Source organism: Buteo buteo, chromosome 26 (assembly GCF_964188355.1).
Source record: "Buteo buteo chromosome 26, bButBut1.hap1.1, whole genome shotgun sequence".
Classification (NCBI taxonomy): Eukaryota; Metazoa; Chordata; class Aves; order Accipitriformes; family Accipitridae; genus Buteo; species Buteo buteo.
In genome coordinates this window covers 3353831-3565367 of record NC_134196.1, presented here as the reverse complement: position 1 = coordinate 3565367, position 211537 = coordinate 3353831, and the positions used below count along the sequence as shown (strand labels likewise).

The window sequence follows — 211537 nt, the reverse complement described above, 5'->3', positions numbered from 1 at the left end:
CCACATACTAATATAACTCTCTTTCTGCATACAGTGAAGCAGCATTCTTATTTTGTAATAGGTCCAGTCTTTAAAATCATAATGTGTTCTGGAGTGATACAAGCATTCACCATGATGACTTTTAGTGCTTTGTACTAGAACATCCTGGTAGTGTACGCTAATGATGGATGTCAAATAACTAGTAAAGAGAAGATGGCTGAGGTGCTGACCAGGGTAAACAGGGTTGAGGTAAAGAAAAATGTCTCCAACATCACAGGAAGTGTTAGAAGGGGATTCAGAAATCAGACTGTTTCTAAGCTCTGCAGGTCCCACTGAGGTAGAAATGATCTGGAGAACTGGAATTTTACTCAGCAATTGCTGGAAACTATTTTACTGAATGCATATGCATATGCATCTGCAAATGCAAACCCCTCCCTTCCTCTGAACAGTTATTGTGCACTTTAAATTGAGGGGTTGCACAGCTGTAGGGTTGAAACAAAGGCCATAGGCTATACAGGATGCTTAAGGAATTCGGAAACCTTATCATAAATGTTACATTTTTTATTTAATGAGGGTTGAACTAGCCATTAGCTTGTATTTTCTTTTTCCTCTCTTTAAATCTCTCTTGTGGTTTGCATTATTCAGTAACCTAATTGTGTCCACTTTTTAGGTATTCTCTATTGAAAATAATAGTCAAAGGAAATGATAGAGATGTACTAAATTGTGATAATAACAGAGGTGCTACAGAAATGCATAGAACAGAAAACAAGATGAATAAATTCATATATAATAATGATGCCCGAGCAACTATTAGTATTGAAAGCTAACAAATTTATCTACTCATTGAATAGTCCAGAGTAGAATAGTTTCAGAGTACTGTTGATATTCTTTGACCCCACATGTGACATGTCATTGGGTAACCAGCCTTTTAAAGGGAACTGGATTCAGCCTAAATAGTGATCAACTGTTTACTTCCAAAATGCTGCAGTAATTTCAGTTATTAAAATGCAGTAATCACCTTACACTAAGTGGCAAAATGAGAAAAGTAAAATAAAATTAAATGAAATAAAAAAAGGAGACAAAGTGAAGTCACTAGATCAAAGCTGGGTAAGAAATGTATTACCAAGAAAATTAATAAATTACAGAGACACCCCTAGACTGTAAGGGAAGTGTAGTGTAGGCAAGGCATTATCAAATCATTCAGGCTACAACAGGGTGAACCTGAAAAGTCATCCTATGACACTTACGAACAGCGATCTCTTCAAGCCTTCCAAAACACACTGGGACCTCTTACAGCTTATTAATGAAGAGAAGATGATCTTGGCCTGAACCTCCCTAGCTCCCTTTGCTCAGGAACAACGCTGAAGAAATGCTCTGCCATTTATACCCTCAGGGCAAAACACCTTCCTTGAGGAAGTTTCCCACAGGTCCCTGTCTGCAAACTTCTCAGGGACTAAGCGCCAGACTGTGTCTCTACATTTTAATGTCTCTTTTCCATATTAATAGCTGCTACAGAGCCCCAGAGAGGAAGTATCACCTGTTGAAGAGGTTTAAAGACCTGAAATTCCAGCACCATTGCTAAAACATATGCCTTGACCGACTCCCAGTTCATGGTTTTCCTTTCTTCTTACTTTCCTCTTCTATTGCTCTGAGCTACTGCTTTTTGCTTCTTCTAAGGAAGACCATTATCTCATTATCTCAGATCTCTGCTGTACCCAGCATACATAATTGCCACTGTCAACCCTGAATTCTCTGACTCAGAAAAAGTAAGTCAGAGGCTTGAGGGAGCTCCACTGGCTCTATGGAGATCTGCCGACCCCCTCACCTTCCCATTCAGCACTCCCACTCTCTGCCTTCTACTCCAACTGCTTCTCCGAAAAACATCTTAAATAATGGAAATTGTAGGAGCAGTAACATTAGCCCCCACCTTTGCCTCTGCTGAAAATCTTCATTTTTATTTTTAAATGGTGCAAAAGCTTTTCCAAAGACAAAAAAAGAAACATTTCAGGTTGCTACCGATACCATATTCTTCGCAATAACAAATAAAGACCCTTTTCCCTAGAAAACGAGCCTGGAACCTGCCTTTTAACGTGTAAAGGCAGCCAGCATCACTATCACGCAGGGAGCTGGTGCTAGATACTCGTCAGGGTTGCTGTTATCAAAGGAAAGTTTGCCCGGTTTTAGATCGGAGAAACTGAGGCCTAGGGTCTGCCACAGCTAACTTAATCTTGTTGCTTGCTCCAAAACCCAAACCGCAACAAGCATACATATGAAAGTGAAAGTATCTCTTTTAGGAAGAATTCTAAACAAGGTATTATTTTTTCTTTTTCATGTATTTGCCTCTTCCGTCCAGACTGTCTCTCACAGTTCTCCTGAGCAGCCTCTGGGGCTGTACGTGAGACCTATTTCCATCAGTGTTCAAGGCGTGATTTCTTTTCTCTTAAGGGAAGACTCCCCTCCTGAGACCCTACTCTTAAACATCACAGGCACTGAGGGTGCTGCAGCCCACTTGCCTTTCTTTTCCTCTGCTCTTCCTTGTGACTTCTCCCCTTCACCCCTTTGTTCTGTCTTTGCCTCCTTGCCCAGTGCTTTCTGTGGATTCCTATATTCTCTCTGGGCTCCCTCCTTTTCTCCCCCAAAAAAGAATACCACTTGCATGCTCTTTTCTCCCCCCAGAAAAGAATACCACTTGCATGCTCTTTTCCACCCAGTACAACTACAACAGAAGTTGTACTATCAGCTGCTACAGCTCCTTCTCCCTGTATACCAGATGCCACATCTTACAGCCCTTGAGCTTTCCAAGGCGAATCGCAGTCTCTTACTGCATCCCACTAGCAACAGTCTCTCCCATCTTGTCATCTCCGTATTTTTATGTTCCCAGATCCTTTACTTTGTGCACCTGTGGGACTATGAATACTGGCCATTAAATGTGCACCCACACTATGCAAAGTAGTACCTTATCAGAAATACACAACATGATCCCAGATACACTGACTTCAGAGACAGACTGTTCTGGTACGTCCTTCTGCTGTAATTACATTGTTTTCGTATTTCCACACAGCACAGCGCTATGCCAAGTGGCTAAGCCTGTTTAGAGCTGGCTCAGATGCTGCATCTGATGTCAGACCAGGCAACAGAGTCATCTGACCTCTCACTGAAATTGGGATTTAGCGTTATAGCACTGGTCAACTCATTTCCTTTTCTTCTTACACTTCCCTGAAAACACACCAATTTGCACTCTCCCTGAACTCTCAGGCTCTTGCGAACTATAGATCATATAGGTGCTGAAAAGCCAGAGAGGAGAAGCACATTCTTTGGAGCATGCAAGTTGCTGAGTGATGGGTAGGTGGGTACTGCTGGGATATCTGAAAGAACAGCAGGAGCAGTATTATAGTAGGATAGACAGTATTCTCAGACATTCTTCAATATGTGTTTTAAGAAATTATTACCGGTTCTCTGCAGCAACCATGCACGTCTGCAGCACAGATAAGGGCAGGCTCTCTATTCTCTCAGTCCCTGCAAATGATTGTAGGAAAACAGTGTGAACAGAGACGTCACACTGAATCTTCCCGTGTGTGACTGATCTGCTGCCCATCAACCGAGCTGCCCAGACAAGTGGTCTCTGGGTTAGGGTCAGCATTTACATGTAGATGGTCTATGGAGAGTAGCCTGGAAAAAATGGAGGCTCCTAGGAAAAGACCTGATGCATTAAGTTTGTTATTTTAAGGAAATAAACCAAAGAACTAAAGAAAAGGACACTGTAATTCCAGAGCTGAAAAACACTTTTTGTGGCAGAGCTTCATGATGTGGTCCTTTTTTCTTCACTAAATCACAAGACAAACTACAAACCAGGGGCATAGGCCCTATTCGTAAACTTTAACCTTGAAACAGATACGACACCATACGCAATGGACTGGTATGTTTTGTTAGGTATCTGTAATCACTGCAGTTTTGTCATCTATGTTAATGGCACTGAGGAGACACTGAAAATCTTCTCTTTAGCTCTTCAAGACAGACAGAAGATGTAGTTCTGTGACAACTAAGAAATGTTTAATTTGTGGCATAAAGTTTGTAAGCAATTTCTCTCTCTCTGCAAAGAAAAGTGGAGGTAGCAGTGGTGTCTTAGAAGGCTTTTTCTTCAAGTATAGCTATTTGAAAAAGCAGCTCTCCAGAAATGGCATAGTTCTTTCTCATATCGCTTCAAAAAATTTTGTTTCCTAATTAGCAAAGTAGGCTATGGCTATATTAACAAGGAAAGCAGTGCAATCAGAGCAGATCTGTACTGTCCCGGGGACCAAATGTTCACATAATGCACATTTGAGGGGTTTTACTTTGAACTTGTTCTAGTCTGATCCTAGAGACTGAATCTCCAGTACCAGTTGGAGGATGTCAGGTGTGCTCGTGGAGCGCACATTTCAGCTGAGTTCCATTCCAAGGGAGTTCAGCCCATGCACTCCAGATCACTCCGTAAGATGCAACAAGTGCAGGAGCTGGGGATGCTTCAAAAGTGCGCTCTTGATCACAACCAAATTGCTAATGTAGATGCACCCATAATCTCAAATCTACAAATTAGCTTGGGATTTTTTAATTCATGTTTGATACCTAGTGATTATGTTTCTGATGACTAAATTATATTTAAGTTACCTTTGTGCTAACTCAGATGGATGTGTAATGCTTTAGTTTGGTGAAGTTGCATCTACCTTCTCTAAGGAATCACTCTTGTAATGGAATTATACAGGTACAACATAAAAAAATTTGCTCCTTTAAGGATAATTTATTAAGCAACTCTATTGCTAACAATACAGAAGAAGGAATAAAGTCTAGCTCACTTACTTTGATTCTACAAAGGTAAATACCATGCCTTTGTCTCTAAATGTAATAGATATGCCAGAGTATATAAAGTAGATCCACTGAGTAAAAAACAGCCATTTTAATATATCCATATCTAATAGATGAAGCGCCATATGTCCACATGAAAGCATTAGAGCAAAATTTGGTAGCAAGCAAAACTTGCTACCAAAATTTCATCTACATTTGTGTGGCTAAGGTCTATACGCCTTTTATTACTGCATCAATTAAACATGGTAAAGTGCTGATAGCAATTTCTGGTTTTCCTAAAGTGCCATCATATGGAGAAAAGGCAACAGTTTGATCTTTCTAATTTGGAATTCTGAGGGAGAAAAGGGTAAAGATTACAATTTTATTTAGAGTATCTCTTGGATGAAAATAAAAAATGTAAAGAACAGACTGATAGTATGCTGATCAGAAATGTATGTAGTTGTATCTATAATGTATATAATTGTCTTTTGTGTTTTATAAAATGGCAATACAAATTGCTGTGCTAAAGGAATGGATGGTACTATTAGTATATTTGTAAGCAGCTAATAGGTGGGTTCAGAGCAATCTTTGGAGAATGGGAAGTGAAAGTCTCTTGTTCATTAGAAAATGGATACTGTAAGCGTTGTCAGCTTGGCAGTTTAAGACTTCAACAGAATGAAAAAACTGCAAGAATTAGGACCTATTGCCTTTTTTCTCTAAAAACCTGTAATAGGGATACTGAAAACAGACCTCAAAAATGTAATGTATAAGATCTCAAATTAATAAGATGATTGAAGGATTCTTCATCCTTCACATAACTTTCCAAAAATCACATCACTGTTAAATAGGGATTCCCAACAGACTATATATATTCCAGATTAGTTGCCGATACTGTTTTATTCATTTTTTTCTTTGTTATGTAGCATCAAAGTGTATGTTAAGGCTCATAAGCTAAACTTTACTGAATTACAAATAACCAAGACCTTTATTCCGTTATTGTTTTGGTATTTTATATAGGTATGTATCTTTTACTGCTTCCCTTTCTCTGCATTCCTTTTTGTTCATCTCAAAAGAGAGAGCTCTCAGCCTAAAGTTTCACATGAGTCCTGCTCAGTCCTGGAATACCACTCCATCTGAGTTCTCTCTGCATCAGAGAGAAGTTCAAATGTACAGCTAATAAACTTCACTTACTCTGCCTATTAAGAGAGGTATGTTTACAATTTTGTGGAGGGTCTTTCAGTCTGAGGAATAAGGATTAAATTATCTCATTCTGATTGATAAAACAGTGTTTCCAGGTTACCCTATTGACACTTAATATAATTTTAATAAAGTTTTATAAAATTCTGAAGTATTTTTAAAGTAGACTAAATGTTGTTAAATAGAAGCCCTAGCCAAAACTTCTAGTAAAAAGACAATCTGAATAAAATCAAAACAGAAAAAAATCCTAGGCAACAGATAGAAATAATAATAAAAACGCATAGCAAACAAGGGTGGCTCAGAAAAAGAAGAAAGAGATATAAAAGTATTAGCTATTTCAAACCTATTGCAGTCAAAACTAGAAATCACTTGCCACACTGATTATGAGATGCAGGACCAAACACCAGGAAGAGTAATTTTTATTTTTTTTTTTTATTTAATAAAGGCACTCCACTCCCATTAAGCATTTGCATACTATTATTCCTTTTGAAACTAATACTGAAAATAATGGTCTGCACTTTGAAGTGTTAAGGAAAAAAGGGCTAAAGGAAGGCTTACTTCAACCATATTAGCTCTAACAAATCTACTTCTGCTCTCCAGCTTAATTTCTGCAGGCTTACATATCAGTGACAATCAGTGGTTTACCACCAAAAGAAGTCAGAATCCCTGCAGGAAACACCTGCACTTCTACCCATTCTTGTCAGCAGCTGGTTGCAAGTCTGGGATTTTAATCTTCCTTCTAGCAACTATTTACTGTTCTTTAGTGTCATTATACTTTTTGATATTGTAGCTTTTCCTACAGCCCTACTAGGGATTTGATAAACATATAATCCTGTTTCTTGACAGTTTTTGTTTCATAAAACATAATCAGGCAACAGCACCAATTGCTCTAAAAAGAAATTATTCTAATTTTTACTTAAACTGAAATAAAGCCAACATGCCCATGTTCCACTCTTCTAGAAACTAGACAAATAACCTTCCCACATGTATGTAGAATGCAAAACAATTACTTGTTCTCAAACATTAATTTTCTAAAATTCTAAAGTACTGAGATAAAAGCCCACAATGGCATAATTACATATGTCATTATTAGAAATAATATTGTGAGAAATAATATATGCCAAGGTAATATAATAATATCTACCAAAAGCTCAGAATAGTATATATTACTAGAAAGAATAACCCAGAAAATATAGTTACACAGAATAATAAAAAAAAGTATTGTTGAAAAACATGAAATATCCAAATAACTATGTGAAGACAAAGATATTTTTTCTACTTCCTTGAATAAGCAAGGCTTAATAACCAACAAATAACTACTCTTCCACATTGAGTAATTTTCTACTGCTGACTTTTAAGCTGCTAAATCTCCTAGTCCAAGGTCAGGCTACTGCCCGAAACAATTTCTGTCAGCTGCTTGAACAAACCTCAATCAGCAGATACTTTGACCTTGGAGTGAAATATTCTGGCAAGTGAATGAGAAACTAATAAGAATGGAAAATGGAAGCAATGATGCCAAAAAGTTTCATACTGTAATGCAATAAGAAATGGCCTGAACAGAAACGCATTGATCTAAAAATATTGGAGGTCATCACCAGGTTATTTTAGGTCTCCCTTTGTTTGTTGCCAATGGTTAATTCCTAGAAGAGTCTATTTTGATCCTGTGAGTACTCCCAGACCAAATGCACAACAGAGAAAGTGTTATGATAAGGCTGCATTTGGCTACTCAGGAATTATATACACAAACAATAGTGTTCTTTCCCCAAGATTATTTCTGTCTATCTACAGCATTTGTAGCAGCTCAGAATTATAACAGCAAATGTGCAGCAGGAGAGCACAAATAAAAATACACTTTCATATTTGGCTTAAAGAGAGATTTGGAGAGGTCTTCAGAACTAATTTATTTCTTGGAATAGGCTATGTTTCCTTCCATTTAAAGTTTGTCTTGAGAATCTTTATGACATGAAAAAAATGGATGGTGGTTTTAAACAAAACATGTCACTACTTTTTTTCCAAAATCAAATCTTAACTACTAGATGCCTAGCAATCAGCTAAACCAGAATTCATTTCTGTGCTCCCTCTCTGCTGCTTCTTTTCTCACATTCCATAGAAAATAGAGCCGTCTTGCCTGTCTCTCTGCTCAATAGATTGGATGTTGTCTTTAGCTCAGGCCTCTCTCTGGGTTTTTATACATACAGTTAAGTGTTCTGCATTTTTAGTCTGTTTCCAAGATGCAGCTTTCATGCACATCACTAAAAATCTTGTTCAGACTTTCACCTTTTAATGAGTGGAAGGGATTTACAGGGCTTTTGCGGAAGACTTCTTTACTATTGCTCTAAACTAGCCTTAGGCATAGCTTCTTCATTAGAAGAACTCCTACAGCTTCCTGAGGTTTGAGACAAGATCTCTGAGTGAGACAAGAAGTTTACCAGTTTACTCCATGGTCTGTCTAGTGAACCAAAATTAGTACATCCTCAGAAGAAATATTTGCAGGCCCCTGGAAGTCTTTCCAAAATAAGCTATATCAATTAATGTCTACCTGAGTAGAATGTACTTGTAAACTGGAATAAAGCATATATTAATCAAATAAAGAAAATAACAGAAATTTTAGGCAAACTATGTCATTGAAGCAATAGTTCCGTCTTTTGGAAAGTCACTAGTGGACTTGAATGCGTCCAACTGTTACCTTAGGTACTTAAGTCCATAAAGCAGATCTCAGAATCTGTTGCGTTTCAACTTAAACCTCTTACAAACTCCTGCATCTCCCTTCCCAAAGACTGGTTAACCCACTCAATGCATAACAATACAGCCTGAGTGGGTGACTCAAATCTCACAGATTGTTCACACAAATATTACACATTCCTACACTTACTTTGGAGGGGGAAAAAAAATCAACTCAACAAGATCACTTCTCCCATATAACACATTTTCTGCAAATCAACTGAAATTCATCTATATGCCTAAGAATATTTCCCTAATGATAAAAAGAAACTGAGAAAACCTTTTTGTGAGCATTCACACTCACATTAAAAAAAAAATAAAATTACTTCTATATTATAACCTCGAAAGCTTACACTTCATCTCTAGAATTTGGCACTGAAACCTTTCATATGATAGAACCAAAACACAGTGACAACTGTCACCCCAAACGCGAACGCAGCTCTGTAAGAACCTGGCAGTTGCACAGTTCTCAGTCATGGCAGTTCTTTCTCGTGTTGATCACTCTTTTCCCTTCCTCTTACTACACTGACGCACTAGATCAGAAAGGAAGCCAAGAACCGTTTTTGAGTAAAAACTTAGCATTTTCCTTCTCTTAGCATTCACTTGCGTTAAAACTCTCCCAGATCTGCTTTCGGTGTATCTTAAAGGACCATCAGTTGCTTGTCAAAAGATTCACAAGCTTCAGCTACTTTATTAATGTATGTTCCAGAGTTCAGAGGCCATTCCATTGTTTGCCAAATTTTGTATACTGCTCAGTGACAGAAACAGAGCTGGAATAGTGTACAAACGTGTGTCACCATCTCAGCAAAGGACTCAATCTGCTGCTTTGTTTGAAAAGCTATCTGTGTTGTGTCCTAAATAAGCCATTTCCACCATCTTTTCACATTTCCCTACCTTTCCAGTCAAGCATGTACCTTCCTAATTCATGACATGTTTCTTCATGGTACAGGAAAAAATACAAATGCTGTCAAAACATGACAGCGTGTATCTCACCTCCTTACTAACTTTTCCATTGAAAGGCAGGAGGTAGCCCTTAGTTAAGGTGAGGAATCCACAAATTCTGTTTGAATGTAAAGGCAGACTTAAGCAAGGCATCTCAGTCTAAAGACACTCACTATCAGTAAGCCACAAGCAGCTCTATCAAACAGCCCTAAAACATGAAGGGCAGAAGGATGAGAAGGAAATTATGACAGTATAATCCCTAATAGCTACCCATAAAAGCCCTGTATTCCTACATCTGTCTCATCAGTTGTAGGTATAGGCAAGTGCCACAGATTGCAATAGCAATAAACTTGCACATCTGCTTCTCCTCTCTGCTTCCCGTACAGTTAGTTATTTCAAAGGTACATTGATTCCAGCAAGCAATTTGCCTCTTGTAAGCTTAGTACAAGTTCTTCCTTTTTCTCCTCCCATTGGACAACTTCATCACATTTATAAGGTGTGCTCCTGGCATTCAGCAACTTAGTTCACCTCTTCCAGCTATCTGATGGCTTTTTAAGGACCTTTATCAGGCAACTTAGAGCTATTCTTTTGTATCTCATCTGATTGCCCTATACCATGTGAATAGCAAATGCTGTACTGTCATAGAAGACATTTTGTTTCCTTGACCTTGTTGTCCTTGCCTAACTCACAAACTGAATTTCTCCATAAGAATCAGCACATACCTGCCACCGCTTTTTTCTCTAGTTACTTCTCTTTTTCAAATGCAACAATGCACTCCCACTCAAAGGGGGACAACTGTGAATTCTCACTGGCACTTAAAACCAGGCAGGCATACCGTGCGTAAATGCAGATCCCAGTTCTGAATATGCTAGTCCATAAATATGTTAAACATTATTTTAAAGTCCCATGTCTTCATTGGCCTATCAGCCTGAAGACACAAAGTGATGGCTCAGAATCACCTCAACTCAGAATTTTTTTTTTTCTAAAAGCGTCAAGGAAGAGATGACATAAATTTAGCTCTTTCATCTCTGGGAACTGTCAAGTTACCTTGCAGAAGCCTGGTAATACAGCTTCCATGACTGCCTCTATCTGTGAATATCAAACAGCAAAATCTATAGGCACCATAATTCAGGTGTACATGTGCTACAAGCATCCTAGGAAGGGATCTGAACATGCATCTCAGAATTACTCATAGGAAACAAACTTTGACTGATGTACTAAATAGGACTTGGCAGACATTACCTCAGCCCCTGTACCCTGATACCGCTGGACACTCTTCCTGCCCAGCTCTGCTGTGGTCGTACAGCGTTTCCCCCCTTTGTTTGCTCTTAGTAACCACTGCTGTTCACACAAGTGGAACTGACACACGAGAAGTAAGCAGGCAGCTTGATGAGTTAGCAGCAAAGTTTTTCCCCTTTGACTCAAGCATACTCTTAGCCCTACAGCTATGAGAGCAGACACTTCCTATATGGGTTTTTACTAAGTTAACTCTTTGTGGGTCCTTCTGTTTCTGAGGCAGCTTCCTCCTATCTGACCTGGTCGTATTAAATCACAGGTTGCTATGACCTCTCTGCTTGGGTCAATGGATTTACCTAAATTCCATTTCTTGGGATCCTATCTGTGCCAACCCTCCATAAGCTCACCTACTTTCTCCCAAATTTTACCATAATTCAGATTACTATCTAAATGTTCACCTACCAATGATGAATAAATCATTAGCCTTCCAATCAAAAAATCACATTTTTTTAGGGTGTAGGCACATATGTAATTCAAAGAATCGCTATAAACCTTCCAAGTCATACAGGAACTGGTATGTATACTCCAATTTTGAGGAAATTCTCCTATTGTGGTTGCAACTTCAATAGCCATCACTCTCTTACTGTTTTGTATACATCAAGTTTTCCTCTGTAAACATCAGATTATGCACACTGTAGGCTTCTGAAGAATCTATAATCTTTTGGAAGTTAAAAAGTTCTGTTCATTTAACTATAAGCCTTTCTGACTTTTGAACCCATTAAATGTTTAACCCATTAAATGTTTGACCCATTAAATGTTAGATGGAGACTATCTGAAGTGTAAATTTGAGTCTTCTAGAGAACAGTAAAACAGGAATCAGTATAGTAAGCATCCAAAACTGAAATAACATACACGCCATCATGCTTGCTGCAGTGTAGTTCCTTGCTATGGTTCTCCATGGCTTTCCACGCTGGGTGCTGAGAGGGTCAGAACTTCCCTCCTTTTACACTAAACCTCCACGTAGCCGGGAGTGCATACTTGGACCCTGTTGAGCTCTGGCCCAGGAATTTTAGACTGAACACTCTTCATGAGCTGGCTGATCAGCTATGCCCTGGCTAAGCAACCAGTGGTTAAAGCTTTATCTTTACATAGTTCTGTAATCTTCCCCTTTGGGAAATGGCTATACTCCCTTTCTCTTATCATTCTCTTTGACTCAGTTTGTTTCTATGGCTGAAACACTAACTCAAACTGCTGATGTTACATTCAGTACACCATCTGCTAGTCAAATATTAGAGATATGCAAAGTTTTACTCAGCAGTCTCGTTTCCAGTCTCTCAAGTTCCCCTTGAAGCTTCTAGGCACTGCTGCTTTGTTAAGGGCACGTTTCTTCCTCCCCCCTGAATGTGAAGATCAGCCCTTTGGGATACAGCACCATCTAGTGAAGCAAACTAGCTCAGAGCTTCATAGGGACTTGAAAGGGATGCCACCAGCAGCACTCACAGTGGCACAAGCCGCCTTTCACAAGAGGCCAGTGTTTATTAGTCATCTGGAATCCATCACAGGAAGCTCTTCGGTTAGCGTGGCAAAGCACAGGCAAAATCTTTAAATGTAGCAGTAATTGCTCCCCAAGCCAAGTTCTCGTATTTCAGTTGTCTTGTAAAATTTGCCTCTGTACCCAGTGATTTCTAAATCCCAGCATCAGCACCTTTGTGCCATGTGTTTTCATTGCAGGGTTTTCTACTGCCTCCACAGAATCTGAGGAACCGTCTCCCTCTTGCAGTCAGCCATTTGCTCCCATCTAAATGCACAGCCACTGTCGCTGGAATTAACTCCATGCATATGAATTGCCTGTAATGATTCCTGCCAACACCTTCCCATAGTCACATGATACCTGTAGGGCGATGGATCCATGCAACTCCCAGCAGGTAACAATACAAAATCAGTGTGTAACATGACTCAGACACGTTAGTCATAAATGAATTAAAATTTTTGCATATTCCCCATAGTGTCTAAGTGATTCCCACATCATTTCTCTGGCCTGGCTAATGCAGTATTTTCTGTTCCCATCATTCAGCATACTGATGCTGCATCTCTCCCATCATTCAGAGGATAGTTCCTTTACTATCATCTATGAATTACCTGCATGCACTTTTCAGGTACTTCTTTGCTTTACCCCTCCCTATTGATCCTTTTCCATTCAATGTCAAGAAACCGCCTCCAACTGGCCCTGGCTGCTGGGATTCGTTGCCCACTCACCACATTTCTAAGCTTTCACTTTCATGTTTTCAATTAAGCTGTCCCTTATGCTCATCATGACGATGAACACGGCAACACAGCCAGTTTCCTTAACATCCCTCCCAAACCCCTTTACCATAATGCCTATAAGGAACTTGAAAACACATAGGCTGCTATGACTGCCTCCTATAACATCGATGAAGACGGCCTGGTCGTTTCCCAGTTTGCCACCTTATTGTTTTTAATAGACAGATAAAACCGTTTAGTGGGTTAGCGCACTTTCTTCTTTTATCTGTAGTCGTGCAGTAGGCTTGGCTCAGTGATGCAATCAGCAAGTTCAAAACGACATCCCTGGTGAAATACGTTATTGCAAAACCATCCCATAAGGTACGTCCTGGCCTCGTCCAAGCTTCCTCCAGCAGCCGTCGCGCGGCAAACCACCTCCGAACTGCAACGCCTTTTGCCAGTGACAGTCCTGGCTGCTGCCGTGACACTTCTTCGACTGCCTCTTGGCACTCTGCAGCCTCAGAGAGAGAATCATAGAATCATTTAGGTTGGAAAAGACCTTCAAGATCATTGAGTCCAACCATCATCCATGCCCACTAAACCATGTCCTGAAGTACCCCGTCTACGTGCTTTTTTAATACCTCCAGGGATGGTGACTCAACCACTTCCCTGGGCAGCCTATTCCAATGTCTGACAACCCTCTCAGTAAAAATTTTTTTCCTAATATCTAACCTAAATCTCCCTTGCTGCAACTTGAGGATATTTCCTCTCGTCCTATCACTAGTTACTTGATAGAAGAGACCAGCACCCACCTCACTACAGCCTCCTTTCAGGCAGTTGTAGAGAGCGATAAGGTCTCCCCTCGGCCTCCTTTTCTCCAGACTCAACAACCCCAGTTCCCTCAGCCGCTCCTCATCAGACTTGTGCTCCAGGCCCCTCACCAACTCGGTTGCCCTTCTCTGGACACGCTCCAGCACCTCCATGTCTCTCCTGTAGCGAGGGGCCCAAAACCGAACACGGGACTCGAGGTGCGGCCTCACCAGTGCCGAGTACAGAGGGACGCTCACCTCCCTGCTCCCGCTGGCCACACTGTTTCTGATACGGGAAAAAAAGCTCTTCCACCCGCCGGCCTTGAGGTGCGAGGACTCGCGGCTCGCCCCCCTCCCCCCGTGCGAGACCCCTCGCTCGCCCCCCTCCCCCGGGGGTGGCCTACAACCCGACCCCTGCCCCGACGCCCCCTTCCCCGGGCTCTGAGGGCAGACTTCATCCCCGAAGCGGGTGGCGGGTTCAGCGGGGAGCTGTCAGCGCCCCAACCCGGCCCCACAGGCCTCCTCCGCCGGGCCGTTGCCCGCGGCCGTTGCCTGGCGACGCCGCCGCTTTCCCGCCGCGGCCGGGCCCGCAGCATGGCGGAACCCGCCGGGCCGCCCCCGCCGGCCGTTTTCTTCGGGGCCGTAGCGCCGGGTAAGCCGGCGGTAGACAGCTTGGAAGCCGAGCTGCGAGACGTCCTAGGCTCCCTGCGACGGCTGGGAGGCGAGGGGGAGGCCGAGCCGCAGCAGCACGACCTGCACCGCCGCGGGTAGGGGCTGTCTCCTCATCGCCCGGGAACCGCTCGCCGTTCCCGCCTGGCCCTGCCTCGAAACCTCCCCTTCCCTCACCGCTCCTCGCTTTCTCCCTTCGCTCTCCGCCTCCAGCCCCTTCCCCTCGGCCTCCCCTCACCCGCGTCCCACAGGCCAGGCAGCCCCTTCCCTCCCTGTTGTTCACCTGTGCCAAAACGCCCGCCATCCGCCTTCCCCCCCCTTTTTTTTTTGTTTTAATAATTAACCCCCCCTCCAAAACCTGAACACCCCCCTTTTTTCAGCACTTCCTAGAAGTGAAGGCTTCATGGGAAAAGCACGAGGTGGTGTGGAAGTTGGCAGCACCGCTGTTGGCTGTATATCGGAGCTGCCTGAGCTTTCTGGTAGGAAAATCCCTTCCCAGCGCTGGAGCAACTGGCAGCCCACCAGCATGCGGTACTGCGTGCGAGGGTGAACGCTTGTGGGCACGTACGTGCCTTTAAAAGATGCGCTCGCAGTAGGGCTACGTGAGGATAACGCCACACAGCTCTTTCCGTGCATATGTCTGTGTCTACGTTGGTGTATTTTTATACACATAGATGCAGGCAGAGCATATGGCAAGTATAATTGCGCATATTTGTTTGCTCGCATACATGCATATCTGTGGGTATGCATAAATCTAGATTTTGTAATGCAGTTAAGATAGAGCAACTGGAATGGGTGTATGATTCATAGTGCGTGCATATGTCTTGCACAGACTGTGCATTTCTCATGTAGCTCTCCCTATTGCATTTAGGCACATTATGAGGTAAGAGTTCAACTGCTTCTTTTAAGGTAAATGGTTGGTTTTCTATCGTTATTATCTGAGCAGTGTCCTATTCTAAATTTACAACATAAAAACCGAAAGTTTCCCGGGTTACCAAAATTTAATTCAAAGCCAGCACAGGCGTTAGGTTACAGGGTGGTTAGTTTATCTCTTAGGTGCAGCTTCTACCCTTATGTATTTCACTCAGTACTTTCCTAGATGTAGTCCACAAATGACCCTTCTCCAAAGGAGCTGTGTACATTTTCAGGAGGTACTCAGATTCTGCAGCCTGGCATTTGTCTGCACTGGAGATCTCTCCTTTTCTAAGGTATCTGGATTTCTAATTTATTTATGTGGCATGTTCATCTTCAGGTCTAGGTCTAGATCTATCATACAGGTATCAGTCCCCAGACTTTTTCCTATAGTGTTTTGAATCTCAGTGTGTTGGCTTTTCATATTGCTTCAGCAGCTGATTTCAGTGCTTTGCTATTTTTAAGCCTTTCTGTAGCTTTAGACTTTTTTTTTTTGCTTTAGCTGCTCTGTACTCTTTACTTTGAAAGTTATCCCCTCTAGGCCCCTTAGAAGAAGGAATGCCACTCAGCTGCTTCAGACACCACCAAAATTGCTGATAATGAACACATTTATTGTATCTTCTACACATTCATCATATCTTCTGGTTGGGAGTTGGGCACCCTGAATCTGATCTGTTTGCAATGTCATGCCAAGTTACCAGTTTTTGTGAACAGTGTCTCCAAGCCTTTCTTTACTTTGCCCTCTGGAATATTTTGACCTGAGTAGGCTCTGCCTTATTCAAACTGGTACGCTGTAGATGTGACCCATGTCCACACATAACTTGGTTGGCATGAGAGCATTTTCTCATCCGAAGAATTCTGCAGCGTTCATCATGGAGTTGAGAACTAACGCTACCTCGGTCTTGATCACAGAAGTCACTGGTAGTGATGATCCATACCAAAATTCCAGAGCATTGAGAACATCGTGTAACACGAAGCTCCCAGTAGCTCTGCATCCTCCCGTGTTCTTCATTTGTATAGGGGCAGTACAGAGGTAGAAGACTGAAAATCTGATTATTAGTGTATGTTCAGGCAGCTAGCAAAGTCATGAGTATTTATTTGTGACTGTGAAATTTCAGGGTTGTTTCTCCCTTGCCTCATTGTTTGATAACTCAAAAATGGAGTGTGTGCTGCTTGTAGAACCAGCCTTAGTCTCGTTGTTCCTAACAATTTCTGAAGGTAATGGCTATTACAGATGCTTTCCTAAATGCTCTAAAGACTGCTTGCTGTGTCATTTGTCAAGCTACTTTTCCTGGCATGGGTTGACATCAAAGTGTTCTTGTTATTTGAGGAGCAAGAAAACCAGCTTCCACAGGGCAAGTATGTTCAGTTTAGAAAAATAAAATTGTCAGCTTCCTTCCTCCAATGCTGTCAGCCTTTGGTGTTGATAAGTCAACAGTAAGGCTGTAATTTAGGTACTTACAATGTTCTAATGTAAAAAACAAAAATTACTGAGGACCTGCCCTGTACTGGAATCACAAATCTTTTCAATCAGAAGAAGTAGCAATCAAAAGTATTTTTCCCTCAACTAAACGAGGAGTTGTTTTACCCCATTCCTCTGGGCAACGGGGCCATCGAAAGATTACCTTGAACTATTGATTTTCTCTCATGTTTTGTGGCTTAGCCACCCTTACTTAATGATATCTTTTGATCAGTATCAGAGAATTCTTTACTGCCTGTAGTAAAGACTTTTGGCTCAGAAGTATAGCCATGTGGGCCTTACCCTGTGCACACTATTACAGGTTGACCTTAGGGAAATTTTTTTTATTATTCATAGAGTGGTTGGAAATAATGAAACTTCACCTCTGAGCTCCAACAGCACAGTATTTTTTTAAGAAATCACTTGCTTAACTTGTTATTCTGGTGTCCTACAGCCTGTTTAAAGGAAAGGCTGATGAGCTGTTTGGGAAGTGTCTCACTCTCCTCCTTTGTCTGTGTCAAAGAAACATTCTTGTGTCATGAACTCAACTTGTAGTTAGTCATGGCATTGCAGCAGATAAGGTTTACCTTAATGTTCTCATTGAAGTTGAAAGTGTAGTCAGATTTGTCACTACTTTACTAATTTATTACAGATTTGTTACTCGCTTATCACATCTAAGAATCTCGTGTTAATATGAACATTCAAAACAAAAAATCAAGATGACCATTACTGGGGACTTTCCAGCTGATCAGTCTTAAAGAAATTTATTAGTCTCACCTTCCAGAGCTTTATCCACAGTCATTCTTACTATCAGTAACTTTACAGCCCTACAACCTGATAATTACCTTTTTTTTTCCCCCATCTTTCTCCCTCCACCCCAGAGTATCCATCAAACCTCTTGGACTCTGTAAGTCTTTTCCTAACCTTCTTCCTTTGATGGTCCAAGGGAACTCTGCTCAGATGCATAACAGATTCCTTCGCTCTGCAGCCTGTTTTGGGTTTGTGTGGCGGGGTTTTGATGGCAGGGAGGAGCTGCAGGGCCGGCTCCTGTGAGAAACTACTAGAAGCTTCCCTGACTTCAAGCCGGACCCACCTCTGGCTCAAGGCCGAGCCCATCAGTGACAGTGGTAACACCTGTAGGAGAGTAGATTTAAGAGGGGAAACCTGCAGTGGGGGAAGAGATGGGAATGTGAAACCCCTCTGCAGATACCCAGGTCAGTGAAGGAAGGGAGGAGGGTTGCTGGAGGAGGGGATGCCCCTGCAGCCCGTGGTGAGATGGCAGGCTGTCCCCCCAAACCCAACCCATGGAGGGGCGTGGGGGAGCAGATGCCCACCTGCAGCCTGGGGAGAGAGGAGCCCACGCTAGAGCAGGGGGATGGATGCCCCCCAAGATGGCCAGGACTCCATGGGAAAGCCTGCGCTGGAGCAGGCTCTACCTGAAGGACTGCAGCCCGTGGAAGGGACCCATGCTGGAGCAGTTCGGGAAGAACTGCAGCCTGTGGGAAAGACCCATGTTGGAGAAGTTTGTGGAGGATTGTCTCCTGTGGGAGGGACCCCGTGCTGGAGCAGGGGAGGAGTGTGGAGTCCTCCCCCTGAGGAGGAAGGAGTGGCAGAGACAAGGTGTGAGGAACAGACCCCAACCCCCATTCCCTGTCCCCCTGTGCTGCCAAGGGAAGGAGGTGGAGAATTCAGGAATGAAGTTAAGCCCAGGAAGAAGGGAGGGGTGGGGGGAAGGTGTTTTAAGATTTGCTTTTACTTCCTATTATCCTTCTTTTAATTTGATTGGTAGTAAATTAAATTGATTTTGTTTCTTTCCCAAGTTGAGCCTAAGTTTTGCCCATGACCATAAGTGGTGAGTGATCCCTCCCTGTCCTTGTTTTGACCCACAAGTGAGTGTTTCTTTATATTTCCTCCTGATCTCACTGGGGCCAGAGGCGGGAGCGAGAGAGTGAGTGGCTTTGTGGTGCTTTGTTACCGGCTGGGCTTAAACCATGACATAGCCTCTTTGCAGATTTATGCTTACTAACTGGAGTGGGGTACTTCTCTCAGTATAAGTCAGCAGCCACCCAGGCTGTTAATTGCTTATGGACGGACGGACCAGGAGGGACTCATTCCCCATTTGGAAGGTGCTCTTCATTAAACTGGGCTATGGTTTCCTTTAAAAACATAATGCCTTAGAACGTTTTACCCAGATTGTTGCTTTTGGCCTAGTTTGTGCTGTTACTGCATTTTTCATTTAGGATACACCTCTAGAATGTCCTACTTATTTCTTCACTACTTACTTTCAAGAACTAAGAATTGTGCCGAGATGGTACTTTTAGAAAAAAAGGATTATGACTGTTGTAATTCTTTGGTGCAAAGATAATTTTGACTGGTTTCTCATACAGCCATCTGTTTCACCTTGAAATGTGAAGGTGGCTTACAGCCTTCTGTGTGGAAAAAATGATGGTACTTATTGTGCGTTTTTTTTTACTGGGAGCTGTCTTATATGCTGAAATGAAGAGCTGTCTGGGAGACTGTGAGAATGGATTTCAAGTTCCTGAATGTCAGAAAACAGTTTAAGAAAGTGTCTTGCATTCTAGTCTACCATCACTGTCTTGAGAGATTGAAAAGTTCCGCTACCTCACACCAGTAAGGATAAGGTTTACATGTGAGAATTCAGCTAGAAGGTGATTTTCAAACATTAATTCCGCTCTCTTCAGTTGTTTTCCTTCCTTATAAATTGCTACTATGAATAATTTAGCTGTTGTGGTTTCACAAGGCACTCTTTACTGTACTGTACTGTTTCTGTACAAGTGATTTGTTAAGAAAATAAATGTAAGAGAGGCCTGGAACTGTCAACACTGTCAATACTATTAATAATTTGGTAACAGGATTTTTTTCTGAAAAATCCCTGTGCTTATTATCAGTCTGTCTGATCAATTATTGTTTTCCACTTTGAATATAGCTTTCTTGAAGAAGTCTAGGGTGGGCAAGTTGTACACATGAGGGCACTAGCCCATCAAAGAGCAGTCAGAAGGTACTATAATACTGGTGTGATGTAGTCAGTTCCTCTGTAGAGGAGGCAAACTGCTTAGAGCCAGTTACCTTTTATGGGAGGCTTGCTGGTTCTGCCAAGTAAGTAATTTGTTACACAAAGTCATCCTTGATGACAACTGTGGCTAGAATAACAGGCAGAGGCAACAGAAGAGCATTGCAGCTATTGCCATTAAATCCTTTCTATTTTAACAAATGTCATTTGCTTCTCTCTGAATCTTACCCTTTATGATTTAAAATTCCTGAACATTTCATGCCAAATGCAGTTCACGCTAGAGGCTTTTTAATGACTTTCTTCTTTTGTGATTCGTGGTATAGCTCTGTATACCATAGCTCTATGTACTTTATAGCTCTATGGTTTATTCCATGGCTACCAGTTCCCAACTTTGCTGCTACCTGGCATGCATTGTTATTTTGGGATCTTTTTTCCTGCTCTTAGCATTTGTAGTTTCCAGTCCAATAATTGCTGTGAGCTGTAATTCACTGAGTTTCTTTAAAATATCAAATTGCTTCTTCAAACAGAATTTTTCAAATACTAGCTGAAAGGTGCGGCAGATTTTCCACTTGTGACCATGTTTGAACAATGCAAGGGGATTAATACTAAGACATTTTAATAAGAATTTACACAGGAGAAAATTCATCCTATTTTAAACGTGTGATAAAAACTCGTGACAGAAATGAAACCCAGAAATGTCCTTGGCTGCCTGTTAAATCCAGTTTTAATGATCGCTTGTTTTGAAGTATGTAGAGGTTCAAATAGATTTGGAAGAAAGGAGTTTTCACAGTTTGAAGTTTTCCTGATTTGTTTACTTGTTATATCTTGTTTACAGTTTAATCTGAAACCTTTTCTCCTGTATCTTTTTTAGAGCAAATACTTTGTTTAATATTTGGATCAAATATAAGCCTCGACTGCCAGAGTGGTATTACAATGAAAAACTTCTGAAAGTTGGTGATTCCCTTGCTCAGATCAAAGTAAGTCGTATGAAAACAGAAAAGGCTCAGTCACAGTCTTTGTTTCATTATGTTTCTATGCCACTTTAATTTTTAATCATTTTTACTGGAAGCTATTTAGAAAGTAACAAGAACTTTTACAAAATAATTCCAGTGAGAGCTGGTGGTTTGTATCTCTTTCATATTATTGTAAAATTGCTCTGATTTTTTGATATATTTTCTATATCTGTATTTTCTATGCACCCATTGCCTTTTTAAACACCCCAAAATCTTTCTTTAATATTTGTTTGATGTTTCAGCGTGGTAGAGTACAATATCTGACTGTGCCTATAGGTGCTGCTTAAGTACAAATTGATAATGAGAGCAGTGGTGGTTTGTTCCACTGAAATGTCAACTCAGTGCTCAGTTAACCAAACGTGAATGTAAAGAATGGTCAGGAGAGGAACAGAGAACAAAAACCAGAGTGCAATTACACATCATACAACTGTATGTATTGACAATGCTCCTGCATCTTGAATTCTGTGTGCACTTCTGGTCTCCTCCAAAAAAGTAAATTGCAACTAAAAAAGATGCGGGAGCTAGATTGTTGAAGACTTTGAGAGTATTTGGGGGATGTTTCACTACATGATAACTCTATTTTTATACTCTTACCTAGACACCTGTTATTGGCTGCTGTTGGAGATGGAATACTGGGCTAGTAACTATTGGTCTGACTCAATAAGGCTGGTTTTGTGTTATATTCTTACATAATAATTGTCCTTTGTGTCTGCTGGGGAAAAAAGCCTTCAAAGGTGTGCTACTTATTACCTCAGTGATACTTGTGTCAGAAGATCATGTCGTAAAATCTGGGGCTTTCAAGGGTAATTACTAAACAACACTCAGAAGCAGCTCATAGATGTACAGTTAAAAGCTAGTTGCAAGTCATTCCTCTTAGGATTGAAGAAGGGTGTGTGGTCCTGAGTGATACAGTTATGAAGCAGAAATACTGAAGGATTACAGAATTATAGGTTAGTTTATTATAAAGGTTCAATACTTGAAAACTTGCTTGAGAGAACACACTTAAAGTTTGTAGAACAGAAAATCTTAACCTTCAATAACTGCATTTGTTAATGGCCTCTTTATTGACTAAGCAATTCCATTCATGTTTTCTTCATGTTCATGTTTTCCTTAAGTTTTCATAGCTTCTGGGCCCTAGGAATTGCTTAGAATATTGCATGAAGCTTTTAGTGCTTGGGAACTGCTGCTCTCACAGCATACTCAGTAAGGTTATTCCAAATGCATCAAACCCTTCTCTCTGTACTTTATATTGGCTTCCTGTAGCACAACTCAAATGTAGTAATTTGGTCCTTATGTTCAAGGTGCTTAATGACCTGGCCCTAGATTGCATAAAAATAATCTAGAATTCTGAGTAAAGACTTCTGCTTGCGACTTCAATCCTCTAGTGTAATGTGGTTTTCTGCAGTAAAGATGAAGTTATCAGCGTTGTTGAAAAAGTTGTTTTGCTGGCCAGCCGAAAACTTCAAAGTGAGCTGTCTGTGGAACTCGCATTTCTATGTGCATTTCTTTCACTTTACAAACTTAGTTTTCATTCTATGAAAGTTTTTCCCTGGAGGAAAAAAAGGAACTAAAAACATGAGATGGATGTTAGTTATAGATTTTAATGCATTACTGGAAAGATGAATGTGGTGTAACACCAAGTTAAGCAGGCTAGAGCCTATTCCGTAAGTATCCCTCTTGACTCCTAGTTGAAAACTACTGGTGATTATTTCAAATTTTAAGCCGCCTTTATGTTATATAATACTAAATGGTGCGTAGTCTTTAAAAATGACTTATTGAATATGAGTAGTCAATGGTTAAGCAGCAACTTAACTTTCTGTCCTCCTGCTATTTTTTTAATGCCTTCTCACTTTAGATTCCTTCCTATTATACATCTGCTATGTATCTTTTAGGACACACCTAAATTCATTATGTCATATATCTGGAAAGGAGTTAGCGCATTAGTCATCATACTCATCAGTACTGACTCATTTTTTCCCCCTCCCCCTCTGCCTGTATCTGCCTGGTCATATACATATATTTTAAAGTGTTTGGGAGAGAAATTACCTTTTTGTTCTATATCAGTAACTAGGTTAATAGTATTCTGATACATGACTTTGGATTTAAAGAGTTATCACAGCCTGAATCTAGCTATTAGATGATACAAATGACTGACTGCCCATAGCTGTCTGTGGAAAGTAAAAGTTTCTGTGTATGGCTGCTGCTTTCACACAGCAAAGAGGACAATAGGGCCATGTGAGTTAGACTCCTCAGATGATTAAAAATTCAAGGTAAGTGTTAGTGTGGTGGTAGAAATTTATATTTAAAAAAAGTGAGTGCGAGGAAATACTTCTGAATTTCTGTGATTAAACACGAAAGGATCATTTTTACGAATACAAATTGATTACTTTTTCCCGCAGAATTTGTCATGATTGGGTGTGTGTGTGTCTGTAGAATTAGTGAAGTTGGTAGAGAAACCTCTAAATAATCTTTGCTGCAGGAAGTGGTGGAGGTGATTCAGTAAATGGCACTTCTTCATCTGAGTCAGAGCTGAACCATAGACTCAGCATGATGTTAGAGTGGCTCAACATGCTGCTGGGGAGCAATATTTTGAATGAGACATAAAGCTCAACATCCTGTTTCTTAACAGTTCTTAAAGACCCAGTGGCAATTTCTGGTCTATTAATGGTGACTTCTTGGCCACATGTAAATTCCGGTTGTCACTTGTTTAATTTTTTTTTAGTGCGTCTTGCTCTTCCTCTTCTCTTCATCTCTGCTTCTATTTAAAAAAGGGGGTTGACATCAGGGAAATGGGAGAGAGAAGCGATGATGTCTGTATATTGTTTGTGAAGTTCTACATTATGAAGTACTCTTCTCAGAAGTGTAGTATCATTATTTTGCAAAGCTGCAGGACATTCCAGGAACCCTTTGAGTTTATTACATTAGCCCAGGATCATACTTTACAATTGTTCTTTGATATGTCATATTTATGATTAAAATAAACCGAAACTCCCAAACCACAAGCTCTTCTTTTAAGTACTTCAACCTCTCATATAGTGAGTGTTCACATGAGAAATTACATTGCTAAATGTTTGTACAAAACTTTAGTGTTTTACTTCCAGCTGCTCTTTCACATTGATAAATTTTTTTACATAAAGATAATAACAATAATATGTTTTATAGAAATTGAAGTGTAATATACAAACTATAAAAAGAACATATTATTCTTTCTTCAGGAATATAAGTTGGCACTTCTGCAGTGCTATGGAAGATACCTTCAGCAGTTCATTTCTGTAAACCTTGATGATATAAATGATGTGCATCAATTTAAATCCACCTTTTTTCCAAATGGTTTCAGAGACAAAAATGCAGCACTTACGGTAGGTCATTTTGTTGTTGTTTTTTTTTTTTTTGTCAAAGACATTCACAGATTCAAAATAAGTAGCCTATTTTATTCTCCACAAATGTACTTCATATTAATTAAATATTAATATTAACTAATCTTTAATAGTTTGTCAATATAGATTATGTTGAGATTTAACAGTCATATGTATGATGTGAACATCCAGAGTTGGTGTACATTTTTGAGGATATAAGTGCTTATGCTGTTGTGGCATAAGCCAACTACTATCAACTTAAAGTTAAAAAGGCAATTTTCTCTGAACAGGTTATTCTGTAACTGTCTACAGCAGTTTTTGCTCTGAAACAGTTGCTATTAACTGCTGTCAGAATCAGGATGTGGGCAAAAGCTGATAACTGTCCTGCAATTGTAGAAATTTGTGTGGTGTGATCTAAGAACTGGGCAGAGCACAGGAGAATTAAAACATGGTACTGTAGTATACTATATGGTACTATAAACGTGCAAAAATACTAAATGTAAAAAAGGTCATGACAGTAAAAAAAGCAGCATTGCATTACTATCAATAGCTTATTTGCTCACTATGAACAAAAGAGGCAGCATGCTGAATAGTTTTATAAGTGCTCTAAGCTCTGGGAAGCTGAGTGACCTCAAAGAGTATGTTGCCATCTTTTTGTGTTAATTGCTTATCAAGGTAGGGGCTTGCAATTTATCATTTCTCATCCATGGAAGAGAGTGTTTGACTAGATATAGGGGGAATGCTAAAAACATGTTAGATGTTACCTTAAGTAGTTCTTTGCTGAGAAGCTCTGTTTTCAGTACATGGTGGATTTTTTAAAATAAACTAATGCAAGTTATTCTGTGATCAAGAACAAAAAAGGAAACTGCAGGCATCTCCTGTGTATTGAGCTAATCAAATTCATATTCTTCTAGTCAGGGTTAGATTGTAAATAAGTGTTTAGTGAGGAGAAAAAAGCAGACAGTTCACTTAAAAGCTAGAAGCAGATGTCATGATAGAAAAGATACTCTGTTTATATATATATATATATATCTATCTTTTTCAAACATAGTTCAGCTTCCTAGAGAGAATATGATCAAAGACTATGTTAATCCATTTTATTTTGGTTTTTAAAAAAATGCCTTGTAAATAAATTTGAAGTTCCAGAGATGGTTTCTCCTGTTTTCTATATGTCTGCCTAGACCTTGAACCAATCATAGTGCCAGATGTTATCAGGAGTCTATACTAAAATGCCTGTTTTATAACTTGGCATTTAGACACTGAGATATCCCTAAATTTTCAGATATGGAATCTAGCCTGACAATGATCTCTACAATTGGGAATGGATAGTGATAATATGTCAAATGATTACATCTAAAGGCTTTATATGTAAATTTTTTTGCCAGGTTTCTGCAGCTAGCTTTTGTTTTTTTAATGTAGCACTAAGGAGATCATAGAAATGGAGTTCCAGGGCTTGAAACTTCCAGTTTCAGCAAGTTAAATGCAAAAAATAATATAATTTCAAATATTACCAGGTTAGTAGGCTTCTGAGAGGTTGATAGGTACTGACTGGCTGTGTCCCACTTAGCTTGTTTTCTCACATGTTGGTTTCTTCAGGTGATGCTGTACTCTAGACAAGCCTGAGATCACATTATGTAAGGTATTACAAGGAAGAGAAGGAACAAAGCATCTGTAGAAAAGTTACGAGTGAGAAATAAGATATCTGTGATACAGATGGAGAAGTGCAGAAAAGTTAAGACTTGCCTTAATTTACAGAGGACTTCTACAGAGAAGCCAAGAATTAAATCCAGATTCTTTGAATATCAGTTTAATGCCTCATTCATCCTTTCTCCCTACGCCCCTTCCAGCAGCTCTAGTGTACTAGGTGCATTTTTGTCCTGTGACACAGTGGAAACGGACCCAGGCTAATTGTACAGCAGCCTTAAAGCTTTAGCACTTTCTCCATATTCTAATGCTCCTTTCAGTGTCACGCTGATTTTTTTTCTGGTATGCTTGATCTTTACACACTCACCATTTTGTTCTACTTTGCTGATGTGAAACTGACATATGCATCTATTTTAACTGTTTACATTAATTTAATGTATGTTTCCATGTATTTTAGTTCCATGCTTTGCAAGAGAGAAATGTTTGCATTTATCAGATGATTTGCAGCAGTGACAGAAATCTTCAGAATCCAGAGTCCCTGCAGACTTGTTTCAATATCTTGTCCTCATTACGACTCACTATGCAAGTGGCTCTACCTCAGGAGAATTTGTGTTGGCTTATCTACAATGGTACCTCAGGCTTTCCATTTACATTTCTTTGCTAAGCAAACCTGTGGAGGGAAACTTTATACGTATTCTTTAAGGTCAACCTAAGGGTCATGAATAAATCTCTAGATAGTCTTCAATCACAGCAGTTTTTTTTGTAATTTTTTGTTTTTCTAAAATAAGGGATTTTTACATTGAAGCTTCTACATAGTATGCCTTTTTCAGGTGGACTGTTGTAAAAGTAATAGCTTTTTCATCATAACTGATCAGAGTGTACTAATAAAATGAAATCTAACAGCATAGTAAGGGCATTTTTTGAGTGAACTCTAAATAAAAAAAAAACCTTCAAGATTTTTTTGGTCAATAAAATGTTTGTGTTAAAGAGTTTGGTTTGGGTTTTTTTTTTTGTTGTTTTTTCTTTTTTTTTCCAAAAGGGCATTGCAGATGTAATGTCAATCTTTTTCTACTTATATCTTTGTATTTTTTAAATTAACTTTAAGGCTAGAGTTAATAATAAAACTATTCTAAAAAATACTATATGACATTTAAGAATTTGAATCTCTGATTTTAGTGTGCTACTTATAAATGCTTGAATTAGCAAAAAAATTGAGGAAAAAATGGAACTTCTGTGAACTAGATACAGAGAATTGTGTATCAAAATTTTTATTTCAAGAACAACAACAGTATATTTTTGCTTTAAAAGGCAATGTTATTTAGTCGAAAGTCAAAAGACTATTATTAATTTGTTCTACTGTGGTCAATGGTTGCAATGTAAATTAAGGAGATATGTTTTTAATTTAATTTTGGAAAATATACTTTCTCCAAGGTATGATTGGTCAAAATTCTTACTGGGACTGCCATTGCCCTCAGTCCCTACTTTTGAGGTGTCGTTTTTGTTTGTCTGTTTCTATGGGAGAAGAATAAAATCTATGATATACTCACCTGCCATTCTCAAGTCCCACTACCTGTGTGCGAGACAGGTCTTTGTACCAAACCTAGCCAATAGTCTAATCTGATTAGAAGTAGGCAATAACTCAGATTTTCCCCAGTTACTGAGCATTTTTCTGCAATTTCTGGAGTAGATTTTTGTGCCTCATTACACATTTGACTGATAAAAAGAAATCTTCCTAATGCTTGCTCCATTCTTGCTTATTGGCATAATAACACCCTTCTAGCTAAGACAGTTGACATTGTGATGTCTCCTGCTGCCACAGGTGTCCTTTTCTGAACATTTATACAGACAGAAGAATAGACTTTTTTTTTTCCCCCAGAACTGCACTATCTTTTATACTTCCAGGGTTGATTTTTGAAAAGCAATTTTGTGACATAGCCTAAATTAAGTAAAATTTTGACAGGATTTTATTTGTAAGTCACTTTGATGCTCTTAAACTCTAGTCACAATCCATTTTCTTCATTTCACTTATCATACTTAATATCACATAATAGTGGTGTTGTCTGCGAGGACAGTGCCATGACAGACTAAAAGATTCATGTAAGGTAAGGTCTGTGAGGAGAGCTAATATTTTCTTTAAAGAGCATAAAAAGAAGATATTTTTTTTCTCTTTCAGTTACTTAAAAATTTGTTATAGTACATATCAAAAAGATTTCATTCTTTTGTTATACTACTTCATTGTGTAGGTATTTTTGAAGCTAATATTGCCCAAGGATTTAAGAGCTTCATCTTCTCTAATTTAAAAGTAGTTACAGAAAAATCATTAGTTTATTTTTCAGCCTCTGGAAATAACAACCCAGATATTAAGAAAAATTTTCAGTTGGTTAGCTTAACAGATTTAATGTAGGATTATGGCACTTGCCTGTTTTTCATTTATTTTAATTTATTTTTGCAGGTACTATTCTTATTTACACCATATGCAGACATTTGATGATGATAGGTCAGTCAGCTAAGGTATGGCAAAATAAATAGAAACATTTGAAAAATTTACAGAAGATTGGAAAATGCACCTGTATTTTGCATAGCACCGTACCCGGACTTTTCTATTTCAGTGTCATTGCCAATAGTAGCACTTTGTCACAAGGGAATAAAATGTCTAGGTTGCAAAATGGCCGATTTCGAAGCCCTCCTGCCTTCGTGACTCTGCTCCTTCCCCAGTTGTGGGATAGACCCCAGCATAATGTCTTGCTGGTCTTAGAGATGGGGTATGTTAGACTGTTTCAGAGGATTCTAGATGCTTGGTTTTGGACAACTGTAGCAAGTCCCAAGAACTGGCCTTTTGTTTCTTAAAATGTGGAAATGTACTGACACCTGGTGGCTAGGTTTTTAGTTGTAAATACTTGATAAAAATGATCTGGCCTTCCCCCCCTGCCCTTTTCTTTTTAACTATGAATGTAATTTTTGTTTGTCTTGGCTTTACTTTTTTATCCTAGAACTTGTACATAGTCTGACTCGGCCTTAATCCGGTATATTTTCTTATCTGTTGGTTATATTAATCTTTCATGGAGCAGGAAAGATTTTTTTTTCTTTGAACTTCTTTTATTGAAATCAGAAGTGATTTAGCACCTCCTTTAACAGAGGAATTGATCATAGGTATTTCAGATTCTTTAAATTCAGACAAAAAGAAAACTTGTATATTGACTTAATTTAGGACTAAGGTTGTGCATATTTTGTATACTTCAGGGAACAGCTGACCCAAAATACAAGGGGAAGATATTGTTCAATCAATTTAGTAGGACTAATTCTTAAAATTAAACTCCTGCAATGACTATGTTGGCCCTAAAGTTAAGAGCCGATAGTATAGTTCCATAGTTGTAAATTATTCTAAGCGCAAGCTGTCACCAAAGAAGGCAGATGCCATTGCATCCCAAATAAGCTTGCCAATCTAGTTGAAAACTAACTTAGAAAAAAATGGTCACCAGAGCTGATACAAAGAAGAGGGATAACTCTCAAGAGCAGATGAGAGAGAAGGGTTGGACCTCTGTCTGGTGGCAAGGCTGTAGTGAACTGGAGTGGTTAAGGTAGTTTGGAGGCTAAAATATAATGCTTGAGCACAGTTTCAGATGGGAAAAACCCAATAATATGCAGGAGGAATGCTTTGTAGTCAATAAAACATGTTAAAAATTAATACAATTTCTGTGATATCCCCCCCCCCCCTTTTTTAATTTGTTCTACCAGGTGAGGATAAGTCTTTGTATGTGTCCTTTAGCAATAGGAAGTATATTTATATAGGTTAAAATGCATTCAGTTTGAAACTGGATTTCTTTAATACAGGTGCTGGAATACTTACTGTGGGCCAGTATATGTATGGAATCATCCATTCCACTCTTATCTGTACATTACTTGACGTGGAGAGCCACCCTGTATACTGCAGTTTCTCAGTGTTATTTTGATTGTCAAGCCAGCATTCATGGAGAGGTATCCTGATTTATCATATGTAGTATTTCAGATGCAATCAAATGGGAAATAAATATTTATTTAAACATTCCTGCTTATTATCAGATCATATGTGTTTAGAGTTCTGCCCATATTCCAAAATTTAACTGCAAAGTGGAGGTGTGTTTCAACATGTAAATGAGTAATCAATTCAAAGTTGAATACAATAGTACTTTTAATATAATCATAGTCATAGATTTCTAGCATTAAGTAGTGGCTATCCCCCATGCATATATACAAAAAGTATTTTGCTAAGGTTTTCTTTTCCTTTTCAATTGTTGTTCGTGACCTGGCTTTCATTGCAGCTCTTTGCAGTTGTCTGAATTTAAGAATGATGTGATTCTAAAATTAAATACCAACATACAGAATATGAAATGAGTATAATGTTTTTTTTCAATACTTTGGACAGATATTTGCTCGCCGTGGTCTGATTAAAATTGATGAACTGAAGCAATTAGAAAATACCAGTTCTTCGATGGAAAATTCAGAGACAAAAAGGGTTTTTAGAGAGGCCACTCTAAAGGTATCGTTCTGTAACTCATTATAAATGGGTAGAGTAGTTACAATCTCTATGAAAAGAACACAACACAGTTATTTACTTTCTTTTTTCTTCGTGTCAGATGTCAGTAATGATTTTCAAGAGAGCAGTATATGAATCCAGAAGAAAACCAAAAAGCTTCTTTCGACCTAAGTTAAGAGTTAGCCTGAAAGAAGCACAAAATGTAAGTCTAACATTTTGTGTAGTCCTTCTCTTTGTTTATGATTTGCATATGATGAATATGTGATATAATTCTGCGTAATACACATGGTGCTATTCACAAGAAGAAAGTTTTACTTTTTCAGTTTCATAGGTAACATAACTTATTATTAAAACTCAGGACAAACTTGAAAGGAGAGAAGGTGTTGTAATTATTACTTTAGAAAATACTGATTTTGCTAGTGGTTTTTTTCCTTTAGCTATAAAAAAAAGAGAAATCTTGTTCAAATTCATACTAAGTGTGTTGGAGTCCTGAGTTTGCCCTGCTGTGTTAAGTTACTGTGAAGATAAAGGTGTACTTTGGAAAAAAGTTACTGTGTTTTTAAATGTGTTTGTGCTTGCATTGGAGAACTCTCTTAGGTCTTAAGAGACGGTTTTTGAAGGCCACTTACTTTTTCTGCAAGGTACTGTGAATTAGAGAAAGGCATCCAGGATACATAGTAGACTTTTAAGGAAGTAATGAATTTCCTCAAATTTCTCTGTTTCCTTGTGTTCTTTACAGCCAGTATCAAAAAGGAGTGATCCATTTTATTATAAATAATCAAAGAAAACGCTTCTTTTGTGTGAGTGCATTGTCCCTTTTTTGGTCAGCATGGAGACTTTAATATTTCAAACTTCAGTAGTTAAGTTTATCTTTATGCCATTATGCTGCTCTGTGGGTTTGTAACAGTTATGCATCTTACTTAGATTGTATCATCCATTTTTGGTCATAGGTCAGTAGGTCTTTTGAATTCAAGACCTTTACTAGATGCAGGACTGCACTCTGCCAGTGCTTGGTCACCCTCCCAGTGAAAAAGTGTTTCCTGATATTTAGAGGGAACCTCAAATGTTTCAGTTTGTGCCCCTTGCCCCTGGTCCTGTCACTGGGCACCACTGAAAAGAGCCTGGATCCGTCCTCTGTGTACCCTCCTTTCGGGTATGTACGTACATTGATGGATCCCCCTGAGCCTTCTCTTCTCCAGGCTGAATAGTGCCATCTCTCTCAGCCTCTCCTCATAGGAGAGATGCTCCAGTTCCTTAAGCATCTTGGAGGCCCTTTGTTGGACTCTCTCCAGTATAATTGTGTCTCTCGCTGGGGAGCCCAGAACTGGACCCAGTAAGCCAGGTGTGGCCTCACCGGTAGAGGGGAAGGATCCCCCCCTTGACCTGCTGGCTGTACTTTGTCTAATGCAGCCCAGGGTACTGTGAGCCTTTTTTGCTGCAAGGACACACTACTGGCTCATGTTCAACTTGGTGTCCGCCAGGACCCCCGAGTCCTTTTCTGCCAAGCTGCTTTCCAGCTGGGTGGCCCCCCAGCATGTGCTGGTGTATGGGTTTGTTTCTCCCAAGTGCAGGTCTTTGCACTTGAATGTCATGAGGTTCCTATCGACCTGTCGAGGTCCCTCTGGATGGCAGCATGATCCTCTGCTGTATCAGCCGCTCCTCCCAGTTTTGTGTCATCTGCAAACTTGCTGGGGGCTATGGGAGGCAGTGCCAAAGGCCTTACTGAAGTATAGGTAGACAACATCCACTGTTCTCCTCTAATCGACCACGCAAGTGATTTTGACGTAGAAGTATATGAAGTTGGTGAAGCATGATTTCCCCTTTGTGAATCCATGCTGACTACTTCTGATGGTTTTGTTGTTCTTCGTGTGCCTCAAAATGGTTTCCAGGATTAGCTGCTCCGTCAGGAGCCAAAATTAAATATATTTTGTGTTTACTTTTACTATAGTCCCAGCAGAAACAGTTCCTCTTTCTTTGGAAAAGACATATAGCCATAGTATCGATGAGGCTTACTCATTATGTAAGTTTTTTGAAAACAAAAATAAACCCTTTAGCTTTATTACTCTAAATGCTGTCAGATATTGTACAGATCAGTCTTTTTTTTCATCGGGTACATATCTGAGCTTGTCTGTAAGTATTACTTTGGAAGCTAAAATAAAGGATGAGTATTCAGCAAAGCAAGAAGGAAATTCCCAAATTTTTGCCTAGTTAAATGTGCCTAGAAACCTGTCTAAAGGGGTTTTATTTGGGAAAGTGCTGAATAAATAGGACTGAAATGTTGATGGATTATGAGCAACATTTTTAAGTACTGTATCTCTGATTTACTTTATGTCTGGTAGTGGTTTGGTAACCACGTAAACAGAACATTGAAATAAAATTTTAAAATATTTTCTTATATAGATTTCTGATTTCTTAGCTGGCAATAGTGCAAATATATTTTTGCGTGTTCTGTCTTGTACTTTTACGTTATGCTGTTTGAAATGTGCAAGTGGGGGAATATAACTGTTCTACTTTCACTGTAGTGCTGAGCATACTGATCTTTTTCCGATTTTCTGCAAAGTGTGTAGAACTTGGGTCCTTATGGTCAAGTCTGTATCATTATAAGGAGAAATCTGGGTGGCTTTAAACTAAATGGCTTAGTACTCTCAGTCATAACTTCTATTGTATTGTTTTCTAAGTAAAATACCATGCAGCAGTGCATCTGGTTGCTATGAAATTATGGCACTTCTTAAGTACTGTACTCACTTAGCATGAGGCTTTGCTATGCCTTTGAAGCATGAAATTCATAACAACAATATACTTTACAGTATATTATTTTCTGTTTTAAACGTGTACTTACTTTCTGATGGACAACTGTTTTGAAAGACATCTTGCTTTACTCTAACTCGGTTTAGATATTACAAGGCTTACGTTACCTTTTCTTACTCAGTTGCCATGGCCTCGCACTGCTACTGAACGGCTGCTGACAGAAATGTTTGATGGTGTTGCAGCTCAGTTCCTTGCCATCTTGGAAGCTTTGTCTGACAGTAGCAGGCGTGTGTTGCACCCTGCTCCACCTGTTCCTGATGAAATTGAAATTCGTGATGTCATTTCGGAGCTTTTTTTTGCAGGTCTGGAAATCCTCTCAGGTAACAGCATAAAGAAGCAAAAAGAGTGTTGGTGAGGAGCCCAGACCTCCATTTTATTATTTTTTTTCTTTGCTATAGAAGAGAGAACTTGCCTGAAGGCATATGTTTCATTTCTAACAATAGCACCTGTACAAGCAGGCAATCTTTCTTACCTTCATAAAATTTAAGATAAAAATCTGGGTTGATCTCTGTGGTCTATTATATCAGTAAAAATCTACAGTAACTTACGCATGTCTTTTCTGAATACAGTGGAGTTCACTTCCTTCGTAGCAGCCCATAGGGTGCTGTGCCTTGGATTTGTGGCTAAAACAGTGTTGATAACATACCAGTGTTCTGGCTATTGCTGAGCAGTGCTTGCAGAGCATCAAGGCTGTCTCTCCAACCCTCCTCCCCGCCAAGGCCAGTAGGAGGTTGGGAGAGGACATAGCTGGGACAGCTGACCCGAACTCATCAAACAGCTCTTCCGTGCCATACGATGTCACGCTCAGCAATAAAACCTGGGGCTAAGGGAGAGGATGGGGGAATTTTAGTGGTTATGGCGTTTGTCTTCCCAAGCAACTGCTGCACGTTCCGAGGCCCTGCTTTTCAGGAAGTGGCTGTATATCTGCCTGCCTATGGGAAACAGTGAATGAATTCCTTTTTTGCTTTGCTTGCACACACAGCTTTTGCTTTTTTTGTTAACCTGCCTTTATTGCAACCTAAGAGCTTTTCTACCTTATTTTCTCCCTCTGCCCTGTTGAGGAGGGCGAGTGAGAGAGTAGCTGGGTGGGGGTCTGGAAGCCAGGCAAGGTCAACATACCATGGTGTTTCATGTATTTTTTCAAAAAAATCAGTCAAAGTTAGATTTCAAAACTTGAGAAAAACATTGGACTTAATGATTCCTTCCAAACCTTTTTTTGCGGGGCTCTGGACTGAATATAGCTATAGGTATAGAGATATTTTATTAATAAAAATACATAGAGACTAAATACACTTCAGAATCGTATTTCCTTGATATGATTACTGGCTAATTGGAATGTGACAAGTCAAATACAATATAAACTGATTTAACGAGTTGTCTTTATTAAAGGTGGAGTAAGCAGTACTGGTATTCAAGGAAGCGATTGCACTGATAATTTTGGTATAATAAATGCATCATCAACCCTTCTGCAGTTGATACGAACAGGTAAACTAGCTTTGAATTTTCAAAGGATTCTGTGTCCGGTGATGCAAATGCGTGGTGAGGAGAATTCGTTTTCACATTAGTAGCAGTTCTGTGCGTAAAGGGACTGCCAAATGCTGTCCTGTTTGCATGAGAAATGCTTGTTTATACATATAATGTTAAGGCATTCAAAAGGGGTTATGTACAGATATCATTATGATTTTCTTAACGCAAGTATTATTTAAATAGCATATAGTAATATATGGACATTGTAATCACATAATGTTCAGCATAGCAGTTCATCTAGATGTGTTAATGCCCCTAAACAATCATTCAAACGCCTAATTCTGCAATAATGTCCTGGTATGTTCTTATGGAAGAGAAGTGGGATGCAGTAACAGAAGGACTATCATAAGCTTGTTGAGATCCTTGGACCAATCGTTGTGCTGCTTTGGAAAATAACAGCTGTCTGTTACTAAGTTAATATTGCTAACTGAGTGACCGCGTGGCCAAGTGATATGACAATGATTGTGGCATATTCTTAGGACTGCAGAACACTGCTGACTATATTAGCGAAGTCACTTGCTTAGAGTTCCAAGGACCAGGAAATCCCTTTTCTGCCTTACTGTGGTTTGGATAAACTTGAAGAGTGAGAAAATAGACTCCCTATATGTACATGCACATTTTCTGATACAGTAATGAGAAATGCTCATGTAACTTGCAAAAAAATGTTCACGTTTCTATGCTTTTTAAAAATCTATACTTCTGTTAAGAAGGGTCATTATGGGGTGATACCCAGATTTAAGATCTTTCTGCAACAGGAAGGACTAGATCCTTGATATTCTCTACACAGCTACATTAATATCAATAATAGTACAGCCTCTTTGGAATGTAACAGGACATTACCGATGCATCATTAAAGCAGCATGTAAGCATAGATGTTACAGCAAAATAATAAAGCTATTGTGTCATGTAGAGCTATTAAAACATCCTTCAAGATTATGCTTACTGATCAAAAACATATGTGGAGTTTTATCTTTGTATTTATCAGTACCCAAATTATTAAATTAAATTAAACTTAAATTAAAATTCTGAATATACATATATATATTAAAAACAGATAAAATATTTTTGTCATCACTGCAGGAGAAAAGAGGGTGTCTGGAGATGCTGCTGTGAAATTCATAAAATTAGCTTTCAGCTATGAAGAGTGGGACGTGTTTGATTCTGCTATTGAATTTGTTGTTAATTTTCTTCAGGTAATCCGGATGCTATTTAGACATTCTTTATGTAGTCTTTTCCTATGAGCGTAAGGAAGAGTCAAAGTACGTATTTTTAAGACAAATTTCTGTTGTTTTTTTCTCTCACTTAGGCTCAAGATGACCCAACATGGAAGAAAGCTGAAATGGAACTCAAACTTCTTACACTGATGCAACCTTTGCTATTTCCAAGGAAATTTAAACGTGGTTTTTCTGCTAGTGAAAATAATACCAAAGAAGCTAGGATGCCTCATGGTTCTGAAAAGAAGCAAACATTTAGAAGTGGGTGTTGTTCAGTTATAGCTGTGTTTGCATTTCAAATATTTTTTTCAGCAAGAAATTCTGTTTATTATTTAAAAACTATGTAATATGGTGCATGCAGTATTCTATGACAAAAAACTAGCAACTGAGAAACTGACACCTATTGAATTTTGTTCAGTTTTCATTTGCTAAAACATAACTTCATACCATTTCCCTCAAGTATGAAAATGCCTGATGTATGTTAAACATACATCAAGTTATATGCACAGAAGTAAAATGAACGGATGTTTTCAGACAGGTTTTCAGGAAACAAGTGAAACAGACATGTTTGACTTATGTAAAATTTCTTGATATCAAAGCAAGAAAAACTTGTTAAAGCAACTATAATTTAATTCTATGACATTCCAAAAAACTGCAAATATCTTAAACTTTCTGTTTCCAAAAATAGAAATGCTCACTTTTCACAGAAGTGAATAAATTTGGGAATATCTATCCCCTTTGTATTTACTGTTTATTAGACCATATTATCTGTTGGCATAAATTGGTAAGTCAGTTCACTCAGATGTTATCAAACATAGGTTTGTAACTAGAAATAACGTCTTGCCTTGCCTTTTCTTTCTTTTCTATAAACAATGAATGCAGACAATTCCCTAAAGCATGGAGAGCCTTCTCATGATCTTATTATTTTGGCAACGACAGTGTTTTCCTATGTCTCCACATCTAAGCAGGTAATACCAGAATTAGAGACATTTCTTCTCAATGACTCGCTTAATCTGTAATGAATGCATATAAGTGAAGACCAAAGGAATCAGTTGCATGATTAACAAACTTCAGGAATATAAAAAATGTACTTATGAAATGTGATCAATTTCTGTTGTTTTTTTTTAAATATTTGTTTTTTTTTTTTTTGTTGATGCTATGTAATCAGGCTACTTTAAAAATGTTTAATAGATACTAGATCTATTTGGGAGACCACAGGGCTAATTGCACATTTCAATTAATCAAGCAGAGATTGAATTTCTTTAAGTATATTACTTTTAGGTGGGCAAATACACTCAGCTGTGGAAAACACTTTTGCAATATTTGTAGAAATGGGAGCAGTTACCCTAAGGAATGATAATAGCAGTGGTATGCCTGCAATTTAAGGTAAATTCTCACTGCAAACAAGCAGCAGCAACAACAAAACCATAGAGAGTGGGACTTTTTGTGCTGAAGTCTCTAATACAGAATAATCCCATTATATATCTGATGGCTTATTCCCAGAGTAACCACTTTTAGCTTACTTGCTCAAACTGAGATTTCTCTTAATGTGCTACTGTGAGGGGAAAAAAAATTACAGTGCAATGTCTCCACTAGCATTTACATTAAAATAGTTTGTGATCCAAAAGGCTAATGAAAAATTTTCCTTAGTAAAAAAACCTGTTCTCCTAACATGGCATACTTTTTAACTGCAAAATTTATTTTAGATATAACTTGAATATTGCCCCAGTTTGAGTGTAGCTGGGGCACACACATTTTTAGCTTTAATGTAATATTTTCAGTCGAAATATCTTGCCTGTGAGGAGTTATACCTTTAGATAGCATGATTTGTCAGCTTTTTGACGTGACCGCTGTATCATGGAGACAGGTTACCTGGATCTAAACTCCTCTGGTTCTTCTATGCTTTCCCACAAATCTCCTTGGTACCTAATCTGTCCCGGGAAGAAGGATGAATTCTCCCCTGATTAACTGAGAATTCACTGATGGTGAAGTTACATGATATAGCTGAGCCAATCTAACAGCTTGCTGCCACAAAATAAGTGGCAGAAATCATCTTGATTTACTTCTTTTTTCAGTCTTTTTCTCCCCCCACTTCTCAATATCTCTGGAATCTTATGCTCATACGCATACGAGTATACAGATAGTGTGGATATAGCAGGCTTGAGTTTCATTGCACCTGAGATACTAGTCCAACTCTGGTATAAATGGAGATAAAGATGTGTACTGATCCTTAATCACTCTTCAGAATGTGTTTAACACAGTGTAGACAGACTCTATTGCCTTTTAAAATGTATTAATTAGGAGGTTAACTGAACAGAGTTTTGAATTTGATAATTATTCTTTTCACAAGATGCAGAAATGTTTTAACATTTCTTTCTGTTATTAGATACTCCAACCTTTTTTCCAGTTGTTAAAGTTGTTCACTGCTCCCTCACCTGAGATGCACCAACAACCCATGGAAGTACTCTGTCAATGCAAAATGAAACCTAGTAATTTAGATCATCTTCTGCAAATTTTTAAATACTGCAATAAAAAAAAATAAAATAAAAAACCCCCAATCTGTTAAATTACATTACTTAGTCTCCCCAGGATGTATTGATTATTCTAGCATTTCAAAGATAGTTAATTTGCTTGTCTCTCCCATGTAATTTTCATCTCACTGCTCTCCTTGTATGTGTTACTTTAAAGAGCTTGACAATAAAAAAAAAGAAAAAAACCAACCCACCACTAAACCCACTTGTATTGTTGGGAGAAGAAAAGCTTAGGTGATCTAACAGAAATTACTTAAAAAAAAATTTCTTAAGCTTTCAAAATGTTGTCATCCCTCATAAGGAAGTTAAATATGAAAAGGGTTTATTTACTTTGGAAAATTTTGAGACTGTTTATGTATGGAGTGTTTATATACATACCTGTTTCTACAAATACATTGTTTTTTCTTTCCAGAATATTCAACCTGACAAAGAAATACTTGTTGATGTACTGATGTTTTTGTGGCAGAGGTGTAAAACAGGACTTCAGCGAATCCAAATGAGTGGAAGTGACTACTTAAAATACATCCACAAATACAAAGCTTACCAAGTACTCCTTTATTTTAATGTGTCTCTCAATATGAATGCAGTCTGTTATAGTAAAGCCAAGATAAAATATTGGTATCCAGTCTAAGTACATTTTCTTATGGTAAAATGCAGATAAATCTTCTTCACTGAAAATGAGAATTGTATATACACTTTGAACACACTGTGTTCCCATATGCCAGTATCAAAATATCTCTGAGCCTTTTTCCCAGTAAAGTAACCCATTCTCTGCCAGTGGGCCATGGTGGAAAGAAGCTAAAATAGTGAAAGCATTCGGGCATGAAGTAAGAAGAAGCATTTGGTATGTTATGGTGGAAAATATCAATATATTTCAAGAAAGTTTCCTAGGTCAGTTGAAGAAAGTGGCAAAAATCTCACGGCTTAAGAGAAAGGGGCTGGGGGTCAATAGTATTTGGCCCGCTGGATAGAGCCCCAGCCTTACCTTGAGCTTTTTCTGAGACTGAGAGGCTCTTGGTGCAATGCAGTCTTCTGAAGGATAATTTACACTAGTTTCTCTGGGCTGCCAGTTGATGCTAACCAAACAGTTTCTGGAGGAGTTAATTTTGTGGCCCTGATCCCAATAGTAAAATTGTTCAGAGATTCCCCAGAACGTAGTGTACGGTTACTTTCCTCTGTGTGTGGCACAGGAGCATTCTCTTTTATAGTGTTTAAGTGGGAAGATATGGGAATAAATGAGAAGCAAATGATCAAATCTGCTGGAAGGCTTACCGCACTATGGCAAGTGTCACTCTGCATCTTAGTCTGGTGGCACTCAGAAAAAGGCGGCAAATCCAAGAAAGGTTTTGTGTCCATGTTTATCAATCTTTTTAAACAATTTTGAGTGCAAAACCCTACCTACCTCTGTAATACATAAATATCTTCCAAAAATTTGTCTTGATTCTGTCTTGATTCTTTTTCTTTCCCCTCCCCCCATTTTTAGTGTATTCATGTACTCTGGATAATAAATGAAGTAATTCAGAAGAGCAGTATAGCAGACACTAATGTTGTAATGCTGGCAGAGATAACCTTACATCTAGCTGCAATATTGGAAAACGTAGCTGATTCTACAAGTAAATCTCAGAAAAAAGCAGGTAAACCTTTCCACAAAATTTAGTTTTCTTTCAAGAATGACTTTCAAGATTAGAACTTTTCTGAGTTGAAAACTTTGACCGATAAACATATTCAAAAATTATTGTAAAGAGATTGTTGAGAGTAGAATGAATTTTTTTTTGTACACACAATTTCATCCATGATCAGAGCTAATGAAACCTGGTTTTCAAAGGATTTATGCCTTATTTCCTTACGTTTCCGGTTCTACCGAAGTAACCCTATTTTAAATCACATCTTTTATGACTCACCCTCCTCAGAGGTCTTCTACATGTCTTTTAGCCCCTTCAGACTAGCTTCAGATCACTCCTATATTCTCTGAATATTGGCTAGACAGATGGCAGTATGCGCTGCAGCTCGTTTAGAGCATTCAAGTGGTGGTTGACTAGTGGCAGGCCAAATAGAAGAGGGAAATATTGAGGCCGTACTGAAGCTTTTGCTTTTATTGGGTTATTACTTTGGATGTCTTGTCTACACAAGTCTTGATTTTTGTATAAGAATTCATGAATTTGAACTTAAGTTGACTGACATTCTTGAGATATAATGCAATTACAATCACATTAAACAAATTTCCTTCCAAAACCTGTCTAATGCTGTAAAATATTAATATTTAGACATACTTTTAAAAGTTCTCTGTTGTGGATGTAGCATCTTGAAATATGAATCATAGTTCTTATAAATGTTTTACAGTAACTAGAGAGTAGATTTTAAGGACCCTTTTAGAGCATATCTAGGAACAGAAGAAAATGACAATACCTTTTGCTCTTTTGAAAGTAAGAAAATCTTGGAATGCTGCTATTCATTATAAAGGTAGAGTAGGTATTGTTTTCTGTGATGTTATGAAAATCATGTTGTTCTGACAGAGATTGGATGAAACCTCGTAGCATCACTGCTATTGTTTTTCATTCATTTTAAATATGTCTTCTTGGAGGAAAAAAAGCTGAATAGGTAGGAGCCATTGGTCAAAACAGGCTGATAAAGAGCCAGTCAAGCACATGTTTATGCTGAGAAGAGTCTGTTTACTGAATGAATACTGAGTGAATACACATTTTCTTATTTATGAGAAAGAGACAGTGAACAAGCAGAAATAAACAGGCAAAAGTGGCACGAGGAGTACAGGAGTGACTAGAAGGATGTCCCTCTCAAAGGGCAAAAAATGAATTTATTTTGGTGAAAAAATAAAATGTTGATGGGCTAGAGTGCTGTAACAAAGAACAAAGAAACTGCTTCCTCTTGTTTTGGAAAGGAAAGATGGTTCTGGATACGTTCTTTGTAAATGAAAATAATTTAAACAATCCAAATGAATGTTAAAAGGGTGATAATACCCCTTCAAGGAATATTAAATTTAGATAGTATATATCATAAAAATATAACTTTACATATTTAAAAATTCTTCTGTAAGTTAAATTAGCATTAAACCCTCTGTGAATTAGACAACAATAGATTTGAATTGATTTAAAAATGGAAAATTGATATGAATGCTACAACAATGTGAGGAACTACAAAATGAGACCAAGTTTCATTGGCTTGGATATAATATTGCTGTGAAATATAGGGTACGTTTAAAAATACTATGTTATTGGATAACCATATGCTGAATTAGTATAATTGTACATATGTAGCTATTGTGTTTAAACCCTGAAAAGCTTTGCAAGAAACAATATCATTACTTTTCATAGTCAAGTACTGCAGAACTGAATTATTGCCAGACTCTTAAGTCTAGTGGTAGAGCTAATCAAATGATACAGAATTTTCTGAGCAAATTTCATTTTCACTTTCTGATTTTCTTCCTATAAAAAAGGAAAAAGAAGTGCCTTAGTCTCGCAAGATGAAACCTGTGATGTGCCTGAAATACTGATGGTAATGTCTAATTTGTTTTCATTAATACAGTGGTTTTTGAATAGCATAAGAACGCTTATTTCTGCTTGAAGCTTTTCATACAATTTTGTATTTAGCTTTATAAAGCTGAAATGTTTCACACAGTCATGCTAGTGCAGAGGAAAAAAGCAAAGATTTTTTTTCAAATGAAATAAAGTCTGAGAATTTTCCTGTAGTCTTCCATAGCACAGATTACTAAAAAAGAAGTTTTATTTGAAACTTTTTTTTATGGTGCAGTCATACTGATTTCCACTGTACACTCGTTTTTATGCAATGTGTAGTACCAGCTTTACATGGTTTAATAGCACATTTTTTAAAGATTGTACAAACTTTAGTCCCTGTTTCATTTAGGAAAATATTTTGGGTTGTGCTTTTGCTTTTTTGTTTTTGCAAGGGTGATGTGGAATAGATGGAACAATCCTGAGTGTCCTTGCTTTGTTCAGTATGTTCAGTGCTCAGCACTTTGCAGAAATGTCCAATCAAATAGTTCAAAATTACTTACTAAAACACATTAAGAAGAAAAGACATACATTAGTCTGAGGATTCAGGAATTTTGTCAATGATATGTCTTAATGCTTGCACACATGGAGGAGCTTTAATTCAGTGGCAGTCTACTTAAAGGTGGTGTTTTCTGAAAAATCAATGTTTTCTTAACAGCATCTAATGGAACACTGAAAAACTGCTTGTGAAAAATACTGTGTTTGTCAACTTAATTCTCTAAGTTCAGTTTCATTCTGCTGTAAGCTAACTCTGCGTTAGTAAATTGTTTTTTGAGAGCTGAAGGAAAATCAGTCCTAAATTAATAAAAAACAACTTGACATTTAAAACAGTGATATTAGTACATGAAAGCATGGGGAACAGTGCCTGTGTAAAGATTATTTGACAGTGTTTAAACTGCAACAGTTAAAAATAATAGCACTTTATTTTTGTTAGTCCATATTATAGCTTTTAATGCTGTTATCTAATAAAACATGTTTCTGTGTATTTTCATGCCAGAAAAGTCCTACAGAACAATTACAAGTTGCTTATGAAAGTCTTGAAAATGCAATTAATGGAATGAACACATCTCGCTCAATGACTCTTCTACCAGATGGAAAGTCAATATTTGACAACTGCTGTACAAAGGTAAGGTCTACAAAAGGCTAGGCTGCAACAAAATCGATAAATAATATATTGGATTTTGATGAGACGACTCATATTTTCTTCATACTTAGAAATCTTAGCATTATCAAATGTACCTCATCTTCCTGCCCCATGAAAGAAGAGAATAGAAAAAATAAATCTCTGTGTAGCAGAAATAGCATTTTTCTCTTTCAGTATTAAACTATGAACTCCTTTAGGTTTTCTTTGCCATTTCCTTTTGGAAAGAAGTATAATTTGTATCTTTCTCCTATAAAATAAAAGCAGAAGTCCTTTTCATATTTGTTGCTTGCAACTGTTTATTATTAAAATTAATCTTTGTTGTTGAGGGGAGTTCAGAATTTCTAAATATTATCATTCTACACCAATATGATCTTTGTTTTGTGGACTGGTAACATAATAAAACATTTTTCTGCAGTTTCATATTTATTATTAATGCATTTTCCTATTGATTCTCAGGCTTTGTCTAGTTTTCTTTGTCCATTATCCATGCTTTCTCTGTCTAGTCATTCTCTTTCCTTCCATGCTTTTTTGAATGACTGCATATTACAGATATGACAAATCTCAGTGTTTGTTAATTTACTGAAATAATAATATCAGTGTCCAGACAAATGCAGTAAGCTAAGTAATAGAAGTTCGTGTTTGCTTAATTGCCACTTTCTATTTATTAGGTGGACTCAAATGATCAGAATATGAAATCTGTTTTGGGATGTGCTAATGATAAGACAGGAACAGGTAATGGTTTTTTAATGGATTTACACTTGGAGCTCATTCAGGCCCAACATCGAGTAGCTGTGAAACTTCTTAAAATGACACAAGGTAGGTTTCAGTAAAGCTAAATGGTCTTCATAGCCTGATTGGAGTCTTCTGTTAATATATTTTGTAATGCTAAGAAAAAAAAAGAGTATCTACTTTCTGAAGAGGAGCTGATGTTGGGCAGTTTGTATGTCATGTACAGACAAAAATAATATACTGAATTTGCAGAATTTAGATTTACCACATGATACTAGTCTCTAACCTCTACTCAACTAATGAGAGTTAAGCTTTGCTAATAACTATTGGATTTGATTCCTAGACAGTTTGTTGTGGTATTTCAGTTATAATATTAACTGTTACAGTGCCAGTAAGGGAGAATTGGGGGATGCTCTGCAAATTTCTTTTTCTGTAATGCTGGTTTTCTCTCTGGAGAATGACTTGAATAATTTATTCAATGCTCTTCGTAATCTGAATTTCTACTCCTGTGAAGTTGTCCTTAGCTCTTCCCAGTCAGCAGATATCCCACTCTTGCCAAATGCCTTCTGAAGAAACTCTAGTTGGTCTCCCATTCCTAGTGTTTAGGTTTTTTTAAATTAAAAGCTAATATTAGTTTGACACTGTGGAGCTCCCCTGTGTGCTGCTCCCTATGATCAAACAAGATCCCTCTTTTCCTGTGATGTTAGTGTAACTGCTAAAGATGTTAGAGCATGAAGGTGGAATATTTTTAGTGGCATGATCAGTCCAAGAGTTTCTCCTTAAACCAAAGCAAAGATCATGGGATGGAGCAGAGCTTTACTACAAAACTACATGTTAACTCCTCTCACTGAAATTTTCTCAATAGCACTATCAGAATGAATAACTCAGGATTTCCTTCCCACATAGGTGCTCAAAAGGATGACGGAAGTCTTAAGTCTGGCAAGTCTCATGTGAAGAATAATAAAAATTTCTATTATTTAACAGGTACGGCTTATTAATTAAGATTTTAGAAGTATAATAAATTATTGCTGCTGTTTTATAAATGTCTTAAAATATCTATTTTACAGAGGCACTTATAATGAGAAAAATAAAAAAGAATAAGCTATCCAGAGCAATCTTTTTGATGCAAAAGGCTGCACAGAAGTTCCCTGAAGAGTTAACCACTTCTTCCCAAAGGCAGCTACTGGAGGTAATAAAAAAAATCTTATGATAGAAATTCTTTCTTATTATCATAGTTTTACATGTTCTGCAGAATTAAAACTTGGATTACTCCTTCTTAGAAGTAAAAATTGAAGGAACTTGAGGGACATTGTGTGTTTTTAACTTCTGTTGTCAAATTTTCCCTGAGAATTTTCATTATGAAGAAAGACCGAAGTAACTTAAAACAAGGAAAGAGTACAGCCCCAAATTTTGTGCATACATGCAGATTGTAGGAAACCCGAAAGTAGATATGATCTTTCTTTTTTATGCTTAATCAGCTAGAATTTGCAGTTATGAACCTATGCCTTGCCAAAATGTAACGCAGATTTCCTTCCCCCCATTTCAACCTTCAACATCCTTCGTTTTCTGAGATCTGTAAGAGTCTTAGATTACTTTGGCTGGTGATGATGACATGGGCTTCATTTTATTCTTACTAGATAAACAGTTTAGAAGTTGGAGATTTTGGAATTTATTGAGGCTAAAAGTAAATTCTTCATGGGCTCATTTCGAAGTCTTTTGAAATCAATGGGAGTCTTTCCATTGAGCTTTGTACCAGCATCTTCCATGCAAATTGCCTTCTTATCAGTGGGGCATAAAATTTCTTTATGGTCTGTACAACAGATAACAGAATCTGCAACTGTCACTATATAATATATGAAAAAGTATTTTAAACAGAAGTTACTAGAAATTGTTTTTAAGTGCTACAAATTTGGAAGCATGATAATTAACACATGTATCTTTTATGTCAGAAGAATGCAAAAACTGGGTCAGACAAGACATACTAAAAATCTCACATATTTGTAAACCACTAAAAATCTCATATATTTGTAAAATATGTGGTATTTATGAATATAAGATGTAGTGATATGGTATGAAAGTTGGAACTGGAGTGAAGACTTACAAGCAATTCCCAAGAAACGTGTGGTTATCCCAAACAAACATTTGCAAAGGCCTTATACTGACCTTCACTATATTTTAATTCTGTGCACTTTTCACAGAGAAAGATGTAGGTAAAATAACATAATATATTTGCAGCCAGTTGCCAGAAAATGTCAGAACTAACTTTGCCTGGACAAACTTAGCATGATCTTTGATATTTGTACTATGATGAAATATTTAATTACATGCTCAATTAATTTTCATCCTTGAGGTGGATGGTACTCACTTCATGAACAGGGAATCCATACCTTTGTTTTCATGCTTCTGTGTAGGGGATTTCGCCTTCTTTATTGTAGAACATCCAAGAGGTCTATATAGAATTACTCATATCTTCTGGTCTTTTCTACTCAGCACAATATGATATAAGTCTGTTCTTATTATGCTGCAAAATAGGAAATAGGGGGTTTGGTGTTTTTTTAAGAAACATACAAATAACCTTTTCTCATGCAGTAAACCATCAGGCAGGAATGGAAGCTTCCGAGTCATATGTGTATACTCGTTTATATCACACTACTTAACTACTTGAGCTACTGTGTCCCCTTTATTATTTTTTTTTAATTTCTCTCACAGTTTCATTCTTCCTTCCTGTCCTATATGTCTAGTTGGACACCCAGGTCTTTACAGAATTGGGTACACTGGTAGTTCTTGTTGGCCAGCTGTAAAATTGAATTAATGTGATTAAGCTAATACCACAGGGCAAGTCTGTGGCAGAGGCAGGGATAAAATGTGGGCGTTTTATAGTGACATTTGGCTTCCTCAGCCATAAGATTATTCTTTCTTCTCTTGCAACACTGCCACATATATAATCTTCCAAGTTCTGCAATTAATGAAGTACAGGTCACGCAGTACCACTCTCAGTCACAACACTACCTTTATCCAAACTGGGTTCCATCCTTGCACTAATAACAAATATGTCCTCAGAGAAGGAGTCTGTAATTCTTTTAATTAGGAATTGTATCATAGTACAGCTTACCATAAAGAAGTACAATTTTTAAGGAAGCAATGAAGTTTCTAATTACCGATTGCAAAAGTTGAATGGTTGTGTGAGGGAAAGAGTCATTCCATATCTCTTTATCTTAGATCCTTCCTTAAACATTTCTCACTAGGGTGGATGCAACCCTAATCTAAAGGGGGAGGGAGTGGGGTGAAGTGAGGGGCTGTGCAGATGGTTAGCTATGTGATGTGATTAAAACTCTATTAAATCTCAGCTCCCTGTCTCACTGCAAATCTATGGCTAGTTTTTGGTCATTTTTGAATGTGAGATACAAGGCTTATTCAGTCTGTGATCTTACCCCCAGTATGGTTGTTCTTACAGCCTTATAAATGTATGAGGACAGAAACAAGGAACTCTTAAGGTGCAAGATTATAGGACTGTCACTGAATAACCACTAACTTGGCATTTTCTTTCCAGTTTATCTGTCAGACTCAGTTCAGCCTAAATCCTTGGTCCACTATATGGTACTAAAAGACTTCAAATAAAAACCCTAATTGTAGGAATATGTCATCTCTCTTCTCCCAAAAGGATGTAATTTGTCCAAGGCGTCCTCAATCTCTTCATCTCTGGGAGCTGGCCTTTTTGGCTTTGATTTGCACTGGACAGCTGCCACAAGTAAAGATACAAAAGTACTAAGTTCTTAATGTTAAATTTCCAGGTTAAGTTTCTCTTACCCTGACAACACAAACAAAGTGAAGAAACCTACCCATTTGCCATTCAGTCCAGTAAGAAAAAATGTACCCTGATCTCCAACCAAATGGCCACATCATCGCTATGTGCAGGAGGCCCCCACTTTTTTGGAAGACACTAATAGACTGTCAGTCAGCTCTCAGCTCTCTCCAGCTAACCAAAGGAAGTGGCTTAGCCCTACTTTTTCTGGACCTGCGTTCTCCTCCCTTTTCTTTATTTCTGGACTTTATTTCTTTCCTCTGTTTCTAGAGTACAGAAAATTGGTCTAACCACTTCCACAGCTCCTTCAGAAATTCCACAGGTTAGGTGTCTAGCTCTCTCCTAAATAAGAGTTTATCTTTTTTGTTTCTTGTTGGAGCTAATCACTGGTTGACACTAATTGCTAATCAATGTTATTTGTGATCACTCTCTTTTCCTGTAGGTCCTTCCAAAATTGGATACACCTCAGCCCTGCCTCTTTCATATGCAGCTCTGCATTCTCTTTATTGTATATTATGAAATTAATCTGCGTATGTAAGGCTTACACAAAGTACCATTCATCCTCATTTAGGATGTAAGATGATATGAAAATCTATAAAAATTTTCTACACAGCAGTGAATTTTTGTAAGATCATTTTGAAAACCATTTATAAGTGTTAAATCTGTCCCATTGTTATGTCTTAATAGTTTTTCCCTTTTGTTTTAATTTAATTAATAGGAAGCACTAACTTTAATTGAGCAAGTTGAAGCTGAACAAAGTGCATTGTATCACAGTCTCAAAGAAGCTTTGAGCAGCAAGAAAAAAAGCAGGACTCCTCCTCCTCCTCTATTACTTTCTAGATCACATTGCTCCATGACATTTAAACCAGCCCCATTCTCTTCAGATATTCAGGTAATGTTTTGCATGATGACTGCATAAGAAATAACTAAACTATACACAAGAGACCAAAAGTTGTTTCAACAGTGCTTATACCATCACAGTTTTCTCTGTTGTTCTTGGGAATATTATGTTATTCTGACCTAATTAAGTATGCTTTTTTTTTTTCCTATGCGAGTCAATTGTGACTCACTGTTTTGATCTTCACATTTACATGAAACTTTCTTCATTTCATGCATCATGTTTCTTGGTGCTTCTGTTGTATAACACTTACTTATTCTTCTTGTGAAAAGCTCATTCTCTTGCTTAGGGGCTGACATACTCCTAGTTACCCCCTGAAAAGATGCAAAGCTGTTGCATCATGTGATGCAAGAAAGTACCACACACAAGTGTCTGTTAATGAAGTGCTGAAGTGCCATAGTTCAGGTGGAAAAATCTACCTTCTATCGAACATGTAGAATCACAGAACTACTCGGATCATAAGGGATTTTAGGAGACATCTCTAGTCCAACCTTCTGTTCAAAGTAGGGTTGGCTGTGAGATTAGACAAGGTTGCTCAGGGCTTTGTCCAGTCAGTTCTGAAAACTTCCAAGGATGGAGACTGAACAGCTTCTCTGGGCAACCTGTTCCAACAGGGCAACTTGTTCATGGAGAACACTTTTTCCTTACGTACAGTTGGAATCTCTCTTGCTTCAGTTTAAGTCTATTGTTTTTCATCCTCCTACCATGCACTACTGTGAAAAGCCTGGCTACATCATCTTCATCACTTGCTTGCAAGCACTCAAGGGCTCCTGGTAGGTCCCCTGGAGCTACCTCTTCTCCAGGAAGAATAAGCCCAGCTCTCTCAGCCTCTTCTCGCAGGGCTAGTGCTCCAGCTCCTGACCATCTTGGTGGTCCTCTGCTGTAATCACTCTAGTTGTTCAGCATTTCTTGTTAGCATGATGGGGGGCAGGAGGGAAACTGGCTGTGGTATCTAGATGTAGTCTAACGAGTGCTGAGCAGAGGGGGATAATCACATTCCTCAATCTCCTAACTGTACCTCTGTTAATACAGTTCAAGATGCTTTTAGGCTGCTTTGCTGCCGTGGCACACTGCTGGCTCATGTTCAGCTTGCTGTCTAATGTGACCCCCAGATCCTTTTAGTGCTGATCTCCGGCCCATCAGTCCCCAGCCTATATCCTTGCGAGGGATTCTTCCTTCCCAGGTGCAAGACTTTGCATTTGTCCTTGTTAAATTTCATGAGGTTCCTGTGGGCCCATTCCTCTGGGCTCTCTAAGTCCCTCTGAAGAGCAATCCTGCCTTCAATGATATCAACTGTTTTCCCTCAATTTGGCATTATCTGCAAACCTGGTGAGTGTGTGCTCAGGTCATTGCTAAAGATATTAAACAGGACAGGTCCCAGGATAGTGCCCTGTAGTGCTCCACTTGTTACTACCCTCCAGGTAGAGTACGAGCCATTAACAACTACTCTCTGAGTCTGACCTTCCAACCGTTGTTTTACCCATTTATCTGTTCACACCCCCATACTGTATCATCCTAACTTGCCTATAAGAATACTGGGAGGCAGTGTTGAAAAAAGTGCCTTGCTAAGGTCGAGGTAAATGGCATCTACTCCTCTCCCCTCTGCAAATCAATTAATTTTGTCATAGAGGCCAATCATGGTGGTCAGCCATGATTTGCCCTTGGTAAATCCACGCTGACTGTTACAAATCACCTTATTGTCCTTCATATGTCCAGAAAGGGTTCAAACAAGCTGAAGTATGAAAAATTCACTAGCTGCAGTTTTCTTGAGAGAAATTTTCATAGTGATTTTGCAAGCTTTTTCAAAATAACGATGTGTATAAAACCGGTAGAAACTGAAATCTTATTAATAGTGGTAAGAATATTTCTGTGAACAGTTGTTTTATAACTTGCAGTTTTATTGTGGTTTGATTAGTGAATTTCAAAGTAATTAATTAGGGAAAAGTTCTTCCTTTTTATCCCCAATAAACATAAAATGAAAAAAAAATTAATTCTTTAAAGTCTGGTAGTTCATCTGTTTTGGGGCGTGTTAATACTTAATTTTGGTCGATACACGAGAGTGACTATAACATGTTGGGCCACTAGATGGCACAACGTGATTATCAGTGTTACAGTTTGAGCCCAGCTAGTCTAGAAGAATTTTTTTCTAAAGGCACACATAGCTGTTGAGTGGACGTGAAAGGTATTGTTTTATGAAGAACTTTTTAACTGGAAATGGATACTTAGGATTTAATTAGACATATATAGTTCTTGTATTAAAAGTCAAAGTATCTCTAAAATTTCCTGATTTTAAAGTTGCTCATTTGCTGAAAACAATCTCCTCTATTTCAATATCTCCTTCTGAAAAAGTCAGGATTCATTGCAAGACAAATCACATGTATTACAAGAAAAAATGAACGTTTTAGCTGTACAGAATTTTTTTATGTTGAAAAATGACCTTATCTGCCAAACATCAGGTCTGTTTAAATGTCTACTGAAGGTAAATAGACTTAGTACAGTTTTTTTGTAGAAAGTTTAATGCAAGAGAACTTCATCAGATGCATCACTTGCTGAAATCCATCTGCCCAGTTCTGCAGAGATGAAATCAAAATTAGTTTCCATGTTTGATCTCACTGGACACGACTGAGCGGTGATCCAGGAATGCATGCTCACATTCTTCCTTGGTTAAAGATACTGGAAAGTCTAGATGATATGCCCAATGAGATTATCAGCAGTTTGATGGCATTAAACACCCATTGATTTCAACAGGAACTAAGAACATGGCTTGTTTAGAAAATATTACTGCATTGCTTCATATCTGCATTTCTGTTGCCTGCTTTTAAGGATCTGTCCTCAAGTAGTTTGCTGAATCACAACCTGATGTCAGCTTCTGAAGAATACCATTGCAAGGATCAAATAATGGATCTAGATGACTTTAAATCTACAGGATGACATATAGAGGAGTTTATGCTTTGGGATAGGTTTGAGGTATAGGGTAGCTCAAGGTAGGAGATAGGATCATGGAGAGTCATCTGCTTTTATTGCCACTGCAGTATACCAAGGTCTCCAGCTAAATCAATTAATGTTTCTAGTGCAGGTAGACTATACGTTTTTATAACTAAGGGTTGTTTTTTTTTTTCAGAGGCTGTTTTCACAAAATTAGTACATTCTATGTTAGGCAAAAGTTGGAAATGCTATTATTATCAATTGATTTTGTTCTTGCTTTCTTCAAAGGTTTCGTGGTACAGTATTTTGGGCTCTGTAGCAGGAGGAAGTAATATGAAAGTAAGGTTAAATAACGATAAACTTCCAAATGCAGGAGAAGAGGTAAGACAGAAGTAGAACTCCTTTAGGTCATTCTCTCTTCCTTCAAAAAACCCCAACTTTCTAAATGTATACATCGGATGTCTTTTTTTTATCAGGTAACTGGCCAAGCCTTTGACAACCCTTTTGATCTTTATTTTAAGCAATTGAAATTTTGCTAGGCTGAAGGCATACCAAAACCCCAAAAAAGTTCTAGGAGCCTTTTTTGAATAATGAATTAAATGATTCAAAAGCTTCATGTTAGACCAGTTTCTGTCCCTTCTGTTATAACTCTGTTTTTTGAGCGACATCTAAGAAATACAAAAGGAAAAGGAAGTATATGATGTATTTATAGTATGCCCCAGTCACTACTCCTTCCAGGGATTCAAAAAAAGAGAAATTCTAAAAAGATATAAAATTTAATATTTTTCTTAATTGTGTAACCTCTATCAGCTATTTCTTCTTAACAAGACCTTACCTTACTTAATTCTGGCAATGTGGTAATATAACTCCTTCAATAACCTTCATGTTCAGACACGACTGACTTCTAGGTTCACGCTTGTTCCCTTTCATACTGTGAACATGTGGTATTTTTATTGATAGATACCAGCTGATGGGAAAAGCCTCTTGGAAATACAAGGCTTAGATCCCAATGAGAAATACATATTTGCAGTCGCAGCATATTCATCTGATGGAAAACTTATTGGTGATGGCATTGGGGAAACGACTAAGCCAATCCTTGCTTATCTACCTCTTTCTGCTACTACTGTTCGAGCCTATCTAACTCAGGTAGGGTCTGATAATAGACACATACATACTTTAGTTTGGTTGTAATTACTTGTTTTCACTGGTAGCTCTAAAGCATCTGGTAAAAACTCAAGACTTTCTTGCCAAAAGCTTGATAAGCACAAATCACAATTTTAACATAACAAAAGGTATATTTGAGTAACTCAATTTTTAATTCAAAATTATTGGAAATTCCAGTTTAAGGGGAAAGATGTCTATCAGCTAGTTTTCTTATTCCTGTTCCTGTTTTTCACTCTGCATTTAACTTTTTTTATAATTTTTTTTTTAAATTTTTTGTGGTTGACACCAAGTGTTAGAAATCATCTTATTAGTCATTACAGTATGGGATGAAAAATGTGATTGAACTTACCAGGTATCATATCCAACCATTTTCATATTGAAATTATTTTTGTAGTGGCTTGTGGAAGACCACAGAGGCTCTGTCAGAACTTTATCATAATTTTCTGTATTCTTAATAAAGAACATTTAAAGCAGATTGTGGCAGGAAGTGAATTGTCTAGGCCTATAGATCAGATCATGGGGAACAGTTAGAAGAGTTCCTAAAAACTTCCAGAGTAAGAGGTATCCACATGAATTTATGCCTACTTGTGCGGCTCCATTTACATCCCATTATCCAGAGCAGCAGGGCATTCTGCAGTATTAACAAAAGGAAAATAAACCTAGATGAAATAATATGCCTTCAGAAACTGCAGCACAATACCTGTAAAGCATTCCACAGAGGGCTGTTAGACCCTTGGTTAACTGTCAAAAACTCCTGTGCCTTCTCTGGCACTAATTCTGAAGGCAAACTAATATTAGTAGGATCAGATTGCTACTACAGGTGTTTTATTCAAATACGTCAGAATATAATTACAGAAATTGTAAATTTACATGTTGTGGGGAGGTTTAAAACCTTTCTTTATACTATAGTCGTATTTGGCTTGGTTATTTGATGAACATGGAAACTTGCTAAATTTTTTTCTTTTGTTGTTGTTTTTTTTTTTTGTAGGTAGCCTATCAGACTGGCAACTATACATTAGCCAGAGAAGCTTTTTCACCACTGTGGGATTATTTTGTTTCAAATTCTTCTCCACTGCCTGCCAATGCAGCTGTTATTTCTGCAAGTAGTAATTTGACTATCTCTGAGAACAGGTAACTGGTAAAAACAAAATTAAAATACTAGTTAATTATAGATGTGCACATTTTATTTTAAAGAGTACCAGATTGTGAAATTTTATTCAGACTTGTGATATGAAAAACATTCTGAAAAAAAAAGGTGTGAAATATGTTATAAAATATAGTTGTTTATAATTAGCAGAGGAATTTTTCTTTTATTTATGGCACTGCTAGCATTTACACACCTAATTCTTTATGATTGTTTTCTTCAGATAATTGGGAAACATTTATAAAGTGGCTATTATTTCTGTGTGATGCATTTTCATTTGCAAAATAAGTAATATGCCCTGGATTCTTGACTTTCCAATTAAGATAGCAGTAGAGTTCAGAAATTGTGAAAATTTTGTCAAGAACACCACCCAAAATGGGTAAATGCTTGCTAATTTTGTTTTGGGGTGGCTATATAAATCTGCCAATAATCTTTGTGTATACTAAAGTGCTTTAGAAGATATATTTAAAATTAATTACTTTATAAATAAATTTCAAATGTTCAACCATAATATTATGGTTTTTTCATGATGACAAAGCACAGCTAGAAATTTTGCGATTACATTCACTGAAATTCAGTAGATCCAAATGCAAAAATAAATCAAAACTAACTTAATTCCTAGTTAAAAGAAAGAGACCTGTATGAAATAAGACATGAAATACTATAGTAAAAAAATAGCTTTAAATGTTAGTCGACTGCTTATGATTTGATAATGAATTATCATCCAGTATAACTGAACACAAATCATAATCTTCACTTGAGTGAAACTCTTTTTAGACTAATTCTTCATTAAGAAAGTTTTGGCAAACTTGTGGAAGAGGTATGAAAAAATTTTGCAGCATCTCCATTTCAATTTGACAGACTGGCTTAGTCTTGAAACCATAATGACAAGAAGCAACCTTATTGCATGTGCGTTAATAGTTCTTGAATGTGTCAAGAATTAAAGAAGAAATAAAGAAATGAAGATCTTTGTTTCAAGAAGTAGATACAGGGGGAATTCGTAAAAGTTTTGTCGGAATACTTCCATTTCCTCTTTACAGACAGAATAACCAGTAATCAGCTATCCTGAGACGTATAATGTCGCTAGCGTTTTCTCTGCATTTTTTTAATATACTTGCATCAGAGCCCAGGGCTTTCTCATGGTAATGCTGTTTGGACGCAAGCAGATACTGTAGGCTTGTGCGTGCTTTGAATCCTGTTACAGGAGAAAGTAATGTGTCTAAACGTACTTCTTGTTATTGGGGGCTCAGCCAGACCACTGGTGTGTATCCTGTCTGTCCTTCAAGTGCCACCCCGTGTCTGATACTAGGCACAGAGGTTGACCGAGGGTCTTGATGTTACATGCCGTAAGAGCATTTGGGATTTACCGGTAGCCTGTGGACTGCATCGATGCAGGCAGATAATCACTACACATCCTATTTCATGACTATGTGGATATTTTAAATCCATCCCTGGCCTAGGCAACAAAGCAGGAATGCAAGTCTGGTCATTGTGCTTTTATTTTTGCACTTGTTTTTCATTAATCTTTTTTCCTAATTGGTTCTTTTTTTTTTCTTTTTAAACACACACAGCTCCAGAGATAACATTTGAATGAAGCCACTTGCAGATAAATCAAATGAAGACAGAAAATTTTACATAGCTGTGCAAAGCAGTTTCAGGGATTTTGCTTTTCTAACAGTTATGTCCAAACCTTTTTTTTTTTTTTTTTTTACAATTAATATGGAAGATTCTCAAAGCTGCAGTATCAGAGCTGAAATAAGGCAGTTTCAGTTCTACCAATTGGTAGCTAAGAAATTAGATGGACTAGCCTGAAAGGACATAGGACTTAAAGAGACAGTAGAGGGAGCTGGAAGGAAAGGAAACCTTTTGTTTCCAGAAGGAAGCCCTGTTGATACCTTGGTAATGTCAAGTATGTGAATGTGTCTATTTGATCTTCCTTCTTGAGTATCAATCTCTTTTAAGAAATACAATGGAGGAGAAGGAGGAATTTATTTCTTATACTTCAACATCATAGGTTTTTTCCTGTAACAAAAACATTAAAACAAAAACAACAACAAAAAAACAAGGACAAAATGCCCCTCTACCCCCAGGAAAGAGAAAAAACAAACAACAAAAAAGCAGGCAGAAGAAAAGAGATTCTTCTGAGGCTTGTAATACAAGACTTTGGTGATGAAAAGGAGTCTGTTACCAATACTTGGTAATGGACTTCACAACTGCATGCGTCATTGTCAGAATACAGGAAAATAATGTGTAAAAGGAGACAGTTAATAAATAAGTTGTAGCATCTCAAGTTTTCAAAGTAAGTTTCACTGGATTAGATGAAACAACTAAGGAAAAGCTGTCTTAGGGTAGTAGAAGGTGGCCAACAATTTGAAAAAGGAGTCTTATCCCTTTTATATATTTTTTTATGCTAGGAATTTTAAGCAATTTTTTCAGTTTTATGTAAAAATCTTATTTCCAGAAGTAGCTACAGTAATCCTTTTTGTCCATAATTTTAAAATTAAAGACTGCACTTTAATATAATGTAGTTTCAGGCATGCAATATCTGAATCATCATTAACATGCTTTTACCGTTCTTTTGCTTTTTTATTTTGTAGGTTACGTTTTGAAGCTGTATCTCAGACTTCTCCTATTACCTTGCACCTTTTTCTGAGGAATATATTTGCTGTCTGTGACATTAATGTCATGGAAGGAGCACTCTTCTGTGATTCCATCTGTTCCAATGAGATACTTTATAAGGAACAAGTATGTGTGGCTTAAAATAATATACTGGATTTGATTTTACTTTTTGATCAGCTTTATTTCATCATTGCAAGATAGATGTTGCAATGTACTAATCCTATTTACAGAATACTTCATTTTCTGTGAGTTATCTGGTCTTTCTTTCTGAAGTATTTTAGTAGCTATTGGTTATTTTGTATCCTGGTAGAAAGATGGTTTCTGAATCAGTTATTGCCTAATCCAAAGCCCAGTAATTCCAGCTGAAGAAGGATTTTCTTTGACTTCAGTGGTGGTAGACTATAATTTAAGAAAGAAGTATAATCATTGTTATTTTTGTCCTACTAAGATGCATCTTGGATTTTTAATTCTAAACATTTCTGATATTTAATACATGTATTTCCATTAATACTGAACTTCTAATGGGGTTTCATGGTTTTAATATACTAAGTTTCTTTTATTTCAGACTTTCTTATAGTATAAAAGCATGTTAATGACACAAAAACCTTTCTCTTTTATTTGGAAAGTCAAGCTTTGCCTCTTGTATTATTACATTCCTATTCTACTCTTTCTTTGCTGAAGTAGTTGTCTCATAAAATGTGAGCAGTCGATTACTCTGACTTTACTGGATCTGCTCACACATGCAAGGACTGTAGCAGATAACTGGAAGGGAAAGGAAGGAATTGTTATCCTCCCCTTACCTACTCTGAGAGGTCAGCATGTGAAATTTCCATTCCACACAGGTTGAGGTTGTTAACCAGGCTTTGTAAATCATATGGGTAAATTCAGAGGGCACAATTAGGTCAAGAACAATAATTTCCTTTAGAATAATGAATGATGCTGTATTTGTTTATATACTTCTAACAGGTGTCAATGTAAATTAATTTTTAGACTTTTATCTTACTTGTTGCTTATACTGCTTTTTAAACTGCCATAACATCTGCCGCCTTTCACTCTCAAATGATTTAAAACAACAGAATTCATATTTGAATCAAAATGTGGTTTTCTTTTACAGGTTGCTAGATTAGCAGAATGCGAAAGAATGACTGTGGCAATTGAACTTAGCAATTGGTTGAATGATTCAAGTTACACCCTGCAGTCTGTTGTACAATGTTATGGTCTCCTTGCCCCAATTATTTATCACAAGATTTCTTCAGTGCCAGTAGTTCAGGTGAGAGCATTTTAAGACAAAGCAGCTAGCATCCAAGTCCTGCAGTTGTAGTGACTCAAATTAAACTTACAGTGGAGTGTACAGTGGGAGAGCTAAATATCTAGGTTTTAAGTTCTTAGTAGCTGCTGAAAGAAAAGCCTTTTATGGTTTTATGTGTTCCTAATGTGTATATGTTCAGTGTAAACTGCACAGATTCTACTCTCAGATATGCTAAAGTAACTGCAGAATATTGATTGTTTCTTCAGGATGATTTGTTGGTATTTTTAAACTATAGGAGAATCTATGATGTAACTCCTACTTGAATGCTATTTGCAGATGGCAATTTTGAGGAAAGAAAAACAGTATTTGCCTATGGCTTTTTTTGGGGAATGTTTGCTTCATATACAGGTTTTTTTCTTCCTAAAAAAAGGCGGCTATTCAATGTTTTGATAATGCAGTCTTTAGTTTCCAGGCATGTGCTCCTTTCTAGAAGCAAGCACCTTCTCTTTGAGAACAGAGTACCTGAATCCTTTCCTGCCATTTCTGAAGCAGCAGATGTGCTTTTTTCGATTCAGCAAAGATACAGTAGAAACATGCAACTTTTTTCCCATAATTGGGTATTTTTGTCAGGGAGCAGCAGTACGAGCATGTTTGCTCTGTGGGGAAGGATGAGGTGACTGCAGTGCAGGCAAGGCACAGACTAGCAGCATCTGAGCGTGGCAGACAGAGCGGGGTGTTGGTAAGAGGATCCACCGAGAGTCCAGAGAAGGTGAAGTTATTGGGCTGGTGCAGGGTCCATGCAGGAGAAAAAGTCAGGAGCTGCAGGAGTTGGAGCCAGAGACTGGAGCCAAGGCTCCAACACAAGTGCAAGGTTCATCCAGGAGACAAGTGAAGAGCAGCACACCAATACCAGAGCTCAAGCAGGGACTGAAGGCTTGTGTCTGAGCTTAACTGGGACTGCTGGGCCCCTGGGCAGAAGATGTGAGAGAAGGCCCCAAGTGAGGCTGCTCAGGGAATGACTATCGGGGTGCTCAGGGCCCTGAGAAAAGTTTTTAGGAAAATAAAAATAATCTATTTACATACAGGGATAGCATCTTGCTTAAGAAGTCATTGGCTGTGATGACCTACTGAAGGCATGGCACGGCTAGCCTCTGGAAACACCTCCTGTTTCAGATTTCCTAATTAAAGGGGAAAATAATTGCATGTTGTTTTCATGTCTGATAGACAAAAATGGGGGAAAGAAGTCTTTTTATTTTTAGAGCATACTGGAAACATTTTTCTTTCATTTAAAATTCTGACCAGCTCAATATATTTTTTTACCAGTCCTCTACTAGGAGTATGTCATCTCACTGAATTAAGCATTCTTTGATTTCATGTTAATTAAATCAGCAAAAATATCCATCATGTATCTGTAATTTAATATCTGTGATTTTATGTGAACATGTCATTTATTCCAAAAGGCTGTGGTTTAAATCTTGACACCGTTAAATTAAATGGAAATTTTATTATTGGCTTTTGTAGAGCTAGCATTTCCTCTTATTCATTAGATTTCAAAGTATTTTTAAAGTTCGCCATCAGTTACAATAGGCCGTGCAGAGGTACAAGCTTGTAAGTGTGTTGCGGATTCCAAACTTTGTTTTAACCCTTGTATTTACAGATCCTCATTAAGTGCTTGGCTGTCCTTCAAGAAATTCCAAGTGCTGCTTTGCAGAGGAGGCAGGCAGGATGTTATGAGAGTATTCAGCATATGATAGCTTGTACTTCATTTTATACAGCAAAGGTATGGTGTGTATTATTGTGTTTACAGATTAGTTTAAGATATAGCTCTTGCCATTTGAAGAAAAAAAAAAGATTTAGTAAGCTGGCTGTCAGAGTACTAACTTAGAGAACTGGCACTCTTAAATAGTAAAGGTATAGAAATATTTGTTAGTGTCTTTGTACCAGTGCATTTTATATAATGATGACATTTTGACTTTATAATTGAGAATTTTCATTTGTTCAGAAAATAGACTGTAACTATGAGTCCATGACATTAAATCTGTGTTTTATATCTTTGTGTGTATTTTTACTTTTAAGGTAGTACTATTTTCAGTAAGGCCTATATGTAATATATAAATTTAAAAGTTTAATTACTGCAAATAGGCCATATTTGTAGTTTTAATCAGATTAGCATATCTGGCCTATTTCCCAAGTAGATACAAGTGACTTTATACCATTTAGTCCCACATGCTGGCGGGATACAAACACCTTGACTTTTAACCATAACACATTATCTGTAGAACACATTTATGATTCAGAAACTCAATCTATTTAGTGAGATAAGGAGAGAAGCGGTACCGGTAGGATTTTTTTTCCTCAGGTATAGAAAGTTAAAATACCCGTCACGATAAATGTATGATGCTGAAAAAAGTCAGCTGTCCTCTAGCTTCGGGCGCACCTTGGCTAAGGCTGAGCTGTGGCTGGGGCCGTGTGTTGGTCCAGGCACGGCTTGGAGCACGCTGGGAGACCGGCGTTCCCCCCACGTAGGAGCTGGCGGGGACGGCGAGCTGAGGGGGGGCTCCTGGGCCCACGGCGGGAGGGCCAAGGTGGAGGCTATCAAGGCCAATAAAGCCTATTAGGAACCTCGAAACCTTGACATAGTGCGTGTTTGTTGTTGGATTCCCCAGCTAAATGACTGCTTATACTGCTGTTTTTAAATTTTTTTTATTTTTTCCCTTAGAGATAGCATTTCGATAGAATAGCATACAGAATATCAAACAGAATGAGTGAATTGCAAGTGCTTCTGATGAATCCATGGTATATGGTTTTCTGCTGAGTTACAGTCAGACCATGTACTGTATTTATCCTAAAGTGATCTATACACTTATGTTGTATCCCAAAGACAAACATCCTAACGTGAAGTTACCTTGTATATAGCAGAAGCACTTTGGCCTTTAGAGCTCTATCTAGAGAAGATAAAGCCATCTAAAAACATTCCCCACACTGTTCGTTTATAAATTCCATAATTTAAAAAATAAATTTCACCAGTCCTTTCACTAATACAGTTGGGATTTTCAAATGTGCACTTGATACCAGAGAGGTAAGTGAGGATCATTTAGTTACCCTTTATATTCTTTGATAGCAGTACTGCCTGAGAACAGGGAGAATGTCAATCACAGCGATAGATGCTTCTGGTTAAATCTTTCTATTCTCCGAGGGATAGGTTAAGCAGAAGTAGAACACATAGATAACATATCTGCAATTCCAATTATTTTACAGGTCTATAGTCTTGTTTTTTATATAAAAGGAAACATAAGTATTGGCTAATTAATTTCCATTTCTAATATTAAAGCATTTTGACAATTATAAGTAGAAAATAATGAAACATTATGTGTTATGCAAAACAAAAGTATATAACAGGTGATTCTCTAATAGGTACTACGTTCCTGGAAAGAATATGAACTAGCAGTAATTATTGTTAACTACGGGAAAAAATTGTTGGATTCCTCACCAACAACCTCACCCTGCCTGTCAGCAGCTCTAGAAACTGAAGAAACAGACACTAACAAAGAAGTTAAAGTAATTGCTCTGATTTTTACTTTTTCTCTAGATACTGTATTCTATTATTTTGAAGACTACATTTATAAACTTCTTGGTTTAGAAGTGATTGTATGGAATAAGAGTTTCTTTGTAGAATAAGAGTTCCCAAAGTACAGCTGAGAGGCTTCTATTTAATTGTAGCCATCTTAGTTAAGACCAGTTGCAGATTGCAGTGGGTACAGGGTCTCATCTTGTTGAACTGGAGAGGGGTTAGCAATACTACAGTTCAGAGCCATGAGGATCCTGCAGATATTTATACAAGCATCCCTAACTGATCTTCACATATAGTTTCCAGGAATGCTTTATTGGACAGAAAAAATAATTAAAGAATTGTATGAGTAAAGAGAAGCAAAAATATCCTATACTATGTAGACATTTAGCCTCTCCTTTCATGTTGCAGCTGCTTAAAACAGAGTCATAATAAGAGAGTAACTTAGGAATTGTCTAGACTGAAAAATATTTCTCGACGGAGGAAGGACTTTCAGCCACAAAGACCTTAATACTTAAATTACAAAGAGATGTAGCAGGTTGTGAAGATTTCTTGCAATTCAGAATTGGAGTAAAGTGTTGATTTTCCATACTTTTCTGTCTGTTTTTTCTTTAAATCATTTTAGAAGAGATTTTACTGGAGAGGAGATTTGAAAAAGAGGAAAGGAAGTTAGGAATAGTGAGAGAGGAAGAAAGGAAGCAGTGTGAGCATGGAACAGAGATAGATATATTAAAGAGAGGGTCAAAAAGTCAATCAGCTTACAGGGAAGGATTTCTGTAAGAAAATTTGTAGGACAGTAATAGGATCCAGGACAAAATTTTCTCTGTTGTTTATTGCTGAGTTTGTGTTAGCTGCTCCCAGGTTCATACTGAAAAAGATAAAGGAATCTAAGATCATAGGAACAATATAATAACTTGAGTCGAGTAGGGCTGACTGAAAATTACACTTTCACTGAAGTGAAAAAAAAAAGAACTTTCTTTCCAGAGAAAGATTTTTATTTCTGTAGGCAGTAAATAATCTACAAAAGATTTCTTTTTTCTGGAAAACAACATATTTTGTCAAACAATCTGTTCAAATATGTTGTTGTAGTAGTAGCATGTGGGACTTCCCTAAAAATTTATTTGGTGGCAGAACAACTCCACTCACTCCTTTGCAGATCTTTCAAGAATGAATCATGGCCAAGTTTTTGAAGCCATACTAAAAAATTTATGAACATCAATTTCATTTAACTTGAATAGAAAAATAAGACAATACTGATGAAATTATCAGAAACGGAATTAGAAGACTTGGGATCTAACCTAAACTCCTCTATTGATCTGCTGGTTTTAGTTAGGTAAAAGGTAAGTTTTCATAACTATGTATTGGATATTTCAGACCCCTTCTGCAAAGACATCCCATTTAGCTGCAATGGAAAAAGCAACAGAAAATCTAAGTGCTCTTGAATCAAATCTCCTCAGACTGACAAAGCCAGGTGGGTGTACTATTAAAACACTTCTTACCTTTTTCTATGGAACTTTCTATGGTTTATTTGTAAAAATTATTTACCTAAGAAGTACTTCTATTCATGTATCTTCCATGATAAATCAACCAAAATCATAATTTTGGTGGTCTTATTTATACCTGGTATGATGACTTCTATTCATCTTTTTCATAATTTCCACCAAAACACACATTCCTTCTTAGAAAGGAATGGTCTTTTTTGCTCTATTCTGCAAATATATATGTTCTCCCAATCTGTGTAAATTGGATTCCATGTTATTTGGGCTTGCTTTATCTTCCTAAATCAGAAAATGCAGTGGCAAAGACCATTGTCCTTTTTACAGCTTGCCTTACTATCCTTCCAGTGCTAGTAGTAATGACCACTGCAGGGAATTTTAGTGGAGAAAAGGCTTCCTGAAGAAAGCTAACAGAAATTATCCTTTTTGTGAAGGAATTGGATGTATACTAACATTTAATTATCTTGTAACTCAGGAAGGAACATACCAACTTACATATATCTTGTATCTTAGAGTCTGGATTAAGCACAAGAATTTTCAGGCTAATAGTTCTGCCGAACTTAGATGAATTAATAAGTAGGACTTATAAAGGAAATTTGATTAGAACTTAAAGCCACTACTGATTTTTTTTTTCCCATTATATCCACATGGCATCTTGTACTCCTTGGAGCATGGACAGAATCATAGAATAATTTAGGTTGGAAGGCATTTATTCCGACCCCCTGCTTAAAATACATACGATTAGATCAGGTTGCTCTGGGACTTGTTTTGAATCTCTCTGAAGAAAGAGATTTTGCAACCTTGATGGGCAACCTGTTCCAATAGTTGACCACCCTTATGGTTGAAAAGATTTTCTTTGTATCTATTTGGAATTTTATGATTTCCAGCTTGTATCTATTGCCTCTTGTCCTATCAGTGAGGACAGCCTGTCTCCACATTTTGTATTCCTCCTGTTAGGCACGTGTAGACTCCTCTCCGCCTTCTCTTCTTAAGACTGAATAAACCCAGTTCTCACAGCCTCTTCTTGCTTTGCCATGCACTCTAGCTCCTTATCATTTTGGTGGCCCTTCACTGGAATTAACTTCAGTATGTCAGTGTCTGGTACTACAGTGTCCAAAATCCAACACAGTTATCTAGATGTGGTCTCACAAGTGCTGAGCAGTGGGGAATACTCACTTCCCTTGACCTGCTGGCTCTGCTGTTTCTAATACAGCCCAGTAAGCAACTGGTCTTTGCTGACTCATGTTCCAGTTATCGCCCATCATCTCTGTATATGCATTTGTCTTAGAAGAGAAAGCATTTCTGTAATAAATAGGATAAAAAGAGTGACGCAAAAATTCCATTCATCTGTGCACCGATCCTTCATTTTTTGCTGCTGACATTGATGCCTGCATTCCTGCAGAATAAGATACAGAATGAATTCTGTAAGTTAATTGAAAATTACATTGATTGCTTAATAAAATGATGTTCCATTCTTAATAAGAAGTTAAATTAATGGGTTGATCAATTAGAGAACACATTTTCAGTAATTGGCAAATACTTGACAGCTGAAGTCTGCTCTGTTGCTGAAATAGTGTATTCATCAATAAGTTTCAGGATAAAAATTGAAGAGGATTCTTTTGCTGAGGCCATGCAAAACAAATAACAAAGCTTACAGCTGTCCTTACAAATATGTGTAAGTGGTTTAGGACAATGTGCACACTCGTAGGGCATGCTCGTAAAAATATTTTGGAAAAAAAATCTTGTCATGGGCAATTCTTAAAAGTGGATCGACACGTAGCAATCCATTGATGATGGTCTGTGAGAAAAATGAAAAAGAGCTGAATCTGCCTCTTTCATAAGAAACTGAGAAAAACAAAATATTTCATACACAGTACGATATAAATTTGGAAATTTCAAATGTTTTCCCATTTAAAACTTTTTGGGAGGTGTTATTCTTTGTGAAAATGCTCATTTGAAGCAATATATTTTTGAACTTGTCAAATAGGAGAGAGTACTATTAAAGGGTGTGACTTGTCCTAAAAAGAAAATAAAAAAAAAAAATCTGCTTGTCCTGCTGGCTGTCCTATTTAATTGGACCTGATTTGCATTCAACAGACTTCAACTAACTGCTACCACTGCAGGGTGTAGCTATCGATCCACTATCACAACTCGTTGTTCCAGAGTGCATTTTTAACCTTGCTTTTTTCAGGGACTAGCTGCATTGATCTTTTTCAACCACAGAACTTGCCCAGCAGAAAACTTGTAGCTCAGGTTTCTTTACTAAGGCAAAATAGCAACTAGCAAATGTAACATTGTTCTGCTGCTCATCAGCTGGTAATGCAGTTGTGTTTAACTCTCAGAAGCTTGAATGCAAGTTATTGTTCTCCTATATGTTAGATATACTATTTATATCTATATATTGTATATGTTATTTACACCTATATTTAATAAATTACTTATAGAATAGAAATATAAATACTTAGGTGAAGAAAAAAAAAATTCCTTTACCTACTTATGCTATCCATATGCCAAGCATGTATGTAAGCATTAGTCACTAGTAGCATCATGAGTACAGTTCATGCTATATAGCTTTAAATACATTTTTGGACATGTCCTTACTGCACATCCTCCTCCACAGATGATTTGTGTGGACCTTTGTTAGACCTCTGATGAACTCCAGACATCCTGCTCATTAGTCTAGTAGCTGGAAGTTCATCAGTCACATCCATAAGCTCTTCATTATTTAAGTGGCACAGCTACATATGTTAGAAGAAAAGAGCAAGTTTTTGAATTTCTCTCTGGATGACAGTGAGAGATTTAAAAGCAAACTCTGTGCTAAAGAAGGATTTTTCTAGTCTTCAGTTATGATTCCAGATAGAGTTTCTGTTGTACACTATCACTGCTTATCATAATGGATTTGATTTGGTTATTGATGTAGTTCGTGGATCAGAGCTTACAGGACAGGAAGATCCTTTGTTCCTCTACCCTGTAATTTTGTGTTGGACATCAAGCAATGCTTATCGAGAAGGTAGGATAATTGGTGTTTATTTTAATTGTAAAGGCTGCTTTACTTCAGAAGGTTGCCAGTAAAGCTATTTACTTCTTGCTTGGAACAAGCTCTCAGAAACTTTCTCTTCATTTTGTTCAAGTAAAACAGCTTAAAAGAATTTCTTAATATAGTCACATTTAGAAGTGTATGAAATACTTGCAACAAATTATTTTAGATGTTGATGTTAAGTATATGAAATATTAATATTTTAAATAATTTGAATAATATTTATTTTCTAATAACCTTAAAAACGAGCTCATTTTTTTTTAAAGTTGTGTCAGATTTTCAAAGATTCTGTTTGTGTGGAATGTTCTTTTTAAATTGAGATAACCCATTTCCACATTAAATTACGTTACTGAAAGAGGAATTCACAAAAGTCTGAGTACACTTGCATTTTTGAAAGAGGATTTAAGATTCTGGTATGTAGCCTTCGCCACTGCCTTATTTTTTTTTTACTGATGTTCAAAATATCAATGGAGCCTAGCCTGTGAAATTAGTATAGCTTTCAGATAGGATAAATACATATTTATTTCTTGATGGTAAAAAATTATGAAGACAGCCAAACAGTAAAAGCAGTTTGCAAACAATTAAAAAGCTGCCTAAAATCTAGGCAACGCAGCTCCGCTGCTGCAATGAGAACTGTGTGATGGTTGTACACTAATGTGACTGTCACTGAGAAGAGCAGCCTAAGTGAATAAGATGCAGTTACAGTGTTTATACTTTATTCAGGCATGTGTACAATTAGGCATGTTGAAAATTGTTATAAAATATTTTTGTGGTATGTACTGCATGATACAAAAATAGTTTCAAGCCAGTTTTCGCAGTCCCTAGAATGTTTGTCATTCTAGGAGTGTAAATAGAGTGAACTTGTGATTCTGGTCACAAGAAGGAGTATTTAGCAACTGCTGTTGCATATCATGACCTATCTGATTTTAGTATCAGTATGCCTTTTCTTCATCAGCATGCAACATGAGATAAATATGTGCTTTGAGACATACATAGCTGTAATTATAGCTGAATTCAGAAACCTGTTACAGCATAAATACAAAAACTGTGTTAATTATTTGTTACTTTATTGCAGTGATGAAATTCAGGAAGAAATCACGTTTTCTTGAGTTCTTTGTTCAAGTTTTGCACAAAATCCTGAACGAAGAGAAATTTCAATGTGTTCTGGAATGGGCAGGCAATGTGCAAGTTTACTTGAAGAGGTAGATCCCTATTATAGTAGTAGTGAAAAAATACTACTTAGGTTCACCAATGTCACAGTTACAGCAGAAACTGTAAATTGTACCCGGTAGAAGACCCATCTGGAGCCATTTCTATGGCTCCTAGTCTGCAGAAGTTTCATGAACACAGAGGTTTATATAGCTACAGAAAATACTGTATTGTGACCTCTTTATACATGGAGACTTCTCCCTTGGCTGTATGTGTTCAAAAGTCCTGTCTACCATCAGCAGTTTCTGGGATTTTCCTTTCTACAGACACCACTTGGTAATATGGCCATTTGCATATTGCTATGAGGCAGTGGGATAACTTAGAGAAGTACATTGGGTTAAATCAAAAGCAAACTGATCAGGGCCTACTGTAGTATCTAAAAAAAAAAAATTCTGTATTGAAAAGATAAGCAGAACCAAATTGTAGCCACTTACTTAAAAGGATCCCAAAAAAATTTAACTATAACTTTGTTAAAAATGCACACCAGTATTTCTAAAACTTGAAAGGCAAATAATCAATGAAAAGGAGATATAGGGAACAGGAACTGCTGTTACAAAAGACCAAAAAATTTGGACATGAAGTTCTTTGCAGAATCGCGTAGTAGAATTTGGGTAATGAAGCAAACTGTTTTGTTTTACTAGGAGTTAGGAAGGTTGAGGTAGTTATTACCTATAAATTCAGATTTCTATATTAAATCTCCAGAGTGAGCACCTCCTATTTTCTGAAGGAGAAGGAGGAAAGAAAACCTGCTGAATTTAAAACTCCCAGTGAAATAGGAGTTGCATGTGCTCTGCTCTACCTGTTCCCAAAGATAACCCTTTAACTATGAAAAGAGTTTAACACGATGATGATAATGATTTTAACGTTTTTGTCAGGAGGAATGACCACCTTCTTGGTATCAATGGAATTTCAACACAAGAAACACTTTCTCCCACTCTGCCAGAAGGCACGGATAGATACGCTACAGGAGTTGTGGAGTTTCAGAAAGTGAGTTTTATTTTTCAGAAGTCATGGATGTCTTCACTGGGCAGCAATACCATAAGCACAAAGATAAATTTTTAAAAGCTGTCTCATAAAAACCTCAGCTAGAGACAGGCATAATTACTAAAATTTGGGATACAAACTTTAGTCCTCAGCTCACCCCAGCACACCTAAAACCAGGAAGAAATGTTGGCATGGGATTTATCTGAAAGACCAACAATTGTGAGGAATTTGAGATTAGTCAGAGTAATGCATTCCAAAATCAGTGAAAACTTACCTTTCATCAGATCCCTTTAAAAAAACCCAATATGTTAATAGAAAATGCCTTGGGTACCATCACATTAAGAAAAGGAGATCAGTTTAGGCCTTTTGGTACAATATGTTGTACTTACATTTTTTTCATGAGTAGTTGTTCATGAATAACTCCTTGTGCAGATATTCTAATTGCACAATAAAGGCTTTTTGTACAGAATTCTTTTAAAATAAATTTTTGCTTTCATTGGAAGGTAAGAATAATCTTAATGGATTTGTATTGTTTTGGAGGAAGAGTTTTCTTCCTTATAACCCTCTAGTAATGCTGTAATACTGCTAGCATCTGAGACAGATTAGGAAAAGGGTTTTCTGTCTCAGTTTTTGCATTGCAAAGTTTTACTATTTATAGTAATAGGAAAACTATTGTTATTTTTGAGATGAACAACACTGGTATATGAAAGAAAATATTTGGAGACCTGGCTGGCTTCTTATTGTCAGGCATTTGACATATACCTTCCAGAAAAATTGTAAAGCTTTCTAGAATATTAAATATTTCTTTTGCTGTCTTATTTTGTCAAATAGTTCCAGAATTTATTTTCTGTTCTGTTCCTGCATAAACCAAACTGCTGTATACCTCAAGTAATTGATAATGTAGGTATAAATAAGTATTTGAAATATATTTGAGATTTTCATGGAAGATTTTTTTAAAGAGTATGGAGACCTCACCTTTAAAGAAACCAGAGGCATCAACTTTGAAGAAACCAAGAAAAGAAGCCTTGAGTCCAATTCGAAAAAGACAGACTCTTAGACAGTATTTCATGAAACATCCCAACATAATGGAATCTCCAGAAGCACAAAGGTAAATGAACACAAGTTGTCAGGTTCATATACAGAATAAAAATATTTTGTCTGAAATTTAGTTTACAATTAAGTGTGTATTTTAAAACTTTTTTCTAGCAAAAGGACGAATTTGTTCACAGTCCACTTACTCTTCTGTTTTAGTTTGGTATAAAATTGGCTTCCACTCAAGAGAACAAAATCTGTCTCATTTCTGTTTCAGAGAATAACTGTTGAAGGTTTTGAAGTCTTTGTATTAATAATCAAAGACTGTATTTCAGTTGTGTTAGCCTGAGCATGTTGATTTGTCGTGGTGGAAAAGCTATGTTAATCTGCATACTATAATGCTTTTCAAACTCTGTTGGGGAGCTTACCTGTTAGAAATCCAATAAAGGATGTTTATTTGTTCCTGATGTTCAGGTAGTTTCAGAGTGGTTTTTGTTATCCTTTTGCTAGTCTTTTTGGATTATGTGTTCTGTAGCTTTTGGAAAACTGTTTCTTGAGAGAAACAAATGAAAATTCATTCACCTCTTCTTTTGGCAGATAATTGTATATATTTGGTTAACTCACTAGTAACAGTACCTTCTGATCTAGAAGAATTTGTATTATTGATTACCTGGTGCTTTGGTCACTTATGCTTCCAGCAATTAGCAGGTAGAAAACTAGAAATAGCTGAATATAAGCAATGACATAGCTGATTTGGGAAGTCTTTTAAATAAAGAACGTCAAAAAAGTCTTCCATACACTATCTTTTAAATATTTACCTAAACTGTCCATTTTTCCTCCTCGACAGAAAACACCTGCCTTGCTTAACGTGTTTTTCATGGCTTTCAGTGGGAGAGAGGATGTTTAACTTATCCTGGGCTTTTTGGTTTTTCAGCTACTCTTTCGTATCTTACATAATAACATTGCTGTATAATACAGTTATCATTGTATACGGTATACTGTTCTGCCCACGTTTTAAAGGTGGAAAACAGGCAGAAAAATAATTTAGACTGATAAAGGGATCAGTTTACAGTTTCTAAAAAAGAAAAAATGAGATTTGATTTGACTACAGCACTGTATGTGTGCCAGATAATACAGAATTGTTTGATCTGGCGGAGAAACAAAAAAAAAATTTCTATGGCTGGAAATTAAAGCCGGGCCTCCAAATTTGAAATAAAATGTTTTCTTCACACTGAGGATGATTAGCTACCAAAACACAGCAATAAAAAGAATGATCCAAATTTATAGTATAATAGTAGACCCTCTATCTCCTGAACAGACTGTGTGAAACATATTGTATTTGCTATAATAATCTGTTTGGATGATTCAGGTACAAAAAACTTCAGACAGAGCTAAACTCTTTGTAAGTACTAAGACAAATATCTTATGGAAGTTGTTAAAATATAAGCTAGGATTTAGTGTGTGTTAAGTGCACTTAAAGAGGGAAAACACAGTTGCTTTTCTTGATGGCAGCAAAAATCCTTTTGCTAGAAATACGTCACATACTTCTGAGTTAATACAAGTCTGTGGATATGCAGTGGGATACTTCCGTGTGTCACTACCATGATTTTCTTTTCTAGAGCTTAAAGAAAACACAGTTTCATGTTTTGCTACTTCATGTATTTTGGTTTAGGAAATGCAAGAAAGAGTTGCAAAAAGTAGCTCATCACACCTTAGTGGTACTGCTGAATCCAATTGTGAGTAATTACGTAAACCAAAAGAAGTTTCATCAAATATGTCTTGAGGAGATGCCCTGGAGGTCTCAGATGAATATCTATCTGGCAGTTGCACACTACAACTTATTTAAAAAGAAACTGGAAGAGCAATACAACATTGGAATTTGTGGTTCACAGCATCTGGACAGGTATACCTTACTTTGTTATTAGTGACTGCTATTAATATAGATTATTATGTTATTGCCATTAATGCAAACAGATCTGAATTACAATATCATCAGTCAGTTTGTCATATGAACAGTTCAGCTTCCAAATGCAGATTGATTTGATATGTAACAAGTTTTGCTTTCCATCATATGTCTGGTGACGTGCACGTTTTTGGTTGCTCGCTTGGCTGGTGAGATGAAAGTTTTGAAATATACTATACTGTGCTATTTTTTGATTCCTTATAACTTTTGGCTATCATTTGTTATTTCTGATTCCTAAAGCTGCTGGAAAGTAATCAAAACTCACTTTTGAGAAACTGAATTTTGTTTGTGTATATCAAAATCCTTTTTAATGTTATAGCTGGGGTTTTTTTGTGCTTTCTTCTTTTTCTCCCTTTCTGCAGTTACAGTATTTTGGATCCTGAATTATTCTCATTAAGTAATTCTGGCACTGTAGTTGTGAGAGAAGCTGTAGAGAGTAACACGAGAACACCAATTCCTCCTCTCCTTAAAAAGTCAGGAATGACTGAAGAACAAACTCGTAAGAGCTGCTAAGGGGTGAACAACTACAATCAGTTTCAACTTAACTTTTTCTTTCTCTTAATTTCTGCCTTAACCTCCATCATTAGTCCTCCACATCACCTTTGGAAAAACACTCAAGCCTATTCAAAGAGAAGGTGCTTCTGCATTTCGAAAGTGTCCTCCGTATTTTCTCTTTTTGGCATACCTAGTCTAAAAGAAGTAATAGTCAATAATGGGACATTTATAGTAACTCTGAGCATTGTTTATTGTATGGATAAATATGTTACTTTTTATTAAGTGGTTATTCTTTATCTTTAGTAACAAATTTATAAATTTTAATAAATCAGTGATACTAGCTTTTGGTTTGCAGAAGCCACACTACCTAGACCTATTAAATTGATAATATTCCAGATTATTCTAAATGCAATGATAATTGTGATCAGTTTCTGTGGTTGTTAATTGGTCTGTAGTTTCCTTTTGATTTCCTAACAGGTCAATAATTTCCTGGGTAATTCTGTAAGTCTTTCTTAAAATGTTAGACTGATTTTTTTAATTATCTTTCCAATTTTAAGTAGAATAATTTAGGTTTCCTTCTCTACTGCTTGCTCCCCAGTGTTTTCCTGTAGCAGAGGCTACCTCAGGGTCAACTTTTTATCTTCTACCACTTTTACTTCAATTCTGTCTTTCACATTTGACAGTTCTATCATCCCAACTATTTTCATTAACATCCTTTGAGGTTTCAACGGGAGCCAAAAGGCTCTTCTCTGTAGGTAACTGTGAAATATAGGACTTTGATTACCTCAGATGTTGGTGATAACATACAAGTCAATGCAAAGCAGTCCTCCTAGCCACCATAAGTTCAAGAACAAATCACAAGCCTGGTCCTTCAAGTAGCGCTTGAGGGAACACATTCTTGCCACAGCTGTAGAGAGCAAAATTCTCCTATCATTCCGTGTAGGACTTCCTTAGGTAGGAATCAACCATCCTCTTTGCCTTTTCCGGGGAGGTGTGACAAAAACTAGCAGTTGAATTCACTGGTTCTCTTTGCAACAGCCTACTTTTAGTTATACTCATTTGTCTTGATACTTACAAGTCACTGAGAACTGAGTCACTGAAAGTTGCTGAAAACTAATGACAGTCCTGTTTACTACCTCCTAGCCTTTGCAGCAATTCTGAGTGAAAGAATTTCATGAAGTGTGTAGTTTGCCATAGAGTTCAGATACTGTTTAGCTTGAAATTAGTTTCTGCCTGAAACCTATAGCTCAGATATTACTGTATCCCACTACCATGGACCTTTGTGTTTCGCCTTGGAGGATATTTGGTATTGAATAAAACAATGAAGCAATTCTACACATACCACAGAATTTGTCAGAAATCTTCCCTTCTTCCTAACTTCTCCTTTTCAGAGGCCTCAGTTTCAGAAAGGTTCTTAGGAGCTTGCCAGACAGTGATTTCTTCCTAAAACTTAACTTCTATGAGGGTTGTGTTTTGGCTTTGAGGCTGAAAACTGGTACACATTATTATTTTGATCAAACTTTTTTTTATCCCTGCTTCTTCCAATGCTAAAGTAAAAGCATCTTATATTTTAAATATCATAACCTTATAAATATGATAACCTTCACATTGGCATTTCCTAACATTTAAGTGTTTAGCTGCCACAGGAAAATCCTAGCTGGCTGATAATATTTTTATTATTATTATTTTTTTGAGAACTTTAACTCATTTTTAACCAGTGAACTTTTTGTCTTCAGGCACAGAGAAATCTTCTGAGCAGAGCATTAAACTCGGTGGAACAGATACTCCTCAAACTCAAATGACAAACGATACAGAAATATCCGTCTCTTATTCCCCCAAAGAATACAACCAGTTTCTGCCAAACACCATTTTATTGCAGCATTTTACAAAAATCTTTTTGCATTTAAGAAGAGCGGTGGTAAGATACACTTTCTTATTAAACATTTTATTTATTACTAAGCATTGCATTACAATACTTACTACTTTCTACATTTAAAAAACCCACACTTCAGAAACTTCATAAAAATTTCAGTGGGGAGAAAGCAATGATTTCTCATCTTCCGCAAAATATCCAAGTGCAGTGTATGAAATGTCAGACATATCACCTATCATAATGCATATTTCTATCAAACATATAATTTTTATAAATTTTTTATTTTTCATTTAGTCTTTGTAACTTTCCTTCTCATGTTTGTTAAATCTTTCTGAAAATACTTGCAGACTTACCTTTCCCTTTACAGGTCTTAGTGAATGTCTTGGTAGTATAAACAGAAGGACCAGTGATTGAATGGAAATGCAGACTGACTACTCCTCCCATAAACCCTTGTAAAAACACATGTATAGGTGGTGTGAATTAATTTTTCTTATTCTCACACCAAAAGCAACAATTAAATTCAATTATAAATTAGTGCTTCTATGAAAATTTCCAAATTAAGGTTCTATAATACTTTATATAAATTGAAATATTGAATGATTTGTTATTAAGGATGATCCACAGACTTTGATTTTGAAAGATTACTTATACCCAAGCTTTGCAATAAAAGAAAGACGCTTTTAATTTCTTTATTTCCAAAGTGTAATTATATTTTGAATGCTATGAATAGGTTCTTGCTCACCGTGGTGGCCACTGGACGTTGCTTCAAAATGCTTGTCGAGAACTTTGGAACTATACTCAAGAATTACAGTTGATTGCTAACCACTCACATTCCCATACGGATGCATTTCCCATTACCAGGGATTTTCTTAGGAACACCATCTGGTTGCCTTTTTATTTGGCATCAGACATGATCATTGATATGATAACTGAACTACAAGCAAGCAGGTCTCTTAAGGTAAAAATTATTTTTATTAAGGCAGTATACTCTTTATTATCACATCTTCAGTAGAGAGAGTTTTCTTTCTCCTGCATTATATTCTGTTACCTCCAAGTTATTGTCTGTAACAAGCTTTTAGAGGATTACAGTATTTTCTAATCTTTATAATTTGATTTGTCCTAAAAAAAGTTTGAAAATAACAGGTAGAATAATGTTTCTTCACTGTAGATTGTGGATCCTGAAGGAGACTTCTGCATTCCCAGTTGTTTAGGAGGTATTATGGATGAGAATGGTGGTTCTAGTCTCCATCCGCAGTCTCCCCTGGATGACGTGAATGTGGTTGACTTGAAATGGATATGTAATCTGATTCTTAAAACAATAGAATTGTTATATCAAATGAAGAAGTGGGAAGCACTGGTACACATAGCTGTACAATTTAACATATTTACACAGTAAGTTACACCAACTCTAATACAAAAATAAAAAGCAACACTATGTAGTTAAATATACTGTTATTTTGCTTAATTAATATACTTTGCTTTTTTTCAGTGAGAGATACACAGAACAAGTGGGTCCGCTGCTGGTGTATGCTCAGAGGCAGCTGCTGGAAAGGATACAGCAATTCAGTGGCCCAGACAGCCATGAATCTCATTTCATAAAATATCTGTCTGATAATGCACATAAGGTGAACCACAGATTTCTATTTTGGGCACTGACTCTTAATGTGAACTAAATATGGAGAAGTACTTTCACTGATTAGATTAATATTTTTTCATAATGTTCACAAATAGTAAATTATAATGAATTAATGGACATAAATGATTGAATTGCATGAAAAGGCTTATATGACGTGATTCCAGCAGCAGCAGAGATCTGGACTTGATGTCCCAGAGAACATTTCTTCCATGCATAATGTACCCATTCCATATTATGAGCCTAAATCTAATTTCATGTTAGTTCTTGATGCCACTCTTTTAACCTGAAAACATTTATTTGGATATTGTGCAGTCTTTGTGATTAATTAAAGTTAAATACAAAGAGATTGCTTTGTTTCTGCATTGGAACGCTGCTTCTAATGACCAAAATTAATCAAACTGAGTTAACCTGAGCACTGACAATACCAATAAAAAACTTGAAAAACTTGATCACCACCAAAAAAAAAAGTTCCTCATTAAAAGCCATGGCTCTATGTATTTAGTAAACTGACATTGCCACTTGGAAATTTTTCATGGAATTAGCTATTAAAAATTAGGATTTTCCTTTTTTTTTTAACCTGAGGTGTATTTCTAAGAAGTTTTGCTAAAGTCAATCGCATGGTTGATATTTTTAATATGTTTCTATTACTAATATAAACACAGGACTTGAAGGAGCAGGGGGGGAAGTGGGATTTGGAATTCCAAATGAGTTTGTTCTGAACACAAACATGGGGTTCAGGAGCCGCTGCCTGGCCTGGGGACAGCACCCTGCTGCCCAGGGCTTGCAGGGACTCCGAAGGCACCCCTGGCTTCCGAAGGGCGGCTGAGGCACTCCGTCTGGTCTCCCGGTAAGGCTATTCCCTGCTGACTTCTTTCAGGCTCTGCCCTCGAGAACAGAGTCCTTCGTCTAAAAAAAAGGGCAATGTGGCAAACCATCACATACTGCTGTAATCTGAGCAGTGTGGACACTTAATCATAGTTTTGAAGGACAACTTGCAGCATAAAGACTAATGTTAGTGAATAGTAATAAGGATTGTTCAAAAAAGACATCATCAAGTTAGAAATTTGGAGGGCATGGCTACATTTCACAATGCAGTGCCATTCAGAGAGTCTAGAACTAGCTCTGAATTGGTTCCTTTGCTTCTGAAGTGATGTAGCTACATTAGCAAAATAAAATGTCTGTGCTGGATTAGCCCTTTATAGAAGTCTGGAAGTTTGCTTCTCTGACAGGGTTAGACGGCTGCTGTTATCTGCATGGAGCTGTTTTGTATAGCCCTATGCAGCATTACATTGTGCTTTACAGGCAGTGTGCTCTTCAGGCATACTTATACTGACAGGTTCTTTGCAAGTATGCATTTATCCACGCAAAAAAATGTGAAATATTTGCTGAACATCGAGTTGCTCGTGATTATGGCAAATACCAAATAAGATACAAGTTTACTTCATTAACATCTGAACACTTATATCCAATATTTAGCTGTTGGGAATGTTTCACCTCTTACTGACAAGGGTACTAGTTATGGGTCATTGGTGTCTTTGTAAATTAGTCCTCTTTTATTTTGTCATATGACTGAGTATTTAGATACTGAACTTTAAGCACCAAACATTGATTTTTCTGAATATTATTCAATTATTATGAAACAAAACTTGCTTTTTAGATGAGTTGCAGAAACTACATAGGGCAGAAATTACAGCTGCCTGTGGCCCATTCTGCTAGTGAACGGATTTTTCCTGGATGCTTTCTCTATCCTGAGATGAAAAATGATTACACAGGTCAGAGCACATTTCAGTTTCATGAGTTCTCTTTTCTCCCAAACCCTTTCCTTTTTTTCATACTGGGTTATTTCTTTTTTCCTCCTTATTGTAAGTGTTCCACTGCTCCTACAATCTGTTTCTTCTAATATAAACTCAGTTTTGTCTTCAGATTATTATCCTTGATATTTTGGATGGGTAGTAATGTTGTCAAGACCTTTCCAAATATATTCAGACTGTATCTGAAAGCAGAGAAAAGCAGTTGTCATCCAGATGCCAGATGACCTACAGTATGTTGAATGAGCTTGGTGGTCTTGGCCCAGTTTTCCATCAGTATTGCTAGATATTCAGCAATATACCCAGAAGTTAATGTGAGCATGCATTGTTATCCATAGAATCAATAGAAAAACTGAAGTGAACTATAAGGTGACAAAACACCTCTTTTACCTCCAGTTGTGCTTTTCAGTCAGGATTAAAATGTTATAGTCATTAATGGAAGTTTGTAAAGCATAGCTCCTCCTATCACAGATATGTCAATGCATTGCACACAAGGCTTTGTGTTGAATTCAGCTGAGGAAAGTCATTAAACAATAAATAATGCTGTATGTAAGGAGAGCAGGTAACATTATGCATTCAGTGGAGAGAGCATGCCAACTCAGAGGTTTAGTCCGCAGAAACTGTGGTAATTGTAGTAAATAGGATTGGCAGTTGTAGTAAAAGATTTGTTTCCAGACTTCAGTCACCAGAATTCAGAGCAGAGAGCTGAGCTGAGGCATGCCCAGGGCAGATGGAATTCAGGGAATACAGATGTGACGTGACAACTAAAAGGTAACAATGAAAAAGATGTAAATGCTCAGAAGTGTTCCTGGTGGTTAATAATTTTGCTTTAATTCATAATCCAACAGGAAACAGAGGTGACAATTATGTTAATATATTTTAGTTTTGAAGTTGTGGAACTGTTTAAATATATGTTTTGCAGGGTGATTTACTAAAAATATGTATTTATGTAATGCAAAATTGTTTCCATAATTATTAATTCCTTTTAGATCACAGTCAAGCAAAAGCCCTAGTTCATGTACCTATTGATGTGAATGATACACTGAAATGTTTTAGAGAAACTCTACAAAAATCTAAATATCACAGCAGAGCACTGAGACACAGCAGAAAACTGCTTTCATTATTTCTTGCACACACACAAGGTGAGTTATTTATTGTAGTGTTTCTCACTTAATAAAGTGTATATGCAGTTAAAATAGTAAAGAGTGAAAGGAATAGATGTTTTTAATTCAAGTTTTAGTTGTTATTGACAATTAGAAAAAACATAAGGTTACATATGACATTTTGTAAGCACAAGCTCTAAGCCTGATTTCCTATGATTTGTGTCTCACAGTTGGATGGTAAATTTTTTTGTCATGCAGCTGTGCCACTTGTCTCTCTGCAGCCAAACCTCTGTCAGAGGACTGACTGGCAGATCTTCCCAAGTTTATTTCCTCTAACAGAGCACATATTTTCATTTGGTTGCACTGACCAATGAGTTATGTCCAATGAGTTTAATTAGGAGACACGCAGACAGAATCATAGCATAGGAAACCAGATAAAAATAGAGTACACAGGAGTTGTATATTTGTTCGAGTAATGTGGTGTGGAAATATTTGTGGTGCTGGAAATAGCATAATACTTTTTGAAACTGATCATATAAATCACTGTTCTGGTCTAGAAAATGCTGGAAGAGCAATCAGCAGTCATATCTCTTCAAATAGAAGGCTGGAATTTAATGTGGGAGATGAACTGATATTTCTACCAACACCACGTGACCTTTCTCAAGAAAAATTTAATTTCTCCTGTATGGTTGAGAGTAAACCCATACCACAGTCACAGCTTTCAGTAATTATCTCTTCCTATGAACAAACAATTGGTAATTTTTTTTCATAAATTTCTGTTTACAGCTAAGATGTAATATCATTCTGCCTATGTGTGTTCATATATGTTTATTCCAGTGTTATTTTCCTCTGTCAGACAGCAGTAACTGTCTGACAGCTGGTTTCTAGAAATAGACAACCTTCTTTCTGTTGATTCAGAAAATCTGCATTAGATCTTAAACAAGCCACTAGTTGGTTCATAACCTCTACAGTTATGTCATCTTATGAAAAAGCATTACTTCAGTGGTGTTAATACTGATGAATCCCAAATTAAAAATCTGCAGTGTAATGTTTAGCGGATTAATTTTAATTCCATGATAGTGTGGTTTTTTTTTTTTTCCTACCAAACAGACCTTTTGGATTCTGTGCATTTGAATATGAGACCTGGTTGCTTGGCTTACATCTTACATTCTAGTAGGGCTTTACTCATACAGTTACAGCTCAGCACTACTACCTGGTTTTGCCGTATGACAAAATAGGTGAAGTGTAGCAGGTCAACAGATGCCGTAAGTGGTTTTATTAGAAGTAAGGGATCCAGAAACGAGCCAGGGATAGGGCTACTCTGCTGTATGCAGGCAGTGTTGTTTAGCAGGGCCAGTGGCCTGCTTCCCAGTTTATCTCTTGAAGAGGAAGAAATTTGACAGGTCTGAAAAAACAAAAATACAAAAGTCTAGGTAAACAGGTCCATAAATACATCCTACTCTAGTTTTTAAAGTTAGTAGAAATAAGAAATTTTATATTTGAGTGTAAAATATACAAGCCTAATAAATCTTTCAAAAATATTCATGCATTGAATTACATCTGAATGCATGTCTACTTCTCATACAAAATTTGTTCACGATTCAGTGACTGATTTAATGATGTGACAATATTTTTTTCTAATTGATTAAAAAATAAATAACAGGAATCCTTGAAATAAACAACCAGAGAGACCTCAAAGTTCAGGCTCTACATGAACTTGGAAATCTTCACTTTTACGCTGGAAACAAAAGGTATATAGTTACTGGATTAAAAAAGAGCATTGTTACGTTATTTTTTAATTGGTATTCATAAACCCTTCACCTGTCTTGTAAGTTCTTGTGCTGTCCTCAAGTCCATGTAACTTCTTTCATCTAACTCACTATTAGCTATATTTTCAGAGGCTTTTGTTCTGGAAATTGTTTATTTTTCTTAGCTAGCTAATTGCAATTAAGCAAACTAATTAAGCATTTCTATGTGTTTTTAAGAAGTAATATCTATTGCTTGACAGTTGAATTTTAGTATAAGTCCCAGTAAGTCTGTTGACCAGGAATGGTATCTTTTTGTATTGTAGAAACTGTAATTCAGTTTTTGACCTAATCAGAATTTCTTATATCTCATGCAATAAAGGTAAAAGGAAGCGAGTCTTCCACTTTGGAAAATGTCAGCAATATGATGAGAACATTTTTTATGTGTTACAGAGCTGCTTTTAAATATTGGTGTCAAGCCCTTGATGAAACACTCAACATTGCTGATGCTCTTAACAACTGGCAAGAGTTAGGTTTTCTAAAAAATGCTACAGACTGCTTTGGAGTTGGAAGATCAACTGATATTAGTCAGAAATTTCTTTCTCAGGTTGGAGTTTGGGGATGTTTACATGCAGCTGTCTTAGTGGCCAAGATAGCTCAGTAAGTATTTTATCTATATATGTACTTCTTTCATATTTTAAACAAATTGCTCATCCAGGACAGTAAGCAACTTGAAACTAAAGTAAAACCACTAAGGAGTTGCTATAAAAAAGACTCATCAAAAGCAGAGGAGTTTTTTCTTTCAGGAAGAAAGTTGGTCTTTTGGAGAATATTGTTTGTTCCCTTTTCTTGAGTGCTCATCTTTGATCGTAATTGCAGCTGTATATTATATGGAGAGATCATTGAAATAAAATGATAAAAAGTCATAAGCGCAAGGATTTTATGGTCATATTGATTTTCAATTGAAATATCACATCTCCCAAGTCATTGCACATATTAAATATTAATGTATCTTGAGGGCAGATTTACTGCCTAAAGTACTCATTTTCTGGTGAATTACAACTAAATGAAATTTGAATTACTGTATTAAAGTCTAGCATCAATAAATATTTCTGTCCAGTACTCCTTGACTGCTGGTAAAACACTATGGATGTAATTCTGAGCTGTTTCTCAATGTATTGTACAATATAAAAATGTACAAAATATGAAATTTAGAAATATCTAAACCAGCTCTAAATGACCTTAGAAGCATTATACCCATGAAAGGGCAGAGCTTCATCGGAGTAACCTGTCTTACCTGAGAAGCAGGTCATATTAATAGCACTGTAAAATATCTGTAAACCAGGGTAGCTTTGAAAGTATTAGCATGGGTATTTCAGGATGAAATGGCATTGCCACATTCAGAATTAGCACCCAAGAGGAAAAGGAGTTGAGTTTAAGTCGATCCTAAACCACAGCTCTTCCAATTCTGAGCTGTGGTGCAGTCTTGGGTCCCATTAGGCAAGACCCAACCCCTAGCTGCTTTTACAGGGGCTTGTGGCACATATTTGCTGCACTGTGTACTATCCCTTTACTGCTAATATGTGCATTCCAAATCCTGACAGGGATCTGGAGGGAGCTCTCCTCTTGGCTTCTCCCTCAGGCAGATCTTTTTCTATTCAGACCTGACTTGGGCTGTTAAACATCTTTCCTTTGAGTTGCTCTTTCTAGAGCAATTTAGTCTCAGGCTGTAAAATGCAGATTAAAGGATTCTAATATTGTATTAAAGATTTCTAATATTGTAGATCTGAGAAGTACCCTACTACCCAGATGGTTTAAAGCTCTGATGAAGTACTGTGTGGGATTCATTTAATCTATCTAGACACCTACCACGTGAAAGTCCACAGGTGCTAGTTATCTTAGGCTTCCTTTATGGAAGGAAATCCATTTTTAAGGTGTGAGTTGCTTGACCTGCTTTATCTATCTAGTTTGTTCTGAGATGAGTTTTGCATTTCAATTGCCTGTTTCTCTCCCTTTACTTTAAAGAGAATCTAGACAACTCCCTTTGTCTAGGTCTGTCTTTGGTCAAATGCTTCTTTCTTTGCATGATATGGCTGAGCACCTATCTACAGAACAGGCAGCTGTTTTCCAATATGGAAAACATCTAGATTATGTTAGTATCATTATTATACTAAATAGAAAAAAAGAGTTTGAATAATTTGTATTGATGGGCACATTCCTATTTCTTATTATTTGTTGTACTTTAGGTATATAACAACATCAAAGATGAGATTAAGAACTAAATACTGCTATTTTTCTGCTATACTTTTTAAGGTAAGAATACAACTTCAGTTAGAATTTGTGAAGTTGACAAATTGCTTTTAAAATTTAAATCTCAATAACCCTCTATTAAAATATTTCTCTTTTCATTTTGATTCTAAAGGAAAACTGGAGATCAGAGGTAATTGACAATTTATGCACATGAGATTAGATGTTTTTATTCTCTGTTTTTTAACATTATTCCTGTGTTATAGCCTAAAAATTATCACTTCAATAAGAGGCTAGTGTCGCAGAGAAATAATGAAATACTGAAAAGTGAAGATGGCTAAAATATTTGGCAGTCAAATACATTTTTCTTCTCTTGAAGTGTTCTGCTTAGGAAGAGCTGGATGGCATCAACAATAGCAGAGTGCTCCCTCTCAGATCTGTACACAGTCTTCACAGATTGTCATAAATTTTCAACCAGGAGAACAGACTCTTCAGAAAAAGAAATTTTTTTAATCTTTTTTAGCATTGAAAGATACTGGTTTGTAATACTAAAATCGCAGCTTTGTAGGAAGTTTGCTCTAAAAATAGAGGATAGTCAAAATGATTCAGTTTCATTTACAAAGAAAATAAGATCATTAAAATTAAGTTTGCAAACTTTCAGAAACCAGCTGTAGAGCAAAAAAGGGTTTAAGTTTACTTCTTTTAAAAGGAAGTTTTAAGATACCAGTAACAAAAGTGATACAGGAAAAAGAACTGCAAGTGTTCTGGCAGTCATACTCCACTGGGGTCAACGCTTACTCATCCAAGCGCAGCGTCGGGAAGTTAGCTGGCTTCTTCCAAAACAAACCAATGCCACTTTCTAACATCTTGTGCCAGCCATGGTTGTGACTGTGTGACCTGTGCTAGGCTATGTTTAAAACCTCGTTAAGTTCAGCAAAGGGAGAACAAGTTGAAGAATTAAAGGTAAAGGAGAATTTTGACTAGCTTCTAGCACTGTAATTGCTGGTGGTACAAAGCTGAACAATTTTGATTCCACCTTTTGACAGAAATAGTAGTAAGTATTTGCTCCAGTTGTATAATGGTAGAAATAATTGTGACTGGGCTGAAGTGGGTCTGATATTAATTGGGATAGGAGCAGCTTGCAGGGCGAGTGTCTTGAAAAATATAATCAATTACTGTCACTGTATCTTGCGAAGTTCAAGCCCATAATTTTTTCCTTGATTTGGAAAGCTTTTCTAACCTTATTTAAATTCCACTTCTGGTATAGGCTGTAGGCTTGTTAATATCTCAGATCTGAGTATGTAAATGCATATTTCTCTAGCATATCATTGCTAATTACAGCAAGATAAACACAATTGGGAAGGAATATCCAACATCAGAGACCATGTTAGCACTTCTCCCTTTTCAAAGGAGGAACATTTAAGTTACTTCCTTAAAGTTCACATCAGTTTTAAGTTATATGGTTTAAGCTGCACTAGCTGACCTAGTTAAAGGTGTAACTAGGGTGGAGCTAGTTTTTAACTGGCCTTAAAGTCAGCAACTCTCCCAGAAACAATGGCTGAGGTGATGACGGGGCAAGGACTTGCTAAGTAAAATCAAACTAGCTTTCGTAGCTTGTGGGGAAAATAAAAATATTTTTCTTCTTATGGAAGACATTTTCCATGAAACATCTTCGGACTGGTAAAGAAATGTTTGAACACACCCCCAGAATCATCTCAAATTTTTCCTATGCATTTTCCTTGACTATGGAGATGTTTGAAAGAATTATCAAGTTCTTTCTGTCTGCTGATCAGAGGCTTATCCTAAGAATTATCTAAGAAGTCTTTGTGAGAACCCCTAGTGATTTATTAGGTATTTTTCCAGTGCTTCCAGAGATTTCTTTGGGATGCTTTGACTTGGAATCTGAGAGAAACGCTATTTGCTCTTTAGGAAGATTTTTCATTATCTGGGGAGTATTTGCTGAGGAATCTTTCATGATTATTTTTCTACACCTAGATTAGTTTTCCTCTTGCTTGTTCTATGAAATGCTGTCCTTAGACTATTTACAGCCTGTTCTTTTTTCCTCCTTCAAGGTCACACATAAAGCATTTTTTTCTAAAACAGATTTTTCATGGGTTTATCTGGAAAAAACTGGATACTTAAGACATTGACTGAGTTTCATTTATGAAGTCATTTATGAGTCTCAAGGGTTGAAGTTTATTATAGTGTTTCACTAATGCCTATACTTCTTTTCACAAGTAGTTCATTATTTTTACTTTCAGACCCTGTTTAGAGTTTCTCTTCCACATCCGACATCTGACTGTGACTTTGCACAATATGAAACAAATATGCTTATTCCTGGTATTGACTTGTTCTCTGATCGCTACAGAGCTGATATCTCTACTGTAGTTGCAAGTCTGAATTTTCTTATGTTTGAACTACATTGTGCAAAACAAAATTTAATAGTAAGTATTACTTTTATACTCTGGAAATTAATTTTAAGACATTGAGTCTTTTTTGTGTGTGTGTGAGTGTACTTATGAGATAGCTCAGAAGCTCTAGCAAAATACCTGTATGGTTAGGTTCTGTGGCACTGTGATAGAGGCAAGGTATAACTTGCTGCCTACAGTTTTTAGAATATAGAGGATACTTGTTTATTCAGGAAGATGACAATACATGGTCCACTTAGCTTAGGCATTTTAGAGGAAATTTCCTGTTATATAGAGTTTGAAATATACGGTACTGAGAATTACTTTAAATGCGGTATGTCCAGAATGCTTTCAATAATTTTACTTCCACATTCAGTAAATAAAAGTCCCTTCTGCCTTTCTCCTTCTCGCATTCTCTTATTCTTCTGTATGGAGCGTTTTTACAGCTTCCCTCTTATGTTGATCACGTGCTTATTTCCTCCATTTAATGACTGACCACTTCCACTTTAATAGAACTTCTTTCAAAGGTGCAGTGCTGTACATTAGAATAAATAGATGGAATTGCTTACTAGTACTGAAAAAGGTGCAATTCTACCTCTGTTCCCGTTTGGGGCTGTATGCTCTAACAGATTTTCATGTCAGGCGATTATCGTATACCTCTATAAATCAACTCTCAGCATGACAGAAAACTCCCCAGCAGAAAAAGTAGATTGTTTTCTCCTGCTTTAATGAGTTGAATCGACTTATTGAAAAGTCCTGCGAGTGGCAGAGCCAGTGCAAGGGAGGGGAAAAGATCACGTGGCTGGCGGCAGGGGGGTGAGAAAGGTCGGGGTAGAGATGGAAGAGGAGTTAGAGGAGGATTACACCCTTTTTGTCAGCGAGCCATTCGTTGCATTGATTTCTGCTGGAACTTCAGGCTAAGTGTCTGTCTGACCGCCTGTCGTTGCTTCTTCCCACCATCCTGCGTTACTGGAGTTCGCTTTGGTGTTGAGCTTTGTCTGACTGCCCTCGCTATGGGAGAGCAAGTGAGATCAAGGAGCAGTCACCTGGAGGCAGGGACACTTAATTTCACTGCTTGCTTCACGTGGCCGTGCACGTTTTTGATTCTTTCTACACTTGTACTAGCAGAATATAGATCCAGGTCATAGATCGTGGTCAGAGCAATTGCAGTTTCAGCAGGATGAGAGCTTCATTTCCACTGAATGCTTAATGTGTGGGGATGTTTTGGATGGTGGGCGCTAAGTTGATTTGACACTTAAATCAAAATACATCAAGAATCAAGTTTTATTAAAAGTAAAACTTCAAAGACTAATTCTGTTGAACTACCTCAAATATCAGTTGGAAACTGTATGGGTACAATCAAAACATTTGCCTTGAGCATTTTTAATCCAAATTCAGAAGTATTAAGCTACTTTATGAAAACTAAAAGTGCTTTTGACAAAAAAGTAACAATGCTGTTAACATTTTCCAAGCTCCGGGACATTTCAAAGTGAAGAAAAATGTAAAAGCTGAACAGTAATTAAATTTTGGAAGTTCTTTTATTTTCAATAAACAAATACATCTGTTATGAAAGAATCTGCTTTTTCTGAAATATTATATAATAATAAATACAGTGTTTGTATACTTTACTAGAACTCAGTTTTAAAATGTTTTTTGTTAGTTGCCCCTACAAAAACTTTCAATTTGAAATGAATGCAAATAAATTTGTCCATAAGCCTCATCACCATCCAGTTTATTTTACAACTGGTATCGTTTCACTTAGTTGCAGGATTTAATTGTGTTTATTTTATAAAGCTTACAGAATTCTATTATTCTGTTGCTTATACTGAAAAAATTATAGCATCAAAATGCAGACAGTTTTAGAAATTCCTTATATGAATATATTTCCAGTAGGTTTACTCACTAATGGTATAGTAAAAAACCCTGTCTTGAAGACAGGGAATAATTTGGGGAAACTTCAGTTTCTACATTGTGAATCACATACAAGGTAGTATAAGGGGCTAGCTTTAGCTAGCTGAAGAACTTTTCAACACATTCATCCTTCATAGAGCGTAAGAAAAGTAGTGGTGGTATGTGGCAGTGAAAGCAGTACTCCTATATTATCTACAAATTTGTGATATATAATTGCAGTATACATTTCTATAATTGTACCCTTTATGACTTTTATAACTAGATGACCTAATTTTTTCCTATAGATTTTACCATTGTTCACATTATACCAATACATTGTTTCTGAGATTTGTAAGGACCCAGCTAAGTGTATTGAAGGAAGAATCTTCAAGGTAATCAAACAAACTTTCTTTTTATGACAGTACATTGTATTTCAAATAAGCATTTAATTTCTTTGTTTAATGTAGTAAATTTAATATTTCCTCATATATGACTACTATGAAAAGTAATGCTTTAAAGTCCAGCTGTTGCTTAGTGTTTCTTAGCACAATAGACTGTAGAATAGGACTACTTTCTAAATGCCATTATTGTTTATATTCTCAATTTTAGTAGGACGTAGAGTTATTTATACAGTTTTACGGTTCATGTCCTACAGAGACTGTTAAGTACTTTCATCCTTTGTTCCTATTCTCCATTTAATGAGCATCCTCCTTAACGATACTATCATAAGATTTTTCCTCTCAGATCCAAACTTTTTACTTGGTATTTTTTTATCTTGTTCCACCGTTCTTTTAAATGTTTTCTTAAGTGCAAAACATAAATGACTTTTTGTCTACAATGTTCACTTCTGGATTTATCAGTATCATGGTGGAACCAGGCTGTCAGACTTCTGGGAACAGACTTTTGTCATTTCACTAATGTTTGCTTGTTGGTTTTGTTTTGGTTTTTTTAATCCCTTTTTTTAAAAGGAATCTAACTTGAAGTAAGAGTCAAAGTATTATTGGTTTTAGGTATTTTCAGGAAACGCTGGTATGGGTTAGGGAGAGTAGCTGACTACTGCAAGACTGAGATGAATAAAATCTATGAAACAGATTTTGATAAGAGGCTGATCTTGTACTGACGCTCAAAGCTCTAGCCAGATGAATTAAGTTCTTGTCCTTTGTCAGGAGCAAGTTTTTGAAGAATACCTTTTTGTGTTTTTTTTTCACTTTTGTTTCTCAAAGTGAAAGACCCATCTTTGAGATTTCACTTATTTACTATAAAATGTCAAAGATTTCCTTCCATTGAAGAACATTCTCCATCAATGTACTACTACTCAGTAGCCAAATCCACTTGAAAACTACCTTTGAATACATTTTATTTTGAGCAAAAAGAATAACTGAAAATTATTTACATCAAGGGCTGTGTTATTTTTTTCACAGGTTAAAGTACTTACAGATATAGGATTTTTTACGGAGGCCTTTCATGAACTGGCTTTGCTTAACTGTGGAGAGAGAATTCCATGGAAAATACCTGCAGGATACAGAAAAATTGAACAAATGAAGGTAAACAGCATTAAAGTATAACATCGAACTGTAACAGTTCTCTTCATGAAGCTGCACGTACTCAACATCTGCAGGTTATTACATATTCTTAAAAAATTCCAAATTTCTTTCAATAGGCAGGTCAAATAGTAGGTATTGAATGACATTAATTTCTCTCACTGAACAGCAGGAACAAAAATAAACTTTGAAACCTGCATGCTGTCTGTTTTATACAGTAAGTGATGCAAATATACTGCTGGAAAAATAATGAGTGATTTCATATGTAGAGATAAAAAATATAGATAGAGTTCTTGCCCCATTAATGGCAAAAAAAAAAAAGCCAGGAGCAGGGTAGCTGAGGGGGAGCTGGAGACCGGCCCTGCTGTGGCATCACTGGGGCAGGGACTGATGGTCCTGGGGGGCTGACGTGGGGTCCTGGGACCTGGGCAGCGTGGGGAGACCCCCAGGTGATGCTGGGCAGTAAGAGCTATTGGTGCCCTCAGAGCCTTAACAGTCACATCACAGCAGGTCAATCTCTCTGATTTTCTCCATATCTGAAGCCAAATGGTGATCTTACCTTGATCACTAATGTGTTACAAGGTTATAAAGCTGTTAACGATTGACCTGGGCTGCTTTGTCTTACCTGTGAGCATACCTGTGCAGGCAGATACAGTCCAGAGCTATCAGGCAAGCCTCCCCCATAACAATTATGTAGCCTTTCCTTGTTTTCCAAGTCCATACCAAAATAATCTAATGAGTTATTACTAGACAGATGTAATTAAGGTCTCCCTTACCTGGGTGGTGCTTTTGGAAAGGTGTCACCCCATGACAAAGTATGTGTGCCAGCACTAGGGAGCTAATTAATAAGGGGATAATTACAATTACATTTATGATAGTATGTCAAATGTTTGCATTTATAAAAACAGAAATATGGACAAGCACTCCTTCTAGAACAACCTGCAGTGGTACTAGGTTTTAAATTAAACAGGAATTTAATAAAAGTAAAATTAAAATATTTATCAAGAAAGATGACCTTTTTAATTTGCCAGTGACGCTTTCATACTAACTGCATGGGAAGATAAGAAACTGAAATCTAGTGTTTTTCCTTAGAGCACAAGCTCCATTACATTCTTGCTAGGTTGAGCCATTAAGGGTTATCAGCATCCTCACTGGAGTTGCTTCTGTGAAGCTTCCCTGTTCATGGCTACAGTAGAATGCATTTACTCCTTACTGCTGCTAGTCAGGTTAAAATGCATCTTTAAGTCCTTTCCTTAGTCTGTATATTGTCTGAGGAGCTCACAGAGTTAGGCTGAGGTCTGGTTGATTTGTGACTTGTCTTTTTCTAACTGGATTCACACGTGAGCGTTTGGGTGAACAGCAGAGGAGGTTCAGCATTAGGTGTCTGGCTAGAGTGTGACGCATGTAGAAGCTAAGTACTTGCTGGTCTTCCGAAATAAGAAGGACCCATGTTCCAGGGAATGATGGAGATGATAGAGGGCTACATCTGGAGTACAGAATTAATAAAAGAGTCAATAAAAACCCACATAGAATCCAAGTGTCGGTGGCGTGTAGAGCTCTCAGTTATGACAAAGGCTGGAAATGATCTTTACCTCTGACTTTTCCTTCCCTTCAGTAGACTGATTTGTCTCCTGATGAAAAGGAAAAGGGTTTTTGAGCAAGGACTAGAATTAGGATTAGAGTTCAGAAAATTGAAGCATATATAAGTGAAGAAATAGTTGTTTTAAGAGCCCTCAAGGAGTCTGAGGTCTCAAGTTGATCTTGGCTTGTAGCTCTTGTTTTCATTCCATTCACAGATCTGTGCTCTGGTCAATAGCAGAGGAGGCATGTGCTAAATCTGGAGTTAAGTTTGGGATTCAGAAATGTAAAGAACATGAAGACAATTGATGGTTGGTGTCTATAGAGCTCCTAGAATTTGGAAAAGGATTTTGGTTGGTTTATGCCTTTTTCTTCCCTTGCTTCAAGTTGAATAGTCCTGGTGAATGGCATAGGTATAGGGATAGTTTTGGGTCTTGGGTTATGGTTCAGAAACGTAGAGCCTGTAGAAGCCGAGTAGTTGTTGGTATTTTCAGTGCCTTCAAAGTATAGTTGGAAATGCACTATACTTGTCCACTGCTCTGCTAATGCACTTATTTTATACTCATATGGTAACATATTACTTATTTTTGGTTTCGTCCATTTTACAGGCCTTACTGAAATTTGACTCCTCAAAATCTCTCCTGACTGTTACAAATTTACAGGTAAAAAAAATCTGAAAGAGCTAAAAATGTTATGCTAGACATAAATATTTATTTGTCTGGCATCAATTAGAGATTATTTGGTTCAGAAAATATACTTGTTATTAGTAAAAACCAGTAAATAGAAAACATACTCTCCTCAACAGTTTACTATTTCCTAAATTTTAAATTTTATGGCTGACCTTTCAAGGGAGAAGCAAGTACCATTATCACTATTTTTCAGATGAGAGACTAAATATGCACAAATCTGTGACTTGTCTGTGCAAAGCATACTAGTAGAATTATTCAGGTTTTGTCATGATATGTAGGGTCTGGTGTTTATCCTGCTAAAATACCAAGAACATCAGTCATCTAGCCTTATAATTTCTATCAATCAGAGCTGTCCTCATAGATTTGTCCTAATTCAGAATGGGGCTGAAGTCTATTTCTGGGGGAGGGAAGGTGAATCTGTAAACCAGTTAATGAACAGTCATTTCTCATTTTAATTAAAATCACATGTTTATCAATGACTTCTTTTTCGTTTTTCAGTTTTAATCATTTTTTTTTCACTTGCCTTGTCACAGATCCATTGAGCCAGTAGGGGTAAATGTTAGCAGAATGTGGAAAAGAAGCTGTACCATAAAAACAAATTGATAAAGTAGAAAAAACCCCACTTTTTTCCTCCACTTTTCTCTCTTTTGTTTACAGTAAGCTTGTGTGTCTCCTATAACAGTCGATATTATAAGACAGAAATGAGATGTCTATCTTGACAGCTTTTGATCTAACTAGTTTCAGATTTATTTTGAAGTTGTGCTTTATCTTGAGCTTTTGATTTGAACACTTCACAGTCTATATGGGGCTCTTATTGGTCTCCTTATGATTTTGCAAAGATTTTTTGTAGACTTTCAACTTCTAAATTTATTAATCTAAAGTAAGAATATTAAAATCAAGATAAAAACAAGGGCGCTATAATGAATAACAAAAAGATTCTATGAAATACGCTACAATGGTCTGATACAAGAATTTTTTTCCTTGCTTAATCCTTCTAGTTAGGGTAAATTGTAGCAACAGACTTTCCTTTTGAGTTGAGATTTCTGAACTACAGATTTACCTACGTATTTTTTTGCGACCACCTTAGCTCAAAGGGTGCTATGGACAATGCGTAAAACTAGAACTGAGAGTAACAGTTATAACTTCATCCCACCTTCTAGTGGAAAACTAATCACTGAGGCTGTAGGAAGTGCTACTAAGGGGTGAATTAAGTTTGGAAAGGAAAACAGCAAGTCATCCATAATGACTAAGACCTTAGTACTAATATTAATGTTAATTGTTGATAAACATTGTTACTGATAGAAGCAGAATATGCCTTGAACAAGAAAACTGTAAAATGTATCATTTCAAATAGTCCCAATTGTCAACTTTTTTGTAGGTACTGGAAGACATATTTAATTGGAGTCTGTCTTTGACAATGGTGCCGCTGTGCAACCAACAAATTATGAATAAATTAACCTTAGCTAAAATGCATTTCATCATTTGCCTTTCTGCCACAATAAATAATATACCTGAAAAAGTGGAAAAACACATCTATTCTGTTGATAACAACAGCTTGAAGGAGCCAAGCAGAATTACAGCATCACATGTAAAAGGTAATTACAAGGGTGGTGGAAAAGTGCATTTATTCTACAGCTTGTTTCAAGCATAGATTTTCCACTTTTAACTCCATATGCATTAACATGTCATATTATAAAGAATATTCATATTAAATATTGCTGGGGAAATCAGTCATTATTGAAATAATAAGCATTAAGATTTTTGAACTTTTTTTAGCTAATATCTCTAATATTATTAGAGCTGTATTCCATTCTTCCTCACTTATTTTGATATTGAAAGTCCCAGTTATAAATAGAGAAAAAAGGGGCATATTCCTCAAATTACTGAGAATGCTTTGGTTCTGCATCTATTAACCTAGAATCATAGAATCATTTAGGTTGGAAAAGACCTTTAAGATCATCAAGTCCAACTGTTAACCTCTGAAATTTCATCTAAAATGTATTTTACAGTTGAAACTGATAAAAATTCAAGACAACAGGAACAAAGAGGCACAATGGTGCAGCTCGTTGACTGTAAAGAAGAATTAAATATGGCCATGCTGAAGGTAATTTTGGGTTTTAGGAAAAAAGGCTTGAGAAACTGCAGATTGATCTAAAAACATTGCTAATGCTTTCAGTGTAACAGAAATTATGATGGGAGGATGGCATGAGTAAGACGACTAGAAATTTCTCTTTCTAATCTGATTGTAATCTTACTAGCCATACATGAAGTCTTGGTGTTTTGGTGCAGTTTTTCAAACGGTCTCCCTGGGAAATATTGTCATGATCAGATCTCAGTATGACTGTTTCAGCATCAAGGGTAAAGACCGAATGGGATTTCAAGGATAAAATCATTTTTCAGAGGCTGGCGCCTGTACAACATGTCAGAGACCCTTTGGGGCAGTATGCTCTACATATAAATGGAAAATCATTCTTTACCATGTGTAAATGTGACAAATTTTTCATGTTCCCCTTTCTGATACTTTATTTTGGAGAAAACATACCACAGCTTATTACCTTCTTTGTTTGAAGGGAGTTGGTTGGTTTGTTTGTTTCTTCATTTAGTATTTGTTTTGTTTAATTGTAATTCATGCTTGGCAGTTTTGCATCACAAAAAGACCAAAATTGAGGGCTGACATACTCTTTTTTCAAAGGCATCTTCCACTTTGGACGTATCTACTTTTGGCCATTGTTACAAACAAAGTAATGTACAAAATACATCTGGAGAAATGGAGGATGATTTCGTATGGTAATTCGTATATGCCATACACTAGAAACTTGAAAGTTGTAGTATAGCTTGAAAACAGCATCTTGAAAATAACTAGAATAGAAATGTTAAATTAATTTGAATGGGGCTTGTTTAAGATACATATTTTTTACCCTTCTGATTTTTCTTTAACCATTCTATTCTTTTGGGTTTTTTTGGGTAGAGCTCTGAATTCATTGAGGAAACTGGTCAAAAAAAGATATTGGATGATACAAACCGTTGAATTACTTTTGAATTCTGCTGAGAGCTCTGTGATTGAGATTTTATTTAAAATTAACTTTCTTTTAGATTTGGTTTTTACAGCTTCTTACAACTTTGTCGGAAAGACTGTAAATTGCAGTTGAACTTTCAGGATACATACTGCACTCAAGGATCTGTCAAAGTATAGAAAAGAATGTAATACTTGAAACATGTTTGATATGTTGTATTTTAATATTCTATTTTATTGTTTAAAATTACTAAGCATAGTAAGAAGTATAGAATAAAATTACCAAGTATAGCTGTAAGATAATGATAAGAATGCAAAATTATTAAGTAATATTACTAAGCCTTAAAATATGTAGTTAAGCATAAATTGCAATAGTACAGGTACAGTTAAGATGTTGCTACTTTCAACACGTTGAATCTGTAAACCTGAAAAAAACAAAATTAACCTCCCATGCTATTTATAGAAAAGGCATATTGTATTCAAGTTGATTTGGTTTAGGGTGCGATGGATAGTAGGCTATAAGACAATAAAATACTTTTAAAGAAATTTTTATTTCTTTCATTATTATTTGAAATCATACAATGCCGTGTTCTTCTCTAGGGGATTTTGTTGACAGAAGCTGAAGAGAGTCTTAGCCATCTTGTGCAGAACATACAGGACAAATACGAAGGGGAGGTATCTCGGTGTTCTGCTGAAGATTTAGAGGCTCTTACTGAGGCCAAACTTCAGCTTGCTGCTATTTCTCAGCAAAGGCATCAAGCAGCTTTCAGGTAAGTAATATTATGAACGCCCTTATGTTGCACAGCCTTGACTGCAGAAGATTAAAAAAAAAAAAGAAATCCAGCATTTTTTTTTTTGAATTCTTTACATCTACATTAATATTCTAAATCTTAGTAACCAACCATAACAACCCCAGTAGTATATCTACAAATGTAAGTTGCACTGGAATTTCATTTTTTATTATTGCTTTATTTTACTTTTTAAAAGATCATCAGTTTTTGGCCTATGATTTCTCTGAGGTGTTTTTGTGATAGTGTTATAGAAAAACAAAGAAAAAGCTGCAATGTTCACTGTTTTCGCTAATGTAAAAGTCTGGATATGTTAGGTCATGTGTTTTTTATAATTTTAAAGTGTACAGCAAAGCACTAATGTTACCTCTGAACTCCTGAATTCTGCTTTGTTCTAGAATGCCCTGTATTACTGTCCTAAAAGAACATTTCCTCTTGATGTACTTATTGGTGTTGGATTAAAATGTTAAAATTATATTTTTAAAATTAATTTGATTAAAAAGCATTGATATAACCTTTAACATGTTAGAATAGAATTTAGCAGACATTAGTTATTTGTTAGCGATAGTGTGTAAAATGCTGTTGTATTTACATGATCTGCCAGATATTTTCTCCAAATTATAATTTCCAAATTCTGTGATTTTTTTTTTTTTGAGGCTTTGAATTCTTTTGGAGAACTTAATGAAATTACAATTGTGCTGTTCTTTGAATATATGGGGCATACAGAAACATATTAATTCTTTAAGATGTTAAATTCTGAATGTGTTTTTGATCTTTTAGCTAGGAGGATTCTTCTGTTTAGCATACCTGTGATTTTAGATTAATTTGTATAAGAAGGCTAATAGTTTAACAATACATCATTTTTATTAGTGTCAAGCTCTTTTTATCTAATTTTTTATTAGGTTGAAAAATCTTTGAGGGTAAAAATTTTTAACTAGAGATGCAGCATATAGAGGTGTAGCACTGTCACTTTCCAGACTGTACTGAGATCAGGTAGAATGTAATCAGTATTTGTAACTTTTGTTAGGTCTAATCTGACTGAACACATGAAAATTATTACAGTAAATCTTACATTATAATAAGCACCAAGCAAAATGCAAAATTAACATATTTTTATTGTTGGAATACTGGTGAAGACTGCTATAGCGCTCTTACTGATGAAGCGGTAGGTGATTCAGCAGGTCAACAGAAAAATCAGTCTCAATTTTTTTTTTTCCTTTTTACCCAATTAACAAAAAATAAAAGGAAACTATCTTCGTTCTTCCAGCTGTCTCAGATGAATAAACAAACCTCCAAATGAGAGCACCTTTAAATAGCACAATTCCTTTTTAGCTGCTGTGGTAGAGCAATAGAAAAATAAAATTAACAAGGATAGGAGCTTCACAGTGCTGTATAGAGTACTGAACTGAAGACAGTAAGAGTGCTGCAGCATGGTCTTTCACCTGGGTTTTATTTACGTTATTTTGAAAGAGAGAAGTTTCCCAAAAGTTCAGATATTAGGGCTGTAATAATTTAGTAGAAATGTCATTAGTGAAGATGTGAAGTAAGAACTTGTAGGCTATTTGTGGACGTTTCTCATCGTGAAATATCAATCTATTTCAGTGCCTTTTGAATTAGATTAATTTACCATAAACTTGTCAAAGAGAAAACAACAAATCATTGGACAGTGACCTCATCATGCTTTTGAGTGCCATGTGGATTTTATAAAATTATTGTATTAGTAACTAAGGACCAGTATCCAGCTTTATGAAATATCCTGTGCATAAACCTGGTTTAGCTTGATCCTAGGTTTGCTAAAACCTGTTTTAGTAGCGTTCTGACCCAGACTCTCTCACCCTGCTAAACTGGTTCCAGTATGCAGGCCATTTTCAGTGCAGGACCCTTCTTTTTGACATGCAGTTATATCCTGAGTGTAGTTTCTCTTTGGCTTATAACTTGCCGTAGACTGAAGAAACTTTTGTTAGAGTATCAAGGGTTCCAATGGATGTCAAGCATTTTATGGTTCCTTTTTTGGGAGACTCAAATTTTTCATAGGTGTTTTAATGGGCCTTATATATTGATAGCGGGCAGATAGCAGGAAAAAAACCCCACCAACAAACAAAGCAAGGGTTTGGGTTTTTTTTAACCTATTTTGCAATTTTATTGCACTGCCATCCATGGGAACTGCTGATATATCTGCCTCAGATACAAATGAAACATTCCTTCAGACAGCTGAATGTTTCCTGCCTGCCAGCCTAGAAATCAAACTTTGCATGATATTACAGAAATTCATCATTTTTTTCCTTTGGCGAAATGACTTAGTGGTGAAATTGTTATAGTCAGCTGTACTTCCCTATTTTGATCATCTTGTCACTTTCTGATTCAGCTGATGAAAGGATGTGTATTTTGTCAAGGGAAATATATAGCCGCATCACTCTTACTGACAGCAGAAGAGGGTCACAAAAATTTCATCAAGGGAACCTTCTGCATTACAGCTTCTGTCTTGCAAAAAATTTATGCCTCAGAATAAGTTTATGTATAGGACTAATTCCATTGATCTCAAGGACAGTACTTACATGGTGTCCCCTCTAAGTATGTGAGCTTTCTAATTACCCAAATATGTGCTTGTCTGCTTAAAACAATACATATAAGAATCTCTGGGCTTGTGGTCTACCTTTTACTCATGAAATTTATGTGTAAGCATGTAGGTAAAAATGGCCTCATTTTCAGAATTGCTAAATGTTGACAAGAGCAGTAAACTGGAGGCAGTGGTGCTCAGGAAGTTAGGTTAATATTTCTTAAAAGCCTGCATATACTCTTGGGTGCTGCACCTTCTCCAACTTGAGAAATGTTAGCCGTAGCATCTCAAAGAATGTTTTGAGAAATGTCAGGTTTTGCTGTAATTTTAACCTTGATGCCTGGTTTCAGGGGAAAACTCTTCTTAATAAAAAGAAAGAAAAGCAGTTGGGATATTTCATTGTGTTATCCTTTCTGTCTGTGTTGCATTTATAAGCAGATTCTGTTTCATCTTTTCCATTCTTAGAGAGAAGGTTATCATCAAATTCAACATTGATTTATTCTGGTTTCATTTAGTCAAATAAAACTGAGGTAAAGGGATGATGAAAGAGATTCATAAGGATTGAATTCTGGGAGCTGAAAGACGAGATATTAACAGTTTTGGTTCTCATTGTTACTTTGGGGTCGTTTTGTGCTGAATTGGTGTAATCCGTCCAAGTCTGCTTCACAAAACCACCAAGCAGGATAGAATCAGAAATGACAGGAAGGCTTTAACTACCCTCTTATGTCTGGAGGTTATCCATCCTGTGGTTAGATACATGTTGGCAGAATAATGTGAGTAATTTCAGAGTAGTGCTGCTCTTGTTCTGACTTCTTTGTGCATGATCAAGAACTTTGCCTTTACAACGATTAGTCTAGAACTTCTCAAAAGCAGTAAATTCACACAGAGCCTGAATCTCTCTTGCATTAAAAGCTCTTTACAGTGTTCTGGCAGTGTGAAAAGGACTTAGTGTTCATAATTTCTTTTTTTTCTTCATAGCAGCCAGTCTCTATGTAAAAAGACAGCATAGATGAGAATTTTGGTTATACATTTTTAACAATCAGCCTGCTGAAAAATCTTTTAAGAGGTGAGCTAGGGATACCCTCAGGTACTTTTGCATCATTAGGAAAATATGTTTCAGCAGGTAGAGAATAAGTAGAATTGTAAAAAAAAAAAAAAACCAAAAAACCAACCCCAGAAATGTTTTAGGGAAGAGGTAGGAAAGTAGAGATTTACAGATGAAGGAGAAAATGTCCAATTACAGATGGGAAACTAATACCATGGGACATTGGTTTTGGCAGTTCTCAGAATATTTTGAGTAGCGTGTTCTTTGGGCAACAAATCCTGTTGTGAAAAAGATCCTACTATGTTGGTTTTGCAATGGTCTTCATATCATGAAAATAATATTATTCACAAAGACTGCTGTTATACATTTTTATAGATGTCATGAAAATTGAGCAGTATATCTGAAAGCTTTAAAAAGACAGCATAAAAAGGAAAAACCCCTAGTAGTTAGTATTTTAAGAAACCTGAAATATTTTGAGATCCCAGCTCACAATTTTTTGAGGGTTGAATGCTGCACCAGTCCTAACAGCGTCTGTATCTTTCTAGATGCTGTTTGGAGTGAATTCCAGAAAAGGATTTATGAGGGGGAGCGGGGGGCAGTGGGCTCAGTGCCATGTGATGGCTTACTGACAAGGTTTTGCCAGGATGGCACATGGCTCAGTTTTTGGTTGATGGAGTTTACTAAGATCCTGTGAGTATTTATTTGGTCATGTGGATTTAACAGAAGGTTTAACATATAGCCTGGAAAGGCTTTAAGGAGGAAGGTGTTTTCTTATCTCTCCAGTTGTGAATGAGATACAGAACTCTCCTATTTTGTCATTTTCGGTATGTTTACATCTTCTAATTTCTAAAAGCCCATCCCTGAAGACAGATATGTGTAACTGAAGCTTACAGTGGAGTTCTGTTTTGATTGCTCCAACAGATACATCTTGGTTTATCCATTATTGTCAGGGTATGTCTGTTACTGGCAAAACTTTTTCTCTTACTGCTGTTTTCTCACTTTCATACTGCAATGCCTACAAATTACAGAATATAATCCAAGTGCAATTTTTTTTTGTTCTACTGAAGCAAAAATTGATAACTGCTGACAGACATCTCTGACATAATCAGAAATGAAGTAACCATCATAATAAAAGCATAAAATGGCAAATATCATTAGTATTTTTTAATAACATTGTTCTGTATCACAGTGTTGCTTTGGCTTTCTCTGCAATTCGACTTCTCCAAAATGCAGACATTTTTAAGACAGAAATGACACATTTTCAAGAAGAAAAGGATGAAAGGGAGTGTTTGGTATGTGTGGATATTTGTTTTAAACTACTGTTGCTTAGTATATGAAGTCTTGTATTGAGTGATTTTCAGAATACTAGAACATAGCAGTCATCTGTATTATGTGGTTACCATTAACCTGGGGAGAAAGTGATGTATGACATGCTTCAGATACCTGCTTGCCTATAGTGTATTCAATATGTCTATAATCATAATTTTAATTTGTACATGGTTAGGAATTACAGTTTTTGTTTGTATACTCTCAAATGGCAGCATTGAAAATCTTTTGTTTAAAAACACCCAAACAAACGGAAAGTGAAAAAATAGGTATCAGGTGAAAATCTTGTATTATTCAGTTAAAGTATTTTAGGTTTTTTGATTGAAAACCTGCTTCAGAGTATCCTCTTTCAAAGAGCCAGACCAACCACTTCACATCATTGCCGTGTTCCAAATTCAGCAAGATTTCAGCTGACTTCTGTTGCCTAACACGTATACTGACCTATACTTTGGAAAGCCAATGTGCAAAACCTATTGGTAATACACACACACTCACTCTCGAGCGGGCAGTGAGTCAAACTGACTCACGTGGACAGAGCAATTGAGCAGTGAGGCCAGATTTGTAACACGCATAACGAGACTGGACTTTTCTTGCATGCAGTGTAATTATTCTCTGTGTTGCATATCAGGGTCTTCTGTCTTTCTGCACTTGCTCCTACATTTTCTTAGGACTGCCCTGTAGCCAGTAACTGAGTTAGGGCTATTTTTTTTGACTCATTTGCATCAATGCAAGTCACTCATGATTTTTTTGTATAACACAGGTGGTGCACTGTCCATTTATTGCTTGCTAGAACAAATCTTTAGAATATAGACTATAGAATTTTAGTAATAGAAAGACTGTTCATAATATGTGAAGATGACACAGGGAGTTGAGGTGACAATTCTCCCAAACACTTCCAGTACTATATTACATTAATATTTGTTTCTAATCACCAGAAACACTAAAAAACTAGAAATCAAAAATGAAAATTTTCTTTCTAGTCACTAGTGAGGTACCCAAACTTGATATTGATCCTGCTCTACAATTAGACTTTTACGTGCATTAGAGTTTTGTGTTAATGTGCCTGTTTGAGGAATAAAATCCAAACTATTAGAATTACTCTCCATGATGCATATAGTATATGGATATATTTATGGAATGTCCCATAAAAACTGGTTTAATTTTCATTTGTTACAATTCTTTTTTTTTTTCTATAGATTAGAAGTTAAATAATAATGAGCCTCCTGTTATTAAAAAAATATGTATCTACCCTTCAAATAAACTTCTGGTTATAATTATGTTATTATTTGTAATATATTTGTATTAGTTTGATTTATTTTTAGACTGACACTGCTCTGTTGCTTTGTTTGTAATAAAGTAGTTGACTCGGAAAGTAACATTTCTCTTGCTTTTGGAAATTATTAGGATGCTTGCATTGAAGATGTTCGACTGCCTCACAGTATAACAGCACAAGATCACATGAATGTACATCTGTGGCTAAGGTGTCGTACAATGTTAGTGACTGCGCTAGTAACACAGATACTTGGTGTTGGTGATATGGAAGGTATTACCCTTTTTTTGGTTTAGACTTTTGGATTATAATGGGCAAGTGAGCCTATTCAGACACAATTCTTATTCATAAATAAAAAGTATTAACATTAGTTTGGGGGCTGTATTATCACTGAGCAATTATTTGTAATAAATTCATCCAATGCAATAAGGAAAATACATTCCTGAGTACAGTCTCTCCCTAGAGCATGTAAACACAAAGCATTATAATTATTTTAATTTAATGATAATTATCTTTTGATAAATCACTTGTGTGTGAAAAAGTTTCAAATGTTCTAATGTAATTAAGTATGCCTGTTTGAAAAAACAGTTGCTACATACTTCTAGTTTCAAAAGTCTCAAAAGTTTTTTTCACTTTTTATATCTCCAATAAATGAAATGTTCCTATATATCCCCCCAAAATGGTCCAGATTCTTTTTTTTTAAAGAATTTAAGTGAGACTACAAAATACATTTATTGCAGTTTGATTGTGAATAAAATGTTTTTCATTCCTTATTTCTATGAACTTGGTATAAACTCTGATGCTCACTTAAGTATCAAAATCACAATCTAGGTCTGTAGCCAAACTCTTATTTAATCTCTTCTTGATAATTCCTGTGAAGGCTGTTACTATTTTGGGATGATAACTAAGATCAGATTTTTGAATATGTAGAATATGTTTTATGGGTGAGAATGACATCTGATCTACAAAATCTAATTATTTCTTCTGGTGGCTTACATATAAAAATGTATTTGCATGAACTTAAACCAAGTGCAGTTTAAAAACTAAGTAGTTTTTCTTTCTTTTTAAAGTGAATTTGGCACAGAATCAATGAAATGGTAAATGTAGAATCTATAATGTCAGATTTTCTGTAACTTTTTAGTGTGGAAGTGACTTCTTAAGAATGGTAGAAGATACCGTGAAGTCTTTTCTATTGTATTTTTACTATTATGTATTCCCTTCTTTTAGAAAGGGATGTGGCTGAACGCAGAAGTGTGATAAAAGAAGTAATACTAGAGGCAGAAGCCTTTGGTGACAGCGAGACTCAGGCTGAAATGATGGTGCAAGCTGCAATTCTTGACCTGCAAGAAAAACGTCCCGTGGCAGGCATTAAACTTCTATTGCAGGTTTGAGCACAAAGGAGAAACTGTTCGCTTTTCTTTGATGCATTTTTCATGTAGTCAGAACAGCTGATGCCAGCATTAAATAAGCTTGAAATAGTGCCTCTAAAATAGATTTTTTTTTTCACTTTGTGTGATTTGTCCTCATAAATAGACAGCAAAAGTTGTAACTACTTTGGTTTATGTTGTCTATGTCCAAACAGAATATCATCAGTTTACTCCAAGAGGATACATTTATTTCCCCTCCAGCTTCTTTGACTCTTGTGAGAAGTATCCTTCTGCTGGCAGACATACTAACACTGCAAACAGGAGAGGATACAGAACATTGCTCTTCTACAGTGGAACCATTAAACTTACTAATTTTGGCACATGAGCTTACCATTAAAGCAGTGAGTATATGTTGGTGATTTACACAGCATTTGCAAATCCTTTCAATAATCTTAACTATCTATTCTGGAAGCTATTGTAACAATTTATTAAAAAGGGCTATTCCTATTAACTGATCACTTCAGTTTTCCCTAGATCACATGATGTAAAGAGTAATTCATCTTGCCAAACTTGTTTATGCATATTCATCATGCATACTCATGTATGTAGTCTGGTATTTTCATACAATTTAAAAATATTGAATAGTTGCAAAATGTACAACCATATGTGAAAACTGAAGTAGGTAGTTTGACTTTGCAGCATGTCCCCATTGCCTTATTTCCACGAATGAAAAGTTTGACTGGTCCACACATGTTATTTTCTTTTTCTTTTCTGGCCTTTGTTGGATGTCACATTTCTTTGTAGAAATGACAGTTTCTTTCTAGGGCTTGGGTTACTTGGGAGATCTATTTCTTAAAGACTGATTTGACGGAGCTTGCTTTTAGAAACCAAAGCCTAACATTAATAAATTTGATCAAGAGTTCATTGAAATTGTTCATTTGCTACCAAACTCCTCTGCAAAGAAGACAAGTACAAATGGAAGTAAAGGAGTTCAGGAGCATCAAGCCCTTTTCTAGTGCTCTTTTACAAGACACATTTGAGTTCCAGGCTTTTGCTATATGTAACTTACTTTTTCAAATTGCTGTTTAATTTGCTGTCTGCAACTTGATTTTACAAAGCATACTCTTTTCATAGATTTTTGTTTGTGGAGAACCCATTGAACGGCAAATAGAAGACAGTACATTGACTTGCCTGGTCCTACCTACAAAAAATATCTACTTGCCACATATCAACTTGCTAGCCCAAGTCAAAATGAGAATTGGTAAGAAAAATGCAAGTCATTATTATTTTTAATTTTTCATTAATTTCCATTCATATTTCCTGCAACAGCAGATAAACTGATGCATCAGAAGTGAATGTAGTAAATCAATTGTTTTCATTATACAAATAAAATACTTGGAAAACCAACAGTAGATGCCTGTTTGGCTCCACGCAATGTGTGTAAGCAAGGTACAATTCTTATGGGAACTATGATCACCAAAGGCTTAAATATTAATGTTATAGCTTGATGAAACTAATGGGAACTTCAATTTTTTTAAGTGGTAGTTAACAATCTTTTCCAACTTCTGTACAAAGCATTCATTCTGTGAAAACTTCCTGTATATGTTCCATCTCTCTGGAAGCAGTTATCTGGGAACTAACTAAGGTATCAAATCATATGGAATAATAGTGTTAGTTTTCTATCCCAATAAAATACATAGTGTCTGTTATTGTTGTCACCCTTTAATTGAACAACTTTTCTTGCTAACTTTTCTTTATATAGAAACTTGGAAATATGCTGAATAGTAACAAGAGATAACCTTTAAGATCTGTCAGACTTGTTGCTGTATAGCAAATATAGGGAAAGGGATATTGTCTCCATGTTCCTTCTGCTAAACTTAATTTGGTGTATATTAGATTTATAATGGACGAGAATATCTAGAAATCACTTACTGCACTTTGGTTCGCATTGTGGAGCAGCCTCAGAGTGTTCTGGATTCTTTTTCAGGAAGATATGCTCCACGAGCACATCGGGGCATCCCAACCACTACTTTGTATTCAGCCCTTAGGACTAGAATAGCGGTAGTCCGAAGTAAACACTCTGAAATGCATCTGCTGTTGCTGTCAGGCCTTTAACACCAGCTGGTTTGCTCTAGAGATCCACTCCTATTGTGCTTTTTACTGCTTGTCAGTGCAGGCATGGCCAGGCTCACTCATACTAATGGCCACGCTTGACCAGTTCCTGTTTCTGAATCCACATTTTTAAGAAGAGCCTATGAATACAGATGAATATTGGGGAGTACAGTTTAAGAGGTATGCAATACGTCAAAGAAGCCTTTAGCACTGCTTAGTACAAAAGGCATTTGGGAATTTGGAAATCCTCAGAGAGGTTTGTTTTGCCTACAACTGCCAGGTGAAATAAAGTTATGAAATGCCTTACTTCTAGTCTTTCCAGCTAGTTTGTGAAAGGGTTGATTTGTGTAGCCTGAGCTGCTTCTGGATGGCCTAGGTAAACCTCAATGGCATCATAAAGTAGTGAAACAACATTATAATTCTGTATTTATATCCATTAATCACTCAGATTTTTGAGAATTGGATTGTAACAGTAGATAAGTAAATAGCATTTATCTAAGGAAGTTCCTTCTTTTTGCATAAATTGGTTTTCTATTATATAATTTACTAAAACGGTCTTTTTTTTTTTTCCCCCTTAGGACTCACATTAGCTGAAAAAGTAGCTAGTACACCTGCAAGAGGAGATCCGCTGCAATGGCTACATGCTGTCAAACATTTAGAATCAGCATTGGAGCTTTGCAGAGCATCTGCAACAAAAAAATTAGATATGGAAGCTGAACTTCTTTTTCAGATAGGTAAATAAAACCCAGTTTGTATATCATGATTGCCTTCCTAGGCAGTGTTATGCATGTGGCCTCTCTTAAAATGGAGGCATTTCACTGTAAATATAGAACAGATTTGGATATTTCTCACCCTGTCTAGCTGCAGGACTCTCTCTGTATGTTACCAGGGATCAAAGGGTGTAGCCAATGAGATTAAGGACACTGTAGAAAGCTAATCAACTTCTTTGCATCAGTCTGAACTAAAGAAGATGAAAGGTTCAAAGTATTTCTAAATGATTTAACAAAGCTAATGAATTACACATTGTTCGCATGCATTTGGATTTTAGTGGCATTATGTTTTGCACCAGGAGGTGTTGGTTTGTTAGGATTCCAGCCAGAAAGGCACTCAAGTCTCTGTAAAGTATCTCTTAAAATGCCATTTATTGGAGTTAACACTCCAATAGTTATAAAGAAAAAGAGGATAGTGTAAATAATCTTATGTCCCTACAGATGCTGAGAACTCCAAGTTGTGCAGTATTGAACGTGCTTCCAATAGGGGAATAGCACAACACGCAGATCCTGGCTGTGGAAAGATTGCCTCATTTTGGTCTTTTGAGCTGTTAGAGGATTTTCTTAAAAGAAAACAATTCTATTCGTCATTTCTACTGTCAAACAAAAAGCATATTCGCATACAAACTTCTTGCTGCACTTTTACAGAAAGGACAGGTGGTGGAATCACTGGTACTGAGAAGAAGCTGCCAGCAGGCTCTTGTGTTACAGCTGGCTGGTGACACCGAGCCTGTGGGTAAAGGATGCGCGCAGCACAACGCAGGCCCGACGGCCACGCTGTATGGGCGGTACGGCACAGCACTGTGCCTGTGCATTAACTCCTCCATGTACAACCGTCTTCTAGTTAGGATCACTATATGTCAGGAGTCATTATGATTCCAAAGTTTGATTATTTTAGCTACTCTGTGAAGTGATTTGCTATACAAGCATTGTGCATTACATTTTAAACAAACTGGAAAAGATTTTGCTTATCGGGAAGAGAATAGGTAATGCACTATGTTGTTCAGCTTCCCTGGAGGGAAAATCAGGTTGGGTCTTAGAGAAAAAAAAAAAAATCTTGCAAATCTGCTTTCTATATTTCTTTCTTAGGTAAGGTAGAACGCCAGATAACTGAAGCAGGCAATAACAGGTCATCTCGAGCTGTTGAAACCCTGTTGGAAGCTATAAAACTCAGCCAGCAACATGATCAAAAACTTGAGTAAGAAACTAGCTATATAACTTCCAGAAGAGTTTTAATCACACATGAATATAGTGTTTTGACAGTTTTCTGAGATTTGGTGTGGGACTTCTATTACGAAGTATCTTTTATGTTTTGGAGAGTTTTCTTCTGTTGCAGTGTAGAAGAGCTGCTGTATATTTACTCCCTTACTTAAAACAAATGCTGAGAACATTATTTAAAAGCATGTTTTAGAGTATAGAGTATAGAAAGTTACAGATTTCTCTTTTATTTCCAAATTTGTACCCTCTCTGTCAACACCAGGAACAGAGCTATCAATTAAACTGGGGTTTTACTCATATTTCAGAAGATGAGCTGTGGTCTGCCCCCTTCCAGATAATTGAAATCCAGCTTGAAAAGGTTAGCAGCCAGAAACAGTCAGAAGAAAGAGGCAGAAGGAGTATAGGAAATGTGTTTGTAACAGATATCAGGACAGTGACTTTGGCATTAGTTATCAGCATAGAAGATGCCTGAAGAGCTGAGCCAAGCCAGCCAATAAATTCTGTCAAGCAGCTCTGATCCATTGGACTTTAGTTTTTTTTAGTTTCTTGACCAGTCTTAATGAATAATGTGCCACGTCTGGTTACAGACAGTGTAAAGGCAGCAATTTACCTTGCTTGTTTGGGTATTCTGTTACTTAAGTTAATGAACCAGAACTCTGAACATGGAAGCAGCAGCATAGTAATAAACCTCTACAGGCAGTCAGCATGATGGAAGATAGTACAGAAATGGACTGTTGTGATGTTTTGCAAGTTTAATTTGCTACACTCTTATTTAATTTACTACCCTCTTTCTAAAAGAATGTACAGCAACATTGATGGACCTTGGCTTTCTTATTTTAGAGAACTAAACATCCCAATCACCTTTATATAAGCCCGCTGATATCTATGGGATTGTTTAATTAAAGTTGTTTCTTGATGTCTCAAAACCTTTTTTTGTTAGCAAGACTAGAACGTTAACTAAATTGTCACCAACTAAGTGTAGAACTTGCCATCTTCCCACTTAGTTTGCCCTGTCTTGAACTGTACAGCACTCTGACTTTTGTATTTTGCTTTACACAAATCATACCAAAGCTGGAGTTTACTGTACTCCATAAACAGCTAACCCTGTGCACTATGACTCTGGCCAGAACAGTAACTACGTGAGCAGGAGTTTGTTGCTCTGCTTAGGAAAGCTAATTCATAGGTGAGACCTGGAGAGCTCTACAGAGCCAGGAGGAACCTGCGTAAAAAGACTGTTCTAAACCGACAGGGAATAGAAACGCTGGAGAAGTTCTCCAGATACAGTGATTTTTAGCCGGTTGAGGGAAGTAATTCTGCCCCTCTACTCCGCTCTGGTGAGACCCCACCTGCAGTACTGCGTTCTGCTCTGGGGTCCTCAGCACAGGAGAGACAGGGACCTGTTGGAGCGGGTCCGGAGGAGGGACACGAAAATATTCCGAGAGATGGAGCACCTCTCCTGTGAGGACAGGCTGAGAGAGTTGGGGTTGTTCAGCCTGGAGGAGAGAAGGCTCCGGGGAGACCTTGTAGCAGCCTTTCAACACTTAAAGGCGGCTTATAAGAAAGATGGGGACAGACTTTTTAATAGGGCTTGTAGCGATAGGACAAGGGGTAATGGTTTTAAAGTAAAAGAGGGTAGATTCAGACTAGATATAAGGAAGAAATCTTTTTACTACAAATCTACAATTTGTAGATGCCCTAACCCTGGAAACATTCAAGGTCAGGCTGGAGAGGGCTCTGAGCAACCTGATCGAGTTGAAGATGTCCCTGCCCATGGCAGGGGGGTTGGACTAGATGACCTTTAAAGGTCCCTTCCAACCCAAACCATTCTATGATTTTTGCCTGGTTTATAATACTACTATACTACTGTAAAAATAACTGAAAGGAGAAGGAAGTATAGGAGGAGAATGGGAATTGGTGAGCATAGTCTGTCTGAAGATGTAGAGTGTTCTGGTACAGAATTCAGAACTGAGAAGGTTCCTCAGCTGAGCCCAATGAAGAAACAAGAGACCGTTTTCGTCACTGTGGGTACTTACGCTGATTCTTGGAAGAGTTTGACTGAAGACTCATACCCAAATTCAGCCAGCCATGTTTCAGGGAAACCAGGACAATGAATGCCTTAACTTGAGAAAGGAAGAGGAACCCATACAGGTTCTGTACAGAAGGATCACTTCCCTTACAGAATTACAGTTTTCTTACTAGACATTTGCAATTTATTTATGGAATAATGCAAATTGCATTTGACATACTCTTAAATCAATGTGTTATTTCTTACACATGTCATAGGGATGTTTTAGACATAGTAAGACTTTAAAACAGGATCACATGGCTTTCGGAAAGAAGGTACACTTTAAGTAGACGATGGGGGCTGGATGAATGATTTATTTGGTGAGGCTGTCTGTCTAGTCTTACGCAGGAGTCGGATTGTGTCATTGTAATGCTTACTTTGATAGTAACATTGATTGATCTGTGTGTTGTTTCTTACAGGTTAATAAGAAGATCATACCTTGAAATAGCACTATTATATTTGCGTTTTGCCACAAATAATGAGGATGTGTCACAGCCAGATAAGATGGTGCCTTCCAAATCAAACGTATGTTTTCTATCTTTTGGGTAGTGGCCTCTTCAAAGCAGGGAATATATTTCTGTTAGAACATTGTGCACCTTGCCAGACTATTCCTTACAGTGCCTTATAAATCATACTGATAGTGAAAATCCTACTAGAAAAATCACACAAAGAAATCATAGAGTACAGCAGTAGAATTTTATCTTGTTTGATGTTATTTCTCATGTTTATTGCATTGAATGATAACATTTAAAATATTTTTCTGTATAAAATAGGAAGAAACAGAAGCAACAGTGTTTTCATTTCAGATTATGTACTAATTAATTTGTACCTTGCAAAGAAAACATAACATTCAATCCTGTTTTTTAAGTGCTAATATTTATACTTTAACAAATTTCAATTTTTCAGTAGAAATATGAGTGACAGCATGAGAAATATAAAAGGCTTTAACCACGTTAAAGTGGCTAAAAGCCATAGATTCAAAATATAATGTGTAACATAAGAGAAAGGAGGTAATTAAGATTCCAGAAAATGGACAATTATAGCAAAACTGTATACAATAGTGACCATAGTATGAACTGATCTGAGAAAATTTTTACAGGAGCAGCCAATTATTATGGTCTGGATAATTTTTTTCAATTTTAGCAATTAATCCATGAATTTACAATCAATGCTGATTTTTACAACTTGCAAATAAAACAATAATTGTGTAAGTAGGAGGACTTTTTTCTATATTTAAAATACATTTCACCATACTATATTTGGGATCCTAATTATGAACTGGTGTATAATTTTAGAACTCTTCTGGAGAGCTCTCTTCTCCTGAGGAGGCTCTGAAATCAGAAGGCTACAAAGTACAGTCCTGGATTGCAGTAAGAGCAGCTACACAGGTTGGTCCAATATTCTGAAGAAGTAATTTTGGTTTTTTTTTAATTTCATCTTATGCTACTTACACGTGCAAACAAGACAATGCAAACAAGACAAGAATTAAGGTTTCCTGAAATTTCTAGCATGGGTCTCATTTGAGGAAATGAGAATTACACTGTCTGAGTAGTGCATTTAATCTCTCTTGGACAGATCTGACTCTGTTTACCTCAACTTTGATTCAGTGCAAATAAAACAGCACACTGCCTGATACGTGTGCGCATGTATTTGACATGTGGGTAGACATCAGTGGCATCCAGGCGAGGATATCTGATTTGAAATCACTATGTAGTAATTAAGCTGTCAGCAGTAATGATTTATTTAAGTATAGTATGTACCATATGTCAGAGAGAAATAGAATATTTTCCTGACTAAAAAATATGGTATGTTGAGTAATTAATTTTTTGTCATCATCTTGGTAATCTCAGATTTTAAAATCTATGTAAATATTGTAGTGAACTGGTTCTGAATAAAATAAATATTATTTTTAGGTCAGTGAAGCTGTGCTTGCTTCTCAGCTATTAATTGGAATGAAGAGTGTTAAAGAACACAGCATGAAGGACGCAGTGCAACAGAAAATCCCAGAATTTGCTTCCATGGATCTTTTTGCTTCGTACAGAGATTTCTTATCTGGTATTCCTTTGTGCCTAGTAATATTAGAACATTAAATAACTAATAAACTATATATGCCATGTAATCTAGTAACACATTTAATACCTAATTTTGATTTATGAAAAATTACAAGTCAAATTTGCAAAGTAAAAGCAAAATCCTCATCCTGCATAGCAGCACAAAATATTGAGTAATGGGTCTTCAAATATCAGCCTGTGCATGCGTTCAACAGGTTAAGAAAAATTGCATTGTTTGCATACTGTGGCTCAGAAAGACAGAGTGCACATACTGCCATACTTTTAGAAAAACAGATGGACCTTTGTCACAGGACTTCCCCAGACTGCTAGAATTAAGTCTTGGCCCCCCTATCAGTCATCACTGCTTTTTTTTCCAACACTGATTTAGAACAGATTTTTTCCCCTAGGCATATTAGCTTTCCCTTGGAGATTTTCAGTTTTAATTTTGATTTTGCAAAGACATGTTGGTGTTGAATAGCTTGTCTCTCCCTGCCGCCGCCCCCCCCCCAACCCCAAACAAACACCGAAACCAACAAACCCAGTCTCTTGCAGTCATCTGCCTGGATACTTTATCTAAAAGTCAAAGTCAGTATAATAACAAAATTTTCACTGTCTTCCCAGTCCAATGGATTATCATTTAGAGATGCTTCCATTAGCTTGATAGAACTTTGCCTTTCCCTGGTTTATTTCCAACTTCTGTGTTTATTTTACAGCTAATGGAGTTGATGAAATGGAAGTTTTTGATTTAAAAAAAAAACCCAAACAATGAAACTAGGAATTCTGGGATAATGGTTGCCAGATGTTATATGAACACTAAGGCAAAAGATCTATATTTATTTTTAAGCTGGGAACCATTAATTTAGTGACAAAATTTCAGTTCAGTGGCTTAATTTCAATCATCCCAAGTGACTGACAAAGATTGAATTGCTCTGCCTGCGAGTTGCTGGCAAAGCTGAGCAACGTCTGCTTACTGTACAGTGTTTAAACATATGTGTTTTGATTGGTTTATGAAAACAAGTGTTGTATGCTAAGACTTTCCATCAATCTGATTGTTTTGTACTAGCTCCATTTGCTTATAATTACAGATCATTTCTTCTTTTAGCAAATCCAGCAGGTGTTTCTCCTGATAGTTCTGTTAAGCAATATAAAGAAGAATAGAAACTGTAGAAAAGCAATAGTAGGCCAAAATATATAAAAGTAAATTGAAATGGAAATGATCAGCACAACATGCTAAATATTTTCTGTAAAACCATTAGTGAAACACATTGTTTAAGTTTCATCTATAAACAATGTGGCCATTTAAACTAAATTCTTTTTTTACAATTGACAGTGAAATATCAGGAATAATGGAGACGTTCAGATTTTGTAGAAGAACACATAATTATTTTCTGGAAGTTTACTATTAGGAATTACTGTAACATAATGTTTGTTCAATTTGGAATGAGAAGCAGAGCAGAAGGATTGTGTGGGCTTTTGAGAGCGCCATGTACAGTGAAAAAAATATTGAATATAAACAGTGATATAAAGATAACTACTGATTTTTTTTTTCCTCTTTTTGTATAAGTATAACTCTTAGGCAGCACCAAAAAAAAAGATGTTTTTAGTTCATAGTCAAGAACACATTTAATTGATAATGTGCTTAATATCTAAAAGGGACTGGATTGAAGCTAACAATAAACATTTCAGAGTACCTAACTCTTCTGAGTTCAGGTCTATATGACTGGGAAGTTCAACAGCTGTAGTTATGACTGATGACTCCTAGTATTGTTTCCACTTAGTAAATATCTGCTATTGAACAATGTATAGAAATAATGGCTTTATATTTAAATTCAGAGGGAGAGCGAGAGCACCTTGCTCTCTACCCCTTTTAGCTTCTTGCAAGGACCAGTCAGATTCCTGGCCATGATCTGAGAAATATATTCTTTAGTAGTTCAACTAATATTAAAGCAGAATAGAAAGAATTTTCCTCTTATGAAAAACATAATCAGGTTCACAAGTCAGATTTTTTTAGTTACAGATTAGTCAATTCCAACACAATGGAGAAATAGCTTTTGAATTGCAACCATTCACTTAATGTGTGTTGTTGAACTGTTATTGGATTTGCAGATGGATACAATGCTGCCTCTGAAAGTCCCAAAGCATCTTCTACTGAAAACAAACAAATCATACAAGACGAGCAGAGCCAAAGTGAAAGAACAGAAAGTCTTGCCACCAAGGCCAGCCAGAAGAAAGCGACAATAACATGGGTTCACTTAATTCGCTACCACAGTTATTTAAAAAGACTTCATAACACAAACCTCCTATTTGGTATGAATAATTTCTTCCTTCTAGAAAACTGCCATAGGTGAGATATTGTTCTTGGGGGCCAACAGTGTCAGATTCAAAGGCCATCATCTGACAAAGTCTCTTTTTGAGTTTCTTTAAAGTGCATAAATGTGAAAAGATCTTCGCTGAAATCAAGATTTATGTCAGTTTACAAGTGTTGCAAGTGAGGATGTTATTACCTTTTTTTGTAATTATTCATAAGCCTTCATGATACCGGGAAAAGCATCCCTCAAAATTTAATTGCTATTACTATATCTGAAGCATTTTTAAAAAATTCCTAGTCTATATTTATTTTAGTTCTAGGTACATCAGACTTAAGTCATGTCAGAAATAAATCTGTTCAGTCTGGGGTCCTGTTTGCGAGAACTGAGTGTAGTGTGAATGGGAAGGCTGAGCATTATTGAATGTGTTTTGACTAAAACCCCAGATGTAATGTGCGTACTTGGTTTACTTAACTGTAAACAAACGACAGTAATAGATAGCACCTTTCAAAGAGAGTAAGAATCCATTGATTTCAGGGCCCTAATACTACACATCTACTTCTGAAGGCCAGCTGCTGCATATACAAGTGACGACCTGATAGGTGAGAACAGAACTAGGTTGTACATAGAGGTGCTGCCTGGAGAGAAACCTAGCAACTCTGAAAAGAGCAATTTTGGAGAGGGTTGGGGTTTTTTGCTTGCAGCACCAAATGAAAGGGAAGTATTCTACCTCACCACAGAACTATAAGGACAGTAAGGTATCTACAAGTAGGTCTCAAAATGTGTATGTATATCTCAGCTGTAATTACCAGTGATGGAGCGTAGGGAGCGACTCGGCTGATCAGCCAGTAGCTGTCTAAATTAGGGTCTTAACAGCTCTTAGAGCTTCTTTTGACCATATTGAATAAATATGCATTTATTCTAGAGGGTGTTTAGACATCTAGTGAACATACGGATGCTTATGCATCTAAACTTAAGTACCTAAACCTCAAAACTGCACCTTCCGTTTTGTGCTACTTTATAATGTCTAGACAGAGCTTGTTTCATTATCAGACCTCCAGTACAAAATTGCATTACAAATAGCATAACCTAGTAATAGTTAAGGACAATCAGTATAATTGTTGGAAATGCATTTATTCAATATTGAATCGATTTACGTATTTTACTATATTTTCAAAATTTATTAATGTTGAGTAGCTGTAGAAACTTTACTTTTTAATGGCAAATGATGAGGTAATAGAACTCTCTTTTCAAAGCTTCCCCTAACTCAGGACCTGGATCATTTTCTGCAAGAGATGGACACCTTAGTTCTGTTTTTGACACAGGGATTGTTCTACGCATAGCAGAAATGCATTCCTTTCTTAAAAAATATTTGTTTGAATATTCAATGTGTTGTCCTGAGAATTTCCCGGAAGAGCTACATGATGTAGAATTGCCACTTGGTAGGCCAGCTGATTCTTCAAAGGTACTTATTTTCTTTCTGATGTTTCAAAAATATGTATTATACTTGCATTTCGCTCAGATTCTTGCTAGTTCCAATGGTGATATTTCTGAGAGCACTATAGAAGAATGAAATTCATTATGCAGAGGATCCATGCAAAACCAAAATTCTGTGCAAGCAGTGAAGGACACAGTTAACGAACACAAATATCCTGGTGTTATTCACTCCTGCAAAAATTATCTCTATTCCTTGCCCAGTGTATTTAAACCCTAGAAGATTAAGCAGAATGATATTTAAGAAGACTTTATTATTAGTTAAGTTGGCTGTGCTATTTGGTAGGAGTGAGGCTTTTAATCTTGTAGATCTCCATGTTTCATACCAAAAATGTCCTGGTGTTTGCTTTGTAATTTGTATGTAAAAGCCTCTATATTGTTGATTTGGTCTATAATAAAAACATGATTTAAAAAAAATATGATTAAGATTTTCTCAAAATTTGTTGAAGGCCTTGTGTGCCAATTTTTTTTACTGATTTTCAGCTGGCTAGAAAAATCAATCTTTTCAGATCTCTGGCTTGCGAACAGCCTATTTGAGCTTTCAAATGTAGGCAGCTCAGACTATCTTACTCAGAGAAATCTTGAATTGGAATTCTGGAGCCTACGCTGACCATGGCATATGTATTGAATATCGAATGGTAGAAGTCTTTGAAGATTCGATGTAAAAATAATGGTCTTCAAAGTTTCTCCATCCCACTTCTCACATTAATAATTATCCTAACACTAAAAAATTAAAATGACAGGGTTACTCTCTGTGGTTTATTTTTGACTTATTATGTTCAGTATTGGATGGAGACAGGGGAGCCTGGAGGATTGGGAACTTGTTATCTTATAAAAATGAATTAAAATACTTTTGTGAAAGTGGCTTTTCTAGAGTTGGTGAACTTTCTGCAGTGTTGGACAGCATATCATTACTCATTTCCCAACAAAGAGCTGACTGTGCCACTGAATAAATTGTAAATATATGGTATGTGACATTTATAACAGCCATCATATATCAAAAATTATTTTACTCTGTCTGCTCTTTTTTTGACATAATTAGTATTACACTGTCCTAGAATAATAAGCTTCAGAGCTTACTGTCATGTTCGTGACAGGTGCAAGCTGCATAATCATGTGTTAGCTTCACTGTTGTAGACAGCTAACAAGCATAAAGCTCTTACTTCTTTTTAATTCTAAGCTTCATTGATTTTTATCACAACATTTTTGGAAGCTTTAACTATTCAGAATGCTGTGTAAGTTCTTTTAAAAACGTTACTGTAATTTGATACTGGGATTTTTAACAGTACAAATAGGTAAAATTTTTGAAAGAATGATTTTTATGTACAAGGTTGTTTTGCTTACAGGTGTCTTTGTAATTCTATTTTTGACTCTTGAAGTTTTTTTCAGCTCTGCTGAATAAAGAATCCAAATTACATTAAGAAGGCTGTAATTAAAACTGTGTGCCCCTTTTACATTTTCCATGCTTGTTTTTTACTCCACTCCATGATAGTATGTAGGACTGGAAACACTTAACTAAGACAGTTTGTCGTTTTCAGGCTTTTGAGAAAGTTGAATAGATAATTATTTATCTATGTAATTCAGCAACCCTCCAGTTTGACAAGAGTAGTTGTAATATACTTCCTCAAAAAGATTCAATATTATGTAAATAACAAAAGATGCAGTTCAGTGAAAAAGAAAACACACCATATGTTTTAGAAAGAAATACGTGTTGTAAAATGGACTTTTAAGAGCTCTAGTTCAGGGCCATGGCATAAATTACGTTGTTCCCACCTCCATGTATGTGTTTTCTCGTAATTTTGTTCACACTCCACGCCAGCAGGATAGTGGGTGATTCATTGCCAAACTACAGAGCCTGAATGTAAACGATCCTCGTAGCAGGCGAGTGACGCGTGCCGTGGGTTACGGCCACTGTTATCACCGCCTCTGGGGCAGGGATCATCCCCAGTTAACTGTCCCACGCCATACTGAAGGCACACCCGTATGCTGAAATGCATGACTTCATCTTTATCTTCAGTTCTACTACATTTTGATGCGGGATGGGAACTGGCTTTACGAAGTAAGATTATGTCACTGTGAAAAAATCTTCTGCTCACCTGCATTTATTGCCCTGTATCCATCATGAGCTGTAAAATTCTCCAGGTTTTTTTCAGCAACGAACATTCAAAATTAAAAAAGAACTAACTCCCCAGGCAGCTGTTTTCAGTGTCCACATTTTGGAGACACTAACAACCTTTTCAAATAGCTTTAGCATTCCCCCCAAATGTCACTGGTTGGCCTCCTCTGTTCTTTGCAGATCTGCGTAACACTTTGAAAAGTAGAAGAAATGGTATGGTGCTGTTCAGCCTTTAAATCAAATATTTTACAACTTTAGAAAAAGCTTTTATTCATGAATGAATGTTCCTTCACAATATTCCTCCATTACTTCTCTGGTAAATGACAGCCAAACAGTAACTATTTGATGAATAGCCTGCTAATGTTCCATATATATTTTAGTAAATATGACATATGACAAATCCTCACAAATTAAGTGACTGAATTTTCAGTATGTATCACCCTTTGTTAGTTACACAGCTAATGAAAAAACAAATAGGTAAACATAAATAAAGCATTAGTCTGACATTGTTTACTATTCTAATTATCAATATGTATAGCTGGCAAATTACTTTTTCAGCACTAAATTTGGTATGGTCAGCAAGTCAGATAATATCTTTTAAGAAAAAAAGTAACGCCATAAGGAAGATAAGTCAAAGGTAACAATTATTGTCACTGTAGGTGTCTCTAAGTCAGCCCAGAGGTCCTTTGTGTTACCTTCAGAAATGTCTCATCCTGTGAACTTTGAAAAGCCTTAACTTGGTAAAATGGACACCTTTTAAAACTACCCATTTATCTAAATAAGCATATATTTGTGCAGGAGTGAAAGTCATACAGATTCTAGTAGACACTAGATTATAACAGATTTTGCATATTACACTAGAAAAAATACAAAATTTTCTTCTGTGTTTCAGATGTCTCTTGAAATTACTGGAATTACATCAAAGATGTCACATGTGAGAACAGCTTCTCCGGTGTCTGTCACTGCAGAAGCAAACCGTCAGACGGAGAGTAGGGCAGCAAACGCTTCAAATAAGGAAATTAATATTCAGTGGTACATGCCTTCTCTGGCAAAGCCATCAAACGATACAGAGACTAAGGTATAACTACACCAAAGCAGTTCCTTAGGTATTGGAACAAATTAGGTCTTATTTCCATTGCATATTTGTGCTATGGCTGATTAGCTTTTTAATTGAATTATACATATGCTGATTGGCAAGCTGGACAGCAGGGAGCTGTATATTTACTGTGCTGCAAACCTGCTATGCAGGACCAACAGAATGCCCCGACAGTTTTTTGGTGGCAGGCCAAAGAAATACTTTGTTCACCATATTGAGCTTCCAGGCCATGTTGTATTCACGCCTGTTGCAGGTCCTTGATGTCTTTAAGACCTCCGCTCTGTTAGGTTTGCTCAGAGCTGACCAATACATTCAAACAATACTGTTTGGTGGGAGGCTGTTGGAAAAGCAGATACATGTATACAGGGAAAATGGGATTTTGTAAACTTCATTTCCCTAAGAAATCAGATGAAATATGAAAGATGACAGAGATTGGAGAGTTGCAGGAAAGCAAGAGACTAGGACATGGAATTTGTTTTATTTTTAAACAAGGGAACAGCAGGTTTGTAGGTAAAAGTTCTGCTACTGCACTAGCAATCCATGATCTCCAAACTTTTTGGCATAGCAGATCAGTGTCAAAATTTCGACTAGTCCCTTTTCATCTCTATTAGTGAGCTGATAGAAGCCCTGTGAAGTTAGTGCAAATAATGTACTTTTGAGTACAGTTTTGCAGGTTACTTTAGCATGACTTTACAGATCATTAGAGATCCAGAGACAACTCTTGAAAACAACTACTATGTGAATACCATATTGTTGACATTTTCCATGTAGTCAAAATATTCAGCTAGCGCTAGGAAGCACATTTTCAATGATAATAGCAAATTATTTCAGTGAAAGATGAGAATATTCTATTTCATTTTCTTGTGCTTTTACATTGATACAGCTTTATTAGATGGGTGAGTTATCTGCACTTCATGCTTTTAAACCTAGTATGAGGACAGCCAATTTAGCAAATTTATAGCAAATTTAACTAATTATATATAGAAAATATAACTAATTGCATAGGGCCTTTGGAAATTCAGTAAAAGCTCCCTGTTCAGCCTACCTGAAGTTGGAACTTTGGACATGAGCGTAAGTGGGATTGATTGACCAGGATCAGGACAACACTAGGATTTTGATGGTGACTCTATAGGGTATAATTAATTTTCAAACCCATGTAAATTATATCCATAATTAAATTGCTTTAAAACCTATAAAAACTGAGTATAGTACAAATTCATGTGACCACACTCCCCCCTTTTTTGAGAGTCGGTTATTTAAGTCTTCATCAGTGCACTGTATTTGATAGTTGTTATAATCTAGTATCACTGAAATAGCTCAGGTCTACTATAGCATACTGCATTAGAGCTTACCCATTCCATCTCTTTCACAGGTTTTGCTGCTTTATGCTTATAATACAAAGCCTGTCAAGATTAGCAATGTCAAGATTTTCAGTTCAATGTCTATGTTTTCAGGCCACTTGTGGATTCCGTTGGCTAGGTAAATAATCATTGACTTTATGCTGTTATTTCATGCTATATTAAAGATCAGTCAACCATTTAGGATGAGAGAAAATAAAGTACAAAATATCAAAGAACTGTAAATCTTTAAAAGTATTCTTTTTTGCTTTTCAGAAATTTTTCACTATAAAAACTGTAAGATGTTGTACACAGCATTAAACCCATCCAAACATATGCCTTTTCAGTACATTAGCATTTTAGTTTTGATTCTTAAAGAACTGAGTAACACACGCTGACTATATTACACTGGCATAGCAATGCAAGAAAACGCTAGGAAATCTAAGCAGCAGTCCCAGCAGTTCTTCCCATTCTCTCACTGGATCAGCTGCTGTCTCCATCCCATATTACAACTCTGACCATGCAAGAATTTTTCTCAGTTGTAGCCCCAGACTCAGCCCTTCATTTTACATCCTGTGGTGTTTTTCATCACTTCTTCCTTGTCATTCATCTAGTCTCAAGATTTTTTGAACTGCTGAGCAGGTGGAGGGGAAGGAATAACGGGCCAAAAAGAGTTGCAGCCCCTGCCACCCTTGTCCTGGTTGGATGAGAAAATCTTTTCTTAGAGAGGCATGCTTAAAATACTTCTTACCATTTTTAGTGCAAGAAGCAAATGCATTCCATATTTTCACTTTCTTTAATGGAAAACATCTTTTGTAAAATTATGAGATCAGGCTTGAAAAAGAAAAGGTAGAACTTAATCAATATGTAATAAAAGCTAGGTCAGTTTAATTATGTCCTGGGAACAACAAAAATTGTTGTTTTATAAGAGCAATAATGAAAAAAATCTTGTCTTCTTGCAGAGTTATTTCTTTACAGAAGAAACTTTCTAATCTGAAGCAGCAAGTTGAAATGTTGATGCAAAGTTCTAAAAGCTTGTCTTCAGCTTCAGAACCTACAAGTTTTCTTGAAGAAAGTGAAACTGTGAAAAAAATTCCTTCAACAAAAACCAAAATTAATGTTGCAAAAGTGCATCTTGATGAAAAAACAGAAGTAAGTGAGAACAGTTCTGCTCTTAAATATGTCTGATGATTTAAGATGTCTGTTTTGGGTAAATAAATGACGTAACTTGGAAGGCAGACATAAAAAAATCAAACTTCCCTCACCCCTTTCATGAAATGTTGAAATATTTTCACTTTTCATTTAATATTTAACTGTTTCTTTGCCTTATATATTGCTTGTCACTTTACAAAAATATCAGGCATCTTCAGCCTTCCACTTGAAAAATAAAGGCTACACCTTGAGGTACATAGATCTGAAAATTGATGCCTAATTTATAGTAATCTACATCTGAAAATGCTTGGTAGAGTGCTAAATTAGCATGGTGATCAACCCAAAAGTGCTTTTTAAAAATCAGTTACACATCTTCAATGCAAAATGGGCAGTGATGGTTTCTGAAACAAGAACCTTCTAATAACATTATTGAGAGAGGACTAAAACTGGCAGTGAATTTATTTTCATTTTCTCTACGCCACCTTCCTCTTGTCTTTCTATTAGCAAGGCTGAATATGGTCCACAACCAAATAACTCCCCCCACACACGCACACAAAAGAGGTAATTTCAGAATTTTCCGTGTGGTCTGTTTGAGATAATGTCATTGGAATAGAATGTTGCCACAGCATAACTGCTGCTTGATAAATGCCAAGGCAAAATAGACGTTTATTTTCATAGTGGGAGACATTTATCATGTGACAGGATTCTCTTTATATCTATTATATAAAATGATTAATGATGTAGAGCCTGTCATTTTGTCTGATGGATGCTGTGAAATAGTGACAATTGTGCACTGTGCCATTATTACGAGGCTGTATTTTGACCAGCTTGGAGAACAAATGATGTTTTGGCCAATCACAGTGTTTTCAGGAGGGTAGACAGAGCTGTCCTTTAGTGGGTGGTTCTGATTACCTGAAGGGTTTTGCTCAAACTTTCATTAATATATGTCAGTAATTGGAAAAACAATGTTTAGAATACTAACAAGATTAACGTGCTATGCATTATACATGTATAAATATCATCTTGTCAAGAGTGTTTGTTTATAATGTCTTCAGTAAACATGTAGCAAAAGTGTGCTCACTCACTGGATTTAATACCTGAGCCAGGGGCAATTTTGCCTCAGTAGAAACTGCAAGGTTTGGGCTCTTGTGTTTGTACAGCAAACACAACTATTTGTGCTGCAGAAAATTTATATTCATCAGCTGAGGTTTATTTTGCTGTGAATTCAATTAGAATAACCTCAAACTTGATTGTTCTGAAAAATTTTGTAAAGCTAAGCCATCTATTAGCTTATCAGAGGGGATTGATAGTACAGCATTGGTTTTTTCTTGTTTTATACCATTAGGAAATGGCTAAAAGGTGTTTATCTGAAGTCAAAGCACTGCTGTCTGTTGTTCCAGCTCTGTCCTTGCCATTAACTGAGGTATGCTGTCCTCATTAATAGTAAAAATCTCTTTTCTAAAAGAAAACAATTGTTCAGTTAAACTGAAACATGGATTATACCACTAGGTATCTTCCCATTTTTTTCCTCATACATCGTTGGGCTTTCTGTTTGGGTTTTATTTTTTTCATCTTTACAAATAAAACACAAATGTGCATGATTACAAACTGCGAATATCTTCACTGTTCATTAGAATCACCTTTTTATACATACAAAAGTGTTTTAAAAATGAACCTCACTCACAATGGGTTCATCTCGGTTATCTGCCATTCTCTGGTCGTTGTTTACACAGACTCCAGTGAATTTCCACGGTGCAATCGCCAAATGCAATTTCCTTCCATCCCTGTGTTTTTACGGTTATTCAGGCTTTCCTTCTATTTTCTTTAGCTTTCTCTGCCTTGCCCATGACATGTCCTGAGAGATAGCATGCCATTTTTTTGTCCATGCTGTTGTGTTCAACTTGTTACCCAGTTGTAGCCAGTATCCCAGAGGAGTGGATGGGAACCGGCCCATAGCAGGCAGCAGTACTCTTCAGGGTTCTCGGCCACCCTAGCGGGATCCGGACAGGACCACAGCTGCCAGGGCTCAAGGAACTCCAAGGAAGATTTTGGAATCCACCGTAACGTATAACTCCCCCTCATTAATTCTCAAGTATCTTGCCTGTAATTGTTGACAATGAAATAATGGATAATGGCATCCACTGGACTCTTCTTTTCCAGTCAGGTAGCTCTTCCTACCAGAACAGAATCCCGAGTTTTATCTGGAACAGTTTGGCTAGTGGCCTGTTCTAGAAGAGGTTATCTGTAATGCTGTCCTGTACGTCCTGCAGTCTGGTACCCAGCAGTACATACTTCCCTTTTATACATCTTGCACCATTCTTGCCACCCCCTGTTATCCATCCTGAAGGTCTCTCTCATACGATTCCCAGACCTTCATATCACCCAATCTGGCTTTATCAATGCATCAGAATACATACACGTTCATTCTGCAAATCCCTACTTTTCACAGTCCCACTGAAATATCTACCATGGTAGAGAGATTTGACAGATACCTTGGAAAAGGTACAGCCGAGCTTTCACAGAATCACGTGGACCTCCTGGACCTGTTTTATATTCTCATGAATTCCTCTTCACTTTGCCTGCTTCTTTTTGTGGGTCTATGATGAAAGTGAGGGAGCAGATTTAGGGTGTCCTTCCAGTAAGAAAATGATGTTAACCGCTCTGTTTTGTTCTGTCTAAATGCCATAACAAGCTAAAATATTTTAACAGGTGGAACAATGGGCTTTTCATCACAAAGTTTCAGGTAGAGACTTCAAACTAAGATCCTGTTAGATATGGCAGATTTGGTTGAGCAAGTGAAGCTTAATCCTTCAAGACGCTGAGTATCTTCATTCTTCTCTGAAGCCAACAGAACTTTGTAGTGTCCAGCACTTCATTACGTATTGCATATTTCTAAGTAGTATTTCCAAACTTTCAAATAAGTTGTACGTGTGCATTACCCAGTCTCCTTGTCTAGAGGTGGAAAGCTCCGAGTGGGAGTACGTATACCACAGGGTAGTACATTCCCTTTGTTTTCAAGCATGCAGGAGAAAGCAGCAGATACATTGCTTATGTGTAGTGTTACATAATTTTTCCCCACCACACGCTTTTTTGTTGCTCGTCTTCTTGTAAATTAATTGGACAAAGTCAGTTCGTATTTGTGGTATTTATTTTCTTATTCTCTGAGCTGTCACACTTTTAACTCCTATCATGTTTCCAGCTTATCTCCTTTGATTCTCTTTTTTTCTGTTCATGTGTCTTTACAGTGCTTTTGATTCAGCACTGAATTATATTTCTAAGTGGAAAAAGTGCATTTTTATTGAATTATTCATTTAAAATTATTTGACTGTTCCTGTTTTAAGAATAAAAATTGATCAGCTGCCTTGTTTTTAAAGCTCTTCAATGAATAGCTATGTTCTTGAGGGACATAATAAAGCATAGTTTTGGGGAGTTCCAATCTTAAACGTTAAAAGTAAATTTATAAATAAAATAATTGCATTAAAAATTAACCTCCCTAGATAGCCTGTTCCAAGCTTCTCTTCCCTTAGTTAGTTTTTCTTAATCTCTAAGGCAGCTAAATAGTTCTTTTCCATGTCCAATGGACATACAGACCAGTTCATCATTGCCCTCAGTTTCACCTTTTAGTTAGTTCAATTCTTTCAACTTCTCATCTTAGGAAAAGCTTTCCAAGTGACTAATCGTTCCTGCTGCTCTTCTCTGATATCTTCATTTTACCTACAGATGATCAGGGTAAACTTTGTGAGCAAGACTGTTCACAGAGATCTCCTCCCCTTTATGCTGTTTTACTAGTTTCCTGCAAGAGATGTCATTAACCACAAATTTATATTGAAGCAATGAGTATTTCTAAATTTTTCATTGGTTGTAGGTCAGGAATCTGGCTTTAATATGGAGCTATTTGTATATATGTACTTTTTGGTACCTGTAAGCTTAATAAAGTTTATTTGGGGTTTTTTTTCCTGTTTTGTTTTTTTTTTTTCCAGATCCCGTTTGATGTTACTTTGCAATCAATAGCAAGTTTGGAAGATATGTTTGATCCTGCCAATGGGTGTATAATAACTGAAGAAAGTCTCTTCAATTGGATCATTTCTCTGTTTCACTAAATACTATTTTTGCAATAACTTAATCAGTTGCTGAGTGCTATAGATTTAGACTTAAGTTCTGGTGTTAATCAAACAACCTCATTAATCACACCAGGATTTGGCTCCTAATGTGTTTTATAATTTTCATTTTTAACTTATTTCTAATTATTAAAAAATTAATAGTTTTTAAAATGAAAATACACTTTTAGGAATTAAATGTATTAAAAGTAGTTTCTTAAGAGGATTAAAATTTTGATTTATTCAATCATCTATAATTAAGTGAGTTTGTTGGGGGTTTTCTAGCTTTTCAATAATTTCTTGTTGTTTAGAAAAGCTGAATAAGCTTGTAACCTTCTAGCATCCACTAATAGATACATTTTTTTCCCTGAAGTTTTATTCTCATCAGCAATTTTTTAATTGCTTTTGCAGTTATCAAAAGTTGGTTTTATTTCTGAGGTTGAGAAATTTTTTTGGCCTAAAATCATCACTGAGTTTGTTCTTTTACACTTTTATTTGGAAACTAGCATATCAGACTTTTCTATCTTTTGTTAAAGAAAAACACATTACGGTTTGTTGAGGGTGAAAACGATCATTTGGATGTCTCCACAATTTCAAAGCATTTTTCTGGGGGTGGGGCGGGAAGCCATTTTAAAAAATAAAATGGTTCTATATGGAACATTTTTGGACATCATTCTAAAATGCTAACAAAACCTCTATTTACGTTGTTAATGCTGTAAATATTAAAGTGCTGAAGAAACCTGATGAGTCCTAACAACAGCCACCTAAGGCAATATGCTTGTCCAGTGTTAGAGATGGGGAATTTAACACGAAAAAGCGCGTGAGTTCACAAGGCTGCACGAGAGAGTTTCTTTTATGGAAGGGGAGAGAGAGAGGGAGGTAAAAGGTTCAGCATAATGAGCATCTCAAATGTGATCAGTAACAGGAAGAAATAGGGTGAGGTTTTCTGCTGTTTTTCTTTATTCCTATAAAAGAAAGAAGACTGGATGTATTTGTGTGGCTTTTTAAAAGTTGTGCTATTTTTTATTTTGTGTAGCCTTTTCTGGAATGCTGTCGATTAGCAGGAAAATTAGAAGGATTATGATACAATGATAAAAAGAAAGTAAAAACTGAATAATTGATAGGGAAGATATTTTTGCAAGATACTTTTAAAACTGAGTTAGAATGGTTATTTAACTCAACGGCCTAACAGCAAGTTTGGAGGAGATATTCCTTAGCATTATTCTTTCAATTAAAAGAATTTATTGTTCTGCAATTCTTCAAAAAGTGGGAAACATAAAAATTGACATTAGTCATTTTTCTTTTACAAGGAACAAGTAGAAAATTGCAGCTTTTTTCGGAAAAGCTATCCAGACTTTCCTTGTGCTTTGTAAAAAGTATAAACCCTTTTCTTTTTCGGGTCACCTTGAGGATTATCATAGGACTTTTGTGCAGCTTAATTAATACTTGTAAAACACTCTATAGCATCAGGTGAAAATGGAAGTAAAGTTCTGTTACAGACGAGGTGTTTCTTCAGTGCTGCCAGTCTGGACCTTGTTATAATTCCTATACTTGAAAGAGAAATATTAAATAAAATCCTTTACATATGCATTTAAAATATGTTGCACTTTCTAAGATATTTTTGTTGAAACAAAAATATTATCCTACCATCTCCTTTAACACAGCACAGTAAGATAATAACGTTGAAATGTTGACCTCACTGTATCCATAGCAGCAGATTTTACACTCATAAACACGGGATTAAGTATTCAATGCAGGTTTTAGAAGAAAACATTGGAGAAAACATTATTCTTTTAGCATATAATTAAACTCCTTAGTTAAAATCTGCTTGTAAGGAAGGAAGCTCATATCTAAACGTCTCTAATTGCACAGAAAAGAAGTATAAAGCTAATTGCAAAGTAAATTGCTTCTTTTATCCATTGTAGTAGTTTGGGTGGGTTTTTCCTTAGCGATGCATGCAGACTAAAGCTTTCAATACGTGAGACTAGAATAAACGTGTCAGCACCATGCTCAGTTAAATTTGTATAGAATACTTGTCTGTGTCACCATCTCCAAAATAAAAAAGGAGGAGGGGAAAAGCACTTTCTTTGATTTCACAGTCTGAAGTGTAAGGGGAGGGCCCTCCTGCTATGTGAAGGTCTGCTCTGTGATCTGCCCCGCACAACACTGCCGAAGGGCTACTTACCGCCTCCACAGCTTTGAACCGCTGGCATGTTTACCAATTCTTTTCAAATTTTAGCTGAACTATTTCCCCATTCCACATCTGTGAAAGGAATGGGTAGTGTTTCCCTATCTGATGGGTTGTGGGATGGGGCAAGGAAAGAGAGCGAGCGCGCGCCATGAGGACAAATTGAAAGGATTCTGAAATGAATGACATTTTATCTTCAGTGCATCCCCTGGGTGAGGGACAAGAAGGATCCTGCACGGGCTAAAGAGCAGTAAAAAAGGGTGGTTTGTTTGGTTGGTTTTTTAAATTCCTTTGGTATTGTCTGTTCTGTGAACTGAATGAAGTAAGCGTCCTGAGAACAAAATCAGCTTCTGGTCCTGTAATTAATAACTGCATCATCAAGAATGTGCTAGGGCTCAAACTGAAATTGAACAGGGATCTTAACATTGGCAGGTCTGAATGGGTTTTAGAATACTTCATTTTTAAAATACTGTTTCAATATAGTTTTAAGTTGTATTGCTGCCTTGATAGAGAGTTGTATATTCAAGGCATTCACCGGATTTGTCTCATGCCTACAAATATATAGCAACCTGAAATTATTTCTGGTTAAATTAATTTTATGATGTGGAAATCAGTAATTTCACACAGATTTATTCAACTGTATGTGATTGGTTTTTAAATTCCACTACAGCTCCAACTCACGCTCATTTTGTTGGCCTAAGTATTTATCCAGTTTTTGGATGACATCAATCTAACAAAATAGTCCTAGTAATTAGCCTCACTATGCCTCAGTTTCTTTATCTGAAGATAACAGTAACCCCCTCATCAGTGAGGGATTTGAAGTTTTCTGCATCAACATTTGGAAAATATTTTCAGATCCTTGAATGAAAGAGGCAGGGAATTTAGGTTATTATTCAGTTGAGACACAATGTAAAGAGGATAGTCATTTGTTTCCAAATCCATTTTCAGTGAAATCCAAGAAGAAAGATTTTTAAAAAGAATAATGATGGAACTAGAATTAATTGTTGGAATTACAGGCTAATATGCTGAACTAATTAAGCCAGCAAAGAGTTCCATTTATGTTTGCCAAAGATTTTATTTGAGTTAAAGATACTGAGTACATCATCAAATGAGAGAAGTGAAAATATGAAGCATAGGTTAATCTTTAAAATAGAGTGGGTGAAAGGGTCCAGAGGCAAGTGCTGAAGTCAAATATTTACCACTGCAATTTAATTTTCCACTGTGAAACCCCAGAGATAATTAGAATTATTCTCATTTATCTCCCATGTCAGCATGATTTAGGATTCCACTTAACGTGCAAAGAAAAAAAAAGTACGTGTTGAAGCGAATTACACCAAAAAAATCTCCGTGTCACACAGTGGAAAACCAGAATACACTACATAAGAAATCATCACAAGGTGACGGATCCGGCTCTATAGTCTATCTGGGCTGTTCTCAGGACAGCTCTGTGGAGGGTGAACCTCTGTAAGGAGCCCCAGTTCACCTTCAGGGCTGGTTTCGCTCCTGGCCAGACACCCAGAACTGAACATTTCGGCAGCCACCAAAAAATAACAATGTCCTAGGCAAAGTTCCTGGATCCTCAGCAGTCGTGTGTTCTCCTCGCTGAGGCCTGGGGGGGTCGGCATAGGAGCCTCTGCGGTGGGTTCTCCACCTGGGAGAACTGGAAGTGCCTGACGGCTCTCAGGGCTGCTCTGCAACGCGGGAGCAGAGTGAGGTCCGTGCTTCACGCTTCGCACCTTGCTTGGTGGATACTGGCATCGTATAGCTAGAACATGGCAGAGCTAGAGGTAAACATCAAGATTCCGTTTATCCTATAAAATTACTGTATACATTTTATTATCATACAACATGTAGTGTATTAATTAGCGCTGTTACATTCTTACGATTCCACTACCAAGTGGAATAATACCAACTATTTCAAAACTGATTTAAAGAACAATTATCACTGTGAAGAAATGTAGGCTGTTTTTTCCCCAGCATCCTGACTGGGCTTATCCCCCAGTAACTCTGCGGCTCATCCTTCAGAACCTCGTGACACTGGTGCTACACTGAAAACCTTTTTTATGGGCAAAGAGGAAATCAATGTAAGTTTAAAGCCACAAATTTATTAGTAGAATTGAAATCTTAGCCTAATCCAAGAATCACTATTAATCCAGGTCTAATTATTATGGGAAAAGAAAGAATACTTCTATGCAGAAAAAGTTTAAATGATAATAATAGTAATACAGTTAAAATTATTATATAAACTGTTACTATTTTTACCCTTCTTCACCTGTGTAATGCTCACACTTCTGCTGCTCCCCTGGGTCTGAAGGTCAGTGGTTTCAGGCTTGTGTGTGTGTGTGTGAGGAGCTGCTAGGGCAAGTCATCACATCTGGAGTCACGGGCCAGGAAGAATATGAAGAAGAGAAGGAAATCCGTGAAGAGGATTTCCCTTCCACCTCCAAGGCAGTTTCCCTCCAAACCAGATCTGTCTGTCTCAGGTGTGAGGGAACTTTCTCGGGGAGTCTCTTTCACAGCCTTGCACAGTTGCTTGGAAAGCCCTGCCTTGTGCAGGCGGCCTTCCTCCTTTTCAGCGGCAGCACCGCTCTAAGAATTGGGCTAAGACTAAGACGAAGAACTGCTTTAAGAATTGGGCTTCTTGCTGCAGTCCTTTCCCCAAAGGTGATACAACCAAGATGTCCCAGTGGTTTCTTATAAATACCAAGAAACACGGCACAGTCACTGGCATAAAAAAACACCAATAAAGGTCCTAGCAGCAGGAAAAACTGATTTAATTGAGGAGGTGTCACAGAACGAAGCAAAAAAATGCTGGTCGTGTTTACTTAAAAACCTGAAAATTTTGAATTGCTCAGCTTCAAGGCTTGAGGGCTTGGAAGGCAGGTACTCGCCTTCCTGTCTGTAAACACAGTTACGCTCCACAGTGAGGAGATAAAGAAAAAAGCCAGAGGATGTTGCTACGGGAAAGAAAAAGCTTTTGATTTTATGTACTGAAGATAGAACAGAGTATTGGCCTTAGAAGTGACACATCATGATTGGTTTAAAAGCAGTTTAGGACAATAAAGTGGAATGAGGGATAGAAGACTTGTAGGAATGCTGTAGATCCCTTAAGACTCAGGTATCTGAGAAGACAGGTGATAAATGATATGAAACATGACTAGTGATTGGTTAATGAGGATGAATAGATGCAATAAAGACATGATCCTCATTGCTGTCAGGAAATAATAATGGCATTTTGTGTAACAGTGACGTGAGTTTCTTTCCCGATTCCAAGTTCACTTATACAGACTAGTAATGAAATGAACCTGGAGAATCCAAACTCCATCTGCAAAGGAAAGTGAAGGGGGCATTTCAGACCTACCGATTCTGAGGCTACATAGGGTAAAGACTCATTTGAAACCAGGTCTCTTCTGAAACACTTAGTTTTGCTACAGTTTTCACATCAAATATCCCTTTAAAGACAATCTTTTACTAAATAATTTTCTACTTAGGTTTAGAAAGCAGAGGTGGTGAAAATACATACTACCTTTGAGGAAGTGCTAGCTTTTGTTTCACCAGATGAAAATTAAAAAAAACCCCTTTTTCTATGATATTCAGCATGACCCAAAGAACAGCTCTATTCCAAGCCAGGACAGGGATGCAACAATTCTGTGTGACTTGACGTTACTGGAAGTAAGCCCAAAGGGTGTAACGGGGTGTGTTACAAGTGGGTATGTTGTTAACACAAAGTCTGTAATTAAAAACGGACTTGAGCTGACAGCTACAGCTCAGGGGCTTGCTTCTCAGTCCGGGATGTGTTTATCGCTACTCTTTATTATGATCTGTCCCCAGGCCGTCCCAGTGAAGAACAAGGACTGGCCCGGCTGTGCTGGGTGCTCTTTCCTCAGTACTGAAAACACAGCCCTTCCTCCAAACTCACCATTTAAAACGCGGCAGGTCCCGGACCCGGCGCCCCTCAAAACCAACCTATGGCGGGGAGCACGATCGATTCCTTAACCCGTGGCTGGCGCCAGCTTCTCCCCGCCGGTTTCCAGGCGGTGCTGTGGGGCCGGTTCCGTCCCCCCCCCCTGACACGACCCCCTCTCCCCAAGCGGGCGGCACACGCTGACCAGCCAGACCTCCAGATCCGGCACTACGGGCCCCCTCAGACACCCACACTCGGTCCAGACCCTCAGCCGGGCCCTCCCGGGCAAAGGCAAAGCCTCCGCCGCGGTGTTCCCCCCCCCCGGCCGCCGCTCCCCGGGGCTGTCGCCTCAGAACCGGGCGAGACCGCAGGGAACGGCCCGAAAGGCGGGAACGGCGCGCGCCTCCCGCCCCGCCCCGCCCCTTCCGGGCCACCGTAGGCGCCGGGGCGGGGGGGGGGTGAAGGCGAAGGCGCGCGCGCGCGCGGGGGCTGTTGGGACGGGTGGCGAAGTCGGGCCGCGGCGAAGAGGCCCGCGAGGGCGGGCGCGCGGCGGAGGGCGGCGCTTCATTGGCCGGCGAAGGGCGGGCGGACCCCGTCGAGAACTGAGAGCAGGAAGGTCTCGGCCAATCGCGGTGGCCGGCGCCTGAGGAGGGGCCCCGATCCCTCAGGAGGCGCCGGTGGCCCGGTGAGGGGAAGGGGCTCGGGCTCGGCCCGCCGCCCGCCCCGGTTAGGTGGGTTAACGGCGGTCGGCGGTGGAGGGAGAGCCCGGAACGCGGGGGGGGGGGGGGCGGCCGGCCCCCGTAGCGGGGTCCCGCCTTGAGCGGGAGCGCGGGGCCGGGCGGTTGTCGGTGCCGTGGGGCGCGGAGAGCGGCTCGTCCCGCGGCCTCCGGGGCGGAAGGTGGGGAGAGAAGGCCCGTGAGAGGCGGGAGGAGTGGGGAAGGAGCGGGGAGCAGCTCCGAGGGCTCATGGTCTTGGGTAACGGCTGAGGGAGGCGGTTGTGGAACTTGAGCGTCCCGGGGAGTTTTGTTCAGTGTCGTGCGCCTCTCAGACGTTCTCGGCAGTGAGAGTTCGTGGCCCAAAGCTGTGTGGAAGCGTCCCGGAAACTTTTGGCTAAAGGGTGGTTCTGCTTTCAGGTGAAGGAAAGCCTTTTGAGTCCTTGTTTGTTGCTGGTTTAAAATTACCCGGAGTTAAAAGTTGAAAATAAACTTTACACACCTGGAATCGATTAGCCTCGTTTTAACTCTTAAAACGGTGTCGGTCCAAACAAATGGTAGTACCTTGGTGGTCTTTTTGGTTTTTTAATGTTGTGGAAGTTGCGTTGAAAGGTGACTCATTGTCGCTCGTGTTCTTCTGTTAAAGGTTTAGTTTAAAGGATTCTCGGATGACTCCTTTAAGGCGGTGAGATAAACGCTGAAGTGAGTCCTTTAGCTCCAAACTTTCAGCCTTCCCCTCCCCACAGTCGGTTTGATTCTGGTTTGTGTATCTCCATCTGCTGGTGGGAAATGAGTCCCTGAGATGCTCTCGGCTTCCTGTTAGGCAGCTGTAAACTGTGGAGATACAAGCATCATTTTAGTCTCTTGATACCGTAGACGGGCTGGCTTTTCCTTTGTGAAAAGGAAAGTATACCTTTCCTGCAAGAATTCAAGTAACAAAAGTGTGGAGTGTCTGCTGCTTTCAGTAGTATATTCAGCTGAACGGTATTAATTGTGTAACTCTCCAATTAAATGTCCCTGTTATCAAGAAAACAATATTAAATTGTATACGGGAAATTATTTTTCACTTGTGAAGCTGCTTGTTGTATATTTTTACTTTTTATTTATATGTATTTTCATTTTTTATTTATTTTTGCAAAAACAGGTGCAGCCATGCAGGAAAGCATACGTTTTGCTTCATCAGGAGATGACGTTAAAATATGGGATTCCTCATCTCTAACTGTGGTGGAGCAGTTCAACCCACACACGCCCCCGCATCCAGTCAGCTCACTATGTTGGGCCAGCAATAGTATCCTTTACAGTTTCAGCCATACTTTTGTGGGCGTTCTGGAAAATTTCAGTGAATTTTTTTTATTAAAGTGTCTGTAAATCACAGGCCTGATACAGTTTTGAAGTCTTGTATAAAAAGATTTGTATGTATTGTGAAGAAAACGTTGTGGTTCTCTGTTGAAGTGATTTACAAAATGAACTCATGCTGGTAAATGCTTCTGAAGAAGCTTCTCTTCCTTTAGGAGGCTAACACTTTTTTAATGATTATGATACGCTTGAATTGCCTACCAACTGTAAAGCTTACTCATTTGTTTCTTTGATAGTTGATTACAATATTCACTTTCAAGGCAGTGCTTAATTTACTGACAAGGTTGAACAAAACGATTGCTCGTGTAGTAAAGTTCTATACATAGTGTAGAGCGGAAAACTGTAATGAAAGATTTGATTGTTTGTTTTCCTTGAACAGCTTCTTATTGATTCTGATAGTCTTTGATAGTGTACACTTACCTCTTTCTCTGTAGGCCCTGGTTTTCTTTGCGCTGTTTGTAGCATTTACAGAGGAAGCACAACTGTGTTGGATGTGTAGGAAAACATCCATAGGATGGTGGTGATTTATGCATGAAAATGTATCTGGCCTGTTTAGACCTTTCACTGCTCTCTTGGAAGCCTATTACAGAATAGTGATATGAGGTGCTAGGTGTTAGGTAAATATATGAGAAATTTCATGAAAACAACGGACTGTCAGGTGAACAGCTTGACTGTCATGGGAACAGGCAGTGATGTCTGATCTTGATGTAAAAGAAGGACAAGATGCTGGCACCTAACGATTAGGTCCTGCAAGTTCTGAATCTCTGTCCTCTAAGTCTGCAAATAAGTGGATGTAAGAGAGAAAAGTTGAAATAATTAGAGCACAAATGAATGTTTTAGATATGGAGCTTGCAAAGAAGTTGAAGCACAGATATAGTATTTTTATACATACATACACTTATATGTGTTGTTTAGTAAACTTTAGCAATAGACAGTCTGTCTTGTGATGCTTTCTTCTGCCTAGTCTCCTCTCCATCCCCCAAAACTGCAACAATGAACTATCTTACTCCTATATGCTTTTGAATGTTTGTTAGGGGTAGAGCATTGGGTTTGGTACTGCATAATTCTATAAGCTAAAATGATGCCTTAAAATAATGAAAGAAATAGCAAGCACTAATCTGCCTACCAGTTCTTTAGTGTTAAGTCCAGCCAATTAACCTGTATTCTTAAATAAACAACTATAAAATCACAATGAGCATTGTCCTGAAGACATACAGGACATGGATCTAAATGATTACTTGATTCGTTTGTTGGGGGTGCAGAGGCAGTGTCCCTGCTCTGTACTTCTGTATTGAAGGCTTTTCTTAGCACTTTGAGGGAGCTGGTGTCATAAAAGGTTCTTTCTGGGCGTTTTGTTTTTCTCCCCCCCCCAGTACAGAGGGAGACAAATTAGCAAACATTCATTGTACTTGAGAAACTATATAGTGAAATAGTTTAATGTTTGTCACCAACAGGTTCTTTAAATCTATAGTCTGCTAACAGCAACAGACATTCCTTTGAACTTTAGTGATAAATGGGGCTCTTACTTGGGAGTGGTGGGGAAACAAAATTGTAGAGCAGATAAGCTGCCTTAGTGGTGAAGAGCTCTTAAATAATATCTGCCAGATATTTCTTCTCTTCTCTCTGAAGGAAATTGCTTTTCCTTGTATTGGGAAGTAAGGGCTGTAGTTAATGCAAGAGCTTTTTAATGAAAGCTTGGAAAATAGCTTTATGTTTCTATTTCTAGGTCCCTTCAAGGTACAGTGCTTTAGACTGTTTAGCCAATCTGTCTTCTGTTTGGTAGGGGAAACTTACTGTTGCTTTTATTAATCACCAGTATAATACAATTATGGTCCATAACTTGTGACTAAGATAGATACCTGGCCACTGCTTCTGCTGCTGGTGATAAAATAGTTGTTTCAAGCTGTAAAAGTAAACCTGTTCCGCTCTTTGAAATAGCTGAAGGAGTAAGTATGAGTAATGCTGGTCCCTGTTTTTACCCCCCCACACTCCACCTTGTGTACTGTTTGTATTACATCTGTTCTGCATATTGGGGTCAATTTAATTTTACTGTTGTTAGAGTTATGACATGTATGTAAAAACATTTTTTTGTGCATAGTTAAATACATATAAAGAGTGAAGGGAATAGTGGTTTTGAAATAGTTCTACCAGTAAGAGAATACAAATGCGGTTGTACTAGCCTCTGATGCTGGTAGCTTTCTGCTAGGGGAATTTGCCTGTTGAGCCACAGTGTGATAGCCCAAGGCTGGCAGTGGTTTGAACTTGATCTAATGTGTAGGCGATGGAACAGAGCTCAAGTCTGAACTTCATTTTCCACCTTGAATTATCAATATTATGCATGCATGTGCATTGTACATTGAAAAACTTAAAAGTCTATCTAAAGGTTGTTCTTGGAGTGCACACACAGTAGCTTCTGGAAATATGTGAAATAGTAGCACTTCTGTTATGATCAGGGTTTTTTTCCTGTTAAGTGGAAGCGTGGCACTATAAACTCTTCAGAAAGCTGGACTTAGTTTTAGAAGAGTCTCTTGTCGTGGTTGTTTGAATGATTTGCTAGTGTTCTAAACCATTCTAATTATTCTCCTTGGATAGCTATTGTAATGCTAATTTGGACTGGAAATTTTCAGAAAAGGTGTTCAAACCCAGCTTTTAGGTTGCTGAAGCAAACACTTTCAAAGGTGAAGTGCTTGTCCTGGAGATTTCACTAAATCTGATCTGTAACTGATGCAATCATTTCCAATTTTTCCATGTCAATAATTAGATGGACTTGTTTTTTCTTAGTTCAAATCTCAGGAACTTAAAAGTGAATTTTCAACATGATAGAACTGAATAATAATTTGTCCTCGATGTAGATCTATCATTAAGATTGACATTTTTTTCAAAAGCTGGTACTTCAGTGATTATTTTAAAAAGAATCACTTTACCGAATTATGAGGTTTGCTGCTATAATATTCTTTGTAATGTTTAGGGAATGTGAAGTACATGACTCAGACAACTTCTTGATTTTCTTTTAAGGAGTTTTTTTCTAAACTTAGCATTTTCTTTTTAAAACTCAGTACCTGAATAGAAGTCTATGATTGCACTTTAGGGAGCTATAATTTAAAGGAAAAATGCATATGGAAGGAAAAGGCGCTAAAAAAATTTGGAATGGGAAGATGTGAGCATTTGAGAGTTTCTTAATTAATGTATTTAGATCTTAAAGTCTATTAAACATATGTCCAAACTAGATTGGATTTTAAATGCCTTTTGACTGTAGTGTAGCAATGGTTCCATTGGTCAGTGGGACTATTTGTGTTAACAAAGATGAAAACACATCAATATGCTTTTAAGTAGATTTGAATAAATCCCTGCATTATCTTTAACATACCTTTTTTTCCCCTTCGCCATCAGGCAAAACAGACATGTGTGAGCTTGAATTCTAGTTCTTCATATATTGCGAGTGGAGGCCTTGATAACACAGTTAATATCTGGGATCTGAAATCCAGAAGGGTTTACCGTAGCCTTAAGGTAAGTTTGTCTGAGGAAGAGCTGTAGCTTTCATGAGTTACAGGTTTTGCTGCCAACTGTAAAAAAACCCAAAACAAACAAACTTTCTCTAAGTCATGTATCTGTAGGATCAAGTTCACAGATAGGAGCTAGCACACATGTATGTCTTGTTCAAGTTTGCGTTCTTTATGTGCTGTAAATAGCAAATTTAATTTAGCAAGCATACTTAACTTGATGTCTACGGAGTACAATTCTATAATAAAGTATGTTTAAATTTTCAGAATAGGCTTCTTATTTTGTGAATTTGCATTGATACTATCTGATGGGGATTTTTTCCAGGGGCAGCATTTCAGATAATTGCTGTTTCCGACATGTCAAACAAGACACTTTTGTATTTGTAGAATATTGTAGTAGAACTAATGTTATGCAAAACTGAGACATGGTTGTTGTCTTCTAACTGATCCAGTATGAATTCTCTAAAACCTTGTTGTGATGCACAAAACTTAGGATGTTCTAGTATATTTCCACGATGCCTTCAGTAGATGATTTGCCCTTACTTAGGATCACTGTTAAAGAGGCTATAAAACTTTAGCTTTGATTTATTCTTTTTTTCTTGGACTTTTAAAGTTACAGTTTGAAACAAAACTGCTAAGTAGCTAATACAATACTTTAAATATCTTTTTCTCCTTTTTTGGGCTAGGAGTGCTTGATTGTCTTCCCCTGTATATTCAGTAAACACAATATCATCACTGCAAATGACTATACTAAAAAGCTATTTGGTAATTATAGGTGTTAATGGTAAAAGTGACAGAAGGGGAAGTTGGCAGTAGTACATCAGATTCACAGAAAGTCTATTCAAATATCACTGATTTCTGGAAGACTTTACTTTTAAAATAACTTTAATGACAGCTGTGGTAGATGCCTCTATGGTTCTCTCATTAAAATATTATATATAATTACAGCATCATCTTTACTAATTTATTAAAACAATCTTCTGAAAAGAATCACACAGTGGTTAAAATATAATGGCTGATCTTCAGTGTGTTCTGCTGCTATTTTCTGGGATATTCCATAATAACTCTTAAATAATCTTTTTAAATGTTACAGCTGGTCAGAAAAAAAACCATCAAACTGAAATTTTCTGCAAAAGCACGGATTAGGAAGGAATATGGTTATCCTGAATGTCTTTAACCCTCTCCCTCTAACCTCTCTCCCCCACAGGATCATAAAGATGAAGTCACGTGTATTACGTATAATTGGAATGATTGCTACGTTGCTTCTGGATCTTTGAGTGGTGAAATTATCCTACACAGTGTTACCACCAATTTATCAAGTACTCCCTTTGGTTATGGCAGCCGTCAGGTAGGCTATCTGTATTAAGTTCCTTTCAGGTATGAAGCTTTAGTTCACAGTGTTTAGAAATTGAAAGTACGTATCAAGAGCTTTTAAGTTTGTTAATCTGTTTCCTCTTAATTTTTAAGAGTGCAGTTACAGAAAGGAAAAAACTAGACCAGTGTGTGTATTCTAGTCTTAAACAATAGGTAACATTGAAATACAAATTTCTCAAGTACCTTTACTTATGTACAGGTTACAGCAAATTTCACTTTGTAGACTCTGGTTCCTCAAGAACAAACTTCTACACATCTTAAAACTGAACAAAAACTAGTTGGCTTTACAAACCAGAGCAGGATTTCAATGCACAACTCAATGTATATTGTTGCTAAGAACAAAGACCATGTAGCCTGTGTTCTGACTTACCCAAAGTAATCAAATGTTCACCTGAACAGAGCCATCTGTACGGTAGGGGTGTATATAAGCCTGCATTTGGAAATAATAAATTTATTTAATCTGGAGATAAAAATTGCGCAGCTGCTCAAACTGAAAAGCAATGAGAGTTTATATTACCTACTTAGGTGTTTAGGCAAGATTTTGGATAACTAGTTTGAAGGAAAACTGTGCAAAAGACAAACACAAACCATATGTGCTACTTAAGGGCCTTGGTAGGGTTTTTCCACTGGAATTCCTTCTTGTAGACTCAGAAGGTACTGGAGAATTAGTGAGTATCACTAGGGGAATTCCCCTGATATAAGGGCATCTGCAGTAGTAAATGAGCTGTGTTGTCCCATTGGAAGTTCCAGTGCGCATTCTTAGTGTGAATGTTGTCTTAGGCACAGCCAAGTGTTTGCGTTCTAGGCCTTCTTTTATTTTTTACTGAGTCATTTTTACAGTGATAAGAGCTGCCTAGGGGATGCAGAACCATTGCTTTGGTCCTAAACCTGACCTTTAATATTGCAGGGAATACTGAAGTTGTGACTCCCTCATTTTCTGTTACTGCAGCAGCTTTTTCAGTCCTAGATTGCAGATAGAGTATAAAGTTAAATTATTCTCCTGTCTAGCATGAACAATATAACTTGATGAAGAATCTCTTACAACTTTATAGCATCACGGGAATTGTGGTATACTTTCTGTTGAAAAATCTCTGTTAAATTCAAACTGTCTCTGCTCTTGGGTGCTGCAGTGTCTTTGATCCATCACCATAGTCTCATACTTATATTGAAGCAAAATTGTACTTCATACCTGATTTGATCTTAAAAATCCATCTATATAGTCGGTTCATTTTTCTGATTTGATTGTTATGATCTTATGAAAAATGTGGATGTGAGGCAGGAGGTACAGGAATATCCATGGCTGGATTACACAGCTGAGGTGAATATCCAGAGTGGGGGCTATGTTGCTAGTTAATTGGAAGATGAAAAAATTCTTATGAGGATGATTTGCATCAACCTGTTTGATATATTCAAGTCTTTCCACCAAAAAGTGATTAGGAATAAGTGATGCAGTGAATAGCTATTTTGGCAGATGAAATCAAGAGGTCTGCTGCAAAGCTGATTGACCTTTAAGATGGATAAGGATATCTGAAGTGTTAAATCAAAGTAATTGCAAGCACAGAGCTACTGTTCACTTTCTAAAGGGCCTGTAACATTTTCTAAAGGGGGGCAGTTATTTGATTGCAGCCTTAATTTAAAATGGAATCGAGTTGTAATTGTGTACTGGGATGACTACTTGTATGTCCCAGTTTATCAGCTTATCTTATATCCTAAAAATTATCTTTGCTCTTATGTGCAAAAGTAGCTTTATTTTTGGTTTTGAGTTTTAACTGGTACTTGTAGAGAATTGCAGGATTAATTGTGCAGTCAAGCAAATATCTGAAGACTTGTGTAATTCTGTTTAAATTTAAAAAGCCTTTACTCGATTTATAGTTTAGGGGCCCGGTTTTTGAAGAGTAAGCTTGAATAGATACACAGTGTATTGTCCTGCTTGATCCTGGCACTGGCTGTCTGGCTTAGTAAGGGTCACCACTCCCTAGTAACTTTTTTAACAACTGGGGAATGTGAGGTCAAGCTAACCTTATAAAATTTAGCTTGTCTCTGTTTGAGCATGGTGGAATGTAGTTTCCTTGCCAGTTAATTTCTGATATTGTATAGACTCTACAAGTAGTAGAAGAGCCCAAGGTTGCAGTGTTTTCTGTGACTATAAACAATTTTCTTTTCATGTGAGTTTTGGCCTATATTCTATTAATTGATTTTGTTTTAGAAACACCTTTGTGCTTTATTAGAGTTGAGTTCTTGCACAGAGCTGTTTGCAGATCCCATAATTTGTCTTTGCTGTTGGTATTCATTTAGACTACCAGATTCTTATCTGCTTGCTGTTGTGAAGATGAATTAAGGTTTGTTTCGAAACATAATGTTTGTTCAAGTCTTCACTGCCTGGTGCTGTTCTCTTAGCAACAGGATTTAGTTTAGTTGTTTGAACAGCTGGCTAATTTGTAGAGAAGTGTGATGAGTTCTGGTCACTCCATATAGTGAAATAGCTTTAAAAGCTGAAGACTATCAACTGTGTTTACATCCGCCTTCTCACTTATAAGGCTCACCGAGGTATAAAGGAGATTAAGAAACTGTACTATCTTTAAATAAGGTAATCAATGATGCTAGACTACTTTTGGTTTAGTTTTGGGCTTTTCTCTTGCTTTCCATTGGTGAAAGGCCTTAAGTGTAGCTAGTCCTTCTCAGCAACAGACCAACCATTTTCTGAAGTGCACTGTTCCTTCTTCAGCTGTCTTATTGTGAAGCTTAAAGATAAAATGTACTTTTATTTTCTACAGAAAATCTACTCCAATCACTGTGAAGGCAAAAAGATGTATATGGCTTTTTGTGCTACACTGACTGGTAAAGTGTTCCAAAGAGGACTTAATTTTCTCTTTGTGGGTTCAGCACTTTGCGCTAAATGTGTTTTCTGGTAGTTCTCTGTGTGCAGAATTTCCAGAGATCATCAGGAGTTGTACTTCTGAAGCAAGTTTCACTACCTCTTAATATTTGCCTCTTTTTTTTTTTTTTGTTCAATTTTGACAGATTAGTTCCAAAACATGACTCTTTCCAAATAATTGCATCATTCCTAACAATCTTGAAATGAGTTTAGTATTAATGACTAAAATAATTAGAAAACGAATGACCCCTTCCCGCTTCCATTCAGACATTTATTTATGCATATTTGAGTTTCACCTAGTGAACAGCTATGCTGACTTAAAATAAAGCAAGTATCTTAAATATTGCCCTAGATCCAATTCAGGTAAGATACTTAAGCTTGCCTAGTCAGATTTTTCCCGGTGAAACATGTCCTACGCCTTTGCCGTTTGATTTTGTGGATGAAATTGTAATCTGTAAACATTCTCGGGCTTCTTTTCAGAAAAGTACCAATGTTTAACTTGTCTCCCACATCCTTAGCTAATTTTTTTTCTTGTAACTAGTAAACCTTGCAGTTAAACCGTGTGGGTTGTGTGCCTATTTTAGGCTTGGGATTCCTATTGCTGGCAGTACAAAGGCCAAGGAACTGTATTGGGGCTGTTTTCAGCTAGGCTGGGTTGGAGGCCTTAGTGTTCAAAATCCGAGTAACAGAACTTTTTTTTCTAAACTGTAACTTAAGAAAAGGGACAGGAAATGACAAATGAAGTTCAGCTTCTTCAGGGGAAAAACCTGACTAGGAGTGTACCAAAGTTCTGTGTGACTTCATCATGCCAAGCAAAAATTGACTTTTTTTTAAAGACTATTTGGTGAAGACTGACTACGTGTTAGTTTCTTGTCACTAAGATAGACAAAAACATTAGAAAATATAAGAAATAAGATAAAGAAACATGTATTGAAATTAAAAATAGATGATAGAATCTGATCTAGAATATTATGTATGACAGCTCAAAAATGTTTACAGAATTAGGATTGACAGAGGTACAGAGGGGTTAGAAGTCGGTAAGAAGTCTGGTAAAGAGAAAAGAAAGGAACTGAAGAAAATAGAAAACCTCTTAAATAACAACACAAAGGGATACACATTTAAACAATAATGTTCAGTGATGTAAACATAACAAACAAAAACAAATTTTCTCTGAACACACAGTTGATCATCATGATTTTTGATTTTTAGCATTGTCTTTGGCAATAAATGTAATCAGAAGGAGAAGGCTGGAAAAGTAACTTGAGAATTACAACAAAAGGAATATTATAAAGGAGATAAGTTTTGGTTTTAACTGATTGGAAGAGACTTATTCCTCGCATTAGATTATCCTGGATCCGTCTCTTGTGGTGGGTGAGGAGGGGTCCCTTTTACCTTTTTCAGAACTTCAGTATCGAACACTTTCATTCATACTGTGTAGGACTAAATAGCTCCAACATCTGATCAAGTGTAAAAGTTCATCTCTTCCTGTACAGGGAGTCCCGTTCCCTTGCAGCACTGGGTCACAAAAAAGATATTTTTCTGTGTATACTTGTCAGATTTCTTAGTGGTCGTATGTGTATTTTAACTTCACTCCAGTGAATGCTGGATAGCATGTTGGTTTTTTGTTTGTTTTGCTATAAAGTTCATGTAAAGTCAACATTTTAAAGATAAAGACAGAATGCCTAATCTCATTTGAAAATACAGTTTCTAATTTGCTCTTTGATTATGGATGGGGTGGGAAACAAGGAAAATGTAGCTAAGACTTATTGCAAGTGATGTAGTTTGACCACCTGCATCTTAATCCTTGATGCTTTCCCATATGAGGCTTGGTTGTCTGCTCTTTCTAACTGTGCGAAGCTTAAGCCTATATTTTTTCACCTAGATGTTTCTCAGGTAAAGTATTTTCTGTAGAAAACTTCAAATTTAAGTGACTCACTCTGGGAGGAGAAATGTTTTGGTTTTGTCTTGTCAAGCAGCCTTTCAGAAATGAGGTTCTTTCGTGCCTCCAGCTGTCTGGGCAAGAATTTGAAACTTGGACATGTAGCATACTGTCAGGGACGCCAATATGATGCATTTGGCTGTCTCATAAAAGCGTGCACAGATTTAGGTGCTTCCATTCCTTGAGTCTGATCTAACAATTGCATTGTTGCAAGTGAAGTTTGTTGCTAACCTAATTCAGTGAAAGTGAGGAGTGAATAGGATTTTCTCCACACCTCACACCTCCTTCGTCGGCAACCTGAAATTAAACTGTGAAGCTGCTCTGAGGAAGCGCCGTGACTTCAATGAGAAGTGGGGAACAGATGTAATATGAGGAAGGTATATATATGAAAAAACAGTTGAGAACTAGCCTTGGGCCTGTGAGAGTGGAAGGAAAAATGAGAAAAGAAAATGGGAGACTTGGCAGAATAGCAAAGGATGTTTGAGGAGAGCTAGGAGAGAGTAATTGTGGTGGGCAGGAGAACAGAGGAGGGAGAAAATGGACCATGAGCAGATGCCAGGGCAGTAAGGAAGGTATCTGGAGGTGAAGAAGTGAGATAACTGAGGAGCAGGCATGTTTCCCTTGTAGCTCATGTATGTAATTGAAAAAAGAAATATTGAGACAATCAGGAATAGCAGCTTCAATGTAAATAAACTGAAAAATGCTGATAAAAATGTCTCCATTGTATCCAGTTAGAGGACCATATTAATTGTAAACAGTCATCTTCTGTCCTGTTTGAATATGCAGTTGAGCGTGCTGCTTCTTTGTGGAGCAATTAGGCTTCCAGTGAGACATGCAATACAAGTGCTAGAAATGACGTTGGAGGCATATGAACCAACAAATATCTCCATTGAAATGAAGTGAAAGAGAGAAATAGGATAAAAATCCAGTACAGTGCATTGTGTTGTGGATTACACTAGAATAACATAATAGCTTTTTGAGAGCATTTTCAGACAAATAAAATGTAATGGCTCTCATCTGTCTGGACTTGAGTAAAGCACTTGATTCAGTGCCTTGTGAGAAAATATTAGAGAAGATGGAGGTTTAGAAAGGATTTGAGGATGTGTAAGAAATAGGCTGTAGGAAAGAAGACGGGTAATATTGAAAGAACAGTATTTGTTTGGGTTATCAGTAGTTAATCTTGTTTAATATTTTCAGTAATGGTTATGATATGAGAAGTAGAACTATGATGAGACACAGTTGGAAGGTATTGCCTGTAAGAGACGACTGTGACTATCTAAAAATCATTGAAATAATAGATCTGAGAACAACAATGATAGTATAGAAATCAAGGTACCAGGCTTAGGTCACAAGTGAGGCTTTTTGTATTGGACTAGGATTTGAAAATTCCCAAGGGAAAGAATGACTTGGGCTTCTTGATCATAAAATGGCAATGAGCAACCAAAACAGGCTGGATCACAAAAAAGAAAATGCAGTCTAGGATAGGTCAGGATAAGTATAAAATGGATGAAGTGTTACTGCCTTTGTAAGGCAGTAGCAAAATTGTTTTATGATGATACAAGATTCTGGTTGTCCATATTCAGGAAAGATTCAAGCTAGGAGAGTTACAAAGAAACTGTGATGGTACTGAAAAAACAGTCTTAGGAAACTGAGTCTTGCTTATTGTTTATAGCAAAATAAGCCTGAAAGAAGGTGAGGTGGCTGTTTATTAAAACAGGGAAAAGCAGCACTAGGGAGTTCAGAAACATTTTGAGTGTAAGGGTGTTGTTGTCAGGGAGGTGAATTAGTGCAAATGGGTCATCAACAAAATTAATCTGGAAATTGAGTATTGTGATTTAGTATTAGAGCAGATAGGTTCTGAAACATCCTCTGAAGCAAGATGGTGGAAACAAAATACTTACCTGCTTCTGAAAGGCAAATTAAGTTCCTGTATTACATGGTTCTGCGATAGCAAGGCTGCCTGTGATAAACCAGCCATATTACCCTCTTCTGTGGTCCTAGCTCTCAGGGTGAAGTCTTCTTCTGCAGGACTTGCATACTTGCATAACTCTGGAGTCTGTGTGTCTTATCAAATTGCCTTATATCCAACTACTTAAAATCAGTGGAGGGGAATTAAGTGTAACATTCTTGGCAGGAGGCCAATGAGTGAAATAATGTAGCTTTTCACTCCTTCGATTTTAGGTGTGGCGTGGTCTTTTTTTTTGTAGTGGGTATGATGGCATGATACTTGCTGACAAACCAAGAAACTTCTCTAGAAGAAACAAAAAGTCTGCCCCCTGACAGCAAAAATGGCATTGTAATGTGAAATGACCTTTTTTTTTTACTCTTTTTTTTTTTAGAGTGGCTAGCCTGTGTAAACTACTTTAACTTAGTGTAACATCTGTATTCCTGATGTGGTGTGTATGTTTATAAAATAAATTAATATGGTGTTTAATAGTGGTACTACAATTCATTTTTTATGTCTGTTTTGCAGCCTATTCGACACTTGAAATATTCAACCTTTAAGAAATCCTTGCTGGGCAGTGTTTCTGACAGTGGAAATGTAACTCTATGGGATGTAAATAGCCAGAACCCATATCATAATTTTGAAAATACTCATAAAGCACCAGCTTCAGAAATCTGCTTTTCTCCAGTCAATAAGCTGCTGCTTGTAACTGTAGGTTTGGATAAAAGAATTATTCTCTATGACACTTCAAGTAAAAAGTGAGTATTTTAAAGACTTTGATTTTATAGGATCCTTATTTGGTTTTTATAAACTGAAAGAGCATGCCTAACTATGACATGAAGCATTTAATTCAGACCACATTCAGAATGGTTGAAGTGGTGGCATATCACTAACGGAGAACCCGTGCCAAGGTCCATTTTGCTTTTTTATTTAACAAACAAACCAAACCAGATGAACAATCAAAAAACCCAAGGCATATGGGAACTAATTGAGGTGCTACGTATGAGTGACCTCTCCCAAGTGCTTGTGTGTGGGCTTTTCTTGTTGATACAGAGCAATTGGCTTCTGTAAGGAGCAATGCAGCCTGTGGGGACCTGCACCCACCTGAGCTTAGCTTGTCTGCTTTTCTAGTTCAACGTACGAGACACAGCTGCTGAGATAGTGAGCCTTAAATATGGGAGAGCATTGGCTGAAAAAGCAGAAAGTATGGGGTGTAGGTGATGGGACTGTGTAGTAAGAGGGTAGGATGGCAAGTGGTTTCATGGGAATTTGGTTCTAGTGCGAGCTGTGCTTTCGCTTTAGCTGAATAGAAGCAGGAGTCTGGCTCTAGTTTGGAGGGGTGGAGCAGAAGGATGCAAACTAGGACCTGAAGTTCTTCCTAGATTTGTGGGAAAGTTAGAGTTGATAGGCTTGGGAAACTACAGCATGTGTATGTAGTATGATTGCTGCTGGAAATGATGATACTAGTAAATAATTTAGGTGCCAGAACTGCTGTTATGAGGCAATTTGATCCTGTCCTGTTGAAATCTTTTTGACCATATACAGTCTTTAATTTAAGCATAAACACTTAGTATACTGGAACAGGCTCCCCACGGAAGTGGGCATGGCTCCAAGCCTGTCAGATTTCAAGGAGCACCTAGATGATGCTTTCAGTCACATAGTTTTAGTTTTTAGGTAGTCCTGCAAGGAGCAGGGAGTTGAACTCAATGATCCTCATGGGTTTCTTCCAACTTGAGATATTCTGTGATTATATAAGCCTAATCCACTGGTTACTTGGACTGGAGAAGTGGAACTACTGACCTGTAGCTGAATTATGAAAGCTTTTATATTTGTTTTTTAGATAACTCTGTTTTGAAAAGTCTAACTTTTGAACCCTAAAAGCTTCTTTATCCTCACCTTTCTCCTGTTTGAAGGTTACTGACAACAATAGTAGCTGATTTTCCTCTGACAACAGTAGACTTCATGCCTGATGGTACTACTTTGGCTATAGGATGTTCCCGAGGAAAAATCTGCCAGTATGACTTAAGACAACTGACATCACCAGTGAAAACAGTAATTGCTCACAAAGGCTGTGTGAAATGCATACGTCTTCAGTTCAGTAGCACTTTTTCCAAGGTAAAAAAATATTCCTTTTTATTGCTCAATATGCAGATTAATGAAGGCAAAGCATTAAGTTCTAAAAAAATGTTAGCATTCAGTTTCTAAGCATTATAGATGCCAACAAAAATGGTTCATACCAACATAGAAATTATAAACTGCTCAGTCTTAAGTGCCATTTTAGGACATTTTATTGTGGAATTGTCCCGTGCCCAGCCTCAGTATAGAAATGAGTGAAACTTCAGTCTTAAGTTTCCTGGTGTGAATGTGCTGCCATTGCAGATCAGTTTGTGGCACCTTAGATTCATTTGTAGGCAGTAGCAGAAAGGTCTGTAATGGCCCATCCACTTAAGGGGAAGACACAGAGCTGCCCGTCTTGAGGTGTTTTGCATGGTCTTATATATGGCCTTTTGCAGGCACATATAAATGGTGGAGAAGTTGATTAAATAATAAAGGCTTAACAGGTTCTTCCAAGACTTAATTAGGCTCTACTGTATCCAGAAATCCCACGTGTCCATTCAGTGGAGAAGGAGAGAACCTTTGAAGTGGATTCTTCACCGTTCTGGGACTTTCCTCCTCTTCTAACACACTTGCTGTTAGTGGTTGACTATTGCTTTACAATTTGGAGCTCCTGATAATGTAATCTCTTATTTTTCCTGTGCCTAAGCCTAGGATCAAAATTGGTTTGTGCCAGGTCACTCCATTGGTACCTTAAGTTCTGTTGGTATTCTTTTGCAGGTCCACACAGTATTCATATAATAATACAGATGTTTCCCATGTTCTTTGAAGTTACATTAAGATACTTTTTTAAATATTTGTAAAGGCATATCTCCTAGGCAACCTTTGCAACCTGAACTGTATTTTTTTTTCTAGTATTCTGAAACAGAAAGAATATTGGCTTATTATTCCTTCAGCTAAAAGTAAAAATAAAACTTCTCTTAATTTGTTCTATTTTTTCTTCAGTCTAACCTTACAGGTTCTTCAAATAAACCTGCTTCCAAAAGAGTAGAAGTAAAAGCTGGTAGTAATCTTGGAGGAATTCAAAATCCTGGCATCAAAAACATTGCCTCTCAAGCATCAGCAACAGTTTCATCTCATCTGACATTGCCAAATGAGAATAAGGGAGGAGATGTTCTTCAGGAGAAAACAGGTAGTGTCTTCTTCCTCCTCTTATAATCATACTTGGCATAACATAAAAGATGGAAGGAATATTTCGTATCTTGACCATTACAGTATAAAAATTTCACTGAGGGAAGGGAATTTCTTTGGAAGAACTGCATGTTCGTGTGTGCACATCTGCACCTTCTTTTTCCTCCCCTACTGCATTAGATATGAAACTGTGAGAAGTGAATTGGGTCCTACTACAAGCTTTAGACACATGAAATCTAAAATTCTGGACTTGAAGTAAAAGTGTGTATTTAAAGGAGAAAACTCTATGGTGATATCGTGGGGCTGTCTCTTGCTTTCTGACTTCCTGTAGATTGTCCTTATGTACATAATGTATTTTCTGATACAATGTCTGTAAGGAGTGCAGAGCTAATGGTTTGTAATTCTTTTAATAAACAGAAGTAACAGACCTTACCTAAAAAAACCCCAACCAAACAAAACACAGAAAAAAACCCCTAGTCCAAAAACCCAAGCAAGAACTGAACTGTGTTTTTGTGTGAGGCATGATTCCAATATCACATGGTAGGAAAGATGTTAAATATAGTTGCAAGTATGATTAGTTGTATAACTGTACTTGCTATTTACGCTTCTGAAATTAACAAGTTCTTTATAAGAATTCTGAGCGTTATTCTAAAATTCTGCCACTATATGAAATGTACTTTTAAAATTTTATTTAATTCAGGGGTTCTGAAAATATGGTCGAATCAGTAACACTGTTAGTTTGATTCTTGAAAAAGAATCCTGAAGCCGTTTTAATGCAAGAGCACTTTTCCCCTCCTTTTTTAAATAAGGAGAAATACATTTAGCAACAGTAATTAGGCAATAAGCCACTGCAGTTCATAGAGATGTGTATTAATGACCTCCCCTGGGTATGCAGTGAAGTACAAGGTGAAGTAGAATGCTTCCTATGTATGCAAGAAGTGTTGCTAATCAACATTACTGAATGGTGTGGAAAATTTTATTTCAATTAAAATATGATTTATTATCTTTATTTGAAGATGTAAGGGGTAACGGCCATTAAACAGGACCATGCATCATAAATAAATGTTTTAAGAAAATAAAGGCTTACCAAGTAAACCAAATATTTTTCATTAAACTGAGTGTTCACTTTAGAAGTAAAGACCTCTGTATACTTCAGAAGGTACGGTCTTTAAACTTAAAAATGGGAATGGATGAGAGACCACAAGCTACATTTGTTCTGAGGAAGCTCTTCTAGACCGTGATTATGGGGTTTAACTTCAGAGAAATAAGGGGCATTCAGTAAAGTGATCTGATAGCATATTTAAAACAAAAAAAAAATCTGTTCATACAGCTTATAAATGGTCTGGGGCTTTTTGTCACAGGTGTTTTAAAGTACAAAAGAATAAATGGAGTCAGGGTGTGATGAGAAGTTTGGATGTACTTCGAGCTGGCTTCCCATAAACTTCTATTTAACAGTCATCCTCTGGTTTAGGTACTTATTACATCTAGATTATGGGGAATGGGTAAAAATATACAAAAGACATTTTGCTCTATTTTATATTATGCTTTTTCTGTGTAGATCCTTTGTAGATTCTGGCACAGGTTGATACTGTACTTCTAGTTTGACTCAGTACGCCAAGTATTTACTTAACTAGCAAGTGCCATCCTATGTCTATGTCACAACTGATCTATCTGAAGGTGTGGAAAATGTGATATATTAATACATTTAAAAGTGAAATATTAAACATGACTCAAGTTCCAGTTTATGTAAATACTTGGACATGATGAATTGTAGCCATCCACACAGTCACATTTGGATCACTTGAACAAGTAATCCCACATAGAGAAGTAGGGACAGGTTTTATGAACAGTGGTTTAAATTTTCATCATCTGAATGTGGTTACTTTCTTAGTAGAAGGTGCATTCACTAGTTTTCATTTCAGCTGATACACTATAAATTTGCTGCATCCATTATGTAGATTTTTCTGAAAATGAGTGCATTCTCCAGTTTGACAACTCTTCTTTTTAAAAAGAGGAAAGGGATCCAAGTGTATCTTATTTTTGTTAGTAAGTATCTTAGCTTTTAGTTATATTCACCTGCATTGACAGCCCAAATGAGGAAGCTGAAGTTGACCCTCTGACTGGAATCTGTAGAAGGTTCTAAAGTGCTTGCTGGACTTACCAGGCATCATACTGGCTGTGAGATTGTTTAGGTATAATGTACGTTATTTTCCCAAAATGTCAATTACTAACTGAATGTTACTGTCCTTTTAAGGCTTTCCCCATAGTGGCAGCTTGGATGTGATTCCATCTAAAGAAACAGATCATGGGAAAAGTGCTGATTTAAATAATTTTGATGGTTTGGGTCGAAGTAGTTTAGGAGATGTGTTTTCTCCAGTCAGAGATGGTAAGTTACCAATACTGAAATTTGTAAAGCATCATTTATCTGCATGTAGCACGATATGTTGACATTTGTGTGTTACCAACCGCTGTACCTACTTGGTATTTTAATTTGTCTTTGATTATGAACTTGATGCAATGATACGAATATTGATGTAGGTTTCATTAAATAAACACTTAGTTTGTCTGTGTTCTGGTATTTTGTAGATATTATTGCAAGTAAAGCGAATGAAGATCCTCAAGGAAAAGGAGATGGTAAACAGACTTTCAGTACACTTTTCTTCATCAGTGGTAGGCCTTTGGAGGCCTATGCTAGTTCTTACATGCTAATTTTGTTGTACTATTGAAAATAAACAAGCAATGAAAGCAGACACTGAAAGAAACGAAGTTTTCTGGAAATTGTCTAACACATTGAGGTGGTAAGACACAACACGGTAACAGGAAATCAAGAGTATCGTCCTGAAGTGATTTTGTTTTTCCTTTATGCAATTTATAGTGATATATAGAGGCTTTTCATGGTTTATTACTTTAATAAGGACAGCGACAGGGTAAGTTGGATTTAAGGATTTAGTTTTTGTGGGGTGCATTTTTGAGTGATTTTTGTTGTTGTTGTGTTGTTTATTTGTTTTGTGTGGGTGTACAGGTGTTTTCAGTATGGGTTTGATTTGATGTGTGTGCTTGTTTTTTGTCCTGCATGTTTCACCTTTCCCTTTTCATTTTAGGTCTGGATTTTCAGCCCTACCTTTTGGGTTTGGATTTTCTCCCACAGCTCCCCACTGCCTTTCCAGTAAAAAGAAGCCCAGTGGGCAGTAGCGCACAACCAGTACGGTCTAGCCCGTTACATGCGCTTGTGGGATCTCCAATTAAGGAAGAGGAAGAACATTCAGAGACTGACACTAAGAAAATAAATCTTGGAAAACAAGAATCTAAAGAAGCCTTAAAGCAGGTATACTATACTAATTCTTGTTATGAATGGTCGTCTTAGAATCTTGACAGAATACTACTACTTGAAGGAAAAATCCTTAATAGTGTCTCAGCTAATCTTATTTTGCAGCTCTGTTCACACTATTGACACAAGTCTGTAAAATGTTGTTCAGTTTAAGCGCATCGGCCTTCACCAATGCAAGATAAATGTTATGTTTCTCTTAAGTAAGCTCAGGTTACAAAAGTTCACAGGAACAAAACCGGGCTAGCCTGAGGAATATTTTTATTTTTCTAGTAAATCAAGAATGATAATTAGTCGGTTGCACCAGTATGATTGTTTGTTGCTTATTAGGTCAATTCAACCCTCTTCTTTCCCTATCCTTCATCTCTCTCTTTTCTTCCTTCTTGAGATACCTTTGATAGGCTTCTGCTGAGACCATATCTCCTGTTGTATTGCTTTTGAGAAGTCTGAGTTTGCTAGGAATGATGTTTGTAACTTCACCACAAAATGTTTGATATGAAAACTAAGAGGCCCATGCCTTTTGCGCTCCTTTCTGTGTCAGCACACTTAGGCAATTTTGAATATTTTAGCAATCGGTTTTTAAGATGTCTTGCTAAGAAATGAAAAACATATGTTTGTGAGTAGATTCCTAAAACCAAAAGTGTTTGAAAGTGCATTCCTGAAAACTTAGCCTTCAAGTGCAATTAGATAATTGTAATAAGTAGAGTTCACCTTCCTTTTTTTTTTTTTAAATTATTATTTTTATTGTCAGCTTTCAAAATCAAGCTCATCAAGTGCAGAATCTGTAACTTTAAGTCCTCCACCACCATCCACTGCTGTAAAGGCTCTTGATACAAATGAGAGACTAGTGAAGAATATTCAGGCTCATCCTGCATATGATCTACCAGTGAATGGTACTACCTCAACAAGTAAGTTGATCATTTTGGCTCAGTTTTAGGCGTGATTGATTGTGAACTGATGTGAAACCTGATAAAATGGCCTTAGCATTAAAACAGAACATCCAGTCTTGATTCTTCTGTAAATCCAGTTAGCCCTCCTAAAACATCTCTAATTGCCTCTGAAAAGACTCATTCTAAATCTAATTATTTTTTTTTTACTAGATGGTGTTTGAGATAAAATATTGACAAGGCTCAAGACAAATAAAAAAACCCTCTTGTACTCCATTACACTGATTTTGTAAAAAAAATTATTTATTTTTAATTGTAAAGGTCCAAAGGTAACATCACCTGTCACTGCTGGAGTGGCCAGTTCATTGTCAGAAAAAATAGTAGAAACCATTGGGAGTAGCAGACCAAATGCACCTCTGACATCAATCCAAATAAACTTCATCCAGAATATGATACAAGAAACAATGGATGACTTCAGGTACTGGTATTCATGCAGAACGTTTTTGTTTTCAATGGCATGTTTTCTTAGTAAGAAATCTTAGCATCTGCTTTAACAAATTTCTACTTGCGTTAGGAAATGACACCATTAATAGCCCTAATCTTGGAAATCTAGGTATGAAACTATTTTTAATAGCTCTGAATGACTAATTAGACTGATGTCTCTGAGGGCTGTTAATGCATGGCTTTGCTAACATGTTTTCAGAATGAGTGTTTGAATACTTCTCGGATGGTAAATTTATCTGTATAATGAGGTCCTTACTGCTTTCCTGAAGCCTTGTGCTGATTGTTTCCCTCCCCGCTCATCCCCTGTCACAGCAGGAGAAATTTCTTTTAAAGTTGACATTGTGGAGAGTTTGACCTAGACGGTTGACTTGTATTTGCTTTGATTGTTGTTAGCTTGGCATATGTAAGGTGAAATACTGTATGTATTTCTACTGGTGAAGCTTTACATTAAAATAATGTCTGTGCTGTAAATGATAGTTGGTGTCAGAATACTTTGTGTTTGTGGATACCTAACTAACATTCCACTTGTCATGAAAGAAGTAAGTCAAATTAGCATGGATTTAGAGTGGAGTTTGAAGGGGATGGAGCAGTTGAGGGAGTTGTATCTATGGGATCACTTCTGAACCCATGTTTAAGATTAAGTAGGTTGATGGCAATGGTGGAGGGGAAAAGGATTGCTGGGCAGGGAAGGTGTTGCTGACTTGATGACAAAAACCAATGCAAAACTAGCTTAGCAGGTCTGTGTGCTATGGCTGTTCTGTATCTGCCAACAGAAAAAGACATTGAATGTTATTAAATGTCTTTAAATAAGAATACAATATAGTAAAGCTCCCCTAGGATTTTTTGGCGATAATCGCACATCTGATTAAAACCCGTAACTTTCACATGACTTAAAGTGCACTCTATGGATTGCAGATGTGTTTTCTTTAAAGTCTGCGTTCAGGCATCCCAGTGTTGGGAGGTGTGCTTGTCAGTCTTGTGCTTCTAGTATCTCAGATCTGGAGCCTCAGAGATGGTGTTTCTCTTCTGGCCCACACTTCTTGGAGTGGCTGGAAGGCTCTGCTGGCCCTTTTCCCAGTTGTAAATTGTGGATACATTCAAACTGAATGTAAAAGATGGATTGTACTGAAGTCAGTAAGAGAGAAGGGAGCCATTGCAAGCTTCTCATTGATAAAAATACCTTTCACCCTCTGGAATCGGAGGAAAGGATTTTACCATTCTTGCCTGAAATCATTCCTCTTCAAGTAATGGGGAAAAAATGAGGACCTGAGAAAAGGACCAGGAGGCATATAACTCATTTGTTTCCAAAAAGCTGCTTGTTGCTTGAACTTCCTGTCTTTGGGAGATAACCTACATCTTTGGGTTTCTAAGCTGCCAGCTGGCATCTATGCTCGATATACTGGAAGATTGTTTGCCTCCAATAGGAGTTCTGAAGCACAGTAACCTGTGGAAATAGAAAGTGAGGAATATATTCCCTTTGGGTTTGCTATATGTTTTAGGAAAGGAGAATGAAATAAAACCTTACTTAAGAAATGCCTTATTTCTCAGGTCGTTGGTACCCATAGCACAGTGTTCAGTCTCAGACAGTTGCACTGTGATGTGCCGTTCAGGAAGAGCATGGGAGCTTGCCTGCTTTTCTGTGGGCTGTTCTCCTTGTTCTTCCTCAGCATCTGGAACACTTTGTATTAGTGTAGTGTTCAGAGAGTATTTCCAGGCTTGGTTCTTGTCATGTGGAATAGTTGTCCGTGAATTGACAAATTCATATCAATTCATGGACAGCTCTGCCACTGCATCTTATGTAGATTAACCTGGAGCATTCTGTGGGCTTGAGGATAACATGTCATTTATCACAGTTGATGTTTTGGGCCCTCTTACAAAAAAGTGCTGAAAGTGATGTACTGAAAAGCTGCATCTTCAGTTACAGATAAATATCTTTCTTTGGTACTTGTGATCAAGGGACTGAAAATCAGCTTTGAATAGTAAAAATGAGAGAAGTTTACAGCTTGCAAGTGAAAAAAAATCTTGATATTGCCATTTTTATCAGTATTTATATTTCTAAACAGAAAAAATCCTGTCTCTTTATACACTGAAAAAATGGTACTTATGAAAGTCAATGTCGTAACAAAAGCATTCCAGAAGACAAGTGGTAGAGGAGTATGTTTCATGGCTTGAGGGTTTTTAGACTCATATTTCACAATGTCATGAAGGTGAGGAATTGTCAAGTTCTGGGTGCTGAAGATTGGAGAGAATTACAGCTTCCTAAATAAAACTAAGGACTGTCCTTATACAATTCTTCCCCCAGAGAAGCATGCCATCGAGATATTGTGAATTTGCAAGTGGAGATGATCAAGCAGTTCCATGTGCAGTTGGTATGTACAAAGAGCATGGTGGGAAATACATTTGGTTTTCATTTTTAGTAATACCAAGGCATGCTAACTTCTCTCAAAACTGAAGGTCAATTTTGCTTATTAAGAGCAAGAAAGGGAGGATTAGATGTGAAGGAGGGGGAAACTATGAGTTGGAATCTGTTAAACTGTTTTATGCTTGAGAAGTAAAGGGAACATATGCATTGGGTAGATATCATGAATTCCGTATTTCGGGAGTTATAAAAAGACAAAAGGGAAACAAATTCAGCTGTTCTTTGGAAAGGAACAAGAGCTGGGGTAAGGAGGAGATAGATGGAATTCAAATAGAAAGCTTCACTTATAGGTACTGCGTGCATACTGAACTGTGTTCTGTGTTCTTTAACTTCACCTTTTTATGAATCTTTGTTCTTTTGATCTGCATTAAAAAGACCTTTTCTCAGTACTGAACATCTTAATGGAACCTGCATTAGTAGATTCTCATCCTGAAGAAGTGCAAAATATCCTTTGATAAAATATTCACTAATGTATTAATGATCAAAATACTGTATGTCAGCATAAAAAAAAAATAATCTCGGTTTTCTTGTCAAAAGTTTTTAAAAACAGCGTTATCTAGGTTATTTAATTTTCAAAAGGGATATGAAAATGGATAGGATAAAACTGGAATAATTAACTTTATAGCTACTGATTGGGACCTTCTTCTTTTCTCTAGAATGAAATGCACGCTTTACTTGAAAGATATTCCGTAAATGAAAGCTTAGTAGCTGAAATTGAGAGACTACGAGAGGAAAACAAAAGACTGAGGACTCACTTCTGAAAGATTTACACTGCTATTCTTATTAGCATGAACTCACTACAGGTGGTGTGTTGCTTAAGACAGATCATCCCTCATCACTGAAGTATTTTATGAAGACCTGCTATTATTTTGAACATGGATCTTTTCTTCTAAATGGTGTAAGATACTATATGTAATTATAAAATTTGTAACAGATAAACACTGTATAAAGAATATTTGCATACTTATGCTAACTGCCTTGAAATACATCCTTCTAACAGAAAAACTAAAAGGATAAGTACATTATCAGAGTTTTAGCAATATGTGAAGTGCCTTTTTGTAAACAAAATCAAACCAGGACGGATGCCTTTTTCTGTAAGAATTTTTTTATATGCCTACTTCTTTATCTGCTGCTTTATTTTACTGCTGTCAGAAACAATCACTGTAGCTTGCCTTTTGGATACTTTTCTTGGAGAAAAAGGGGAGAGAAAGCTCATCTTCTGCATGACGTGAAGCCTTGTTTATAAGGAGCTGGGAAGTACAGTATTCAGTTAACTTCGTTCAACTGGCAACTCTTCAATCCTGAGTAAAACTAGAGCTTGAAAATATTCCAAAATTCAGTGCCATGATCTTTCTTACTATATTTGTAAGTCTGAAATTTGCGCTTGTCTGCTGTGAACTTTGTTGCAAATGCTACTTCAACTGCACGATGAGACTTTTGTTACAACTTTAGCTATGAAACTAGAATTCTTTTTATTTACACATATTTGAATTTTGTCATAACTTGTCCAATTTGAATGCAACTGTAGACTTCAAAATGTAAGTGTACTTAGCCATTAATAATATAGCATTGTGTAAATGCGCTCTTTCGATCTTTGACTCAAGCATCTTTTGCACCCCCCCACCACCCCTTCCTTTTTATTCGTAGTGAACAACACCTAATATTGAGCAGTTGTGTTGTGGTTTTGAATCTTGTTGGTTTAGCGTTATTGTAGCTTTGAGATAGCTGCATACCAAATCTAACTAGTATCTTAGTTGTATGATTAACATAGCAAACAGTAAAGAGAAATCATTGCTTCACTAGCATAATGGTATGATACTGGTATGTAAACATTTTTGAAATTAAGCTCAGTATGAAGTCCTGACTCTGCTGAAGCTCATGGCAGGTTTGGCTTGGCCTTTATTTGTGCCAAGGGATTAAATTAAATGAAAACTTCAATTTTAAATTAATTTAAAAATTAAATTAAAATTTTAAATTAAATTAAAAATTTCTCTGAAAAACTTCTACAAGTGCTTCTTACTATTTAAATTGTTTGGAGGCTTCTTAATTTTCCCACTAATAGTTGGTTGTTTCTTTTCACGTAGAACTCAAACAAGGAAAGTCTGAGAACACGGTGAGTTAATTAGTTCCAACATATAGTGTTTAAATCCATGATGGCACTCTTCTCCTAAATGAGAAAGCCATAATATGTAGTGTAACTTATTTTTATACATTGTAAAACTAAAAAAACCCCCTATCTATACCTTTTCCCTATCTTTAACTGTTTTTTCTAATAAGAGACTGTTTCTTTTTTTTCACGTTGGTTAATGGTAAATACAATCTTGTAGCAAAATGAGGGTGTTCAAGTAGTCTTTGATATTAGGGGCAGGACTTTAAATGTGTGCAGTTCTGCTGCTTTTATAAGCTTTTAAAAATATTTCTATATCACATATAACTTCATGGTGAAAGGAAGCAAAGTAAGTTAAATTTTTTTTTTAGTAACTTGACACACAAGGTAGAGAACTTATAAAAGTTTGTAGGATGTGTAAGCTTGACACATTGACCGCACAGTTCGTGAAGACAATAGTGTTGACGGTTGCAAAAATATCTTGCCGTTCTTCTACATGCTTTGCAGTGTTAATGAAGTAACCTTGCATATTTGCATCTCTTGATTTGTTACCAAGTGCTCTTGCTAGTATACCCAGATGACAGCAGGGAATTAGACAAGTATCTTGGGTATTTGGCTTGTAGATAATTTGTTTTCTTGACTCAGAGCTGTATAATGTTTTTCTTAATTCCCAAATGGAGGTGATTATAGCAAAAGTGATTAAAAGGAGGTATTTTGGCCTTTTTTTAAAGGTTTTTAGGGCTTTTTCCCATATCTCAGGATTACTGTAGCGCAAGTGGCTACACATGCTCTGTGGAGACCCAATATGCCTATCACTACAGGGGTATGTTTTTGCCTTGTACACAAAGCTGATTTGTATGTTAAAATAAAGCTTGTTTTATCCTTTTTGAGGAAAAAAAATGCTGTGGTGACCTACTTATTAAAAAGAATAATCTATATTGTGATTGTTCTGCCTCAGCAGGCAAGTGCCTGATCCAAAGAATATTTAGGGATCTACCTAAAATTCTTCAATAATATCTCTTTTTTTTTTTCCTGTCTCTGTGGCTTCATGTCGACTATCAAATCATTTTCACAGAAATGTTCATATTACATCATGCTTCTGGAGTAAAGAACAGATGTACAGTTCCTCCTTCCAACTTGGAAACTGTTACAGTCATGACAGAGGGATCATGTTCATAGCTAAAAATAATGTTCAAGCAGATGTTTTGGGTAGGGGGAATTATCTTGTCACCTAAAGCTCCTGGTGAGTCGGAGATCCTGCATCTTCGTAATACTTAACGTATGGATGCTTCTTTTTTTAATTTCCTTCTCTCTCATGTACATAAGACTTTCTGTGATGGGAAGTTTATTTGCAGTTTCAAGGTATGTAGGCTTTTGTCATGGTTTTAACCCAGCTGCCAACAAAGCACTACAAAGCTGGTTGCTCACTCCTCCCCCCTGTGGTGGGAGGGGGAGGCAAAAATATAATGAAAAGCTTGTGGGTCGAGACAAGGACAGGGAGGGATCACTCACCACTTATGGTCACAGGCAAAACTCAGGCTCAATTTGGGGAAGAAACAAAATCAATGTAATTTACTACCAATCAAATCAAAACGAGGATATTAGGAAGTAAAACTGAATCTCAAAACACCTTTACCCATCCCTCCCTTCTTCCCGGGCTTGACTTTGCTCCCACTTTTCTCTCCCTCCTCCACCAACAGCGCAGGAGGACAGGGAATGGGGGTTGGGGTCAGTTCATCCCACCTTGTCTCTGCTGCTCCTTCCTCCTCAGGGGGAGGACTCTTCACTCAGCCCCTGCTCCACCGTGGGGTCCCTCCCACAGGAGACAGTCCTCCACAAACTTCTCCAACATGGGTCCTTCCCATGGGCTGCAGTTCTTCCCGAACTGCTCCAGTGTGGGTCCCTTCCATGGGCTGCAGTCCTTCAGGTAGAGCCTGCTCCAGTACGGGCTTTCCCACGGTGTCCCGGCCATCTTGGGGGGCATCCATGCCCCTGCTCTAGCGTGGGCTCCTCTTTCCCCGGGCTGCAGGTGGGCATCTGCTCCCCCACTCCCCTCTGTGGGCTGGGGGGGACAGCCTGCCATCTCACCATGGGCTGTGGGGACATCCCCCTCGTCCCCCCCCTTCCTCACTGATCTTTGTATCTGCACAGGGGTTTCTCTCACATCCCACTCCTCTGTCCACTGCAGGTTTTCCAGCAGGTGGGTTTTCTTTTTTTCCTCTTCTTAAACCTGTTCTCCCAGAGGTGCTACCACTGTCACTGACAGGCTCGGCCTTGGGCAGCAGCAGGTCTGACTTGGAGCCGGGGAAGCTTCTAGCAGCTTCTCACAGCAGCCACCCCTGCAGCCCCTCCCTTGCCATCAAAAGCCCACCACACAAACCCAAAACAGCTTTGAAAACTGATTTTGATTAATTGATTTATTCTTGTAAAAATGTAAAATGTGAGCGTATCCTTACTTCCTGGCAACAGTCCACCAGTACCTGATCCACACGCTCTGCTGTTCATAAACACTACAACAATGATGAATTTGGAAGTTGCTCCCTGCCCTTTCTGTATGAGGAACAGGATGTATGGAAGGGAAGAATATGCTTTATGGACTGCATTGCCAAACCGTAGAGTTCCTTGCTAGCAGATACCCTGGATACTGAAACTTAAGATGAAAAACAGTCACAGATTATTTGGATATAAAGATAAGAGATCTGATACTGAGTACTTAAGACTGACAGGTGACGTGTTATATATTTGCCAGCCAGCGTACTTGCGTCTGTGTGATCATCGCTGGTGCGCGGCAAGAGCTGCACCTTCTGGTCTGGTTCAGTACGGCCAGTTTTGCATTACTTCTTGCAGTGCATCTGGGGGATGCTGATTAACAAAATCTCTGTGAACAAACTATGGAAAGAATCTCATACTTTTCCTTAAGCATCCTGTGCCAGGCACTGGCAAAGATAAGATACGAGGCTAGAGGGACAAGAATAAAAAATTTTGAAGTGTTTTCAAGATAAACTGTGAAATTAGCTGTAAGTCTGGATGTCTCCCTGTAGACAAGAAAGTACAGACAGTACCTGTGTTCTAACACTTCACGTTTTCATACTTGTCTCTGGCACAGCTATAGTACAAGGAAACATAACAGTGGAATCATACTCAATGAAGATTTCAAAAGTAATTGTAAACGCATCCTTTTTAGTTCATTTTGGCAGTCCAAACAGTGATACATTTGTGGGACTAAGAGCCATGAGAAACAATCATTCAGGTGTGGACAATGATCTGTCATATCCAGTATCACATCTGCATCAGTTGCCAATAGCAGTTTCTGCTAAATAGGTGCTTTTACTGAAGTTGCAGGCTCATATGAGATGTTTTCATTTCTTCCTGTGGAAAGCTAGCCTATGGTTAGAATGCATACCTGATGTTTTCAAAATAAACTTGACAGCAGCTTTTTGGGGGCAGTATATATAATAAACTGCAGATTTTCAAGAGATTCTTTGAGATGGGGGGGTGATGACACAAGAAAAATTATGCTCAGTCCAAAAGGCACCTCAGATTTGAGAGCAAGTTTAGAAAGCTCCATTAAATCTGCAGAAACTTCCAGGTTATTCTCTCTTCACTTGGTTTTAGACAACTGGTGACTAAAGCAAAGGGAAGAGAAGTGTGGACTGTTGATATTTATTCCTTAGCCTCAGTGGTACATAAAACACTTAGAACTAAACTCAAGTAGCAAGTGTCGTTCTTTCATCTGGGCAAACTGTATCAGGACTGGAGATGTTTGGCAGAGCAACAACTGCACCTTTTTTTTTTTTTGGACTGTGCCCATCTTGAAGCAGTTGTCGTCTCCAAATGCTGCTGCAGCATGAACAGTAATGCCCATGGTGTTTTGGGGCTTCACCATGCCAGAATTTTCTAAGTGTCTGGCTTGGGGCTCTACAATCAGCTAATTAGTGTCCTAAGCCATCCACTCTCCATCATGAACTAGCACTAGCAGTTCTCAGAAACAACTTCCCAGCTTTGTATCACCTGCTGTCCCACATAGGCACTGGCCTCGCTGTAGACACGACTGCCTTTGGAGGGAGTTTAAAACTGTCATTATACCTCTGAGGATCACGTGAAATCTGTTCTAGCTGTAGAAACTTCTGTTGTTCTTATTAACAGAATATTGTTCTCCCTTAGTCCTAACAGGTGCGAGTTGCAGCACAAACGGTCGTGCATTGGGCTCTACATCTCTCGAATTCATCACTTGTCCTCTCATTCTAGCTAAAAATACCAAGGCTCATGTAATTGAAAGTTATTATGGTTCCCATCCAATTTCTTACACTACAAAGTTCTGTCCCTATATGGAAATTACTGAGAGACAATGCTTTTTCAGCCTATTATTTTGCAATAATGATAATTCTGATTTATTCTTTTCATCCCTACTTGTCCTCTGAGTAATGGAGAAGGAAAGAAATTACACAGAGAAAAGGACACATGAGAAAAAAACACAATTTCCTATATAGGTTATTTACATACAAGTGCCTTCACAAGTTATAAAAACAAGTATTAGCTAAATACAGGGCAGAAGTGTTTCAGAATTCATTTTTAAAAATTAGTGCTATAAATAAATACTAGTGCTCAGTTGCATTACTAGAGCACTACTTACCAGAATGGCTGAATACCCAGAGGTGTCCAGCTGGAGATATTTTTTATAACTATCAAGTTGCAGAGGGTGAGCTGTGTTTCTGACTAGCGAGTTCTTTGTATTTTCATAAGATCTTAGGCTGGTCAATCAAAAATTAGGGCAAACAAACCAAATTAATCGTTTTTTTTTTTTTAAAGTTTCAGGCTAAGTAGATGCAACTTGTCCCCCTAATTTCATAGCTTCTAAACTCAAGCAGTTCTGGGTTTATGCTGTTCAGTTCTCATCACTGAACTTCCTTATCAGTCAAAATGCTGATGCAATTTGTTATCCAATTCTACCCAAATAAACAAAATGGTGCAAGATCTATCTAGTGATTTAATAGTCAGAGCACTTTTGTCTGCTGCTTACTATCATCCACTCAAGTTGTAAATTTCCTACATTACACAAGCATCTGCACTTGTCCTATAATTATTTTATTACTGAAGTCTGTCCTCTTGACAAGAAAAGTCAGTAAGTCTTAAAAATTAAGGCAAATTAAAATTAAATAGACCCTGCAGCCTCATGCCGCAGTACACAAAATTCTTCCCATGCCACGTTGGCCTTAAAGGAATCGCATGTGGCGCTGGAGCTCACACTCCCGCTCTTCCCCACACTGTGGGGAAGGAATGTCACTGTGCTGCGTCCAAAATATTTGTCTCCCGAGTCTGATGTCTTATCAGCTCCTCTGGCTGTGGGAAAGACAGTGAATCCTTGCCTCTCAGCAATGGCAGAAGCAATTCCAAGTCTCCTTCCCCTCAGAGGCATTTGGCCCCACTCCTGGACCCCTTCTCCGAGGCGGTGCACAGCAAAGTCTCCTTGTGCCGGCACCCAGACCCTGCCGCAGGGCTTCCTTCCTTCCCCACCAGACGGAGGTCGCACCGTTCACGGAGGCAGGTACAGGGTACAGGTGGGGCTCGTGAATATCTACATAAATGCCATTGCTTGTTTCCATGGTAACTGTGATGCTTCAGAAAGGAAAAGACAAAAAAGCCAGGGACAACAGGAGACATGCAGGGAGGCGAAGGCACTTCGGTGACATGTATCCGAGTTGCCCTGTGCTATTCTGAAGTGACAGAAAACCCAACTGTGACAGACAAGTGTTCTCCAATGATGATACTATGATTTCTGTAACTGCCCATCCCGTAGTTGATTTTGCTATTTATTTTGTTCAGTTTGGGGTTTTTTAATGGTTACTTTCTACACCAGCTGTTAGGCAAACAGCAATGGCATTGGTGTGACTTTGGTATCTCCACCTCTAAGTGCAATACAGATGCCAGTGGTACCAACGCTTTGAAAATTACGCCATGCTTTTTAGAAATACAGGAATTTTTGTATAAACCCCACATGGGTGTACCACTGGGACTGAACAAGATAGGCATTGCTCTACCTTTTTAAAAACCTTTATCTTTGTAAAGTTGAAACGTACTTCAATTTCATGTAGTTAATTGAGAGTACTTAAGCGATGCTGACATGTTTAATGCCAAGTCAAGACATGTAGCGTATGCATTTATTTCACTGTTTAAAGCAGCTGACTTGTGTTTCTGCCTTATTTAAGTGGCAGTTGTGTGGCAAACTTCCTGGGAACAGTTATCTCCTACTGAGCGAGGGAAGTGGTAGCTTGTCAGTATTTCAATCCCAACAATGACCAAGGCTTTTATACTTGCACAAATGACAAAAGTCTCTCCACCACCTAACAATCATCTTTGTCAAGAGGTCTCACACAGTGCAAGGCAAAGAAATGGAAGTATTTCACATCTAGTCCTTAGATTTCACCAATGATTTATTTGCTCTGCTTGTGGCTTTTGCCTGTTTCCAAAGGTTCAGTCTCTGCACGCGTAGTACCAGAGTTACTAGGAAGAGCACTGAACAGGACCGTGGAGGTTTGTCTTTCTGAGAGATTCAGTGTTGATTACGATGCTGTCAATCGGTTTAGCAGCTTCCTTTCTGGACAGAGAGTTTGACTAGAGGGGAGAGTCCACCTTTCAGATTACTGCGTTGTGCCTATCTTGCCCTCCTTTCCCAGGAATTGACAGTGGGCTGGAGAAACCTGACTGTACTTGTTGATCACAGCCAGCATCCTTGGGAAGGAGGGAGAAGGAGAGACAGACCTAATGATGACTGAGCAATTAACCTGGTTCACCTGCTAATCTGCTTTGAAGATGGGGACCTTGAAGGTGATCTGCAATTGAAGAGAAAACCCTAACTACTGGAACAACAGCTCCTCTCAAGTGAGATGCTGAAGAAAAAAATTTAAAAAATCCCTCTAATGTCTCCCTTACACAGCAGATCAGCTGTTTCATGTTTTTCTACACTGAAGCTGCTTTTCTGGCCTTCGCTCTTCCTAGTAAATTGCTAGGTAGTAACCTATCCTAGGGACCGCGAGGCTTGGCTAATAGAACCCAGCTCCAGCTGCGGAGGAAAAGATGGAGACATTTCTTGCCACTGTTGCTGTGTGTTAAGAGCATCTAGGAACGAAAACAACTGTCAGAGGATTTACAGCCCTTGCCACACACTGAGTCACAGCACTGAGGATTCAATAACGGGAGCCCTCCAGGTCCTTGAAACGCTTCTTTCAATGAGCAGCCACTCCATCACACCAAGGCTAAGCGTAAACAAACTTTTCTATCCATACACTTACCTCACCCGCCTGTTGGGTTTTCCCGATAATGCCATGGCATGCTCCAGAGGAGAAAGCAGCGGAGTCGGCCACTCCTGGTAGTACTGTTACAGCATCAGGGATCAAACTTACGTCCGTGAGGGTGTGATCCCTTGAGGGGCCGAACTTCGGAGGGCTCGTCTGAGGGCTTTTTAAAAATAAAAGGAATTAGTTCCTGTGGGGTGGTGTGTTGAACAGGGACGTGGGAGAGGTGGCGGGAAGGATGGAGTTGCACGTACCCGTGGTGGGGGGAACGAGCGGGACCTCTGCTCAGCTTGAGGGGACACGAAGCCGCCATTCTGCGGGGTCGGGCCCACGCTTCAGAACATTCCGCGCCCGCAGCCCACACGCTGAGGTGGGCGAATCCTCCTTTTCCCGCCTCACAGCTCCCGAATCCCCACGGCCGGAGCCTCTCCTCTCCCGGGAGAACCTCTCTCTCCCGGAGGGAGCTGCTCCCGCCGGTGAGGACGGGACGGGACGGTGTGTGGAGACGGCGTGGCAGGAGGGAAGGCGATGAGGGCGGGCGGCCGGGGGTGCCCCGTGTGTGTGAGGGGGGGTGCTGGGACACGCTCCCCTGTCAGGCAGGAGCTGGGTTTCGCACGGCAGAGACGCGTTTTCTGTCAAGTTTTACGGCTTCAGGAGGGATTACAGGTGTAACTATCGGCAAAGCGGTCCGCAGCGCCGGGCTTCTGGTGTAACGGAGCCGCGGCTGAGAGAAACTCGGTATGAAGGACCGGCCTTGCCGCCTCCCGCCGTCTGTCCGACTCCGGCCGCTTGGCGGGCGGGCAGGGAGGGAAGGAGGAGGCAGGGAGGGAAGAAGAAGGAGGCAGGGAGGGAGGGAGGGAAGGAGGAGGCAGGGAGGGAGGGAGGGAAGGAGGAGGCAGGGAGGGAGGGAGGGAAGGAGGAGGCAGGGAGGGAGGGAGGGAAGGAGGAGGCAGGGAGGGAGGCCGGCGGTCGGGCGGGCAGTACCTCCCGGCCCCCGCAGAGGGCAGGCCCGCCCCGCGCCTCCGCGTTCCCTCAGCGGCGGCTTCAGCCCCGCGGGTGGGCCCGGCTCCCCGGGTGTCCTTCCCCGCTCCACCCGCGGCCGGGGTTGGGGAGGAGGGGGGGGGGTGGGTTGTGGGGATAAATCCCGGGCTCGGAGGAGTGCGGGTGAGCGGGTTTGTAAAGGTGTTGGGCTGGGGGGAGCGGTGATGGGCGCGGTCGGTAAGTGATGGATGAGCGGGAGCGGCGCCGGGCGGGAGGGTTTTCCGTGTGGAGCCGGCATGGCCCGGCGCTGGCGGTGTGTGGCAGGTTGTGTCCTGGCTGAGGAAGCCTCTTAAATGAGTTTTCGTTCCCGCGCTTACGCTGAAGAGGTGCTAAGTAAATCAGGTTTCGGCTTAGGGTTTTCGGTGGGAGCGGTATCGCGGTGTTAAACGCGTTTCAAAGAGCTTTAATGATTATTATTTTTTTAACTGATAATTGATCTTGGTCATTGATATATGACGTATTCACCAGGACATATGTTGTTTTCTAGGGATGGAAGGAAGAAGTGAAAGAAGAAGTAGGATGCTACCAGATGATCTCTTTTGCCTTGGATCACTTCCTTCCACTGTGAAAATAGTAAACTTCCTAAGACTAAGAGCAAGGGAGCAAGGGAAAAAGAAGTCTAAACTATTTTAGTGAGTATTTTTAACCTCTCTGATAGAGAACCAGACCTTCTCTAACCCAGTATTTTTGTATTTACACAGCTCTAATAGTAGAGTGAGACTGCACATATCCGTATAGTCAAAGCCCTGGAGGATTTTCGACCTTGTGGGGTACCCTGCTTCAACTCTTGGCTGCAGTGAATGGTTATGTAGTGGAGCTCAAGCGGGTCAAACAGAAAGATTAGTCAGTGTTTCTGTTTCAATTCAGGTAGAGCAGGGACTAGAAATAAAATTCTCCTCATTGCTGAGAAGTGCCCTAAGAACATGTCTTCTTTGTCATAAGCTTTTGGTAATTGTTGAACTCACTCTTATTTGCCAGAAAAGTTACCTTAAGTCTTGAAATAGTCACAGGATGGGAGAACTATTGCCTGCTTAATGCGAAGTTTGACTGCTGTCAGGGAACAGCCATCCTTGTTAATGTCGCATCTGCGTGAGATAACCAAGAGAAAGTGCTAGATGTGACTCTGGGTTGGCTGGGCTGCATCAGCATGCATGGGAGTGCTCGCTCAGGTGGAATTAGGGCTCTGTATGGCTCAGTCCTTTCTTTGAGAGGAGTGGAAACGTAGAGTCCCACCTTCTCCTTCCCTTTGACGTGGGTTTTGAAGGGATTTGAAGACAGCATCTCTCAACTCCAAAAGGAGAAGTCTTCCTTACAGAATCTATGCTCTCTTGATGGCTACCACTGTGCGTCAGACATAAAGATAGATAGATAGATAGATAGATAGATAGATAGATGTTGGCTCTGGTCCTGTGAACGAGCCCAGTCATGGGATAGTCTTATTTAGTGCCTTCCAGAGCTTGGAGGGAAACTGTGGCATGAGGTTGCTCAGTGTTGTCAGGATTTTGGTAGTTCTTCATGTACCTTGCAGGACAGCATGGGGGTCCGTCAGGTGCTTAGGGGGGGCTGGGTGGCAACTTTAGCACTTACCTTTTGGACTTAGATGCTTAAAGGAGCATTTAAGTACCTAACAGTCTTGGAGCTTTCACATAGATTCAGACACTTGGTTTTGCTTGTTGGAAATTCAGGTCAGGCTGTTCTTTACAGGTTAAAGGAGTTACTGATGTGATAGGAAAAAAAAATCTACAGAGGTGATGATACCCAGAATAAGGCCAGATGACCTTAAAGCTAATTATACAGGGTGAGAAATTGTGATCGGAGTTGTTATTTGTGGCTACAATTTAAGGTATTGATTAGATTCTGAGCTATCTTGACTATCTTGTTTGTATCTTTTAACAATAACAAAATTTCCTATCAGCTTCTGGTCAGTAGGAGAGGGAATAGAAGTAAAGGCAACAGTGAGGTTTTAAAGCCTCTGTCTCGCTAGTTTCCACTCTTTCAGGCTTCACTGCTTATTAGAGCACAGCAGAGCATGTCCTCAGAGCTGAATCACCTTTTTCTTGTTTTGTAGCCATTTCAACTTGACAGGAGTTTTCTTTTGAGACTGTGTTTATGTGTGAAATGGCTGTAGTTCAGGAAGGGAGAGGAAATTCATGTTCATTTCTGAAGACTGGATTCTGTGGTCATTCACACCCTTCTCAGGAGTGAGTGGGATGGCTTTGTGGATGCCATAGGGGGGACTGGCTTCTCCTGGGGTAGTCTCTTAGTTTTGATAGCATGCAGCTGGGATGGGAGCTGTGGTCCTAGGGTGAAAAAAATCTCAGTAGGTGGTATAGGTATGACAAAGGTCTTTGCTCCTCTCTTATTTATTGAGAGAGAGACTTCAAACTAAGCTTTGTGTTGAGTAAAGAGCTGAGAGGCGGAGGAGAGAGCAACATACCTGGGTAACATGTTCAAGAAGATCTTCACCGATGAGCCTTTGGGTTGCTGTCCTATAACAGCACTATGGGTAGGAGAAGATGTTTGGAGATGTGTCCATGGTAGCATCATAGGTGTGACGCAAGAAGAAGTTTGATGGTTGGTGTTTCTAGGTGCTATGGAAGAGGCGAGGAGAAATGTGTGTGGGTGTATGATGTCCTCCATCTGTGTGCAGAAGGGCTCACTGGTCAGAGATGCGGTGATGCATGCTTTCTAACATGCTGTGGCTGGAGGGGGACCTTGGACACTGACAACTGAATGTAGCATTTGAGACTTTATTTGGCTACCTTCCTACTGTGGCTGGCTTACGAAAGTGTCCTTGACACTTGGAGAAGGGGATGGATGCTGAACTTGGCTGGCTAGCCTTGCTGGGCCCCCTCTCCAGCCAGTGAGGAGACATCGCTTGTGTGGGGGCAAATGGGAGCATAATTCCCTGGGAGAATGTTTCTCTCCATTGGGGGTATGGCTGGAAGTCCAGGTAGATAATTCAAGAGCTCAGAGTTGGGTAGTACATATACATCCTCCCCTTTATCCGTTTGCAGTCATGTCCTGGCTCGTCTCAGGTTTGCTGCCTGTCCTGAACATTGCTGTTTAATAGTATGCTTAAAGGAATGAGGACAAGGAAAGAGCAAGGTGCCTGTGAAGTCACAAAGGAGTCATTTTCACATGACTGGAAGACCTTTTTCTCCCTTTTTCTGATTCTTCCCTACAGTCTATGGACCGTTTTTATGTTTCATTTGTTTATTAATGGTGACGGCCTTTGGCATTTAAAACAGAAACAAGACAACGCCCACATTTCATCTGACATTAAGCAAAAGCAATGATTCAGGGTTCATATATTTTAATGATGTTGATTAAAGCACTGTATGTGCATATTTCTTTATAAGTTATTGTGAATATTTTTAAAACATTTTTCTTCATCCTAGCTACTTTACGATGGCTTTTATTTATTCTTCATCTATCACTGTGCTGATGTTGAGCTTCTGCTTTTTTTTCTAGAAAATCTAGTAGAGTGCTCTTCTGTTTACTTGGAGAAAAGTAGTATATTTCTGACTAAATAGGCTGAAATAATGCAATAAAGAACAGTGTCACAAATGTTCATACAAGCAAGGTTTATCAGCTTGAGAAAGAGGTACTGCTGCTTTACTCTGTGTTTCTGAATTGTTAGGGTAAAGTCCTGGCTTAAGCACTGTGGTCTGGATTAATACTCTGTTTCTGATGTTAGCTAGAATCTAGTGCCTCAGGAAGGCATGAGACATGGTGTTGTGAGTAATTACTGAATAACCAGCCCAGAAGGAAGGTTTTCCTTGGGTCTGTTGGACAAAGATTTGCTTTTTGTATTTATGAATATTTTTTTTTTAGATTTATCTTCTACTTTAAAACAGTATAATGGGGAATGTTTCACATTCAATGTAAATGACTTCCCGTTTTTACTCTTAACAGTGGTCTATAGGAACATCGTGGTTTTTGACAATTAACTTGGAGTTCAGTGATTTTTTTTTTTTTCCCCTTAAAAAAAGATTATCCCAGTTTATGGTAGTTTCATTGTGTGGATTTTCTGTAAAAACAGAGTAGAGTGGCACCTTCTTTACCTTCCCTGTAGCTTTTCTTAATGTGTATTTCTAGTGTGTGCCCCCTTATTTGTTTCCTTTCACTGTGACCTTTCATTACCATGTAATGGGGGAGCGAGCTTAAAATGGTTTCAAGAGACCATTTCTTAATGTGAAGACTCTCCAGGGCTGTCAGAAATAGCTAACAATTAATGCAAGTACCATTCTAATGCTTATTTGGAGTTGAGTCATACTGATGCTTGTAGCATGAATTTGTAGTAGAGGGAAAACAGGCACTGTGTTCTTGGAGCAATACAGTTTTGGGTTTGAAGAACCATAAAGGAGATCTTAAGTGGGTGAAACCCAGGAGGAGGTAGTAAATAAAACAAGAGTGAATGCTAATGGGTGTTTGGTATGAGAGAATTAAGCTGAGTAATCTGAGGAGGTGTTGAAGCAGAGGAAAACAAAAACAAAGTCAAATGTATGCTTGAGACCATATGTGAAGGTTGATGGTTATTTGGGTTGAAATGTATTACAAAAGCAAGCAAAGATGAACCTGTGGTTATAATTGAAAATACAGCACCTAAAATGTGGCTGAGGCAGGGCAGAATAATGAACCCTAATTTCCTTAAGCTGCATGAGATAAACAACTTGTAAATAAATTTGAAACAAGTTAGGATATTATCCTGTTTTAAGGAACAGCAGCTTTTAAAAGTGAAAATTATTATGTTCATTTTATTTTTTGATTGCTTGGCTGAAGACAAATGGCAGGATTTTGCTCTCAGAGATTGTAAAGCTGCATTATGGGAAGTTATCAGGTTATCCTGAAATTAGGGGAGAGACATAACCAACTGGTACAAAACGTAAGAGTTTCATAGTCTCGGAATGAGTGTTATAATGGAAATACTCGGCAAACCGCTTTAACTTCTAGACAGTGTTTTCTGAGAGAAGTATAGATGCACTGCTACGACAGTGGAAGCCATGAAAACCACCAAGGCTGAGACAGAAAACCCATGATTAATTTTGTTATCTTAATAGTCATGTGGTGATCCACACATAGTACTAGAGATTTTTAATTTTGAATGAATTGTTACTTTACATGCATTCTTTCTAAGTAATAAAGCTGAAATTATTTGTAACAGAGCTCAGCTGAAGTAGGTGGATCTATACCAGTGGAGGATTTGTTCTTCAGGTTTCCTGTTCTGTATTCATTAGAACAATTGGGAAACTGTTATTTCCATAATATAATGCACTGGTTGTTTTGAGAGCTCATTCCCAAGCAATGTGCTAATTGGCGTTGAAATAGTGCTGTGCATTGGTGCCCCCTTGTGATTTGAAGTTACGGATGATCATATTTATTAGTGGCTTCAGAAATTAAACCTCTCATGCATGTTTTAACTGTGCTTCTGTAAGGCCTGAGTGAATAAATGCATCGTATTTTGAAACATGGAGTTCAGAGAGGTTGTTCTCTGTTACAAGATGGCTGGGCAAGCCAGACTTGCAGCGGAGCTTTCCTTGCAGGCTCCCATGCTAAAGTTTTTCGAGCACTGGATAGGGTTGCAAAGATGCGACAGAAGGTACAATATATATCCTGGTCTCATTTTGCAGTAAACTAGAAACCATTTAGCAACTTCTAATTGAAAAGCAAGATGGACGCTTAGAAAGAGGAGCATAGCATATAAACAGATGCCTGAAACTTAAGAACCGAGTTGCACCTCACATAGTTTTTCTGCATGTTCTGTTGCCAAGATGCTATGCTTTTATATTGATAGTGCTTCACTACATTGTTGGGTTTTGGAGCTGGAAAGAGTTTGGACTTTTTACAGCTTAGTAAAGGACAGTGAGCGCTTCAGCAGTTTGGAATTTAGATTGAAAATTTTAACTGGATATTCCTGAGAAGCTCATCAGGGACACAAAATTGATTAAGACCTCCCTTCCTCCCCGCCACCCCCCAGATTTAGATTTCTGAATCAACTTGATTAGATGAATGACTGTTCTTAAATTTTCAGATTTGCTCAGGCTGTCTCCAGAGTAAGGAAGATGATATTGCACTGGATTTCATTTGGTTCATGTCAGTGATTTCACGACTGCAAGAACGGGGAATGTGTTTCGTTTTCAAATTAAAGGTTACGTTTTGGTGAGGTCCCACACTCAAGGAGCGATTTCTCCAGCAGTTTCTACAGTGAATGAAAGCCCGGTGCGTGGTTGTGTGCCAAGATTGATGGTTGTGTTCCGGCTGCTGAAACTCTCCTGCCTTGGACTCATGTCATCTCTGGGCCAACTCTTAACATGAGAGACATCGAAGGTATAAAACTGGTGGGTAATTAGATGTTTTACTGATGAATATTGATTCAATTATATAATTTAACTATAATATCTGCAAATGGGAGTGAAGTGCAGAGTGAAAGAGGCATTGTAGGCCTCTATCTGTGAAATGTGAATTAATTCGAACAATATAGAGAACATTAGAGACTTCGGCAGGATTTTTGTGAGTGCTGTATGTGCCTCATTTTAATTGCTTGATGCTATTCTGCCAAGCTGCATGAAATTAAATAAAAGGGAACATACAATGGAACAAACAGGAAATGAAATAAGAAATAGAGTAAGATGCCTCTGGAGAGAATGGCGAGGGATGTACAGTAATGTTTGAGAAGTTATTAGATGTGAGAGTCCCACCTGTGTGCTCCAGAAGCCTTGTTTTTCTCACACCTGTATAAAACTGCATCATGGAGAGGAGTGAAGGTGGGAAAGGCTGTATGCATGAGTAGCAGGGGCTGGAAGCACAGGCTTTCAGAATGGGATATGGAACAAGTGTTGTGTTATACCTATTCCTTCCCTCCTTATGTATCGCTCACTCTGGCGAGTTTGGATTGGATGGGACATAACCACAACAAACAAAGAAACAAAAATTTGTGAATATCCAAGTCAACAAAGTCTGCTTTCCTATAGTATTGCTCTCCCTTGAGCCACCCACCCAAGCTGATATCCATCGTCCCCTGCTCCTCAGTGGCCCTTACACTTCAGTACCTCTCATTTTCCTCCAGTTCCCCACCATTACTTGCAGTCTCCCCACCCATCCCTGAAAACAGTGAGCAGTACTCCTTGTATGCTTTGAGCCCTGTGCTGTAGATGGTTGAAACTCTGTCAAGCTCAGAATTTGCTAGAAGAGCACAACCTGTCAGACTGCATGGTATGTTTTCAGCCATCTTACATTAGTCCAGGAGGACGGGCAGTTTTGGCTAACTTTGTAGGTTGTGGGTAAACTTCATATTGTGCAAACATCATTGGCAATTAAGACTTGTCTGGGTTCCCTCTTCTGTAAGGTGCAGGTGTTGCTATCATCGTTAGGGCTTCTTAAGCTGTTTCTTCTAGTGCCATCAAAAATGGAAGCACTTGCATAGGCTAGTTATCATCACTTTTACTGCTACACTGCCTGATGCTGGTCAGCTGGGAGAAATTTGTTCCTTCATAAATGGAATTTTAGTATAAGGTGGAATTGTTTGCATTGCTCCTTCTGAAATGTATGGGCTTTGCAGTGCCACAGTTGGACTAAGGTGTTGTGTTCAGCATGCTACCGGGATTCGGAGTGCAGAGAGAGAACCAGTCTGCTGCGTACCAGGCTGGCATATACTGTTAGTCAGTTTTCTGAACACAATTGTATGTTAAGCCTTATGTTTACATCTTAGTCAATGTGCCTCTTCCCCCCCCCCCCCCCCCGCCCAATACAGTGGAGTTAGCATTTCTGCTGACTGCAGCTCCCACTGGAGCTGATTGAGCTGGTATTTCTTTTCTCTAAGCCTCCTGTTTGTGGTTTCCATAAAGCTGAAAGTAGTTCTTGGTGCTGATCATGGTTTTTTTCTGGCTTAAAATTTCATCCCAATTTCATCTGTACCAGATAACCCTTCTTGAGTTTATCTAGTCTTTTCCAAAATTAAAAAGAAAGCTCTATCTGTGAAGTTTGCTTAATTCTAAATAGTCTCTGATATTTCTGCTAGAGTAAACATCTTTTGCTCTACTTGTAGTCTACTTTTTGGAGTGAGTTTAATATGGGACTCAAGGTATCAAAAACATTTGGCTTATTGAGCTGTAAGATGGAAATACTCCTTTTCTATCATCAGGCCTGCAAGCTCTCTCCTGGTAAGCTGTAGTAAACTCTTAAGGATTGGGATTGAAGCTTTTCATGCCAGCTGCCTTTTTTGTCTGTTGTCTCATCAAAATGTTTAGGGTTCTTTTTGAGAATGAATTTCTGGGGAAAAAAATGTATTGTTTTGTCACTTGCAACCACAGTGTCATGGGCTTTGTAGGGTAGGTTTGGCAGAAGCTTGCATTTTTAGAGGAAAATGGTTCTTTTGCTGCTTCTATTTAATTCTTGCCAAGTTTAGAAGTCTCTGAAAAATGTGTGCCAGTAGTAAAATGCTGAAAGCTTACCTGTCATCTCTCTGCAATTAAACAGTGGATGTCCCATCCTCGCTGAGCAAGCAAGAATGTTGCATCCCAGGGTTACTGGGAGCTCAAACAGACTTTCCTAAGCAGTTGCCTGTTGCTGCAGGCTGAGGTTAAATTGCATCCTGAAACAGAAAAGGGAGCTTCTGTTTCCAAAGCACCACGTGACCATCAGGTTGTCTAAATGCAGAAGAAATACAAGCCAGGCTGTGTCAGGAGGTGGGAAGAGGGAAGGAATGAGACGGTAGGGATTTGGACAGGGGCCCTGGTGACTCAGGGTGGGAACGGGAGGGAGGTTGCCTTGGAAGACAGGAGCTCAATTAGAAGATGCTGTGGCTGCTCAGAGATGTGTCTCTGAATCTCTTTTTAGGTCCTCTACCCTCACCTCTCTCTGGTTTCGTTAAGGGGCTACACAAGCATGAGAAAGGGATCCCTGTGAGAGCCTAAATTCTGTCTTTGGAGCAGGGGTTGAGTAACAGGTCTTGCACATTGATTTCTGCCTGCCTGCATAGCACGAGTGCAGCCACTGCATTTGCACTTTGAGTTCTCTCACGCAGAGATAAGTGTCTGTTGGCACTGAGATGGAGAGAGTGTTTATACTTTTTGTCTGGTAAAGCGTTCATGTGTACCTTCTTTGGGCTCTGATTATATATATATTTTTACTCTGTTCTTGTATTGTTTTGGGAAAACATGTTGCTATTAGTAGACATGCACCTGAGACGTGGTTTAAATGGGATGGAAGTTATCTGAAACAAGAATTGTCTTGAGGTTTTTTTTTTATATGCCTTCAAAGGGTTTTGATTCATGTTTTATGTGATTGAGTTTGTAGTGTGGGTTTTACCAGTTCCATACAGGAGGCAGCAAATACAAATGGTGTGATCTAAAAGCTCAGCCAGTCTAAATTCCTGCTGAACTGCTGCATTAAACACCAGTTTCACCGATTGTGCTTGTGGATCCTGCTGACCTGTTAAGCTCCACTGCTTTATCCACAACTGCATCATTTCTAAGTACATTTGGTAAAGCCTTGAGGCTTTTCCAGGGCTTCTGTCGGGAACTGTATGTACACCTAACAAGTCACAGTCACAGTCCTGGAGGGTTTGCCATCTGAGTCGAGGAAGGCACAGCAGATTAAGTGACCCACATGAGCAGAGGGAAAAGAAGAAGAGGTGAGAACGGGATGGCATGGTCAGATGTGGCTTGGTTTGGTGTTGAAGTTGGTGGGCAGGGCCACCCCGTCTAAGTCTCTGCTAGCAGGGTCAGGCACCCCATATATTCTTCTACAGGTGAAGCTTCTTGTCAGAAACAGCTTAGCTCCATTCCAGCATCAGTCAAATCATTTCCCCTGGTTCCTTTTACTGAAAAGCTGCTCTAGAACCAAACTCTTTAGCAGTCAAACCCCTGTAATTTTGAGTTTAAATTTATTCATGTGCATATTAATAAATGCCCGTATATTGCTCTTTGTCCTCTGGTTTAAAGGACTGTTCTTTCTCGTCTTGGCTTAGACAAATCTGGTGTTTCTTACATTAAAAAACAAGGCTTTTACCTCCTGAGCATGCTTTTCAGTAGAGTTGTTGCTGCAATCATACCTCTGTAGATGCACCTGAAATACCTTTGAGCTCACTAGTTGGCAGACTGTTGGCAGCACAGTCACCCTGGTGTAAAGGTCAGTGCCAGGTAACCAGTTTAATGCTCAGGAAGTTTATTAGGTGGAATTTGCTGTTCATGCCATGTGCTGTGTTGGCCTAGCTCTGCTGCCAGCTGCACCCAGGATTTTGAGGAGGCTGAAGAATCCATATTCCTTTAGGCTTTCCCCCCCAAATATCACCCATGCTTGTGTGAGTATCCTAGGGGTTTTCTGCACTTGCCCCAGTTTGTTTTTCCATGGTGGGCTGACCAGAATCATTCATGCTGTCCATAATTAAAGCACTCCACATGCCTGGACGATGTTGCCAATGGCATCCTGTCGCTGCCTGTGATGTACGGTGTGTGTTGTTCATCTGCTTGCATTGTTTCTTAGATGGCTTTAAGAAGCCTGGACGAAGATCCCAACCTGCAGAAGAGAGGAGGAGGTTGCTCCTTTGTGGGGAGCTGTGGTCATGCCCAGGCAGAGCAGCCTCTCTGTGAGCAGGGAGGAGAGTCTGTAGCTGAAGAAGAAAGAGACTGTAGTGGAGAGCATGGAGAGTAGTGGCCTCCAAGAGGCCACTGTAAGAGTTTGTTGCCATTCAGAAAGCTCCGGAATAATCAAGTCAAGAAGCAGAGAACTGCCCTTGTAGGTGTTCGGTGGGCAAGGGGAGCCCAGGGTATAGTCCCTCCTTACTTCTGTTGTCTTCCCTACTCAGTCTGAGTATTCTAGTTTTGTTTCTGATAGAAACTAGCGTTCTTGAACTTGAAGACCTAAGTCTGCTGTAGAAAACTTGTGGTCTTCTTTAGAAGGTTCAGTGTAATGTGATCTACCTCAAAGCTCTGGCTAACCTCAGGGACCTTCTCAAACAGTTCCGAAAGCATCATCAGTTGCATTTGCCTGTTCTCGTGTCTGCACTTTCTTAGTCTCATGATGGTGCCGTGGTGATAGTTTGGAATCATCCTGCACTGTAGCAATTCTTACAGGCGCTGCATCTTGCACTGTTAAACCTTGTCTTTTGTTCATTGTCATGCTTTTCTTCCTTTCTGATGCTCAGCTCCAGCTGAGCAGACCAGTCTGAAGGAACTTCCTTAGTAAGGAGCTTTCTGCCTGGTACTTTCCACTTACTCTTGTTTCTCCTTTAAGTAGTTTATCTGATTTATACATTTTATACTTTTGCTGACTTTTTCCACTTTTTCCAGTTTAGCCTATGTAGTACTTTGGCAAATGACTTGTTAAAATCCAGATACATTACATTCACATTTTTTGTGGGAATAAAATAGAAAAGAAAGATTTTGGACTAGTGTGACATTATCTGTCTTCTGTGATTCATTTGATTTCCTTTGTTTTCCATTCTTTCCTCAAGATTTGTGTGCTAACTGTAGATGACTGATCTGTCTGTACTACCAAAATGACTTTTTTCCCTCTGTCTTTCCTCTCAAGTATAGGCACCATATTTGGTTTTCTTCAGTCATGTGGTACTTCGTCATTTGATGGATTTATTTAATATCCATGCTATCAGACTGGCAATTTCATGTACCAGTTCTTCTGGTGTTCTGTGATTAAGATTGTTCTGCCACCCAGACTTGACAGCAATAAGCTCTTTGGATTTTGCTTCCATCTCAGTAATTTCTATCTCTGAGAACTCATTCTTATTAGCTGTCATGTGTCTGGTCCACTATTCAGCATCAGTTTGTTTTTTTGAAAATGAGTGGAGATAGTAATTTGTTTTGGGAGCTGTGCATACATTTCATGTGAAGTCTACCCTACTCCAATTAACTTCATGCTTCTTTAATGTACTGGGTGGTGGTTTCTTGGGGTGTGGGGGTTTTTTTTGTTTGTTTGTTTGTTTTTAGATAATTAAAATGTGGCTAAAGGACTGTCTCATACTCTATATTCTCTTTACAGTCCGTCTAATTCATCTTCAGCAATAGTGCCATCATCTCTGTATCTCCTGAACTCTGAGGACATAGGTGCTTGTGAGTTTTAGGACAGCACAAGGAATTCAGCAGTTACCCTCTCCCATGTTTGAGATCTCTTTTTAGTGTTTCTCCTTCACTTGCAGTAAGTACCCAGTTGGGGCTGGACCCTTCTCTTACAAGACTTTCTTCCTTTGGGGCAGAGGCTGATTTAATACCTCTGGCACTGCTTCCTTCAAGAAACTCAACTTCATTACATAAACATCATGGAGGGTCTCTGCTTTTTTAACGTATTTCTGGAAGTAAAGAAATTGATTGTGGGAGACCAGAAGGATGATGTGGGTTGCCTTGCAAATAAAAAGACAATGAGAGCAAGTGCATGCACCTCTGTAATAAGTATGATGGACTGCGGATAGACCTTTTCATTAATCTGGAGCTAGATACTTCTTTTAGCATTGGGCCTTTTGTGACTTACTGTGGAAGAACCCCAATATTTCTGAAATACTCCAGAGCAGCTCCATTGCCAGTGGAACAGATCACAAAATAAAACCCAGAATTTTAAAGTGTTTCTGTGGAAGAATTTGAATGCATCGATCTATCTTTCTGGGTTTTTTTAGAAGTCTAGCAATTAGAGGCTTTGCAGACTTTCAGTGTCAGCTTTTTCTTTCTGAAGAAAGTTCACACACAAAGGATGGTCTGATCTTAGAGTGGGTGCAGAAGCAGCATGCTTTTTCAAAAATTTTAACCAGCTGTAATTGCTCCATGCCAAGGACCGAGCTATACAATGAGTCCTGAATTAATCTAAACTGCACCAGTCCAATTCTGTGTGGACAATTCATGGATGCTTTGTTACCTTCTGCAAGCAAATTAAAACCGCAGAGCCTATAGCAACAGTGTTCAGATACATGTTTTTAGCTGTCTGTTTTCTTAGTATTCAGGAAAGGATAGGTGTTTGATTATGTGTATATTATGTACTATGACCATGTTATGCAAATGCTAGGTAGGCTTCAAGCTTCTGTGGCTCGCTTACGAGGAGCCAACAGAACTTAACAGGATTTTTCCTGTTTTTCACTATAGATGCAATCGACTCTCTTTCTACCTTCAGGATCATCTGAGAAAGCAAATCTAACTAGCTCCCTGCTATTGCAGGTCCTCCATGCCCATTGACAGTCCCCTTGATCTCTGACTGTCCCTATTTCACACCAGATTTGTGTCTTCCATTGTTCTGCTCTACAACTGGAGATTGTTGTAGGGTGTTGGGAAGTTTTACATCTGTGGTAAATGTGAGCATGAAGAATAGATGATTTGTGGATGCAGGAAGAATGCAGTTACTTGTTTTCTATTTAAGTATCAAAACACAGTCTCAGCCTGTAATATACACTGGAGGCATAGCCCCTTAAGCATGAGTTGAAGTCCTTGCTAAATTTTTACATTTGCTTTCTTCTGTTCTGTCCATATTGCCTCAGCTTCATGTGGACTGAATTTTAGCTGCTCTGCTTAGCCAAAACTATAAAAGCAATTAGCTGTTCCTCTGGATGGTCAGGCAAGTAGGAGAGAGCATGATAAGAAATTGCCACTAAGGTTGTTGTAGCGCACATCATCTCTGTGTATGCATTGACAGAAATGGATGTCCAAGAAGAGCTCTCTGTTAAGAGCTCTCAGCTGAAAATGTTTCCTTTACAGGTGCCTGTAACTGTCTCTTGCTGTGAAGAGAGAGAAATGAAGCAACTGCAATTCTGTAACCTGAATAGTTGGGTTTTGTGGTTTGGTTTGTTTGGTTTTTTTTTTTCTCTGTTGGTGGGAGGAAATGGTGGAGCAGTTTTGTAAACACTACTAAAGCTCAGTGTCTGGAGTGGCACTGGATTTGATAAAAAAACCTTATCAGAAACCCTGCAGTTTACAGGATTCAATAGAACTATGAGGTTGATTACATAAACAGTATTTAAAAGACTGGAGAGGATGACCAGCAATGTTTGTTCTCGTTCATTAAAGACAAATCAACAGCAGGATGCAGAACTTTGCAATTCAGAAGTTTCAGGCTATGGTAGCAAATTAGAAGATCAAATTACAGCAGTACTTTGATTTAAAAAATAAAACAAAAAAACCCCCCACAAAACACATGGAAAGGTAGTACTGTAGGATATTATAATTTCCTTTGTCTGAAAATATCAGTTTGATATATAAATGGTATCATTTATGAATGAGAAGCTGCCGAGTTGTATTTATGTTAGTGTGAGAATTTCATTTCTCTTCCAGTTTTGTTTACTGGAGGCCATCACAGTTTGTACAAGCAGCTATGTGTGTGTGATAATGACTAATAGGGTGCCCGTTATTGGTATATGTATATTGAATCTCTTAAAGCTATTAGTTTAAATGCTTTAGGTTTATTATTAAAAATGTAGAATTAGATTCTTGCTTAAATAGATAACAAACATAACCTCAAGGAAATAAAATATTTCATAATGTATTAGAACCTTATGGATGCTTAAACTAAAACTGTGTTTGCAAACAAGTTTTTTTAAAATCCGATTAGCTCTTCGTTGGAGTCTTTGCTCTGTAATGTTTGGATTGCCAGAGACCACAGGGAATATCTCTTTCCGTTGTAATTAAAATTGAACAGGGGCATGTTTATGTTACATCTTTGAAAGCCCCTCTTTGAAAGCATGCAAGAGAGCCCCCTTCAGCAAGGAAAATGCTGTAGGCAAATGTAGTGTATATTGATACAAGCATATGTTTTTTAACGAAGAAAGCTTAGAGACCAAAGTTTGGCAACAAGCAGAGATAACTGAAATGACAATTTCTTAGGCAAATGGACCAACCTAAAATCTATATAATTGATTACGACATGAACACAATGAAATAAAGGTTAAGAATTGCAAAATCTCATCAACCAAAAGCTCTGAAGTGGTTGGAGGGAGGGGGGCTGTGTGGAGCAGGGTGGATAATTATTCAGACGCCTGTGATCTCTCCAGCACAAACTCTGCTCTGTGCTGCCACTGAGGTCAGCATTGCTTAGCCTTTTGCAGCCTTACTGCTGTAAATGCGCTTGAGAAATCATGGTTATATTGTGAAGGTGACCAGGTTTTAAGTTCAGTAAACCATCCTCTCATCCCTACAAGCTAAAACCAAGTGGTTTTCTTTCTGGTCCTGTTTTGAGAGATCGGAGTCTGTTCTGCTGCTCCTTAACATCCCCAGAGCTCTGTGTTGCTGTCGCAAGGGTTGTTTTCCTCTCTTGCCCCGCTCTAATCTGTAATTCCTCGTGGGTGATGCCGCGACATTTAACTTCTGCCTGAGATTTGAGACTCTGGGTATACTGTTCGGTCTCGGTTTCTTTCCTAAAACTTTGTGGTGTTGCACTTGGATGCTGTTCGGCATTGCACTGGGTGTCCCTGGAGGGTTTTGGGGGTGGGCAGCTGCAGTGCTGGCCTCTGAGAAGACTGGCCAGCTCCAGAGGATCCACTGCAGGACACAGCTAAGCCCATCGGCCTCAGCTGTTGCACTTCTGTAAAAAACTTTTTAAAAAGGGAGCAAAAAATGCCAGACAGAGAGAGGAGGAGGGAAAGAGTGTGACAAACAGCAGAGGGAAACAGAGGTCAGAGGAGGAGGAGGAGGAGGAGGAGATGCTTCATGGTGCCTGAGCAGATACTGCAGCCTGAGGAGGAGCCCACGCTGGAGACAAAATTCTTCCTGAAGGACAGTGGCCTTTGGGGAGAGCCCCCACCAGAGCAGGAGAAGAGAGTGAGAGGGAAACGGTGGTGGAAAGGAACCGCTGCGTCCTGACTGTAATGCCCCCGTCCCCCTATTCCCCCTGTGCCGCTCAGGGGTGGGGGGGTGGAGGAGTCTGGAGGAGTGAAGTTAAGTCTGGGAGGGAAGGGAGGAAGGGTGTTGTTTTAATGTTTGTCTATGTTTCTTTGGCAATAAATTGAATGAATTTTCCCCATGTCGGATCCGTCTTGCCTGTGAAGGTAATTGGTAAGCAATATCTCTGCCTTTATCTCCACCCACAAGCCTTCTCATCCTATTTTCTCCCCCTGTCCCGCTGAGGAGGAGAAGTGAGCAAGCAGCTGTTTGCCAGGGTTAACCCACCACAAGCATAAAGTTCTGGAAGAAGAGGCAGATACTGGTCTGCCTTCTTATGGCAAGAAACTTTACCAGTGTGTTATGCCACTCATTGCATGTTAGGAACAATTATTCTATGAAAAGCAGCAGCAGCAGAGATTTTATTCTAAAAAATAACAGTATGAAATAGTCTTTTACTGCTTTTAATTTCAATACATTTTATTTTATCTGGAATTTTGATTAATCTGTATTATCTCTCGTCTTCCCCCATTACTGTGGGTAGCTGAGAATTCAGTCCCGTGGCTGGGCAGGTCGGGGCTGTGGGGAGCTGGAGATCAGCCCAGGTGCTGCATCACTGAGGCAGGCACTGACGGTCCCGGGGGGCTGACATGGGGTCCTGGGACCTGGGCAGGGTGGGGGGAACCCCGCGGGTCCAGGCAGGGACAGTCAGGGCTGGGGGTGCCTTTGGCATCCTGGCAAAGCCTGTCTGATATTTTATTGATGTTTGTGACAAAAGACTTAGAGCAGTTTAAAAAAAATAATTGTGTTGCACTGACTTCAGTGAGTTTATGGATGGCATTAACTCTACAAGTATCTGTTTGCATGATTTGGACTTTTGATTTTAGGAGGTATTTCTCCTAAGTTCAGTATAAAGCAGGATGAGACATTAGGGATGTTCGCAACATGAAACAGATGGCTGTTTCTTTGGAGGAAGCTAGTCAGAGAATTGCAGCTCTGTCTAATTAAGCAGTTGACAGGTTGAGTCTCTCATCTTTTCTGAGCAGTCTGCAGCAAAATTTAAAACCCTAATCCTGGAAATAGTTAATTATAAGCATAATTTTGGCCATGCAAGTTGTTTCATTGAACTGAATGGGATTTCTCCAGTGATCAGTCGTGTGCTGAGGTGTTTCCAGGGTTTGTATCTTTAATCTGTAAAGATCTAGAGTAAGGTTTCTCAAGCTCAGGGAGTCTAATTTCTGTTGACTTTCTGTGATATTGAAGGCCCTAAAGCCAAAGTACTGAGAAAAATGTAGACACTTACTTCACCTCCACAAACTTCAGGAGCCTAAGACCACTTTTAAGTACTCAGCTGTTGAGGTTCTACCCTTATTGCTGAATGTGCAGGTTTTTCAAAAGTATTTTTGTTTCTAGCAGGACTTTCAGAGGCACCAGGACAGGTGAGTTATCTAACCACCAGGTATATGAAAGGACGATAGTTTCAGTTACTAAAAATGCTTTTGATATCCACCAGGTGCCTCTACGTCTTCTGAGCTCAGTTTGAAATGAGATTAAGCCCAAGTAACTTCCAGCATTTTGGGGAAATTTGTCTTTGATAAGGATTTTGAAACATCCCTGAAAAAGTTTGTTGAGGCAGAAGAAGTGTTGCTTCAGTTTTGGGCAAGGGAAGGTGGTTTGCTCGTGGCAGGAAGCAGGGTATAGAAGAAGGATGAAAAACACATGAACTTGTCTTTTCTGTTCTGCTTTGCCTTTGAAAAGCGTAGGTGTATCCTTTAAAATACATTGGGTTTTATCTTCCTCATTTTGAAATCTACGAATTTAAAATAGCGGCACTTAAACCTTTTGCTCCTAGTTTCAATTCTAGAAATACTTGTTTGAAGGACTGCGTACTTGTACCGCTTTCTCCTTCATGTTGCTGAGAACAGAATGACAGCAACACTTAACATTTTCCATCCACATAAGGAAACTTCAGCATTTCTCTCTCTCATATTATGGATGACCATAATAAGTAAAGTGGAGATTGAGGTTTGCTGAATTATAAAACATAGCTGTTTGATCTTGTATGAGTTTGTTGATCTGATTTGTAGTGGATCAAAAAAGGGCCATTTCTCATTATTTTGTGCTTTCCTAGATGACATATTTCGGTATAGCTGAAGTGTGCTATTACTATGAGAAGTATGGAGAAAGCCATAGGTTTTCTGTCCTCTGGCAGCATGTGTAAAATAAAAATGAACCATTAAAATTAGGATGGGGTGGTATATATTCTAATCTATGTAAAGGTTTTGTTTTGAACACGTGCATTTCAAATTGTCTCTAAGATCAGCAAAGCTTTTAATACGTGGCTCCTATTGACCTGTGTTGATTTTTTTTTATTAACAGGTTGTGGCTTAACATTATAATTCATAGTTCATTGATATAACACTGTCAAATGTTCTGCAGTGCTTTCCACAGTTTAACAAAACAAAATTTAAGACGTTGCTAAAGGACTGGTATCTGTCTCTAAAGCAATGAGGTGAGAATTACTGCAGAGATGTATCTCTTCAAAGTACCCAGCCTTCTTGGTGAAGTGCGGATATATTTGATAAAGTTACACACCTTACTTTTGTTTTTATAAATGTCTGTGTCTTGCTGCGTAGTTCTTCTAAATGTGAGATGTAGGAAATGGAACAGATGTTTGGATAACTACTTACTGAGCTCATGGAAGAAATGCGTAAAGTGGCGTGTTCATCGTTATAATGAAACTATCATTACATTTGCTTGTGAGGTTTGAATTGGGTTCTTAACAGGAGCATGTTCAACAGGCAAAAAAATATTAAATGGCATAAAACATCATGTGATGTTCGGATAATGAAAAATGTATCACTTAACAGTGTTTGCATTATTCAGAGTTATACACATACAAGTGTCTGCTCTAATCCCTTGCCAGTATGTTGTCTTGGTAACCAGCTACCTGCACACCTGCTCGGCTTCTGCAAGTGAGGGAAAATGGATGGTTATTGGCCACAAATATATTGAAATGGAATATAAAAATCTAGCAGAATATTAATATTTAATAAGGCTGTGCCTTCTAACTTCAGTGTTTAGTCTCTAGCAGCAAGTTTTATACCTGAACAAAAAGAGATTTGACCTCATTTGCGTTGCTTCTTTCTGCAAAGCAGGGAGAAGTCAAATTCGAATTTGTACCTGAAGATCCTATAACACAAAGGAAGAATATCAGCAGTGTGTATACTAAAATAATACTGCGTTATGCTAGTGACAGTCTGTTGAGTGAATGTTTTGGACTAATTAATAAATGTTGAGGGATTAATCACTTTTCAAAACAGTTCCCGTTTGTCACTGAACTAAATTGTCAGTTCCATAGAGGTGCTGATCTGAGAACCAGAAACTGGGGGGGAAGATAAAATGCTGGTAGGACTAGCCCTGAAAATATCTTCTGCTTTGGCTGAACTTCATTGGCAGATATTTACCTTGAAATAATTTCTCCTGGTATAAATACAACCTTTTGCTGAATCCCAAGAACTTAACACTGGGCCTTTAGGAGGTGGTAAAGAAGGCATAGAGGCTTGTGTGGGCTTTTTGTTCTTTAAATGCCAACATACAAATAACTGCTAGAAAAATGGGATTTTTGACTGACTAGTATCTCATAACTAGATCTAGAAAAATCTAAAGAAAGCAAAAAGATGAGTAAAATACCTAAACAGGTTAGAATAGGTACCTAAACAGTCTTTTGGCACAGAGGCACCTGGTGTGCAATAGCAGCCAGAAGTAAGCCAGAGAAGCTATGGGCTTGTGGTATGTATGATGCTGCGTGCAAACTGATTGTACCCCACTAAGAAATGTCTTCCTAATGCAGGGCCAGAGTGAGCTTGCACTTACTGACTGCTGTAGTTGTAAACCTTTGCTGATAAATATGTATATACATACATATGTATAGCCACAGATGACAAATAAAAAGTTATAATGCTGAAAAGGGCAACTACTTGAAGTTAACCAAATGCTTATTTAGTTTGCAGATTGTCTACTGGCTATGATAATGCATGACAGTCCAGTATTTCTGAAGTCGTGGACATTCTAGACATCCATTCATATAGTATTACATACAGTTCTGAAGGTATAGAGGAGACCTGGGCAAGAAATTGAATCATGGGGCCACATTACTTTAGAAGGATTTCTCCTCGTATTACAAAAATGGAATGCATTCATGCCCTTGTTCATTCTTTCAGTTGTGTTCTAAAATATTAAGCATTAGGAAATGAAAAGTTACATGGAGTTAGAAGACCAGCTTTTTTTAAAAAGGCAGCCTGAACCTGTATTCATGTTAAGGTGCAAAAGTGGCTCGTTCTAATAACTACCCTGCGGTGCTCCTTTAAAAATGCCCTTTACGTCAGTTGGTTTTGTAATGCAGGGTCTTACATAAATTTCTGGTACAAAGAGTTGAACTGTGTGATCTGGTAAGGAGGAATTCAACTTCCAAAAAAAGGGCAGGAAATTTATTTTCTAAATTATGTGTAAACATCTTGTGTTCAAAAGCTGGGTTTAGTCTTATTGTTTCTGTTCATATTTCAGTAGCCTTGACAGCACACTAGGTACTGCCCACGCAGAGAAAGGCAGTTTCATTGCCCTAATGTATAGATCCCATTGCACAAGACACATGGCAAAAACAAATGAATCATCTCAGGAAGAATTTCAAACTTGAGTTATATTTACTCCTATGCTTGCTCAGAAGTTGTTACAAGATCGGCGATATAAGATGAGCTGGGTCTTTTTTTAGGACTCTGTGTGTGGGTATGTGTATAATTTATATACATACACAAATATAAAAACGGAGTCCTGAAGATTTCACATGGCCAAGGCTAGCTGTTAATATAAGTCTCTAAGGGTAAATCTAATGTTATTGTATTGGCAGTTCTGAAGGCTGGAGGTCATAATAGCTTTATAGGAATTATGATTTTCTTTCCTTTTGTAATTCTCCGATACTGTAGAAATATACTTGTTCAGGTATACTGCTTTTGGCATTAGAATGATAGGCTTGGACAAGTGGAAGGACAATTTTGATTGTATTGTGCTTTATGGGTTATGTGGTATCAAGCCCAAAGATTTTGTTAACTTTCAGATTTACACCTCAGGATAAAAGTGGATTTACTTTCACAGGAATGTGAACTTAATAAGATGACAACATTTTGAAGTATAAATTCAAACCCTGTAGTTGAGAAGTATGAGAAAGCACTGCTCTCGCTTTTAGATTGGTTATTCCATCTCGGCCAGTGAATCTAGTTAAAATTACACCCTTACTTATCCCGCTCCCCTCTCCTCAGCCCCGCGGAGGCGCAGCCGGAGGGCTGGGTCCAGCGCCGCGTTTATTTCCCAGTACAAGATACGGACTTACTGGAGCGAGTCCAGCAAAGGGCCAGGAAGACGATGAAAGGGCTTGGAGCATCTGACACGTGAGGAGAGGCTGAGCGAGCTGGGAGCGTTCAGCCTGGAGAAGGGAAGCTCGGGGGATCCTATCCATGTGCGTAAATACCTGATGGGAGGAAGTAAAAAAGATGGAGCCAGGCTCTTCTCAGTGGAGCCCAGTGACAGGACAAGAGGAAACAGGCACAAACTGCAGCACAGGAAATCCTGTTTGAATGCATTAAAAATTTATTCTTTAAGGGTGATTGAACACTGGATGAGGCTGTCCAGAGAGTTTGTGGCATCTCCATCGTTGGACATATTCAAAACCTGACTGGACGCAGCCCTGAGCAACCTGCTGTGGTTGACCTTCCTTTGAGCAGGGGGTTTAGACGAGGTGGCCTTCAGAGGTCCCTTGCAACATGAATGATTTTGTTAAATTAGTCAGAAAAAAATTGGTAATTGTTTGTATCAGTTCTGTTTACTCTTTCATCCTGTCGAAGCACAAGCAGTTTCTCTCTCATGTTAATGAACTGATGGTCGTCACTGTTAATATAACACCAGCATCCAAAGGTTATGTTTAAAGATAAGCACATACATTAAACAAATGCCTTTATTTGAATGACGTGCTTAAACTCCAAGGTCCTTTCATTCCTAAAAGCTGAGTGTATACTTGCTTCATTGCTAGGTAAGGGCTTAGGAAATCGGAATCTCCAGCATGCCAAAATGAATCCCTTCACATGCCCACCCGCAGCGTGCCGGGAGCACGGCAGTGCTGCACGTGGCGACTTTGGGCACAGGTGTGTGTCCAGCTCCCTCGGCTTTGGGAAATTCTAGTTATTATCACCAGAGGACGTTATAAATTCCCTTCCGACAGCACTCTGTCTATCTGCTGGGCAAAGTATGCAGGCAGGGTTTCGCAGCCAGCCAGCCCCAAGATGGGTCTGAAGGTCTTTTTTTTCCATGTTCTGCTGAACTATTTCTGCCTGTAGCTTTAATTAAAACGTGAAAGCTTTTAAAAATGTTTGTCGATTATAAACTGTGGATGTCAAGAGTCAGATCAAAAGGAAAACAGTGGAATAAAAGGGCAATATTTAAGGGCTGGATTTTCAGAACTAGCCTCTCTGCCTATGTTTCATCTCGAGCCTGTAATCACCAGCAGCTGTGACCGAGAGGGGCTATGAACATTATTATTTTAGTGTACAAACCTAGTTCTGAATAAACCCTTTCTTGCAGATGTGTTTCTGGGCACCAACAGAAAAACTCATTGTGAAGTGTTAGCTCTGTTTTGTTATGCAGGATTGTCGTTGACAGTGCACTATGGAAAGGAGCAATTTGCTTGTATAAGGGTAGAATAAAGTGCCTTCAAGTTAAAAAAAAACTGTAACAAAAAATCCAAAACTACAAAAGAAAACCAAAATCATAACAGAAGTCATAACTATACTGTCTAGAATGCTGCTTAGGACAGAAATTAAGTAATTTTGTGCTAAGATGGAAGTTAGGCATGCAGCTTCAAGAGGAATGTGTATTTTCACTACAGTACTCTTTGAGTACCAGTGTAAATGTGGAAGTGACTACCAGCTCCAGGTGGGCAATTTTGGCAAATCAAGATTAATTTGATTCCCACATCTCATTGCATTGCTGAGTATGACTTCCTCTGCAGTTTTGCTCAGATTTCAGAGCTCATTGTGATTATTTGAGCATTTTGCTGGATCCATTTCTGGACTTCTGAGCATATAACCTCTAGAAGTAACTTCAGATGCACTTTGGTCCAGAAGAGAACTTCTGAAGTGATGTATAATGGGGACAAGTGTATGGGCATTACTTTCACTTCTCATTAGATCTTTGGTCTGTGGTTGTTTCAGAAGCATGAGGAGATACTAGTAATTTTTCATAGGTTGTGTATATGCTGTGTAGCAACAGCTTTACCTGTAAAGAAGTTGCTAATCATACTCTAACATAAAGCCTTCCTGAAACAGTTAAGTAAGTCTAAACTAGTTTCCTTAAATATATTTTAATCCATGTGATAATACTTCTATTAATCAAAACTCTAAAGATGAAATTTGATGGCTGTGCGTGGAAAATTGAGATATAGGAAGGGGAGGAGCGGTCTGTGTGCAGTAATTTTGGTCAGTGGTTGCAGACAACGATGCAGCTGTGAAGGTCAGATTGAACAGAATTGCCTCCATACCTATTTTCCATTGGAGTAATTGATGTGAAGGAGGCAAGATTAGCCTTTAACTTTTGTATGGTGTCAGCAGCATATTTAAGCACACATTTATGTTTCTTCCTGTTACCAAGACACTAGAGAGATAGGTGGTAACCACCAAATTAAAGCAGTTTTTCAGTGGTGGCAGCTCATCAGCTGATTCCTGCGCTGGGGCCGGGTGCTGGAGCAACACGTCCCGTTAGCTGTGCAGGTGTTCTCTGCTCCCTTCTGACTGAATGATCCTCTGGGTTTGGGACCTGTCACCCCAAATCCAGACAAGCAAGGGTGAGGCTGGTTTGGATGTTATTAGTTTCGTAGTCTAATGGCTTGTCAGTGTATATGCATCAAGCATGCTGGCCTTATTCCTTCTTTATTTCCAGTGACTTAAATTTGACATTGCTGCCTGAAGAATGTTTATTTTCTTTAAGGAGAAATGTTTCTGAAAAAGTTTGTCTTTCAAAGATGAGATCATGAGTGAAAATAGCACTGCAGCTATTTTACCACTGATTATACTGATAAGCTTTCTATCTTTTCTTTGGTCATCACTGTAGTAAATTTGTTAGGATTAAAAATGAAATGATCAGTACAATCTGTAAAAGAAAAAAAGACAGTTATGGGTTTGAGTCTATGAGCAAAACCCCAGTGAAATGTTGAAGGTGAATAAGTTTTATACTACTAATTCTAGAGGATCTTTGGTTTGATTTTAAGACCAGGCTAGACTTTGATTTTAGTGATGCATCTGGAAACCACACAGCACAGATGAAGTCTTTATGAGTTGGTCTACTTATTTTACTGTAGTTGTGTTCTTCTCTGCACTGCTCCCCTCTCCACGTCCATTTGGAAAATGATTGGTGTAAATCACTGATCATACGAGGGAAGGATAAATGGCATTTTCAAATGAAATGTAAATGTTTCAAAATGGTCATTGTTGGTGGAAGCCCTGCACTTTATGTTATCCAGATATACTCAATGATAAATGTTAGTTATATTGATCTGATTTAGTATTTTTATGGGATATGCAGTCTTTATTAGCAGACCTTGAGAAAGCATGAAACAAAAGCACCCACTTTCAGATTAGCATATAGTTAAAATCTAATTAAAGCAGTACCCATTATACAGGGTTATAATTTACAATTTAAAACAATTGCCTTGTAAATCAACTAAATATGCATTAAAACAAACAAAAAAACCTTAGCAATTCTTGACCTTTTAAAATCGGAGTAATCAATCCAGGCTTGTTTTCTGCTTTAATGCATCCTGGCACCTCAAGTTTAAATGCCAAGTGGTGTTTCTTTTCTCTCGTGTGGGTCAGAGGACATTTGTCGTAGAAGTTAAGCAGAATGACAGCTTGCTTTGTCTGATGGGTAGAGCTCTTGACTGTGCTGTTTTCACTTTCCTCCATAATAAGTCGTTAATAGAAATTCCCTGGCCTGCAGGGCAGAGTTAATTTGTCACAAATACTGAGTTGATGTAACAGGAATGGAATGCAGTAGAACAATAGGGAGGGATTTTTTGGATGTGGGCTCTTTTTGACTTGGTGATATCGAACATTTTCCAATAAAGAAGTTCTGTCTTAACACAGTGAAATTTCCTTGCTTTTAAGTAATCATGCTGTGTTTGAAAAAGTATGTTCACTGCTGTATGTTTGAACAAAGGGAAAAATTGGAGATTTTTTTCCCTTATGTTTCTGTATTTCATAGTCAAATATTTCAATGCTATTGAAAATATTTTTGTGTATGAATCAGTGTTTCATAAGAGTTGCTATTAATCAAGCAATATTCTGAGAAAAAATATCTTTACTTGCTTGGGGGTTTTTTGTTGTTGTTTCCCAGTTGGAAAATGTGATTTTCTTTTTCAGGATTTAAATTATCCAGGTTTCACTCTTAAGGTGCTTTTTGCTCAATTTGAATAGTCTAATACTATCATTTTCAAAACCAGAAAATGCTCATAACAGGAATTATTTTTGAAAAAAAGTAAATACCCTAATGCAAAAATTGCAAAGCAAGACTAGGACCCATAGCAGTATCTTAAGAAAGTTTATGCAGGCCTTACATGCAAGAAGTAAATTGTTCCAAACTCGCTCTCCTGATAGTAGCTAGTCTTTTAGATCCTACGTTGGTTTTTAATTGGCTGAGTGAAGAAACCCTATTTATTTTCTGAGTTGCTAAATTAATGTAAGCTGTTAGAGCTGCAGTGTTGGTATACTATTATTTAAATGGATATTCCGTATCGGACTTTGCCATTTTTTAAAGATTAAGTTTTTATTTCTGTCATGTTGATGGGCATTTTTTTAACCTGGCTGTGTTTAAAAAAAAATATATTTTGCTGTTGTCATTTTTCATCTCATGCTTCTGTGATTTAAATACTTAAGATCTTTGAAAAACTTTTTATATATACCTTAGAAAAACGGTTTTATTTGTGATGTGTGGTGAGCAAGCAAGTCTGGTCTAAAATGGCAGACTGTGTGTCTGTGCTTAGTGCTCAGATTGTCTCCCATAAGAAGCTATACCTTAAGTGGTTATCAGGGAGATGGCAGCATGTTTTCTGCCATCTTCCTTCCAAGCTGTATTTGTTGACAGGAGGTGGGAATGCAGTTGTAGTTTCTAGGACTGTGTGTGAGGTAGAAATGTAATGTTATCTAAAATGAGTTTCAGGTTCCTTGGATAAAGGCATAGACTTCCTATTGTAAAATTAAGCTTGAATTTACTGCCTGTAGTTAGCATTTGACAGACTTTCTAGCCTCCCTAGAATGAAGATGAAATGGAAGAGATCTGCTGGAAATCCTCAGAACTGTTGTTGATCCAACTGAAGTCGATCCAATGGTGGTGAAAGTTTGTTGTAGGATAGTTATTTCTGGCGTTTATAAAATAAAGAAGAAAGCTTGGTCTTTCAAACATAAATATCCATTTCTGTAAAGCAGAAATACCTATTTTCAGGGGGAAGAATTGTGAAGAAAAAATGGTGCCTTCTTCCAAAGATGTCCCTGCCAATGGCAGGGGGTTGGACTAGATGACCTTTACAGGTCCCTTCCAACCCAAACCATTCTAAGACAATATGTAAGTGAGGACATGGTACGTACCAAGCTTCAGCTTAAGCAGGCTGTCATCAAAATACCCTTGCGAATGTTTGTAGTTGGCAGTCTTAAATCTTTTGGGGTCTCAGCCTAAGGTGGGAACAAAGGGACAAATGAACAGTAAATTTCACTTCAGAATGGCATAAGACAAAGCAAATTATGTAGCTTGATACTGGCTTGCATGTATATAAAATTCCACTACACTATACATTTCAATTATAAGAGAAAAGAAAATGTTTAATTTCATGAAGTACCTCAAAGAGTGAGATGTTTAGAAAATACTTCCAGCACCACAGTAACCTTTACAAGTTTTGATAGCACTTGAAATACTCCCCTAACTATGGTTTTATTTGTTGCTTATTATAATCTGTGTTCTTGATGGTAATTCTGCAAGACAGAACCAGAAGATGACATGCCTTCCCACTGCTTGATATAAATCTCTTCTGATACAAAATGAGGTGAGCTGCAGTGAACTTAAATGCTAATGGTGAAGACATCAGGCAACCTGCTGTTTAGTATCAGAAAGTTTTAACTTTGGCTTACTCCCACATCTTCCTTGTTCCAGTGTAAGTTAAATTGGCACCTCACCATGGCTAATGATAAAAAGCTGTTCCTATTTGCAAACAAGGAAGTTGTATCATCAAAAAAGTCACTAATAACAGGCATTGCACCAAGTCAGTACATGTGATGTAGTTCAGGCTTCACTGAGCTAATGAATAATCCCAGTCCTACGTAAAGAAAGATGTAAAAATTATCAAATAGTTTTGACCATATGGATGTGACATTCTGTCTTTAGGAGAAACAGTCAGTATTTTTCTCAGGCTCTTAACCTGTATAATGTCAGAATGTATTCTATATATGTAACACTGATTATTATAGTATGTAATTATTTTCTACAATACATATTCATCCTTTCATGAATTACTTTTACTTTGAAAATAATGACCTTTCATTGATTGATAAGGTATCACAGCTTCCTTCCTTTCTCTACTCTATGAACTTTTATGTAATGAACTGAAGTAAATGATAATTAGTCTTTCATTTAAGCCTTCCAGAGGCTTAAATGGTCTAGGTTCTTCTCCAATTTTCATCTAATCAGCAGAAGAGAATTTTGAAGTCTTTGCCTTTCTGCTAGAAGTCTGATCCTGCTGAATAATTCTGTTTCTTAAACTTTGCAGGATTTAGATGATTGGCTAAGTGTGGGAGGATATATGAGTGGTGCTTCTTAGCTGGGGCAGGTGTAGCTCATCTCTAGTGAGCTGCCTTCAGTCCCTTCCACCTGTGAAGAGAAGGGATCTAATCTGGATCTGTCTCCACAGTAACTGAAAGAAAAAGCTGAAATCAGGCACTGCAGCTGGTGGGGAAGTTCAGCCGTCCCAATGGGGATGGTGAAGAGGGGCTAAGGAAAAATGAATTTCTGGTTTGTATCCAATGGGGTGTCTTGCAGTTCTTGATTTGAAGCTGTCATTTTCTTGTTTAACTACACAAAGCAGGTGTAGTCTGACTCTAGAAAACATTGCCTGTTTGCGTGCCTTCAATCCATAGTACTTTGTCCTCTTTATCATTGAGATACTAACTTTGTAGTAAGGCTAAAGTCATTATATCTTAAGTCCTCCATCCCCTCTTTCCCACAGCCTATTTTTCAGTTGGCTGTTGCTAAATCCCATTGTTTAGAGTCTGTGGATGTATGTGGAGTTTTGTGTTGGGCAGAGCTCACCCCATGATGATCACGTACTCAAAGGTAATGCTTAATTCTAACTCTGAGCAGGACGAAGAAGGTCCATCTCACCCAAGGAGAGTCTTTAAATGCATTGAGAATTCAGTGGTGTGCTTTTTGGTTCATTTGAAAGAGCTAGTTATAGTCCTGGGTTAAACTAGTTGCAAGGTTAATTTATTTATATTTCTGTTATTCATCTGATAGGGCACTAATTTTGTATTAAAATTATACCCTTGGTTTACATTGGGAGATTGAGAAATGAAAAATTTTGAAAGTATAGTAAGAATCTCCCAGTCTGCTCCTTTCCTGCTTTTCTTGGATTTTACATTAGTGAGTTGTATTGACTGCTGATTTTTTTTAATATTGATTATAGTTCAGATTATAGTTCTCTGAAGGTGGTCCTACATCATGCATAGTTGTAACTTTAGCTAAGGTTTTCTGGCATGTTGATAGTTGGCTCCTAGCAAAAGTCTCAACTCGGGAAAAGAAGCTTTACCACTTGGTTCTGATTTTGGTAGCTGCTATTCTGAAGTATTACGGAAAGTATAAGAGAAAGACTGCTGGTCAAAATCTCGGTAAAGCATCTTGTTTTGTGATTGACAATTTCTTCCAAAGAAGCATGAAAAGTATTTGCCTGTCTTTTTATGTTCTGTATATTAGTGTATTGCTATAAATTTTTTAAACAAAGATGAATTTTATTGTTGATATTTTAGATGTTGAAGTGTGTTATACATATGGACAGTGTCTTGGGGTGTTGGCAACATAGTTTAAACAAATTACAGTTACTGTGGTTTCATAAATTAATTTGAGCAAGTTGGTTTGTTTGGACTTTGTGGACCTGCTTTCAGCATGTGGGACTCGATGATCTCAAAGGTCTTTTCCAACCTAAACAATTCTATGATTCTATGTTTTGTTGCTGCAAGCATTGGAAACACTTTCAAGAAACTGCAGTGAGAATGTGATGGAGGACAACAAAAATATAATGTAAAGAAAAAGATTTTAACAGTTTTCTAAAGGCAGATGTAAGGGTTTTGCTGATCTGTCTGCACAGATTACATATTGGCTGGCTGGAAAGGACCTGTTGTCTAGTTTAATTTCTTCTTTGATGTTATCTGCAAAATGGAAGGTACAGTAAACTTTTTTTTGTTAATAAATAATATTTCTGTGTCCTTTCTCTGGCAAAGTTCAGTATTAGTTGTTAATGTGATAATTAAGCTATTTTAAAATAGTTTTCCTTATGTTGGAATGGATGGATATATGATGCATATGAATATTCAAACTGTAGTATTTTCCTTCTATTTATAACCTTTCTTTGGTCATTGGATCCTTGATCTTGAATATATTTATTTATTTTTGCGATGTTTGTAAAGAACACCTCCAGAGATTGTTAACATTTGTCAGCTCTTGGAATGACAGCTCCAGTCACTATAGAAGACAAGTAATTTTCCTCTTGAAGAAAAGGGATGCTAATCTCCACCTACAGTAACATGTTTTGAGAAACATAATGCACTAAGAAAATGTACCAATTACTTGCCTGAAAATTGCTTCCCTTCTGGAAGATAGACAATCATAACATTTTTGGACTTTTTTTTTTTTTCACTAGTTTCATAACATAACTTCCTCTTTTGCAAAGTAAAACTTCACGTTTCCAAGAACAGATGAATGTTCTGTCAGCTGTTGGAGCACTGTTGTACTTTGGCATGGCATTTCAGATTTCAGTCCAGGTTATGACCCTTGTGCAGGCTCTGTAACTAGAAAACAAATAGGCTCTGCTTTATTAAGAGAATGAATAAGTAATGAGCCAGTATGGCTCCTATATGCTCCCATGTGTTTTACTTACACAGCTGTGAGGGTGGTTCTTACACTGTAGCCTGTGATGGGCAGCTTTTATTGGTGGGAAGCTGGTTTTCAGATGTAGTTTCTTAACTGGCTTTCAGAAGCCCATTACTGATTTCTACCTACAAGTAATGTAGGGATAGTAGGTGGAAAGTATATGTATGCGTGTATATCTCAATGTAATTATTTGCATATACTAAACTTACTAAGCCAAAAGAGTGAGGAAAATGGCAATTATATTAATGAAGTTGCTTAATTGCGTATAATGAAATTTTTAATTTACTGCAACCTACTGAAACTATGATTGACCTAATAAAGATTATACCCTGTTGCTTGTATTGTTTCCTATTTAAATCAGCAGGAGTATATTAAAAAAACCTGCTTAATTGTTGAGAAATTAGATTGAGATGTAGAAGGAAAATAAAAACACAATAATATAAAAATTGACTCTATTTAATAAGCAGTTAGACAAAACTATATTTTTTAAGATGTTTTGTGCCACAGGCTTATGGCATTAGCAAATGAGTCATATCAAGTCACTTGGAAAGATTTCTAATGTTTCAGCTGGAAGCCATTCACAGGCATGTTGTCTGAAAAGAAAGGACTCTTGGTTTCATCCCCAGCCTCACGGGCCTCTTAAGGGGCAGAAAGATGTGCAGTAAATGGTCTTGAAGGGCAAGGGGGAGCGAAGGAGAGAAAAGGCTTAATTACAGTTCAGTCTAAAGACCTGTTCTGTGATTAACAGGCCATTAAGCTACACCAATGAGTAGTTCCTTCCCAGGGCAATTTTTGTTGTGGGACTAAATGGAAAGAGGAATGTTGGAGTTGTGTCTGGCCCCTTTCTGCTGCGCGCTTCCTCCTGTCCCACCACTGCGCTTTCCTGGTGCTCAGACCCAGCTGCGAAACACGTTCCTCCTTCCTCTGCTGCCATCGCTTCTGCAGCCTTCTCTCTTCGTGTCCTTGTGGGACCCCGCTTCGTTAGCAGCGTAGCTGTTAGCTGCTGTTGCCCTCTACAAGGGAACAGACAAAGGGAACTGCAGAGGGGGAAGGAGATGAGAAAAGTTTCGGCTGAAGTTTGAGTCCCGTGCGGAGTTGCAGAAAGAACAGGCTTCTAGTAGGATGTAATTGAGGCAATTAGGAAAAAAAGTCATGCCAGCATAAAGGCTGGAACATCTGTTTAATGGTTTAGAAGAAGTTTAACGTTCGACTTCACTAATGGCACTGAAACTTTTTATCATTAATGTTCACTAAAGAATGACTCACTCTCTGATGTCTTAACGACTTTTTGAGAAGGAGTCTTCCAGCTGGAGCTCTGCAACTGTTGCATTTGAAGTAATAACACTCCTGGAGAATTCCAACAGGATAAAACCTATTTTGGGGTGGTTTGTTATGCATATTTTTTGGCATTTGACTAATCCAGTTCTTCTTCTTGTTACTGGGCCCACTTATTGTCTGTATTGGTACCGTGTGCTAGTGCATAACTCCATCATAAGAACTGAAACATTTCAAATGCTAAAGAAAAGTTCTATTTAAATTCTCTTGTACTTTGTTTGTATGTGGGGAAGTACACAGCTGAAGTAAAGACTTTGTGTAAGGAGGATTGCTGTATTAACTGTAAGCCTAGCAATCCAATTAACTGTTTAACAATTCGAATATTTTTCCAGAAACACCCCCCCCCCCCCTTAGCAATTTTCATCATCCCTCTGTTACTTTTAAGCTAGCTGTATCTTTGGAAAAGTAATAAAAGCTTATTTGCTGTGTAACTTGGTTTGTATACTCATGGCTGTCACATTAATCTGGTGTTAGTATTAGATTTTAATAAAAGGCTACATAGCAAGAAGAAAGAGGCTTGCTGATAGTGTAGAATATTCCATATAATTTAGCTTTTTTATTTTTAATATTTATGGTTTTGGTGTATTGGGAGTGTTATTGGACTTTGCCAAACATCTTTTATAAAAAAACCCCAAACAAACAAAATCCCAAATACAGTACTTATGTTGAGGCAATATTAAAGCAGTAAAAAAAGAAAAAAGCTGAAAGGGTAGAAATCTGCAAAAAGCTCATCTTTTGCCTGGCTTTGGGATTCAGAGAAAAAGGAAGAGAGTATTAACAGTAAAGTTACGTTGGTTACAGGCAGTTGCATTTTCCATTTTAAGTTCTCATGAAATTTTGCGTATTTTGGGGTGTTAAGATAAAACAGCATTTAAGAATGGATTTTGGGGGCATGTGTGTTAGAATTCTCCTGGAAGGTTTATACAGGGCATGCTTGTATAATTAATTACCACCACAGTGCCTCCCTTCTCTCTGCTTCCACGTCCAGTGGGTCAGAGGCAATCTGATGGCCTTGCACTTCTTGGTAAACGAATGAATCGGTTCAGGTCGCTTCTTACCTCTGGGGCTGTGGTTCGCCTGGTCTTGTGTTTAAGATGACAGGTACCTCTTGTTGGGCGAGACGATTGTAAGAAAGACTATGGCTGAGATGGTACTATGAACAAGTGATTCACCTATGCCCGGCTCTTGCAGGGGAGAAGGATCTGTCTGTTAGTAAGTCCTGAAAGTTACTGCCATTGCCTTATTTGGCATCCATCATGTAAGCTGTTGTGCCTTTTTTTAAAAATTACATTATAGTTTTAATGAGAACAAGGGGGAACCCTTCCTCCCTTCCCAAAGAACTGTTAAAATCAGTATCTTCATATGTAAACTTAATTTAGTATCTACTACTGGGGGAGGAGAGGAAGGAAGGGAAAGACAAGAAGAAATTCAGTTTGCTGGTGAATTTCTTGTGTTCATCAGCTAACAAATCTTCTAAACCCTGCCAGTAGTGGATGTTCAAAGTTAATGTGGCTCCTGAAGATCCATGTTTTAACAGTGCTTGTTATACTGGCCACCCCAAATTCCGCTGAAGCCAGTTGTTTTTGTGTATCACAGCACCTCTGGAAATTAAGATAAAGAGAATGGCTAAACTTAGGCTGTGTGCAGAGTTACGGGCTTGTGATACCTTGAGACCACAATCAGTGCAGAGGCTTCCTTCCTACTCTCCAAGCTGGAATTTTTTTTTTTTTTTAAACATTTTCTACAGGGACAGTGATCTAGTACAAGTTTACAAAAGGATGAGTTTGAACACGCGCTAAAGATACACAACAGCCTAGGGGTGAGAACAAGGACTATTGCTATGAATTCCCAACAATTTAGTTCATTAATAAGAAAATGAGATGGCGATCTGTGTGTGCACATCCATATGCGTACTCTCAGTCTTTCTAGTTAGTGTAGGTTTTATGGCTACTTGTAGAATATATACATGCTGCTTCTGTTAGAAAAATGTTTCTTTGCTGTCTCTCACTGCTTACAGGTTCTTGTCACTGTCTGTTTATACATTGGTTTCAGGTCTTAGGGGAATTTGCTGTAATTTATTCTGTGAATGTAGTGTGTGAAGTAGTGTAGGGAAATAACACTAAGTCATAATTAAGTACAGCTATAGTAAGCTCCATGTGTTTCTAAAAGCCAATAGTAACAGTAAAGTTCAGGGCTGTGACACTTTTTTTTTTCTTACAGATTTACAGTAATCTGAGCAAAGTTCCTTGGAACCCAGCTCCTTGGAAGTGTCAAGGTTAAAAAACCCCAACAAAGCTCTACTTTTCTTTCCTTTTATCACTTTCTAACAGCAAGAATAGAAGACAGATGGTTCAGTTTTTCCAACATACTTTCATAGGATTTAAAATGCAATTGATTATATTCTTGAGAGAGATTTACTTTAGAATTATATTTTGAGTTTTGGAGGTCTCAATACTCTTTGCAAAATGACTACTGCTAGTCTGTTCTGCTTTCAACAGAAAATATTTCTGTCCGCTTACGTTTGAGAGAGCGCACGAAATGTAGTTTGTTTGCCCGGGAGCCTTAAAAGCAAAGAGAGCTCTTGTATGCTGGGGAGACGAGGCACGGTGAAAGCATCACGGATAGGGTTTGTGTGTGTCCTTTCTTGGGGTTTATAACCTCCTTTGGTTTATCAGAGGCAGGTCCTGCTGAGGGGGGACTCTGCTTTTATAGCCAAGAGTCACACTTGCGTTGTCCAGCTGGGCTTTTGATTTCAGGGGTTGCTATTCTTAAAATCTGGTTTGGTAGGTGAGCAAGAACAGTGCTGGTTATGGATTACTTTGAGTTAGTGGCAGTTAGGAGGGGAAGGTGGCTTTTATCTCTTTTGGAAAACTTGATATGAGAGTCAATGAAATGTCATAAAAACTGCATAATGATGTTAAAATAGTATATATCATCGGTAACCTCAGGATATCTTCATGTCTAGTTCATGATGGATGGGCTCATGTGGGAGAGGAGAGGAAAAAGCAGCAGTCTGCTGCCCATCTTAAATTTCTAAATGCCATACAAGATGTGCAAGAAATAGAGGAAGAGCTGAAATCCTTATCAGGTAGTCAAAGTTATATGCTATAACAAGTTCGATGAAGTGATTCAGAGGCTTGAATATTTATATTGCCTTATTAATAGGAGTGACATTGGTTTATCAAGGTTGTACATGCTCTGAGGTCCAGACTACAGTGGAATTTGAGTGTGCAAGTCTATGAGTAATGATTAAAAGGGAAAAAAGGGATTTTATGTTGATCTTCCTTGTACCTAGCATGATTATTGTAAATGACAGAGGGGTAAAAAGTGGAAGAGAAAGATTGCTGTTGTATTGGCTGATCCTGATGAATGTCATCTTTAGGCATTTAGGGAAATGGGTGAAATATGTTTAAGAAAACATTGAGGGAGGGTGAATTTTCAGAAAGATGGAAAAAGGTAAGAGAATGAAAGAGGAGCATCAGAGAATTGCAGACAATTTACCTGACTTAAAGTGCTGGAGCTCACAATCTTTGGCAAATACTTTGGGGGAAAAAAAAAACCCAACAAAAATCCCCACCCAAACCCCAAAGAGGGAAGTAACCTCATCTAACGTCTGGGGAGAGCTGTGGGGTCTCTGCTGCTGGAAGTCCTAGTTGGAGAAATTATGTGGATGTCTGTAGCAGAAATGATTGAGCCTACCAGGGGCAGGGGCTGGATTAAATGACCTTTTGAGACCTTCTTAATGTGTCTTCTTGTTTTCTGGAAAGTTTTCTTTAAAGAAAGAAAAAAAAAAGAGAAAAAAACCATTTATGAGTCAACCAAAAATGTTAGAGCGGTATTCCTCAGTAATATCCAATGTGGCCTTTTAATATGAGATTGCTTCTGGTATTTCTCACTCATCTGTTTACCAATTACTATCATTATCTTGATTGTTTTTTCCTAGGGAAAACCAGAACAAAATCCCACCCTAAGTCATGAAGTTTCTTATGGGAAGAGAAATGTCAAAAATGTAATTCGTTTGGGAAATTTAATTGCTGAGTCCTTTTCTTGATCTTCCCTGCAGTGTGTCATAGGTATTTTACTCTAGTCTTTCAGAAAACAGTGTAAAGTAACAAAGCGTATAAGGTGTCTGTTTTCCATTAGCTCTATTGTTAACTGCATATTCTGTTTATAGGGACTTGCTGTAGCATAGCATGGTCCAAATATTTTATTATTCAGGAAGCAGCATTTTAGCTCATTTACACGACAGGGAACATTTTTTAAAAACCTTTATGTTGAGTTACTGTCAAGGCAACAAAGCATATCACTGGTAACTTTATTGCTGTTATCTAGCTAAGTATTACTCATTTTATTTATTTTTTTAACTAGCTTCCTACTTTTGAGATGTGTATCACTATGCTTAAGAAATCTTTTGGGGTATTTTTATATTGACATTCTTCCTTTGTCTGCTTTTTTCAAATGGATGTGCATTAGGGGACGAAAGTTGTAAATTTAAAAATATTAGATGGCACACAGCAGTGACATGAGCATTTTTCTGTAAAATGCATCCTTTAATCTAATTTGTTGCCTGCCTGCTTAAGGAAATGAGCCATATGCCGTTACTCCGTCTCTATCTGTGCTCTAATAGCTTTTGGATCTTTTGGCCAGTTTAAAACAAGATCTTGAAATTGTTGAGATCTTAGAGGTTGTATGAAAATTAGTGTTGACATGGAGTGGAGACCCATGTTAATGCCCCCATTGTGAAGAAGGAAGAGTTCTGCTCTTATCACCTTTATTGTCAGTATTTATTGTTGGAAGGAGCTCGAGGCATCACTGTTTGGGAGAAGGGGGAACAAGATAAGAGTACTGTGTAGAGGAGTCTAGGAATAAACTTGGATATATAATGGCATGGCTCTGGGGATGTTGGGAGAATATGGGCTATTACAATGGCAGATGTTAGGAATATGAAGGAAAACGGGATTGTGAGGGACATGGGAGACGCCAGGCTAATTCATTTAGCTGCTCAAAGAACAGTAAGTTCTTTTACTTGTTCTTCTGTTCCTGAAATAGTTACCTCTGTTGACTGAAATTCAGTCACAGATGACCAGACATTGACTGCAAATTAATCAAAAAAGACTATGGTAAAGTTTATGAGCTTCTGATTATGCTTTGGTTGTACTGAAGAGACTTTCATATTACAGTAGAGAAAATTTTGTGCCCTGCATCCCATTTCCCTTCTGAAATTATTCCTGGCCACTATGGCACTTCTGTGGTTGCATTTCCCATTTCTTCTAGCCTTTCCTTTAAGAAATGTTAGTAATCACTCACTCTTCTGTAACAAGCATTGAAGAACACCTGGGGGGGCAGGGAGACTTTAAGGTGTATGTTTTCAATCACATCACTCATAGAAGGGTCCAGCCTTACAAATCCACAGAGAAAATTAAAACTAGAAATAAGGCATAACAGGTTATTATCTATATCCGGCACATGGTATTAGGCAGATTGCACATCTGATCTCGCTGACTAGCAACCCTTGTATTACAGCAATTTATATTCCTAAGAATATCCTGAGTGAAAATAAATATTCTTACAAAAATTGCTTGGAGGAGGGAAGAGGTCTTGGGTGAAAGAGGAGATCTGAGATACGATATGTCTCATATTTGCACATTGTTTCCTTTCTATGTATTAAGTTTCAGCTGAGATATTTTAAAACTAGTAACAAGTGATCCACTCCTGAAAGTACCTGCCATGGTTTAACGCCGGCCAGCAACTCAGCACCGCACAGCCACTGTCTCACTTCACCCCCACCCAGTGGGATTGGGGGAGAGAATTGGGGAAAAAAAAAAAGTAAAACTTGTGCATTGAGATAAATAGAGTTTAATAGGACAGAACAGGAAAGGAAAATAATAATAATAGAATATACAAAACAAGTGATGTACGATACAATTGCTCACCACCTGCTGACTGATGCCCAGCCAGTCCCTGAGCTGTAGTGTCCCCTGGCCAATTCCCTTCAGTTTATATACTGGACGTGATGTCATATGGTATGGAATACCCCTTTGGCCAGTTTGGGTTAGCTGTCCTGTCCCCTCCCAACTTCTTGCACACCCCCAGCCTCTGCTGGCAGGGCAGTATGCAAAGCTGAAAAGTCCTTGACTTCATATAAACACTGCTTAGCAACAACTAAAATGTCAGTGTGTTATCGGCATTCTTCTCATCCTAAATCCAAAAGGCAGCACTATACCAGATACTAGGAAGAAAATTAACTTTATTCCAGCTGAAACCAGCACAGTACCTAATGTATTTTATACATCCGTGTGTGAAATGTTTAAACTTTTTTATTTCATATATGATTTAATGGAACCTTATCATAATAGTTTCCTCATCTTTCTCCAAGATTGGTATGGTTCTACCCATTTATGAGATGGAGGAACAGATATGGAGATGTCATCTGCTATAGCCAGGATTATGGATTATTACATGCTCTGCAACTCATCTGAATCTTAAGTGTGTTTTATAGCTGTGTGAAGAAGTGTTTTGGGCAAGAACTGAGCAAATTCTTATCAACTAGCTTAGTCTGAAACTGAAGAAATCTAACAATGTCGAAACTCATATTCCCCCCCCCCCCCAATTAAAAGATTTGACTTTTTTTTTTTGAAAGAATAGAAGACAAGGAGTAAGACTAACATCTCAGAATGCTACCATAACAAATTCCTGAATAACATAACTCATCCAGAAAGTGTTGAACCCTCTGAATAATACCAGAAAATCATCAAATCTTTTGTTTCAGAAAGCTCTGAAGATCTACAGGACTGGAGATCTGATCTCCATTCCACAGGAAGATCTCCATTTTGCCCACCACTTATTGTGAATTACTCACCATATTCTGTGATTAACTTTCAGGTGTTCTCAAGGTGAATTGTGTTACCGTTGCTCTTCATAGAGCAAACTGTCATAAAAGCATCTTTCATACAAAATGCATAATTCATACTTATGATCTCATGATTTACATAAAATGAAGTCAAGGACCCAAGTCCTCTATCTTAAAGATATCTGCTTTCAAAACAAATCCAGGACCATGAATAAGATTATTAGCTGTCCAGATGATAAGCACCCATGAATCTTTGAGTGTTGGATGACATAAACCTACATTATCACCTTTTTTGCAATGCAGCTCTCTATATATTGGCAACATTGAAACATACCACTTGCGCTGGCGCAATAACAGATAATATAGTTGATCAGTAGTTTGCATGTTGAAGGTAATTTTTCATATCGTTCAGCAATTTCATAGAATATGATAGGACTCTTTGGGTTCAACTTTCCCAGTCACTGCTTTGAAACTTCACAGTAAAATTGAAATTAGTGAGACAAATGAAGCCTCATCTTTTTTTCTACTGCAGATCATGTTGATATTACCATAAGGTTAATTAAATTGTATAGCCACAGAAGCCAAACACTAGATAAACATTATCATTTCTATGCTAGGAGGATATGACCTCTGTTTATGTTCTTATCAAAATATCCATGAGATCTGTTACCTGTGGCCATCATTCAGAATTGCAGAGAGCAAGACTCCTCAAAGAATATGAGAGTAGTAATCTAGTCGTGTCAAAAGTCCAATTCATTGAACTCTGCTAGCCTAAAGATATAGTCTGATATAATGAGGATTTTTTTCTATTTCTCTGGGTTCCAGTGTGAACCACTTAGCCTCAGTCAGCTAGTTTCTTGTATGCTCCTTTTATGTTTTCATCACTTCTAGAAGAAATTGTTTCTACAAAGTGCTTATCCTGGGTCTCTGCTCTGAATTTATTCCTGGAGAAGCCTTTCTTTCTCTATTGAGTATTGAGGAGCCACAGGAAGTTAGCTGCCTATCTAAGGACCTAAGCTTCAGTGGTGTGAATATCCATCCTTTCTGGAAACCAGACAAACCTTTAAAAAACAAAACTTAAATTTTTCAAGATGGGATTGTTACACAAATCACTTCTGCCTTTTTTTTTTTTTTAATGTGTGTGTCTGTGATTGTTGTTAATACCCTCAGATTTTAAAGTAGTATCTGTACAGTAGTACTATAGTATCAGCTCAATGCGAGGAGTAGAAGTATGGTTAATTATTTCTTATGATACCATACAGAGAAATACTTGTTATCACATGTAGCTGAATGAGGTTTGTTGCAGGCAGGAGATAATGCAAAAAACATTGGTAGAAGAGAGATTCAGGACATGTTGGAAAAGTTACTGCTCAGGTTTAGTTGCTCTGACAGACCTGTGATAAAGGCTGTGGTGGTTGTTGCAATCTCAGTCAAAACCTGGTAATTAAGACCATGAGTGGTCCTTAATGAGTTATTGTTAATGCTTTGACTATCTGATAACCCAGTATTAAACTAGAAGAACTTTTCACATACTTCAGATTAAAAAAAAAACCCAAGCTCTTAGATAGAAGGGAAACTTAAAGTCAACAACCAAATAAATCATTGGAAAGAGCATTCTTGTCTTCATCGATAAACTATACTCGGGGAATTTATTATGCGAGCAATAACAATTTCATGTGTAGTCCCTGAGGAACCATGACTGTTGAGGAGACCTCAGCTTCATTTCCAGCTCTATGAAAAACTAGCAGGCAAAAGCATTTTGGACAGGTAACAAGAAGCCCAAAGTAAAATGATACAGATCCCATAGGGAACTGGACCCATGGTAGTCATGTAAAACTGCAGAATAATTCTGCCTTGTCGGTAGGGAAATATAGGTGAATCCAAAAGAATGGATCATGTAGCAAATTGATACCACAGTCATGAGCACAACCCTGTCCTTAGGCATCCAGCCTGGAGCACAACTTGAATAGATCATGCTATCTCACATTCAGTAAACTTATAGCAAGCCTGAAGGCTATTTGTGTTCTGTGAAGATCTAAGCGTTCTTTAGCATTGTCTGTTTTTACAACATTTCAGGCTATTGGCCTGACCTTTAATCCTCAGTTGGCCTGTTGTTCAGCATTTGAAATACCTGAATACTTGGTTCAGCTTTATATGGGGTGATCACTTTGATCCTAGATCAAAGATACAAGCACAAAACTGTTTTAATTAAAATGTTGTGGTGTATTTCAGAGATATGTTGGTAGAGTTTTCCAGCTTGCCTGATTCTGTCAGGTTGTAGAAGCAAAATCTTGAAAGTTAATGCTCTTTTACTCTCTTTCCCCAGACTGCTGTTTACAAGAGCTGAAAATTGTTCATGTTTTCAGTGTGTGAAATGCAGCTCCCTTTGAACATATCCTAGGGGATGTAGCTGGGAAAAGGCTATCTTACTTAATGTCTAATTAAAGTCTTGTAGTTTTTTAAAGCTCTGCCTTTCACTGCAGTGGAAAACTTCCAAGGTTTCTGAGTTCTGAAGTTTGCAAGCAGAAGTTGAGCAAGTTTCTGGGAGCCTGGCTTGAGGGACCAAGCCTCCATGAAGTTTGGTCCTTTTCAGATTTTTTTTTTTCCCTCTGCTTCCCATGTGAATTAAACAGTACAAACAGCCTGTTGTGGGTTTGGGGTTTTTTTGGCTGTCTTGTTTTGTGTGTGTGTGCAGCATGCTGGTGTTGTGGGGTTTTTATTTGTTGTTTGTTTTTTTCTCAGGGTCCTGCTTCTTCTGAAAATTGATAGTGTATTCCTTGGCATATAGCTTTTGTTCATGCGAGAAACTTTCATGCCAATTGTCTTCATTAGAAAAAAGACTGATGACTTTCCAGAAATAAGGTGCCCTGTCTGCAATACTAGGTACCACAGGTTAATGTCAGCCTCTGTCTAAAATGTGAATGCACTAAGTTGTCAAATCAATGACTCGTGCAAGTGTGGTACTGAATGGGTGTTGTCAGCACAAGGGAGACTCAGTATTGGATTTCAGGAACTAGAAGGTTGTTACTCCTGTAAAGGTGAGGTGTTTATAGCCACGGAACTGACAGAAGAAAATTGTGGGTTTGATTAGGTATTTATTAGTTTCCAGTGCACTCTGTTTGGTAGAATTTCAACGGAAGAGTGACTACAGTGAAAATAAAACAATTGTCTTTGCTGGAAGCCAGAAGGCAGGACTTGAGAATGACCATTCCATACTTGCCTTATTTCTTACATTCTTTCTCTGAGCAGGAGCTGTTTTCTGCTGGTTTAGATGGCCTCTTGATCTGATGCAGAGAAGAATGTTGCCTGAATGATGTTTGAGAGGTTCATCACCTGTGCTGGGTCTGCTGTCTTGACCAGGACCTGACCTGGAGTGCTGGATCTCAAGGGTGTAGAACCCTGAGAAGATCACAGGGACATCATTGCTGCTGCTTTTCCTGGTCGGTCTGTAACTTGTTATGAGGCTGGGCTTCCAGCCTCTGTCATCTTTGCCTCCAGGAGTATGGCTTTTGAGCTGGACATTGGTCTCTGGAACACTCAGGCCTGTACTACCATGGGGACCTTGTCAGTCTAACTTTAGGATATCGCTACTTACAAGGTACGGTGTGACTGCGGTCCAGGAGCTCGTTGCTGGCACTGAAGTCACCTCACGCGTATTGGGTAGGTAAACTGATGGAGTGCTTTCGACTGGGCAGTGCCTGCTTCCAGAGATAAGCCAGCTGGGTCCATTATGTGGCTTCTTTATTCAGTCCAGCAGCACTGTCGTTAAGTATGGGGCTGGTCATATCACCCTGTCTGTCTTTCCCATTCTGCTGCGTAGCAACCTGCTCAAATGAAATTAGCGTTATCACTCCGCTTGCTAAGGATAATGAAGCTCAGAGTCAGGGAGAAATGTTCTTCCAACCTCAGGTAGGGTCGCCTTTGTTGCAGACTGGCGGCTGTGCTCAGGCTGCAGAAGCTGTGCCTCCAGACGCTCTCTTGGGGCATACGTGGTAGCTGTGCCTCTTGGAATTGGCAATTGCTCCACACCAGGCGTGCAGGAGTGACCTGAGGGTCTCCTCAGTAACTTCTCACGTTGGAGATCAGGTAGCACAGAAAGTATTTGAAGAAATTGAATTCCAAACAGGAGCAAGACACATGTCTCCCCTTTGATACTGCTTCACCAAAGGAGCAGTAGAAGTCACTGGGACTTTGCCTCAGGACTTTGGTTCAAAACTCCCATCTTCAAAGGTAGTAGGTAATGCTCAGGCTGTAGAAGAGACCTACCACCTGCATGGGCGTCTTCAGATGGGTTTTGCTTCTGAAGCAGGAGGTCTTTTACGACACTGAAGTTGTTATTGCTGGGTTTGGTTTGATTGCTTTTTTTACTGACCTTCAGCTTGTTTTTTGTAGGGGTAGAGAATCTATAGCTAAGTGGTTATTTATTTGAATCTTGTTGTGTTTGTCAGTTATTGTGCAAAACACAATGTATGACACCGAGCATGAAGGCAGAATTTTTCATCAACTGTCTTAAGTCCAGTGAACCTCGCCAGATAATCCTTCTCCTTCCTGACTTTGTGGGGGAAAAAAATAAGGCAATTGTGCTTTCAGGGATGCCAGTAGAAATATTTCAGAATTTAGACAAAGAACAATTGAACATTTTGGTTTAGCTCTATGCTCTGTTCTTATTTGTTCTAGATTTGATTTTCTGCCTTGTCTTCTGTAGCAAAAGGATTCTTTAAGCTTTTTCCCTGCTCCTCTCTCCCCAACACCTTCATGAGCCTCCTCTTTCCCTCTGGCTATTTTCTTGGTAATACATGTTTTTGTTAGTTTTACTTTTGAAAAGGGATCACAGGTTTGTTGATATTGACTGAGCACATAATTAGAAAACCTACAGTGGCTAGGCTTTGTGTTTCACATTATGCAAGCAGTCTACAAAGATCACCACTTAGCTAAAGCAACTGTGAAGTATTCCTCTAAGAGATTAAAAGGTTACTTAAAAATATGTTTGCATGATTAAGAATTTTAGATCGGTGCAGCCTCCCTAGTCATAAATGATAATCGAAACAGGAGTCAGGATTGATCAGTGGATTTCCATGCTCCTCTGCACCTCAACTGTTTTTAATTTCCAGCCTAACACATTTGAAGATCATTTTGAAGTTATGGTATCAAGATGGACCTTTTTCCACTGGGTAGTTTTTGGAGTAGGCCACGGCATGCAAAGATAAGTTATAAGCTGGTGTCACCAAACTTTCATAGTTGGTACCTTTTTTCCCCCTATTTGAATGTTTTCATGGCACTCTCTCAAAATATTAGCTGATTATTCTTTCTCTGTAAATAAGTGGATAGATACAACTTTATACTACTTTCCCTTTGGTAGGTAACAACATAGATAAAAATGTGCATTCAGGCAAAATGTACTTGAATTTTAATTAAATTCAAAGCTTTCTGTCTTTCCCCTAGTAGTACTTCTTGTTAATGAGATAGATGAGTCTGCTTGGAGTCACAAATCTGTTTAGGAGCAGTGGGAAGTTCCAGACATAAAAGTAGCTCATTCTCAGTACTCAGCACATTACTGTACTTGTTTTCAACAACAGCTTTTCCAGAAAATTCTGCTCTGTGCAGATATGAAGAAGTACAAAAAGAAGCATTGTTGGAACATGTGGTGAAAGGATAATGTACATCCTTATTCATAGCATATCCAAACCATGTATAGTTGAAGTAGAAAAAGCAGCATTGTTGGAACATGTGGTGAAAGGGTAATGTACATCCTTATCTCATTGCATATCCAAACCACGTATAGTTGTTGTCTTCCTGCAATTTGAGTAATTCATCACAAGAGCAGCCATGCATCTTGTACACCTTGTAGTTCTGTGGTTTTTGTTGATCTGTTCTTCAACAATATGACCATAAATTAATGTCCTTCTAATGTGAGGATCATCCTCAGGGAAGAATGCTTCGCATATGGTCTTCAGTTTGAACAGCTGTCTGAAAAGCTTTGATTAAGCTGTATGGGTGCTAGCATCTTTTAGAACTGTCCTTTCAGGTCATTTGCAGGTTCAGGTAAGCATTGCATCAACGTGTGCTAGATTCATGTTATCCAAGGTACCCTTTATGACTGTCAGACTGAGAGGAAGCGAGCAGCCTGGCTTGAAGATAGTAGGGTTGTTGCTGTCCAGCATGTGCAACAATTTGTGCTAATCTCGGGAGAAAGGCTTTAACCTTGGTTTACCAGGAATTGAGACCAAAGCCCCAAGAGAAGTGGAGGAATAAGGGCCAGAAAAGTACTTGAATGGCAGAATTATAAGTGAGCCCTTCACGCTTTCCCTGGTGGCCCATCTCAAGTACCTGTACAGAAACACACAGTGCATAGGAAGCAAAAAGGAGGAATAAGAAGTCTGTGTACCATCACAGGACCTTTTTAGGGTCACAGAAGTGTGGTGTGGGATAGCTCACACAAATGATGTGCTGCAGTGGATGAATACAGACTCTTTAGAAGTACTGGCTGGTAAGATGGAAGGCTTGTGCTCCACACCAAATAGTGGCTTGAATTTGCAAAGCCAGATTTGTTTTGGAAAGAGTAACAAGCCAGTCAAGATCAAAGGAGAGTCCAACATGAATGTGTCTCAGTGAGCATCTACTGCAGACTGCCTGATTGAGCAAAGGAATTGTATGAAGCCTTCTTTAGAGAACTGGAGGAAGCTTGATTGAAAACACTGTTTCTTGCGAGTGACTTCGACCTGTCAACATCTGCTGGAAGGGTAATGTGGTGTGACACAAGCAATCAAGAAGATATTTGGAATGTGCTGAGGATGTTTTTTGATGCAGATGCTGGCCCCATCAATCAAAGAAGAAGGTGGTCTGCTGGACCTACTGCTCATGAGTAAAGGACCTGGTGAAGAGTGTGAGGGTCTGTGGTAGCCCTGGCTACACAGCCATGAGGTGATGGAGTTTAGGACCATGAGGGAAGTGAGGAAGGTGAACAGCAGGATTTGGACCCTGGACTTCAGGGTTCTGTAATGTCTTGGTGGCTAAACTGATGAGATACTGATTAGATACTGATTTTCCACCTACTGATAAGGTAGGTGGAAAACTGGCTTGACTGCTGGGTTCAAAGGCGTAGGTCAGTGTTCTGAAGTCCAGCTGGTCGCCAGTTACTGGTGACCTAGTAGTTTCATATGGCTCAGTGCCAGAGCTGGTACTGCTTAACATCTTCATAATAACCTGTATGATTCTATGGCATGCAATCTCAGTAAGTTTGCCCTATGTCGCTCTTTTGGAGGGAAGTGGTCGATTTGCTGGAGCACAGGGCTGCCATTCAGAGTGTTCTCAACAGGCTGAAGAAATGGGCTCAGAGGAACCTTGCCTTCAGCAAAGGCAAATGCAAATTCCTGCAGTTAGGATGGAACAGCCCCATGCAACCCTGACAACTGCCTGGCTAGAAAGCAGCTTTGCAAAACACCAAGATAAAAAGAGAGCTGAAGCATAAAAAGCTGAGGGCTGGATTGGCTCAGTATGGAGAACAGAAGACTGAAGGGGAAGTCTGAGGGGCAACTCTAGTTGCTGTCTTCAGTTGTCTAAAGGGAGATGATAGAGAAGTTGGAGCAAGACTCTTCTTGGAGGTGCTTTTTAGAAGAAGAGAAAACAACCAAAAGCTGCAGCAAGGGAAGTTCAGTCAGGGAGGGGGGAAAAAGAATTATGGTGGTCAGCATCGGAAAAGGTGGTTAAGTTATGGTACCTCCACTCTGGCAATGTTAAAAACTCAGTAAGATCCTCAGCAAGTTAATCTAGCATCAGAGTTGCCTCTTTTTGGAGTGAGGAGTTGTATATTCCTGAAGACCCTTTCAACCCAGATTATTGTATGTTTCTAATACTTTTCAGTTCATCAACTGAGTCTTCTCCATCTAAGAACTAGTTATCTGGGCTTTGGGTTTTTTTGGTCCTTTCTGCTTCTTTTGGGAAATTCATTCATGCAGATATACTAGATTAGGTCAGATCAGAGATGCGATAAGCTCAGTCTGTTGGTGGCCTATAAGTAGGTGCTTAGAGCAGAGCGAATATACACATGCCTGTATCTGTGTTTCCCCAGGACAGTGTCTTAGCCTTCTGTGGTTTGCAGCTCTGGGTTGTCATGTGCTAGAAGAGAATGAGTCTTTATGATAAAATTTCATAGAAATGCTCCACACAGACACTTTCTTCTTGTAGTTCTTAATACTTTGTCAACACCTATAAATTTAGCATATCCAAAGAAAGGCAAAAACAAGTTGTGACAGCAAAGGCATGGATAAAATTTAGGACTGACATTTTTGCAGACACACACAATTCCTTTTAAAAACTGAAATCTGTTAAAGAAATTGAGAACATCATATTTGTTAATCAGCATTGTGTTGTCACTCTCCATATTTATTATGAAACACATTTTTATAACCATGAAATAAATGAGTAAATGAATAAATAAAAAAGAACTTGGCTGTGGATGAGTAATCAAAGCAATTCAGCCAGCTGATCCGTACCAGATGTCAGCAGATTTTTATTTTAAAGCATGAGTAAGGCATTTTGGAATTTATCTTTACTTTTCAGATACTCTGGGTGAATATTTCTACTTTTACTGCTTCTGCTTCTTTTGCCAAGGATCTGAATCAATGTTATAAAAATTGTAAAAGGAACACAGAAGATTTCCATTTCTCTTGTGCTAGCATATTACCATGTAGTGCAAGTGGGCACAGCCCGGGCTAGTGTTGAATCTGAGTTAAAGGACAGCATTGTCAGCCAATTTATTGCTCATTCCTGCATTGCTTTAAGACTTACGATTTTCTGACATTGGATAATGGGTATCCAAAAGTAATGACGATACCGTCTTCCAGCAGCCATTCTGCTTTAGAAGAAGTGTTCCCAGGCAGAGTCTGCATTTTGAAGGTATTTGAGATGCTGTATTGTGTGCCTGTATGTCCAAAGACAATCGTTAAGTAAGCAGTACAGAGCAAGTGAGGACCTGCATAGAAAGCCACTTATCTTTTAGTTCTCTTTCATTCTACATAGTATTTGTAGTATGAAGAAGTAATTCTGTAATCCTCGGGATTGTTGGTGTGCGATTATCTTGTTCCTTCATCTGTTACTTGGGCAGGTTTGAAAACAGAATAAGGTAGAGACCTTACTTTCACTGTTGCCTATGCTAAGATATACTGAACAAGTTGTGCTTTTAGGTAGATTTTTTTTGTAAATCCTGTTAGCTGATAGATTTGGGACAATAACACAGTCACAGTATTTTTCCTGGGGATGCAGCGATTCCTGCTGTATCTCAAAGCGCTTCAGGCATGCACAGTGCTCTGAGGGCAAAAATGACAAGTCTTGTGCCAAAGCGTGCAACTCGGTAAGCACGCTTTGTGTGTTTTAACTCTAGTGATTGCAGATGCCCGTCTGTAC

At 38.0% G+C, this 211537-nt stretch overlaps 2 protein-coding genes across 10 annotated transcripts; both read left to right on the top strand.

The window, feature by feature from the left end:
• The first annotated feature begins 14395 nt into the window (after positions 1–14395).
• CFAP54 (cilia and flagella associated protein 54) lies at positions 14396–124900 on the top strand. Of its 5 annotated transcripts, XM_075057854.1 has the most exons (69): positions 14396–14710; positions 20886–20991; positions 24243–24386; positions 26485–26656; positions 28480–28538; positions 29859–30002; positions 30430–30543; positions 30641–30742; positions 33470–33668; positions 34738–34833; positions 35956–36068; positions 36182–36350; positions 36972–37057; positions 39033–39167; positions 40104–40254; positions 42072–42130; positions 43145–43273; positions 43960–44107; positions 44927–45004; positions 45088–45209; positions 48541–48714; positions 51934–52026; positions 52606–52791; positions 53798–53940; positions 56551–56698; positions 57687–57842; positions 59479–59601; positions 61236–61379; positions 62764–62860; positions 65806–65895; positions 66998–67124; positions 68007–68118; positions 69075–69223; positions 70820–71050; positions 71473–71609; positions 73342–73523; positions 74209–74436; positions 74647–74870; positions 74968–75103; positions 76772–76886; positions 77912–78064; positions 78583–78780; positions 79689–79776; positions 80224–80430; positions 82017–82083; positions 84279–84461; positions 86621–86707; positions 87737–87859; positions 90043–90096; positions 91502–91718; positions 92133–92227; positions 93737–93906; positions 98716–98818; positions 100257–100395; positions 101350–101507; positions 101705–101890; positions 102624–102750; positions 104180–104335; positions 105461–105569; positions 108074–108179; positions 108950–109042; positions 109568–109709; positions 111812–112012; positions 113268–113476; positions 116514–116699; positions 118090–118196; positions 119017–119206; positions 120552–120629; positions 123187–124900. In XM_075057854.1, the coding sequence occupies exons 1-69, from the start codon at positions 14538–14540 to the stop codon at positions 123304–123306; spliced, it is 9546 nt and encodes a 3181-aa protein (XP_074913955.1). In that variant the 5' UTR covers positions 14396–14537; the 3' UTR covers positions 123307–124900. The 5 variants fall into 5 exon arrangements, 4 of the variants coding, with proteins under 4 accessions (XP_074913955.1, XP_074913954.1, XP_074913953.1 ...); XM_075057853.1 differs by lacking the exons at positions 14396–14710; positions 20886–20991; positions 24243–24386; positions 26485–26656; positions 34738–34833 and having other exon boundaries at positions 28477–28538; XM_075057852.1 differs by lacking the exons at positions 14396–14710; positions 20886–20991; positions 24243–24386; positions 26485–26656; positions 51934–52026 and having other exon boundaries at positions 28477–28538.
• A 5089-nt stretch (positions 124901–129989) lies between these two features.
• On the top strand, positions 129990–156485 carry NEDD1 (NEDD1 gamma-tubulin ring complex targeting factor). 5 transcript variants are annotated; one of them, XM_075057794.1, is made up of 15 exons: positions 129990–130126; positions 131253–131396; positions 133316–133410; positions 134855–134971; positions 136172–136312; positions 143626–143855; positions 145011–145212; positions 146158–146344; positions 148598–148729; positions 148930–148977; positions 149445–149668; positions 150420–150576; positions 150877–151033; positions 153362–153428; positions 154135–156485. In XM_075057794.1, the coding sequence occupies exons 2-15, from the start codon at positions 131261–131263 to the stop codon at positions 154237–154239; spliced, it is 1998 nt and encodes a 665-aa protein (XP_074913895.1). In that variant the 5' UTR covers positions 129990–130126; positions 131253–131260; the 3' UTR covers positions 154240–156485. The 5 variants fall into 5 exon arrangements, with proteins under 5 accessions (XP_074913895.1, XP_074913893.1, XP_074913891.1 ...); XM_075057790.1 differs by having other exon boundaries at positions 130061–130080; XM_075057791.1 differs by lacking the exon at positions 129990–130126 and adding an exon at positions 130278–130293.
• Positions 156486–211537: the final 55052 nt, after the last annotated feature.

Coding starts and splice junctions, on each gene's coding strand:
- CFAP54 (XM_075057854.1), top strand. CDS start 14,538: ATGGCGGAACCCGCCGGGCCGCCCCCGCCGGCCGTTTTCTTCGGGGCC. Junction 65,896..66,997: donor AAGCAATGCTTATCGAGAAG/GTAGGATAATTG, acceptor ACTTTATTGCAG/TGATGAAATTCAGGAAGAAA. Junction 90,097..91,501: donor TGACTGTTACAAATTTACAG/GTAAAAAAAATC, acceptor ACTTTTTTGTAG/GTACTGGAAGACATATTTAA.
- NEDD1 (XM_075057794.1), top strand. CDS start 131,261: ATGCAGGAAAGCATACGTTTTGCTTCATCAGGAGATGACGTTAAAATA. Junction 134,972..136,171: donor GGGTTTACCGTAGCCTTAAG/GTAAGTTTGTCT, acceptor TCTCCCCCACAG/GATCATAAAGATGAAGTCAC. Junction 148,730..148,929: donor GTTTTCTCCAGTCAGAGATG/GTAAGTTACCAA, acceptor GGTATTTTGTAG/ATATTATTGCAAGTAAAGCG.